The 288,358-nt window shown below is 39.7% G+C and overlaps 9 protein-coding genes across 23 annotated transcripts in view; 6 read left to right on the plus strand and 3 right to left on the minus strand.

The window, feature by feature from the left end:
* The first annotated feature begins 747 nt into the window (after positions 1-747).
* On the plus strand, positions 748-11,088 carry tmem175 (transmembrane protein 175). The gene is made up of 10 exons (XM_042422444.1): positions 748-1,185; positions 3,752-3,790; positions 3,888-3,985; positions 4,083-4,134; positions 5,167-5,202; positions 5,321-5,404; positions 5,534-5,698; positions 6,579-6,657; positions 6,794-6,929; positions 8,478-11,088. Exons 1-10 carry the CDS (start codon positions 982-984, stop codon positions 9,148-9,150), a joined length of 1,566 nt encoding a protein of 521 aa, XP_042278378.1. The 5' UTR covers positions 748-981; the 3' UTR covers positions 9,151-11,088.
* Positions 11,089-11,144: 56 nt separating this feature from the next.
* Positions 11,145-48,490, minus strand: cds1 (CDP-diacylglycerol synthase (phosphatidate cytidylyltransferase) 1). The gene is made up of 13 exons (XM_042421986.1): positions 48,008-48,490; positions 32,984-33,141; positions 28,798-28,894; positions 28,493-28,590; positions 26,704-26,843; positions 24,289-24,347; positions 23,399-23,481; positions 22,344-22,431; positions 20,080-20,148; positions 18,800-18,952; positions 18,379-18,498; positions 17,252-17,355; positions 11,145-16,108 (listed from the first exon to the last, which is right to left on the minus strand). The coding sequence occupies exons 1-13, from the start codon at positions 48,074-48,076 to the stop codon at positions 15,973-15,975; spliced, it is 1,374 nt and encodes a 457-aa protein (XP_042277920.1). The 5' UTR covers positions 48,077-48,490; the 3' UTR covers positions 11,145-15,972.
* A 4,305-nt stretch (positions 48,491-52,795) lies between these two features.
* wdfy3 (WD repeat and FYVE domain containing 3) lies at positions 52,796-159,737 on the minus strand. 5 transcript variants are annotated; one of them, XM_042420784.1, is made up of 66 exons: positions 159,447-159,737; positions 137,242-137,452; positions 135,292-135,415; positions 131,480-131,589; positions 126,604-126,837; positions 126,216-126,408; positions 124,958-125,144; positions 124,701-124,867; positions 121,362-121,838; positions 121,039-121,149; positions 119,606-119,799; positions 116,003-116,274; positions 114,465-114,662; positions 109,970-110,162; positions 109,441-109,655; positions 107,039-107,151; positions 104,648-104,885; positions 99,282-99,382; positions 94,358-94,576; positions 93,718-93,899; positions 91,996-92,227; positions 91,715-91,875; positions 89,988-90,099; positions 89,678-89,868; positions 89,381-89,533; positions 89,012-89,085; positions 88,704-88,865; positions 88,364-88,458; positions 87,689-87,809; positions 87,006-87,223; positions 85,791-85,987; positions 85,289-85,423; positions 84,199-84,378; positions 83,508-83,741; positions 82,226-82,325; positions 80,516-80,676; positions 78,706-78,935; positions 76,373-76,482; positions 74,944-75,126; positions 73,918-74,075; positions 73,740-73,817; positions 73,197-73,427; positions 70,287-70,455; positions 69,834-69,997; positions 68,149-68,297; positions 66,741-66,861; positions 66,517-66,602; positions 65,978-66,058; positions 65,680-65,734; positions 65,450-65,569; positions 65,201-65,318; positions 64,724-64,830; positions 64,165-64,318; positions 63,969-64,060; positions 63,665-63,877; positions 62,946-63,087; positions 62,438-62,592; positions 61,772-61,930; positions 61,149-61,328; positions 60,843-61,025; positions 60,069-60,162; positions 59,784-59,939; positions 58,911-59,144; positions 58,588-58,699; positions 58,129-58,326; positions 52,796-57,116 (listed from the first exon to the last, which is right to left on the minus strand). In XM_042420784.1, the coding sequence occupies exons 2-66, from the start codon at positions 137,419-137,421 to the stop codon at positions 56,996-56,998; spliced, it is 10,587 nt and encodes a 3,528-aa protein (XP_042276718.1). In that variant the 5' UTR covers positions 137,422-137,452; positions 159,447-159,737; the 3' UTR covers positions 52,796-56,995. The 5 variants fall into 5 exon arrangements, with proteins under 5 accessions (XP_042276718.1, XP_042276716.1, XP_042276714.1 ...); XM_042420782.1 differs by having other exon boundaries at positions 93,718-93,902; XM_042420780.1 differs by having other exon boundaries at positions 104,648-104,894.
* Positions 159,738-173,032: 13,295 nt separating this feature from the next.
* Positions 173,033-174,670, plus strand: LOC121904299 (C-C motif chemokine 21-like). Its single transcript, XM_042421970.1, has 4 exons — positions 173,033-173,242; positions 173,564-173,678; positions 173,902-174,015; positions 174,131-174,670. Exons 1-3 carry the CDS (start codon positions 173,182-173,184, stop codon positions 174,005-174,007), a joined length of 282 nt encoding a protein of 93 aa, XP_042277904.1. The 5' UTR covers positions 173,033-173,181; the 3' UTR covers positions 174,008-174,015; positions 174,131-174,670.
* A 7,750-nt stretch (positions 174,671-182,420) lies between these two features.
* On the plus strand, positions 182,421-190,965 carry LOC121903253 (eotaxin-like). The gene is made up of 4 exons (XM_042420101.1): positions 182,421-182,641; positions 188,743-188,866; positions 189,009-189,123; positions 190,518-190,965. Exons 1-4 carry the CDS (start codon positions 182,578-182,580, stop codon positions 190,548-190,550), a joined length of 336 nt encoding a protein of 111 aa, XP_042276035.1. The 5' UTR covers positions 182,421-182,577; the 3' UTR covers positions 190,551-190,965.
* A 7,217-nt stretch (positions 190,966-198,182) lies between these two features.
* Positions 198,183-241,900, minus strand: rusc2 (RUN and SH3 domain containing 2). Its single transcript, XM_042421473.1, has 12 exons — positions 241,726-241,900; positions 218,105-219,872; positions 215,898-216,480; positions 208,665-209,369; positions 206,510-206,686; positions 204,883-204,959; positions 203,680-203,854; positions 203,121-203,226; positions 202,908-202,954; positions 201,745-202,777; positions 201,009-201,179; positions 198,183-200,920 (listed from the first exon to the last, which is right to left on the minus strand). The coding sequence occupies exons 2-12, from the start codon at positions 219,674-219,676 to the stop codon at positions 200,713-200,715; spliced, it is 4,854 nt and encodes a 1,617-aa protein (XP_042277407.1). The 5' UTR covers positions 219,677-219,872; positions 241,726-241,900; the 3' UTR covers positions 198,183-200,712.
* A 6,354-nt stretch (positions 241,901-248,254) lies between these two features.
* LOC121904487 (vegetative cell wall protein gp1-like) lies at positions 248,255-260,151 on the plus strand. 8 transcript variants are annotated; one of them, XM_042422257.1, is made up of 8 exons: positions 248,255-248,381; positions 248,477-248,529; positions 248,626-248,954; positions 249,006-249,275; positions 258,452-259,048; positions 259,088-259,785; positions 259,860-259,939; positions 260,064-260,151. In XM_042422257.1, exons 1-7 carry the CDS (start codon positions 248,365-248,367, stop codon positions 259,915-259,917), a joined length of 2,022 nt encoding a protein of 673 aa, XP_042278191.1. In that variant the 5' UTR covers positions 248,255-248,364; the 3' UTR covers positions 259,918-259,939; positions 260,064-260,151. The 8 variants fall into 8 exon arrangements, with proteins under 8 accessions (XP_042278191.1, XP_042278194.1, XP_042278196.1 ...); XM_042422260.1 differs by lacking the exon at positions 249,006-249,275 and adding an exon at positions 258,356-258,436 and having other exon boundaries at positions 248,626-248,915; positions 258,488-259,048; XM_042422262.1 differs by lacking the exon at positions 249,006-249,275 and adding an exon at positions 258,194-258,220 and having other exon boundaries at positions 248,626-248,888; positions 258,488-259,048.
* A 1,745-nt stretch (positions 260,152-261,896) lies between these two features.
* Positions 261,897-264,350, plus strand: LOC121904358 (zinc finger protein 768-like). Of its 4 annotated transcripts, XM_042422058.1 has the most exons (5): positions 263,389-263,517; positions 263,604-263,656; positions 263,753-263,838; positions 263,881-264,135; positions 264,263-264,350. In XM_042422058.1, exons 1-4 carry the CDS (start codon positions 263,501-263,503, stop codon positions 264,118-264,120), a joined length of 396 nt encoding a protein of 131 aa, XP_042277992.1. In that variant the 5' UTR covers positions 263,389-263,500; the 3' UTR covers positions 264,121-264,135; positions 264,263-264,350. The 4 variants fall into 4 exon arrangements, with proteins under 4 accessions (XP_042277991.1, XP_042277992.1, XP_042277990.1 ...); XM_042422057.1 differs by lacking the exon at positions 263,389-263,517 and adding an exon at positions 261,897-261,928 and having other exon boundaries at positions 263,753-264,135; XM_042422056.1 differs by having other exon boundaries at positions 263,753-264,146.
* Positions 264,351-265,797: 1,447 nt separating this feature from the next.
* LOC121903738 (protein unc-13 homolog B-like) overlaps positions 265,798-288,358 on the plus strand; it is a 202,444-nt gene continuing 179,883 nt past the window's right edge. Inside the window, exons 1-2 of the mRNA XM_042421073.1 lie at positions 265,798-266,070; positions 283,700-283,729. Coding sequence (XP_042277007.1) covers positions 266,049-266,070; positions 283,700-283,729 — 52 coding nt within the window. The 5' untranslated portion in view covers positions 265,798-266,048. The remainder of the gene's footprint in view (positions 266,071-283,699; positions 283,730-288,358) is intronic.

Here is a 288,358-nt window from a genome sequence, read left to right on the forward strand (position 1 = left end):
ATCTACTGTCATATTTCGGATCAGATTTCAACTTGAACATGTACAGATGTATTTAAGAGGTTAATATTTCAAGTAAAGAATGAGGAAAAAGTAGTACAATCCCTCTACTATAGTTTGTTTCACAGTTTGTTGACGTAGCCTCTGAAACTGCCAGAAGCTGGCCTTGAAGAGACAGAAGCTAAAACGGCCTGTTTCAGACATAGGATGAACTGAGGGGCTGCATTAAGGGCGAGTATAAGATAAATAAGGAGTTTTTAACTGTAAATCATGCAGATATTCCAGTAGAGGCCCAGATTCAAAATATAGACCTAGAAATATGCATAATATGCCCCCTTTAAAGGTACTATGTGGAGTTTTTGACCATAAGTAGTGCTATGGAGCAATGTTTTTATGAGTGGGTCCCTGGTTCAATGGTTGATACAGCTTTCCTGCCAATGGTCACGTTATTCCACTAATCTACAGGCGGTGATAACACGCCAAGAAATGTAGCAATGCAGCAGGAAAAGACAAACAAGCATGAATGTTCAAACCATTTTAAAAATCAGCTTTGCAGATGTTTTATGAAGAAAATGCATTCAGTGCAATGCATTTTGTTGAGCACTGCTGAATGTAAACACAACTTTATTGACATTTTCTCATAGACTACCTTTAGAGACAGACACAAAAATGACACCAGTACTAACTAAACCAAAAATAATAATATCCACTATTAAACAAAAGAGAGAGAGAAATCATATGGTATTTTAAATATACTATATCTATCTTACACCAGAAGCTGGGTCTGTTTTTAAGCACAGAGTGGCTACTCTTCCTCAAAAGACGATCTTCGCTGCACGCTGCTGCGTCAGACAGGAAAACAAACAGCAGCTGCTTCCGGTTTCCCCGCCCTCAGTCAGCTGTCACTCGCTTGTTTGCAAACAGCTCCGTCCACCGGGTCCATGCTCCCTCCTGCGTCCTCTGCGGGCCTTTAGCTCCTCCGCGATGGGGGAAAACGACGAAAGCGACATCATAGAGCACCACGTCGAGGAGGAGATGGAGAAGAAGGCCATAAGGAGTCACACGGCGTCCTCCTCGTTCCTGGAGAGCGTCACTCCGTCCGACAGAGAGGGCCACAGCGGCACCCAGTCCTCCCACAGACTGCTGGCCTACAGTGATGCGCTCATCTCCATCATAGCCACCGTCATGGTGAGACACTGAGCTTTATATCTGAATACTGATATCTTATAGACTGCAGGTTAGTGGGCGGAAGGGCGGCCTGCTGTTTGGACTGCAGAAACCATCATTCACGTGACAGTGTCAGGTGTCAGGTGTGGAGATGGAAACACCTGCGAGATATCAATATGCAGAGTCACATTATGGTTAATGATCACTATTATCATTCCCTGAGTTCAGTAAGTATCTTAAAGTGTCACAGAAACTGCAGGACAAGCAGTGAAAGGCTACAGTTACACAACTTTGTTCTTAAATATTCCCTCCAGATATGTAATAAGACATAAAAGAAATACTCTGCTTGGAACAATTATGTGTGTCTGATGTGTTTTCTCCATACAAAAAAAGTATAATTACCACTTTAAAATCCTCAAAATGGCATTTCATCCATCTCCCTTATTGGAAAAATCCAGAATGTTGAATATGCAAATACATTCATTGGCTACTGTATTAGGAACACCTGTGCAATCTAATGCACAACAATACAACAGCCTTGCCATAAAATCTACATTTATGAAGTTTATAAACTTCCAGTTTTTGTTGACACTGTCAGAAAGGTGATAAATCTACTTTCTGTGTAATATTGAGGTCATAGTGGGTGGTGATGGTGCATTATTGAAGGATGTTTCTAATATTTTGTCCATGTCAACAAAAACTGGAAGTTTATAAGCTTCATTAATGTAAATTTTATGGCAGAGCTGTTGTTTTGTTTTGCATTAGATTGCACAGGGGTTCCTAATAAAGTGGCTGGTGAGAGTATATTTCATTTAAGAAGTTTTTAACTGTAGAGTCCATTCTCAATGTTTGTGCATTAGTTGCAAATCATGCTTGTAGATACACGTCTTAACCTTCAGACTTTCCTCCATCTGCAGATTAAGGTGAAAACAAACTCTGCATAGTGAAGGTCAAACATGCAGATTAAGTAACAATAAGCAAAACACGGGTCTGAGCGGAGGAGACTTAAAATAGTACACATAGTTTCTGGTTTCTTTAGTTTTCAAGGACAGTATATTGAATATCGTTGGGTTTGGACAAAACTACATTTGAGGACGTCGTCTTGATCTTTGGGAAACAGTGATCAATATTTTTCACCATGTTGCTTGTAAACCAAACAACTAATCGATTAATTGCTAATAATCGTTAGTTGCAGATAGACATTCGATCAATATCTCAGCTTCAATCAGCACATAAAGAGTCTGGTTTAATATTTCTATTTACAAATCAGAAATATTGCTGATGTAAAAACATTGCTCCCCAAAAACATAAACATAGCACAAAAAGTAAGGAAATTTGTGTTTGGTAGATTATTTCTTTGTTGTAACAATGCTTCTTGGCAATAAATCTGATACCGTTGGAAAGCCTGTTTATTTTCCTTTTAAATGGTGCCACATTTGTAAGGATGCATTTGTGGGATGAGCAGCGGAGCTGAGTATGTGGGTTGTGCCCATGAAAAATTTGCCTAATCTTCTCTGCCAATGCCAAACAGCTTATTCTGCCATTGGCTCGTGTTTGGTGGATTGGATGATTGAAGTTTGAAGAAACAAGACATATTGGCAATTTAATCATTTATTCATTTAACAAACAGGAGCCTCAGTAGCGTGTGGAAGAACCATACACAGCCTCAACAGCCCGGCACCTCCTCCTAATGCTGGTCACCAGCCTGGTCACACACTGCTGTGAGATGGCATCCCATTCTTCAACCAGCATTTGTCGCAAGCCAGCCAACGTGGTTGTGTTGGTCACTCTGGCACGAACAGCACACCCAAGCTGATCCCACAAGAGTTCAATGGGGTTGAGGTCACTTCATCCTCTCCACTCCCAAAATCTGGAGGTAGTCTCTGATAAACCCCACAAACCGACAAATGCTGGTTGAAGAATCATCCAATCCACCAAACACCAAACAAGAGTCAATGGCAGAATAAGCTGTTTGGTATTGGCAGAGAAGATTTGGCATATTTTTCATGGGCGCAACCCACATACTCAGCTCTGCTGCTCATCCCACAAATGCATGTTCCTTACAAATGTGGCACCATTTAAAAGGAAAATAAACAGGCTTTCCAACGGTATCAGATTTCTTGCCAAGAAGCATTGTTACAACAACGAAATAATCTGCCAAACACAAATTTCCTTACTTTTTGTGCTATGTTTAGTTGAACAACCTTCATTTCCTCTCTTGAGTAAAGCAGTTCATTGTTTACTCGCCTGAATGATGCAGCAGGAAACCTTCTAACAAACACAAGATGTAGAGAACTTCTCTCTCAGTCCTGCTGAAACAGTCTGGCTCCCAAATCATTTCAGAATTCAATTTAAGGTTCTGTTAATTCATTTTAAATCCCTGTGTGATCTGGATCTGCTTCATATTTCAGATCTTGTAGTTTTAACCCTTTATTCTGCACCGACACCCCTCAGATCTGAAAACCCAAATGTTGTATTTAGTTTAATTTCTCTGAAGTGATTGTTGTATTTTATGGTTTTGTATTTTCTATGCACCTGTGAAACACCATATAACTCTGCTTTACTTAACAGTTACATTTATTTACAGATATTACCTGTCGCCCATACGAAGGTTGAAGATAACGAGGTAAATCATTGTTGGTTTGGATATGATTTGTTGACAGTAACAGAAATATAGAAAATCACCTCCATATCCTTTAAATTCTTGTTTCTGTGCATCGCAGGAGTTAAGAGAGAGCGTTCAGCTTCTGCTGACAACAAAGATCGCTGTTTACTTAATGACATTCCTAATTGTGAGTGTTGCATGGGCGGCTCATATCAGGTGAATATTATTATTATTATCATAACGATCATTGTTATTACAGCAATGCAATGTTCAGGTTTGTTATTTTATCACTAATTTGTGTTTATTTTCACAGGTTATTTCAAGTGATTGTACGAATTGATGATTGTCTTGCACTGCTGAACCTTGTAAGTAACAGGTGTTCATTAGACATGATGTTAATATGAGTGTGTCTTTAAATAAAGTCATTTTGAGTATCTTGGATATTTGTTTTAAGCAGAGACAGATAGTAAATACCTAATAACTTCTCACCAGAAGGTAATGATTAGATCACTGATTGGCCACCGTGCCTGAGAAAATAATGGAGCAGAAGACAAAGTGAGGCCATGTGGATGATGTTACCCTCTGTGCATCCATAAAGAAATTAGCCGCAAATCACCAGGCTCAGCTCCCACTAATGTGTCCAAACACTGAAGACTCTCCTCTGGGTCACATTAATGCTGGCAGGCATTGATTTTTTTTTAAAGTATTAATTTTAATTGTTTTGTTTCTTTCGTTTTTCAAAATGTAATGCAATTGTGGTGCTCATTTTCATTTTATATATTTATGTTTATCCTTTTTTTCTATTTTACATTATTTATGATTACTTGACTTGTATTTTCTTTTAACTCATATATTTTGATTGTTATGCACCAAACAAAACACCATGGTGAATACCTTGTATGAGCAAATTTACTCATCAATAAACCTGATTCTGATCAGCCACGGGCAAGTAAAGTAGTCTAGATCTGACTTCTTATAGTTTATATTGTCAAATTGGTTTCAAATCCTGTTTTAGTGAACATTACAAATGCTAATAAAAGTCTGATTTCTGAAGCCAGCAAATACTGTACAAATCAGAGCCTGCCTATTCCCCAGCAGGGAATCATATAGTATTAAAAGAGTAAAGTCACACATGTCTTAGGAAACTTTACAAGTGTGTAGTAAAACGTACAAATAAATTGAAACACAAAAACAAAATACAAACAATTTGGAACAGAACAGAAACCAGTACTGACATACAGGTTTTATAGTACAGTATGTACAGTGTGTGTTTATTATGTGATAGAGTATCTCGGCTGTCAGACTTCCTTTTCGTTATTTTGCTCGTGAATGAAACTTTTCTCTGGTGAACGTTTCCTTCTTTCTTATGTGATGTTCTGCTTTCGGTTCTATTTCAGGCCTGCATGATGCTGATAACCTTTCTACCGTACACAGTCAGTATGAGTCACTAACTGGCAGTTAAATCAGTCACACTCTTTGCACAAATAAATGTTTAATTGACTGATGTCTTTAAAGCTCTCTAACACACACACAAACATCTTTTCTTTGCAGTTCTCTCTGATGGCGACCTTCCCTGTTAACATCCTTGGGATTTTACTGTTTTGTGGTTGTGTGATGGTGATCGGCGTCATTCAGGTTTGGAAAATACACCTTGAAAATAATCAAAACCTAAACTGAGCATGTTTGCCTTTATTCCACCTTGTTAATAATGCATAATCACCCACATCTGTGAAGTTAAAAATCCTGTACGTCTTGTTTCTGCAGTCGTTGATCGTCTTGTACGCCTTCAGCCGCCCCTTCCTTCTCAACGAGCAGATCCAGATCTCAGAAAACCAAACTTTCTACAAACATCACATACTCAAAGTCATCATGAGGGTTCCTCTCATGTGCTTATTCGCCAGCATCTTCTCCTTCATCTTCTTCCAGCTGGTAGGTTGTTCCTCAGTCTCTTGATGGTGCTGCATGTAGCATTTTAACATCAGTAGTTTGTTTGAAAACTATAAAATCAACTTTTTTTGGCAATTTTTGTAGGTTGTGTTTTGTTTTGTTTGCTTGTTTTAGAAATGAATAGTTCAAAAATAACGATTACACTAGTTTGCTTTGAATTAATGAATGTCAAAAAGTAAAAATGGTGATATCTTCAGATGTCTTGCTTTGTCCGAGCAACAGATGAAAACCCAAAGATGTAGAATTTATAATATTCAACACAGAAAAGCAGCAAATGGTCCAATTTGAGAATACAATCAGGGAATGTTCAGCATTTATGCATCAAAAAGGACCTAAACTATTATTTTATTATCAGAATTGTTATGATTATTTTTTTTGTGCATTCACTTCAACCTTTAAACCTTTCAATCAATCAGTCAAAGTGCTTTACAGATGACGGACAAGCCCATAATAAGACAGAACAAATGTAGACAGGACAAACAAAGATTAATACACGTGTGGTAAAAAAAAAAGATGAATCTTAATAAAAATCAGTGAAATAGATCTAAAATACAATAAGAATTAGATAAAGCCGATATAAGATAATGACAGTTAAATGGGTAAGATGGAATAAAACATTTTAAAACATGATGGAGGGATATTTAGTTGGTTGTAATCTGCGATCTCACCACTAGATGCCACTAAATCCTTTACACTGGTCCTTAAATTTACATTTAAAGATTTCAACACTCTCAGTTTCTCTCACATCCTCAGGCAGACTGTCCCAACAGCTCAGAGCATAGAAACAAAATAATATTGTTGTCTTAAATATTATTCCGTCTGCATCTCTTTTCTCCAAGTGACATTTTGATATGTTTTTCAGTCTTACGTGCTGTTAGCCATTGTCATCTTCCTGCCGTACATCTCCCAGTGTTTGAAGTGGTGTCGCAGCAAAGCAATTGGTAAGCAGCAGCTTTCCTGCCGAGAGGAGAAACATGTTTGATCTACCAGATATTTATAAACCCAAGAACTCTGAATAGAGATTTATTATAGTGAGGCGTTTTATAATGAATAAACCCGATGTCTCATCCACTTCAGGTCAGGTGGAGGAGACTCCAGACTCCATGTTGTTCTACACATACCTGCCTAACGAACCCCTCAGTAAAGAGCGAGTGGAGGCCTTCAGTGATGGAGTTTACGCCATCGTAGCAACGCTTCTCATCCTGGACATATGGTTTGTTGCTCTTCGTCTATATTATTAGTATCTAGTTGGATGGGCAGACACAGCTAACCGCTAAAAATAAAATAGAAATGTCAGCAACACTCAGTACAACTAATGTCCCGCCCTGTGAAGATTTATTGATCTGAAAGGGAGATCATCTTCTTCTGAATCTCTCTGTTACAGATGCAGGTATTGTAGTTATTATTATTAATAATAATAATAATCTTTATTTATAGAGCACTTTCTTAAGTCCTCATTACAAACTGCTTCACAAGGGCAGCAAAATCAAATCATAAAGTCATTAGATTAAAATAAACAAACAAACTGACAAAATGATTAGTATATGCATAGTTATCTATCCTGCTTTTAATGTTTTAGTGATTAAAAACTGTGAATGTATTTAAAGTCACTCCATAACTAGTGCACTAAATTTACTGGTGAGTTTGAGTTTCCAGATTGAAGTGTGAAGTTTCTGCATTATACAGTTCAGCAAACTTTTCATAATGGAACTAAAATTCTTGGCGAGATGCTGCTGTCTGGCTGGCAGCCCGTTACAGCAGCTCCCTCCTATTATTCAACTCTTTGTCTATTTTTATCTATTTCTGTCTATTATCTAATCTTGAAAAAAAATGCTCTGGCATTTGGGAAAGAGGAAAGTAGTTCAACAACTAATAAGTTTACTGTGTGTTCACTACTTCTCTAGTCCATATCTGTGCTCAGAGCATGTACACTGCTTTTTGCTAAATCCTGTTAACTATTGTTATGGCGGATAATGACAATGACTCACAAGTGTCAAATATCTCAATTTACTGGTCACTATAAAGTGAAAATAGTGATTAAGTGAACAAGGAGGTGATTAAAGACATAAATTGGATGCTGCTACATATAACTGACCTTTGAACATTAGTTTCTGTTGTGGGAAAGTGTGTTGTCAGTAGACAAGCACTACTAATGTTGGTACTGCCTGAAATGTGATAGCAGACATTACAGCATTGTGAGGTGAAACAATATCGCGATACGTGCTGATAGCAGTGCATAAAGCAAATAAAAACAAGCTAAAATAGAATAAGACAGATGAAACAGGAGAGTAAAGGTTACAGTGCAGTGTAAGATATGAATCAAAAGCCTCCAATTTGATTTAAAAAAGGCAGTGGCAAACAGAAAAGTCTTCAGCGTTGATTTAAAAGAACTGAGAGTTGCAGCAGACCTGCAGTTTTCTGGGAGTTTGTTTAAAAACTGAGCGCTGCTTCTCCATGTTTAGTTTAGGTAGGTAGCAGATCAGAAATGTAAAACCAACAGTAGTATTTTAAAATCAATTCTTAACTGGGGTTGCCGACCTGCAAGTTGCTCTTTAAAGCTGTTTTAAAAACTATGAAAATGAACAAAACTGATAAGTTGCAACACTAAATATCACTTAATATCAGTTTGTAAAGGATGTTTGTTTATTTTGTGTTTTTTTAATACTTATGTATTAAGTGTGTAATACTGTAAAAAAAAAAAAAAAGTGTATTGAAATGTGCTGAAAACCTTCTAACCTTCATCCTCCCGTTGTTCCTTCAGCGAGGACAACGTTCCAGACCCGACGGTTGTAGAGAAGCAGTTTGGCGGCAGCCTGATCGCGGCTCTGCAGGTCTACGGCCCGGAGTACCTCGCCTACTTCGGCTCCTTCGCCACCGTCGGCCTTCTCTGGTTTGTCCACCACTCGCTCTTCCTCCACGTCACCAAGGCGACGCGCTTCATGGGCCTGCTGAACACCTTATCTTTGGCGTTTGTCGGAGGTTTGCCTTTAGCCTACCAGCTAACACACGAATTCCCGCGCAACTCCCGCAACGAACTGGAAGCCATTCAGATTAGCTGTGTGATAATTTTCTTCGCAGGCATATTTCAGCTCGCTATTTGGGTGGTCGCTCTTTACAGTGAACAAGAAACCCTGCACCCTTATGTACGATACGGCGGACGCGAGCACGTGTTTATGCTAGCTAAGCTAGCATTATATCCCTGCGTAGCTCTGGGGACGTTTTTCCTGACATGCATTTTGAGTAAATTTAGCGCCTCAATTTTCCACTTGATGGAGATTACGGTGCCTTTTGCTTTTCTCGTGTTGAGGCTGTTGGTGCGTGTCGGGCTAGCGCTGCTACGGCTCATTTTCTGCCCTGATAGACCCGACCCAAAGACTGCTATAGAGGAGGAAGATGACGAGACAAGAGTGCCCTTCAACCCTTTAGTTACTTAGCTATGGAGGAGGAAAGTGCCATATAAAATTAAGATAAGACTGACAGAGCTGTGAGGCTTCGCTACAAATGCTCGGTCTCCGAAAGAGTCGCTGGTTATTTTCCATTTGACTTCTTGTCCATTTTGTAGGTTTGAATCAAATGGAAAGTAGGTTGTTCTGTTTAAACCTGGTTCAAATCTTGAGAAGTAATCAGCGAACGTAGGATTGGATGTGACCAAGTTGGAGGTGAAGTTGAGGTTTATAAAACAGGTAGTGGACCAGATGGTTTGGTATCGACACTGACAGCCAAAGCTTATTTGTTCATTTAATTTTATACTAATGCTGGTTTTGATTAGTAAGCCATCAGAAGTCATTGAATGGACTTGGGTGTAGATTATCTTCAAGCACGCACATGCTTATTTTTAAATACCCACAATGTAGTTTACTATTTTAAATTTAAGCCTCTTAAGTAGTACTTGGTCAAATGCTTCAGATCACATCACTCATAACTTTGTGGATTATTCAGTTTACCGTAAAAAAGAACAGGCAGAGCAGGAAAAAAAAAACAGGTTTTGTAATTATAGTTTCATTTCTGTGCCAAGTACAGAAAAAAAAGGAAAAGGAAAAAGAGTCCATCCAACTGACATGGTTTTAATTTAGCCCGGGGGGAAGATTTGTTGAACACGTTCAGACACATTCAGTTACAGGAGTTCACAGGAGAGAGCTGATGACTTAAATATTTTAAAAATACTCAAGATAAGGAAGGTTTTTTTCACATAATTGTCTCCTCTCAGAATATTCCCACCACTCCTGAGTATAAATATTGAGTTGCTTGTAAGTAACCAGCCTTGGTTTTAGTCTGGAGCGCTGGGCAATTTAAATGTACGGGTTCCTCTATAATATTTCAAATTGCACTACTTCAAAAATATTTTGATTCAGATATTTGTGTGTAATCTCACCGGAATGTGATCTCAATGTTCGAAATACATAATAATTCTGTACTATTCTATACTATTATCTTTTAACAGAAAGACAGTGCACTTAAATGCCATGTTTTTGGGGGCTTTTATTGATTTTTAGGTCCAGTTATACTTGTTTAAAGTTTGACTTGAAAATTCTTTTTTTTTTTTTACAAGGTCATGTTATTCTGTTTTTATGGAGGTTTTATGTAGTATTTTTTTCCAGAAGGGGTCACTGTTGTTTCTGTTAAATATTTCTCAGCTACTTGAAGCTTCTTTTATCACTGCTATGATGTTGGACATGTACAGTAATGTGTGTTTACTACTTAATCAAAGGGACTCAAATCTGAGATGCACTTTAATGGAGACCTGGGACAGAACATTATGTGGAGTTTAAAGAATGATTATTGCTCATTTCTTTGTGTCTGTGACTTACTGAATTGGTCATTTTATATTTTTGCTATTTTTATGTTTTGGTCCTGCTTCGAGAGTATCGTTTCATTTTATGGGCATTTACATCTTGATCTGTAATCTGCAATTTCTGTGATTTTATGGAAGGAATATTTTACGTGGAACAAGTTCTTCTGAATATAACATGCACTTATTACAGAAAGGCGTTAACATAAAATATGTGCCTGAATTTGTTTTATCCAAGATAAAGAACGCAAACTTTTAGCCTAATATAAACTATATCTATATAATTAAAAACTGCAACGTCATACTTTGTCAGTTACAAATCAAGCAGCTTGTTCTCGTTTCCTTGGACACCAAACTACCACTCAGAAATCAGCTGTTTTTTTTACATTTGTTGTCCTTGTTGTCTAAATGTTCCCTCTGATCGGTCTCTGTTCTCAACGCCTCGATGTCTGTTTGTAATGGCTACATAACTGCAAACGCTGCATCTTCACTTTCTCACTGTGCTAAATCAGTTTTTTTTTTTGTTAAATCACAAATTGTCGAGCTTGGTTTTGTGAATAAATCTGAAGTTGTTCCCTTGAAAGTGAATTCTTCATTTTGTCATGATTTAAAAAGGTAATAAATAAACATGTAAGACAATTTAAAGAAAAAAAAACTTTATTCACCTCCATACAGTAAACAGCTTCACAAATATCCCTATCATAGATATCAATGTGTGTTAATACATTACTCTGTATTGCCCCTAACAACATACTTCCTCAATATAAATTTTGCAATTTAATCTTATCCACTCCAAAAAAAAAGCTATAGATTTTCATTAGAAAACATTTCCGCTCAAAGCAAATCAAACAACATTTACACAAAATGATAAATTAAAAAGACAAGCAACCAAACATCTGTAGTGCATCGTTACCTGACATCTGGGCTACCAAAAAAACAACCTTGTCTGTTCTACCAGTGTGTACCACAAAGTGTTTTACCTTCATAACCTGGATAGAAATATAAATTAGTTCACACAACAACTTAAACCTCTAAGTTGAACTAAATCCGTAAAACTGCTTGAGTTTGGAGTATGCCACCAGAATAATTATAAAGTATCAAAAGTTTTTGATTGATGGTATTCATTAAAACTATCAGTAAAAAAAGTTATATTATGGTCATTAAATATGCCAATTCAAGTTCAGTGACATTATTCTGTCTTTTAAAAATGACATAATTAATGAACTATTGAAAGAATTTGCAAAATACTAGTTAAATGTCTTTCGATATTATTTAATCTCACAATTCATCGTTCTTGTTTGACTGGCTGCAGGTCTCTAAATTTAACACGTAAGTCAGACTGTTAGACGTCCAACCAACAGAGAAGTGACAGGAGCTCTTTTTTTGTTGGCCAATCAGAGCTCATCAACTACTGCATGTCAAGACAACTGAAATATGAGATGGAATATTACAGAAAGACACGATAAAAACAAGAACCTCATTAACTCATTCATCATTTACAGACAAAAAGGAATTATCGATTGGTACATTACATGATAATTTTATAACTTTTTACCAGTACAGTTCTGATCAGCATCATGTCACTTGTTATTCACAAGTCTAACCATTTGAAATTGGAAAAATATGTATATTTGATCTCGAATGATCTGTCCAAAACAACAACAGCGCCTTGTACTCCAGAGGAGGGCGTCTGATCTCTTGCACGCCTTTTTGCCCGCAGCACAACTACGCAGTTGTTGTTTTCTTTTATGCAAAATGAAGAAACTATTGAACCGTGCTGATTACGGTTACGATTACAGAACAACTCTCTCGAATGAGTCATCAGAGGCTCTGTGAATGAACGGAGCCAAAATCACTTCCACGGTGCAGTTCAAGGATCAGGTGTCGTGTGTTATGTTTGAATTAAATGAAATAAATTACATCTTGATTCTCAAATATTGAACAATAGTTTTGATAAAGCTACAGTCCTATAAATTACCTATAAATTCAAGTGGCACACTCCAGACTTCATATTAAAAAAACAGCCTAAATAATAATAATAATAATAATAATTCAAATAATTTGACAATCAGCTGTTTGTGTTGATTCTTGTTTCCCATTTTTGGTCAGATTGCTTTAATTTGAAGATCATCCAGATATCTACATCATCTTGTTCAGGATGTTACCTGGACAGTGACGATTGCAAACAGAAAAGCCTGTATAGCAGTAGTGTGTGTGTGTGTGTGTGTTTTGCCAGAGAGAGGATTTAGTTATACAGTACAATACAGCTGGTCCCAAAAATCCACCCAACACCCCCCATTCATTTCAAATGGTGAGAAGGGGAGAAACACACTAAAATGCACTTCTATGAGAAAATGTGAACACAACAACCTGGACAAATAAATTATAACATCCTGTCCAACAACTGAAGGAAGTTAACAGAATACAGTGACACACATTGCACGGGCCGCAGATGTAAATGTTAGTGCTCCAAAGTTTGAAAACCCTTGAATTCCAAAAACTCTCCTCTGCTTGTTTTGGTTTCTTCAGGACAAAGAGGGGATGGTTTGGATCTGGGGCCCTTGGAGCTTTTCCAATGACGGAAGGAAATCAGTGTTAATCAGACAGTGCTTTGGTAAACATTTCTTTTGTGAAACGCTCTGGATTCAATCAGAGAATCTCATCGGCCCCCGTCGGGCGCAAAAAAAAGAAAAAAAAAAACGTGGCCTTGTAACACGCTTATAATGCATGGTCTGATTCATCACACGGGTGAACATGTGATTCATCACACATGCCTGAGTTAAATTATGTCATACACTGAAATCTCATCCATATTCTAAGGAAACTTGCATAAGATAAAAACATTGCTAATATAAAAAACTGCCCAGAATATCAGATTTTTATATACTTAGATATCTGCATATACAGTACATGCTGTATATGCACACATAATACAGTATATATAGTCCATATATACTCAAATCTTATATCATCATTGCAGGGAGCAGTGATAATCATATTATATTGCAAACTACATTCAAAAATTAATCATAAAACAGTGATTTAATGCATAAGAAGACTCTAAAATAGCATTATTTTTTTAAAGAGTTTGACAAATGTTGAGTCCAGAGATGTGGGATCTGCGGAGTGGTCTGCTGGGTCTACACCCCACCCCCCCACAGCTACAGTGCAACTAAAATCATTGGTTAACCGGATAAAAGGAAGCACAGTCTTATTTATATTTCAACATTTTGGGAAATACTCTTATTGGCTTTCTTTTCAAGAGCTGGATAAGAAGATACATATCAATCTCATGTCTGTGTATGGAGCAGTATGGATTCTAGAGCTAGCAGGCGATTAGCTTAGCTTAGCTTAGCTTAGCATAGAGGCTAGAAGCAGGAGGAAACAACTAGCGTGTCTCTCTTCAAAGTTATGCCTCTAAAGCTCACTAGATCACATGTATCTCATTTATTTGTTCTGAATAAAAACAGAAATGTAAATACAATCAATTGTGTTTTTACAGGAAGTTTATCAGTCCAACATTTATGGGCTTTCACACCAAAAGTTCAACACTGAGCAGCACATGGCCTTTCTTTCCACAGAGGAAATCAAGTGAGCTGTGCCAGCTGATTTTCCGGCAGGTTTTGCAGCCAAAGTTCAATCAATTTGAAGTTATTTATGCTGATCATCAAAAACTCACATCCGATGGGATTCTGGCATCGACAGGATGCAGAAGTTTTGGCAGCAACGATTTTTACTGTAGAGAAGAATGGAGGAAAAGCTCCTTTACGTTGCTGAAATCCTCTGATTCTACTCAGTGAAAAGTCTCCGGCATCACATAAAATATCAGAGAGGACGATTATTCCTGGTTGGAAGATTAATACAGTATTGTGATTGTTTTGATTTTGATGTAACTAGCATCCTAGCTAGCTGCTCTGAAAAATTATGAGCTGCTCCTCATTCTGCGCATCTCACACAAACTGTTTGCTGTTGTACGTTCAAACCGTTAATTAACATGTTAATTAGTGAGATTTAGGTGCCTTTGTAGGCAGATATTAGAACTTTGGTCAGACTCAGGGTAGCTGTTTCCCCCTGTCCCCAGTCTTTATGCTAATTTAAGCTAATCGCCTTCCAGCTCCAGCTCCGTACTTCACGCACAGACATGAGAGTCTTATTTTCTCCTACTCACGCAAAAAAAGCAAATAGGCGTATTTCCCAACATGTCAAACTATACCTTTTAATTTCTTTACACAATCTCTAGTAAAAGTTCACCCAGTACACCCTCTAACACCCTCAACTTCAGATCAAACCTACATCCCTGCCTGTTAAAAATCTAATTTGTTCATGCTAAAGGCTACAAATGAGTTACATCTCTTTTTTTTTTTCTTTTTTTTTTTTTTTTTGCATATCATTTCTCATAGCTTAAAAGTGTTTTTCATTTGTCCCCCAGCAGGTCACACAAGTAGTTATATATTAGGTATTTGTTCAGCTAAATATTTTCACTATATTTATGTACAACACATTAACTTGAGTGTTTGAGTGCACTGCTGATGCTCTAGTTTCTGCTTTAACATGCCTACAAGTCAATCTTCTATTGACTTTTATTGTGCCAGTTATTTAGATTTAGACAGAAACCTAAAAGCTAAAAGTTCACACTGTGGAAGAGGAGAATAAACATGGCTTGGTTTAGCAGTAGCCCAAGACGGGACTTGCGTACATGCTACATGTTTTGTTTTGTTATGCTGTGAGGTTAAGACAATTACATAAGAGCGTTGTCTATAAAACAGTGTCTACAGTATGTTTGACAACCCTGCTGCGTCATTACTTCACCCACCCTCAAACCCAGAAAGACAAGTCTCAATAGTCTTTTTTTTTTTTTGCTGTAGCTCAGGTCCACATGCCCAACACTCTGGGCCCAGTTTATGCTGGTAAAAGCTTCTTAAATCCGTTTGTTCAGCTAAAGTCAGTGCAATATTTGCCGTCCACAGGGACCCTGCACATCCGCCGTCCACCTGCGCTGAGAAAGCAGTGTGCTTGAGAGTCAATGTTTGTTCGATAAGACGTTTTCATCTTCAGTCTTTAGGATGGGGAGGGAGGAGGGGGGGGCTGCCTGTTCGCTTGTGTGTTGTTGATGTGCCGGTCCAAGTCGAAAGCAATGAAGCCGGCAAATGTTTTGTTGTTGTTGTTGTTATGGGTATTTTTTTTTTTACTACGAGGTGATTCCACGTAGTCTGGAGAGTCACCTCAGGTTTAAAGTTGTGATTTTGAGCTGGTTGGAAGTTGGATGAAGAGTTGGCAGGATGAGGATGACGCTCTGAGAGAGGCCTGGGATCACACACTTGACAGCCATACTTCAGATCGTGTGTGTCTTCATATGTGTGTGTGTGTATGTGTGTGTGTGTGTGTGTGTACATGCTTACACAAACTCTCCAAACCAATCACACACACACACTCTCTCCAGTCATCACCCTGTGAAGCCAGAGGTTCTTCACTCAGCCTGGGCTGCAGCGGGGGGGAGCATGCCCCTCTCTCTCAGTTGGGAGTGCAGGGTGTGGAAGATGCTGAGCTGCTGCTCCGGTTGCAGCATCAACAGCTGCTGCAGCACTTTGCTCGGGTTCGGTCCCCTACAGGATGAGAACAGGGTTATAAACCTCAACTTACAGCAATATTAGAGGAACTATATCTAACAGAAACTCTTCTCTACCTTCTTTCCTGCTTGCTGAGGGTTTTGAGAACATACAAATGTAATAAATTATAAGGTGATAAGCCAGCAGGGTGTTTTCACAGGCGACCAACCTTCATCTAACAGTAATTCTTAGGTGTATAATTTACGCTGGCAGGTAAAAAATCATCTAAGTTGTAGCCGTATCTTGAAGTGCACCAATTACTGTAGTCAAGAGACAACAAAAGTTTGTTTTCTTCTGTTTACAATGACAACATGGACTTCTCACAGTATCTGTTACACTCAAAATCAGTGAGTATGAGATCATTTCTGCTCTTTCCTGAGCTGAAAAAATGAATTGAAAACACATTTGTAGACTTGAAATTGCATTCTAACTTGTTATTGTTGTCATTATACTGCAGCGATATTGTTATTGTTAGGAGGCCTTTGTGGGTTTTTTGATGGTTTTCATTTGCTTTACAAACAATGAACAATGATATATAGCAAGCAGCAAGTCTTTCCTTTTCTAAAACTGAGAAATTATTGCAGTGTTGCTTTGTTTTCTTTTATTTTTAAGAGCTTAAAGCCTGGAGATGATTTCGAGTCTATCTTAATACGACACTCACATGCCGTGTGTGTGTTTTAAGTGTTACTGATCCTCATGTCCATACTGGTTGTAATCTCTTTACACAGAAACTGGAGACTCGTTCCGGACACACAAATGCATTGAAAGGTTCAGCTGAAGCCAGTATGAGGCTTCAGCAGTCTGAGGTCGACAAATCAAATGGGTATATCGTCAACAAACCTACACGCGACTACCAGGACGTTTCCCTCCGCTGTAGAAAAGAAGCCACTCTATCTGGCAAACTCAGACTGCTGAAATCTCATTTTAGCATTTTTGCATGAAACGTGGAGGATTTGACCCTCATTTCTTACAGTGGAGTCACTTTATAACCAGTATGGAGAGAAAAAATGATCATATCTACTTCAACGTACATATGGCAAGTGAGATAGATTTGAAATACTAACAAATGAAACCTGAAATGGAACTTGATGGTACATCATCTTATATTTCACTCCTCTAAGCCTCCATTCCTCTTCTTACCTGACGAAGCTGGCTATGTAGACGTGCGTGAAGGTGGCCATCAGGTACTGACAGTCGAATCGGTCCATGATGCCGCCATGGCCGGGGATGGTGCTAGCGAAGTCCTGAAGGAGAGGAGAGACATCAGGACTCAGGTACCTGATAAACTTTGGTTTAACATGTTATTCATCTGGTTGTCTTGGCATGAAAATATTCAAATGTGTCCCTGGTGAGACGGCAATGGCTCAATTTCAATCATATCACCCTCCCTCTCCTCAAGCTTTTTGTCTCTATATAGTGTCGACTGTCATCTTTGGTGTTTCTAACATGTATTTTGCAAAGATCACCTGCTAGTGTATACAGTTACTAAATGTAGATGTGATTAAGAGGCAGTCGGTATATTAATGGTGAATGAGCTGCATCAATATAGCACCTTTCTAGTCTTCTAACCACTCAAAGCACTTTTACCCTACATGCCACATTCACACAAACATTCATGTGCTGATGGCAGAGGCTGCTGTACGAGGTGCCAACCTGCTCATCAGGAGGAGTCTAATCATTCACACACACTCACACTGACGGCATGACGCCATCGGGAGCAATTTGGGGTTCAGTATCTTGCCCGAGGACACTTCGACATGTAGACTGGAGGAGCAGGAGCTCAAACCGCCGATCTTCCAATTAACGGACGACCCGCTCTACCTCCTGAACCACAGCCACTTTAATATACCTCAAGGTAAAAGAAGCACTGACTAAACAAAACAGTAAAGGGCGCAGATAACTGAAAAATGACTTGTATTCATACTGAAGTGGAGCCGCTCAGGGGTCGACTGCAGTTTTCCTCGGCAGCCTGCAGAAGTGATTTTGTGCTGTTGTGTGCAGGATGAAAGCAAAGTGCTGCTGGGCTACTGTCACTTTAAGTAAAATCTCAGCTTCCCCCACGGTTAAAGCAGTCCAACCAGTTTCTGAAATATTTGCATGCTTCTCTTCAACTGATATGTGTGTATCTGTGAGCTTGTAGCTTGAGAAGATTCACTCAACTTGTTAAAGCAGTGTTTTAAGTAGTGAAGTAATATATACACTGCTGAGATGTTAACTAACATGATGACGAGACAGAAGAAATTTGAGCTGATGAAACATTTCCTTACTTTGATTTTGAAGGCTCGCTTGAATCCGCTGGCAAAGAAGCCGCCAAACGGACCGATGAGAGACGCGAAGGACGACAGGAAGATGCTGTGGATCTGAAAGGGGTACAGGTTCACCGTTTTCTAAAGGAGAGACGGAAGAAATATTAAAAATCGATTAGATTAACAGCAAAACAATCATTTTAATTTGCTCTAAAGCTATGAGTGTGCAAAACAAACACTGTAGGTGATTTGAAGAGCCAATTTCAGCTCGAAATGTTTCAAAATATTTCTATAAGACAACAATCCACAGTGTTGTGAGTCCCTGAATCTGAAGTGGCGCATATATTGGCGATAATGAAATATATTGTATCATTTAAAACGTAATGGTCTTTATTGATGAAAAGATTTTCAAATGAAATGAACAGAGAGATTAAAGTCTTACCCATCTCAGTGTGTTTTGTATCACGGCAGGAAGAGTGTACTCCTGCATCACAAATATATCAGAGGGTTCGCATTCAACCGTAAACCTGTTGGTCTCGCTGTTGTAGCCCACAGGACACACGAAGTACTGGAACTGAGACAGCAGGTAGGCCAGCTGAAGGTACGACAAAACACAACAAGACACAAAGAAAAGATCAGCTACTTGATTATGAGCATCAATGACTGCTAGGTTGGAAAACTGGACGCCCCTGTCGTCTATATGTATGTGGAGATGCTGCAAACATTGCAATCAGCATTGTACTGGCCTGAAGTATCGGACGATACGCATTTGAAAAAGTGAGGTCATCTTATATTCAAGGATTCACAAGACCAGTGATCATTTTTGAATGAGTGTTGCATTATGGATTGTTTGTAGCCTTGATGTTGCTCTGCTAGCGAGTGTAGTTTGGCTCAGTTTAACTTGCAGGAGTTTCTGAAATCTAGTGTAGGTTGTGTCTTTTTTTTCTTGCGGGGTGAAATAAAGTTATGACGAGCCGAAAGCATCTTCCGACGTCTTTACTGCAGAAACAGACCGGGCTCTGAATCGTCTGTCAGGCAGCCGAGAATATACTGCAGGCACACAGATGACGAGGAGCTCAAAAAGGAAAGTCTGGAGAATGCTAACTGCCAGAGAAAATAATTTCGACCATTTCCATGAGCCTGACGAGAGAGAGAGAGAGTGTGTGACTGATAAACTAAACAAATGTTGGGATTTATGTTCTGCTTTAACAGACGTTTTTTCTCTTTTTTACGAGAGAAAAGGCTTCAAGGTTGAGGACTCTCTTCTCATTGTATAAAGAGTATCTCAGGGAAACTTTCCCAAGAGGACAAGTGTGAAAGTGTGTTGCTGGAAAGGGGTGGTTGACTTCAGGGTCGTCTTATATTCTGGCCAATACGGTACTATTTAAAAGTCCTTGTTGAGAAGAGAAATAAATATCAGGTGACTGAATGTTATGATAATCTGGTAGTTGGGAGCTTGATAGAAAATTGCCACCAGTCACAACCCAAACAACTCATATGTTTTAGCAGTTTCTTATCTACATTTTGGCAGGTAACCAACTGTGATTTAGACTTTGCATTCTGCTCTAAAACCCCCTCTCGTTGACATATATGAGCTACTGCAAACAGCGGACACAAAAAACATCACTACCTTACCTGCCGTGGGTACTTGTAAACTGTGTGTAGAAGGAAATACGGACTGTGCGAGTGAGTGAGTCGTAAATGCAAATGGAGTATACTCACGATGAAGCCAAAGACCACAGTGGAGAAGAAACCTCCGATGAAGCCCTCCCAGGTCTTCTTGGGTGAAAGCTGCAGGCGGGTTGGAGACAGACACAGAGTCTTTCACATCAACATGACGCAGTTTTTACTCTCACTCTCACCACAAACTACATATGATTTAAAATAAACCTCTTTTCTTCCTGCTCTCCTCTGCTCTGCTCTCAGTTACTAAACAGCTCTTGTGTTTGGACAGATAAAGTTAGAAAGAGTAAATCTTCATTTATTTAAGATTAGAGTTTGACCCAGTAGTGTTCAGTAATTTGGAGAAAGGAGTTCAGGAGGACATCTGAATCTTTCACTTTCACAGAGTCTCAACGTGGAGAGTTATTCATTAGCAGGTTTGTCTGACTGCCAAGTCTATTCAAGGCCGGAGGAAGAACAATAAGATGTAGAATGAACGACACGAAGTAAAGCCGGTTTCAGATTACAGGAGTTTTATAATCCGAACTGATTTTGAAACGTACATAAGGAGAATCTTCACAGATGTTCTTCTCTCTAATCTCAAACATGCACACGGTACAAGATTTGAAAATAATGCCTCATACTACACTACAGGATATTATAAAGATTATTGTGCCAGAGGGAGCAATGCACCACCTCACGTGACCTCATGGAGAAACAAGATGGAGACTGACACGATCTAACAACTTGCTTTAGTAAAGCAAAAAAACAAAAGCAGAGGGTTAAACGAGTCTGGATGAAGAAATTGTTGGGGTATCTGTTGGGTTAACTGTTTTAATATCTGTCAACAGTAAGTAGCATGCTAGCTAACGTTAGACTCAAGGGCTAGAATGTTTACTGTTGCTTGGCAACACCATCAGCTGTTCCGGGACTAACGTTAGCTTGTAACGTTATTGGCTTTTGTGGTCCCGTTTGGAAAGTAGTGACGTAAGGTCCTAGATCAGATTTCTCCTACGATTGTCAGGAGGGGTGAATCTGGGATAAATCGGGCCAAAACTCCTGTAGTCTGAGCCCGACTTAGGAGACAAAACAAGCTCCTACTTCCACTGATTTTTCTCCAATTAATTCAGCTCAAGATCATGTGACAACAGCCAAAGGAGGGTAGCCCGACGTCCTTCATTTACAATATAAAACAGCTGTCTATATGATGTCCTTCTCCATTGCTATGTCCACCAGCGAGGATCCCGAGATGTTCCCGGGCCTGATAGGATATACTGTATAATCCCCTCCAGTGTGTTCTGTGTCTGACCCAAGATCTTGTCTTAGTTGTCCCCAACACACACCCGCAGGAAAGCTTCCAGGAAGTATCCTGATCAGATGCTTACACACCTCAACTGGCTCATTTTAACACAAAGGGGTATCACTTCTGCTCTAATCTACTTACAGATCTTCAAGGAGCTCATTCTGTCCATAAGACTGAGTCCAGCTTTCATGACCATAGGTACGGGTTAGAACATAGAAAGTTGGTATAATGAGATAGTTGACATCCTTCACTTGGGGCAGCCCCTCCTTCCCAAGTACTAATTGCGAGTTTTATCCCCGACCACTTAAGATTCAGCTGCAAACTACCAAAGTGCAGGCTAATGGTCATGGTTCAATAAAGTTAAAATGAGTATAATTGCTAATTTTCATAATAACAACGTATCAATGACAATGTGTAATGTAACACCCGTAGGGACGAACCTACAGCGACTCTGCAGCTCCCATCATCTTTATAGAAATCGATTTCAAGGCGACCAGGACTGTGTCGCTTGTAGCAAAGGCTCCAACACTCCATATTTCCTAAGTACCCCCATCAAAAAACCCTAAAAAAAAAACTAGGTCATGATGAGTGTGATGGGTGAATGACCTAAAGAAGCTTCTTGGAGGAGTAGGAAATGTCTTCAGCTCTAAAACAGGGACTACTTTATTTGTGTCCTGAGGTCAATTACCTCACCCCGTCTCACTTCCCTCAAACTCCTCCATTTACAATTCGCGACAGTTATGGCTCATCTAAATCATGTGTCAACTGTCAATAAGCATGACCATCACTGAGCATTCACAGTGTGCAGCCCAACCATGAATGATACAGAAATAAACTGTAATAAACTGTATCTTTTCTATCTTTTCTTGACATCTGAATTTTGTCAAGGCGATAAAATCTCTACTACTGGTTTCTTGTTGTGATGCTGATCTGTTTCTACCTTTCTACTCCTTACAGACAGTAGTAAAGCCATTAAATGTAATGTTAATCTCTCACTTAATAATGAAAATGTTTGATTTACCTTAATAAGCGGAGTTCTCCCGAAGAAGAATCCGAACAGATAGGCCATGATGTCATTGCAGATCACAATGGAGATAGGGACGATAAACCTGGAAAAAAAAGACATTTAAACAGTGTTGAGAGGCGGTGGGCGAACTAACACCATCCAATCTAAAAATATATCTATTCTACTGTGACGTGAAGAAGCTACATATTGACGAAATGTCATTATCAAAGTGGAATGTCTTTTTTTTTTTATCTACCTGCTGCTGTGGCAGGAATAAATTACTTATGTGGTTAAAGGAAAACTATTCTAGTGAACTAAGACGCTCTAGACTTATTAATTTTGTCTTAACCCTTATATATTGTTCTTATTCTGACCCCTTCACAGTATCCTCTTAAAATTAGTCTCTTCTGAAACTTCTGAAAATCTGTTTTTCATCCATAAATACCTCATCAGTCATTAATAAACAGGCGATTAATCCTTAACCAAGCTTTCAGAGAGCAGAGAGGTGGTATCCTTTAGGTTTTATGCTATTTATTTATGAAGCAAAATATGTACTATATTATGGTCTCTGTTATCTAAAACACGAGAACAGCCATCATGATTTCAATGAATCTTACTGAATGTGAAGAATGCAACATTTCTGATTTTTTTTTTAATAAATATGGGTCAAATTTAACCCTGAATAGCCTCTCTCCTATACAAAAATGTGTATCAGCTGCACAAAAATAAAAAATATTTGTATATTCTGGGTCACTGTGCAAAAAGTCATAAAATTTAAGGCTAAATTAAACATGTTTAAGATGTTGTTACTGTAAAAATTTGACCTAAACAGTATGTAAGGGTTAAAACACTAAACTAAAACCAAATATGCTATATTTTCTATATGTGACTTGTAATTTTTCCATTAATTTTTGCCTCGTGTCACTATCTGTTGTGTTCCTGAGACTTGTAAAGCCTGCATGAAAGGGCACCAACGACAGCGCACACACTCGCGACGACACGACAAGTGTGCGGTTGATAGTCGAAGACGAACAAGGAAGGTTCCTCAGGTCTGTCTGTGTCCTGCTTACCAGATCATTCCTTCAAACAGGTTCTGAATGACAAGGTGGGACTGAGTTACCACAATCAACAGGGTCACATGGGTCCAAGCAAACTGGAATGGCAAACACAAACACAAACACCACCGTGTCACTGCACTGGAATGTAGCCGTGCCTGCTCAGAAGTTGGCTCGTGTCAGAAATAGTGGAGTCATACAAACAAACAGACGAGGTGAATGACACTGACAAAGCCACACTGCAGAGAAAGAGACTAACACTCATCAAACAAACAAACAAAACAAAACAAAAAAAAAAAACAGAAGCATATGATAACGTGAGACGAGCAGGCAGCAGATGGACTGTGGGATAAGTGTGACAGATTTATCGGACGTATTCAAACATGAATTTTGCAAAGATGCATGCAAGAAATGACAGCAGCATAAAGAAATTAAACAGTGAGTGAGTATATGAGCTGAGTAAGTGCTTTCTTTTGCCAGGAAATATGACGCACTTTGAATAAATGTGTCTGCCAAATAATCTAAAAAAAATTTAATTAGTCAATAAAATCCAGATAGTCAATAAAGAGAGTTTGAGCTGATAAAATTAGGTGCTTAAAAAGGTAGAAGAAGAAGAAGAAGAAGCAAAACAGATGCAGAAGTGAATGAAATAAAGCTGAAACCATTGCAGAAGTCCAGCATTTATCCAGGATCAATTCTTTATAGTAATTAACAGAAACCACAAGACTTCTACAACGGCAACATCAGAGCATAAAGTGAGTTTCCAAAAATCTTCTCAGAGGGTAAAAACAGAAAGAATGAAGCAGTGGGAGGGGTTGGACGGGAAGGGTTAGTGGTGGTGTAGAAGAAGAAGAGGAGGAGGAGGAGGAGGAGGAGGAGGAGGGAGTTACTTGGCTGATACACACCATATAAAACTGCAGGCGGTAATGTTTCTTCACTAAACTCAGCACAAACATGCAGAAACCTGTGAAAGAGTAGACAACATGCTGTCAGTTTTTTTTTTTTTTTTTACACAAAATTGAAATATAGATTAAAAAATACATATAACAAATGATATATATATACTGTACGGGGAGGTGTGTGTGTGGCATGCCTGTGACTGAACAATTCAGATTTTTACACTGCTTTTAATTCAGACGTATGAATGTGTATTGAGAAGGCAGTTTCAGTTGGAAGATCATGTGTCGGCTTTGTCTACGTGAACCCGGGGAGACCCTCGGGGGAGCTGTTACCGCCAGCAGATTGAGGAGACGCTATCTGGTTCAGAGCGTCCTTGGGGCTTAAACTGCGGCTGATGCCTGGCTGGGAACGACTGAAAGACAACAACGCTCAGGAAGAGGAAGAAGAAGAAGTGTGTTCGACCCACTTCAGACTCTAAAAATGAAGCACTCAGAGATCAGTAGACTGGACCTCTATTCATCCCGGAGGAAAACTTAACTGACACAGCAGCGGCTAATAAAAATCAAGCTGCAGCTGCTATGATTCTGCTATCAGCTCGTCGCCATGAAGCAACAGAAATGTGGTGTTTTTTTTGCATGTTGTAGCACATTTTGCTGCTAATTTTCCACATAATTTACTATTATTTTGTACCTTCCAGTTTGTTTCACTACAAAACTTGCTAGAGTTTTCTTTTATTGTTGTCAAAGATATCATTATGTGCTACTGCAGCTCAGAGTGAGAACTGATTTGCATTACCACACAATGATAGAGTAACAAAACAAACATAGAGCTGTTTACTGTCAGGACTCCACCCAGAATTCCTGTATATGATGCTGCTTTCAATTTCAGAAACATAAAACATATTATGTTTATTGGATTATAGACAAGAGCTACACCAGTACAATATACCAATATTGATATTTGAGAGTTTAAAATTGGCCGATATTATTGTTTTTTGTGTCGGAGGGTGGCACAACTTGCCTTTCTTACTGCTGGTATCAACTTCATCAGGTATCAGGAAGTATCACCATAATTCCAGATATATACTATATATATATATATATTATTCAAATAGAGGATCATGAAAAACACACAATACACTGTTGAAAGATTAGAAAACCAAAGTGTCGATATTCATCAGCAATTAGAATCTTATAATTTGATAAGGATATCTTAAATTTGGTTAAACAAACTATGTCACGGCTACACTCTTTCTAAATGTCCTCAAACATATCTTTCTGTTTCCCAAAGACTCGCCACACTGTCATTTATTACATTTAGAAAGAGTACAAAGTATCATCAGGCTCTCGATCGGGTACCGAGGCTTCGAACTGACTCATGTGTGTCGCTGAATAAATAGTTTTTGTCCCTCACGGGTGCGGCTACAACACCAGAGCAATATCTACAAGCCAGACACAATAAAACATGTGTAGTATTCATGTTGCACAACACTGTGTACACAATTTTTTATTAATTTATGGTGATAAATCATGTCTTAAAATGACTATTTCTTCACTCGGCTGTAAAAATGTTGTTGGCGTTGCCTTTTAAATGTAATAAAGGAAAATATTTGCACAGTGTTGCAAGTCTTTGGGAAACAGAAACAGAAAGTATCTACAGTTTTTTGGGGCTCAGCATCTGTAGTTTCTTGTGACATATAAGCTGATACCGACACATCTATGATGAGCTAAAATCAGTGGGCTCTATTATAAAATTTTGTGAGAATATACAGTGAGTTACAGTCGAGCAGCTTCATGTTAAACCTTCAAATCTCTGGAAGGTGATTTTCATTCTGTACTGACATGATTGGAAACCAATGGCTGCCTTAAGGGAGGAAAAAAACATTTTAAACACTTGCATGCTGTTAAACTTGTTCAGCAGCAGTGTAAAGTAATGTGATTCATTATAAAGTAAATAGAAACCCACTGTGTGATCCATTAATTTCCGTGTTCTCAGGAAAGAAGCTTTTCTTGTTAACCGACGCATGTTTTTAGATATGATGTGTATGAATATGTTGATAGCAGCCACAGCTCAATGTTTATGGTTTTATTACACATCCTGCTGCAGTTTAGTAATAAATCATCTTATCAGAGGATGAAAGCTCCAGGAAAAAGCATAAAGAGCTCACGTCATTCTAAATCAGTTTGTTAACTCATAAGTGAGTTTATACTGCAAGTCTCCCCGAGGTCTTTGTTTCTCTTTTTTCTGTTCTATTTTCTCCCCGGTATTGTTATGTGTAACTCATCTCTGCTATAAACTCTCTGCGTCTGTGGTGAAATCTAATCCGTCTCTTTAAAAGAAAACATGAGCGGAGGGGCCAAAGAGCATGTGTGTTTTGTCGAGATATAGCTGTCGTATTGTCTCGAGGGCTCGAGACTCACCTGCCAGGTACAAAGCGAAGGAGATGAAGCGGTGGTAGCGAGCCAGGAACTGCAGGGGCTCCTCCCTCTGCACCAGAGCCCCGAAATAATCCGCTACGGTTTCACCATAGAAGAAGTAGTTGACACAAATTAAGAAGTACCTGAGGCAAAGACAAGAGAGAGGATTACTTTTTCATTTTATTTGTTTTTGGTTGTTTTTTCCTCCCGATATGCTTGAGTGCTTCTTGGCAAAGCTTTGTGTACACTTTCCTTGTGTGTGTGTGTGTGTGTGTGTGTGTGTGTGTGTGTGTATACAGTATAAGCCTGAACCATTTGGTTTTTGTTGCACACCCATTACACAAAGATCTACACTGTGCTAATGTAATGCATCTTGCCCGCTGTACATTGACCTGCCTGCTATGTGTGTATGGGTGTGTGTGGGGGTGTGTGTGTGTGTGTGTGTGTGCGTGCATGTGTGTGTGTGAGATATAAGAGGTGGTTATGGGGGGGTGGCCTTGGTGAAAGGGGCAAGTTTCAATTAGCCTTCATTTACTTCCAACATGGCAGTGATCTTTGCTCCTGGTTGCGCCGTGCGATGTTGTTACACGTGTATATGTGTGTGTGTGTGTGTGTGCGTGCGTGCGTGTGTGCGTGGATGTGTATGCAAAGGTGACCTGGTAACAAAAACACTGGAACAGAAATAGGGACAAACACAGGCAGCGTGGAGGCGGGCGGGTGTTTCAGAGAAACTACCTGCAGACACAGCGAACCTGAGTCAGCGTTTTACTGGAGGAAGAGGAGGGTTAAATGGGGCGCGACGGACTGAAGAAATGACTGATGGCTCTGTAACAACAACAGGCCACTGTGTAGGGCCAGTATAAAAGCAGCAGGGCCAAGTATTTAATTACATTTGTCAGCACTATTACAAATATGATACCTGAATATAATACAGATACCAAAACAATACTCAAAGATGTTCAACAAAAGAAGCCAAAGATCCCTTAGATTAGTGATTAGTCCAAAACCATAAAATTAATCAGCAACTATTTCTATAATCAAATAATTGTTTTAGTCATTTTTATAGCAAAAACACCAAACATTTGCTGTTTTCTGTTTTGCTTTGTCATAAGTGATTTTTGGGTTTTGGGCTGTTCGTCGTACAAATTTGTGATGTAGAATCTAGATGTGAGTGTAAAATGTGTATGTTTATGTAAGTTTATATGTGGAGGACTATGTACATATATTTACATGTATGCATAATTCATTTTTTAATGTTTTATTCAAAAAACCAAAAACACAAAAAAATCAAGAATAAGACATGTGAAGATGGGAACACTTTGGGCATTTTCACTATTTTCTGACGTTTTATAAATAAAAGGATTAATCGATGTTTCAAGAAAATTATAGGCAGATTAATAAATAATGACAATAATCATTTTATTGGTTGCAGCTCTACTTTATAGTTAATACTCTCTGTTATAGACACATTTCAGTTGGCAATAAAAAAGTATTGAGGTCCAACAGCCAGCCCTGTTTAAAGGTTTGTGGCTTTCTATTAAGTACTAGATCGTCTTGGTTTGTTAATGTTCATCTGATTTATTTTCTAAAGAGCTAAACAGTCTGCTTTCTACTGCAATTAACCTCATGTTGACCTGATGTCATGCAGTTATAAACAAAGCTTTGAATTCCAATAAATACACAAATACTACATCTAGAGAGCAGCATTAAATTCTTCAGTATTGCTTTTTTTTTTTTAACAATGCATCTACTGTATATCTGCTGTTTTACTGTGAAAATCAATTCTCCTTACCAGCTTAGTGTCCTGAACCAAGGGAGCTCATAGGAATGGTAAACTCTGTAGCCGATGGTGATGATTTCTTGGAAACACTTGATTTGGACAGTCATGACCTACGTCAGAACGATGAAAGAGAGTTAAAACTGTGACGTGAAAACTCCACCACACAATACTTCAGTCAGTTAATACACAGAAGCTTTATTTTTTGTTTTTTTGGAAAGGTTTTCTTCTTACAGCTATCAGATATGACAAGAACTGACAGCAGAATAGATGCATGCAGGACTTCCTGTATATAAAGACTATCGATCATTGTCACTTACCACTAATATAAGAGTGATAGGTCCCATATAGATGATGAGGAAAAAGCCAGAAATCATGGCTAAAGACAGAACCCCTCGTATCCAGTAGTTCTTCCATCTGTGGAGAACAGAAACTCTGAATTACTGATATGTATATAGAATCACATGAATATTTAATTAATGTGTTTATGCTTCATTTGAGATTTCATTCATTCAAAAAAAAAAAGACTTCATAATTATATGATTTACTGTCGGACTTCATGGTTGTATTTTCTGTTCTGTAAAATCGACTGCATAAAATTCCTCATCAGAAGCATGAAATCATAACAGTAGATCATTGAATTTACAGCACTGACATGCTTATTCATATCAGCTGACTGGTGCAGTTAAAGGGGCGGGTGATACAAGAGAGGAAGCCTTCAGGGCCGTGTTTGTGGCATTTATGAATGACTGCCAGGAACAACCACAATATAGGGTCATACTGACTAGTTTTATGACCAACAGCGAGAATTTAAATGTTTGGAGGTGTGGTGGAAACTGCCTTCCTATGATCAAATGAATGTGGCAGTGAGTATGCAAAGATAACAGAGACAGTTCCCAGGGAGTTAGCAAGAAGGCTAATTTGTTATATAGCAATTAGGTTTTCTGTGTGAAGATGATTAAAGGCCGTCAAGCCCGTTTTTAGTTGTGAGAAAAAGGCGAAAGATGCCGAGGCGGTAATTTCTAAGATAAGTCATACTTGTATTATCACCAAAGCGTCAAGGTCAGTCATGAACTCAGAAATAATGACCAGATGGTTGAACTTAATTAAAAAATGAGGTGGATCCTAGAAAATAAGCTCCACACTAGGAGGGGTTATGAAAAGTATATAATATGAGGTTTTATGATTTAATAATGGGGTTTTTCTTTGTCCCAGGACAAAAGCCTCAGTTTGCTCTGTATTGTTTTTCATGCACAGTAAACCTATTAACATTGAACTCTACCAGCTTCCAGGGTATTATTATAGTATTTTTTTGAGTCTTTCTCTTATAAGTTTTGAGTTTAATACTAAGTTGAAGGGTGACCTGAAGACTTATTGGCCCATTTGAAGATTTTTCCACGTCAGCGGTTTGAAAACAAAAGTAAAGTACAGCTTTAAGAGTCAATATTTAGCCTTTATAATGTATATTACTCACTGTGAATTTTTCAATTTGTTTGTTTTTTTCATTTTTAATCATTTGAAAACCCTGGCATCAATCACTTTTAGAAGTAACAGCAGTACTTTGAGCTAAATGCTAATGTCATTGTGCTAACATGCTTATATTTAGCAGGTGTAATGTTTACCATGTTCATCATCTCAGTTTAGCGTGTTAGCATGCAAACATCTGCTACTAGCTAAATACAAAGTACAACTGAGGCTGATGGGAATGTCAGTTTTGCAGGTATTTAGTAATAAATTGCACAAATTACATTTTTTTACCTGGCTCTAGAGGAAAAGTTAAGGTTAAAATTTAATCCTAATAGGGACATGAATGTCTGCACCAAACTGCATGACTATCCATTCAACAGTTGCTGAGAAATTTCACTCAGAACCAAAAATGCAAACCTCATGGTGACACTAGAGGAAAAGCCACCAAAGTCATTAGGATACTTCCTCTGGGAACCAGGAATGTCCGTACAAAATATGGTGCCCATCAATCACATAATTGTTGAAGATGTTTCACTGTAAAAGTAAATGTTTTGGCCTGTTGGTGGCACCAGATAAAAAGCCAGGGGATCACCGGAGTCAGTAGGATTCATCCTCTGGGAACCGTGGATGTCTGCACAATGGATGTTGAGATATTTCAGATATTTCTGAACAAAAGTGTCGGACCGACAGACATTGCCATCCTTTTTTTTTTTTTTTTTTGCTTTTTTGCTACGCCGCTTGTGTGGCTAAAACTGTGGAATGAGGCCTCGTTCTCTGGACTGTTTTTCACAACACGTCATGTCGTGCGTGTGTTGCTGTGAGGCAAACTGCTGCACTGCCTGCTGCCTGAGAGCAAAACAAAAGAGGGGAAACAGCGAAAAGCTGCACAGGAGCCAAGCAGTGCGGAGAGCCTGGTGCCTGCTGTATGAATGGAGGAAAAAAAAAAACAGCTGCATCATGAAAAAAAAGCTGCTGCTGCTTCCACTCAGCACTATGCACTCTCTCTCTCCCTCTCTCTCTCTCTCTTTGACTTCATCCCACCATCACTCACTCGCTCTTTCTTGTTAAAACTACCTCCCTTCCTTCTCCTCTCTTAACCTTCAAGTCCATCCATCCATCCCTCTCTGCGGTGTCACTTTGCACTTTCGCTCGCTCCATTCATCTGTCGCCGTCCCTCCTCCTCCCCCTTATCTCTACTACATCCCTCCATCTGTTTCTTCCTCCTTCTATTTTTCTTTCCCTCTCTTCTTCCCTTTCTCCCCACCCCTCCCTCCCTCATCTTCTCTCTGCAGTCTGTTCATTCACAGGTCTCTCTGCAGCACGTTGGCTCTAATGGCGGTTGAGCCTGCGGGGATTAGTGCTTCCCTCCCTGTGAGCCTTTAAGCCCTGTGACCTGGCTGTCACTCATTGGTCACACCCTCCACCTCTCATCTGTATATCAAAAAAGAGGCCTCGTCCGTTCGCGTTCAAGGTGCTGCAGACTCGGACTGCAACGGATCATTGCTGGCATGAAGTGTTTCCACACAGTAACAGTTTTTTAATAAATTGTTGGTTGTGCACAGTGAAAACTTTCAATGCATTTCTCAGATCTTACTTTCTTGTGTTTATTTTAAGACTCTGGCACTTAACGTTACATTCTTGCCCTAAATATGTCATTTAACTCCATAAATGAAGATTATTCTCCCTAAAATATGAAGGAGATTGCAACTTATGAGTTAAATGTTTTGTTTATCAGGACAGAAAAACAGAATAGTATTAATTTTTGAGGGTCTTATACATAAAAGATCATGAAATGAAGTCCTAACAGGCAACATACTATTCACCTGAGTACCAGCTATACTTGTTAGCACACTTTTTCCAGAACTTCATATTCTGGTACATGAGAAAATACTTTAATGACATTTCAGTGTCTGACTGTAGGTGTGTCCACTGTAGGAAACTGGATTTTTGATCGTTTTGCATTCCACACTGGTTGGTTAATCTTTAATTTGACATTTTTAGGGTGAGGCATCCGCATTACTAACTATTAGCTAATGCTGGTGATGTACGACTGTGTGTTACTCAACAGTTGTGAATCTCTCTGAATGAGAGTGTCAGCATTTTATAAAAGGGGAATTGAAAGAAAATCAGCTGTAGTTACTTTCTGAACTCTGTAGGCCTTTGGGTATCAGTAAATTCACTTTTATTACATCTCAGTAGGAAAAGAATGATCAATAACTCTGTCAGGGCTCTTTCGTTAAAGATGGAGGGAAAACTGCTCGTTACAGCAACATTACGGCTAAATCCACTTCAATAAGTCCTCAGGCTTATTTGGTTCCCTGTATGTAAAACCCATAAATCATCTGACCCGCATATTTTAGGCCCCCATTTGCATTTTTGCAAAACAAGGAACCTGAGAGCTGTGGCTGAAGTTTGCATTTAATCCTATTTAATCCAATACTTGCATTCTCCTCCTCCTATTTAATCCAATACTTGCATTCTCCTCCTCCTATTTAATCCAATACTTGCATTCTCCTTCTCCTCCTATTTAATCCAATGCTTGTAATCTGAGAAATCTGAGAGATTTTATGCTTGTCCCACTTCCTGTTGCAGGTGGCTGTGAAATCGAGCAGGAACTATATGCAGACTAGCACAGATGCATGTAAATCTAATCCTGATTTACTCAAAGTTTCTGTTATTTTAATCAATGTAACATATAGATTTACTCTTATTTAAGACTCTGTTTCTTTGTCAGGACATAATGATTCACACGTGAAGCAGCAGACCACAGTTAACTGGTCTTCGCTGGTTTGCCACCACCTGGGAGAGAGCCTGCCGAGCTAAAATAGACTCCCATGTGAACATATAATCTTAGATTAGTAAGGCTAAGTGCTAAATGTTCATTGATCCTGCCACACAGGAGAGTGGTCGGATCAAGCTTCAAAGTAATTCCTGTAAAATGTCTAAGTGGTGACAACTCTAGTATGCACCTCAGGAACAAACTCAAGTTGTTGGCATCCATTTTTTGTGTGTATATATTTGTGTTTGAGCAGCGTGTACCTGGGCGGCAGACCCTCCAGAGCTTTGTTCAGGCATTGTGGAGTGTTGTCTGTGTCTGCTGAGGAGAGAGGAACATCTGGAGTGTCTGCTTTGGAGTCACCATCACATTCTGCCTCTGGGTCGACCGGTAGGCCCAGCCTGTCATCACCGTCGGCCTCCTGACAGGAAACACAGGCACATGCAGATATTCAAATACTGACTTAAGATAGTGAGTGTTGACCTAACACATAATAACAGAGCAGTGTATACAAGGCGATAACAGAAAAGGAAAAAATGTAAGCATCATCATCCTATGAAAAAAAAGGGCAGAGGCAGTGCGCCGTGAGCTCCTGAGATGCAAACGATAAGTAAATGTTGAGGTAGTCAAATGGCATCCAGTCTAAACCTAGAGGAGGCACACAGGAGCAGGCAGGAGGTGGTTTAACTAGGCCAGAGTTTAGACTATCATCTGGCAGGGAGAGGAGACTGAATAACTGGTGCATGTGTCCTCTGAGCTTGGCTGGGATTCAAGTAGGTCTGTAAGTGAATGTGGAGGTGTGTGTGTGTGTGTGTGTTTGTTTTTTATGAGTAACAGGTTTCCTCTTTTAAATCACAGACAGCCTCCAGGAATTAAAAACCTTCAGACAGCGAGTGCCTTCATTCCAACGTTAATATCTACTACATTAGGACTGTGATGGACGGTTGAAATGAATGAATTAATTTTAAATAATTTTCCATTTCATAAACATATAGACGATTTACCTCTTAAATCAGAAGTAATGTGGACAAAATATGTTCAAATTACTTTCCGAAATTAAAGCCTTTGCATGAAATGTCACAAAAAGACATTTTTATCCTCTTTTTTCCATCTAGTTCTATTTTTATTAAATGTAGCTGTTCAAACATTGATTATAAATATATTTTCTTATTTTCCTTTCCATCATTTAATGAAATTACAACTGATTGTATTATATGTTTAGAATTATTGCTATAAAATTCTTGAAAGCCTTATTTTGTTTTTCTTACCATACTCAGATGTTGACATCGTACTGACCTGAAGTGAGATATATTTGAATCTTTTGATGTTTTCTGAGCAATATGAATCCAAAGATTACAACATTTTTTAAACCGAGCAAAATTCTCAACCGACTCAAAATATCCATAAAAGGGGAAAGTTTGATTCCACTCTCACCGGGGAAGAAGCTGCGGGATTACTGGCCGAGCACGACCGAGCTGAAAGTCTACACCTGGTGTCGACAGGTTAGCAGGCTGCTGCCCGGGAGGCAAACATTTTATTGGTGTTGATGAATCTTTAATCTGGAGTTTAACCCGGTCAACAGACACAGCCTCTTTGTCTCAGAAAACATGTCTGTGTTGTCTTTATGTGTAGATAACACACACACACACACACACACACACACGTTTTCTTGAATGTAACATTGAACAGTACACAGTGTGATCGCTTTATATAAACCTATATATCACATTTGTTGTGTCTCCTTCTCTTTGTATTTGCAAAATATGTCCTATTAGCAGACTAAATCACATTCTGGTTTAATTACATTTAAATTTTTTCACTTTCTGTTCTTTTGCTGTTGCATAATTTGTTCCAACATAAATTTTTATGTCTCTCACGCATTCAAAAGTTGTTGTTTTTCTGCTCCAAAGAGACACTATTCACCACAGTACAGTAAACAAGATCCTGTAAATGCTTCTCGTTCTAGAAAGTAAGAGAGAAAAACTGGGGAGAAAATGCAAACAAGCTGCTGATTATTCACTCAAGTCCCACAAGTACTTGAACTACAAATTGGATTAGATACTTGTTTTCTAAAATTCAAATGAACTGTGGAAAAAATCCTGGAGTGTTTAAATAAAGATTACAAATAAATAGCCCTAAGTGTAAAAAAATAACTTGATCTGAAATCATAAATACTACCTGCTATCCTGTGCTTAAAGGATAAGGCTGCTGATTTTATATATTTTTCTTATTGTTAACAAATCTCATGTGCAGAGTCAAACCAACAATGAATTGTGTGTGTGTCCAAAGTCTGACATATCTTATTTCTTGGTGCCGTAGACCTCCATTATCGTCCAAAAACTGTTAAAAACACATCAGTGAGCCACAGCGGTTCACTGGGTGAAATGTTCCTTCATCATGGAGAGTTTGGTCATGATAAGTTTGTTTAGAAAACGGCTCCAAAGACTAATAACAGCGATCATGTTTTCAGTCTCTGAAGAGTAGTTCTGTGTAAGGCAGAGGCCTAGGGTTAGGATTAGGGTTAGGATTAGGGTTAGGGGGTTATGGTTAGGGTTAGGGTTAGGGGGTTATGGTTAGGGGGATATGGTTAGGAGGTTAGGGTTAGGAGGTTAGGGTTAGGGGGTTAGGGTTAGGGTTAGGGTTAGGGTGAGGGTCAGGGTTAGGGTAAGGGTTAGGGTTAGGGGGTTATGGTTAGGAGGTTAGGGTTAGGGGGTTAGGGTTAGGGTTAGGGTGAGGGTCAGGGGGTTATGGTTAGGGGGATATGGTTAGGAGGTTAGGGTTAGGGGGTTAGGGTTAGGGTGAGGGTCAGGGTTAGGGTAAGGATTAGGGGGTTAGGGTTAGGGTTAGGGGGTTATGGTTAGGAGGTTAGGGTTAGGGTTAGGAGGTTATGGTTAGGGTATTAGGGTTAGGGTTAGGGTATTAGGGTTAGGGTTAGGGTTAGGAGGTTAGGTTTAGGGGGTTAGGGTATTAGGGTTAGGGGGTTAGGGGGTTAAGGTTAGGGTTAGGGTTAGGGAACACAGTTCTGTTTACAATGGTTCTTTGTACTACAATGTAAATTTCTCAAAGAAGTTCAGTATTAAGTCAAGAGGTTGTGATATGTAGCACAACAACCTAGCTTGGATGCACACACAATACTTGTAAGTAGGATCCATCCGTTGTTGTTCGGCTCTGCACATGAGATTTATTGACGATGAGAAAAATATAGAAAACCGCCAGCCAAATCCATTAAGCACAGAAATTTGTCATTCAAATCACTCTTCTATATCTGTGCAGTCATCTGATAACAGAAACAAAAACATACAGCGTGGCCTGTCAACAGACAGACAACATAAAAAAGTCTCAACGAGATGTGGAGGCAACAGAAAGTTGGCGTCTTTCTTGCTGCTGCTTGCTGAGAAACATATGCCGTATTTGTGAAAATGATTTATCAGCATCTTGGGTTTTTTTGTTTTTTTTGACAACGCTGGCTCAGCGTGGATGAAAGGAAGGCCAAAACTAAGAGAACATGGTGTATCTTCAGATTTAGCAAGACTGGTGTGCACATGGTCTCAGACAGTCTAGCATCATTAATAAGTAAGTGAAGTGACATCCTAGAATTTAAAGACCGACACTTTTCTTCTTGGGTTAATGACAATAACAGTCTGTCGTGTAACACAGAGGCAAGCGGAGATGCTTTTTCAACCCAAAATAGGTTATTTTTAAATCCAAGTGAAAATTCTTCCTGAGCTCTCACACACACACACACACACATTGTGGGAGATTAGTTTTCCTTTTGCACTTGAGAGGTTCGCTGATGCTCTTTGACGTTTTTTGCCTTTCATGGTAGCTTTTACTCAAACGCTGCTAAATACGGTTGGTGCGGGGGCATCAGGGTGAAATCAGAGAGCTTTTCATTTAGAAATAAGGTTGCCAATCTTGGCCAGACGTAATTAGCTTGGAAAAACGCTGTGAGTGGGAGCAGGTTGAGGTTGAGTCAGAGGGGGGTCACTTGAGTTAGTGTTTGAGTTCAAGGAGAGAAGAGGTGTGTAATTGCAGATTTCTACTCAGGTTTTAATGAGGAAACATTGACGCCTGCAGAATGAAACAGTGGAAAGTTACATGGTCCTATATGGTAACTTACATATCTTGACTGAAAAGGGAAAGAAAAATACACCACTGGTCAAAACAGTGACTTCACAGGCACGCTGAAGAGAAAATAAGATGGATCAATACTCTCCAAAACTAAATCCTGTTAAGTTTTAGTTGTAGCAGGTTAGCTAGTTTGTCTATTTTACCATTGCACTCTAAAGCTGTACAGGTGGTTCAAGTATTTCACAATCTGCCACTGTGGAACAAGTAGTGCTGCAACTAATGATCATTTTCATTATCTATTAAAATACTGATTATTTTTTTGATTAATTGATTAAAAGTAATGGAAAAACAGTCCGTTAATTTCCCAGAGCCCAAAATAACGTCTTCAAATATCTTGTTTTGTTTGACCAACAGTCCAAAACCCAAAGATTTTCCATTTATTATGATATAAAACAGGGAAAAGCTGAAAATCTTCACAGTTGGACGGCAGGAACCAGAGGGAAAAAAATCACTGACACAGATTAATCGATTATTAAATCGTTGCCAATTATTTTTCTTTCCATTGACTAATTGATTAATTGTTTCATCTCTAAGAAAAAGTGAGTTTATACATTTATATTTATATAGCACTTTCTTTAAGTTACAAAGTGCTTTACAGAAAAAAAGAAGGAATTAACAAAGAGAAAATAAAAAACAAAAATAAACATCATAAAACACTAAAAAATAAGTTACATAAAAACATAGTTTAGATTAAACAAACTGAATCAGAGAGCTTAACTGGTGATATCTATTGTAGAAAATGAGCTTTTCTTGTAATTTAAATTTTCTCCAACTGACTGGTTTAAAAAAAACAAAACTACAAGGACCTAAACAAGTAAGTGTGTCATTTTATGTAATTTGTTTTATTTTCCACATAGATATAAGTTTGTGATGCAGCTTAGTAAAAGAAATGTCTTGCAGATCACCAGTATAGACCAGGAGATTAATCAATATAGGATAATCTCAATTTAAATTGCAGTATAGCTCCTCAAATCCTTCAGCACTAGTATTTATGCTTCTTGCCTCATTTTCATGGATCGGTGTAACAATCAACATCTCTTTTATAATCAACTTCCTGCTTTCAATAAGTAAATTGCAAAGGATCAGTATGAGTCATCAAGTTTTACATCACCAAAGTTTGCAAGAGAGTTTGGTTGCATCAGCTCTCTAAAATAGCAATGCATGTAGCCATTTAATGATGTGTTCATAATATGCAACAGTTTGTACAACATGTACTCCAAGCATGATGGCTACTAACGGACTCAGTACCTTTTCAAGAGGATGGTAAGTTAGTTATTCAGGAATACTTCAAGGTATCCACTGAAACCAACAACCTCTTTCATTGCTTTAACAAGTGTTTACAAGGAATATACTTCTCATGATGATAATTTTGCAGAATTCATAGTTCAATAACTTTCTCTAGCATGAAACAAGCCTCAGTTTTGGTTTGTGCATCACTGCAAACACACAAATGCGTTGCATGCAGGGCTACAGTATTATGGCTTAATCTGGGGGGAATGTACTCAAGCTTCTTGATTAAACTGTCAAACAGTGTTAATCTTTTAGCTAACCACTGTGTAATCACTGCACAGTCAAACACCTCAAACAATGCAGCAAATCTGTGTGATAACGATCCAAGTTATGCTATAGGGTCAAACAAATCCTGGTCCCCTGAGTGCCAGTAATCATCATCGGTAAATATAAAAAGAAAACACTCATTAGAAAGCAAAAAACCATGTCGCCGTCTACTGTACGTAAATGTTTTTCTACAGTCTGTAAAGCAGAGAGGCAGCAGCAGCAGTACGACTGTCCTTGCAGCTCAGCTCACCTCCCCTGTCGTCTTTGTCCTCCTCCTCCTCCTACTCCTCCTCCTCCTCCTCTCAGCTATTAATGCCTTCTCTGCAGAGAGGGGGGAGGAAGAGGTAGGGAGGAGGGGATCAGACAAGACAGGTGACGAGCTGCTCAAGCTGCACCCACACTGAGACTGTGTTCATCTTACTGGTACCCGAAGCCAAAAACGCCCCCACTAGCATAGCTCCTCGAGTTGTTTTAACTCAGGGCTGTTTTCAGTCTGAACGGCCACTAAAACGACTAAACTTCCATTTAAAGCCGAAATGATTAGTTGATTATTCAATTAGTCAAATTAATTGGCAAATATTTGTAAATCAATTGATCTTGAGCAAAAATTCAGAGATCTTCTTCAACTTCTATGATAGTAAACTGAATATCTTTGAGTTTAAGGCTGCTGGTTTAACAAAAAAAAAGCAATTTGAAGACTTTAGCCTCAATCGATAATGAAAGTAATAAACTACAGCCGTACTTCTGTCCACAATCGTAACTTCAGATTAGTTCCATTTACTCTGATACAGCAAACAACGACGTAACAATTAAGAAATTCATTCCTCAATGCATTTGTACCAAAGAGCGTTTCTCTCATTTGTCTTTCTGCAAAGCTGAAATACAAAACTTTTTTTTCTGTCCATATTCTAAGCTCATTAGTTACTACTGCACCCACTGATATAATCTCTGCAACTCATTTCATTTAACAAAGACAAAACAACTATTATTTTGTTAAGTCTCAGTCTTAGCCACAGGAGGCCATCAAAGGCTCATGGGAAATGTAGCTGTTGAACTACGAACAAAAGAATCACTGTTACGTTTGATAAAAGGGGCTCAAAATTTACAGCTGCTTTAAACCAAGTATCTTGTTTCAGATTTTGTTTTTCATGCCAGATGAAGAGAATCCTCTATGAAAAATGATATTAAGGAGTGAATGCAAGTGGAACCAAATGAACAAAAAAATCGTCTTTCACAGGTTTATAAGGCAGAATATTTCTTGTAACTTCTAATGGCTGAAAAGCAGCAGCAGCAAAATAAGTAATTTCATAGTTGAATTAAGTGACACTAATTACAACTTATCATTCATAAATTATTATGAGGCTTTAAAACTTTTGTAATAGAAATTCCACATTTTACTAGGGCTGCTTGATTATGGCAAAAGTCATAATCACAATTATTTTGGTCAATATTGAGATCACGATTATTTAACAAGATTACTTTTTGACTCATTTTCGCAGGTTGCCAATGTCGATTATTACTATTACACATGCAATCATTTATTGTACTAATGATCAAGAAAGACAATATATGAGGGAGGAACTCAGGAAGACCAGAGTTCAGGAGCTCAGCATTAAAACTTCAATGAACCTGCCAAGTGGGTGCAGCAGTAGTTTTCTTTGAGTTTATTAGACAGACAGGATTAATGTGTAGGATTTAATCTTTGGTCCACAGTCCAAAGCAGAGGGTGGCTGTAATGCACCTAATACGCTGGTTGCCAACTACTGTTATAAACCAAAAAGAAGAAGAAGAAGAAGAAAAAGTTTTTTCAAACAGAGTGGTACATCCTGTCAGCCGAGGTGTTTCCTATCTGTGCAGCCGAACACCGCAGCACCTCCACGGACTATTACATCCTGACGGTGTTTCCTCCACTTGAGGCTGCACTTCACTCAGCTGCCCGACAGACTTGCTGCTTCCTCCCACTTTAACCTGATTAACAAACCGGGGCTCGATGTTCCGGTCGGATCCAAACAGAGAGCCAGGGCTAGCTGGGAGGCTAGCGGAGGCTAACTGGCTGCACTTCCCTCCTTTCATGCTGGGGCCAACGCCCCGCTAGCCTCCCAGCTAGCCCCGGCTCAGTCTGATTGGACAGGACATGCACAATGCATTCTGGTTGTTGTAGAATTCCCCCTTAAGAGCGGTATAGAGAAGCCTTTTTCTCAGTTCTCTCTAGTCTTAGGGCATCAATTTCAAAAATAACTGCACATTTCTACTACATAGGTGACCTCGTTTTAAGAAATCATCATATTCACAGAGGTGAATTTTCCCTTTAACACTTTGCTATTAGCTTAATAAGCGCCAGTGTCCAAAATTAACTTTGTGACTCACCTGCCAAGAGGACTGCCACCAGCCAAGCATATTTTTTACCAGCCAAAATAAAAAATTGCCTTTTTGTGTCACATATACATTTGTTTCAATACATTTCATTGAGATAATAAAGTATTATGTTGAATACTGTAGCTAGCAGTAGACCAGCGGTAAGTGATAGTTTAGCGGAGAGCTGCGATGTCGAGTAGCTGATGTCTCGTACGGTGAGCAGTGCCGCCAAACTAGGAGCACTCGAGACGATCTGTGACTGGCGCTCCTTCGCCTCAGACCGTCTCAAGCACTCCTACAGTTTCGTGGCACTGTTTAGACGCACATAAAACACATATATGGTGCACGTGTCTATGCTGTATAGGGACAAACATGAATAATTTCCTCCGAGCCATCATGTCAGATATTTTATTACATGACTATTTTGGTACAAACATGTGCCTGCCAGTGTATCAGATAGCTTTCTGAGATTTACTCACCAAATGGAAAATCTACCCACATTTAGCACTTGGCGGGTGTTAATTTCGAACCCTGACCAACATGGTGTGGTTGAGTAAAACATACCGGTGGTTGATGGGAGACTGCAGGCAAAGCAGGTGGTTTTTAATCATGACTTATTGACTTTTTAATCATGAAGGTTTTATTGCACTTACAGTAACAAGCGTCGTTGTTTACTTGAGTAAATCTTTATTTTTAACTTCACTTGGTTCACTGTCTCCATCGCTGCCTCTCAGCTCCGCTGTCTGCTATGTGTGTGTGTGTTTATGTGTGTGTGTGTGTGGTGGAGGAACTGAGTCGTGCCCTCGGTCAAACACAGACACAGAGAGCAGAGGAGAGGACAGAGAGGCTGCATAAATTACACCAGTTTCCCTTCGCTCACCACTTGCTCCAGTCAGCTGCTCAAAGCGGAGAAAGTGCACGTTGTTTATGTTTGTCATTAATATTATGTACAGTGTGAAATTTCAGCAGTGGCGTTCATCATTTAGCAGCAGCACTGCGCCACTGTTGGAAGCATATAGAGGAAACACTGCAGCCACTGTGCCCTGCAGATAAAATGTTATTTCCTTCTCTGGTGTGTGTCTAAGTGTGTGTGTGTTTGACTAGGGATGTGTATGGCTATCCCAGAATGCCAAGAGCACAACCGACGATAAGAACATACAAACAGCGCAGTCTGTAGCACAGACAGACTTAAAACAGCCGATTAGGAGACAAATTTGACTTCAGAGAGAGTGGGAAAAAATAGTTTTTTACTTCGTGATGATTGCTCACGAGTTGGACTATTTAACCACCAGCGTGGTGACCAAAATCACCAAAAGCTCACTGAAGTTTACCACTAAAGTATAAAAATACAACAGGATCTCATGTAACTGGTAGAGTTAAAAGATTTACCAGCCACACTAAAACTTGCCAGCATTATTTTAGAAGGTAAACGTCCCAATTGAAATCCGTCCTATTTAAAGGGAAATTGTCACAATCAAACCTTCGAAATAATGGCAACAGACTTATTAGTAAATAGTGTTGCTGGAACAAGCCACCACCCAGAGAACCTACTGGGAATGGAGCTAAAACTTTGATTACTTGCAAATTGTTTCATTCCTATTTAGTTTTTAATTTAACTGTCATTGAACATTTGTATTTCTGAAATTTTATCTGGGATAATATTACAGTTGGGATATTTATAAAGAATATAATGACCAGCAATGCGCAAAGAAGACAGATAGCTTATTTTAGCCTGGAAGGCTCAATAGCAGTGATAAAATGCTATGAAGGAGGAGAACATGGCAGTATCTTCAGCAGACCTGTAAGGTGGAGACCAGTCGAAAGCAGCAGCAGTAGTGCCTGGCTGTGGTCACAGATCACTGTGTAAGCTGTAGCCTACATGGGCTCACTCATGCTGCAGGGAATTAGGCTAATCAGCAACAAACATTGACCTGAAGTAGCACTGCTGCTAGGGGCAACTTTCAGCAGCTCTGTTTTTTCTACTCAACAACAGTACAAAGTGAAAAGGGTCATTCTGCTGGAGACACTAGCAAAAAAAGTCTGTATCCACACCACTGACCCTGTGAGACTGTAATGCTCATCATTAATGTATAACATGCTACTAACGGTTCACACAGTTGTGACATTTAGCACGCTGTTATGCTACTGTTAGCATGTTAACCTTTGTGCAGTTAACACTATTGTTGCGCATGTAACATTCAGCTACACTAACACTTGTTAAATTAGCATGGTGTCACGCTAGCATTTAGAAGACTAGCAAGTTAGCAAGGTAACAGAATGTTTGTTTGCTATGTTAGCGGTTTAGTGTTGTAGCCGTTTCACCAAGTTGAAAAAACAACCGAGCCAATATGAGCTTTATAGGCTTGATTATGAATGGGGACAACGTCATTTTCCTAGTTAGTACACAGCAATGTCACCTGGTACCAAAATATTTGGAACTGAAAAGACCAACAGACCTGCTAACCCTATTAGCAACACCCTTCAAAGCTAACACCAAATAAATGAGGTTATCTGCATTACAGCTGCAACGATTAGTTGATCGACACAAAATTAATCAAGAACTATTTTGATAATCCATCATCATTTAAGTAATATTTCAAGCAAAAATGCCAAACAGTTGATGGTTCTAGCTTCTCAAATGTGACAAGCTGGCTCTTTTCTTGGTCTTCCATTATAGAAATTGAATAGTTTGGACTGTTGGTCGGACAAAACAACACATTTCAAGACTTTACATTGGGCTTTCTTAAATCGTGATGGGCATTCTTCAATGTTTTCTAATGTTTTATAGATCAAATGATTAATAATCGTTAGTCGCAGCCCTAATCTGAATGCAGAACCACAACACAAGGCTGTAAAGACTTCTCTGCTGTCCGGTGACATTTCTAACGAGGGCTCTGCAGAGTGAAGCTGTGACCAGCAGAGCGTTAAACAGCCTGCTGCCACCACCACCACCACCACCACCACCGCCGCCGCCGCCACTGCTGCTGCTACTGGTGGCTTCAGGGACAGACGACCAGCCAGCAGACAGCCCACCAAGGTCAACTGTCATGAGGAGTCTTGAGCAGCCGCTAACTGTCCTGGCAACATGCAGCACCATGAAGGGAGAGCAGCAGCATGAAGAGCTCTGGGTCAATATGTGAATCGTGCTGGGTTTGTGTGTGTGTGTGTGTGTGTGACTGGCTAATTAATGAAAGTAAATATTGTCCTTGGAGATAACAAACAGGGGGTTTATGAGTATATATGCGCGTTTGTGTGACTGTGTGTGGAATGTTCCAACCAAAAACACTTATATAAAGTATGTCTCATGTGAAGACAATCTGTTTGGGTGTTGCTGCAGGATGTGTGACACAACAAAATGATCCTTTAACCTCCAAAATAAGACACAGATAGGGCTGACTCATCCCTGTTTAAACTCTGTCAGCTCCGCGCTGGTAGCCGGATTCTTGCTGAGAACAAAGTTTTTCTTTGCCGTCATTTTGACTGATGGGTTTATTTCTCGCTCTGTGACATATCTTTTATGCTTTCAGAAAGAAGAAGAGGATATCACTGGGTCAATTACAACACTTAAATGTTTCCCAACACGGTAGATTACACCTACGGTACAGTTTGTTCCTTCTGATGACATAGTGCAAACATTTAAGTTGCTGAAGTTTTTGTATGTGGTAAATTCAGACTCATACTGTCTAATTACAAGACAATCAGAGCTTGTAACACAAAGTCACATGAACTCAAGAGTAGCTAATGAATTACAGCCTAGAGTCAGATTCTAGTTCCTGTAAGTTTGGCTCAACATGATGGTCATGTTTATGCTGTTTGGTATAATTCACCATTCTGATTATTAATTCAGTTACATAAACATGAAGAAATATCTTTATGACATTAACTGTTCTTGGATTTCTGAGTATGAAGAATTCCTTCCTGTGAGTCTGTGTTCATCTCCTTTTACCCAAATACTCTTATGGTTATTTTCTGTGACTGTACAACATTTCTCTTAGAAGCCAAAGACTCAAACCTGCCTAAACAACCAAACTAAAAGGAGTAAATTCTCAAGGTTTTAAATAAAATGCTTCAAACATGATCAACCTTAACAAAAAACAGAAGTTAACTTTGAAAAAACAGCCACATATTTCCAAAGGTTCCTAAAGCCAAAGTCGACTTCTGGCTAAGTGGCAATTAGCCAACCTATACAGAGAATAAAAATAACTTCACACAGGAAATCTTGATCTCAAAGCATTAACACGGTCCATTAATATTTCAGGTTGTGAGGAGAGATTCATTTGAGCTTGCTGTTAATGCTTATAAAAGGTTAACAAACAGAGAAGAGTTTCACAAACAGAAGGACGACAGCGGAGGAGTGATTGTAAAAAGTTTGATCTGCCTGCAAACAACAGATCAGAGTTTAAATCAGTATCACGACAAAAAGCATCTTGATACTTATCTTGCAGGAAAGTGCATCATAATATATTACAATATCTGTCATCATATGTCCTGATTTAGTAACTGCATTTGCAGGAATGTTTGAATCTTTTTTTTTTAATTTAATTTATCAAATAGCGCAATATTTTCACTCTCAGGGATGTGATGTAATGTTCACATCTTGTACTTTCCTCATCTGGACACATAGATGTGATCATACACAACAAAACAAAAAAGTTAAATGCTAATTTAAAAAGCCAGAATTAAATCTCCCAATGCTCCTTTCAGTACTGTGGATAGCGCCACTCGGCCAGACGTTCCAATTACACTTAAAGTCATTCTTGCAAGTCACTGTTTAATTCAGCTCAATGTGCAGCAAACTTCAATACGGAATAGAAAATAATCACAACATGCACAAGCACAACATGCCGTCATCATAAAAATAAACAGGCTGCAGACTAAGAAAACGGTCTGCTTCAGTGACGGACTTCAGTCTTCTTTTTATGCTTTCCTGTGGAGGCGTGTCGCCCCACATCCCTGCAACCCCTGCTCCATTTACCGCGTAACCTAAACGCCGTGTCATCTCTTCTATCACACGAGTGCTGACAGTGAAAGTCCGTTTCTGATTTTAATGTTGTTTGCGCTGATGACTGTTCTCACGTTGCAGCGCTTTACTTAGATTATCTTTAAATAGCCTATTTTTTTTATTTTAGATATCATATGGTCTATGGGTGAAGCAGCATAAATCACTATGAGGGGGATAAATTTTTGTCCCCACCGGAGATAAAAATAACTCAGCAGAGGCAGGGATATAAAGACCAAAGGGCGGGAAACCCCCACTAACCCCCCCCACCCAACACCACCACGACCGGCAAATCACACCCTGTAGATAGATATAGATGTACTGTACATGTCATGTGGTCGTCAATGTATTTCAGTTCTACGAGTGAGTCTGTTTTTAGCACAAGTGGATGCAGGAGGGAATTAAACTCCAAACCCTGACCGTCAGAACCTGGACGGCTCCCCGTTGTGTGTTACTGCACAAGAAGTAGTAACATGAAGCAATCTACTTACCTTATAGTAGACAGGATTTAAACTAACAGATGACTTAACAACTACTATCTATAAGAGACTGCACTTAATGAATGTTTTCATTGTCAATTAGTTTCTTAGAGGCCACGGTGAGGCTTTGACCAACAGTCCAGAACGTAAAAATGTTCAACTGACTGTTTTATATGTTGAAGAAACGCAGCAAATCATCAAATTAGAAGCTGGAACCAGAGAATGTTTAACATTTTCGCTTTGAAAGGTCTAATCAATAATTAAAATAGGTGCTGGTGCTGATTCATTTTCTGTCGATCACCTCACTGATGAATCGTCTATACGTTGCAGCTCAGATCCATAAACTTAATTTGGCTCTACAAAGAGGCTGTCAAGTCATGTATTATACTACATCTGCATTGCTGTGAATATATTTTAACGTGCATCTTCTATCCATCACCGAAAACAAAACTTTTAAAACTGTTCTTGCCTCGTCAGGTGCTCTGGTGCGGACAGGAAAACTAATAAAACGCTGACATAAAGGTGTCAAGTGATGTCAGGTATCTGAGTGCGTGGTGATCCTTATTTAGCATCTTGTCTTGCATTATGATGAAGGTTGCTTCATCATAATGCTCACTCTGTAAACAACAAGCAACACTATAAATCAAGTGGACATGCTACAAAATGGTACAAGGTTCAAGCGCTCTGCACGGTGGAGTTTATCTTTCTCATTAAGCAGACGTTTTAAGGACAGGTTGACAGTTTTTCAAGTGTGTCTTAAAAACAACCGTCAGTTGCTCAAATGAACAGTGAAAGAGGTTTTCCTCTCTGTAATGATTCCTCCTGTTCATACTGGATATTAAAAAGCTTCAGCTTCAAGTTGATATCTGCCATGTTTACAGTCTTTTTAGCATCAAATTCCCTCTTTGTGTTTCCTCGGACAGTGTTTGAGCTGCGGTGGAAGAATAGTAACAAAAAGAGGGACTTTAGCACTAAAAAGACTGTAACGTTGAAAGATATCTACTTGATTTGACTCCTTTGGACGGCTTCATATCAGCTTCAGATAAACTTTTAAATACATTTTTGCACAGAAGGAGGACTGTGGATTTTTGTCTCCCATCATTTACATTGTAAGTGCATTATGAAGGGATCTTCTAATGGTCAGTATGAACAGGAGGAATGCAAGAAAAACATGTTTCAATATTCATTTAGGTTCCTGACTGTTGTTTTAAGACAGACTTGAAAAATTGTGAACCTGTCCTTTAATACTTAAACAACAACCAAAGAGGCCCTCCAAGCCTTCTGTATGTTATTATCATACAATCATTCACCTATAATAATACAACTTTAACGGCGTTTATCCAGCTGACACATCTGACTGAGCCAGAAGGAGCCAGTTCAGACATTAATGAGTCTTATGTCATGATGACAGTATGATGTGACATTTCCAGCCATGATGAGCACATCAACGTCGCAACCGAAAACAAAAAGTCGTTATTTCCAAACACAGAGCCGTTACCGGGGGCTGTGTATATCCGCTGCTGCAGCAGGATTACCGGAGCCAGCAGCTAACTAACTAGCTTATATAGCCCCCCCTTCCTCCTCCTCCTCCTCTTCCTCCCCTCCACAGCTAACCTGGCAACCCGGCTAGCCTGGCTAGTTAGCCTGCACTGTCAACAACCTGACTAACTTGTTTTGAGGGCGGGGGTCCTGCATGAGAGCTGCTGTCTTTATTTTTTGTTTGTTTGTTTGTTTGTTTTTTTTTAGCTCGGTACGGAGCCGCTTACCTTGTCGCTGATATTCTCGGTGCTGTCAGGGTCTCCTCCGCCTCCGCCTCGCTTCCTCAGCTCCGTCATGTTTCGCTCGTTTCGTCGCCGGGACGTTAATGTGTCACATAAGCCGACTCCGAGGGAGGGAAGGAGGGAGGGAGGGAGGCAGGGAGAGCCGTGGGTGAAATCCTGGAGGTGTTTTTCTTTTCTTTTTTTTTAAGATAAAGTCCTGGATTTTAACCCGGTTTTGAATTTAAAGCTCGGTCCGTGTAGAAAGGTCAGCGGTCCTGGGAGTCAGCCGGTGCTACGGAGCCGCGCAGATATAACGTCTCCAGCACTGCGTGTGTTTGTTTATGACCGCAGTCGCTGCTCCGCTCTCCTCCTCCTCCTCCTCCTCCTGCTGTCAAGCTCCATAAACAAGGACAAAGAGCTTCCGGTAGACCTTTCAATACTTTCCCTTTTTTCCCCTTCCTTAAAGGACAAGTTCACATTTTTTCAAGTCTGTCTTAAAACAACAGTCAGGTACGGAGCCCCTAAAGTCCCAAAAGGTGGTATTTTTTTATCTCGTGCGCACAAGATAATAACTTGTTCCCACATGATATTAACTTGTGCGCACGAGATAAAAAATACCACCTTTTGGGACTTTAGGGGCTCCGTAAAAAACATAGCAAATTAACTATTCAAATAAAGCAATGAACGCCGCCATGTTTCTAACATACTTGAGAAATCAACAAACTATTAAAAGCTATAAGCATAGGCCTATCATGCCTTTACTGTATGGATATTAACCTGTTCCCACAAAACAATTATCTTGTACCCACAAGATAATATAGCCTATTGTGCGCACAAGCTTTTATTTTGTACGCACAATATATTATGTTGTGGGTACAAGATAGTTTTTATCTTGTACGCACAATATATTATCTTGTGCGTACATAAAAGATAAGATAGATAAAAAATTAGCCCAAATGAACATTCTTTTACTTTATTTATTTTTTTTATACTTTATTGCAGGAGTGCAAGAGTTATACATGTGATATTGTTCATACCTACACCATTCCTATAAAATGTATATGTTTTATAGTGTGAAATATTAATTATAAAATAAAAGAAATAACTCAATAATGTATGCATACACAAAGAAAAGGAAAAAAAAAGGAAGGACATTACTCTTCTAACTCTTCAGGGCTGAATCCATCAATATTGTTTAATTGTGGTCCACATATTTAAACCATTTTTTCCACCGTTTCAAACGTTCTTGTTCTTGATTACTGATTCTGTAAGTTATTCTTTCCGTTTCTAAGATACTGTTTACATTTGCCTTCCAGTTGTTAAATAAAGGTGGAGTAGGTTTTAGCCAGTTCCTTGTTATCTGTTTCATAGCTGCAATTCTAAGTATCCTGTATAGATATCTGTCTATTTCTAATGTAAGTTCAGGTCATGATATACCTAAAATAATATATTCTGGTTCAGGATTGACATCATTCCTCCTGTTCATACTGGCCATTAGAAGATCCCTTCATAACGCACTTACTTCTTCAGTTCTGATACTGATACTGATATTGATACCTGGGATTTGGGTATCAGCCGATACCGAGTACTGATCTGATACCAGTGTTTCATTAATAAGCTGTCTACCTCACTGTGTTGAGAGACTGGGATCATTCTTTTACATGTAAAGCAACATCAGGCTTGACTTGAACGTTGCTTTCCTAACTTTGTAAAAGAAAATGTAACAAATAAATACACAGCTATAAATTTACTGAATTGTTATTTATTAAAATAATGATATCTGATACCAGATCAGCCCATTGTCATCGATACCCAATGCAGCTATTTGAGTCAGTATGAGACTAATATCAGTATCAGTGCATCTCTATAAGTGATGGCGGAAAAAATCCACAGTCCTCCTCCTTCTGTGCAAAAATGTAAATTTAGAGTGCAAGACTTTTTGTTTTTAGTTTAGTTTGCAGCTGTTTTTACATGAATAAACAATGCAGATGTTTTTTTTTTCTGTTTACTGATGCTGCACACAAACAAACCCTTTGCATACAAAGTGCAAAGGTTAAAGAGTTCAAATAATTAAAAGAGGTATTCAGTATTTATTAGTAACAATACAGCAGTACAAAATATTCTATATATTCTGTAAACTACTAAGAGAAATGACCTTCAAATAAAAAATGCAGCAAAACTTAAAACACAAAGATTAAAAGAAATACAACAAATACCAAAACAAACATCTTTATTTAAAGCATTTAAATAAGATGTTTCATGGACCATAATACAAATTATTTACTGTTTTACTCTACGTTCAATCATTTAATTTCTCATTTTTAAGAGTATGGTAATGTTTAATTTAAGGGGAGATTTATCTTGAAGGACAAGCCACCACACTTCCGGTCTCAGTCTGTGTTTCTGTGTGTAACTTCACATATTCACACAGGTCTGCTGCTGCTGCTGCGGTATAGACAACCTCTCTCTGTCTGGTCCCAACTTAGACACAAACGTGCACGCACGCACGCATACACATATACACACACACTTATTTGCACAGCTATCCTTGTTGGGACATTGCATTGACTTCCATTTATTGTGGACAGCCTAACCCAAAACCTTAACCATAACTAATTCATGCCTAACTCAAACCATAACCTAACATTAATTCACACCTTACCTGTAACCTTAACCAGGACCTCAGAAATAACGTTTTGCCTCATCAGGACCGGGCTTTGGTCCCCATGAGGACTACTGATCCCAACAATGTCAGTGTTTACACTAGAAAAAGTCCCCAAGAAATAATAAAAACACACACACACACAGACATGTTTCCATCACTTTAGAGGACATTACATTGACTTATATTAATTTCCTGGATACTTACCCTAAACTTAACCATAACCACCACATGCCTAACACACTAACCTTAACATAACCTTAAACTTACCTTAACTTTAAACCAAGTCTTCACCCTAAAATTAGTGATTTACGTTAAGGGGGGGCAAGTCCCCACAACATGAGGAATACCTGGACCACACACACGCACACGCACACACACACACCATAAGTGGGGACCATATTTGACATCACATACACTCCCTGTCCCCCAACCCCATTCTTAACATCACAAATGCACGCTCACAATTTTTTATGTCTGCCTTAAGCTTAATTTATACTCCTGAGCGGAAGCATACGCAGACAGCTGCGGACACCACAGACGGGTTGTTGTTCTGTTTATACTACTTTCTGGAGTCCGCTCGGAGGAGGCGTTCCACACATGCGCAGTAGATCTCCATCTACAGGAGTCACAGTGTTGTGACCGTGCGGTCTGGTGTGGACAGGTCCGTGCAGACACAACAAATTGCAGGTATACGGATGTCTGCACAGAGCCTACATGTACACCCTCTGATGATGAAATTTACATCACATGGACATTTGAATACATTTTTGAATGTGTTTCAATGTTCAATGGGCAACTGACTATTGTTTGAAAAACTGCGAACCTATCCTTTAACCTAACCTTAGCATAAACCTCATTCTATGATTAACCCTAAAACTACATTTTAACAGTAAAACAACTCTTTAACGGAGCAGGGATCGAGTAAAATACCCCGACTCTCAAAAAAAATGTCCTCATTCAAAGGTGTAAAAGTCGTAGACCTCACCAAGATAGAAGGACAAGACCACACACACACACACATCTGAGAATTGACTTTTTTAAGCTTTCAACATAAAGATTAATACTAGTTTTTCTTTTTTTTTTGATATATCAGTCACAGTAACACAACTATGATCTAGCAGCTTCACCATTGTGTTCATGGATTTAATTTGTCTTCTTAATTAGAAATTTAGTTTATATAGTGTGTAATGGCCTGTAATGTTGTACATATGTATATGTGATCTAACTAATTCATGACCATGTTGTGTTAGTTGCATTCAAGGCCCACGTTTCCAACAATGTGCAAGTAAAATTATTTTTTACTTGCACATTGTTTTCTGTGTATCCTGTTTCTCTTTATTGGATTTCTCCAGACAAGAAAATCTGATTTTGTTTAATAGTGTTTGATAGTATTTAACTCGTCTCTCTTTACCACTGTCTGCACTTTATTCTTTCACATATACCGCACACACGCTTTTTTTTATTTTGTACTATATTTATTTTGTTCTACATTGTATTATATTTTTTAGTCTTTTTCAATGCATATTTATTCAGACTCTTGTAACTCTGTAACACCTTCCCTCCACAGGGATCAACAAAGCGTTATTTTATATTGAATTAATAGTTGAAACAGACCTTAAAAAAGCAGTATGGGGTAATTTTTTACTCATGAAACCTTAAAAATACACTGACAGCCTACTTAGTTGTACCAACAAATTTGATTAAAAAATGTTAAGATCAAAATGTTTGAATAATAAATGTTTTAAATTTGAATGTTTGGTAAATTTATCACTTAAATTAGTAATTTGTTTTCACTATATTTTTTAAAAAAAACCCTCAATTTAATAATTTCTCAAATTCCTACTTACCAAAAAAAATGATTAAACATGTTTTTGTATCTCACAAATACAATTTTTTGATTAATAAATGTGTTAAATACAAACTGAAGAATTTTTTAAATTAGTAATTTGTGTATTCAGTAAACTTTTTAAAAACTCTAGTTATTTAGAGTAATTAAATATCTCAAATTCTTTTATTACTCTCAAATCAACATTTTGTACCCACAATTAACACTGTAAATTTTCCCGCTGACACATCATGAGTAAAACTGATCACAAGCCTCAAATCAGAAATTAAGAGACTTGAGTCTGTTTTCGGTGGTAAACAGCAATTATTTATTGAAATGAAATTAAAAAGAATAAGTACCAGATCTATTGCATTATTGTAACATTTCGTTTTTGTAAGGGTGGCGGGGGTTACTCTACTGATTTTTTTTCTCTTGTAGGATGTAGTGAACACAAATATACAAGAAACATTCAGCTATCACAGATTGCACACCAGATACTGTAGTAATGCAGTCTAATACAAGACCACCAAAATAATCCAGGATTTCTCTTTTTTTTTCCTTCTTCTTCTCTCATTAGTCCTTAATTTTTTTCCATAAAGAATACAAAAGTCCACCCAGAGTTGGGGACACAATCTCTGGATCTGTACACAAACCTGTCAGTCGGTCGGGACAACTCATCAGACAGTGCCTCCAAAAAAAAACCCAAAAAAGAATAAAACCAACAAAAAAAACAAAAAAAAACAAAAAACGATAATATAATGCCAAGAACATGTACAATGCACTGACACAGAAAGTCAGCTGTGTTAATAGACATGCAACAAGTAACAAAACTTGCTGAAATCGCAATAATCATTAAAAAAATCTAAAACCTGTTGTAATTGCATAAATACTTTGTACAGTTCATTTATCCGCTGTGAAATGCACCTTTCTTTCTGTTAAAATGACAAACATAAAAACTGCATTCAATAAAAACTTGTGATTCCTCTTGACATTTTTTTTTTGTTTTGTTTTGTACACGTGAAGGTGCAAAGGAACTCTTGATTGATAAAAGCCGACTTCAGCTAGATGGCATGATTGCACGCTAAAATTACAGTACATGAATGCAGAATGATATAAGGACGACAATAACAAGAGTGCATATTATTTTAACGCCAGGGAGCTGTGGAGGTGAATATTAAAGTACTCTCTGAAAAGTGTTTTCTTTACATGTTTGAGACTCTGTGAAGACAAGTGGGGAAACAAAAATTTGTTTGAGGGAAAGAAGAAAAAAAAAGCAGCACTTGAATGCACAGTTGTTGCCCACAGAACCACGAATAAAACAACAAATACATGTATGAAGAGAGAGAAGGGGAGTGACAAATGAAAGAAAGCATAAACTGAACTTTCTTTTGTGTTAACTACTGAACCAAGCAGCAGCAGCAGCAGCAGCCACATCCAACGGAGTAAAAATGTATTTTGTGGTGACAAATTACTGACTTCAATACACGGAAAAATTTTGTGTAATTCACATTAAATAATGTTAAATTGTGTAATTTACAACAGAAAAACATATTAAAACCTCTCTGATAAAACCGCCTCACCTTCGCAGCCCTGCGAGAGGTTCAATTTGTGCCATTTTTTTTTTTTATCTATTGTTTTTTTTTTTTTTTTTAATTTTGCATTTTTTACTTTTGCATTTTCACATTGTCTCATTGACATTCGTCACTGGAGTTGAGCTCTGTCGCAACAGAGGCTGTAAGTTGGATTTCATATTTTATATTTTTCTGACTTTGGCGACTCTTAGTGAAAGTAGATAAAAAAAGACACAACAGAAAGACATTTTTGCAAAAATGCATACCACCAGAATAATTTGAAATTTTAAAATGTCTGTTTTTTTACATTTTTCTTTAAAATCATCACTCTGTATCTTGTCTTTCATGATTTGTGTTGCTTTTAGTTACTCATCACTTAAGTTGACTAAATAATGACGACAATACATCTTGTCATGTCTTGTCATTTTTTGCTTTTTTCTTGGCCTATGTATTTGCCTTGTACAGTACTAAAACGGATATTGACGCAACAAAACGGAGAATATAAAGCGACAATAACAAGAGACAACAGCCTAAACCATTAGCCACAATAGTAAACATTTATAAAGTTGTATTTTTGGCACAAATAACACCTCATAGATTTTGTCTGAAGGTCATGACTTGCTAACATTGGACTATTTTTTTCTGAGACTTTCAGCTTTAATATAGAGTATTACAGTACATTTACTCTTAAAATCAAGTAAACTCAGCAAGTGGTGAATTAATTTGAAACTTCTTGACAACATTAATGCATTTAATTAGTTCATGGAGATCCAAGTTAGCTTAATTTGTCTGTTTAGGACAAAAGAGCTAGAAAAGAGCAACTGATATGAGTGTTTTGCACTTGAGTTAAAGGTGCAGTGCGTTGATTTTAGAGGCATCTTGCGGAGCGGACTTGGCAGAAACGGAATATTCATAAGTACGTGTTAATTAGTGTATTATCACCTGATATTAAAAATCGTTGTGTTTTCATTAGCTTAGAATGAGCCCTTTATATCTACAGAAGGGGTTCCTCTTCCACCGAGCCCGCCATGTTGCACCGCCATGTTTCTACAGTAGCCCAGAACGGATTGCTCTTGGTTGCGATCTGCAACTTCACTGCTAGATGCCACTAAATCTCACACCTTGGGTTCTTTAAACGTAAGAAGATTACGAGGTTGGTCTTGCGTCACTTTTGTCACCTCAAAAGACATTTTATCCTGAAACCAGGTTCAGAGACTGCCAAGTAAAAAACGGATCAAATGTAAAATCATACTGCGGATGTACTACTACAATCTTTTTTTTAATTTATTGTAGCACATTATTATTTTCTCTTAAAATCTCTGAACATTAAATCCTGCATTTGTACCACAACTGCAACATTAATAAAAACAAAGGGAAAGCAGTAGTTCTGTCCCCTGGTGTCTAAAATCTGAATCTGGATGTCATCCTGTTTAACATAATTTCATGTTAAATGATATATTTACATGTCCTCCAAATTCCAAGCTCTCTTTAAAAAAAAAGGTGCCCGGCTGCTGTTCCTGCAGTTTAACATCTTCAACAAAGACTGAGGATAAAGTGGGTAGAGTGCCTCGTGTGCTGATCTGCTGTAATAATGCCACAGGGTTGGAGTAAATGTCAGCAAACGACAAATCTGAATAGAAACCGACTCAAAAAAAAATAAAAACTACAATATATACGAGAAGTCCCTTTTTGTGTGCATTCAAAAAGCTGCTCTGACGCTGTACAGTAATGGAACAAGGCTACATGGAAAAGACATGATGGAAAGAAATGTGCGTAGTTTTTTAGCCTAATTCATATGATTTTTTTTTTTTTCACAGACAATGAACCCTATGATGTTTTCTGTCCAAGACAAACAAATAGGAAAACACAGAAAAATCTCAAGAATAAAGGGAGTGATATGATTTTAAAAATAAAAAATAAAATCTGAAATGATAATGTGTCCAGTCTTCAGAAAGCAGCAACAACAAAAATTCTCCAAATGGGAATTCATATAAAGGACAAAATAAATGATAAAAAATATCATACTTAATAAAATAATTTGGCAAAAAAAAAAAAAAGGGAAAACGTAATATGACAATAAATCTCTATGATGGTAATGGCTTGACACTGTGGGCAACACACTCAAAATAAATCACCTTGGTAAACAACAACAACAACAACAAAAAAAAAATCATCGGGAAATTATAAAGAAAATAAGTAATTTTGCATAACTAGATCCACTAGTAAAGTCAATCCACAGACATTATTATTGACATTCATATCCCTCCCTCCCCTCCGTGTTATTCCTCTGGACTCGCCGTGACTCGTGACGCAGACTACACACAATCAATTTTGTTTTGTTTTTTTTTTAAAGCCAGGAGTGGTTAGTCACAACGCTATGTTACAGGCAATTTTCTATTTTTTTTTTTTCAATCATTGACCTTATTTTTTGTTCTGTGTTTGTTCCTCTTAGAGTTAAAAAGGCCATGGTAAATATTTACAATATAAACAAGTTTGTTATGTCTTGAGGAGTTTTTTTTCCCTGTTCTTGACCTCAAAAGCAAAAATGGCGAGTGATTTGATTCAAACATGCCGCAGCATCAGGGGTGCTTTTGCTTTTGTTCTCCTCCAGTCAGGTGATGAGTGCAGGTGGTAAAAGTGGTGATTGAGTTTTGTTGTTTTTTTTTCCCCCCCTGTTTTCTTTCAAGCTCATTTTTTCCCGCCTCCTTCACTGAACTTTACCGCTGTGGTGATGAATAAGACGACGTTTTCCCTCCGGATTACAGTCTGTCAGTGTGTTACAGTACATGTGGTTACTGGACGTACAGGAGGATAAAGAGGGTTTTGTTTTGGGATATGTGAGAGGAGTAGAGGGTAGAACAAGGCAGATGGAGGAATGAAAAGCTCCTCAGGTCCTCAAGTCCTCAGGAGGTGTTTCTTTTTGTCGGAGGAGCTCAGTTTCGGCTGCTGTCCTCAGCACTTCGCTCGTGTTGCAGGTTGTAGTAACAGTTCTGACAAACTCTCACCGGTGACGAGATCTTCAGCCTTTTGATCTCTGATTGGAAGCGACTGCACCTGGAGAACAGAGTGGGATAAGGTGGAAATGGTCGGTGGGAAACTCAGGTTATCACAGGAGCATACTATCAAAAATATCACACAATGACAAAGGCCCCAGTTCCCAGAGCCCAGAGTGAAAACCCTGAAGTGTTAAATTTGTAAAAGTAAAGAAAGAAAAAAAATGCATATCTTTACATTTGTGAAGCATAAGCAAACAAATATGTACTATTTTGACTAAATAAATGGCTTAAAAATGAATTTATTATTTAAACAATCTGTGATTTTCTGTAAATTGACGAATCAATTAACTGACGAAGCATTTTAGGATGAGCTGAGTAGAACAAAAAAATGGAAAGCACAGGGAAAAGTACTGATTACAGAATTAATAAGGTTTATAAGTAGATACATTTGGATGCAAAACAGTAAAAAAAGATTGATTTCTAATTATGTGTAAAGAAAAAATGATGGAGGACCTAGAATTGAGCCCTGAGGAACACCAAGGTAAAAAGATGAGGATGAGGCGAAACTTAATATATTAACAGGCATATTAACAGAGTGAGAGAAATGATGAAAAATATTTAGGAGCCATGCCTGTAATTCTCTCTAAATGTTTAAGTTAGTCATTGAGAAGTTTGTGTGAGTGTTTTGAACAATTAATGTAGAAATCTTACAATGTAAAACTACTTGGAAATACATTAAAAACAATAACGACTGCACGAAATAATTAATGTAACCACAAAAACTACAAACAGGCAATATAAATCAATAACAACATAAATGTATGTAAATATTCATATATATAAACATATACATATTTAAATCATGGACCCCTTAAGTCATCAATATCATCATACTAAAGTATAATATCTATGATCTGCAAAGACTATTTTCTGCCACTCTGGTGTGACCACGACCTAAAAAAATCAGAAACATACAGCAGCACATCCATTCCTCTACAAATTTTAAAGAGAAAATGAAGATAAAAGACATAAGTGCTGGAAAGTAAAGTGCACGGCTACTAATTTCTTACTTCTGGCAGAAGAGCTGCCCACAGTTCCTGCAGTGGTGGCGTCGCTCAGTGAGGGAGAAGCGAACCGTGCAGCCTGAGCAGCTGTCCACCACCTCGTCCTTCACCCAGTGGTCGGCTGCCGAACGGCCCGGCTGGTCGCTGACTGACCAGCTGAAGACTCGACCGCGTCCATCGCCTACCAGGATCTTACTGTGGTCCCTGAAAAGAGGAGAAAATAGAGAGAGGTGGAGGAGAAAAGGGAGGCATAAATGACAAGATGGGAAAAAGACAAAGACAAATGGAGGGAAGAGGAGAATAATTCAGCAAGGACATCTTCCCTTTCTAAAATATTTACTTTAACTGGATTTAAATTGTGGCTTGTGTTAAGCAGTAGCAATATGACAACTATAAGTATGTTATAAAATCTACAAAAATAAAAAATCTGATCTTCATTAGTTTGGTGCCAGACGCTCAGCTTACTTGGAGATGGCGAGCGAGGTGATCTCGGCTGGGTGAGCATTGTCCTTGCGATCAAACGCCGTGTGCATGGTAAGTTTGCTCCGGAAGACCAGCTGGCGTTCCCATCTGTAGCCTGCGAAACACACACAAATAAACACTTAATAAGCAACATTTCAACAATGTGACAAACACACCATCATCATGTCAGTGGAGAGATATTTATCCTTTTATCAGGGAAGAACCCCTGCTGTAGCCTTGTAGTGTTTTCTTAACTTGCTTAAAAGCTGAGTATTCATTTTGCAACAATTCTGATTTGAGTATAAAACCTTGTTTTGGACACCCACCTGCCCTGAGCTGGTTATACGTCCGTGCCTCCATGATGGAGGGCTGGAGAGGCTGAGGCACTGCGCCCTGGCCTGGGTGAGCTGGATGAGGGTGAGGGCCCTTGGTTTGGCCCTCAGAGTAGTTGACAAACACAAAGCCGTCCTTCTCGTCGATGCTGAGGGTGTCTGACCAGCGGTGAGAGTCGTCAGAGCCGCTGTCCATTGACCAAGAGGCTCCCGTTCTGGCTGAAGGACCTTAATTTAAATATCAGGAATGTGAACATCAGTACGGACTATAATTCATGCCTTGTAAAGGACCGAGTCCATATAGGGGAAATGCACATGACACATTAAAATGAACCAACAGAAAAAGGAGCAGGTCAATGACAAGGTAAACAAAGGCCTCTGGGGAGTTTAAACAAATGATTTAAAGCTGCTCTAATCAATATTTTTATATTAAAAATTGATCAAATGCCTGCATTTAATGTGAAGAAGAAGAAACTTTACAGCTTTACAGCTCACAACTTTACTGGTTTGCTGTTTCAAGGTGCAGCAGGCAGGCACAGTTAGAGTCTATCTTGCATCTAAAAAGCCAGATATTCCCCTCAGCAGTTAATGGAGAGTAAAACAAAGCTAAAAGGAGAGTGAATATTGGACTAACATTACATTAATCAGGTTGCTCAGAAACACCTCATACTTCCTCTTAAGTGTGTAAATAGGCAACTGTTTGCTAACACGTTCGCTATCAACTTTTATAAGGTGATAATGTGTCATATGTTGTATTCACGGCTTGTTTCCGCTGCTCCCAAGTGGCAAAAAAAATCAGTTAGTGCAGCACAGCAGAAAGATGTAAACTGTAAATGTCGATAAGCAGAGCTGCTGACAGCCGTGTACCTCTGGGTCTGTGGACAGCGCTGCCCGGCTGGCTGCTTCCACCGGTAGACGGGTTACGTGGTGCTTTGGGCTCCTGGCTGAGACTGGGTTCGTCTCCTTCCGATTCGCTGCTGTCGTCGTCACCACCACCACCGCTGTTGTGACTCTCACCGCCCTCTGTGAGATGAAGTGTAAGAAATTAACAACTTGGGTACACATGCAGCCTTCTTAAGTCGTGTTAGAATCTCGTCAGTTGCGTGAAAATCTTCTGCAGCACAAATCATCTTTTGTCAGATTAGGACTCACCGATCTTCTCTTCACCACAGCAGTCAGGCACATCTGGTTCTACCGGCTCTGGAGCAGGGGTTTCTGGGACTTGGAGGAACTCCATTCTCCAGAACTACAAGAAAGGTTTTAATACAGTTAACTTAAGTCACATACAAATATAAAACATAACAGTAAAGTGATAAAAAATGATTCAACTATAACTCTGTCAAAGCAAATACAGACATGTCTTCACAAACACTTGTGTTCTCTGTACACTCTACCTCAACTGATTATTATAGATTATTGATTTCATCTTAAACAAAGATAAAATAAGACCATAATTATATTTCTGCAGTGCAAATGAGTTTTTCTTGTTGCCGATATGTTTTTGTTTTCCAGAAACAAATGAAACAGCTAGTGGTGATACTGTGGAATACTTTACCTTCTCAAATAAGGAACTGTGCTGCATACGACATTTTGAAAATCAAACTTAAAATATGGTTTACCGAGATATGTACTCATGAATTATGTTTTTCTTGTCTGATTTTAAGTTTAAGATTGTTAAGACAAAGAGTTGTGATACATTTTCTCCAGTTTTCCTCTTATTTTGATTGCAACTCTTCTATGTATGAAGTGTTTTATACATTTGTCTTTTTAGTTGTGTTGGGAGAACAGGAGCAGATTAACTGTTAAGCTAACTCTGGCATATTTACATTCATGTTGTTAAAAAGTCTGTGTTGATTAATGTGCATTGTCTTCTATAAATAAACAAAAATACTGATTTCTGTAAAATCAAAACAAGCGGATAGTTACCCTGACGACACCGTCGGAGTGTCCCGTGACGATGACGTTCTGCGTGTCCCACTCGTTCATCTCCGACACGCAGCAGCACAGGATCTGCTGGCTGCGGCCTGTGAAGGTGTTGGCGCTGGCGATCGGGCTGCCGTTAATGCTCCAAACATGGATGTAGGTGCCTGCGCAGGACACGATATCCCCCTATACAAACGCAGATACACACATATATTATACATATATTGTGTCATTGAACAGCTTTTATCAGTTTTGACAGATACGAGGTTATTTCCATCCAGAGATGAGAGATGTTATGTTCCAACCCACCGTCAGTTCATTGATACACAGAGCAGAGACGGGTGCCCGGTGTCCCCTGAGCTGCGTGACGAAGGAAAGCTTGTTGAGGTCCCAGATGATGCAGGTTCGATCCCGCGAGCCGCTGACGACGATGTGGTACGCTGACGACGCCGTCAGACACGTTACAGCGTCTGTGTGGCCCAGTAATGCCTAGAACACAACACATCAGGTACACAAATAATTAGATTGAATTTTTAACACTTTTAACATCTTAGTTTGGAGGATTTTCACCTCTCGAGGGCTCGCTATCAATCAACCTTTGGAGAAAAGTGAGAAACTTCACTGAAGGGTTAAAACAGAAAGCCCTGCTAGAGCCTCAAAATTGGCTCTGTGAAAACAGAAAGCCCTGGAGATGACCTTGTTGGTGCAATTTGGGACTAAGCACAGCACCATAATTGCTGAATTTATCAAACACTGACCTAGAACCTGAAAATAAATTAATTTAACCAGTTGAGGGAATTATCAGGTTTCCACAAAGTTATTATGTGCACAGCCTTGTACCTTTGACTTTTAACAAAAGGTTAAATAAAAGCAGATATCTTACGTATGAAAGACCTCGTATCACATCTTTAGGAAGCACTTTGTGTGTTTACCTGTTTGAGGGTGAGAGACTTGGCCCTCTCCTTGGAGGTTCCTGTCTCCCACACGCAGATGGCGGTGCTGGTGCCACCAGTGATAACCAGTTTCAGGTTGGGACAGATGGCACAGAGGATCTGACCCCACTCTGACAGACATTCATACACCACCAACGCCTGAAACAAGAGCCAAGATCAAAGACTGATTCTAACAAAACTGGTGTGTTTGAGCTCAGTCAGATAAAAAAAAATCTAATGTTTACTATTAGCAGTTAACAGGAACAGTCTGGTATCTGAGAGACATGTAAATATTATATAGTGATTCTACTATGTAAGACACTTAAACAGCAGTTATGCACCAATGAAGACACAAAGAGGATTTATGGAACGGCTGCTGTTGTGCAAACTGAGGGTTCAGTATGGAAAGTGTATTTTTACTGAAGCACCAGCAGGGGGAAACATTGCCTCTAATATTCTTTAACTTTCATCAGTTTGAAGGTGAAATGAGCTGGAGACCTGCAGTACTCTGTTTCAATTAAGGAGTAGCATTAAAAAAATCAAAACGCTGGACAGAACTGCTGATTCGATGCAAGTAATCCTGAACGAGGAAGTCAGCAAAATTAGTTTAAAAAAATAATAAAATAATACAGTGTGAGAAAATGTGGCTGTTAGACTGTTACAGACCTTATCAGATTCATAATTAGCCAGACGGCAGCTGAGATCGGCGTAGCCCCAGGCGAAGGTCTTACTCCAAGTCGGGGGAACCAGAACTTTGTTTTGCTCTACAGCGAGGATGCCCTTGTCGGTGCAAACGATCTGGCCCACAGGCTCCTTCAGCTCTGGACAAGAGTAAAATACAACAGGGAAGAGAAGGATGTGAGTGCTGAAGGGGATTTACGCACCTTGTGGAATTGGTGCTGCACAGTTTTATGGGCAGAGAATGGTACTAACTCTGTCAGGGTGAGATAGAGTTTAACGTCCTGTGGGACACATGTTTCACAGAATGAAATGAATTCATTATACTTTATGGACATCAAGGTGTCCACCAAACAGCGTACAGTGATGAAGAGGTCTAAGAGTCTGTGTGCGAGTACAAACACTTTAATTTATATTTATACATACAGAGAGTCTCAAACACTGGTTGAGAAACAGGATATTGGTACTAAGTATGTCATTGTGTGTGTAAATGTACCTTTGACAGGTGCAAGAGAAGGTCTGAGATTGTCCAGATGATGGAAGAAGATCTTGTCGCTGTTGGAGCTCGGAGGAACGCACGCGATGTCGCCGTTAGCTTTACTGCGTACCCGTTTGGGAGGGTGGGGCTTCTTAAACAGCTGAAAAACGCACACACACACACACACACACACACACACACACACACACACATCAACTGTCAGCGATTTTAAGAGTGACACTTCAACATCTACTTGTAGCCAAATGATGGTAAGTTTGTTCTGTAACCAACCACTTTTTGGACATCATCTCTAGCGGCTCTGTGAGGCTACAATGCTAATTACACAACAGGAAACAAGCTGATTGGTGGATAGAAAATGGAGAGACAACACTGTCATTCTTAGATACCCACCACTAGCCGTGTTAGCCATGTTAGCAGCTAAAAACAGTGATAATTTATGTTTTAATATAAGTATTAGGAGCAACAGTAGCTGTAGTCTAAGTTGTAAATGTGATACTAACAGCAGTAGATGCAGTAAAATAGGTTTAAGTAGCAGTTTTGTGATATTAGCATAAGCAGCAGCAGTGAATAGCAGTGTTTGTAGCTTCTGCACTACCAGCAGTATTAATAGGATTACCAGTAGTAGTGGTAGATAAGTAGTAGTAGTAGAAGAAGTAGTACTAGCAGTAGTACAGTAGCAATAGCTCCATGCGTACAGACGTTAGCCAGTGTCTGACCTGTTTGGGGATCTGTCCGAAGTTGTTGATGAAGCCGATGGTGGCTGTCTCCTTGAGCGGGTCGTTGATGTTGTAGATGTCCACCTGACCCTCGTAGAACAGGTGGTGGAAGACGTTGACTGCCTCCACGGCCGGCGGACCCTGCTGCTTGTAGCCAAAAATCAAGTCAATCCATTCGTGTAGGTGGGCTGATACGTAGTCGCACTCCAGCGCCTGGAGGAAGGCGGGAAGACAAAACTTAGTATTTAACTTTATCTTGATTTCACTTCACACCTAAATTGCAACATGTGTGTTAAGTCCGTACCTCTCTGTGGACTCTGATGAACTCCCGGGGGTCACCCTTGGCCCAAGGAGGCAGGATCACATCACCCAGCTTTGTGCCGTTCTGCTTGGCACCTGTTATATTAAACAACAGAGGGCAGACACGACATAAATATTCATATTCTTCATATTTATCTCAGTCAGTTTGGCTGTAACTGTCCACGCTTCCTCGTACTGACCCAGGTCGAAGTTGTTGGAGTTGAGCAAGAATTCTGGCAGATAGAAGAACTCGGGGATGAGCTCTTTGACATCTGCCATGTTGTGCTTGGAGGCGGAGAGCCAGGCTTCACGCACACTGTGGAACATCCTGTCAGCCAGGTCAAAATGACCTCCCTGGAAAGAACACACAAAAATACAGTTTGAAGAATAACTTGAAAGTCTAGACACTTGAGAGCATCAGCAGGTTGCAGTCTTTTTTTTTTTTGTAAATACTACTAAAAAGCAAATCTTTTCTTTATCAAAAGCAAAACAACTTTACTTCAGAGAGAAAGAAACACCCAATAACTTCACATTAGTTTGTTTATCTCCATAAAATCTGGTTCCATTTTCGCCTGCAATTGGCCTGAAATCAATTACTCAATCCAGTTAATGTTTTCCAGATGTAAAACTAGTATTTCCTGGTTTAAAACATTTATTAATCTGCACTTTATATCAGAACAACTTTTTTTTTTTTGCCTGAGTTGTCTGGGACATTTCAGAAAGTTCATGAATAGTTGGGAAACTCAGAAGAGATCAAACCTGAAGTCTGAGGAAAATCTGTGTGAAGGGCTCCATCCGGACCAGATAAGAAGCTACTATCATGGCTGATGAGTAGTGGGTGCCGTAATGGTAGGCCGGGGTTTCACCTGGTAGGACAGAGAACAGCACATTCATACAAACACATACAGATAGTAGATGAAAACACAGCGTTGGTGCATGCAGGGAGTTCTGAACAAGAGAACAACAACAGTGATAAAAGATAAGAACAACCACAGAAAAACAACAAGGAGGTCTTAGTTGAAACTTTTTGTGGGGGATTTTAAATCTAAAAATTACATTTATGTTGGGAAATTTGTAAAATAACCAAAAAACAATGAGTGTTTGATAAACAGTCGGTCTGGTTTTCTGCTTTCAGATTTTCATGTGACATTTTTTCTGCTTTGGGATAAGATCTTCCAGTTTCTTACTTTGTATTTTATTCTGTTATCATATAAATATTATTATCTCCAGTCTCACCATTGGGGTCCTCCCAGTCCTTGTACCTCTTCTTGTACTGGGTTAGTCTGTCGTCAGTCTGAGCTCCCATTGGTTTGGCGAGGTTACGAAACGTCTTGGGGTTGTTCAGGTCCAGCTCCTGGTTATTGAACACCATGCAAACATCACCAACGTTACCACAACAGGATTAATGTGAGTACACCAACTTTGCACCAACTTTTACTTAAGATGAACCCTGTTAACTGCTACTAATGTTGTCTCAAAGTTCACCTCTGAGTCAAAGTCGGCCAGGATCCAGGGAAAGACGGGGTACTGCATCAAGTCGTTGTAGGAGCGTCCCGCCAACGTGTTCAGATGCATCAGGTACTGGAAGTTACTGATCTCTCCTCGCTGGAAAACAGATCAAACACACATCAGTGAGGTTTAGATTCGGAGAATCATATATAAATGATGTTGCTGAACTGAACAGGAGGATCAAACCAATGAGTCCAGGTTCCTACCTCCCATCTCTGAGTGACTGACTTCTCACCAACCAGCGTGCTGAGGAGTCCAGATCTGACGGATACCAGGACAGAGGAGATGTTTAGTTAGAACAGCTCAGTAGTCCTCTGTTTTTCACTAATTACTACAAATTTAGTAAAATGCATGTAACACATAGATTAAAAACAAGTTAATTAATATGAAAATGTATCCACACATTCAATAAATCATCTTGCAACCTCCAAAAATGGTCATAAAGTTCTCTGAGAGCCGGTGGAATTAAAACTTGATGAAGAAGAAAGAGTGGAGGTGTCTTACCCTTGTTCGACGCTGGTGTTGGGCCTCTGGCCTGAGACGGACTCTGAGCTGTCAGCCAGTGAAGGCACCACTGCTAAGAACCTGCAGGAATAAACAAGGACAATTCAAAAATTACTTTTCTTTTAAACCCACTGCAGTCTGACTTTAAACACGGTCCGTACACCAATGTATCCTGATAAAAAAAATACAATGTAGGTTTTATAGTGAGTGACTCAAAAGCAGAAATATTGTGGTGACAAGACATTTTATGAGAGGCTTACAATGTCCCCCTGTGAGGATTTTATTTTAATATCACGCAGCTGTAACCTTGTAAAATAATTTCTTTCCACAAATACCCTGAATCCCAAATAACCAGCCTGAATCACTGCTGCTAATCATTTATTTCTGAACGGTTTGCAGCATATTTTAACATGAATATACTGCATCTAAAGTCAATTATCATCCATTATAATTTGTGAGAGCAAAACCTTTTTATCAAGAGATTGTTTAAACTATTCCAGGTTCAGCTCACGTATTGTTTTTCTGTCTGTGTTCGATACCTTTGGTAAACTTTGTTGCGGACTCCTTTCTGGAAGGCCAACAAGTAGTTCCTCCCGTCTGCTGAGAAGACCTCCACTGCCATGGGCTAAAAGGTGACAACACACAGGTTTCATACCAAAGTGGTGAATGCAACATTTAGAATTACATGTCTACATGTCTTAAGTGTGTAAATATATGGTTCATGAACAGCCTGAACATGTGTGTGTGATACGTGCATGCTGACCTGCAGCAGGTAGCGTCTCTTGTGCACTTCCTTGATGTCTTCGTAGGCGAAGATGCTGCAGGTTCTCTTCAGCTGGCTCTGACCTTGTCTTGCTCCTCTGGGGATGATGGCCTCATGCAAACTGGACAAAGACAAAAAAAAAACAGTCAGTGAGACATTTATGAACTGTCACTTCAGTTCTGAAGTAAAATTCTACCTAAAAAGGACTTTATGTACAAAAGGATTTCATTCCTGATACTTTACTCTGAAGCAAGTCCCTGATCTGAAATTGCTTTTCCTTTGCTGCACTGTGCGTTGTCTTTAAGGCAATGTACGTTCTGCAAGGGTGAACGTGTGATACAAAATAAATTGAAAATACACTGGAACATTTCCTGTTATAATATATTTTGCTGCCCCTCCCCTAAAGAATTTAACAAATATAAATATACAGCTAAAAACCTAGATATTTCACTCAGTTAAAAATAACCAGTGTCAAGGTCAGGTACTCCAGTAATAATATCAAAAAAGAATTTAAAAAAATCTAAATAAATTAAACTAATTACGGAAAATACTGATGCTTATTTTTTATATTTAATTAATTAATGTACCGTTTTTTTTATTATTTTGATTATTTATTTACAATATAAGCACTAAAAAAAAAAATCACCAGTGTCTTAAGTGATGGCCATAAGACAGTTACATACCTCTCTATAATAGAGTTATATAATTAATAAACGACCAAAATGGTCATCAGTTTAGGGATGCAACTAATTAATTATCGATTAATCTGACTATTATTTTCTTGGTTAATTGTTTTGTCCATAAAATTTCTGAAAATTGAAAAATGCTTGTTGTAATTTCCAAGGTTTTTAAATGTTTTGTTTTGTCTGAACAGACACTCAGTTAACTGTCACATATGACACATAAAAGTTTTGAATCCTCACATTTTAGAAACAGAAACCAGCAAACATTTGACATTTTTCCTGTTTTCCATTACTCATGTAACTGTTGCAGCTCTACATTAGTTTAGTTTTCTGTTGATCCACTAATCAATTAATTGTTTCAGCTCTAGAGAAGGTAAAAACACAGAAACAACTGAGAGGAAACACAATTAAAACTCCGGGAGATAGCTGTCGGCAGCTGTCAAATTATGTCTCTAAAGATAACAGACAGAACATGTTCCCTAAATAGATAAATAGGTAATACAGTATCTCCGCTGACTTTCACAACGCATGCTCTTTCAACAGCATTACATCATCCGAGCAGCAGAAAACTCCCACTGCAGCGTCCTGAGGAATGATGTCATCTTTTATTCAGTGAGAGGAAAGTACAGTAACCGTGTCATCCGTCAGCCGCGGCGGGTAACGGGTTAATTATGCAGGTGTCCGAACCTTGAAGCAAAGTGACAAGTACAGAAGCGTGAACCTACTTGGAGGGCAGCGTATCGATGTCCCTGATCTCCCTGGAGACGGTCATGGTGTAGCCGTCGATGACGTAGAAGTGCTCCTTCCCGAACAGCAGCAGACCCTCGCTGGTGTCCAGGCCCTGCACCCTGGCGCAGCGGTACATGTGCTGAATCTGGAATAGAGAGAAGAAGTGATTACCTAAAGTTTAGAAGAAAAAAAAGTAGTTTTTTTTGTGATGAAAAGTCATAAGCTCAAATTCCTCCAGGCGAAAATCTGGAGAGAAAAAAAGTAAACGAGTAGGGAAATGTGCTTTCCCCCCCGAACTCAGTAACTGGTGGTGAAACGGCCTCGAGCAAAAAACACTTAATCTCCCGGTGCTGCAGCTGAGCTGTTCAGAGGCCACCAGACAGACTGCAGCACTGCTTGATTTAAAGGTCTGTGTGCCTGGGTAGCTTTTTTTTTTTTAAAATAAATCGGACAATGCAGGGAATAAACTTCACTGAGTAACTGAAGTTTAGTGCAACAGTCTATTGGTTGATAAAATGCAGATCTCAAAAGCATGTTTAGTTTATTACCAAATCAAGTTTACTCAAAATCGTAAAGATAATTCATGATCCATCGTGAGATCAAGAATGTAAAAAGATTAGATTTTTCTTTACTGTATAACCTGAAGCTATGTGATGGTTTTCTAAAAGCCTCCCTTTAAGGCAACTGGTGTGTTTTCCTTAAAATAAGACATATATATATATATTGCAGCAAAAATAATTTTTATATAATAATAAAATTTTTATAAATAATTTTTATCTTCATGAGCAGGACAGTTTTTAATGAAACATGTTAACAAAGCTAATTTTCACCTAATTCTTACCCAATTTTTGGTCAATTGGGGGCAGCTGTAACACTGTAGAGCTTCAACTAACAACTATTTTCACGATCGATTAATCTGACGATTATTTTACCCATTAACTGATTAAATTTATGGCCAATAAAACGTCAGAAAGCTGTGAAAAAAGGCCTTCACAACTTCCTAAAGCCCAAGGTCATATCATCATATGTCTTGTCAGTCTAAAACCCCAAAGATATTCAGTTAATCATAATGTAAAACAAGCAAAAGCAGCAAATCTTCCCATTTGAGAAGCTGGAATGATTAAAAGTTGTTCACCAGCTAGTCGTTAACGTTGTCCATCTGCTGTTTAACGCTGCTGAAAACAGCTGCCTGCCCTGTTTCAGATAAAAACGATGTGTATATGAGCGGTGAGACTGAACCTGAACAGTAACGTTGTGGGCTGCAAAACCAAAACAATGAGCTGAAAGATGCTAAAATGCTCTGCAGGGCTGTTGGGAACTGTCGTCACTAAGAGCAACAGCTATCACATACTAGAAGTAGTACTGAGATTCATCGTTAATACAAAAAAATATATATATTATAGCTACTTTAAGGAAAAATTAAAGCACCTACTGTATGTTTTTTTGTGTCTGTCAATGTTAATGACTAATACTGTGTTACTGCTTGTGCATTGCAATAAGAAAGCAAACTAGAAAAATAAAGAAAATTAGATTCTTATACTGATAAGACTCTGCACAATCTACTGTATAAAGCACTTCCAACAGCTTCCAGCTCCTCGCTCTTTTAAATATAACAGTAGGCAACATTATGATTATCATAAACGTTTAATCCTCCTGTCATGTTCCCGTGTCTCTTCCTGACCTTCTCTCCCTCCTCCAGGAGGCGCAGCAGTGATGTGTTGTCTGTCCTCTGCTCCTCCTCTGGTCCTCCCGACTCCAGCAGCTGCTCCTGGAGCTGCTCCTGACTGTCCTCGTCCGCCCCGTCCGCTGTGGACCGAGACCTCTTCAGAGGAGCCTTCACCAGGCCTGAGGAGAAGAGCGCGGCAACATGTTAGAGGTGGGTTTCAGGTGAGGCAGCCATGTTTGACGTCCTCAGATAACGGGTAAAACTGGCTTTGAACATATCAAAATGTAGCCCTGTGTAATTTCAACAAAAGCAAATTAATTTTGTACTTTTACACGTAAACTTATGACCCATCTCCAGGAGGAACTGCTCGGAGAAAGAAATCAGCTTGTGCTTTCAGAAAAACCTTTAGAAGTTGCAACAAATTCACATAGAAGACGATATGTCTCTTCCCCGCTGTTGCCTCCATACCTTTGACTCTTGCGATGGTGTCCTCTCCGTGCTCGGGCTCATGCTGTGTGGTTTCCCCCTCTGTGGTGTGCTCCACAGAGTGCTGGTACATGCCGGGGTTTCCAGACAGCAGACGCATGTAGTACTCCTTGCTGTCGTAGCTGATGGCGCGCCGGTAACGCAGAGGCTTCTGGAGAAGGAAGAAGACAAAGAAATGAGGGTCCTGTAGCTTAAATATCAGTTAGAACTGACTCCATCCAATCAAAAAGGAACTGCCTATGCTTCATTATCATTATTGCTTTTATTTTAATTTGATTCCATTAAAACTTTGGTTGTATTATTACAAGGGGAAACCATTTTGACTTTTAAAGTAGAAGGACTGGGGAGGAACCACTGAAAATAGCAAATATGTGCAATCAGTTACATGCAGAAGACATTACTGTACAGCAAAATCACAGTTAGTTTTATTACCATGATGTTCATTCTCATTCATTTTCTGTTGTACAGTAGCTAGGATGCTATTTTTTCTTGGCATTCACACTATATATTTTATTTTCTAGTATATTTTAGGAGATTTAATACCGGCTGGAGAATAATTTCAGAGACACACAGCAAAATATGAGTACAAGGCCAGCTGAACATATACAAGATCACATGCATAAATGTAATTAATTAAAAACACAACATTAGAATTTCCCTTTTTCCCTGAATTTAACAAAATTTCCTTCTTTTTTTCAACCTGGAAAGACACGTAACACACACAGTGAGTTTACTACTCCACAGCAAATAAAGAAGTCCATGTTTTGTTGCTGAAAATGCAAGATGAAGCATCCAAACTGAATCACACGGGGAAGAAAACTGCTGCAACGACACTGACAAACAGGATTTAGAGAGACGTTCGACTGTCTTCTGGTTTATGTCGTTCATATTCCTCTTTAAGCACTATTGTTACTATCATGCAGTCACACCAGGCATCAATGAGAACTCTGCTATCTTTTTTATCCATGTGGACTTCAGGCAGGTACCTGTAAACAGTCAAGACCCCAGACAAGGGGTGAGGCTACCAGGGGCACCAGAGGGGGGCAGGGGGGCTGGAGAAAGTAAAGAGAGGGAGGATGAGACTCTTTGAACCTCATAAGGGAATTATTCCTTCTTATTTGCTCTGTAAAGCCGCTATTTATTTTATTTTATGTAATCTTTATTTAATCAGGCAGTCTGATTGAGATGGAGATCTCTTTTCCCAGAGAGACCTGATTATAATTATAATAATAATGTCACATCTAATAATGTATATTATTAAACCACCAGACTGTAATGAGTCAGTGGAGAAGAAAACAACACTGCTTTTTATTTGTACTTAAATAATTATTCAGAATACACAATCAGTGTTTTACCAATCTGAAAAATATATGCATTTTCTTAAAATCTTTATTTTTCTTGTTGCTCTGCCAAAAGCAAAGCAAACTGAAGGATTATTATGAAGGAGGATGTGTTAAATCTGGAATTACAGTATCTTATTCTGTTCTTTTTAAAGGTACCAACTGATTCATGTCATATTATCAAGTTTCCTCCCTATAAAAACCTCCTTTCATTTCAGATTAGCTACATATCAGTCTGACTGCTCAATTTCAATAATAATGGCATTAAACTACATAACCTTAATATAAAACATGTTTTTCTAATTGAAGAAATTAATCAAAGGGAGGAAATACACTGCCAGATCAATCTGACGTTACAAGATTATATGATTCATTAAATATTTTACTAATTTTCCTGCAGAGTTTAACATAGTTAAATAAAAACAAAATTACTGAAACAAAGGATCAAACAGGAATTCTTGGATCAAACTACTGCTGCTGTAGTTACCTCGAGCGAGACGCTAAAGCCTCAAACTGCTCGGCTGAAATACTAAGAGGCTGCAAGAACAAGACTGGTAATGGTATTCAACTGCAAGGCACAAGTGTATGACTTTGTCCAAGACCCTGCAAGTGGTCCCCAGGCATGTTTAAATTACGTATTATAATGAGGCCTAGAGGACTTTGGACTTAATTATTCTGGCTCATTTTAAAGGGTCATGAGCCAGAAATTTCTCCCTGGAAGGGAACTCTCGATTGTTCTTCTACAAGCTTTTGACTGATGTATGGAGGGTTTATGGGGATCATTCATGGGGTTTATTTTCTGTGCAGAACATCAGAAAAATGTTTAAAAAGTTAAGAAATCTAAATTGAGTTTCCACGTGAAGCCGACATTAATACAGATCTTCCTTGTGAGCTACCTCCGCTGTGTGTTTTCCTGACCGAAAATCAAACATGGCGGAGTAGAGAAAGGAAGCCTTTGGCAAACAAGCGGAGGAGGAAACAAAGCAAACAAAGCTAAATGTGTCTCGGCGGTGCCAGGAAAACCGAGCCGCCGGCTGTCGGTGTCGCTTCCTCACATGACGGCGATGAGCTCCGCCACCATGAGCTGTTCTGACGAGTTCACCAGACCGCAGGGTGATCGGTGGATGTTTTTACGGACAAAATGGAGACAATCATTTCATTTTTAAAAATAATGTTTGTGGTAATATTGCTGGTGTTTGTGCCAGAATATTCATTGACCTGCTTTTATATGTTAATTTTGATTTAAACATTGCTTTCAACTGCTTTAATATATTTTTCTGACATCATACAATCCTGAATATTACAACCTCTATTTTTAAAATACTGTAACATTAATTCTTGCACTATTTTTTTGGATTTAATGGTCACTAATTAGTTGCTAGAAAAGAGCGAAATGTCTAAAATTTATATAAAGTGTTCCTGGATAGTTACAAATACTTATTGAACTGGAGAAACAGAGATGATAATGGAAAAGTAAGACCTTTTCACTGTATATCACTAAAAGTAAAGCAATCCAGGGTGACTGCAGAGGATCATGGGAACATAGTAATACCTGTGCAGAGTTGGTGTTAGTCTCCATCTCAGGGATGTACGGGTAGTGGATGTAAAACATGTCATTGCGGACCATCTTCTTCCTCATCCTGCAGGGCCCCTCCGTCATCTCCAGCACAAACTTGTCCAGGTGGGAGCCGATGGGGGGCCCCCAGAGGCCTCGTTCTCTCAGCAGCTCGTACTCGATGGACGCCCACTCCTCAGTCACGTACTTGAGGGCGTTCTGCTGCCGCTGGGAGACAAGAGAGGGGGTGGATGAAGTTAAACGGCGAGTCGAAAACAGCGATCTGTCACTTTAGAAACGCTGTTTTAAATTAATACATGCTGCTACGCTAGCCTGTGATATTGTATCTGCAATGTGTTCGGGTTTTATTGTCCTGCAGCCCTGACCGCACCGTTATGTAACAGCTTGTTGTTTTGTCCTGCAGCTGCTTTGTCGGTGTAGCTGCGCTGTAATAAATCATCTCCAATAAACCAGCGTGAGTTCTTTGTGCACCCACTGTGTTTGGAAAATTAAAAAGAAAGAAAGATGGGAGTGCAGTACCTCTTGATATTCTTTATACTGCATGGCTACCAGGTCTCGGACGACAGCGATGTGTGTGAACATCCACTGGAAAGTCTCCTGTTGGTTAGAAAGACAAGAATATAATCCAACAAAGCTGCTTAACACACAACTATTACTACTATCTGTTACAGCCAAACAGTGATTTGTGAGTGTGTACCTGAGCAGAGAGGCTGTTCTTGTTCAGGCTGTTCTCCTTCTTGTTGCGGCGGACGCCCGTAAGCTTGGAGAGACCGAAGCCGCTGCTGACCCTGGACAGTTTGGACTGGGTCGCTGGTGCCACCGCCTCGCCCCGACTGATACACTTCTTCTCATGAACTGACCGGCGGAGAAGAGATAGTAGATTATTTATATTTATAACACTAAGCCACTGTACTACAAACACTACAAAACACTTCTAAGTGAATGAAACCAGGGGTACGATGCTGACAAAGTGGTAAGCTTTGCCTTTCTAACTGCCTTAATTTGGCATTTGAATGACTGATGACAACAATATCTGGGTCAAAATGATTTTTTAAAGGAATTTAAAAGTGGTGGTTCACAAAAATTATGAAAAACATGCTCACTTCCTTTAAGCCACTTCTATATTTTTGCTTTAGCCAGGTTTTGGGATCTGTCTCTGAGCTTTATGCATCCATCACAATATATTAGAGGTGGATGCAATTTCGGTTATGGTGCCCAAAACATTTTTTTTCTGTGCTCTGAGTAATTCACAGACTTCACAGTGAGCAGTTTTCATTATAAACTATTTTCTGAACTATCAAAGAAAGAGTATTTGGAATATAGGAAACTCTTTCAGTGCTTCACCAGATTTTGCAGATTTAGAGAAACTTTTAACAATCTCTGGTTACTCGCCAAAGCGTCTGAGTCTAACGTAGTATGTAGTAATCACCGCTCTGCTTACATCAGCTAAATTACAAACCTGATGAAGTGAAATAAAGAGAGAGAGAGCCAGCAGGAAAAAAAGAGCAGATCAGCAGTATTTTTGCCCTATTGGCAGGACTCCCAGATTACAATATTTCCTTTGCAAAAGAAACACGATGAGCCCCCAGAATATTTGGTCAAGTTACGTAATGACTAAATACGCCACAAACACTCACTCTTGTAGAGTAAAGGACACAACAAATCCAACACAGGCAGAGACAAGGACATGTGTATAGTTAGTGGTTTTATATCTGTTCCTCACCCAGGTGGTTCTGCCAGCTCTTGAGGGCCGGCTCCTCCAGGGCGGGCCGGGCAGTGGCGATGTCCACATGTCCTCTGTCGTTGCAGGGAAGGGACACTTTGAAGATGTCCTCCAGCATCTGGCGTTTGCTGTGCATCAGCTCCGTCCACACGCGGTTCACCGCTTTCAGCAGCAGCTGCCGCCCTGCAGAGCAACAATCATCACTTTTAATAACAACTCATGGCCGATTGCCGATACTGATATATGCACATATTTTTTCCCAGCTGGCTGAGGAGACTATTATTCATGCAAGCTTAGATTGTACTAAGTATGATCAAGAAAGACAATATATGAAGGAAGAACTCAGGAAGACTGGAGTTCAGGAGTTCAGCATTAAAACTTTAATGAACCTGCCAAGTTGGTGGAGCAGTAGAGTTTTCTTTGAGTTTATTAGACAGACAGGATTAATGTGTAGGATTTAATCTCTGGTCCACACTCCGGAGCAGAAAGTGGCGGTGATGCACCTAATACGCTGGTTGCCAACTGCCGTTATAATTTTTTTTTTCCAAACAGAGTGGTACATCCTGTCAGCTGAGGTGTTTCCTATCTGTGCAGCTCCTCCGCGGATTGTTTCACCCTGACGGTCCTGGTGTTTCCTCCACAGGCTCCACTTCAGTCAAGCTGCCTGTAAGACCTGCTGCTCCTTCCCATTTTAACCCGAATAACAAACCGGGGCTCAGTGCTCTGCTTGGACCCACGCGGAGAGCCAGGGCTAACGTTAGCGGTCATGCTGCTGCTAACGCTCCGCAGGTTAAAGTGGGAAGAAGCAGCTGGTCTGACGGGCAGCTTGAGTGAAGTAGAGCCTGCAGAGGAAACACTGGGACCCGTCAGGGTGAACATTCATTTCGGGCCGATGCCGATATTTAATTTTAGAGCTTATATCGGCCGATACCGATGACGTGCCGATAATATCGTGCATCCCTAGTGAACAGTCTTGTACGGCTATAACTGTGTAGGTATAGAAACATTTGTAAAACTTGATATTAACTGACTTCAAAACACAAATTCATTACATTCTTTTTCCTCCCAGTTTGTTAAACACCTCATGTGTGCTTTTAGTAAGTGTTAAAATCCTGTAACTTTCTCTGGATTAAACAGTGTTTTAGTCTGATTTTTTTTTGTCATTTCAAACATATATCCCCTCATATCAAGGGGGAGTTATATAAAAATACAAATTAAATGAAGCATTCTCCATCCAACTCCAGTAAAAAATATTGGAGAAAATAACCAAAGACTGTTTTTTTGACTCAGGCATCTGAATATTTTTTGAATGTTTTTATTTTTAACAAATCAAAACATTTTCAATTCCTGCAACACCACAAACATGAAAGCAGTCATCAGGGTTAAATAGCTTTATGCAGACCCACATATACACGTAACAATGTCTCACCCTCGCTGACGTCGTGGCTGTGTGTGGAGTCGGATTCGTTCTCCGTGGGCATCATGACATGCCAGGTTGTCATCCTGGCCTCCGCCTCCAGACCGAATCCTTCTACGCTACTGCGGAGACAAAAACACACACACACACACGGCGGCTCAGTACAAACCTGCACAACGTAGACACCTGAGGGGACGCCACGCGGGGAGAGTTAGGATTGTTTGGCTTCTCTGCAGCGGATAAGTCGGCTTCTCTGAAGTCGTACAGCGGGTCGCGTTAAAGCATATTGTGTTCCCAGCTTGGGAGGAAACTCAGTGTCTCCCCACCTGCTGCAGTTTTGGAAACTATCAGTATTTCTGGCACGACGTACACGAGCACACACAAAACAAAACATACTAACCATGATCATAATTTACTAACAACACAGAATGAGTCATGAAATAAATGAGAAATTAAACCTCATTATACAGCATTTAAAACATGACTGGATCTCATACATTTGAAAAAAAAAAAAAGAAATGCTGATGATAAGTGTCCGTCGCCTCATCCTCCACACTGAGCGTACGTGCACAGAAGCTGTGAGTCAGGGCTGGTTGTGAATCATGTGTTCAACCAAATGCACCATTTAAACAGCTTTTTCTATCACATAATGACAAGAACAAAAGCTTCAGAAATCATGTTGCTCATTTAGTTCTTTCGATGATACAATATGTTGATGACACAGACATAAAGTCACTAGGACGTCTTTGTAAAGAAGCTGTTTTTAACGTCTTTCTCTGGTGTGAACATGCAGAAATTGCAGCTTTACAGTGAGAATATCTAGTTCTTGGATTTCTTCAAACTGTAAAACTAGAGAACGATGTCTGATGGGCAAGAGGGTGTTTTTTTATTTTTTATCAACTGTACTATCATTACACTGTGCTTGAACCTCCCCGTGTGTCTCAGCGTTCATCTCATTTCAGAGCAAGTTGCGTAATTATTTATGAAGTTGCACAAAATATGTAAACCTCTTCAACACATATCTGCAAAGGACAGTCATCTAAGGTTAAAAGTTTAAACTGGAATTATTTAATTAAACCAAAACCAACAATAATTTCATCCAGCTGACATGTAACGTCTATGTACAGTAGCCACAGCCTGATATCACTAGTGCCTCTATGCTGTCCAAAAAACATAATGTTGAATTTGAGTAACATATTCCTTCATTATGTTGAACTTGCCAAGTGCAGTTTATTCCTCTCAGCTTGTCAAAACTAGCAAAGCAATGTAAACCCAGACATGATGTCTACCCAATGCTTGAGCGTTTGAAAATGAAAGTAAATGCAGTCACAGAGTTGTTTCAGAATAAAATACACCAGCAGTGTTGATTCCAATGAAGGTCACCTGGTGTAACAGTTATATTGATCTATGAAGCTGGTTTGTTGGTATTTCATAAATCTTTTATATATATAAACTAGAAATACCGCCTCATGGTTGTATATCTCCACCAACCAGTCAAGTTACAGTTGACATCCATGTCTGTCCAGACTCATAAAATATTTGTAGTGAAGACTTTGAAGGAATTTAATATTTTTACTTGCATGTGTTCACAGGCCAATAAAGCTGATTCTGTTGTCGCCATGACAGTAGACGATGCTTCGGATATGGATGTTGCTGCAAAGAAGCTACAAATTCTAAAGCGCGGATGCTTCACGCACATCTTCAATACAGCAGATCACCACAATTTCAAGGTGGGAACCAAATGTGGAATATGGTCCCAATCTCCCCTCCTGTTCCTGAGCTATGGCTTGAATAACGGCCAGAAAAGTGTTTTTTGCAGATTATTATGACGTCACAGTGAAGTTGACCTTTTGGATATAAAATGTCATCACTTCATCATTTTATCCTGTTAGACATTTGTGTGAAACTTTGTACGAATTCTTGAGTTATGGCCAAAAACGTGTTTTATGAGGTCACAGTGACCTTTGACCATCAAAATCTAATCAGTTCATCCTTGAATCCAGGCGGACGTTTATGTCAAATTCGAACAAATTCCCTCAAGGCGTTCCGAGAGATATCACGTTCAGGAGAAAGGGACAGACAGAGCGGACGGTCAACATGAAAACATACTGCCTCCGGTCACAGCTGTCGCCCGCACGGAGGCATAAAAATAGTTTGAGTCCTCTGGTGTGGAAGCATAATCTATATCAGATTACACAAACAATACTTGTTAGCAAGATAAATTCATATGAGTTATTGTTGATAATAATAAAAAGATAAAACAGCAGCCTTATCCTTTAAAACTACTATCCTACCTGCTAACATCTATAGCCCCATATCTCCACCTTGGTCTCATGCCAACTTACCTCCCGCTGTGCAGGCAGATGAAGCAGTGAGCCAGGCAGGCCACGAAGTCCTGGTCGTGGTTGCCCGGCCCGAGCACCAGGTTACGGTTGACAGTCAGGACCCGCAGGGCGTCCAGCAAGGCCACCTGCTGAGCCACCGTCTTGTGGGGTCGACAGAGCTGGTAGAGCACCGTCCGGTTCAGACAGTGGTAGATGGTGTCGAGAGAAAGTCCCTGTGAACGCCTCTTAGACTGGAGGGAAGCAAACAAGTGTATGAGGTTAGAAGAGAAGTGATTTCATACCAGAAAGAGCGTGTGGCTGTCACACCGTAGTGGTCTGGATATGGATAAAGCTTTGGAAATACTTCAGCAGAAAGAAGATTTGTTTGAGTAACCTCGGCTCAACCCGGTTAAGTCGTCTGAGGGTTGTGAATGTAGCTTTGTTACTCTACTGTTGTTGTTTTAGTGTCTGAGCAGAGAACTGCAAATGTACAAATAAAACTTTTACGTGTTACTTGTAAAGACGAGTTTAGAGTCGATGTTCTACTCCTTCTATAATATATTCTGCACTGTTTGCACACCCGAGAGGAAGGAAAGGTCAAGTTTTCAGATTCGAGCTGCTGGAAGTTGCAGTAGCTACTTGCTTGATTAGTCTGCATGCAAATACAGACTAAAAGCACAATTAATATATGAGAAACAAACAACAAAACCTGTTCATTTGACATCTCAGTTTGTTCAGGAAGTGGTTAAAGTGGTACACTGCAGGTACAAATGGACTGTGTTGTTATATTTAGTCACATGAAAAAAAATAATACATTCATATTCCTACTACTGTATGCCTCAGTGTTAAGTACATGGCTATCTAAATCACTTATCACAGCAGGCTATTTCCAAGACACAATCACTTATTATGATTTGAAAAAGTAATTTCAGTGCATAATCTCCTAATCTTCTCATTTGTACAGTGGTGTGTAGAGAGGGTATTGCATGAAAAGCAGAACAGTCCACACACACACACACACACACACACGCACGCGCCTCTTTACTAGCGAGTTAAAACAGAAATGACCAATTATTTATGAAATGATTTCTGAACGCTGAATACTTTTATACTTTTATGAAAGAACAGCTAACCCAATAATCTTACTTAATCTTACTGCCTCACAGAAGGACTGTTTTCTTTCTCCGTCCATTGCAGGCGCCGTCTGTCTGCCTCAGGCTGCTTCAGAGAAAACCTCCCGGTCTTATAATTCATGCTGCTTATATGAAGCGCCGACTGAATGCTGGTGCATTACGCTGTGTGTGACTGTTATTTGTTTGTTGACTATAATTTGACTCTGGTACACTGCCAAACATCATCTATAAGTCTATTTAAGATGATGCCTGCTGCAACGTTTTGCAGGCAGATACACACTGGAGGTGGACTCTGTACGATGCCTTGAAGAGACGTAGGAAATTCCAACTTCTGTCAAAAAGCAGCCCTTCAACTCATTATTATTGGAAGCTTCAGCAAAATATTCCTAAAGACTAAAGTTTCTAAGCATTACTTTTATAATTAAAATTGTTCATTTTCAGCACAGTGTCTCCATAAATCTAACACTGTGATTACAGTAAACATGCAATGCTAACTAGCTTGCTAACACTGACGTTACTCAACATTAACTCAGCTGAAAGATTAAAGTGTGCAGAGGTTGTCTTTTCATTCAACCAACACTTAAGTGATGTCTTCATCAGTGAAATATGATTTTATAAACATTTTGATACATACAAATCTTGTTTAATACATTTATTCGTTCTGGACCATGATGAAGTGATGGAGATGATTTTTGTACCTGTCCTATGAGCTGCACGATGAAGTCCACCACCAGCTTGGAGTCCTTGTTGAACATACCCTGCCACAGCTTGTCCACCACCCGCTGAGTGAAGTAGAAGACGTTGTTGACCAGGATCTGGTAGCTGCCTCCGCTGCTGAGCGGCAGAGAGGCGTCTTCACCTGGATGGAGATGAGCAGCGAGAGAGGAGGTTTCATAATATTCTGGGCCATTGATGATGTTTCCTTTTGATGGATTTATCCTGAATGTCACACTGAAGATCGTTTTAAATGTTACAGTAGAATCACATAAACAAACAAAACTTTGTTCCTTTCAACAGCTGAGAGAAGAAATATCATATTTCCTCAAATAAAAGATGATAGTCAATTAAAAGCCTGGTCTCTGATAATGGCCTGGGGCGCGGTTGACATGAATAAATAAAGGCTCGGCCCCGAAAACAGGCCAGGGAAAAAACAAGGGTGGATAAACTCCTGGTGTGCACGCCAGTAAAGCATAAATAGTAACCTGGATGTAACTCCATTTCTATGAGTACATGTGTAGCCATCTAGCTGACCGTCACAGAAAGGAGACGCGATATCGTTTAAATACGGGGATAGCAGCACATATTTTAATAATAATGACGGCAGCAACACTACATGAGCATGGGTAACCAGGGTAACTTGACTAAACCAGTGAGCATACATCCAGGAGCGTGCTACCCGCATGCTACAGCTAAATGGTGCACTGCCAAAACAATCCGGGTTGAAATCAAGCGCTAGAATTATTGGATCACTGGTAAAGCAGTAACAAAAATTTAACAGAGAAAACGGAAGCAGATCAGAAAATAAGGAGGCTTCATATGAAATATAAGCAAATATACTTATCAAACAGAGAGAATTAGAAATAAAGCTCCCTCTCTAATATCAGCCTGCTTCCATTAAAGGCCTGGTACCCTCTGCAGTCGAGGTAAATGGCCACTATTAGAGGAAATATGGTATAACTATGTATTTTGGAGACTGAGTGGTGCAACAGTATTATGAGAAGTGAATTTCCCTATATGAAAGAATTCTATGTCTTTATTAACAGAAATTACCTTTGAGATTTAACAAAATAGTGCCGACAGCAATATGTGCTATAAAAGATGATAAAATGAGGAAACAAACTGACATACAAGTTACTGATATTCACTGTTTTTGAGTTCTAAGGACAAAAACATATTAAATATCATTATTATACAATGTTTTCAATTCTTATGCACATGTATTTTGTTAAAAAAAAATAGACCCCTAATTAAAACACAAGCAGCCATGTAAAACGTCGAAGGTGCTCACAGTTCTGTGGGCTTCGGTTCAGACTGTAATTTGCTGAATCATGATGCAACAATTTAAGCTTCTCACAGAGCCAACTCTGTCCTGCAGCATGTGCTCATCCAGGTCGTTTTCTGCCTCATCATCAGCTTTTTCTAAGTGGGGAAATTAGCACCATCCACTTGCCAAGTACAGTGAGTAAATTTTATGGTGTTTGCCTTCCATTCTTACCAGTTTGGCAGGAAATGAACTATTAAGATAAGACCAAACATCAGTGGTACCCCTTGGGGAAATTGTTGGGAGGTTTATGTCCGTTTTAAGACTCCACACTACTGTGAAATTAAGAAGTCGGTAGTAAAACTATAAACTGAAGTTTGCTGGAAGGGGATTTTACTGTATGAGGTGTTGAGGAATTTGTTCTGACCTAGCAGGACATCAGCAGCCAGCAGATGCTCCATGACGCCATCCAGGATGTTGGACTGAAACTCCTTCTGCTGAGTTCTGGTGGAGCGCTCTGGGGAGGCCTAATGAGCGCAAAAAGCAGGAAACACACACACACACACACATATGTAGGATTATTCACTATTAACTTTTTTTTTTTTTTTTAGCAAGTAATAAAGAAAAAGTGAACTAGAACTGATGTCTGCTATTGGCTGGTCTTTAATACCAGTATAATTGAAATAGCACATTTTAAGAGTGTTGAAGAGCACTGGTTCCTGAACTCTTCTGTTCACATCCCTTAAAACTAAAAGGTATTTTGCCTTTAATAGGTGATGAAAACACCTGCTGTAATATCAATGATGGTGATATTAGCATCGAGCAGAATGCTAGTGTAACATCTGGCTCTCGCATGTTACATTAAATACATTAGTTGTGCTTTAAATGGTCACTATGTCTAACAGCAAAATCTTTTAATATAGAATATAATTTTGTCAGTAATTTTACCTTTATTTATAGCTGTAAGGTGTACATATTTGTGTTATTTTCATAATTTTATGCTGTTATCTTCTATTTAATATTTAATACTTGGCTACACCGTATCCAAGGTAACGATGCAGCAGTAAAGCCCATCACCATGGGAACAAGTCAGACTGAGCTTGTATCCCTCAGGTGAGACTATTAAATGGAAACCTGTAAATAATAATGTATAGCTGACCTGAGATAGACTTTATTACTAATTATAACTATATTGACATTCAGAGTGATTATCTATGTGAACTGATTCATCTGTATCAATAATCTGTAATATAGTGAGTTTTTGATCCTGGTCAAGGTTAGACCGTTGGCCCTGTAATTTGTTATTTAACGGTTATTAAGCTTCGTCACAGAAATCATTTATTAGTATTGTAAGTTTCCTTTAATTATGATTTTATTTATGTTAAATAGTTTTACTGAGACCGGGCTTGTATCCCCCAGATCCCGAAGTGCTTGTAAGCAATAAACAGACATCACTGAATCCACATCGCAGCTGTCTGGGTGTCTTCGTTGGAACTGACTAACTGTCAGCCATTAGTCCACCATCATCATCACAACACAACGCAGAGACTGTAGGCTGTCACTATTATCAGCCATATAAAGGAAAGTTAACAGGGTCATTATAAACTGTGAGGCTAATATAGTCCCCCGTTACACTAGAAAGCTTCAACCGTCAGAGAGCGGACCGGAAGCAGAAGAGCGTTAATCAAGACGCTGTTTCATCTCCTCACCTCCAGCAGCAGGTCGATGATGGGCGTCTGCTTGCTGGCTGGGGTCATGCACAGGTTGTCCATGATCAGGACTCTCATGAAGTCAAAGACGTACTTTTTGGCCGGGTGGTTGGTCAGGGACGTCTTGGAGCCAACGTTACAGTATTCGGACTGGCTGCGGTTCATACCCGAGTCCCCGGCGAAAGCCTTGAACTCCTCGGTGGGAGAACCCGCTTCGTCGTCCAAATCAGTGACCTGGAACGGATGAAGACGATATATAACTTCTAACAAAGTTTACCATTTAAATAATGTTCTGTCCTCATATATATCTGAACAGCATCTTGCTCTTTGTTTCTCAAACTGCAGTGGTCAGTATTACAGTGTCCTTGGTTTAAGGAGATTCCATAAGTTACAGTAATTTATTGCCCCATAAGAGAGAATAACAGTCTATGTGCAGAGGGTTGATAGGGTTACTGATCAATACCTGTGATTGTTTGGCTCTGGTGATGAGATTTTTTTGGCTTTTAAACCCAATTTCAGATCCATTTGCTCAGTATTGGAACAAAAAAAAAAGTCTTGAGACAGCAGAATTTATGTAGGGAAAGGTGAAGGTGATGCAATTTCTTCTGTTCACCAGTAACAGCAACAGATTTCTTATTTCTCCTTCAGTTTAACAGAACTTAACAGTCAGTAAAGTTAAAAAAAGTCTTACCATCTCAGAGTATGGCCTGATATTGAAGGGGAAGACAGACGCTGCCAGGGCGCAGAGGAACTCTGGACTGTGCCACATCGGTGCCAGGTCGGGCACGTTGTGGTAAAGATACCTGAAGAACTGCATAAGTGTGACCGGGTACTCCCTGAGCCAGGAACCTTCCTCCTCCGACTGCCAAGGCTGGAAGCAGACACAAGGAAAAATCATTTCCATTCAACCTTCGTATACGGAGGTGGTAGAAGTGCTAGTTTGTCAATTCAAATCTCCAACTGGTTTATAAACTCTATGTCAAGAGGAACTCCCTCAAACACCAGGAGGTTCCAGTAAAGCTTCTTAACAAACCAGTAGAAAACACCGCAGATGCTCTGAGAGAGAACGTGTGTGTGCGGATGAGGATGAAAACAGCATGTGTGCCGAGTCATTTCAATGGATTAATGGAGCTTAAAAACGCACCTTTAGAGAATTAAGGCTGATCCAGTCCCTTCTTAAGAACCACTTAAAATGAACTGATGAACATGAGAAAGCTCTCAAATATGGGTGTTTTCCAAGATATAAGCTCCCTGTGTGGGAACGTTTGAAGATAATCTGCTTTTGGGAAAAAAAAGGTGCTGGATCCAATTAGTCAAATTACTAGTAAAAAGAGGTTCCTCTAAACTATTTATTCAGAATATGTATCCTGAGAGCATTATGACCTCTAGAAATTAAAAGGTTTTTAATACATTATTGTACATGATGAATATCATTGTGTAAAAATGTATTTCAGTGAGTGAAAGAGATTACATATTTCACAAAAGATGCAAAAAAAACCAAACATCCTTTATAGGTTTTGGAAAAAATACAATTTCTGGCCAATTTACATTGTGAAGCACTTAACTTATGTAAAGCATCTGATAATGTTGGGCTCCCTTTTGTGTTTTTCCCTTTATGTACTGTTGTATTAACTGTTTGAATATGTTTGTTTTATTTTCATTTATTTATCCTAATGGTTACATATAATTCTTATATTATTTAATTGTCATATTTCATATATTCTTCTTGAAAATGACAATAAAGATAAGTTCATATTGTGTCTGAACGGTGGTTCTCTCACCAGGTTGAGCATGCTGCGCAGCATGGCCAGCAGCAGGAAGGCAGCGTCGGTGCACACGCTGTGGATGGAGCCCACCACCGTCCCGCTGGAGGCCGGTATGCCGAAGATAAACGTCCAGATGGAGTCCAGGTCGAACTGAGAGGAAAAAAAAAACACAAACTGGGGTAATAAACGCCACGTAAATCATCTATAGATAGTTCTGTTAATGTTAGCGGTTAAAGATTGTACCTCTGCTTGCTAATATCTGTACATCTGGCAACTGTAAACCAGTACAATTCTAATATAAATGATTATTTTTGTTAGATCTCCTGTAAGGGCTCTGTGGCACACTTTACACGTGGTTAGAGTTGTAATTTATGAAATAGTAGGACTGGGATTAGGCTGTTCACTACATGCTCCAAATGTCTCTAACATGGTCCATTTTGAAATTTCAAACTGTACAAAGAAAAATAAAAAGGTTATTACTGGTAGTAGAAGAAGAAAGAAGGTTGGGTATACTAACATGTACCTGCAGGCTGTCAGGCAGATCGATGACAGGCTGCTGCAGGAAGAGCGCCATGAGCAGGAAGTAGAGCTGCGGCACGTTGGTGTGTTTGGGCAGCAGCGTCTGCATCACAGGGAACCCCGGGAAATGGCAGGCGTCCCGGTTGATCTCCCGCAACGTGGAGCGCCCGCCGGCACTGCGGCCCACGTTGAAGCCTGAAGACACGAGGGTGGAGAGTTAAGGACAGAGGGGGGGGACTGATGGGGGGGAATATTTGGACGTCTTATGCCATATAACCTCTGATCAAGGCACCTACAGGCTGATTATAACATCTGTACCTGGTTTAGAATTTAACAAAGCAGGTTTATCGAGGAGGTGGTTACAGTACACAAACCCAGGACTAAAATTCTAACTGAGGCAGGATTTTAAACTGAGCATTAACAAAATAACTCAAAAGATAAAAGGATTTGGTTGAGCTACATGACAAAGTCCAAAGTCCTTGAATAAAACTAAGGGTTTTAACCTTATAGCACACATTATGACAAAGCTACAGCTGTTAGGCCATGTCACTACTCAGGGTGGTTTCCATAAGCAAAGGCAATGGTTCTCAACCTGGAGGTCGGCAAGATGATTTTGCAAAAATAATTTAAAGAAGTAAAAAATAGATCTTATGAATACATTGGTGGCTATTTTCTGGCATTAAAGCCCTCAAGTTGTATTACTAAAATTCAGTTAAAAAGCCTGCAAAGGGAAAATTTAAATCATAATATGAAGTTTGCAACAGCTGATATTTATGATGAGGAATTATCAAATTGGTTGAAGGTGAAAAAAACTGAGGAGGTTGAAAACCATTAAGCTCGGGGAGGGACTATGATCGCAGCGACAGGGAGAGCAGGGAGGCAAAAAATGAGAAGACGAACCCTTGGCTGTGCGGCGCACAAACTGTGCAGCTTTCTGTTTACTGAACGAAGGCCAACTCCGGCGGAAAGCGTTGCCAGAGTGAGGAGAGGCGTCTGCTGAGCCATATTACAACATAAAGTATATACACTGGACGTTATTATTATGCTATTGACTCTTGTGGGAGAGGGAAAGTCAAACATTCAAGTCACAAGAAAGGATTAACACTCCTAATGTCAACTAATATCAACCATATTTCCTTGCAAGACTAAATTTGAGGCTTCAGATTTTTGTCTCATTAACTGCGTTGCCGCGTAACCGGCGTCCCGCGCTCACCCAGCACCGTGCCGATCTTGTTGGTCAGGACGGAGTCGGTGTGGTCCAGCCAGCCTCCTCCGCACAGGCCCTCTTTGAAGCGGTTGAGGGTGGACTGGTTGGAGAGCAGCACCACGAGGATCCGCAGAGCCGCCGTCACCGTCCTCGAGTGGAGATGCTCTTCCATGAACATCAACAGCCAATCGAAGCCAAGCGTCCGCACCATCTCTTCGCACGCCCTGCGAGGGGAGACGGAGGAGAGTAAGTGAATCAACTCTAATGGTTTAATTTATTAGCTTTTCCATACTCTTATAAGCATTATCTTATAGCTTGCTCTTTTATTAGTAGGAAGGATTACAATTCCATACTTCTTAAGCTAAATAAACAATTAAAAAGCTGTTAAATCATCCTAAAACAAACAAACAGGGCTGTTTTTCTTACAGAACAATTACAAACCCAAACCCAAGAGCTTGTAATGTGGTCTGACTAAAAACCCTGAGATAATTCTTACAGCGTACAATCCCCAAACTTATACACTCAACAGATTCAACATGCTGCCAGATTCAAAAATAATCACCTAAGTCATTATTATCTCCATCTAGGATCATTCATAGTGTTTTCTCAGTCTTAGAAAGTGTCTGGAAAACATTCACAGTACACATATTTGGCTTTATATTGTGAATATTTATATTTATCCAGCTTACTGTGCATTGACGGTGCATTTCTCTTTGGTGGTGAAGAGCAGTCTGAGTAGGTTTTCCAGCAGTTGGTTTCTCAGCAGAATCAGGTTGGCTGACAACAGGCCGCCGAAATCATCGTCATTACCTGAGACAAAATAAAGTTGTCATAAGGATATAGTCACATGGTTCAGGTTAGGAAATTAGTCATTTGATCTTCTGGCTAAATAACTGATCATACATTTTTCTGTAAACAAATAGGAATAATGGCTGACAGATCACCTGCTTAAGTATTTACTAGGGCTGTAGTCAACCAAAGAAAATCTTGGTCAACTGAAATCGTACATAATCTTCAACTAATCACACATGTCTCTGTTCTCTATTTCTCTGTTCAGCATCTTCAAGTTAGGCTAACCCACTGTTGCTGACTTTGGAGCTAACCCCCTTCAATTTCCAGCATTTGGGGAAACAACAGACGTGACTTTTTAGCATTTATTAACTGTTACACACTGTAGTCTGTACTGTACATTTACTGCCAGACTGACAACTTACTACTAACCCCCGTTGTTTTCACAGGTAATTTGTTAGTATGTCCCTCCCACCGCAGGAAATAATGGATGACCAACTAATCGACCAGTCGACCAGCAGACTACGGCCCTCGTATTTACAAGCATACAGCCACATGAAGAAGGTTATCGTTACCTCCATCGATCTTCTCCTCATTATTGATTTCCATGACGACAAACTTCTCACATACAGCAAATGTGGGGAGAGTAGAGGAGATGAACTGGCCGAACCTGTGACAAGAAAAAACAGAATGTGTTTTTTTCTTTCTGTCCAGTTTTTGGACCAAGTTCATTAACAAACTATCAAGACAAAAAAAAACAACAAATGCACATATAACTCAACAGCATCTTTAAAGACACTACAGTATATGTACAATTTGAAAATTTGGCACTACTAGTATCAAAAAAAAGACAGACAAACATGTTTACTCCTTGTGTATGGGTATGTATATATATATATGTATGTGTGTGCTTACCGCAGCAGGTCATACGGGTTGGGGAAGCCCTGCAGCAGCAGACTGAGCACGTTGCTGATGGCGGCTACGGTGGGCTGCGACAGCGACGTGTCCCTCAACGTCAGCAGCAGTCTGGGGATCAGCTGAAACTCCCTCAGCAGCTTCGCATTTTTAGCTGCCTCACTGCTCAATACAGAAAAGTGTTTTTTTTTGCACAGTTAGATTAGAACAACAACAAAAAAATTAATAAGAAATGTAAATTTAATAAGTTTAGCTTTGGTGCCAAATTACTGCTTCTTTCTCTCAAGAAAAATAAACTCGACACTTGCCTGGACTCTGTCAGCAATTCGATGAAATGCTCAAACAGAGACAGATGGAGCTCGTAGGGAGCGTGGAGCCAGACCTGAGGAGCAGAAGGAGCAGAAGGAGACCTCTGTGACACAAGTTGTGTTTGGCAACGCAAACTACTGGCAAGCAGGGGGTGGCATCCTGGCACAGAGCGGCTCAGTTTCGTAAAGGTGTGTAAAAAAACTTTTCTTTCTCTCGTTCGCAGCTGCCAATTCATCCCAAAATATACCTGCGATTCTCACTGGTGCTGTTTTGTGATAATAGCTATTCAGCTGCCAAAACAGCCTTTAGACTTCTAAACAACAGTAATTCTGTTGGTCTTCTAGGAACGACTGTCCCCGAGCCCTCACCTCGAAGTCACAGAGCAGGTCTTGAAAGGCGGTGGAGTTGGGGATGATGGAGGTCTCGTGGCCGCTGTCGACCGTTCCCACCAGGGAGAAGGTGAGATGGAGGATGTGACTGTTGAGCAGCGAGCGCTTCTTCTTCAGCAGCATCGCCAATAACTGCAGGAGACGGACGACGACAAAGACGTCACTTAATCGCTTTTGTGTTTTTGTCATCGTACAAATTAAAATAATTAAGTTCCGACCAGTTTATGTCTACATGCTTGTCATGTGACCAGTGTAAAGTGTGTAACAGTCTCTCACCTGGTAGCCTTTGATGCGCTCCATCTCCTTACTGGCCAGCGGGTTGCTCTTCACAACGCACACCAACGCTTTGACGGCCGCGTACAGCCCTTCCACGTCTGACGCCATGGCGACCAACCCCAAGATGGCCGCCGCCCCGCCCACATACTGCAGGTTGGTGGCCACGGGCTTGGACACGAAGGCGCGCACACCTGGAGGGATAAGAGGAAGGGAAGGTGTGTTACTTTTAAAAATAAGGGATAAATGCTAATTTGGATATTTTTGCTATTTACAAGGAGGTATTGTGGGTGATTTCAAGACGTTTCTTTACCTAAATATCCGATGACGGCGGCTCCGATGGTGCGAGCCGGCCCGTTGAGGTGGCCGGCAGCGTTATGGATCAACTTGACCGGTGTTGCGTTTTCATGAGAGGACACAGCGAGCTAAAGGAGAAAAGAAAAGAAGCAAAGAAAGAGGTTCAGTGAAGAAATCCAAACAAAAAACTGCACGTTAGCAAACTAACTAACCATTACTCTCTTACCATTTCCATTTGTCATCATCTAATTTATCTGATATAGTCTTTTTTTTGTTGCTTTGTTTGATTTCTGCTTGTTATGGATGTGGTTGTTTCAAGGACATTTATTTAGCATTTATTGCTGACAGCTCTTTCTTTGCTTTGTTTAGACAGAAAAGAATATTATGTCACCGTGTTTACTTTAACAATAACAAACTATGTTTGTATTGTCTTAACCACTGCCACTAAAACACCCTCCTCCTATTCTATGACGGGCCTCGGCTGTAGCAGGAATGCTGCCTCTGCACTTTTTTGTTTCCGTTTTCTTCCCGCGAGTCGCCGTGGGCCGAGGCTTAGCAGGAAGAGCCGAGCAGGCTGGGAAATAACTTGACAGGTGGGAGGAGAGAGATAAGGACACACACACACACACACACACACACACACTCTTTTGGTGAGATAATAGGATGTGTGTATGTGAATGAACATCCGTGCAAGTAGATTGACTGTTTTTTTTTTTTATTAAGGAAGGAGTTTGACCTTTGCACACCACCTGCATGTGTGTGTGTGTTATAAATAGAGAGTGAGCAGCAGCAAAAACCTCCACAGAGTTTTTTTTATGTGTATTTATTATTTAAGATATATATCGTTTTGCTCTGCAAACTTTGCAATCTTGCAAAATGTCTGCACTGAAAACTGCACGGCGCTCTGCACTGTGGCCGAGGGAAAGAGGAGCAGGTTTTTGTTTTTTTTAGTCAATTACATCAGTCTGGCATGATGTAATGCAATTCAGTAAACCAACACTCCAGTGCACACTCCGCTCAGTCAGGCTCCAGCTTTTTCCTAACAGGGAGATCACTCACTGCTGAACATAGAAAATGTTAACGTGCTGGTGAAAACAACGGCTCAGATCTACACGTTTATTTACACTTTGGAGAAGACAGGACAGTTTCCCTGCATTCACTAGTTACTACTGCTGTCAATTATGTCTTCAATGTTAGTTAGATGAACAACAACTACTGTAAAGAATGGACCTGCAAGTAGTTTTGTAACTGTATTGGAAACTTCCTCCTCATCCTACAATTTTAAAGCCACCATGATGTTTTGTTTTGTTTTTTTATGTAGAAAAATCCCAGTGAAAATTGGCACATTTATCTCGGTACCCACCCATGAATCTCAACAGCAGCTGCTTGCATTGCTGCATCTGTTTGATATTAATACTGAGAGGGGCCGATATTAAGTTCCGGGTATTAATACTGTACAGAGTGTTATCATATATTAGGAGGAAGTCGGGGTTTGTGTTGTGAAGACACAGGAGTTGTTGTTGCTGTCATTGTAGGGGAAGTTTGTCTTCTTGTTGAAAAACAGCCAAAGTTGAGAATTTTTTAAATTCTACACACAGTGGTTTTAATAAAATAAGTGATTTATCGTCAACCTCTCTAAGAAAATGTGATGCATGTTTTAAAAGCAGTGTGCATTAGAGTATAAGTATCCTGCCACTTAATCTGCTTTAACTGAGACCTGCATGTCGCTGCGGTGTGTCTGACCTGTTTGGCGATGGCCTTGCTATCCAGTTTGTTGTAGACTTTTCTGATCTTGGCCACGGTGAGAGTAGAGACAGAGAGAGCGTAGAGGCTGAACGACACCTTCTCCTCTGGTACCAAAGCCACTGCGGAGGGAGGGGCAACCTCTGTCTTGGAGTCTTTACCTGGGACGGTAGAGAGACAGATGGAAGGGATAAAGTGAGAAAGCGGAAAGGGGTATTTGTGCAAGCATCTGGTAAAAATCATCTCCCAGACTGGCCGGTGAGATCAGGAGGAGCACTCACAGGGCAGGTATACAGCCTGGAAGCTTCCCACATAGTTGGGTCCCAGTTCATAGATGGCGGCGACGCTGGTGGCAGGCAGGACCTCCTCCAGGAAGTGGCTGGGTCCCAGACGCCACACCAGGGTGGAGAGCTGGCGCTGAGCCGGCGGCGTCCCGACGTACCCGTACACCGTGCTCACCACGGGAGGGTTGGTGGATCCGGAGCCGCCCGGTGCACTGTGGATGTAGTGAAGCTGGAGGAGAGGGAGGAGAGAAGCAGTGATGCAGGTGAGTGATTTATTTACAGGTACGCCCTGGAATGATCCCCGAGTGCACATGAGGCTGTGAAGGCTGCACCTTATATTCACACAATCAATCAATGTTGTCAGATTTTTTTATGACTGGATAATTGCTTATTATTGATTTTTTTTTTTTTAGACTGCAGTTTGAGGAACAACTAAGGGGTGACTGTGAACTTTGCAGACACTAATTCACAAAGGGGGGTGAAAAAAAAAACCCACAAGGAAACTCCGACATGCACACAGACACACACGGCTACCGCTGTGTTTCCTGAGTGTGGACGTCAGCGGGAAATGAAACCGTTGTTATCAGTGCTGCCGAGAGGAAGCTGAGACTTGCGGTCTGTCGACTCGTTTTCGCTGCTCTGCTGGTCTTATCTCAGGAGAATCTGAAGTCGCTAAACCACAAGCCACATCACAGTCTGCTGACTGTGGCGCTGCCAGGCTGCTGTTTACAGCCGGGCTCACTGTTTATTTGTGATTCTTTATCATCAGAATAGTGGTCATTGCTGCAGCTTATGTGCTATTCCCCATCTGTTCAGGACTAAGGTTCCAGCTAATAATCGTAGCTATTTACTTGCTAATGTTATTATCAATAACATAACATTGTAGTTCCATCCAGGGACGTAAATTGAGAGCAATAACTGCCTCACTCTCTACTGCTTTATAAAGATAGTAGCCATCTTTAAAATTAGATTTTAGTATATGTGAGATGATAATGACACACAGTCAGATATCTTCTCTTTGTGTCTATCTGTACATCTCCATTACTTGATAATGAGAAAAGGATGCACATCAGCATATTCTGAACAAATCCTCTCTGAGAGGGGACGTACATTTAGGACAACGATGAAATGATTAATTAAATAATCAATTGGACAATCGATTCAAAAAGAGAATTAATGGACAACAATTTTCATAATTGATCATTCATTTATCAAGTAAAAAATCACAAACACATTCTGGTTCCAGCTTCCTAAATGTTTTTTTCTCTGTTTTTTATTATTATAAATTTAATATCTTTGGGTTCTGGACTGTTAGTCAACAACAAAACAAGATGTTTGAAGCTGTAACCTTGAATTTTTGTTTCTTTTTTGACATCTTTGAGACCAAATATTGACAGTAGGATGAGAATGGGGACTTGAAATTCGCAATTTTTCACAATTTGTCATATCTAATAGACTAATGGGTCATTAATAAACTAATTTAACCTAATTTGGAAACTGTACACAACTGTGCACTAATACAATTAATTAGCTTTCATATTAACTGGAGGAAACTTATGAACAATTTTAGTTGCATTGACATATCTGCTACACACTGGAAACAATGTGTATGTCATTATCCATTAAATGCTCAGTCCAGCAAACTGCTGAGGAAGACTTTTCCAGAGTGTACAGTGTATATCATCATATCATCAAATGTCATCCGGTCTATAACATTACCTTGACGGTGCTGATCAGTTGTCCGTCGATGTACAGTGTGGCCATGCTGTTCTTCAGCATGCCTTTGCTCATGACCAGCACCAGGTGGTGCCACTGGCCCTCAGCGATGAGCTCGCCGCAGCGGAAACGAGCGCAGCAGGGCAGGATCTCATAGAAGGAGGCTTCTTCACTCGACTCGTCCGCTGCTTGATGGGGGGAGGGACAGAGAGGCGATATCGATGAGTCAGAGGGCTTTGACAGAAGTAAAAACATTAACTCTGGGTTACTGACTGAGATCCCACGAGGGACAGCCTCCTACACATCTACATAAATCTCCCAGTGTACCACCCTTACTCTGCCTCCACCCAAACAATATTAACAAGGCATCATCTTAACAAAATGCACACTTTTAAACACAAAATATAAACAGTTTTACATTAAAATACATGCTGAGAATATTCATTTCTTGGTTGAAATGTACTAAAATGTTCCAAAATTTACAACATGGACTGTACCAAACCATTCAAATGCCAAACTGTGATTGTTTGTCACATTTACACAAACATACTAAACATTTTAATGGCTCAGAGTTATATGAACATGTTGATTTCACTCCATTCAGTCTGTGAAAATGATTAAACCTCCACTGTGTTGTACTCACAGTAGGTCTGCAGCAGCTCCTCCTTGGTGGAGACGGTGAGCGAGCGGTCTTTGGCCGACAGCACCACAGCCAGGCAGACGTAGTGCTGCTCGGAGGAGGTGGCCCGACGGACCACCGTCAACAGACGCACCGGGTGAGCCTGAGAAGCCGAGCTGAAACGCTCCACGCAGAACCAGGTGGAGTAGCTCAGGCCTGATGGAGGAGGAAACAAGCGCTCCCCTGGAGAGATGGAAAAAAGGGAGGCGAGGGCAAAGGTGGGAGAGAAAGAGGTGAGAGGAGGAGCACGTTAGATATTTTCTTTCAGATTATTCTGCTTTTCGTCACAGTGGAGGAAACTGTGGTCTGCTCAGATGATGGACCTTCCTCAACTTTGCTTCCTCATATTTTTAAAATAACACATACTGACTGAAATGAGGTGATGTCTACCACTACTTGTAAATCTTGCACATTGTAATACTGGAAAATAGGACACACACTTCACAAATATGCCTTCAGGATGATCAGTGAACACCATATTGGGTTTCAACCATTTGGAGTACTGGAAAAGAAAATCCCTGAGAGACATTCATTTATTTACAGAGTGATACAGAAATTGTCATTAGTGGAATGACTACATGTTTACTCTTGTCTCGCTGCTGCCAGCACATATTAGATATTAAAGTATATGAAATATGGAGCAGGAACTGTGTACAGATTGTACAGCAAGGTTTGCTGATATCTATGGAGGACAAATACTGCCAAAAATAAATAAATAAAGAAAGACTCAATAAATTAATTAATATACCATTAAATGCACCAAAAATAATATTAAAAGTAAATGTAGGCATTAAATAATTGATAAAGTGTGACATAAATTGATATTTCTGTTTTAATTTGCCCCTTATTTATTTACTTTCCCACTTAATTTTCCATTGTATTTATTAATTTTTACATTTATTTATCTACTATGTTCCCTTTTGCATTTCACCCCCATTTATTTCCCCAAACTTATTTATTTCTGTGTTTTCTTTTTACATTTCTTTATGCATTTCTGCTTCATTATGTAAATGAGGGGGGGCTGTCATTTGCAGGGTCACTATTGGTTGATGACATCAGAGCGTATAGATCGACTATACATGCCGTTAGCCTGCTATTTCCTGACTGTATGTTCAGTTGGGTTGTCTGGTGTTGAGTAATGGGAAACGTTACCAGTTTGAGTCAAGCGTAGAGGCTGTATTATTTGAAGCTTGGAAAATAGCGATTTGGGGGCAATGAATTTGATGAGTTTACTGTTTATCAGACCACAAAGAGACACTGAATCTCTCTTTCACTCGCTCTCTTCTTCACCGTCTCCTCCTGCTGGAGATAAATTCACAGAAAGCAGCTGTCGGTCGGTTGTTTTAGAGGCAAGGCGGTCGTCTATATTCATCAAATTCAGTGCCCCCATATCGCTATTTTCCGAGCTACGCGTAATAAGGCCTCTATGCTTGACTCAAACTGTTAATGTTTCCCATCACTCAACACCAGACTCCCACTGAACACACAGTTAGCGGCGAAATGTAAAGACAAATATGCAATGTATATTTTTCTTTTAAGGTGAAGAACACCAGTCAGCCCCTTGGGGTTGTATTATCTCCCCTCTATAAATGGGTCATATTTTTTTTTCCCTTCATAATTTTTCTGGCTGCTCATTGTATCATTTCACTTCAGAGTCAAGTTTATTTATAGAGACTCAATTGCAGCTGCAATACAAATGATTATGTTGAGTGTAAAAGCCCTACGCTGCTTTAGGAGCAGAATTAGACAGACGATGTGTTGTTCTATAATCAAAAAACAGTCAAAATAAGACAAACTATGTCGGACTAAGCTGCCAAAACATGAAGTCAGAGCTGAGCCTTTGAACCACCAGTTCATCAGGATCAGACTGTCACTCAACAGGTTATCAGACTGGACCAAATTAAAATTGGCCAGAGTACCATAACTCATTGTCTGCTGGCACTCGACCATCTGCTCTGAGCCAGATGAACTGCGATTGATTTTTCTATTAGGCCTTACTGAAGGACAGACGTAGCTACAAGCTTAAATGCAAGCCAAATGGTACCATTACATTACTTCTTATTTGTGAAGCTGACTATGAACTCTTGGGACATGGATTAGAAAAAATAAAAATCTATAAACGTTGCAGGAAAAACTGCAGTGGAACTACTGCAAGAACAAAGAGACGGTGATGAAAACTGGTTTGAGGCTTCGCTTCAGGTACAAAAACACAAGATAAACGGTTGATACAACAGAGGTGCAATGAGTTCCTGAGCAGACTGAGGATATTTTGATAAATGAGCTTCTTGATGATGTCATCCAAGGATATGGGTCAGCCCATAAGATTGGGAGAGGACAAGGAAGCAGGGGAAAGGAGAAAGGAGGGGAGGACCAAGATAAATGAGGCAAAGAGGAGGGGGAGAAAAGTGACAAAGGGAATAGAGAGAAAGATGGGAGGGAAGGGGGGGGGATGAAAGAGGAAAAAAAAAACAATTGGGAACAAGGAAGAGGAAGAAAAGCGGGCGGCGAGGATCTGAGATTGAGATAAGCAATAAAAAAAAAGGACAGAAGAGAAAGGAAGAAGGAAAGGAAAAGAAAGAAAGGAACAAATGAGGGGCGGGAAAGAGAGCGAGGTCTATAAATAGTGCTGGGTGACTGGATGGAGAAGACAAGAGGAGGACGGCGTGGGGCGGATGAGTAAAGAAAGAGCAGATGAATAGGTAAACAGATATAGAGGAGTGATCGTAATGTATGAGTGTATGGAGAGAGGAGAGGAGTCTAACCGCGCTTCATAAATACTAAATGAAGCTACAGACTAGAAAAATCAACCATAACGTCACAGATTATCTCCGCCTTCAGGTCTAGGAAAGCCATTTTCTATGTGAGGTGCTTTATAACAAACAGATTTGTTTTTATAACACACGACATAACCAGAGTCGACGATAAAGTAAAGGCTCGAGGAAAGACGAGGTTTTGCAACAGCGGATATGAATCTGGGTGCCATGAGGGAGGCTATCCTGTGAGGTTAAAAAAAACCAAAACATAGTACCCCAAAAAGGAGAAAAAGTGAGAATCAAGATGAAAAACAAGAAGTGAACTGGGGAAAACAAAAGGATATTAAATTCAAAGGAGGCGGAGGATGCATAAATACAGATGTAACGAGTCAACACAATGACTCAATGTGGTTAAAACAAAAAATGGGACACAATGTGGTGCGAGAGTTTTTGTGTATATATGTTCAAAGAGGGAGATCATGTGTTAGATGTGTGTGTTTCACTGGGTAAAGATTAATAACAGGTGGGATGATCCTGAGGCAGTGCAGCAGGAAGAGATATTTTTGTGCTATTTTTGTACACTGGAGGCAAAAACAAACTTCTAACAAACAGTTTGTCGTCTGCCAAACTCATCGGGAAAAGTGACAAATAAAATGCACCAGAGACTGGCTGTTAATTTGTGGTTAAAATCCCACAAAGATATTAAAATACTTTGCAATTGTTATGCAACGGCCTCCACCTCTAAAAAGGCAATGAAAAGCTGAAATAAATCAGCCGGTTAAACGTTGTCTAGTTTAGTGACAAACATGTTTACATGCTTTGCATAGATAGTAATAAAATAAAACAAATGTGTCATCGTGTCGTTGTGTTAGTTTCCATCTAATCCAACGAAACAGCACCTCAACATCATGTCAGTGATAGAAACTGATTCAAAATACTTGTTTACAATTTTATGTGGTATATTTTGATTGTGTCTAGTTTTACTTCTCTATTTTTGTTATTATTTAACATATTATTGCTGTGAGGGAAGTTTCTCCTTGCTTGTTCATGGGGGGGTTTTTGGGTCTCTGCTCTATGTGAAAAGTGCCCTGAGATAACTTCTGTTATGATTTAACGCTATATAAATAAAATTGAATTGACTTTAAAAAAAAAACAAGTTTGTAAGTTTGAATTAAATTACTGTAGTTATTTCATTGAGTTTTATGTCTCAACTAAACTTTGTTTATTTTTGTATACAGGTGACAAATTAGCTGAAGCGTGACTTTATGACTGAGGGCCCATTCACACAAAATTAGTACCTTTCAACAGAATTACCATAATCAGTTGAGAGCTTTCAAGAAAAATTCAACTTTGGTCAACTGTGATGAGTCAACTGATGATGAGCCTCTCATTTACAATCAGTGGGGACGGTGTCCATGTTTTAGTCACTGAGACTTAATGAAGATGTCTAGATGTACTCCGGTTTAATGATATGTGTCACCTGATGTTCATGGCTTTAGGTGAGCTTAGGTGGTGGGATTTAGCATTTATTTTTACATATTTTCATTGTATGTTTTATGTTTTTTATATTTAAATCTGTGTGTGTTCCATGTTTCACGTGACTGCAAGAAAATTTCTCCTTGGTGACAATAAAGCTAAAACTTGTGGTTGAAGTTGAGGGAAATGAGAGTGAGGGAGTCCAGAATAGAGGAAGCTAGTTGGCATGCAAACTGCCGGTTAGCAAGCCAGCTGCCAGCTTGTTGCTGGCTAACATGCTAGCGTGTTCCCAATCGGTTAACATATTACTGGTTAGCTCGGCAGCTACAGTAGCTCCCCAGCTAACCCTGCTAGCAGTCACTACACGTGTGCATGTCAGACCATAGAGGCTAGACTAGTTGGTAACCATTGCAGGGCTAGATAAACATGTTTATTTTTGTGCACCACACACTCAACCTGCACCATGAGCCTAATGAAGCACTGAGGGAAAAATGTTGCTACTGTCACCATTAATAAAAGATCCATGATTACATTTTTGCAGATTGAATGTCTCTACGGTCTGCAATCTCCACCACAAACACACTCGTTGTTATTTTTTTCTCAGTAAAATATAACCTATTCCAATAAAAAACACTCACAAAAATAACAACTGTTTTTACCTGTACCCATCCCGCTCAGCACTGCTCCGTCGCTGACACCGGAGGCGTTGGTGTTGTTGGTGGGAGCGTTGTGGGGCGCCAGGCTGGGTAGAAACAGACACCTACGCAGGACGACAGAAGACAGATTAATGGCTTTTTTTTTACTCAGCACTTAGGGGAAACATCTGTTACAGACACAGAGCGTGTCGTCAGCTTACAGATGTAGTTATTGTACAAGTATCACTGCTGCAGTCTGCTTCCATCCCTGAGATAAACTAGAGGAAAAGTTCATCCCAACTTTCAAAGAACAGTCTGGTAATTCAGACGCTGTGAGACACAAGGGGCTTTGTATTATAATATGGAAATGTCAACTGCTTAATACTCAGGGATTAATTATGTATGAAAGCAGGATAGAGGTGGGATGAAAGCATACATCCAGGCTGGTATTTTCAAAAAGGAATCTGCTCGTTCTCAGTCGGCTGCACCCCTTTAGGTTAGTATTGATGATAATATCACAATTAACTGCATAACACAAGGTGCTGATTGCATTGAGATATAAAATATAAAAGGTTGAAGTCCCCAGTAAGCTTTCTGCTAACATACTAGACTATTATTTTGTTAGATACACATTTAAGGCTGTGTGTGTTTATGCGGTGTTATTCAGTCTTTCAAGGACGGCACACAAAGACCGATAATTATTCCACAAAATTGCAGAGAATTCGACTTGTGAGTCGGCGTCGTGTTCTGCTGACTCACCGCCTCTCGCTGAAGGTGCCATTTTTTCCTCCTCTCTCATCAAAGATCACTGACTGAGACTCTGGGAAATGAATGTGGGAATTTGTTTTGCCTTGGTTTTTTTCCTCGAGACCTCAAAAAAATGTACGAGGGGCAAAAACACTGTGGGAAACTGATTGATTAATACCACAGACTAGATTAAATGATAGTTGCAGTTGCAGCCATATATATATATATATATATATATATATATATATATAACCCACTTATTACAAGATCATTTAATTAGCTCTTTATAAATTATGAATTTGGACAAAGCTTCAACCCAAAAATGACCCCTATTATTATTATCATCAACAGGGAGGTCAGAGGTCAGGGTCTGCTACAAGACAGCGTCTCTGGTGCTGGCAAGGATTCAATGACACTTCTCAAGGGTAAACACTCCAGTCCTCTGTTTAACAGTCTGTCTAAATAACAAGAAAGCAACCCTGCTGCTTCAGAGTAACGACATGTATGCTGTCTTTCCCCCCCTCCCCATTAGTCATCATCTTGATGGGGTTTTAAAAAAAAACAACAAAAAAAAACACTCAAGGGATTTCAGCAGCTTGTCATGCTAATTTTTTCTTTTCCAAGTCAGAAAGAGATGCAGTTTTTTAATTCTTACCAAAAAAAAAAAAAAAAGCCCCATCCACCCATCTTCCTAGCCCCTTGTGAGACGGCTGGCTGGGTGTGTGTGTGTGTGTGTGTGTGTGTGTGTGTATCCGTGTGTGTGTGTGTGTGTGTGTGTGTGTGTAAGCATGTTGCGCATGACATATACAGTGGGTAGGTGTATGTGTGTGTGTGTGTGTGTGTGTGTGATTCTTAATAGCAGGAGGGGCATCAATATTTCATGTTGACAGATGGAAGAGGAAGGAGGGGTACTCTCTCTGTGTGTGTGTGTGTGTGTGTGTGTGTGTGTGTGTGTGTGTGTGTGTATGTGTGTGTATGTGTGTGTGTGTGTGTGTGTGTGTGTATGTGTGTATGTGTGTGTGTGTGCTCCTCTGTTTATGCTGAGCAGAAAGTGGGCCAAAGCCTCGCTGCTGCTGCCTGTGTGCTGCTGCTGCTGCTTTGCTGTGTTTTCAGGAGAAACTCCATGTTCTATTCTGATGCGGCCGCTGTGACGAGTCACATGGGTTCGGGCGGGCGGGTGGGTGAAGGAAACAGCGATTCTCGCCAAATTATGAACCGCGGAGTATGTTAACTGGTTGGTGTGGGGGGGGGACGTAAAAAAAAGCAATGAGTCAAAGGCGACTGAACTCGCTGATTGATGTTGTGGATTTAAAGATGAAATCCATGGATCTCACAGATGTTCTTTCACTGGTGTCTGTCGACTATGAGAGGATAAACCTGTATATCTATAAGTAAGAGGAGCTGACTTTCACATTATGCTTCAGGCACCCCTGAAAACCTGTAGAGACCTGACTGTGATCCGTTATCATTGATTGTTGGTGAAAAGGCAGAATTACATTATTACTACGCAGCCTTCACTGCTTACACACCAAACATCTGGAGCTCTTTACCAGCAGGAAATAAAAATTCAACCTCTGTTTTTAATGTATTTGAATGTTTCTCTTATGTGTACAGCACCTTGAGTTATGAGCACCGTATGAAAAGTACAAATAAATAAACTTATGTATACATATGACCTTATGTATGTAGCAGTTTGATTAAATAATCTTAACTCAAGGTCCACTTGATGGGTTTTTTTTCGAGGGCTTTCAACATGTAGTTTGAGATGAAATGAGCTCATTCTATCTGCTGATGAAGATTATTTTTTATCAAAATATTGTATTAATTTGAGGTGTATTAACTGTTTGATGTGTTGTTTATTCACTCTGTCAACATTAAAGCTTAGAAAAATTCTCAAAAAATAACCAGATTTGGGGCAGAAAACAACAACAACAAACCAGAACAAACAGCACTGTAAAGAGAGAACAACACTACAGGAGCAGCATAAAAACACCTCTATATATATATATATATATATATATATATATATATATATATATATATATATATATATATATATATATATATATATATATATAGTTTTCTGTGTAATCACACAGAACACACCTTGATGGGGTCAAGACACCAAAAAAAAAAGAAAAAAAGAAAAAAGGGTGAAGCTGCATCAAGATAACGCTACTGTTCCATTTCCCAGCTTTCAGAAAAGCAGCAATTTATCACATTTTCTACTCGGATTGGCACATCCGAGCCACCGTACCATGACTACTTCCTTCTGTCTAACTGACAACTCTGGCGTGTGTGTGTGTGTGTGTGTGTGTGTGGGATGCTACAGATCATGTGCGTCAAATGATATGTGATGCAGCCGATGTGTTGTGTTAAAAAGTGAACACACAAAAGATTCTGCAACATTGGAAATAATAAAAAGAATAGTTCATTAAAAATCTATAATTCCTCCCTTTCAGCATCTCTACACTTACCTACAGTAGTAATTCAATGCTGGTCAAGTAATCACAGGAACTAAACTTTGGCATTTTGCCACTAACCTGACAAAAAAAACATCTACAATGACCTTTTGCAAGACATCTTCCGTTTTCTTAAACCTCTAATGAATATTAATGTTGAATAAAACATATCATAGCTTTTAAAAGTTGTTTACCGTGTGTCACCGTAACAAGTGAGCGTGTGCCATGTATGTTTTGCTAAAAAAGTGTGTGTGAGTGTGTGTGTGGGCGATTTACCAAGGTCACATCCCACACGCCATCATGTCCTCTGACCCCGACACTCACTGTGCCGCTAACATACAGCATAAAGCGGCAGAACCCCCGTCAGCAGCACCCACAAACCACACAATCACGACATAAAAAGGCGGAAAATAAGCCTATTTGTATGCGCGGCTTCCACAACTGGAGGCGAATAACAACCTCCTGCTGAGACGGTTGCAGGTGCTGCTGAGAGGTATAAAAAAAAAAAAAAAACACAACCTGTTTCATTACAGAGGAAAAATAACATGCGGTATCCTGAGGTGTGTGTCACTGGTGAGGAAAATTGATCCGGAAAAAGAAAGATTTAGAGAAAAGTAGTTTACAGAATCATCTGTTGCTGGCAGTTCTGATGATTCAACTGGGTTTTTTTTAAAAGAATATAATGAAGACCAGTTCTTTTCTGGAGTTCAGAAGGAGACAGTGAAGATGGAAAATAAAAACAAGGTGGCATGAGGGGCAGTTGAACCATCTTGCATCCATTTATATGTATTTCATATCTTCTGTCATAGTATGAGGATAACTATTCTTAAAGATCCTCTAAGTGTCTACTAGGGGTGTGCCTGAATACAAATATGTTCGGCAAAGCACAAATAGTTTTACGAATATTTGTTTCATACGAATATTTAAAAAATTATATATTTAATTATAATTATACCAGCGTGCAGGTCGGTTACATCATTATCTCAGTATCTCTCCTCTGCTCCATTGTTACGTCTATCAGCAGGTCTCAACAAGGGCGGTCACATCCACCCGCTACATGACGCACATTTCCTAATTTGGACATCACTCCCGGAGTTCGGGGTGTTCCCCCAGAGATAAACTACTGAACTACTGACACAAATGAAGTGCTCCCAAGGGAACACTTCATGAACACTTATTGTAACACTTTAATTTTCTAAAATTAAAAGGGTAATAAAAACAAAAACAGGATTTTTAAACCTTTCGAGTCTCTTTCGAAAACAAATACAAATACAAATACTGGGCCCTCTGCACATCCCTAGTGTCTACACAGAAAGTGTTTCAGTTGTCTGTCTCATACACGTCCGACAGAACACTATGCTTTTATGTTAATCAATACAGCTGTCTGCACAGCGTTTCTTTAGGCTTTAAGTCTATTTTCCTCTGGTTTACACCTGCAACTGCATTGTGTATTGGGCTCTGAGCGCTTCCAAAATGTGGGTGACCTACGCTCAACACTGTACCTGAACGCCTCCAGCGTAAGACACACAGATTGAGCACTTGCTGCCACTGCTGCTCTGCTAAATGTGCTGCTCACGCTACACTTTCTGTAGACACAGTGGGTTTTTTTTTAACCAGAGTTATCGCCCGATGCTGCAGTCTTCCTCATCTTTACGGAGCTTTGTAGCCTCTTTTAGCTTATTGTTTCACTTTTATAGCACAAATACTGTCTGGTTCAGTCTTAACGCCCTCATCAACCCAGCTCACTGTACACTACCTGCCCCAAGTGGTCAAATAAAATTAAATAATACAGCATTAAAAGTTCATCCATACAATCTATTATAGGGCTGGAGTAGTAGAAGAAGAAGGAATTACATAAATACTTGCAATACAAACTATTTCCACCTCATTTCATGGAGCACATGATGCTGTAGTGCTGTCTAGAGGCTGAGAAGTAGCACCGAGGGGGGGGTTTTAACTTTGTGATCAGGCTAAACTGCTCACTGAACACATTTCCTTCCTTTGCAGTGCAGTTCACATGAGGAATGTGATAAAACAGCATGTGATCAGAGCTCTTTTCCTGAGCAAGTTCAGGTAGAACTGTGTAACAAAACTGATGGAAGACCTCAGATGTAAACACTCAAAAATCAGCAGTTACAAACATCAGCAGCTCGTTTTTTTTTAGTAATCATTCCTACTAACCCGAAGCCTTCCAGCGAGGTGTCAAACTCCACGAAGGCGGGCGTGACGGCCGATCCGTGCAGACGGATGTCATGGGGCGTCGTCATGGACACCAGGCACTTGACTCGGGTGAGGGGTACGGTGCTGCCCTCGGCGGAGCGCACGAGGCTGCGGCTGATGCGGTACTGGCCGTTGTCCTCCGCCGGCGTGGCGAAGACGCTGTCGGGACCGAAGCCCTCCATGGACATGGTCATACTGTCTGTGAAGCCAGCGGGGGTAAGATTAAGTTTAGAAACTGCAACCACGGTGCTGATGTGAGAATCCAACTGTAAGCAACTATCGCTTAGCAACCATAAATTAAAAAGAGACAGAGCTTACATATTATTTATAACATCTTCCTGAAATAATCATATTCTTAGACTCTTCTTGCACCTTTTTCCAAGGTAATGTACCACATAAGCTTCAGTTTTTATCCAATGTTCAGGGTTATTTCTTTTTCTAAACAAAAAATGTATCCATATAAACAATTCGCTCCAAGTTCAGTGCATTTTTTGCGATGAGATTTGCATAAAAACCCCTTGTGTTATGTAAATGAGGCCAAAAACTTCATGTATTTCTATTCTTTTTGTTTCCTTCCTGCTGTTCGCCTAATATATTATCACTAGTAGCACTAATTATCTCCTGATATGAGACCTCAATACTTTGTTTACTGCCTCTACTGCACAAAAAAAGTTATGTGATAGCATTTTAGGCTGAGGATGTAACTCACTAGAGCAGCATGTTTATATAAAAAAAAAAGGACAGGCAGTTTTTCCTTCAAATTTTTTAGATGCATCGTCAACTAGAAGTGTCCCGGCCAGCTGATGATGTTATGTGCTGTGATTCTACTTGATTAGGAAGCAGTAAATCAAGTGAGTCCTGGTCTAATGTAGAATATTTCTGCTGAGATCATAGATGGCCTCTCCTATTTGTTAATAGTAAGCAGATCGGACAAAAAACAAATGAGCTCAAAGCAAGAATTACGACATCCTGCGACGGCGGCTAATAAAACATACTAGATGATCTTCTCAGACACAGAGAAACATAGCGCTGTGTGTCCTAACGGTGGCTGCTAGTAAAGAGCAGTAATTAGTAGGGACTTAATATCCATTCTCAGCTGAGAGGAGACACAATAAGTAATTAGTGCTGCTGACGAGCCCGAAGTTTACAAACATTAACAGCTGCTAATAGACAACAAACAATTAGCATTAGATTCACAGTTGCAGGCAGGGAGTTTACACATCAACTGGATTTTAATCAGAGACTATAAGACTGCTTTTCTACAGGCTGACAACTTGTTGTTTTGCTTACAAATGAATGCATGTAAAAAAATGTTTGCATGCATCAAAGGTGGAGAGATACATTCTGATCCTGAAGAGGAATTTAGTTGCGGTGGCTAAAATGTGAGGCTTGTACATACTTTACTGTATATAGATCCCTTCCACTGACATAGCAATCATGTGAACCTTTTTTTGTAAACCTATAGAACCGCTCGCTTTCCACCGCCGAGCCACCGCGAGTAATTTCAACTGCCAATTAGACGGCGACAGAAAGCTCATCCCCCTGCAATCACGGTCCCATTCACCGGAGGACTTGAGGTCCCGATGAGCTCGCAGACTGAGCGAAGATAGAAGATTGATGTTCTTTTTTTTTTTTCTCAGGCAAAAAACTTTCTCCCAGGAGGAAGTTAGTATCACTGTGGCAGACGGGAACGGTTCCTAAATGACATCATTTCAGGACTGTACTGCAGGACTGCTGTGAACTGAGCTCTTCGGTGGTAAACAAGGCTGTTATTTTATTTCAAATAACTTCAATGAAATGATAAAAATACATTGTCAGATCTTTTACCAGGTTTTGTTTTATTTTTTTCATTCCTCCATCTGTTTGTATACAATTTATATTACTTTGTTATCCACTAGAGAATGTCTCAACTATTTAGCGTTAGCTTTGAGGGATGTACTGGAGCTAAAAGATGAGGCAACTGCTGGTGAAGCCCCACTTTGCCAACAAAACTGGGAGTTCACGAAATTATGTAAGATATCCAGAGACTTTTCTTCAAATAAAAATGTTACTGCAAAATAAACTCAACAGCATTTAACAGCTGTGCTTCATCTAGATTCTGATACCTTTTATTTTCAATGTGTTGCCATCATTTTAAGTTTAAACACATATATAGGATAGTATTATTTCATAGTTAAACAATATCTGATGCCCTAAAATGATTGTTTGAGGTGTTATGGAAGAAGTGTAACCCCTTAGTGCCGCTATAGGAACTAACTGTACAGAAGTACAATTAAATCTGCTTTATTTAAATTATACAGAATCCTTAAACGTCATCGACAAAAATGAAACCGAGAGTTGTTAAATTCTTACTTCTCATCTCCGCGTCGTAGCTGAGAGAGCTCGGTTTGTGGACCCGGTACTGCTTCAGTAGCTTCTTATCCCACGCGCCACAGTTCAGAGGGTTTCCCAGACGCAAGAACTCCCTGCAGAAAAAAAAAGATAAACCAGGATGTCAATAAAAACACGACAACTAAAAAGTATAAAGTGGTTTGTGAAAAGGCTTTAACACTGAACTATGGATCAGTGGATACAAATAGATGGAAAAACTAAAACATGTTGAGAGACTGCAAAAAAATGGACATTATCTCAAAGGAAGGAGGCGACACTGTAGACTTAATGGATATATACATATATATACACACACACACACACACACACATATATATTCCCGGAGCTCATGTGTTATAATTTGCATATAAAAACAATCATGAAAATTTGGGGAAAAAAACAAATAAAAGGACAAATAAAACTCCAAAGTATCTTTTATTAAGATAATTATTGTTAATTTTATTATAGTTATTCTTAAATCACCAATCTTCATTAGAAATAGGCCTTTATTTTTAATTTCCCCTGTTTTATTTCAGTAATAATGAACATTTCATGATACCCAAAGACATTTAAAAGGTAAAAGAAAATAATAAATCAATGATAAGTATGTTTTACAATATTTTTTTATTAACTTCAGGCCTGTATAGGCTCAGTAAGAGGTCTGACTCCCACGCTGCCAGGTCTAGTATTTCCAGAAGTGCCACCGATCATGTTCTCATGTGGCTGTAAAGCACTCAGGATAAAAAGTATCCACCTGACTGTATACAATATGTTCAGTCAGCAGTTACATTGTAGGGCTGACTTCTGCTTTTCAACAGCTGTGGTTAACAACATGTGCTGGTCTGTTTAAAGTCAATGATAAGGTTGATTGGCATGTGAGAGATTTGAATGCAAAGTGTTCCAGTGATGGTTTTGTGGCAGTTGTTTGAGCGCTGAGTGAGCGACGCTAGCAGCTTTAACCAGACAGAGAGACAGGAACACTCTGGAGATTCGCTGCTGGCTGACATCGGAAAGGCAGAAACGAAATGAGGAAAAAAAAAAAACACAAGAGGAGAATTATGAAGGGAAGGGAGGAGGTGTGACAGAAGAAGACTGGCAGCGTAAGATTGAGCCGAGCAGAAGGAGGAGGAGGATGATGGAGAAAAGACTGACAGCTACAGATATGTTTACCTCCAGCACAATTTAGGGAGGAGAGAATATCAGGCAGGGGAGGCTGCATTTACATATGAAAAGGACCGACCATGTGCATGTCAAATAACTTCTCTCTCCCCCCCCACCCGGTTCCTCAACTCCAATCTCCCATCTCACTTAACTAGTCAAGCGGGAAATGAGAATTGCTCAGTTTTGTCTACATGCGCAGCCTCCTTCACACGCTGAAACCTGTCAAAGTAGATTATTCTGCCAAGACACAATTTTTCAGTCACTGGAGGAAAAAACTTCATCTCTGTATATATCTCAATATATCACATTAAATGTTTACCATGCTAAAATATTAGCAAGTCACCATGCTAGCAAACATACTAGCATGGTGCTGGATATTATTGTATGCATATTAGCATGCTACTAAGCTAACATTAAATGTTCAATCCTAAGCGTTAGCATAATAAATCTCCAAATGTTTCACGTTAAACATCAGTATTTTGACACCCAATAGTTTTTGACATGCATGAACGCTATCAGTTGCATATTAGCATGCGTAATTAGCATACAGTTAGCAGCTTCTTGAAGCTAAGTAGCTAAGTCCAGCTGAGCCTGAAAACCTCTGAGTCTTAAGATGTCTTACCTAAATCAAAGGATAAACTCATTTAATTTAGGTAACAACATGGCATTTTCTCTGGCAACAACTGGCAATCTTTTTGCTTTAGTGTCATATTTTCTCAGTTTTTTAGCCACTTAACCATTTTTTTCTGATGCTGCTAGCTTGGTTATAGGTTTGTTTTAAATCACTTTGCTTTTCCTGCTTAATTAAATGCCAGTTAACTAAAATGAACACTTATGTCTCTTTTTCCTTAAGCAATTTCAACACATAACCAACTATTTTTTTGGAAAATCTATATTTTAAGAATCTGGCAGGTTCATTAAACTGCATATTTAATATGATGGTTGAAAAAAAAGGCTTCTTTCCTCTCCTGCTCCATCACAAGTGAAATTAACTTCAGACATGGTGTGGTTTGAGTGATCTGTGTTAATGTTCACATCCTGACCAACTACTTCTGTACCTCTGTACTCATGAGTTTGAGTTTTAACCCCTCAGAGTCAGGACTAATTTCACAAAGTGAAGGGGCAGTACTAAGATAGTAGCTTTTTGTTAAAGTTATGGTAATGTAGCCTACATAAGATAAATCAAAATATAAGTATATATATATATAAGACACGTCCAGTACCTGAGGGCCATCGGCTGCAGGGCCTGCGAGGCCAGCCTCTCAAACATCCTCTGCAGCGGGGGGTGTAGCGGGTGATCTTCATCACCCAGGGCCTGACTGCAGCGCTGCAACAGCCGCTGATGGAGGCAGGCTTCGCACAAGACCTGCTGGTTCCTCTCACTGTTCACTAGGAGCTGGAGGATGTTGGCCACTGCCAGCTGTAGGTCGAGGGCATGCTGGAGGGGAAGGGAGGGGGGAGGGGAAATGATAACTTCAGCATATTCTTTTATACTGGCTTTACAGAACAGTTGTGTCAGTAAGTTAATTTAAGTATTTAATTTAGAGGATTTGCCAAATGAGCTCTTAAACTTCTTAGAAAATGCAGTGTATCACTATTTTTCTAAAGATACATACATGTCTTGCACAAACTGTCTGCTTGGTTGACAAAACCACTTTGTCTGACTGACAAGTTTCCTGCCCTGCATTTAACCCCTTAACCCACTTAAACAGGAAGTGCATGTTGGCGCATTTCCTTCTTGTGTTTCCTCACCTCCGGCTGGCTGTCGGAGGAGACGGAGGGCAGCAGGTCCAGCATGGCCAGGACGGCCCCCGGGTGAATGACAACCATGTCAGACGAAGACGAAGAGGAAGCAGGATGGGAGGAGGGGTTGGCTAAGTGGAGCTTCAGGTCTGTAAGGGCTTTGACTGGGGCGGGGGGTCCCGACGTCCCGTAGTAGCCATGTCTGGGAGCAAAGAGAGCGAGAATAAAAAAAAGGTCATATTTAGTTAAGTCCAGTTCATTCAAATCATATATACAGACATATTTGTTTACAAAGTGCTTTGCAGAAAACAAATTTCACAATGCAAATTAAAGAAATGTTGCAGTGAAACAATGTAGGAAATATTTTGTTTACTCTCTAAACCATACAAGCGACCATTTTTTTAGAAGGTTCTACTTTTCTGTAAAATATGTAACTGGCTCACAAAAATAAGGAAAGTGGCTGGAAAAGAACTGAAATAATGACATCACTGAGTGAATGTAAGTCCTGCGTTCGACACTTTGACTCCATCTTTATTTAACATGAGTCAGCGTCCCTCACGCTTCAGAGATCGAGGTGTCAGTCGGCTACGTTTTCAGAGCCTTCCTCGTGTGTAAACAGCGGAGAGAAGGAGATCTTCTGGGGGGGGGGGGGGGAGCCTGCTGTTGGGGCAATTAGGCAAAATAGGCTTGTTGCTGCGATGCGGATTACAGAGTGGCAAATCCCCCCCCCCCCTCAGGAGAGACGGTGGGCTGGAAAAGCTGCTGTCAGCATAAAGTGCTGGAGGGGTTTGGATGTGGGGCAGGAACTTGGTTGTTAATGTTTCACACACAAGCTAAAGAAGCGCTTTTACCTTCACTAAACAGACATTTATTTACACCTAAAAACTGGGTTTTGGTCTAGTAAAGTTGTTAGATGGCTTCATGATTATAGAATAGTGAATAGATCAATTTCTCAGTATAACAGTACAAGAATTACCTTTATCCTGGTTTACAGGAAGCATTAATAAGCCACATTCATATCAATATCGTTTATTTAGTTGTCTGGAAATCATTGAAACACATGATAATCCAACATACTGATTGCTGCCATTTTATTCAAGCACATTTTTAATCAAACGGTTGTTGAAACTGATGGTACAAATGTAAAAAAAATAGCATTTTTTTAAAAAAAAAGCAATTATGTGCAGAAAGAATAGATTATAGTCAAGTACAGAAACAAGGACGAGAACCTTATCTACTCTAATTGTCAGATTAGTCTCCCTCATGAATATGCATTGTTGGAGCTGATCCAGACAGGCAGAAGGTGAGACTACTAAGAGGAGGCCCCCCCCCCCCCCCCCCCCCCCAGTGTCACCTTGACTGTTATATAGCTCAGTAAAGTATATTTTAAATGTACTGACTGTTTTCTTTCAGTAAATGAAATTCAAAGAGTCTGGGTTCAGCTGAGAGGAGTAAAGGAGGGGGAGGAGGAATTTGTTGAGAAGAAAAATGCCAACTTTACACCGAGAGTTATTCCGTCTGCTTTTCTCTGCCTGAAAGTAGCTGTGAAACACTGTTTCAATTAAAGTAGAGAGAAATCTATTTCTCTGATGTGGTGACAAGAATAGTCTAGTCTCTGTAAACTATTTATCAAAGTTTATTTTGGTTTGTCACATGGAGCTGATTTTCCACTGAATTTTTTATTGCTGCTCCGTCTCTTCGTCACCAGAAAGATCATCAAGTTTATAGTAAAAATGCTTTCTTATAGTTCTCAATAAGAGAAAAGTACAAGTTTGTGTGTTTGTAGTCGTAGCTAAAGAGTCTCTTCCCATCAGGGAATTGAACCCAGAGATACTGTCCACTGTACAGTACTAACGAGGAGAGCTTTTATGTCCCGAGGCCGAGTCAGAGCAGACTCATGCGGACAGGTGCAGCGGCTTAACACCTAAAAATAGCTTTGAGTCATTCCTCAAAGTCATTCTTCAAAAAAAAACAGATGCAGTATTTTTGTTAAGCTATTTTTTTTTCCTTGGGAGAAATGGAAACTAAGTGCTGAAATGATAAGAATCAATAAGAAAAGAACTACAATTTTGATTATCGGTTTAATGTTTTAGTCATTTATCAGCAACCGTACCAACTTTTCTTTGGTCCCAGCTTCTCAAATGAGCATTTTCATTATCAGCTAATCAGCCAGTTTAGTGTTTGATTAATATATAAATTGTTCGGTCTATAAAACATCAGAATAAAGACACATTGTCATCACAATTTAGTAGTGAGTAAGACCAGGAAAAGCAGCAACCAACAAACGTACAGCGTTCTTTCTCATTGTAATTTGAAACTTTGTGGTTTGGACTCTTGGTCGGACAAAACAAGCAGTTTGAAGACAGAGTTATACGTCATTGTTTTAATTATCAGATTAAAAACCTCCAATTTAAGATATTATTAGCTGACAAAAAAACCCAACTTCTTCTCACTCTCACTCGGTTTTTCTCATAGATATGTTTTGTTTTGTTTGTTTTTTTAAATCAGGAAGTCTTTTTCAGATTTCTAACCACATTTTCATGATTTACCAAAAGATTTGCATGAAAGTGAGAAAAGTTCGTAGTTATTTTGCCACTAGTGGGCACTCTTAGTGTCGACTGAAGGTGAGGGAAATGGGAGAGGAAGGTGATGAAGGTGAGAAAAGTGGCAGAGCGCTGTAGCTACCTCTTCCTGGCGAGTGCTGGCGTGCCCCACGGCGAGGGCAGCGAGGTCTCGTGAGTCAGGCAGGGAGGCACCTGCTCCGCACGACTGCATGGCAGTGCACACATTCACACGCACACACACACGCAAACACAGGAAGACACATTCGGACATACGCACACGCAAATGCCAAAAAAAGAAAGTGCACAGTCACACACACATGCAGACGTTTAAAAAAAAACACACCCACGAACACATCCGCACAAAAAAAACAAAGAAACAGATGTGGGTGAACATGCGTAAGACATGAAAGCGCAAGTACAAAGACACCCATGTGCACACACACACACACACACACACACACACACGCCCACACACACACGCAGTCGTGCAGATGGACCAGACCGAGGATGAACAGCCAGACAGCGCCAGAGGTTAAGAGGAAGAAAAAGAGAAAGAAAGAAAAGAAGGGAAAGAAGCTGTTAGTGGAAAGCAGACAGGAAACAGAAACAGAGCTACAGCTGGAGCTCATGCACGACGCCAGCTAGAACCGTACATGAGCATTTAGTGTCGTCACGACGACCGAGGATTTAAAGTTTAATAGAGCCGGCAAACTGGCGTTTAACTCGATGGGAGTTTAATACTTCCAGCAAACACGTTTCTCTCTTTTGATTGTAACCTCCAGGTGGAACAGAAGAAGAAGAAGAAGAAGAGGAGGAGGAAGAGGCAGTTTGTTTCTTAATCTAATCAATCAGCTGGGAACAGAATCAACTCAATCCCGACCCACTTCAAAAATATGTTTCCCCTGCAGTCTTCTTGATGTCTTTGTCATGTATTTCCACGGTATCACAGCGGTAACTCATGTCTGAATATTAAAAAATGTACACGCCGGTGTCAAAATCTGTAACTCTGGCGTCATGGCAACACCATCAGGCTGCGCAGCTGACTCAGAACCACAGTGAGCCTCTTGATTAAATGTCTGAGTTTTGAGACCGACTTGGCTATTGCAGATGAAGACACACATGCTGGAGGTAAACACGAACGCGGCTGTGGAGCCGCTTCAACACTTTGAGTCCACAGAGAAGCTGCTGACTCGTCTGAACCCATGAAGAAGTGTTTTTGTCCAAGTTTTCACTTGGACAAAATGAAAACAGGTTACACACATTTTGCAGTTAATTTTCAGAGAATTACTATTATTTCTTTAACAGTTTAATACGCGTGTACCGATTTTCACAGTAGCTGCAAATTATGTTTGTAGAGGATGCGCTCAGTTAACTTTGTACCGCAAATATTTGATCATAATATCAAGAAAAGTAATTAGAATTTGAACAAATACGTCCTCAAGGTTCAGTCATCTCTGCTCACTGTGCTTCAGTATGTCAGCTTAAGATGAAACAGGTCATTTGATCATACTTGTGTTTGTACGGCAGAGTTGTTTTTCAAAATAAAATTCCTCTTAGATTCAATGAATTGGATCCTGAATCTTGAATTGAAGAATCTGATCTTTTAAGAATCAAAGGAGGCCAAAAGAAACATCTCGATCCTCTGCAGGAACACGTGGAATTCAATTGTATTTGGCCCTTCTGACCCTATTTGTAGCACGATATACACATTACTAACAGACTCTAAACTCCAACATGCATATGATATATGCTGTCCATACGTGTGAACAGATTTCCTGCTACAGGTGTTTGCAATTCAGTTTTTAGCCTCTAAGATCACACTGTGCATGTAGTATATTCAGTAAAATGCACATGCTTGATTCGCTGTACACAACTTAAATAATCATTGTTAATCACTATACTTCAAACATCATGATGCCCCGTTCTTGTAATCCACTGACCTGTCAAAAGAGTCCGTGGCCATCTTGTACAGGTAAATGAAGAGCTTGCTGCAGTGTTTGAGCGTGGGACAGACGCTTTCTCCTGCACAGCCTCCAGGTGCGGCCTCGTCTTCCAGCAGCCTCTGGAAAGGCTGAGAGTTGGAGGGGAACACGCCTGTGGCACCGAGCTTCTTAGTGTCTGAGAAACACCCCAGCAGCCTGGAGAGCGAGAGACAGACGAAGTGGTAATCTTGAGGACAGTTTGGTTTTAAGGAAGACGAATAGACCACAAAATATTACATATAAAAAAATCATGAAAGACGCTGCCTAGATGTTGTCCTTTGGGACGTCAGAGGTTCTTCATGCACTATCCTGCCTCTATGCAACGTTACTACAGCAGTAGAGTGGTACTAAACAAAGCTACATGCACTCTAGTGACCTTTTGACCCCCAAATTTGTGATGAGTGCATCAAGTTCACACATCATAAAGTCTGCTGAGGGTTTAACAAAAAAGTTTCCATATCATACTTCAATAAGTTGTTTACTGGATCACGACTGGCCTCCAAACTATTTGAGATGTCAGAAATAATGCATGTAGGCTCGACCCTTAAAATGAGATTTTCAGTGAACTCAGAGAAACTTTCCACTTTCAGCAGATGAATGTAAAAAAACAACAAAAAAAACAGCCTTCTAGTGTCAAACTCTGCACATACATCATTCTGCACACTAGAGCTCAAACATCCAACTGTACAGGCAAGAAGAAAAACATATTTTTTTGAGTAGACTTTAAGTATTTTAAATCCTGCATTGTTTACATTCATGGCTTGTAGTCTTCTTCTCCTCTGCTTTTGTTGGTGCATTGCTATTAGCGCTACTAGCTCAACATCTCCACAGGGAACCTTTAAATAAGTCAACTTTAAGGACATCCTGTTGAGTTTTTGACTACCAGTGGTGCTACAGAGCACTATTTTTAAGAGTGGGAACCTGTTTTGTTTGTATCACATGAGAATGCATGTGCTGGGTTCATGTAAGAGTCGTGATACACAGTCCTGCCAAATCTTGTAGCAGCAAAGTGCAAGTAAAGGCGAAGAGGAAGAAAACTGCTAGCAAGTAAACAAGGATGTAAACAAAACAGGATTAGACTTTGAAATCCGCTCTGCAAATGTTTTATGAGGAAAATGATGCAAACAATGAGTTTGGTGAGAAACACTGGATATGTATATATATATTTATATATATATATCCACAGAGAACCTTTAAGTAAATTCTCTTAAGTAACATTTAATTGAAAAAACTGAATCAGCCTCTGTGCTGAGCAGCAAAACCAAACCTTCACCAGATATTGCACTGAAAATCTTATCAAAGTTCTCATTAATCATTCACAGCCTCCTTAATTCTCTATTTAGAAGAAAAAGAAAAAATATGAGAGATCCACAGAAAAAACAAACACGGAGACTTTGCAAATTTGCACAGGATTCAGATGACAGATGATTTATGCAATTTTTATAAATCTAAAGAGAACTCCAGGTAATACGAGCGCTGCGTGAACATGTCCTTACCTTACAGCGTCAGCCAGCTTCTCGTACTGGATCTCCGTGCGGAAGAAGTGTGAATTGGCGGGCTCGTAGCGCATCGCGGCGGTGAGCGTGCAGAAGACGGTGTGCAGGAGCTCGAACACTTGGTTCTGGTTGACGCGCTCCCAGCCGTGACGCGGCGGCTGGCACAGCGAACGCTCCATGGCAACCAGCAGCGAGGTGACGTAGACGAAGCCGCCCACCTTACGGAATACCGTCCGGGTGCGGTGACTCTCACGCAATACCGCCAACAAGGCCTGAAGAAGAAGAAAGACAGATAATTAGAGTTTTATCAAGATTTTTACAGTAAATATTCTTAATTTCACAATAATAATAAGCTAATTACAAGGACATAACACATAAATATGACTTGTAAATGTAGACGTGTATGTTTTTCTTCTGGTTTCACCCTCCATCTCACTTTCCCTGCGTCACTTTAGCTCACTTTACTTCACACACTTATTTTGTTTCTCATTTATTCACCCACATTTGTGAGTTTTCATGCTATTTGCTTTCTGTCACCTCATTCAGTCATGTCGCTATTCATCAACTTCTTTTCCTCTCATTCTTCTTCTCGCGCCGAGACGTATTTATGAGCCCCTCAGGGGTTTCTCTGCCGCACCGAACTGACTGAAATTTTTTTTCCTCTTTTATTTCTCCCAAAGTTTTATGGTTCGCTTTTGCAAGTAACCTATAATGAAACATCAAACTGTGACCTAGATATGAGTTTTTTTGGGGGAGGGGGGACCTAAAAACAGCCTGTGAGCATCCGATGGCTGTGACAGGCGACGTCTTCAATTAAAAGTAAAAAAAGTGAAATAATGACGCAGGTGAAGTGTGTTCTAGACACATTCAGGGAAAACACGGCTGTTTCAACACTAGTTCTGAATGAATATTTCTAAACTTCTCTTTTTGCTACAAAGTTTGGAATGATATGACAAAACCAGGTGTATGATTATGGTTATTATTTCTCAAAATTTACATTGTAAGTACAAAACAATAACATTAGTACAGTCCAAAACCTCAGCATGGTGATATAACTTAGTGTTTATATATCACTCAGCTAATAATTTGGCAAATGTTGGTGTGTATTCAGTATGGCAGCATCTCATTAAGAAAAATCAACTGTATTTCAACATTGTAAAGGGTCAATGCACCCAAAACCAACAACAAACACCTCTAGAGGTATTAGGCTGTATATGTTTTTAAATATTGTGTTGCAACTGAGTGGCCGCTGATGAAAACCTCAAAAGAAACGCTGTGTCGCATTCAGGGAAAACACGGCTGTTTCAATACTAGTTCTGAATGATTGACTGAATGAATTCTAAACTTCTCTTTTTGGTACAAAGTTTGGGATGATATGACAAAAACAAGGTGTATGATTTGATAAGTTATTATTTCTGAAAATGTACATGTACAGTTTTTTTTCTAGAGCAGGTCAGTGCTTATTGTAAGTACAACACAGTAACATTAGTACAGTCAAAACCTCACTATGGTATCCATGGCGATGTAATGGTGTTTATATATCACTCAGCTAATAATTTGGCAAATGTTGGCATGTATTCAGTATGGTAACATCTCATTAAGAAAAATCAACTGTATTTCAAGATTGTAAAGGGTCAATTCATCCAAAACCAACAACAAACACCTCTAGAGGTATTTGACTAAAGTTTTTTAATTAAATATGTTTTTAAATATTATGTTGCAACTGAGTGGCCGCTGATGAAAACCTCAAAAGAAACGCTGTGTCGCTGATAGATCAGAGTTCCTAGTGACTATTTCTTCAGTAGAATATTTGTAGCTCTAATGGAAACTACTGTCAGTGAGGTCTGTGTCTTATCCAGAGAATCAGAAACATTTCAACTGGAATAAAAATGCTGCTGTGATGAGTTTTTGATGGTTCATCAAACCAAATAAAATGTCCTTGACCTCCACTCTATTGCAAAAATGCTTGATTATAATTTGGGTGAAATGAAGCTTCAAGATGTCAGTTAAAGTTGCTCAAATACAGTAAATTATTCTTCACTGACACATAGTTGGACAATAAGTCAGTATGCAGATTTGTGTACTGTCAGAGACTTTTGCCATACTGTCAATACTGAGGTAGCTCTCCCTTTAATATCTCTGGATGTATTTGGCCATCGACGGCAGTTTTGTAAATCATCGGTCAGGACTGTTTTATGGCAACATCAATTCAGGCAGAAGTAGCTGGGTCATGTGCTTTGAGTGAAGGCAGATCACATCCCGAAAGTTGCACTGAATTTGACCTCTTCAGGCAAAAGAAAACTTGGAAGATGGAAAATGGAGGTGGTGCAGAGCTGTAACAGACGAGCTGGCTGAGATGAACTTGACTTTAGATCATGTCTGCATCAATTAAATGATCTGTCAAGTATTTATTTTTGCTGGATTAGCAGAAAACACACAAAGCTGTGCGGTTATTTTCTCCAATAACTGTTTTTAAGAGCTTTTACCAGAGCTTTTAAACTTTTGAGCCTTGAACAAATCTAGCAAGAGCACTTTGTTGTTTTTGTTCATTGTTTTTCAATTACTATAACAGTATCACCTTATAAATATACAAATACAAATATAAATCATGTGATCAGTGATCATTACGCCTACACCTCCAGTACAAATTTCAAAAGCTTTAGCTATAATGACTCAACCTGTTGGACGGAGAGTGAATAAAAGAGAAGTAAAAACTGTGATACAGTGCTTCGCTGATCCAGCTGTTTCCTGCTGCATTAGAAGAACTGCCAGACTCAGCACAGCGATTTTAACACCAATCACAGGATGTTGAAGACATCCTCTTCCTGTCTTCCAATCTGGGAAATTACCACCAGGCTCAGACTATGTGTTGGTAAATGTTTGGTTTTGGGGTGTTCACCATGTAAAGGCCTTTAAAATGAAATGCAACCTACCAGCATTAGACTGTCTCCTCATCCTGCTGTTAAATGTGCACATTCAAAAGACTAATCAGATTAGTTTTTAGATCTATTAGTGCATCCATAGTGTGTTACTGTCAACAGTTTCTAAACCCTGAAAACGAGCGAGGAAAAATTATTTTACTCTTAAACTGGATTTGATACAGTACATTTCCAAGTTCTTTGCAGCATTTGGGTTTTTTTTTTTTTTTTTTTTAGAGTGATCATTAAAATCCCTGATTAGTGAATTAGGAGCAAAATGCTGACGGGTTAATCCAACCGCAGCCTTCAGAAAGCGTGAGAATTACCTCGTCTGAAGCTTTGGAATTTGAAAATGCAATTATGCTTCAAAAAAACTGAGCCGCCATTCTCTTTCTTATCCAGTGTGTGTGTGTGTGTGTGTGTGTGTGTGTGTGTGTGTGTGTGTGTGTGTGTGTGTGTGTGTGTGCGCGTGTGTACGCCTTAATGTGAACCTTGGTTCCCCTGGTTTGAAGCAATTACCGTATGCAGGCCTTCAAATGCATATTGATTTCTTCAAATTACAGACTTTACTTTCCTCCACATCTTCACTTTCAAAGCTCGTCTTAGCTACACAAGACAAAATCTAAAAGAGATGACGATGAAACCATAAAAAAAAAAGATGAAAGAGATCAGCGTGTGTTGTTACCCGCAGTATGTCGGTCTTCAGCTGTAGTTCGCTGGACGGCGCCGAGTGCATGAGGCCGAGCAGAGTTCCCATATCGTCGTCTCCGCTGGGCGACAGGACGAGCTGCTGGATGATGAGCAGGGCGTGTTCCCGACACTGACGGTACTTGACGATGTTGTGAACGCAACGAGCGCCACCGAACTCCCTGAAGAGGGCTGGAAGAGAAGGAGGAAGAAGGAGACAGAAATATAGTCTTTTTAATGTTTCTTTTATTCCATTTAAGAATCACTTTTCTGCAAAATGTCCCACAGTTTCACAACCATTTTAATGCTTTTGATGCCTTTTGTTAAGTGAAAGTGATGTCAAATTTTTGGTGAAATGTACTCAGATCAACATTTGACCTTTGCTTGCTCCACCGACTGTACTGGATGCTGCTTTTAGACCTTCATAAGGTTTATTTTTGGTTAAGTTTTGTTTATTTGAATTGAAGGGTTTGTTAAGGTTTGTTTCTCATGTTTCATCATGTGGATAACGCCATATGTAAACGTAACAATAATCCATTTAATTTGTTGGTGATCTTTTTCATTCTACTAGAAGAAGCTAAAATGTATAATTGGAATATTTTTACTGATGGGGTGTCGTGGCTCTGACCCTGAGCTTTGGCATTCTTGTAATTTTGGTGACACACTTAATTTCTTTCTACTCTTACACTCATCACAAGTGTGAATGTAGTCGACGTGTCAGAGCGGAGTGCTACAAATATCACACACATCGTCATCATCGTGTTTTTCTGACGAAAGCGACCGGTCGTCAAGGTCGCAGAGAGAGAGAGAGCTCTGAGCTGTCGGTGTGCAGCTTTGTCGGGTATCTTTGTGACTCATCACATTTCTACAGCTGACTGAGACACACACACACACACACACACACACACACACACACACACACACACACACACACACACACACACACACACACACACACACACACACACACACACACATAAACACAGAGAGTGTCAGAGACTGATGGGCAGCATCCAAGGTCTCAAACTTGATGAACTTGATAATTAAAGCCTAAAAGTATAATTTATGCATCATCAGTTGTAATGGCACCGGCAACAGGCGGTGTCCTTCACTGACAGTCTGTTCCTGCAAAACATCCTGCACAGCATAAATCAAATCACATGCAGCTGCACTGGGACATCATATAAGTAAATGTCCAGTTTAAATGCTTTATTATTATTATTAGCTCAACGTGTCCCTCTGGCATAGAAAATTTAGCCTAATCCAACCTTACAAAGATGATGGAACACCCTTTAAAGTGAGGTCAGTCTTCTTTAAAGCTTTTTTTCTTATCGCTACTGATTGAATTAAGTTATGACATTTATAAGCGCCTTGATAAAAGGTTACCTAAAAGTTAATTATGATGAGTTTCGTTACTGTACTGTATGTTACCTGCATTAGTGTTAGTGGTGTTGGAGCCCTGCAGGAGCACAGTCAGCGTCTCCATCACCAGCCAGGCCAACTGCTTCTGCTCCTCTGCAACTGTGCTGTTCTTACAGTCAGCTGGAGACACAGAGAGAGAGAGAAGTGATCAGCTGTAGAAAGCATCTGATCGCATTAAATGTACACAGAGAGTACAAAACGCACATTTAAAACCATGCTGCGCACTGTTATAATTTATATATGTCATGATTAATTAATTTTATGACAAATATATGTTAAATTACTTCCACTTGAGCATCACCTGGCTGTGACTGAAGAGTACGCTAACTCACCTTGGTCATTATTGTGCGGCTGCTGCGACGTCGGGTCTTTCAGCAAGGCGGCGTACTTGTGCAGCAGGTTTACCAGCACCTCCAGGAGGCCGACCTCCCGCAGCACGTCGCTGAACACCGGGTCGTGCCTGGCGAGCTTCAGCAGCGTGCGGACGGCCGTGATGCTGCAGGCGTGCGACGTGCTGGATTTGAGCAGCACGCTCACGCTGAACAGCTCTTTGCACGGCACGTAGTTGAGGCTGAAGACGACGAACTCCAGCAGCTCGAAGTACTTCGTCTGGGCCTCGGGGAGCTTGGCAACGCGCTCGGCAAACTGTGAGAGGGTGTGCTGCGACTCCAGGATGAAGTAGTTGGCTGGCTCTGCGGCGTAGATGTTTCCGATGGCGTCGAGTAGCATGCAGGCCAGGCGGCTTGTTTTCGCCCGCAGGAAGGCGTTCTGGAGCACAGAGAAGGCCTGGATGTTACGCACTGTGTGGCCTGCGAGAGAAGACATGAAACAGAAGAAGGAAATAAGCGTTTGTCATGATGACGACACAAATATAAATTAACCGAGCCTAATCGACTCAGCAGTTGTGTAAATATTTAGTGTCAATATGCAAATCATTAAGTACTTGAGTGTCGAGGATTAAAAGCGCTGACAGACACACACAGCAACATATGGCGGCTAATGACGCAAGATCATTTCACAGACTAAAGACCTACATATGACTCCGCTGGCCTTAATCCAACAATACAAAAACCTATTGTTTTGGCCTTGAAACGTCCCTGCTTAAACTAAGAGCAGATATCTGAAACCATTCCTGACGTTACATAAGAAAATGTCTCAAAGGGACATGAAACCTGAAGACACAGTCTCTACAGGAAGAGTGACACTGAGAAAATGAGAAAGGTTGCACACTCACAGCCTCCTTCACAGCCTTTGTACAATATAGTATTTGCTAAAATGAAACATAAAACCCAGTTATGACCTCCAGTTTGCTTTAAATGGGCACCTTCAGGGAACTAGGAGAAAGTTTAGCACAGTGATTGCAACTTGAGGAGACAGAAAGTTATATTTAGCTTTGTTACACATCTTTGTTGGACGGACAGCAAACAATGATTGGCTAATGAAGGCACGCAAGACCGGGCTGCCTGTTGATAGTAAATTAGTCACGGTTAACTAAATTTTCAAACTATTTTTTTCTTTTTATAAGGAAGAATTTAATCTATGTTGGTCAATATTGAACAAGACCAAGAGTCTTGCTGTGAGGCTGCAAGCTAAATGCTAACATCGGCATGCTAACATGCTCACATAGACAACGCAGATGTTATAAGCAGGTATTATAATGTTTGCCATGTTTAGCATTTTAGCATGCTAATGTTGCTAATCAGCACAAAACACAAAGTAGAGTCGAGGCTGATAGGAAGGTCGATAGTTCTGCAGAAAGTATTGGACAAACAGAAAATTTGACCCGACGGCGTTAGATGAAGAATCAAAGGATCACTTCTGTTACTGCAATTGATCCTGCAGGGAACATGAATGTCTGTACCAATTTTCATGGCAATCTATCAATAGTTGTCAAGATATTTCACTAAAAGTAGAACATGGATTAAATGCAAGCGCATGAAAGACGGACATTATGCATAAACTACACTACACACATGATCTGACCTCTGTTTTAATGAGTAGTTCTTTACAGGATAAACGTATAAACATAGACTCCCTCTCTCTCTCTCTGTCTCTCTCTCTCTCTCCCTCTCTCACACACACACTCACACGTAGGAAGACATACAAAACACCTACACTGAAATGTGCCATTACACACACCGAAACACAGACGGCTGTTAAGTGAATGTGGTGAGCTAATAAGGCATGTAAGCGGACTCTCGCACCGTGATGGCTTCTGGTAATGACTCTGCACACAGCTGGAGCTGTCATTAGGTGGGTAAAGTGTGTGTGTGTGCGGTAGCACAGCTCCAATGTGTTAGTGCCGTGGTGTGTGAGGTTAATCTGCATTTGCTCCTGTGTGCAATATTGGGGAGGGAGGTGGGGGGGGCTGGACGTGACAATCTGTGTGTACTTTCCTAAAAACTTCAGTCCAAACAAAGCTTAAAAAATGGATGCTAGCAAACCCAGAATGAAACCTCACCAGGCAAGACACAAAATAGATAGATAAAAATGTCATATTTGTAATTTATTTATATTGGATTGAAATAAATGAGTAAGTAAGAAAGAAAGACAGTAAATTAATGAAAGTCAAGGGAGGAACTGAGCCTGATTTAATATACTACAAAAGGCACTTAAATAAATTACTAACATATGCATAAAACTGTCTTACAAGCTCGAGAACACATGATGCCTACTAATATATACATTACGTATATGTATAATAAATAAGTACAAACACTAGTGGCCAAATCCAATCTTGAGAGACTGTTCTTGTTCTTGTTTCCAACAAGACATAGATGTTTAGTTGCTTTAGGGCCAAAATGACGTCTTTTAAACTAAAATCATTTAAACATATTTGATATAAAACTATCATTCTTCAATTTTATGCATCTTATGTTTCCTGCTGTCTCTTTAATATAATTATAATTAGTTAGTACATTTATTTATTCATTCATTCAATCTTTAGTTCATTCATATACATAAAATCTGTATTTAGTGTTCTTTGTTTTGGGTACGTGTGTTTTTTGAATATGTAAATAGGTAGATAGTAAGAAGAGTAGACAAAGATACAACACTTAAGGTAAAACAGGATTAGTTCTTTGGCAACTGAGGTGAAACTGGAGGTCTGAGACGACGCTCTTAACCACTACAGCATCTCTGGATCCCAGAGAGCCCATTTGTATGCAGAAAGCTTCAGGCATTCGTCTTCAGCGGTGCGACAGGGCAGAAGAGTTGCCATGGCGCCCGTCAACAGGTTAAGCTCGCCGGGATCAGCCGAGCATCAAAGTCATTTCGGGGATTAAGATCTGACGGGGGAGATACGGCAGCTTGGGTATATACATGAAGACTTTTCCATAAGTAATTCCTCTCTTGTTTTAGAGCTTTAGGCAACACCGAGTTGGTGGCGGGCTGTAGATTTAAGAGGTGGGGCCTGAGATCTAGTCTACTGCCAAATTCTTCCTTGAATCTCTCTTGGAGATAGGCTGGTTTAATGAAACTGAAAGATATCGCTGATGCTCTACAGGCAAATGTCACGGCTTTGAAGCAAATGTCACAAAACGAGAGCCTGAGTAAACTGTGAAGTGTTTTGATTTTCTGTAGCTGTTGGCTTTCTCGGTTTCGTGAAGCGCTGCTAGTTTAGGATTTAATGAAAGCAGCTGATGGATCTAAGGAGGAACGACGAACAGAACCTTTGCCGGAAGGCTGCGGGAGAACGAATCCAGGCAGCAAGAAGGGCGCTCCGGTCGTCAGGCCGGCCGGTTTCAGCTCCGTCACCCCGTACGTGGTCAGACAGGTGACCAGGTTGACCAGGTCCTTCAGCGCGTCTTTCGATTCGTCCTCCTTGGCCTGTTCCAGTCTGGATACACACACAGAGAGAGAGAGAGAAGCTCAGAAAACAACATGCATCTACGAGCTGCGGACAACACGGAGATCTCTTTAGTCGTACCTGAGCATGAGGTCGCAGAGGAAGGCGTAGCCCTGGCACATTCGGAAATCATCCAGCAGGGTCTGTGACACGTCGCTGGAGTCCTTGAGGAAGCAAGAGAGGCCGGCGAACATCTCCACGATCTCCAACGGGGACAGATCGTCGGATTGCTGCATGTTCTGAACGCATGTGGACAGGCATTCTTTCTCTGGAGATGGAGAGATTGGGAGGAGAATGGGGAGGAGGAGGAGGAGGAGGAGGAGGAGGGAAGGATTTGTGAGGAATGTGGTGAAGTGATGTGTGACAGAATGTATGGAAATGAGATATTTGTTCTAGTAGGCTGTGGTCTCTTTTATTCTTTATACTGACACTTTCACCTGAAACTGCATGATGAAATATATCAAAGTGTTATGTTGTCTTTGTAGAGCCAGACCTGTTTTAATAATTAAGCATATTTGGGCTGGGATTACTGTCAGTACTGTTTTACAAGAAGGAAAAGAATCAGGGTCAGGTGGAAGTGCCATTCCCCTTCTCTATTGTTAGATGTTGGCGTCCGACAGTTCGATTTTGTTTATCTTAATGTTAATTCCCACACATCAGTTTCATTGAGTAGCGCTTATTTCATCGCGCTGTTCTTTTTCTTCCTGTTGAGTCATTTCTTAAAGAGAATAACAGGCAAACCGGCTGAAATTTTACTGAAATCATGCTGCAGAAAGTGACCCAGAGTGTCACACCCAGAACCAGACTAATAGACTTTAACACCTTTACAACAAGCATACATACAATATGGCTCATTTCCCTGTTTCTAGATAGAAATGCACAATGTTGTAAAAGGTTTGTACAGCCCTTGAGTTTTGGTTCAATTTGCCAATGACAGGATGCCTTCATACTTGAAAAATACCTGAAAAATTGTAATAAACAGACTTTTCTTATTGCTTTTAATGTGACAACTTTTTTTGTAAGACTAACAACAAATAGCACAGACATGAAGAGGGAAGCAAATTCTCTCCTGACATTTTGTTTTGCGACTCTGAGCTGTGTGACAGCTGTTTGTTTTGCACGTTTTCTTTCTGAATCTGTGCATTAAATTTTATAGCTCCTATATGTGGATTACATTACATTTCATGTGGCCAAACAAATGTCTGACAACCTCCAGATGTGGTTTGCATGACTGGATCTTCAAAGTATCTTGTGTGGGCTTATACAGTAGCTATTTATAGACACACATGTAGACAGATGTTCTATATATATATATAACGTGCTTATATGATATATATACCGTGTATGTATTTGACCACGTTGACGCTGAGGCCGTGTCTGGATATGGTGGTGAGCACCTCCCCGGCGCTCCTCCTCCAGGGCAGGTTGTGAGGGGGGCACCAGGAAGTGATGGCACTGAACAACAGCTGGAGGTCGTCCTTTTGGGCCAGCTCCTCCGCCGGAGACACGAAGGTACAGAGCTTCACCAGGATCTGCACGAGAGAGAAGAGAACGGGGAATTTTAAACGAGCGACGGCATGCAGGTCTTAAAGCAAGAGATTTAGGTTCGAATGTGATTCCTGACCTCATAAAAAAAGCCTGAATCTTGTACGGTTACATCTTGTCAACCCTCACAAACCTCTACGGACCAATTGGACACTAACAGTTCAGTTTGTTTTTTTTTTTACCTGGACAAAGACTTTCTGCAGCAGCACTCTGCGGTCAGCGAGGGGCAGCTCTGGCTGGGTGTGGCCCTGGCCTGGGGTCTTGTCCTGGGTGGGCGGTGTTGGCGGCGGCGGTGGTGGAGGAGGCTGGGTGGGGCCCGCGGGGGCTTCGGCCATGTGGGGCAGGTCGAAGAACAGGTAGAGGCATTTGACCAGCGTAGAGGGTACAGACATGGTCGTCATGCAGTCCACCGTTTTCTGATGGGAAGGAGAACAAAAAAACGATTATTGGAAGCTGTATCGATGCAAAGCCGAGACACAGGGATGAAAATGTTTTTGTTTTTTGTGCAGTTTGGTAAACGGGTATTATTTTGTTGTTGATATGATACACGGCTCTGTAAAGAAATAAAAGGCAAGAGTAGCTGTGAGGGCTTGTGGTGTGTATTTACTGTGTGTGTGTGTGTGTGTGTGTGTGTGTGTGTGTAAGTCTTAATGGTAAGGGAAAAGGGTTGGAGAAAGAGATGGGGTTTGTGCTCGGTGAGGCGGATGATTCAGATAATAAAACGCTGCCTCCTACACACACACACACACACACACACACACACACACAGAGGAAAGAAGCTCACACTGACAAATTACCTTGCTCCTCCTTTCACTTACACACATGAGCTCTGATATAAGACAATAACGACACACACACACACACACACATACTGTGGCTGTTTGAGATGACCCTCCCATTTACTCCATGGCTGTGTGCATCACAGAGAGGAGGTGAACTCACACACACACACACACTCAAATTCAGTCTCTCAGCTAATCGATGGAGAGAGAGAGAGAGGGAGTGGGGGAGGGGGACAGAAAGACATCAACAGTGGAAATAGGTCTACTGAGGAAGGTATAGTTGATAGTGAGACGGTATAATGAAAGACTGGACCAGCACCTGTGGTACTTGTGAAGTAGAGAGTGTGTGTGTGTGTGTGTGTGTTTACAGGCTGTGCCAGACATATTGGCCCTGCTGCAGCTCCAAGGTCAAGGTTACTGGGAACAGTCAATCAGAGAGAGAGAAAACCAAGAGAGACATTTTATTGGATGTGTGAGAGAAAGAATGAGAGGAGGAGGGAGAGAGAGAGAGAGAGAGAGATGAAGGAGAAGAGACAGCTTGCTTGCTTTTAGGTTTTTTGGTGTGTGACAGAAAGAGACGAGAGCGATGGGAATGCGGAGCGTGAAGGGCATCCCTGTAAAAGAAGAAGACAACGTGGAAGGTAGAGAGACAGAGCTACGAACAAAACGTTGCTGTTTTATCATCAGAGGAAGGAAGAGCGAGAGGCGAGAGAAGAAGAAGAAGAAGAGAGAGAGAGAGAGGAAGAGAGAGAGAGCGTTAAAGAGAGAGGGGAGGTGACGTCAGGTTGAAGGGAGGCCAGCTGCCGAGAGAGAGTCTTTTGTTTTACTGTCTGAGACACCAGAGGAAAGGAATACAAATCCATTAAACCCAGTTGCTCTCTCTCTCTCTCTCTCGCTCTCTCTCTCTCTCTCACACACACATAAAGAAAACACGACCTGAGTTACCCGGCTTCACGGTCGGTCATTCTTTTTCCCTGTCAGTGAGTTGTGTTTGCTGATATCAAACAGTTACACAGCAGTAAAAATGAAAGTGTAGCCTGACTGTCGGAGCGATACGAGAGCAACGGACACATACTGGTTAGTTTTACAACTGTTTACTCATCCGTACACAAAGATCACTGGGAGGTGGTAAAGTTTTTCAGTAGCTTATGTTGAGAATAGTTTGGACTGTGCATCAAATACAAAGCACCTCTTAACCTTAACGCATAAAGAGAAGTCTACTGATTACCGACCGCAAGTCACGACGTCAAAACATCATTAACTCCCATCTGAAAGAAAGAAAAAACACGCTCGACACGCATATTCCTTCTTTACACATAAGGCTGAACTAACAGTTGTTTTTATTATTGATTCATCTTCTGATTATTCTGTCAAATAACTGATTAATTGTTTGTTTTTTAGAAAACGAGAGACATGACTGTAAATTGAAACTGCCGAAACCAAAACGCTGAAGGTATCCAGATTTTCTATCACATATGAAAAAGAAAAGCTGCAAATCCTTCACATTTGAGAAGCTTTTTTCATATTTCTGCTTGTTAAAAATGACTTAAATGATTCGTCAGTTACCAAAACAGATGCCAATTAATAAAACTGACTGTCTTATTTTTGTCTGAGAAGCGTGAGCAGCATTTGCTACCATGAGTGAACAGAAAATATTTGAATAATACCAACAGAAATTAAGAGTTTCATCAACACAAAATCCAAGAAATTCACCTCCGTATGAATCAGTTTGCTTCACAGGTGATCTCTGGGTAAAAAAAAACTACAATGTTCACCAATGATGGGAGTTATAAAATGTTCCTACATCAACAAAAAAGCAGCAGAAAACTGGTGTGAAGACCTGAACGTCTCCTGTTCAAATCCTCATGACCTGACCTCTGATAATAAGCTGTATTTATGTGTATGAGATGTTTATTTTTTAATGAATGGATTGTCTGAAAGTTGAAATATAAAAGCTGTCACATTGTTAATTCCTTCTGCTCGAGACTCTTTTTACAACTATCATTACGGTTCCTTAAACAAAGGCACTTAACACCCCACAGCTCCTCCAGTAGAGCTGTTTAAGACCTTTAAATAGCAATACTACAGGACTGCAGCTGTGTGTGTGTGTGCGTGTGAGAGACGTGTGAATCGTGAGTTTTCTTACGTAAACTTCCTTTGTTCAACAAGCCTAAAAAAATGTAAGAATCTGACTTCTGTCTTTCCATGAAATACAACACAGTCAATCTGGTATCACTTAAACCGACACGATCCTTCTTCTTCCAAATGAAATTTACAAGAATGTGTTGTGAAAGAAAAAAAAAAAAAAAGGCTGACGGGACAATAAAGCTGAAACAGCCTCTAAGAGAAGGGAAACTTCATTTGAGTGTGACGTGTGAGTGGTTTGAAATCCTGAAGGTTTTTGCTGCGGGCGCCGGGGGGGAGGCGGCTTCAGAAAAGTGTAAATTTAAGCAAAAAATTGAGGAGAACTTGAGGAAAAACGAAGCGCAGTTTTATTCCCAGACAGTGGAGGCGTTGCTGTACTGTGTGTTTTACTGTATATACAAGAAGCAGTGTTACTTGCATGTCCCCTTTGAGCTTTTTTTGGCATTAATACTGCACACAACACTGTTTTGAACACACTGCAGAACCAAAAAGGTATTAAATTTTAAGTGTTCTACTTCAGCGTCCAAACTTATTTTTCCAGACGTTGTTCTCTCGAAGATGAAATAAATGTGTCGAAGTGATTGTGAAAGAATTGTTGTTCCCAGGAAAAGGTAACTCGAAGATAAAAAAAAAAAAAAAAATTGGATTGGAAAACATGTTTGCAGATGGAGAGAGGAAGCGTTCGACTCAACAATAACAAGAGGATTTGTGATGTGCAGCGGAGCAGGAGAAACAGACGGTCAGCCGGCCGATTGACAGCGATGCTCCCCTCAAGACCTCGGGAGGAATGCGGGCCCGAGAAAGTTCAAAAGACATCTGCTGGCCACAGTACACAGGCGCGGAGGAAAAAAGAGGAGAGTTTAATCTCTAACCTTTACAGCTCACAGTGTGGTTTAAACAGGAAACCGAGCAGCTTCTGTGTTAAAATTCGGAATTGTGTGGAGAGAAGTGTTGCAATCTGACCAGATCCGAGACACACAGATCCAATTTTTGACTTGATCTCATGAGATACCACCTCACGGCTGTACGCCTCCGCCGACCAATCAAGTTGCAGTTTGCATCCATGTCTGTCCAGACTCATATAATATTTAGTGAAGACTTTGAGGGAATTTAGTAAAAGGTATAAAGTGTATTTTCCTTGCATGTGTTCAAAGGCCAATTTATTGATTGATTGGGACAGTGTGCAGTTTTAAACATTAAAGGCGCAGTGCAGCGGAGTTAGCTCGAAGCTAATTTGCATCCGTAGAAATAAAGTTGATTCTGAAGTTGTAGCCATGACAGTAGACGATGCTTCGGATATGGATGTTGCTGCAAAGAAGCTATAATTCAGAGAAGATCAATACACAGTTTAAAGGTGGGAACCCGAAATTAGTGTCACCAGTTCAGTATCTGACCAAATGTGATCTCCCCTTCTGTTCCTGAGTTATAGCGTTGAATAATGACCAGAAAAGTGTTTTTTGCAGAACATTATGATGTCACAGTGAAGTTGACCTTTGACCTTTTGGATAGAAAATATCATCACTTCATCATTTTATCCAATTAGACATTTGTGTGAGACTTTGTCATAATTAGCGTATGAATTCTTGGCCAAAAACATGTTCTGTGAGGTCATAGTGACCTTTGACCTTTGCCACCAAATTCTAATCAGTTCATCTGTGAGTCCCAAGTGGACGTTTGTGCCAAATTTGAAGAAATTCCCTCAAGGCGTTCCTGAGATATTGTGTTCAAAATGGATGGACAGATATATCAGGTGCATCATGTCCTTCATTCATTTAACTAATGACTGTGTTTGGGCGGGAAAAGCCGGGATGGTTCGGGTGGGAATTTTTACTTGTGCTCGAGAGCCTCGGTTCTTACGGAGGGTGATGCTATTTTCTACACGGAGATCAAAGAGCGGAGATGTAAATGGGTCAAAGAGAGACAGAATGCTGATAAACCTCTTTTTTTTTTTTACAAGTTGTTTCCCCCGATTGCATCTTACACTCAAACATAAAAAGGCAATCCTTAAAAACACACAAGAGGAGATAGTTGGTACGCAGTCGCCCCCCAAAAAAAAGACACTTACATAACAAAACACAGCACAAACACACACACACAGTGTTGTAAATGAATAGAGTGCGGTTGTACCGACCTGCCCGGAGGAGGCCAACAGGTTGATGGTGGTCAGAAGCATCCAGCCGCGACTGGCCTCCTCACTCTGGTTCACCTCCAGGAACTGGACTATGGCTCGACTGGCTGCCTCTGGAGAAGCAAACACACACAATCACAGACTGATAAACATACGGTTAACTAGATGGAAAGCGACAGCTCATAGTGGCGGGCAAGATGGGTTGCCGGAACAGTGATCAATTACGCGACAAATAAATCATCTTGCTGAATGCGACGTGAGGGAATGAGTGGAGTTGCGGCTCCGCGTTTTGTCTCGTCTAAAACGTAATTCAGTGTTTGTCAGGTTGACTGCTTTGGGGCAGCGGAGGCGGGGGGGATGAAGGGGAGGGGGACTCAGCAGCCAGACGTTTCTCTGTTCTCTCTTGGAGCGGCTGAGATTGACACTAAAATGAGAGTAGCTGGTCCACCTTAAAGGTCAGTCCACCTTAAGTGAGCCTGGTCATGTTAGGCTAACTCATTGTTGCTAACTTCCACAGTGTGTCCAATCAGTCATTTTGTGCAAAAATGTATTTAAAAGTTGATGTGAAGCTTATATGAGGCTTCAGCAGTCTGAGTTAGTCATATCAAGTGGATATCTGACACATTTATAGTCTTTGTAGTATAAAAGGCCCTCTTTGTGTTTCCTCGTTGAGCTACAGTGTAAGTATAGTAATAAAAAGAGGGCCTTCGGCACTAAAAAGACTGTAATGTTGAAAAATATCTACTTGATTCGACTCATTTGGATGACTGAAGCTTCATATTAGCTTCAGATAAACTTTTAAATACATTTTTGCAGAAGGAGGACTGTGGATTTTGTCCCCCACATTATGAAGGGATCTTCTAACGGTCAGTATGAACAGGAGGAATGATTAACAGCAAGATAAAAACATGTTTCAATGTTCATTTAGGCTCCTGACTGTTGCTTTAAGACAGAGCGTCCTTTTAGAAGTCATACGCACATGTCCTGTTGTGAGCTAGTAAAAAATAAACTCCTGCACATGGGTGAAAGTAACCGCATGGTAAAAGTGTGGCACGACAAACATCTGTCTGACGCACGAGTCTGGCATTCAGTGAACACTAAAACCATTAAATAAAACCAGATGTGTTGTTCCAACAGAATGTGTCCACCTGTTATAATCAGATATTGATCTTAAGCTGTTTTTAATGTGCCTCAAAGCAATAGCCTGAACTGAATTGCTCATCTGACAGCCTAGTATTACCCAAGAAACAAAGGAGTGGCCGTGTTTAGACAAATAATCAAGGCAATCATGAACATTTATTGAGTACAGTGTCTGTTTGACTAAGGCAGTTACCTGTTTAGAAGTCATTAATGGACCAGCTGGCTAGCTACGGTAGCTAAGCTGTTTGTACATTTATACTTCTATGTTAAATAGATTTATTGTGTTAACGTGACAAAAATAGTTGGGACAGGAGTGGGATTGTAATGGTACCGAACATGCTAGCCAACATAGCTACCTAGCTAACAAATGTTAGTGAGCAAACATAGCCTTCTGTCTTCATTAGCCTTGGACTGCAACAGTTTTTTTTTAATTTAAAAGTATATTTATTAAGTATATTTCCAATCAATATATCTATACCCTTCCCCCTCACATCATTCAAATATTAATAAAGGTAGAAATATGATTAAATGTGATAAATAATAAGTAAAAATAATAGGAAAGTCCAGAAATAATCACTGTAAATACATAGATATGTTAATAATTAGGCTGTAACAGTGGTAAGATATCAAGAAAAGGGGCCCAGATACAGTATTTCCTCTGGAGTAATAGAAGATACAAGTTCATTGATCCAGTGTTTCCATGCTGAGGACTTTTCAGATTTCCAGTTTTCAAGTATCCATTTTTTTTTTTTTGCTGCAGTGTAAAAATACTTCTTATGATGAGTCATGTTAAGTGAGCTGACATCACCCAGTATCCAAACTTTAGGATCAAAGTCGATATGAGATAGCGAGATTACAAGAAATTGCCTCTAGGACCAGACAGCTCCAGTACATGTGAAGAAGAGTAAACCAGTAAACATTCTACATCTCTGACACATGGCACAGACCCCACCATTAAGCTTGATTAGTCTATGAGGAGTATAATGTGCTCTGTGCAAGATGTTATATTGAATTAAGTCTGTGTTTGATGGATATTAATACTAGTCTGTGATTCTTCTAGGAGACCAGTCACCATCATCATAAGAACACTACAGGTCCAATCCCCATTTTTATTTCATTTTATTGATGATCTACAGTATGGTGGGAGGTTCTTAATAAGGGTGTTGTATACAGAAGATTAACAGAGGTAAGTCTGGTATCAAGCAACCTAATTTCTTATGGGGAATCCTTGGGTATACTAGGGTTTGATCCCAACGACTGACTTCTAATCCAATGTCTTATTTGTAGATACTTAAAAGATTACGCCTTGGTAAATCAAATAATTGAGACAATTGGAGGAAGCTAGCAAATATGCCATTAATAATATAGGTCACCAATTATTTTGATACCTCTCCTAATCCAACTTTGGAGAATACCGACAGCAACAGGACTTAAGATGTTAGGATTGTCATTAAGAGGAAGGTTCACGAGTACCAGTGTGTTTAAATCTATTCCTGCCATGCGCCAAAGGTGCCCAAAAGAACTGGAGTTTTTGTAATCACAGAAAGTTTCCTCCTCGAGCCCAGGAAAAGGGATAATAATTGCTAGTGGGGTGGTTTTCATTTCACGTCGCTGCACTGAAACCCATCTCACATCACACCACGACACAGTCTGATAATATCATCAACTTCGGTTCCAGCAACAACCGCTCTGATTAGTTTCACCAGCTGTGAGGATTCATTAGAAGTCCGTCAGACCTTTTTGAGTCAAAATCCGAGATGTGAACGGCGTTTGAGACGTCCAGACTATTCGAGCGAGACGTTAAAACCCTCATTTATATTCAGCTTTGAGAGGAGAATCGATGGGCTTTTGGAAAAGTTTATTTAAATATCTTCCCACACTGTGAGTGTAAGTCTAGTGCTCTCACAAGCAAATCAAAACTGGTTGTTTTGATGATGACAGAGCACTGCAAAACCAGTTCAGAGCCCGAGTCAACTACTGACTCAGTCTACAGAGGCCTGGTGACCAGCTGGAGGTGTGTGTGTGTGTGTGTGTTTGTGTGTGTGTGTGTGTGTGTGTGTGTGTGTGTGTGTGTGTGTGTTTATACTGTGCAATTGCAAAATCAAGAGCTGTTCTCTGCTTGAAAACAACACATCACATGTTCAGACAGAGATGATGACGAGATGGAGAGAGACGATAAAGGAGGAGAAATATGAGACGGAGAGCTGTGTGTGTGTTGTGTTTGTTGTGTGTGTGTGTGTGTTTGATGTATGTGTGTGTGTGTGTGTGTGTGTGTGTCTGTGGGGAAGCCACAAAGCTGCAACTACTGTCAGAGTTTTGAGCAGATTAAAAAAAAGGTACATTATGTTTGTTCTTTGCCAAAGAAAAATCTATCCTAATGGATGGAAAAAAGCCTCTTCTTATCTATGACTGTATATCCTCTTTCACAAGAGGACTTTAAAAACATTTTTTGGCATTCCTTTTCTTGCAAGATATGTTTGCTGCAACTTTACAGCAAAAAATGTAACTGTAGTACTGATAGCAATGAAGGCACAAACATCTGTCCTTATCTGAAAAGCCAAACAGAGAACAAACAAACCTGAATCTTAAACGGTTGATGCCACAAAAATGACGCATTGATGTTTACGAGTGTTTCCTGTCACACCTGTACAGTTCTACCTATCAAGAGGGCTCACCTGTGGATTTATTAGAGGCTCTTCGTCTGATCTCGGTCACCATGAGTCGTGAGACCTGGGTGGTGAACTGCAGCAGGTCTGAGAACTTCTCCGTCATGGTGCTGGGCGGAGCGTTCCCGAACACCTAAAAGCACAGAGATTAGCTTTAGTTTATCGGGAAAAGAAAGAAATATACAGAAAGAATTACAACAATAATAATAGTTAATGTTTAACAAGGGTTAAAGAGCAAATCAGACATTTATACATCTGAAAAAGCTGTAGATCATTGCATTAATGTAAGAAAAAGTAATAAATTGGTCAGTATTTACAGTTAAATTCTGCAGTTCCTCACAATTACAGCTGTAATCATGGACTAACAGGAGTCATCAAGGTGGAGGAACACCGGCTTAAACCTCTCTCTGGGTTTTTTTTTCCCAGCATGTCCTCATTTTACAACCACAGAGCAAACTGCAGCCCGAGGCTCTGGGAGAGCAGGTCAAAGATAAACTACACTTCATTCAACAATGGCTCATCATGTATTTATTTATCCAGCAAATCTGACATGAAAGTAGGCCCGGAGCCCGGAGTCCCGCTGCACTGAGAGCTCTCTACACTTTTGAATTCTGACATGAATTTATGCCACCAGTGAGTGAATCACAGCCAGCGTTGGGTAATTAGCTGACAAGTCAAGAGACCCTCGGTAAAGACACTCCAGTACTGATGAGGACACTCGACAGGGCCGCCTGCAGCATCGGACGCATAGCGAGCAGAGGAATAATAATAAAGAAAGATTGTAAATGAAGAGATCATTTTATGGATTAACGTTACTTCTATCGGTAGGCTGATGTCATTTGTTCAATTCATGTGTGTCTCTGATTGTCATTAGATCAATCATTTAGGTGATCGACCCTAACCAAGTTAAAATACTTGACTGATCAATTAATTATCGATCAAGCAAAACTGACAAACATTCGCTGCTTCTGGCTTCTCAAATGTGAAGATCTGCTGCTTCTCTCCAATTTCACGACTGCTTATATTTGAGTTTTGGCTTCTATGAATTAGTGATGGATGTTTTTCACTATTAGTATGAAAATAACCACTACTAGGATTACTCATTACCTAGACTTGACTGTACTGTATGTGTGAGACTGAACTGTTTTCATCTCTATATGCCAGCAAACAACAACTGAAACACTTCTTTCAAATATGGTGAAATATTTGTACTTGTTTTGTATTGTTCAGTCAGTATTTCCTATTTTCAGGCTTCTATTGTATTTCATGGATCTTGAGATCCGTTGCTCATGTAATTTCATGCATTATTTTTTTTCAATTATTGACGAGTTGACGGTCTCAGGTGTTTGTGATTTGACTCCTTTTTTTTTTTTTTAATTGGCTGTCGCAGCCTGCGGCTCCGGTATTAAGATGTAGTTTTTATCATGTTTTGAGTTTAATACCTGGAAAAGCTCTGTGACATCACATTGTTTTTTTTTCAATAAACCCAGTGCTGACGTTGTGTGGGCGTTAATTAGACAATTAGACAGTGTCAGTAATATGGCTTTTGTTAAGTATGATTCCATATACAGACATTTGATACTTTACATTGTATATGTGACCTGAAGCTATACAGAAAACCCCTCTGTGCTCTACTGTAGTGTGCTGAGCTCCAGCTATGAAGCTAACATATTGTATACTCAGGTGTGTATGGAAATTAAGCAGTTACCACATGATTTTAATAGCACACAGGTGACATTTCTTTCATGGAGTATCTCTTCGGTACATCATGTCACAGGCAAAGTGTGAGTAAAGGGTAACAAAATTATAATAAGTTGTTATAAGAATTGATATCTGTGCTTGTGGAGTGCGATTGTAACTGAGACCGTCAGCATTTCACCTGCAAGAAACTTCAAAGTATTCCTTCTGTGTTTGGACCTCCTCCACCCCCTCTCCCCCCGCCCCCCCGGTGTGACTTACCCTGTTAAATACGGGAAGCATCATGTAGAGCTTCTCCTCCTGCTCCTTCTGGGTCATGTGGCGAGGAGGGTGACACAGTTCGGAGAACAGGCGTCGCAGGTGCATCAGTCCCAGCGCGTTGTCCTGGGGGCTGCACTCCTCCTGCCTCGGCCGCCCCATTATCCTCTTCACCATGTTCATCTTGAACGGCTTTGTCAAGGCAAAGGCAGTACTGCGGGACGAGAGAGGGGAGGGTTAACGATACGTCTCGGACTCGTTTAGAAAAAAGACCTGTACGGGAAATTTGTTTAACAAATCATAACATACAAAAATGGTCTACTATTTATAAATAGTTCGGTTAGGCCTGCGTAATGTGTTGTGGATATCCAGTCAAAAAGACATGTGTATTACCACTGCTCAAATGTGGAATAAATAATTCATCCTGAGAAGCACTTACAAACTTGCAATCTATGCAACATCGGTATCTGTCTGATGCATCTCAGTCTTCAAGAAGTGAATCTAAATTAATCAAATCAGGACTTTCAGAATCAAAACTGAATCAAATCAGGAAATCCGTGCTGATACACAACCCTAGTATCACATCCCAGTACCTTAATGGTGTTTACATACTTCAGAGTTCTTGTGCGGATGCTTAAAGCTTAAGTGCAGGACTTTTATATACAAATGAATGCGCCTCACATTAAAGCTCTTTTCCCAACCAGCGTTTCACATACATTAATTTATTTATTAACTTTGCCACATAATGATTTTCTATTTTTGAAGCTGCGCACCCCGCTCTCTCTCTCTCTCTCACAAACACATAACAGACCCGTCTGTGAATAGCATGATGTTACACACTCTGGTACAGTAAGTGGCGGCGTCCACCTTTAACGTTGGTTTGTAGGCTGCCAGCAAAACCAAAGAAGAAGAAGAAGAGGAGGAGGAGGAGGTAAATATGGTTGTTGGCTGGCCAAATCAATCCAGAGATCATGCTTGGTTAGTATCACTGCACAAATCTGTCCAAAACTGATGCACTCAAGTGAACTCTGACAAGTTAGTCTATCTATGGCCTTAAAACACAATCTCGGAGGCCTTCACATAAGTTATTAGCAAGCTTGCAGGGCTCGGGCGGACCTCCTGTTGTTCCCAGTGGTCAATTTATCCATATAACACCTATTAAATTCATTCATCAGTATTTAAATCCATGCTTGCTGCACACTGACCAGCTTATAGTGTTTAGGACCAACTGTCCCAACTATAATGTGACAGAATTGATACTCATCTATGACCAATAATAATCTTATTTCTCTCTTCCTTCCTTGGCTGCTTGATTATATATTTAGACATTATTTCCACACATCTAATTCTCCAGACCATCCTAAAAACGGTTGCTAGGAGACAGAACTGCAAAGCCATCCTACGACGCAGACAAACATCCACTGACAAAAAAAAAAACAGAAAGAGCGTGCGACAAAGTTGCTCATCCGTCTCAAATACAAGCCTCCTTCTCAGCAACTGCACTGGTACACTTGCTAAAGGGCAAACGAACTGCGGTGGACGAAGGAGAGAAAAACATTTCTCGTTTGTTTTCCTCACATGTTTAAGGATCAGCCTCTAGGAACACATGACATTATATTTAAAAAAAAAAAAAAAAAAAAAAGAAATCATTGTTTTGCCAGATAAGATGAACATAACCTTTCAGCGTCTCTCCTCAGCTCTTGTTTCTCCCATCGTACATTATCACTTCAGTTTGTTACATCAGAACTGCAATTTAAGATTATATCCGTTATCGATTAATCTAACTATTATTTTCTCAATTAATCAATTAGTCGTTCGGTCTATAAAATGTCAGAAAATGCAACCTCAAGTGTCGTGTTTTGTCACGACCAACAGTCCACAACTCAAAGATATTCAGTTTACTATCATAGAGGACTAAACAAAAACAGAAAATATTCACATTTAAGAAGCTGAAACCAGAAAGAATTTGCATTTTTTCCTAAAAACGTACTAAAAACGATGAATTCTCAGCCTTCAGCTCTCAGCTTTGGACTCTTACATGTGTGAAGGTGGTTATTCACAGCTGTGTCCCACTTTTACAGTCATATGTTGCCCATAAGTGTCAGAATACCTTATGACTGTGTTGTACAAGACAACAGGATTTCCTTCATATCTGAACATCGGATATATATAAAAGTTCTGGCCGAGGATATGTCCCTGACCTGCTCACCAACTCGTAGAGCTGTGTTGAGGTGATCCGCAGCTAAAAAGCACTGACAGTTCAGTTCCTCCGTGGATGGTTAGGAGACATGACAGTCTAGCATTTAGTCCAGAACCTCTCCTTCCCCGGCGGAGAACGTGAACTCCTCACTGTGGATTACTCTCAATTTAGACATCGACAAAAAGGGTCCTGCCCTTTAGTTTCAGCGATAAAAGCTTCCAGTACTAACTAAAGACGGCAGGTTTTAATCAGGTTTTCTGGGGCTGATTTTTTTAACAAAGTGACTCTCCTGTCGTAATCTGCTCAGCCAGTAAAACAACGCATCATATCCTGAATTTATTTGAGCAGCTAATTTTGTTAAAGGGATAACAAGCTTCAAAATAAAAGCTCTTGTTTTTAATGGTTACTGGACGGTGATTCATACAACGTCTTCAGTTCAAAGTCAGTCTTTGTGTCACCTTTGAGATGCCGAGAAACAGACAGAGCTTCGAAATGATATGATAAATGGTTGCATTAATAGAGTACACACACACACACACACACACACACACACACACACACACACACACACACACACTAGGGATGTGCAGAGATCCCAGTATTTGTATCTGTATTTGTTGAGGCAGTAAAACTATTTGTATTTGTATTCGAATAAAAGTGGAGAGAGGCTTAAAAAATGTCCTGTTTTTGTTTTTATTACACTTTTAATTTTAGAAAATTAAAGTGTTATAATAAGAATTCATGAATAAACTACCTTACGAAGTTGGTCCCCACATCGGGTTTTGAACTGGAGTCTCCCTGACTACTGAGCTAAAACTTTACTCATCGACTCATTGCAGACTTTTACAGACCTCTACCTATTTATACACCCATAACACAGAGACAGCACAGCGTGTAACGTGTAGGGAGGAACTTCAAAGGCAATTATTGCTTTGCAATTTTCATTTATTGCCTATTTACAACCTAACTTTGTGGAAAGAGGAAGGGGAACAACAGTTTATGGAGAGTCACTTGGGAACACTTTGCATGTGTCAGTAGCTCAGCTTTATCTCTGGGGAACAAATATTCATATGAAACCCACTACTTGTGCTTTGCCGAATAATGTATTTGTATTTGGGCACACCCCTAACACACACACACACACCCCAATGGCATTGAGCTACCATGCGAGGTGCTGGCTTAACAATCAGGAGAAATTTGGGGTTCAGTGTCTTGCCCAAGGACACTTCAACATGTTAACAGGAAGAGAAGGAGATTAAACCGCCGACCTTGTGTGATTAGCGGACGGCTCGTTCTACCTCCTGAGCCACAGCTCAATAAAAGCCAATCTACTACAAGACAGGTGGAATTAAATCGAACCGTAAATTACAATAGGTGAAATGAGGGATGCAGCGACCCAATACGCTAGATCAATTATTGTCTCTATAAATAGCTTTATAGAGCAGACCGTGTACTGGCCATGACGTGACTGATCCACATTACACTTTCTTCATCAGTGTCTTTAGAGTTGAGGTATCAGAACGTATTAACGTGCTTAATTTCTGTCCATGGTTCATGCATGTAACTAAACTTTGTCCCTGGGGCCAATCAAAACAATGCGAGGCCTAAACCTTTGCATAGTTTGCATAGTTCAACTTACATTTCTGTATGGAAAAAAACTTCTATTGTACTTTTCAGGTCATTTCTTTTGTAATCAGTTCCTGACAGGTAAGTCAAACAATGAATTTCATACACTACATACAGGTATCCCTTTACAGAGAAACATATTTCCAATAAGAAGCTTCCTCATTCACATATTTTTTCAAGAGGAACCACTATGCTTCACATTCATACAGTGCCACATACTTCCTGACACCTGCCAGTATAACCCTTGTTTTTCCACCATGGGTCAGTATAATGGTTTACTCTTAAAGCTCTTGCTCAGTGGCACCTCAGCAGTAGCTACAGAGGACTGGCAAAGCATTTTTCATTGGCTCTCCTTACCCCACATATTCAAAGACTTGACGAATCTGAATTCAAACCAGCCACCCTCAGGGTAAGAGCCCCTCTGAGCTGGGATAATTCACTCTTGGCAAGCTTCTCCGTCTGTTGGCTGTATATAAATTTGATTCTATTGTTGTGATGTAACAAATGCTGGCACTATGGAGATATTAGGGTATTTTTTAAATTAGTTTGCAGACTTGACCGCGTGCCAGAAACAGATGATTCTGAATAACGGGACCGAGGATCTGCATTTCCTGTCTTCATGAAGACGATCCAACAGTGTTCTATGTTGTGCCTGTGCCAAAACGCTTTTCTATTGAAAAGTTTTGTTTATTTTGTTGCTAAAAAGCAAAAAAAAAAAAAAAGGGTTCACACACCCAAAATCAATTACATAACTCCTTTTATTCCGTTTTAATGTGCATTTTTTCCCTTTATCAAAAATAATTGTAATTAATTAAGTGTGTGGACATTTTTGTACTTTTTGGACTTTCTATTGTGTCTTTGGATGACTTTTTGTTTGTTTGTTTGTTTGTTTTTTTTGGCTGCAATAATTTAAATTCTAATCAGCATCATATACTCCAACTCCTCACCTTCTCCGAGGGAGGCTGAGCTATGTAATCATCTCCGTCCACCCCTCCGTTTATTCTAACAGAACTGTCACGGAATAATCTTTGCAAATTCCCAGGAGGAAGAAACATACTGATTTTGTTGACCTTTTCTCCGGCACCATCATCAAACCAAACTTTCAACTGAACTTGTATGCAAATTCATTTAACACACGATATTTACAACAAAGTCATGCAACAGGAAAAAAACACTTGATGATTTGATGACCTTTCCTCTTGGGTCACCATTCCACACACTATTTATTTTTTTTCTGCCACGTATCCAGTACAGTGTTCACTGTGACTGTAAGGGCTAAATGGGGAGATTATTAGATGTTCCCAAAGGGTCTGCCCTCTATTGAGTGCTTTCTTGTTCAAGGTCTGCTCCGCCATGACCGGCATCTCAATAACTTCCATCTACTTTCTCCGCCGTCCCTCTCATTCCTTTAAGGACTGTCATAAAAGACAGCGAGAACGTGACGAGCAGCATAATAAGTCAGAGACGGACGGCTACAAGGAAGCTTCCGAGTGTTGTTTAGATTTACAGGAATGCGGCATCTGCGGTACTAACAAAAATTACTCAAGACTGAAGGCTTTAGTAACTCATTTCGCCCACACAGCAGGGGTTGCACTCTGCATGAACTCACACGCGTACTGCAATTCCATTTAACATCTGTCGTTTGGTACACTTTTATCTAAAGTGTCTGACACGATCCATGAGTGTGTATATATACACATGTCATGGGATTAAATCCTTTAACCTGGCAGTTTTAGTGCTTTATGTATAGCCTCAGCATACCTGTTACACTTGTTTTACAGCTACACAGGGAATGAAGGAAGGTTTTCAATCCAATTAACAACTAGAAATAGTTAAAGCAGCAAGAAAAAATGCAGGAAATAAAAGGAAATTTCAAATGCTACTGTAATCCTGTTGTTGGATTACATAATTTGTTCTGCCACATTGATGCTTTGGGGTTTTTTTTTCCTAAATTTGAAAAGAACTTTCATAAAGGCAATGACCACAGACCGGTAGCGTTTTTTAGACACACATGATGGAGATCAAACGAGACCTGAAAGGTTTGACATTTACAATACAGCCTACGTTGGCAGCGATATCCTCCACAATTCAGCTTTTACTAACCCACCATCTCTGCCTGTCTGAGATAAGGCATTAGAGAGGCTAGCCCTATATCCTTCCAAAACAACTAAATTATAGGCCTGCTGCAGACACTGATAAGTTTGGTGAACATGTGAAGAGGGGTTTTTTTTGTTTTTCTTGGTGACGGGCCTAAAGCTGCAGCAATTAGAGCTGTTAACTGCTCTCTCGATGATGTGCAATATATATTTAGGTCATTGATTTTGGAAGGTATAAATGTCAAATTAGCAGCAAGAAAGAATACATGTGCACATACAGATATAGAGCTGCAATGATTAGTTGATTAATAGATCAACATCAGGACAAATTAAGACATTTGAAGACGTCACCTTGCGCTTTATGAAACCGTAATTGACATTTTTCACCATTTTCTGACATTTATATACCAAACAACTAATCGATTAATTGTGAAAATAACCAACAGATTAATCAACAATGACAATAATCGTTAGTTGCAGCCTTACATATATATATATATAATAAATTAACCTGAAGATCAACAATCCACTACATGTTCATTAATCAGCATGTGCATTTAAGTTTTTTTAATCCTAAAAAAAACAAACACTTCTCTCTATATTGACTCTTCACACTCTATTGCTTCATTTTCGCTCCATTTATAAAGAGGAAGTGCCTGCTGAACATTAGCCACTGGAGGTTACGAAGCAGGATCTGATTAACTACACTGTTGAGAAATGTTTTAAACTAATTTGACTAGATGGCATAATGTTAAAATAAAAAAAGATCAAAGGCAGATCCATGCAGGACAGATGGCTTTAGCAAATAATTAAATATGCTTTTGGTTTTGCTTTGTTTTAATGTAAGCCAACTGAGACAAACCTAGTCAGCAAACAACACCATGATAGTGAACTACTTCCAGCACATACAATATGAGCTGACCCTGAGGGGTTTTCCACAGAACCAGGATCTAGTTTTCAGACACAAACAACTCCTGGTTTTTTCTTGCATCTCAGATATTAAGACACAACAGTCCGTTATAGTCATGTATTATATTGTGAACAGGAAAAAGTGTACATGTGGCTGAAAACACCTATCCACCTGACACACTAATCATTTAACCTGTTGGCTAAAGAATAGCCTAAAACCTCTGAGTGGCAGCTGGTTTTGTGCTTGTGATTAGTAGTAACAAGTCTAATAGCCTCAGTTAAAAGCAACATCTGGCAGGTGGCTGTTGCTCGGTTAATGTTAATGTGTCTGGCTGATGATACCAAACACAAGGCAGGCTGTGGAGCTAACCGTTGCATTAACATGAACCAATTATTAATCATTAGCGTGTGCCTTATAAACATTAAGTTTATGCAAGTACAGGTTCAAGATGCAGCCTCAGCAACATGAGGAAAAAGCGAGTCTTCAGCCGCCGCTGGCTAAAATGAGACCTCAGGCTGAGCCACAGACAAGCCTGCCAGTCAAGGAGAAAATCTTGCTGTATGTCAGAAATTGAGAATCCAAAAGCAGAAGCGGTTGGACGGTGGCTGGTTTAAAAATATCCAGCTTCCTGAATCCTGAGTCATTGTTTAAAAAGCTACAAGTTTCACAGCCCTAAAAAAAAAAAAGACATGAATGACAGAAACCAACAGAGGCACAAAAAGATGTGTCCCAGTGGATGTGTGTCACTGAAACCTGATTCTAACCTACAACAAAAGGGTGAAGGCCATCCAATGGGCTTAAAAGGGCAGAACTGACAAAATCTTTCTAATATGCAAAATAAGTTATACATTTTTGCTGCCTGTAGACTCGTTTCAATGAAACAAAAACAACCAGAAAAACCACAATCACAAGTTATGTCGCCCAGTCCACCAAAACCATTATTCAAAAAGAATAATTCTATTTTTTAAAACTTGGATCCAAGTTTCCCAGAGTTTCCCACCTCCCCTGAAATAAAGAGTGCTTTCGCTAAAACCAGTACAAAAATATAATATTAAGGCTTATTAAGCTTCAAAGAAACGAGCAGTGGTGTTACTAAAAACTAAAACCAGGTCCAACAGAACAGGACATTAGTGTTGAGGCCATGGATGTATAAAGAGAACTGGATACAGGAAGAGCGCCAGTGCTTTGAAGCCAATTTGACATAGCGGCCAAACCGTGTAATTAAAACGTCACGTGACACTATTGGGCCCAAAAAGATTTTTTCCCACAGACTTACATTGTGAAAGAGACGTCTGTAAATCAGTGGATACATTTTTTTTGAGCGTCACAACCCCCGCAAAATGACTTGTCTCACTATTAGAATTAAATCCGTTCGGCCCGATCACATTTCAAAAGCCTAGAAGAGCCGCATGAGTGAGTTGTTTTATCCTCATTCAAGTTAGCCGGAGGGCTAAACAGGAAGTAGCCGACTCGGCTGTCAAAAGTCACTAGTGCGCATGCTCTTTGGGCCGCACAACGCGGAAGATCCGGATACTTTCATACCCGGAAGTTGTTGTTTTTTTTGCTTCATGCACCACTCCCACCTCCAACGCCGTATCCAGTTCTCTTTATACATCCGTGCGTCAGACAGGCTGAACACAAGCTAACACTGAAACCACCTCATACTCAACCATCTTGTCAGTAATAACACCACTGATTAAGAAAACTGTTCAACTAAAGTAGAAAGTAGAAAACAACAAAATTGTGAACTACAGCAAGTACAGTGGGTTGAAATTAAACAATGCAATGACTGTAAACAATCAGATCATTTTGCAGTTTGCTTTAGTTTAGTTATCCTGGTGGGGTTTTTTTAAAACTCGTCTCCTGCACAATTAGACTTTGTTTAAAAAAGAAGAAACACTTCTGAGATCTTAATCTTAATTATTTTGATGAGTACGACAGAAACACAGTCTAGACCCACAAAAAACAACATAACAAACCAGAAAAAAATCCTTTCAGCGGTATTCAAGCTGAAATTGCACAACGATCTTCTGCAATTTAATGTAACCTTGACTCAGATCAAAGCCAGCATTTATCTCCGAACAATGCTGACTGTTAGCAACTGCTGTACTGGGGCCCGATGTAACAGAGAGCCACTGAAGCAGACAGTGTTGAGAGAACGGCAGTCAGGGCGCAGCAGGGCCGGGACCACAAACTGGGGCAAACACATGTCATACGACTCAGCATAAGGCAGAGCTGTAAAAAAAAAAATCAACAAAAGGAGAGGCGCTGATCCGCGGACAAACGCAGGATTACATCTCACTCCACCTACTTGGTAAGCAACGAGTGTCGTGAAACCACGGAGTCTGGGCCTTGGACAAATCACTTATAGTTCTGTTTGTACCTTCCTTTCAACAAAGGGCTCTTAAGTACAGTCACAACTGAAACTAAGATGCATGGAAAATAAATTTGGGTGCACAGGGTTTGTATTGGAACAGTGTTAGTGCAGCTTTATTTGATTAAGATCTCAGGAGGGCGTATAGCTTCACCTGAAAGCCACGTTTTGTTTTTTGATTGGCTTTTTCCTGAAGCTTCGTATGAGAGGAGACGGTGACTCTTTAACAAGCCAGTCTGCTGTGAAAACAAAGGTTTAGAAGCTCAAATAGCATACAGAGTGTGCAAGACAGTAGCTACCTAGAAGTCTAAGATGCGTAAAATTGTCTGTTCAGGCATTAATGGACAAATATGAGAACAATGCACCAAAACGACTGGACTGTCATTTGTCATTTGAGTGTTTAGATGATACCTGAGTTGCTGAAATGTCATATTAAGAGGACAGAGGGCATGGTAGTCATGTCAACAGTACTAAATGTTATGTATATTATTCATCATTCTCATATATATATGTGAATTACACAAATACACTTGTTATAGGGAGCTCTACATAAAAAATGTGCTGGATATAACATGTATCAGCTTGATTTAGGGAGCGCTTGTTTGCATGTGTTTGTCTCTAAATTACTGTGATCTATTTTTAATTTTCAGATCTGGAAACGCAGCCAGGAAAAACAAGATGTCCACACCTTTGGCAACAGAACACTCTGACTTCCATTTAGAGATATGAAGAGCCGCCTTATCTGTTGATCCGAAATGTGCTTCAAACAGTCCAGAAGCCTCCTCCTCTGTATATATGTGAATGAGAATTTCCTATCGCGGATTTCCACATGATGCTGTTGTTATCGCTCTCACGCCGCCGTTGTGCGGTTTTGTCTCTGATACTATTTTTATATCTTAATGTTAAGGCTGCAAAGACTGTTTTCATTTTGATTTATCTGCTGATTATTTTGTTGATTATTTGTTTTGTTTATCAGATATAAGAAAATGGTGGAAAAATACACATTAATAATATACCAGAGTCAAATGTCCAACAGTCCAAAACCCAAATATAATCAATTTACTGTTATGCATGACAAAGAATAGCATTAAATCATCATATATAAGGAGCTGAAACCAGCAACTTCTTCACATATTTTCTTTAAGACAGACTAAAATGATTATTTGATTGTTAAAACGGACAAATCATTGCAGCTCTGCTTGATAAAACCACACAGATATAGATGTTGCTGGTCCATCTTTCTATCCTGATGTGAATTTGAATGTCCAGCAGTTGACCTTTTGCAAGCAGACACTTCAACAATCAACAGTGAGGAGCAGTGACATAACAGCGAGGATGAAGACAGCAGCTTTGATGAGGACTAGAAGAGTGCTGTCATCATACAAAATCATTATCAGGCTAAAGATACTTTTTAAGAGTACCGGATTGAAAAAAAAAGCCATCCCAGATTTTTCATGCCATGCTACGGCCATGACCAATTTAAGGCAACACAGCATTGGACCACGTCTTGTCTTGGCTGAACCAAAGAAAATTAGTCAATGGCATCAATGGAATGTCAACTTCTAGGCAGTGAGGAACTGAGCTTGCTTTCTTGGCTCTCCAGTCTTCTTTCAAAGCATTCTCTTTAAGCGGACGCCAACTTCAATGAACGTCTCACAGAGTTTAGCGCTAACTCCTGGGAAATGAAGGCAGCCAGTGCCCTGGAAAAGCCCAACTCTTCAAAGGCTTGTTGTGGTTGTTCCTCTACATAAAGTGATGTAATCACAGAGATGTCTCCTTGTCTGACAGTTTAAGGGGGGGGGTAGGTGGAAGCACAGGAGCTTCACAGAGAAGAAGAAAAAAAAAAACTGTGTTGACAGGAGTTAGATAAAAACCAAAACTTGTAAAACAAAATGCAAATTGGGAAAAAAAAAAAAGTAAAAGACTATGTAGGAAGGGTGGTGAATTCACACCAACCGCCAAATTCCTGTGCAAGCCGTTGTGACACATATCGAAGACGCCTCTTTGTTAGATGACAAGCCATTAAAAAGAAGTAGAAAATATCACTAATACAGAAGAACTGGAAGCAGCTTTCAAGTACTGTAGCATGCTGTTTAATAACAGCTGATGCATGACCCGTATGAATGTAACAAGAGCCAGAAGGGCAGGAAATGATCTCATGCCAAACAAGTCCAGACAGGACCAGAGTTTACAGCCTCCTCACTGGATGTCTATTTAGGACTTCAGTAAACAACACCTGGGGTGTCATCTTCATGGACAATTACCACCAGCAACGGGCCGATGTTGGTGAATTCTACCTGTGGCCGGTGAATGTGTCTTTTTGTGCCAGCAGATAAACATTCACAGTAAATGTTGAAGTGAATGAGAAGGCAAAACGTGGATTTATCTCTCAAAGATCAGTGAGAAAAGCTTGAGCTCACCATTTTTCACAATAATTTGTTGCTTTTATATCATTGTAAGGTATCCATGACAACAAGCGGATCCTATTCAAAGTTTCTGGCTGTCAACAACCATAATTACAAAATATTAGGCCCAAATAGGTGACATGATTATGTTAAATCACATCATTTTACACAATATTATAGTTATTTTTAACATATTACAATTACATTTTTGAATGGAGAGAGTACTGGTTTAAAGAGAGTGTTGCATTATGGGTTGTCCATAGCCTTAATGTTGCTAAGCTAGCAAGTGTCTCCAAGTCCATTTATAGTCTGTTCAAGTCACTCAGCCCTAAAAGTGTTTCCGAGGGCTTGTGTAGTGTGTTTTTTTCTGCTACGGAGGACATAATTTTAACGAGTGAAAACGAGTCCAAAGTATCTCGCGACGTCTTTTGTGCAGAAACGGATTTGCAAACCGATCTGTCGAGCAGCAAAGAATTACCCCGGATGACAAGGAGCTCAAAGACCGTCTGAAAAATGATATCTGCTTGAGAAAATCATTTCAACGCTTGACAGAAAAGAGAGAGAGAGTGTGAGTATGTGACTGAAATAAGCAAGATATACAAATGTGGGATCTGCTTTTAGGGGAAGTTTTTCACTTTTACAAGAGAAAAGGCTTCAACTATAAGGACTCTCTTCTCATTAGATAAATAGTATCTCAGGGAAACTTTCCCATAAGGACAAGTGTTAAAGTGTGTGTTTATCTTCAGTAGGACTTTTAACAAAAACAAGTGCTGTCATCTTATATTCTGTCTAATACAGTATTTACCATTTTTACATGTCTGTAGCATCAGCAACAAAGCCTTGTGGGTCCATATTTACAATTTCAACCCAACCAACTACAACCTACTATTCACAACATCTGAATTTGGATCTTTTCACCGATTGCAATGGAACCATGTTTTATTCTTTTCGTGCCTCCTTCTCCATCTTAGCCTTTGTTTCGGTCTAATCATTTGTTGCTTGTAATGGAGGCATTTAATACTCTAAAACCAGAGTTTCAATGAACATATCACTCACTTGACTATTCTCAAATTACACATACTGTACATTAATCATGAAAACAAAATGTTCCAGTCCTAACCTTTGCTGGATTTGGATGCTTTATTCATTTGTGGCATCGATTAAACATCGATTATTTAAAAGACTTCAAAATCTTCAAAATAAGTCCTTAATGTTCTGATCTTAAGACTTGTTACACATACACATGTAGCCCAAGCAAACATTTATTTCCTTTTTATGCAGCATACGACGGCTCTAGAGACACCAGGGTATTTTGATACCTACACTAACTCCGACCGTTCCCTCGACTGCATCCCTCGCTGCTGCCTGGCGGTAACGATCCCGATAGGAGCTCATTATACGACTGTCACTCCGGATGTAAGCGTCTCACTGCTTAAATGTTAAGTATACATGTAAATAAGTCTGGCGGTGACACCGAGAGGCGATGTTTTTACACCGTTAACGACAATAAATCCACTAAGATAAGGCTCATCGCTAACAGCAAACAAACCCCCCCCCCCCCCCCGTCGCCGCGGAGACAGGCTCAGCATCCGGCTCTTGATTTTTCTACCTACCTGCTGTTGTCTCTACGCTCCGCCAACATCTCAACTCATCAGCGGCAAAAAGAGAGGAAAAAAAAATATTCCACTATACGCCCAAAAACTGTTGTCTCTCTACTGAGGAAAGGTGACGACAATGGTGTCATGCCTTCCTCTCACGGCAGCGTGAGAAGAGGAGAGGCTAAGCGCGGAGGCATGGCTTCGTTGGCAGTACCAGGGGCTTTGTTCGCCAGCCAGCGTACTGTGTGTGTGTGTGTGTGTGTGTGTGTGTGTGTGTGTGTGGCCTGCCGGGACTGGCACAGCTGATCCCTCCCTGACACCGGTGGGGTGTACAGGGCTTTGGAGGGAGAAGAGGGAGGGTGGAGTGTGTGTGTGTGTGGGTGGGTGTTTGGTGGGGGGGATGCATGGCCGTCACACCGTGAGGAACATACCATTTAGTCAAGAAAAAAGGGGGGGGTGGACACCAGTAAGGACCATTAAAATGTAATTTTATGGGGATTTAGCTTTCATTATGTACATCCAGCTCCAGTGTCCACATTAGGTTTGTATCATTACGACTTCAGGTACGACTGGAGACACATAGGTGACATGGAAAAAGTTTTCTCTAGACGCTCTGCTCGCTTGATAAACATGGGGACTTTGCCACCTAATACTGTCATATTTATATTTGATAAATATTGGAAATAAAATTTTGATAATATCAACCTAAAAACAGTATGACAGGCCTGAGATTCTTCTGGTTCACTGTGAAGATATTGAAGATTGGCGCACACTCGGCCATATGGAAACGAGGTCAGCGGGGAAAGCAGATCATCTACCAAATGAGCACCTGCTATACAATCCCCACCACCAGCGGCAAGGTTGAATATGCACTAGAAAGTGAAAAACCCACAATGCCAGAAGCTTGAAACTACAGTCAGAGAAACCTGTTGTGTTATCAGAGCCTGAGGGTTTCTCAGCAACTCGAATCTCTCTACAGTTAGGATGTGATTTTCTGTGATTATGACAACCTGACAGCTTCTAAAAACACATCACAATTCCAGTTTCCATTTAGCAACACAGTAAAACACAGAGGGTAAGGCTTTTGGATGAACTGCTGTATTATTCATGCACTGCAGCAGATTTTATACAACATGTATGTATATAATAAATAAAATGAATCCGTTAAGTGATAAGGCTAGCGTTGTGTTTCTTTATTATTAAACTATTCTAATTAAAAGATCAAAACCTCTAAACCCTGTCTGTGGCACTCAGCCTCAAGCCCACTGCTTCAGACTGAAGACGTAAATCTTTAAAAACACATCACAAATATGTAGTTTTTTTTCTTTAAGGCTCAGTTATTGCCAAAAATAGCTTTTTTAGCGAACATCACTCAAATGGTTAGTTCGACAGTGGTACTCTATGGCTACCGTAAATCAGGCTTTGGATACACAGACAATACTTCTGTTGATTTATTTTGTATTTGCCTGCAACTCGTTATCTTGCTGTCTTGGCCGAGTATCCCTTGCAAAAGAGGTTTCCAACCTAAAAAGGGACTTACCAGGACAAATAAAGGTTAAATAAATAAAAATGAAATGTTTGTTGATAAGAAAAATATAGAATATTGCTAACCTCATCTTTTGTGAAATGATGACAGAAAAACTGCATGTGTGTGTATGTTTGTATACAGTAACACATACACAGTGTAGTAGACTGTGCGTGCATTGACACTGGTTTTTGTGCTCTGCTGGCTCTCGTGACGTGCAGACCTTTCCCCTGGGGGCTAATTAAGATTTATCCTCTCCTGGTTTATTACCGCACGCTGCTTCTTCTCAAGAAAGACAACAACTGGCAAAACTGCAACTTATGTCTGGTGTCTGGTTTGGCATCTTTATTGAGAAACACCAAAACACACAACAGAGGCCTCTTCCTTCTTTGTGATGCATTTTACAAGGTTTATAAAGCTTACTGGGAGCACTGGGAGGGAAATTAGAACTGGCCTTGTGCTGCCTTATCCGTAAGATTGTAATGTAGCTGTCCAGCTACGATTTATCAATAAGAAGTGCCTCACAAGAGGACGGAATACAAATCAGTGCCATCGTTCCACCACAGAGAGGGAAACGCACGGATAAAAATATTATCTCAGGCCTTTTGGTCGCACTCGGCTTTTCTGCACGGAGCCTTCGGTCTGAGGCTTTTCAATGACACCCTTGAAATGTAGGGGTATGTTTTCCGATCTGTTTTCCAATGTTGTGATTTGAGGTTTCACTTTTCCAAATGTTGTCACGGCACCTACCACACTTATCCACATTGCTGTATCTTCTCCTCTACGGAACCACTTCACAAAACTACTGCTGCAACTATTAGTCGACTGACAATAATAAACAAATACTTATTATAGGTTTAAAAGTGTGAAGATTAATGTGCTTTTCTGTTTCTTTAACACTAGTAGCATTATGGAGTGTTTGAATATTTTTACTCATGGGTCCCTACTTTGTTCATATCTGGAAAGTGCATATGCGAGCACTTGGGTACTGCGATACAAATTTCATGCTATTCCGCTGATCGATGGTTGATAGCGGTAACGAGAAGTAAGAAGTATAGCGATGCACCAACAAAGGCAGTGAGGAAAACGACAATTAGCTAGCAAACATGGATGGAAACAATGCAGGGTTTAAAATATATTTTAACAATCAGCTTTGCGAACATCATATGAGGGAGGAAATGCACATTTGTTAGACCTTGTGGATACGCATAATGCATTTTGGTAGGAAACAATGAATGTAAACATGAATTTGTTTGTTTACAGGAAACCTCCACAGGACACCTTTAAAAAAAACTTTGGGATTTCTATGTGCTCTGACATTGCTTTGATACCTTCATTTTAAACATTAAAATGTAAATGTAATGTAATTTAAAAATACAAATTATAGATAAATAGATTAAATAATTAGTTGCAGCCCTGTGCATCCTCCAAAATGACAACAAACTAACTAAACAACTCTCTAAAACAGATTAAATAAAAACTGAGCGTTTTCATCTTCATGTATTATACTGTATTCGTTTTATCTAGGTGTACCTCACAAATGAGTGTATGCTGCACCTGGTCACAATCTGAGGCTATGTTAAGTCCTTATTTTGTTTACCAGGTAGTATGGCTGATTGAGTCTCCAAATATTTACCGGCAACTTTTAAATATTTAATACCCAAAAAGCTGCCAAGGATCTCCAAACAACACTTGGTTATAAGCAGCAATTGCAGGTGCAAAACACAAACTTCACTCACAGGTAATAATTTACCAGAATCTGGATGATAACAAATTTAAAAAGTGTAAGCAAAGGCATACTACATTAGTTTAACTACCACAGAACCTTGTTTAATGTTTAATCACAATAAACAGCAATTTCATACAAGCCAGTTATTGCTGACAATCATGAGGCATACAGGGGCTCTATAAACAATGCAGATAAAAAATACCGCGTGCGTTTAATCTCAACCCATATCTACTGGCTTACTGCATCTCCTCTGGCAACAAAATGCAAAAATAAATGCAAATAAAGAAAACTACAGCTGTAAATATAAGGATGATGACTGTTGTGTGTATATAGTAGATCATATCAACCCTTGCTTTAGCCGTAGAGAGTAAATCCAGCTGAATGACTGATAACTGGTGATAAGAGCCAACGGTCAGTGAAAGCAAAGTGTGAAGAAAGCAGAAGAAAGAAAAGGCCTCGAGGCTTCAGTTATGACTTTACTTCATCATACAAACTACCGGCAGGTCATGAGTAATCTCAGTATATCACAGCAAAATGGGAACTGAACAGTCAGTTTCTGTGGTGGAAAAAAATACTAAATACTGATTGTAGCTTAGAGATATGTCTAGCCTTTATGTTCATGTAACTAAGGTAGGGGTGGGATGGTAGTAATTACAGCTTGTATTACAGTAAAAATTACAGTAAAAATTACAGTAAAAATCGCCATATTACTTATTGTAGAAAAGTGAAACAACAGCTGACAGAAATGGGGGAGAATATCACAAAATGTTCACTGGCTGCCATTTAAGGCGACTAAACTTCTGTAGAAATTCAAATAGCTCCAGTTCTGCTTTCTTCGAATCTAAATACGTCAACAAATGTCCTGGTCAAGTTTCTGACCTTCTGTAGACTTTCACGATGATTTGCCGTGTTTCATTTCTGTGTAAATAAATAATAGTAATAATACAGTAACAACTCGGATGTTTGTGGGTTGGTCATTTGGCTTTCACAAACATATTTGCTAACTTTATTCTGCCCTATAATTCACAAGATGTTTTTTTTACAAAATCTACAACACTGGCGAATATGTGACATTATTGCTTATCTGAACCAAAAATCTGCATCATATCCAGATACATAAGCCCACCAAGATTCAGCCCTGCATGCCTAACAAAGCCATTCTTTATGTCCACCAGGTCATGAGGTACCAAAACAATCCACAGCACCAACAGTTAGCCGATGGCAGTATCAGGTTTTCCACACTTATCTATATATAAGGCTTTGCATGTGACGTTAAGTTACCTTTTAAACAATAATTAATTGTAATTTGATCAGTGCGTCACATCAGTAAACTGAACTATGTGGTCATGCTGTAAACAACATGTCCCAACAAGTCTATTTACTTCTAGACCTTAAAGCTGTAACTCAACTTGAACAAGCTTGTCAACGGAGCAAAGTAGGGTAATGTGGAGACATTTCACAGTTATTTGAGATTAACAGTAATCAGATTTCTACACTTCCTTGTTTTTCAACTGATTTGATCTAGTTTCATGCGTAATAGTTCTGCCTGGCGAGTTTAAAATACTTTATGTGGACAACGACGGTCCACATTTAAGGCTCCATCATGATGGTTACATCATCAGTTGCTGGTGTCAATGGGATCATTTTTGTGAGGACTGCAACTAATAATTATTATTTTTATTGATTAATCTACTGGTTAATTATTTTGATTAATTAAATAATCTTGAAATGTTGCAAATTAGTGAAAAATCATCATCACTATTACCAAGATTCCAGTATTACATAATCAAATTGCCTGTTTTGTCCGACCAACAGTGCAAAAGCCCAAATATATTCATATTAAATAGAAATGGATAAATAATTTCTGCATTATTTCAGATGTTAGGGTTGCTGACTTACCTTTTTAGATAAAAAAAAGATGACAACTATAGAGTACATGAAATCAGAGCCTCTTACTTCTTCCATGCATACCAGACATATGCAGAAAGAAATTCAATTTTCTGTCTCAATGCTACTGAAGCTGGTGCAGCCCAAACGTCAACAGCCACTTTAACTAATCAAGTGTTTGTATTAGATCAGGGGATTCGAATGATGATCAGTTACCTCCAAAGGTCGCTGATGACGAAAAACTGACTTAAATGTACTGTATTTACATCCGACGCTTTAACAACATTTTGCTGGTGGTTGCTTTTCGTTCCTCAGTCTACTTATGTCCTGCCTTTCTTTGAAGTGGTGGCGTTGACGTCTCTGATAATTAGTTCATATGGCCAAATATACTGAAATGGAGTGACAATGACAACCTAACCGGCTGGTGTTTTTTCACCCGCCCAATACAACATTCTGCTACAATTCAAGTTTGACAAATCAGTGTTTTCTAGGCCAAAAACTTTGTACAAAGATGGGTGACTGCCAATGAGGATGGTGTATCTCATAATTAGTGAAAATGTCATTTTAATTCCCAAGTAAAAGGAGGTTAGTAATGCCTATGTTAAACTTTATGAAACCACTGTTTATTTTAAATCATTACTTTCTAGACTACTCCATTATTCCATACACTCTCTTTGAATACACACTCATTTTTCCTGACATCCAAAATTTGTCGGTACTCATTGTTCTGTTTTAATTTCCTGCACTTTTCTACTAAAACTCTTTAAATTGTATTCACATGGGCTGACAAAAAAGCAAGAAGACTCGGTGAATCTCATGAAGCTCATAATGTTCAGTTTTTGTTGACATTGTGAGAGGTGTTGAGTCAATCCATTGTTCGTTTTTAAACTTCTTTTCAGAAAACTGCTATAGAAATGATAAAGACTGCTGTACCTTTCCATGTGGATTAAAAGTTATCCTTTCAGGCTTTGTACATCTGCAACAAAGAGTTATGAATGGGAATCTTTGTTGTTGTTGTTTTGTTTTTTTGGGCAGGTGTAACGGGTTAACGAGTGAGACAACCGAGATAAACAATTGAGCTGCAAGAACATGTACAGCACTCAATTACGTTGCTAATAAGTGTGACTAAATTAACAATGTCACTGAGAATTATTAAGGGAAACAGGTATGTAATTGGAAAAGATTAAGCCGTGGCCCAAAGCCACTGAACCAGTAGACGGTCTCCGACCCGATTACACACTAGGCATCCCATTCATGTTACTGTCCACCACAGTGAGAAATGCTAGGAAATGTTGATTGTGGCTGAATACGTTTTTCTAGGACCAACAGCGTTGGGCAACGTCCACCATGAAACATCCTGATGGACGATGATGCCATTGATGGTGGGGGGATCATCTTATGGGCTACTCATATAAAAGGTACTATAATTTTTATATGTATGTATGCTGGATATTAATTACCATTTCTATTATTTGCAAATTTGAGCCCATTCACAGCCAATCCTCACCTACTCACCTTGTCCTTCCTTACTTGTCCTCCCTATAGCCTGTGCTTAAACTACCTCACTAAGCAGATCATCTGTTTATAAAAAATACATTTTAAATACTAATCATAGTGATATAACTGCAGAATATACCAGTGAATTGGGCAGTCCAGCCCAGCAGTGTTGGGCCAATGGACGATGCCATTGTCCATCAGCCCAACCCTAACACCCACTTTAAATGATAACGTGTTTGCAGAGGATATCATTTTATTTTTCTGCCCTGCCTGCAAATGTTTACAGCTAGCCTTCAGGCACTGGGGGAATTGTAATTATTATACTGTGGGGGAAGCCAACAGGAATGCCTTGATTGCACAAATGACAGAAGCACGAAGACGTGTTTCACAGTATTTCACATTTAAGTTATTTTGTCCTTGCACAAATGAGTACTTTCTTTTCCAAAAATAATTGGAATATTATCTACTATGTCCTTTCCAGTAATTTAAGTACATGAAGCAATTTTGCTTGGAAACAAACTGAATGTTCATTATATATATATATAACCCTCAGTGCAGCACTGTACTGTGCTGTTGTTTTGATCTATGGTTTACTGTTAACTTTAAACAGGTATTTAACACATTTTGTATCTTTTTACATCACATCATTTACTTTAATGCTTACTACACCCTTTCTGGGGTAGTGCATGTGATCACTAGCAAGTAAACCCATTTCTATCATGTGATTTGTGCCTCATCTCATAGAAACACTACAACAACACAACAGAAGCCACTGTCATGTTCTTACAGAACAGGTTCACAATTATTCAAGCCTTAAAACAACAGTCAGGTGCCCATATGAAACACCGAAACACTGAAAGAGGTTAGCTTCAAATGCACTTACGATATAAGTGATGGTGGTCAAGATCCACAGTGTGTCCATGCAGTCATTTTGTGCGAAAATGCATTTAAAAGTTTATCTGTAGCTTATATGAGGCTTCAGCAGTCTGAGTTAGTCATTTCAAGTGGATATCTGCCACATTTACAATCTTTTAGCATCAATTTCCCTCTTTGTGTTTCCCTGTTGAGCTGTAGTAGAAGTATAGTAATAAAAAAAGGGACTTTGGCACTAAAAAGTGTAACGTTGAAAGATATCTACTTGAACCTAACAGGAAGTAAATATTCCTACAATCTGTTTTTTGTTTTGTTTTGGTTTGAGGTTGTTGTTTTTTTTTAGGAAAATGTGCTACCTCATTCATGTTTATTGATGCATGGTGCCTCATTTTTTTTATTTTTCTTACTGTACTTGTGTTTCATGTTTTGTAGCCTATATATTGCAAAAGTTATTAAAAAATGTAATTACAAAAAAAGATATCTACTTGATTTGACTAACTTGGACGACTGAAGCTTCATATCAGCTTCACATAAACTTTTAAATACATGTTTGCACAGAAGGAGGACTGTGGATTTTGTCTCCCATCACTGACATTGTAAGTACATTATGAAGGGATCTTCTAATGGTCAGTATGAACAGGAGGAATGATTACAGCAAGAATGTTTCAATGTTCATTTGGGAACCTGACTGTTGTTTTAAGACAGAATTGGAAAAATTATGAACGCGTCCTTTGAATGTATAAGGTTATTTCTTCCTCATAGTCCTCACTTATCCCCAGCCTGGAATATGCAGACAGGCACTTTACCAGCCTTATGATCAAGAACAATGCACACACACACACACACACACACAGGTGACTAAGTTGCACATAAGGCGCATATAGCATGAAATGAGGCCGATTTAAATGAACTAAAAATACCACCATCATCATCATCATTGCTACTTTAATACCAGACACGAACCACAACCGCTGGCCGGGGCAGCAGCCTCTCTTAGCCACCCATAACACAATGTTGACTAATAAATCCAGCCAACGTCACATACTCTAGCCATGTCGCTACACTCCGGCGGTGTTCATGTGTTTGCCAGTTATTGTAATAAGTTAAATTCCTAGCCCCCCAAGCTCCACAGGAAACGGACACTGCAACTGAAAACACACAACAGCAGCAAACCTGTAATGTGTAGCCCCTAAAATGCTGCCAGCTAACTTAGCTTACAGCACTAGCGTCTGAACGACAACTGTCAAGCTAAACTGTGACGTTCATGTAACTGTATGGCCTTTAATAAATCCACCACAAACACAAACGCTAGCTTATGTCTCACTGTTAACACTGGACACGTAATGTGTATCCTGACAAGCTAACATTGGCTTTAATACTGCTGTAATTAGTTGACAACTAACGTTAACGCGAGCCTATGCTAACTAGCACAGTGCTAACTAGCCACTCCAGAGACCACTGTCTTTCGGGTGTCCGTCATCCACTCACCTGTAAGCAGCATTTACAAAATGCGTCGATCACAAAGCCGTTAATATCCGCAAATGCGTTGTCTTTGTCGACGCGGGGCCCTCCGTGTACATCCATATGTTTCAAAACAACGCTTTAATCCAAAGGTGCCCACTGCCTCTCACTACCGGTGGCCATTTTTCCATCCAAATAAGCAGAGCTAGTCCCGACCGCGTCCCAGAGCTGGTTTTCCTCCAAACAGCATCCTCCTCTCAAACCCGGCCGAGCTAAGCCACATCTGAAGGACAAACCTGACATCTGTTGGACGAATGGAAGAAGACACGTTAAAGGACAGGCTCATATTTTTTCCAAATGTGTCTCAAAACAAGTCAGGTTCCCAAATGAACATTGAAACATGTTTTTCCTGCTGTAATCATTCCTCCTGTTCATACTGACCATTAGAAGATCCCTTCATAATGCACTTACAATGTAAGTGATGGGAGACAAAATATGCACACTTTATTCTATTTTTTTTTGCATATAAACACATAAAATGAAATTATGTAGATGCATATATTTGTGTATTTGGATCTCTTTTAGCTCAAGTCCACCTTTAAATCCAATCAATGTTTTTCAATGGTTTTGTATATTTGTCACCAGAAAGATGATATGTAGTGGTAATATACTGTATATGAGTAAACTTCCTGGACATCTGAATGCTGTGCAGGCTGTGCTTAATCTATCAAAAAGACTGTGTACAGAACAGTACTGTAGAGCTACAGTAGATGAGGCAAAAAAAATGATATAAAATGCTTAAACTTGGATCTAAATCACTATTGCAAACGCTGCTGCCCTGCAAAATGATGGTTAAAGAGGTGCGCTTGTGACTAGAGGGTTTATAGTTAGAGGACAGGGTCACCATTTTTCAAGTCTGCCTTAAAACAACAGTCAGGAGCCCAAATGAACATTGAATTATGTTTTTCTTGCTGTAATCATTCCTCCTGTTCATACTGACCATTAGAAGATCCCTTCATAATGCACTCATAATAGTGATGGGGGACAAAATCCACAGTCCTCCTTCTGTGCAAAAATGTATTTAAAAGTTTATCTGAAGCTAATATGAAGCTGCAGCATCCAAATGAGTCAAATCAAGTAGATATCTTTTTTGTAATTAATTTTCAATAACTTTTTCAATATATACAAAACATGAAACACTAGTACAGTTAGAAAAATAAAAAATCTTTCACTGTTCACCTGAATGTTGTTTTAAGATGGACTTGAAAAATTGCGAACCTGTCTGAACCTGTTAAGAAACACTGACAAATTAAATTATTCCAATTTCTTATGTTAGAACAAGATAAACCACAAATGTTTGAAACATTCCTTCATCTTTTTATTTGTACTTTTGTTTTTACATTTTTCCATTGACCCTATAACTTGATGAAATGTGCTGTATTAATATAGTTTTAGAGTATCCTAACATAACATTTGTTTTGTTGTCGTACTTTTTCGTGGTATTTTGCCTTTTTTAAGTTTTATATTGAATTAACTGTAGGCTAGTTATCATGACTGTGATGTTGACAACACTTGTTTTATTGTGACCATACAGTTGACATCACTATTATAAATATGCGTAATGGCTTGTATCTATTTTCATAAATTTGCTATCATCATTATTATTTTTCTTCCTTTTTTCTTTATTTTGAGGAGTTTTTTTAATTGGAAAGATTGAAAAGGAGAAGAAAACATGAATATGACCAAAACACATAAATGACATAAATAAGGTAACTATATCTTTTGTAATGATTTTATAATACAAATTATTACAAATAGAAATTTATAGATGGACAATAAAGTGAAATAAAACAGTACAGACAAAAAGGTTTGATAACACAATATGAAAACAGATCATGAAGGAAGTAAAATGACATACTGAACATCTCGTTGACAGTGTGAAGTCTTGTTACTGTGGTAGTTTTAAGAAATGTTCTGCATAGGAGCGAGTTTATTGAATAACTGTGTGTGTGCATCATGACACATCAGATGCATCTCATTTAATATAAACAACACGAGGAATTTTATCATTTGAATTTTACATCAAACAAGATGCCAGTGAACTCCTGGCTGACTTGATCACCTTTAAAAAAGCACAAATCATATTCTGAATCCCTTACTAGATAAACTCAGTGACTAGAGAATCAGATACATGATAAACTCACTGCACCTGCACTCACTGCAGTAAATGAATAATGACTATTTACATTGCTGAGGGCCAAACATGGTCCAAAACATTTGTGCCATATGATATTTTTCACATGTTTTTTACTGGGTTCTCAAACATTTACATACAAACCCCAAGTTCCTGTATAGTATTGACATTTTTATATTGTAATAGTCCAGGAATGGCCCTGAATAGCCTGTCTGAGCTTTTCCAACTTCAGATGACACACCATCACCTCATCCACCCATCGGCTGTGTGTAGGAGAGAGGACTAGATTTCCAACAATATAGGATGAGACATCTTGCTAAAATGCAGTCTGCAGCATCGGCCTGGGCTCGCGAGACTTTCAAATCACTGCATGGCGCATGAAAAAAAATGGCCAAACTTGGTTCTGGGGTGTATGACCTTGAACCATATTCTGAAGAAATTACAGTATGACAGGGTGTACATGCAAATTTATGAATCACTTAGTGGAAAATGTTTAAAATTCAGGATTCAAGGTGACTCATTTAGTTTTCATTTCTTTTCATTTTGCTGGGTCTGTTTTCAATATATTGCACATACCTATTCTAGTCACTGAGGTACCTTTAATACATTGCACAGTGTCATTTCAACCTGAACCTTAAATGCATATTTAATGTCAGTATTTCGTGTCTTGCTGCTCTGGGTGACTCTTCCTTCTCCAGCAGGGGGAGCTCTGGGAGCACTTAACTCTCAAATGTCACCAGTTGTTTATGAGTGTTCCCCAGGCAGAAACCTCAGTAGTTAAACTCAAGAACATTGTAGCATTTTGTGTGAGACACTTGGTGACAGCAATTCTCATTTGAGCATAAAACTTCAAGGGGATTAAATCAAAACCGCTGTGTGGGTGGTGCGGTTTGTTTTGGGTAAGATAAACCACAAATCACAGCAACATCAGCTAGTGATAGTGATACTATAATGATACTTTCTCCAAATGTAACTACTCTCTGTCAGTGGCTGTCAAACTTTTTCATGTCAAGGACTCCTAAACAAATTAGACCACAGACCCCCTTTTGGTAAGATTTTCTCCCAGGGCCCCCCATCTGTTTTATTACAGAAAGTGTATGAAACCCATGACCAAAATTATCATACATTCTGTCATTGTGTTACTTATGGATGGATTTATAGTGAAAATAGATTATTCCCCTTTTTGCTCAGGACCCCCTGGAACCCACTCAAGGACCCCTGGGGGTCCACGGTCCCCACTTTGACAACCACTGTTTTAGGTCTCGTATAACTGATTCTTGTCCTCAAATACTAGCATTATGTGCCATATTCTGGTTGAATTTCCACCTATCCCAGTGGAAAAAGTGACTCTTTTCAGATGGATTTTTGTCATTATGGGTGCACACAGAAGCCTATAATCAAAAGCTTAATCTATTGTGTTATGCTTACTGGAAAGTTCCATATGTGCAATATGTTATTATGCAATAATCAAATGATGTTAATGCATGTCAGACCTGAAAATCTACTTCTTTTATTGGCGGTTAGAGTTCATCCATTGTTGCTCAGTTCATGATTCTCTTGATGAAAGGCTTACGAAATGTAGTCTGCCTTAAGTTTTGACTTCACGCTTCCTATGCATGAGGGAAAAAAAACTTTAAAACAAGATCAGGGTAAAGCATGTTTATAGCAATAAATCCTCAAAAGTGTCTTACATAGAGACACATCTATCTCTGGTGGGCAGCGAAATAAAGATCTCTTTTGTTAAATATCCACAGTAGCTACAGTAGCATGATGTGTGATGATTTGCAGGTCAAAAGACATCTAGACATGTGGACCTGTGATAGATTTGATTGAAAAGTTAAATTTTTTTGAGACACCTAGGAGACATAATGATTGTCATTATTTCAGTGTGTATTTACATTGAAATGTAGTCATTTAAAGCTGCTATGTGTAGGATTTTAAAACATCTGATTTTGGTGTCTTCTGGTGGTTGTATCAAAAAAGACACTATTGCAGACAGTTTTGAACCCTATCCTTTAACCCACTGCACAGATCCAACCCCAGGGACACAAAATGCACCAATTTCCACCAGAATTGTTTCATTTTCCACCAAATTTAGTCCAGTTTTATTCTAGATGCATAAATATCTTTTAAACTGCAAAGCACCAAATCGATGCTCAATGGCAGTCTTCCCCTTTTCCTTTGCCTTACGCAGTTCCAAGGACAGGTCGACTCCATATCTGAAGGGTTTGTGACAGATGAAGCCTAAAACCAAAACAAGCAACAAACAGCATCTCTCCAAAGCTAAAAGAAGCTCTATTTGCACTGAACCTTTCAGATTTCCAGTCAAATAATGTGCAGACATTGCATGAATACACAGATTTAATCTCTTGAAAATATAGGAGGTACCTAGATGGAAAACCCCAAAGGTGGACAAGCAGGAAAAAAAGATCTTTTGTTGTTCATGTTCACATAAGTAGGTCAAGCAAGTCAAGCATTGCCAAGACTGAGGCAAGTTCACGTGACCGTTGGCAAGTACAACAAATCAGAAGTACTTTCTCAAAACAGAACTTTAAACCGAGCCTGCGGTGGTTGTGGTTATTGGAAATTACCCATCCTTGAGATAATTTTTGCAAAAAAACATCTTTGCAAAAAAAAAAAAAGGAAGGAAGAACAATGCTCTGATAAATGGAACCAGACACCACTGGCCACACGTCAAACCCTTAAAACAAGCCTGAACCTGAAACTTACTGTAAGCGTTCAACACTGATAAACAATGACAAAGAACAAAACTTAAGGCTCATTGCATGATACTCTATGGAGCTGTTCCTGCTGGTACTTGTCAATCACATGCCAAGCCCCATAATGAAAAATTATGTTAAGGGTGTGTTTAATTGCAGAGTGCCTGTAATCAGTGAATTCTCTTATCAGCAGACAGAAGTGGAGTAGGTTACACTATGAGGAGTTTAGTTCCTCTGTGGTAGACACTTAGTCAGAGTGAGCAAATTTCAAAACACGTCAGAGAAACACAACAACAATTCCAATGAAAAAGATAGAGACAAGAGTTTCATTTCAACATATGGCATTCCCCAGATGAAAATATAGACCTAGTGTGACTAAGGGATTTATCTTAACATGTACAAATAACAAAATATTTTTTGGGATGCTGACTGCATTTCAAAATGGATGAATTTGATTTTAGAATAAAACATATTTAAGAGAAAATATATTGGTATTGTGTCCGTCTTGGTGCTGGAAGGTAGTCCTTCACACTCAGTTTAAATTCTTCGATGTCCTCTAGTCAAATGCCAAACATGGTGTGAGAGATTCACAAAAGTAGATATGACTTACTTTCACTCTTAGTGCACCTGGCAGGCCCGCTTGATCCCAGAAGATTGTCCTGCATGCTGTTTAGTTTTTGCGATGCACCTTCAATCCATTCAGATTTTTTTTTGTTATCGTCATCTTCCATCTTTAGACACTGTGCAAACTGCTCAGAGCGGATCCAAATAGAACTGTTCAAAATTTTGGGAAATGCACTTACTCACTTTCTTGCCAAGAGTTAGATGAGAAGATTGATACCCCTGTCAGCTCTACAGCTCACTAATTTACACGTTATATATCTTGTTTTTTTAATCCGTGAGAAAACCAAAGTGTGAAAACAATCAAATGTTGTTTTAAGAGGGTTTTACTACTTCTTAGCCGGGAGCAGCGACTTCTTGTAGCCTTCACCATGCAAGGCAATCAGTGCAGACTCCAGGATCAAACAAACGAGATATAACTTGTTACTTAATGAGCTTTAGAGGTGCTGGTAGGCAGATTTTTCCTACCTTGGGACAGAGCTAGAGTAGCTGTTTTCCCCTGCTTTCAGTCTTTATGCTAAGCTAAGCTAACCTACACATCTCTTGGTTCCACCAACAAATGGGGGAGTGGTATTTAACTCCAAGCAAGAAAGCAAATAAGAGTATTTCCACAAAACGTAGAAATGTTCCTTTAAAACATATCCAGTCCTACTTGGTGCACAATGAATCACACATACCAGGAGCAATGAGATCATTGACAGGAAAGATTAGCAGAAAAAAAAACATCTACTACATAAAACACTGCTCTAATGTTTGCTTTTTTTCCCCTTGTGCATGATTTCTCAAGCTTGATGTAATTCAGTCAAAGGAGGAAAAATCACTCTTTGGCTAATCGGGTACAACACATGCAACCTGTGATGCACTCGACACACTGCAAACAGACATTTCCTTCACAAGCCAAAAAATTTTAGGAACTAGCTACTGTCCAAGAACATCAAGATGCATGAAAGTGAATGCTGTAATGTCAGGTTTTCTGAGGAATGAAAAGGATTGAACCGTTTCTCGATAATGATATTGGAGTCCCAATTCCATCTTTTCCCTGCAACATTCATTTCTGCAGGGATGTTTTGTTCCCAGTGGTACAGCTATTAGGCAACACTAAAACACAGTCTGCACATGCAAACACTGCTGCACTTAGGCTATCAGTCAACTATGTGCTTTCAGCCCTGCATTAGGACTGTTTTAAATCATTTGAGATTAGTTCTGACTTCTTGCTTCTTCTCTTCTTCTTCCCCTTTTTTTTTTAGATCTGTTTCACAGGCAATCTGAACAAGGATACAAATTCTGCTTTCTTGAAAATCACGTGGCCCCCCAGATTTGTTTACACTCCCTCCTGCCTCTCTCTAGTGTGAGAATTGTATTCATGGAGGGTTAGAGTGCCAGAGGAGGAGGCGTGAGAGAAGTTAATAATGTATTCATAGATCATGCTGAAATAAAGAGGATTTTGTTGCAGACTTTAAGATCATTGTTTTGTTCAATAGAGTAAAGCTTCAGTTAATTTGATAGAAACAATGTGTCAAAAGAGTATGACAAATGAGAAAGCAATGACTTCACACAGACAAATCATCCACTTTTACAGAATTACGCAATTTATCATCCTCTCCTTATTGTTTTAATTTTACAGCTGATTTACTCCAAGCACTTATTCAGCCCTGTTTCCTGCAGCAGCAGGAGCAACAGACATCTGTTTTCAGTGAGCAAACTCTGATAAACCTGCCATTCCCTACCGGGAACACACAAACAACCGGGAACACAGACAAAGCTAATGTTGGTCCATGGTTGCAGTGTTAAGTGTTTGCTAAAAGCATAGCAGTTACAACTTTATGTGTTAAGGATGTAGGCTTGTCAACTCTTTTTTGGTAGTTCTCTTGGTCCAAAGTGGCCAAACAATTGTTCATGCAGTTTTTAAGACATTTTTGTACAAATTAAAAGATTTTTTGCCGCTATCTTTTATGAATCGATCCCATAAAGTTATAATTAAATTAGCTGGTTAATGAGAGCTTTTACTTTTATTGGTATTCTTCCTTGAGAGAAATGTTTTGGTGCAAAGAAATAGATGTGTTTTACTTATTCAGCAGCACCAGTAATGGTTATAAATTATATGATAATATGTTACTTACCATGTGCAGTATTTCACCACTGTGGCTGTAGACAAACAGAAACATCACTGCAGGGAGTCAAACGTTACTAGCAGAAAATCCAAGAGAAAAGATGTTGTAATGCTGCAAACGGTGACATTTCTAAAGTGCAGTGTAGAAACAGAATGGGGCCCTGAAAGCTTTTTGGGGTGACATATTTTCCAATCCTTCAACGTTTTCTGTCCTTCCTTCCACTGATTTGATCTTGGGGTCTAATATCTCACTTTACAGGTCAATGATTTACCCATTTCTCCAAAGAATGGAAAAGCTGCATGAGTCACTGCTAGTATAACAGAAAAGTAAGATGGTGTGATATTTATATATAATTGGAGAGGTGTGGAAATAAAGACAAGGCAAAGTCTGGCACCAGTTCATCTGGGGTTTGGATAGTATGGTCCATACATCTTCAGTGGAAACACAACTCACAACTTCACAAGTGTGCACATTTCTGAGGGAATGAGGGTAATTGGTCATTTTTTTCCTGATAAACTGTGGTTCTCAGCCAACTCTCTGCCAGCATCATCGTGTAATTTACCGCAGCTGAACCGCAAGCAGAACTTGGTTTTTCCAAAACTGTTTTATTTGGAACAGAGTCAAACAACAAAATACGTGACAAGTAAAAAGTGAAACTCTTGAATTACTGAACCTGCTTCAACCCAAATAAAACATCTGAAACATCCACTTTCACATTTTTACCTTTCATCTACAACTAATCTGCAATCACACCGTAGCATCTGATTGCCGGATGCATGAGAGGCCTTAAGCCCTCCCTGCGGCTGTGTTTGGATTAAATTTTGTCTGAGTATCTAGATGACAGTTTAGGATGCCACTTAACTCTGCCATGCAATCAATTCTTGAATTCTGTAGTCATTTTCATATTTGATAAAGATTCAGTTTTGTAATTTAGTATTTCTATAAATTTATGTCCAGATTTTACCACATGGATGGTGGTGGTTTAAAGTGTTCATGCAGACCTGCTGCATGAAAAAAAAAAACCCTTGAGCTTAAACTTGAGTCAAAACATTTTTATTGCTTGCTTATCATTTTATTGTTGACTTTACAAATTGTCTGGTTACGAGGGGATTTTCTGTGGTTTAATATCACACTGCTCATCAATTTTCCCGAAAAATCATTACACAAGTCTATAAAAACAGTCTGAGCTCTTAATACAAAAATGTGATTTCATTACTGAGTCACTTCTCTGTAAAGCCATTTCTCCTTTTCTTTAAACTGCAGCTTCACCCTGAACAGATCGACATTGACTGTGACCATTAACCCATACTGCCATGTAAATGTGAAAGACAATAGGATATGCACAGTATATGTGAAAGTACACTGGAGAAGGTCACCATTGTAGTAAGGTCACACTAATTTAAGGAAGTAACGTGTGTTATATCATCAGCATGAGAAAAAGACACTTTGTTAGTGGAAAAAGGAATCAATACCACTTTCATGTCTCTGTGTCAGAGAAACATTCCAACGTTTTTCTTGAAATGTTGAAATAGGAGTATTCACCTTCTTGCAGCTTAGAATCACACTCATAACTCCCCCGTAAAAACCACAGTGAGTTGTTTCACATGTTGTGTTCTCACAGATTAAACAAACAAGATACAAATAACCTGTTAGCCTTAGAGGTGCTGGTTGGTGGATTTTGTTACCTTTGGACAGATAGGCTAGCTGATTCCCACTGTTTGCACTCTTTGTGCTAAGCTAAGCTAGCCGGCTGCTGGCGGTAGCTTCATATTTATCGGACAGAGTAGTTTTGATCTTCTCATCTAACTCTTATCAAGAAAGCGAATAAGCAAAATGCCTTAAAGTACTGAGCTGGAGTCAGGAGGCAATTAGCCTTGCTTAGCATAAATACTGAAAGCAGGGGGAAACGGCTAGCCTGGCTCTTTCAAAAGCTAAAAAATATTCTCAATACCCCTAAGTCTCATTACATGATGTAGCTTCTTTGTTTAACCCATACCCAATTTATGGTTTTAGGGGGAGTTACGTGCTGTAACTATTTCTAGGAAGAACAGCTATGCACAATGCCTGCATGTAAGAACCTGTGTTCATCAACTGTGTCTGTCAACCCACACTATGGCATGAGACACTGTACAGAAGTAATTGCTGGATGGATAAACTGTTGCTTCTCAACAAACACTTCCAATGAATAACTCCACAAAAATCGCAAATAGTGGTTTTTATATTTCTGTTCATGTACAGGTTAAATGAACATGACAATACTGTGTAATTAGGACAGTTTTACAGGTGTCTGAAGATGTATTTTTTCACTTTGGAAAGCCACACTAGCTGTTTCCACATGCTTCCAGTTTAATGCTGAGCTAGGCTAAACACCCCCTGACTCCAGCGCTGTATTTAAACCTGCAACAACTGATTTTTTGGCCACTTTGAGGAAGTAGAAACAAGCTGTGATCAAAGCATTGATATATTATTATCTTTTAAGTTGATATGGTGAACTTAGCAAACAGTGGCCTATTTAAACATCCAATAGATATGGAGCAACATTAGCATTGATTTGGAGTCATGTTTTTGTCCACCCAACCCACAAGTCCAATATTCACTGGCCCTGTTTTGGTCTGATCTAACTCCTGAGAAAAATAATCTGGCTCTTTACCTGCTAAATGCTCCACTATGTTCACCAAGCTAGCTGTCTAATGGTGCTGTGAATGTAGCATACATACTGTATATAATGGGTTTTTTTCTGCTTTTCTATGAAAACAGCTGCCTGCTGTGGCTGGAAATTACGCTTTAAAAGCAGTTGGAATTAACCAAAACAGTAAAATTGTAAAATTGCCGGAAAACCAAAATAATGAGCTGAAAGATGCTATAAACCTACAAAACTGCAGTTTCTGAGAAACGTATAAAAAAACCCTATAAAACTGCAGTTTCTGGGTGATTATAGCTGCTTGAATGCATATAACATTGATATCAATCTTATTCTTTCACTCTCTAAGAATATTTGCCTGTTCCTTTGAGAAAGGGCTATAATTCATCTTGGATCACTGCACATTGTCAATGGAGACAGTGCAAACAGAAGACTGGTGGGAAACCTATCCAGATTGGAAGACAGCTTCCTGTGAAATGATCTTTACATGTTTGGTCCCTCACATAATTTGTTGCAACATTCTTGGCAAAACCTATGCCTGTGGCGGGAAGTTTGTTTCAACAACTCCCACACTTAGATTTTGATCAATAACTTTGGTACATGTATACACATGTATAAAGACTCACAAAGACAAGCACTCTTCAAACTAACTTGAGGGCTGCCCGCATGCAATCCAAAAAAAATCCCCAAACCACACTCTCACCACACCACTATCCACTTAGAAAACCGACCACATGAGAGGAAAGATAAGACTGATAAAGATCATAAAGATCATCACTGATTTACAGTATGAACAACCTTCTACATACCGATATTGTTATACTTGGAAATTCACATCTTTATCTCTCACTAGATCGTGTTTATAGGATGGTCCTGAGCATGTCGTAAAATCCAAAACTAGACTGGCATTGTAGAGTTTATCACACTTCAGTTTGGTCAAAAGAAGAAGATTCTCACGGGGGATTGCTATATTAGGTTGAGCCTTTTATTTTCAGATATCAGACAGATATGTATATCCGTCCCGATGTGATATAGCTGCATGACCAAAGGACCACCTTTCAAACCTGACGGTTCAATTACTTTCAGATCATCTGTGTTTAGATATAATGTAAAGCAAATTTCAGAGGCGACGTGATTGCAAACAAAGTAAATCTAAAAACCCAGTTCAACATGAATTTGGCCAAGGCGGGGACATAACATGCTTTTTGTGATTTTCTGTCATTTATATACTGTTATAATGTTGGATGTCTATGTCAAACATTGTCAAAGTTCCAAAACTTGAGGTGAACGTATGTAAAAATGATTCAGCCTGCTTTGAACGATTTGTTTGCAAAAATTACGGTTATATCTAGATAGTAACCCTAGATTTGCGAAAATTTGCTAAACCTTCATGAGATTTGTAAGGAAGTAATAACTTTAACCCACACCATGTTTCAAATGATCATTTTAACCCAAACCATGATCTTTCCCTAACCCTGGTCCCTAACCAAATGGTTTTTGCACTTAAACCTAACCAGACCTTAACCTTAGCATTGTCACATCATAAAACAGCAAGACAAGAACATTTTGAAGCAGCTTGCAAGGGTTGCAAATCTAGAGTTACCGCCTAGACACAACCAAAAATTACCTCTACTTCTTCATTGTGACATCAGATTTTTCAGATGCCCACATTGCTTAGTTTGTTCCACGGATTGTTCACGTTGTCCACTAGCTTATTTCGGATTGGATTTCAGCTCCAACAGATGTATTTGAGAAGCTTACATTTTGAGTAAAGAAGGGGGAAAAGAAGTAAAATCCCACTACTTTGGGGCCAGCAGCTTCTGGGGGCTAACCAATCAGAACAGAATGGGCTCATCGGGAGGGGAGGGGGCTTAAAGAGACAGGAGCTAAAACTGCCTGTTTCAGACAGAGGCTGAACTGAGGGGCTACATAAAGGACCAGTATAAATAAATAAGGAGTTTTTTTTAACTGCAAAGAATCATGTTATTGCATATTATTGTGCATGTGGTGTGTCGCGACGGCTCTTTTCAGAACTGTACAGTAACAAATAAGCCTCATAAGCCAGACAAAAAAGATTTTAATTGGCGAAAAATCAGCATACAGCGAACATGCTTGTCACAAAAACACTGTTTGTGTCTCTGAAACTTATGGCTCTACTGCTAGCAACATTAGCATTGTAGCTTAGAGGTTTTTACAATCCACCAGGCAATCAGAAGAGATAAAGGTGGCATCATTTAGTAGCTGGGAGCGGTGGCATTGTATCCTGCTGCCACTGATTCAAAACACAGAACGTCATTGTTACACTTTAATTGACATGTCTAGTGATGTCTGTTGGCGTTAGCAGTTGACACTAAAGTGAGGACACTTCAACCATCTCCAGAGCTTCCACCTCTGTCAGGTTTGGAAGCAGGAGTGGACCCAAATGCAAAGGCCGGAATGCAGACAAGACAGAACAAAAGGCAGTCCAAACCCCCAAAAACCCATATGAACCGAAGGACTAAACAGAAGTGCAAACCAGGAGACCCAAAAGAACACAAGAACATAAAAAGACCAAAAAACACACAAAGTCCAGGCAGGGTGTGACAACCTCAATGGAAATTGCAACTACGTACATCAACTGACAATTGATGTGCTGTGAGCGTTTTACATGTTATCTGACAGTTCCACTGCTTAAATCTCTTACTGTTTAGCTGAGAGTTCAAATGCTTTGTCATTTCCTTTCAGTGATGACACTCCAGCAGGGACTGTCACACAACATTTCACAAGCAGAGTTTCAACATTTGCACCATTTTAGATTTAAATCAATTTACAACTAACTACAAAGTTTTCCAACCTTTATCGAGTGTTGTGTTCCAATTCCATACTGAGGATGTTGTGTGTTACTTACATGCCATTGTATGCTGTTTTGCATTTAATATATAAGAAACATCCACTTTACTTTTTACTTTTTTTTGCACTAGCAGGAAATTGTGCAATATGTGCACAGATTTACATGAGTCAAACTGGAATGGTCATTTTTGCTGGTGAATGGTGATGGTGGTGTTTGCACAGAATATTGGTAGCTAATGCACAAGAGAACATAAACATATTATGTTATTATAATATTATATTTTCTGACTGAATGAATGGTGTAACTCACTGTTACATAATTTATTGGTTTATTGAGTGTGTAATGAAGTGTAGTAGGGATTTCTTGTGAAATGCCCTGATAAACGCCTTGATTCGCCTCAGTGAAGCATCTGGGACACTGCAAGATTTTGGAAAGAAACTGAAAAAAGGGGAGGAGACAAAGATAAGCCAGAAAAGTGTGAGTGCGGTGCCAACTTTCTCTCATTTCCAGTCAATGAGAACTTTCACTTTCTCTTCCACACCTGTATAAATGCACCTGTAGCTCTTCAGTATCACAGTACCACTCCTTGAAGAGACTCTCTGAAGCAGCTGATTTGAGCTCAGACCACCGAAGAAAACAAGAGACATGGCCTCTCGAGTTACAGCTCTGCTCTTGCTGGTTGTCATCTGCATTGGGTTTACAGCAGGTAAGACACATGCTTGCACACACACACAGACATCATTAGCTTATTTGAGAATGCTTTTAATGCAGGTGTAATGTGAGTATTATCTTTCAGTTAGTCCAGCCACCTTTTTTTTGCATATGCATCTTTTAAACAAAAAAAATAATCTACATGACTGGAACATAGATCACATTCTTGAGGAAGAAATTGCAGATGACCTTTTCACCTTCTGTACACTAAAGCTTTTACACTGTCATAGATAAATCCACCTGCCTGTTGTATTCCACAATTTTTGACAAATCTGCTCTCCCTGATTATTTTTTTTTTCCTCCCATCTTCCTGCAGGTGAGATTGCGGTGGACTGCTGTCTGTCGACCACTGACAGGCGCTTGCCCCGCAATATCCTTTTAAGCTACGTCATTCAGGAATCTGGAAAGGGCTGCGATATCAGCGCTACTGTGTAAGTTGCAACTAACGCTACATGTACAATATTTACATATATTCATTAGGCAAAGGACAGGTTGTTGCTCAAAACCACCTTTGCTGAATTGTTACAGTATTTCAGGTATGTCCTCTTTTGCAAAACAGTAAGGTTGATGAAAGTATGTGTTGTTTGGGGGGGGGTTTCACTTCTGTAATCTGCAGCCTAATCTCACTTCTGTGTCTCTCATCTGCTTTTTTAGCTTCATAACAAGGAAAGAAAAGAGACTGTGTGCTCCCGAGTCCAGCAAGGCAAAATGGGTGCAAGATCTCATTACTTTTCTGGATAAGAAAAGACAAACCCGTTAGTAAATGAGGTAAATATAAAATTATAAAGTAGTTCATTCCTTACTTGTTGCATTTTAACATTCATGGGCTCATCGCTCACTGCATGTCTTTTTTTTTTTTTTTTTTTTTTTTTTTTTTTTGCAGGTGCAGAGAGGAGTAGAAAAGATGGCTGAAGATGAACCGGGAGTGAATCTAAACTGAGGGCAGAAGAAAAATTCACTTCTGTTTCTGATCAGAGTCTCAGAATCGTCATGTTGCACTGTAGAAGATCAGACCTGTATGACCACTGAAGAATCATCACTTCTTTTTTATTTATGATGATATATTGTATGTGATTTCACACCAGATTTTGTGGATGTTAATTCTCATGTGTGCTGACTGTGGTGTAAAACTTCCTGACAGAGCAGTTGTGAATGGTTTTTTTTCCCCCACCTTTCTTTTTATAATCCCTGTGTATGAAATTGACTAAAGAAATAAGATTTGTCTTGACTTGTCTGGAATTAACAATGAAATCCTGTTTGTCTTTATTCATATTACCGTAAGGAGCTTTTATCTTTTATGATCATGTTCCAAAAATCGCATGAATTTGTGCTGTTTTAGTGACAAATGCAGCTGAGAAGAGTTGTGTATGTTAAAACTATTGTTGAGAATTACTTTAAAATAAAGTTTGATATAAAACTGAAACACATCACGAGTGCATCCTCTGTACAGGTTTTCACTGGAGTTTCTCTGTTATGTATGAAACGATAAAACATGCATCATTATTTTTTTTCAAGCTATATTTTTAAAATGGAAATATGTTTTGGGATTTATGGCCTTTTAAACAAATGCATGACATTCATGGCCCCCAAAAGGATGAATCTTAGTGATTTTGGTGCAGGTCAGTGTTTTCACTTCATCTAGTGAAATATCTCAACATGTACTGAATGGATTGGCACAACATTTTGTACAATTATTCATGGTTACCAGATGATATATCCTAATAACTTTGGCTCACATACTCATGTTCCCCTCAGGATAAATTGTAATCACTTTGGTGACTACTTAACTTTTCATAATATCATCAGGTCAAAATTAAATAATTGCCAATACTGTTGGTTTATGACTATTCCATCAGCCTCAGCTGTTCTTTGTGTTTAGGGCTAATAAGTACGTGCTAACACTAAACTTAGATGGTGAACATTATTCTTGTTTTTCATCAGCATTTAGGTCAAGACTCTTTTACACTCTGCAGACTCTGTTTTCTAAATGTAGGCACATGTTTCATCAGTGTTTATGTAATGTAGCAGTGTTTTGTCTACATGCATGTGTTTTCCAATGCTGCAGTGCACTGAGCTCTTTCAAACCCCGTCATATTTTCCCTCTTGGGAATTGTCCAGCACAGTAACAGTTGTCAGCTGTGAGCTACAGGGCAGCTCCAAGTCAGGGTTCTCAAGGAAGACTTTGTGATCACACAGTAAAATTTTTCATGTCCAGAAAATTTTGTTAATTTATTGTATGTCAAGTTTGGACTCATTTATACTCAGATGTCTCAGTCAGATATTGTAGAGTGGTTTTTCAAAACACATATTTTCGTATGATTAAGAGGACCCTTAGTGATTCTTTCCCCAATTTGGAATCAAGAAAAACAGAAGCCATACACTGGAAATACTTTTCTAGGATGGATTGACTGTAATTCTGCTAAACCTTGTCTCAATCAAAAGCTCTTTTTTGGTCAAACAGTAATCAAAATACATCTGAATTATTGTCATTGGAAATGTAAAGATGAATTCACCGAGAGCAAGTTTTGTCTTTCAGAGTTTTATTGCAATAAACAGAGTTCACATCTCCTAGTTTGCTAAGCTGAATAAATACTATATGAAATTCAGTTTCAGAATTAGTACATACAGCTGCATGCATCACAATCATCCCATATTCGTCACCCTAACAGTAATCTTTAATTATTGGACCTTATCTCAAGGTTGTTTCTTTCTATGCCTGCTGAGAATTGAAAGTTGACGGCCAAATCCTTATCTGCTCTCCTTCCCTGGACTGTCCCCTTTCTGCTTCTGTCTAATGAGCAGTAAAGTTACACTGACCGAGCCCCACAGCTCACCTTTGATGGTTCCTATTGGGAACATTTTCACACAGGAAGCATAGAAGAAATAGTCTTACAATGTGCATTTGACTATAATAATGCAGTATAATCTTAAGACAATACATAAGGGTATAAGTTCCCATTTCAATTGTGAAACATTTTTTTCTTTAAGTGATGCAAGATGTTGAACACAAGCCTGATTTGGGGGTAAAAAAAACTTTTATCGTTGTTTGTGATGAGTAACTGCTGCAAACAGTTTCTAGCATTTATAAGAACAAACTGTTCTTGGAACCTGGGACCTCACAGAGTTTGAGAACAGGAAATCTTTCCGACTTTATTTGACCCTTAACAGGAAATATCTCGGCCACACACTGTCCTCCAGGCCAGAGACCAAGGCTCATAATAATAAAATTGTCTCTTGATGTCCGTCCGATGGGTATTCCCACAGCGCACATAGGACTGTGTAATGTCACCAGAGACCAGTCAAAAATGAAACATAATTCCCAGAATATTTAGCTTCAATTATGACGCCACATCAAAACGAACGAAAAGAATCAAAAGTGAAAGTGTGAACTACTTTATAGCTGATATCTATAGCTGATCATATGTTTTATAGGTACATTTTATAGCTTTTAAAAAATGTAGTAAAGTAAAAAGTACAATGTTTCCATCTGAAATGTAGTGGAGTATAAAACATAAAGTAACATCAAAAAAATAGTACTCGAGTGAAGTACAAATACTTCACACCTATGGATCTGGAAGAGAAACTACAATGCAGAACACATTTTTCAGCAAATGTTGCACCTGTCATACATCTAATCCAAACATCTGAACCACAGCTTTGGGGTCCTAATTTGATTTTTGATAAGTAAATATTAAATCTGCTCCAATAAATAATTTTATATTAACACAATGGGTCAAATGACTATATGTGATGTGAAAGGAGTCACTCTTTCAGCTCAGTGTTTAGGTTTTCCACCCTGCGGCTTTGCTTTTTTTTTTTTTTTCACTTTCAGTGCTCTCATCAACCTTGTTTTCAGACACAGCAAATGACTGTACACTACCTGCTCAGCATCAAATGGCCAAGAGAGAACCAAAACAGAATCAGTTAGCGACTAGCGGGTGAACCTAGCGGAGCATTTAGTAGATAAAGAGCCAGATATTTCCCTCAGGAGTTGGTGGAGAACAAAACAGAGCTAAAAGAGAGTGAATATCGGATTTAAATTAATCAGGTGGGCAGAAGTACAACTCCAAATGAATGCTTTGTGTCTGTTGGATGTGTAAACGAGCGACTCTCATCCCCTCTATGAGGAGCTGTGGCAGAGGGGGAGCACCTTCAGCCAGAGGCTCACTCTCCCCAGGTGCAAAATGAAGTGGTTCAGGCGTTCCTTTGTGCCAACAGCCATCAAACTGTACAACAGTACCTGAAACTACCCCACCTCGCCCTCCCCCTGCCCCTTACATGGACTTTACCCTCCCCTCACCCACCCATCCCACCACCCCCACCCCTCCCCCGGTCACTTTGAAGCGAGTACATCGCTTACTGTGTTGTACAGTTTTTATTACTATATTGCCATGCATTTTATCTTGTTGTTGATGGCATTATGGTTACTTTTATCTTGCTGTCTTGCTGTCTATCTTTACTGCTGAGACATCATGAAATTCCCCCTAAGGGGATCAATAAACTGTTATTTTAACTTATATTATCTTATCTTATCTTAACTGTTTTCTAACATGTTCCCCATATCAACTTTGGAATGTGATAATATGTTTATAGCTTGTCGTGCTCCTCCACGTGGCCAAAAAGTACATTTTTGCAGGTTTGAATTAATCTAAGTTCATTTTAAAAGTGTAAGGAAAACAAATCAAAAATATATTGATATAAGTTGTTTAACCATTCAACTTTATGAACCTTGATTATCACTATAATGTTAGCACAGTTGTGCAAATAAAAAAATCTGTTAAACACAGTCTTCAAAGGCACCTCAGGGAAGGTAAAGCATGTCCTATCCCGTCAGATATACAATGAAATGCTATTTTCTTTAACTCTTGCACCACTGGCTGCAGACAAAGAGTGCAATCTGATTTCCTGCCAGATTGGCTTCTCTGCAAGCAAAAATTCAAGTTCATCTACTTCTTTGTTTTCCTGTAATTGCTTCAGCAGGGAAAGTCCAAGAGAGTAAATACAGCAGACGGATAAGGAAAACATCCAACCAGCGATTTACAAGAAAATGAAACTTAAAAAATGCTCCACTGCCACTTAAGATTGTGTCACTGAGCTCACAATTAAACATATGCAATAACAGTGTTAAATTATTCATCTGATTTTTTTTTTTTTTTTTTACATCAGTCCACTTTGATGTCAACATAAACAGACAACAGCTCAGCCTGAATGGAGCAAAGTTCCCCCATTAATTAAGGAAGAGAAAGCGGCTTTTCACAGACACCTTATGCATTATGTGGTTGTGTAAGTTTCTTTGGAATGAGTGTTTTTCCAGAGAGGTGTTGCTCATTTTTCACACACGACTATAAAATTAAGGAAGTACATTCAGCTGTGTAATAATGCAAGTATTTGTTCTTACTTTGAGTTTTGATTTGATTTATGTCTGGTCAAACAAAAGTTCAAATGAAAAGTACAAGAGGTACCCAGACGGTACGAAAGACTTACAATAGTATATGTGATCATAGTAAGGTCTCGTATAACATCAAGAATTTAAGAAAAATTGTGTTAACAAGTCAAGTTCTCTGCAAAGGGTGCAGTGTCTTATCTTTAACTTTTTTAAATTACTGTTGTAACATGAAAGTTTCTTAAACCACTTTATCTTGTAAAAATGAGAAAAGTTTTTTGACATAATGAAATAAGATGGAAGTTATATAAAAATAATTGTTATAGCATGAAAAATAAAGTATCTTAAATCTTGTTCTCATGGTAGCAGCAAAATGATGCTGAAAAAAAATCTCTTTTGCAGAAATAAGTTTATCCTAGCATGAAATTAAAGGTGCAGTGTGCAGACTTTAGTGGCATCTAGTGGAGGAACGGACTTGGCGGAAATGGAATATAATATTCATAAGTATGTTTTAATTAGTGTATAATCACCTGAAAATAACAAATCGTCGTGTTTTTGTTACCTTAGACTGAGCCTTTATATCTACACAGGGTGCAGGTCCTCTTCCATGGAGCCCGCCATGTTGCACTGCCATGTTTCTACAGTAGCCCAGAACGGACAAACCAAACACTGGCTCTAGAGAGGGCCTTTTGTGTTTTTCGCGTAGTTTCGAAGGGTAGACTGGGGTGGGGGGTTATTCAGTTGGTTGTGTTACATACCCCCCCCCCCCACTGGATAGGATATGTATAACATGTGACATTCTGCTTATCATGTATTGTGCTTTCTCCCAGGTGGTCCCGATCTGGTGTGATTGAGGGAGGACCCATAAAGGTAGCATGAATGTGGCTTCTTCTCCACTTCCCAGCCTTGGCAGCAGTTGCTTGTTTGTGTTTGTACTTTGTTAGTCTTTGGTTTGTGTTGCTGGGTCCATAGTCCTGTTTTCACAGATCTTTTTTATGTTAGGTTTAGTTTTCATGTGGATTTAGGTCAGAGGGGAGAGCGAGATCCCACGACTCTTCGTTGGTTGGTTTTGGGTGTCTTCCCTTCTTTTTGTTCTTTTTGGCTGGCTCATCAGCTTTTGTTAGTAGATCTTAGTTTTGATAATAAATCGATGTGGTTATTTTCAATCCTCCTTACTCTTTAATTATGTTGGGCCTTATTTAGAACGAGCTGTGTTTAGGGGGTCGTAACAATTGCAATCTGCAACCTCACCACTAGATGTCACTGAATCCTACACACTGCAAGTACAAGAAAGTTGATTATACTTGCTCTCCTTGTCAAGTTTCTATTCCTACTGGGAGCATTTGTATAGATATAAAAATGTATGTACTCCGTAAAGCACTTTGGAAAAAAAATCATTCAAGATTCAAAAGTCAAAGTTTTATTGTTATATGCACATTGAACAAGTTGCACTATACAATTAAGTTCTTAACCTGCTGTCCTCTCTGATCTCCAAAATTGGTTGAATGTTGATAAAGTCAACACATCCTTTTTTATGTTTCTATTTGCTTTTTCGGTGTTTTCCAAGACCACAATCTTCCTCTAAACGTAACCACATGCAGTGATTGTGTAAATATACAATATCGTGCTTTACTTGCTAGTGGATATTGTTGTGCAAGAGTGGATAACATAAGATTAAAAAATAAATATTGTGTCTTTGAAAGTTTTAAGGAACTTCGCTGATGTGTTCATTAGAAACATTTCCTTGTTATGTTGGTAGAAGACAGATTTCAGGTGACATTTCTCTCTAAACGTACTTGGTGTTGCAAATTAGTAGTGTATAAACACCATTTCTTGTTGTTGATGTGTCTGACCTCCTCAAAACCCATTGTGTGGCTAAATGTTCAGTATCAAGATAAAAGCTTAGCTGCATTTTGGAGTGTTGACCAGAAGACATTTGCAAGACAAGTGTTGCTTATTCCAGGAACTGTTCCCGTATTGTTTGTTTTGTGTTAGGAACTCTGGTAATTCCCTTTGGATTTCAGAAGAGCCCTTGACAGTGTTGCTACACTCAGTTTTGTCTCACCATTTTTTTTAAGGGAATATCCAACAGAAAAAATATAATCAGCATCAAAAGTACGGTAATGTTGATAAGGATCTTTGCAACTAAGGAGAAAAAAGAAAAGTACATTTTCTTGAGAACTGGGCTCAAGTACAGTGCCAGTGTGATCAGTGTGAGTTAAAAACTACTTTTTGCATTCTCCATGATCCATGGGAACAGTTGGACTGTCCTTGAGAGAGTTATATAATGCCAGATAAGGGTCATACTCTGCAGATACTACAAAAAGGAAAGAGGATCTGGCTCTTTTCATTATACAGTTATTCCTTATTACTCCTTTTGAAAAGGCCAAACTTCAACAGTAGGTCTCACATCCACTGGCTGTGACCACAGTGGTTATTGCTAGGACCACAACTGCAGCTGTGGATGTTTCTACAGTATGATGCGGTGGATATGCCAACAGTAACTGTACTGTGGCCACTCTTTACTGCTGCTATTAACAGCAGCTGAGAAAGCATCGTTAAGCTCACTGCGGGAATAGTTTCACCCACTCTGCACAGCCATGTCTCTTCACTGCACACATCTGAACGAGCAGATGGTGGTCATCAAGACCCTGGGGGATTACATCACCAACCTCACCCACATGGATGCCCACAACAACAAGATGGCAGAATGCCTGATCAACAGAAACTCCCTGGGGTGCAAGACTAAACACAAAGGCCCAGAATTGCATCAGGAGTCTAAACACACTCTTCATTCACTGAGTGTAACTTTACATCTAATCTGCTTTAACCTATAAATTCAGCATGAGAAAGTTCCCGTATGTTCTAGTGGTGTCGCTGTTCTTTTTAAATGTCATTTCACTAACAAAGACCATGCCATTTGTACTGTATAAAAGTAGTTTTATTTGGATTGGCAAAAGGGTTCAAGAAGGATTGGATGAGGATCGTGTATGGTAAGATGTTTGGGGGTTGAGGAGAGGGATGAAAGGGGTTGATTGCCGGGGGATGAGGAGGAGATGGATGTCGGTCAGGGTCGTGTACGGTGGTATGATTGGGGTCCAGGAGAGGGATGAATGGGGTTGATAGCATGGGGATGATGTGGGCCGAATGGAGTTGGCTGTGATAAGGTCAGAGAGTCTAGGAACCCGGGGGTTGAGAAGCCAATGCATGGAAGTTGAATGAGAAAATGACCCTACTTGTCGCTTGATTTATTACCTTGGTAAAATACTTTCCTTATAAGTGTATGGTCTCAAGACAAGATTTAACCTTTAAATGCTTCCATCCCACAGTGACAAGAGGACACAGTTTTTTCTTTAAATGCTATAGCATAAGCCAAAAATATTCCAAATGCTCCCATGGGGAAAATAAGAACATGATCATTCTGTCTGTTTTTTGGCTTTTCAATGATAAAAAGTTTAATGATTGTGCAAGAATGGGATCAATATGCCATAATGAGGATTATATTTCCATTTCCCTGCTTCTACTGAAGTGAAAATGTTGATGGTAATCTGAGGGTTAAATCACTGCCTGCTATGGTTGGTGTTTGTTCAGTGATTAGAGAAGTCTGCCTGACTCAAAGTGTGACAGAACTGTTCCTGTTACCTTGGAAGACATCCCACAAGTACTGGGAAATGAAATTTAGTTGATAAGGGATCTACAACAAGGGGTTTTTTTTTTAAATTTTATTTAGATTTGAGAGGGGGTAATGTATGTGTGACCAGTTGGATCAGAGGAGAAAGAGGAGGGACCAAAAATAAGATGAAAAGTGAAACTAAATGGACATTTAAAGCCTGCTAGACAGAGGCAGTCTCCTCATTTTCTTTGCCCTGCAGGTGCTGAAAGGAAGAACAGGCTTTTTATCAGCTAAGAAGCCACACGAGACGACCTTGCCAGCTCAGTGACCAGACATGGCTCCGTGGGGTAACGCCAAGCTCTTCTTCTGCATCCTCTTGGTCACCTGCTACTGCGCAGGTGAGTTTTCTCAGGCATCCTTCCAGGTTCATAGCCGAACCTTAACAGAGATGCTTTTTGTTTTCTCCCATTTCTCTGAAGCAGTAAGCCACGAGATGTATCACTGCCAGACTACACTAATCTGAGTAAATCCCCTTGGCACGGCTCCATGAGGAAGCAACAGTTTAGAAAGTGGTGTTTGACATTTAGATACACATTTGTTTACTTTCACTTGACTTGAAAATGCAACTTTCTATCTTTGCAGTTAGAGTGTAGAGTCTGTTATAGCCTTCGTCTTGCAGGGTGTGCTGCTGTTATTTCCCTCTCCTCTGCTCTTTATACCACGTGAAGTTAACTGCTGGAATTCCCTGTCAAGTGAGAAATACTAATGTTACAACTTTTGCTGCATCAATGATGACTCAGTACTATGTGTGTGCACTTGTTATGTGTGTGTATCTTGCACACACACAACGTTACTACATCCTGAGTAAGAATGAGCTGCCATTGAGCAAGACTCTTAACCAACAATTTCCGTATAAATTCAATACAAATGTCTAAAAATAGTTCAGTAAATAAGTAAATACTTCAGTAAAACTAAAATCATCAGCAAAATGTACTCGAAGAATCAAAAGTAAAAGTATTCATTCTGCAGGAAAATGTCTCCTATGACTGATATATTACGGGAGACCAGGGACAGTTGTAACACTTTTTGCAATTTTCCCAATAAATCAAAAACTATTGGAACTGGAGCAGTCCATTTGTTATATTATAAACTGCAATGTGTCAACTACTGAAACACTTTATTTAACTGGTTTTATAAAATATGTTCAGGTTGCAAAATTAATTTAAATACAGTCACTCCACTGTTACAACTGTCCCAGTGTCCCAGGGACGGTTGTAACATGTCAAAAATATACATAATAAATCAATCAAATACTCAAAATGAAAAAGATTATTTATTTAACATTCATGTTATTGTGACTATTATTTTTTTATTATTTAATTAATAATAATAACTATTATCGTTGATAATAATAATAAATTTAATATTTTATTAATTTTTAAAATAATTAATACCTTTTTTCACACTACATGACAAAAAAGAGGGGAAGCCATCAAATTATAATGCAAGAAAATTATTTAACAGGTAGACCACACATCCTCAAAAAAGTTTAAACATGAAATCAAAATGGATTAGTTTGAGGACAACATTCAGTACAGGGTCACATGGCAAATGCAGTATGATTTGGCCACTGTCCTGACTGATTTGCCCTGTTTTATGCTATCTGAAGCCCTCTGCAGCAAAGGGAAGTGTGAGTCCCCTGTGTGTCTTCCTCTTTCTGATAGTAAGCATGCTGTAAGCAAGCACGTGTTTCCACTGACTATTAGCAACTGATTATCATCAACTTAGCATGTAACTTTATGACATTTTACATTTGATTTGCTTTCTATCTATTTAGCTAGCTAGTTTGCTAGTTTATGTGGGCAATTAGGTTTTTAAAATACAAATGAAACTCGGTTCAGGGATGGTTGTAACAAGGCGTTACAACCGTCCCAGTATCACCAGCCATGTTTTCACCTCATGTGAACTAGCTTGACCGCTAGTTTGACACATGTTAGCCATTTCTACTTTTAGCTTACAAAACAGTAAGTAATAATACTTGTTTGGATTCTGAGAAATTTGATCTCAGGACAGTATCCAAAAAAAAAAAATACATCTGATAGAAAGGTAAAATTTGTACCTCAAAAAAACACTTTTGCTTGGAGTTTCAAATGTGGCTCCTTTTTTGTAAGCAAGAGGACAATCTAACTGTACATGTGCAGAGTGAGTTTAATCATTGTAGCTTGTTTCTGATTGGAGGAATTCAAGGTGTTACAACTGTCCCTGGTTTCCCCTATTATTACATGTGTTATTATTAGATTGTTAATACAGATGCATCAATTTATCAGCAGCATTTTAGCTTTAGTTGTATCTGCTTGAGGTCAAGCTAGTTGTTCTGGCCCCTCCAGAGGATCAAAAGATAAATCTGCAGGGTCCTGACATGACTAATTAGAAAGCAAAAAAGAAGAAACAAAGTTCTGATGCACATATTTTTATTCCTTTTTTGGACTTTTTTCTAATCTTTGATTCTTTGGGGGGGAAATATGAGGATGATTTTAAGTTATTTAAATGAAAATTATGGAAAATCATACATAAATTACTCTTATTGGCTTTTTACTTGCAAAGCTTTTATTGCACTTACGGTAACCTAACCAGTTGTTGTCAACTCGAGTACTGCACGTGGTTCACTGTCTCCCCTCTGCTCCGTTCAGAGGACAAACACTCACACACACAGAGCGCTCAGCCCCACCCGCAATGAAACAGAGGAGAGAAACTTGAACCGTGACCATGACGGATAGCAAAATGCAGTAGACACTGTTTATTTATGTATCCGCCCCCAGTCCAGATCCATTCTCCTGTTAACTTAACAACAATCCTTAATATTCCTTCGGGGCTGCTACAACAAGCCAGCTGTTGCAGCTGTTGTGTTGGCTAACACAAGCAGCTATCTACTGCTCAATAAAAGAAGGGAAATGTAACCGCTAAATCTGGTAAAAGGACATTTGGACTACTGCTTAACTGCATACAGTGGTAGAGAATTGAAGATGAACTTTGGAAACTGTCATTGGACCAACACAATGTCAATATTTGTATTCTGGTTGTTGATTTGTTATGGAGGACTTTCTCCTTTGGAGCATCATTTTACTTGTTTTGGCCAATAACCAGGAGCCCATCCTCCTCTGCCCGCCCACCACAACTTCACACAGACTGACCTTTCCCTTCCTGTCTGCCCTTAAGCTGTTGAAACATTTCAATAAGGATTTCAATAATGGATTTCTTCCAAAGAAGACAGAAAAATCATCCCTCTAAGTCTATCCTTCCTCCTTTTCCACCCTACTTTTACCCTCACCCTTTCATTTTTCATCCATCCCTCCTCCTTGTTTTTTTTTTGTTTGTTCGTTTTTTTTCTAACCCAACTGGTCAAAGCAGATGGCCGCCCACCAGGTTCTGCTTGAGGTTTCTTCCCGTTAAAGGGGAGTTTTTCCTCACCGCCGGCGGCCAAGTGCTTGCTCACGGGGGGTCTCCGTTAATTAAAGAGAATGGTCTAGACCTGCTTTACGTTAAAGTGCCACGTGACGACCTCGTCGTCATTCGGTGCTATATTATAGAATTGAATTGAGTTCCCCACCCTTCATCCCTCCAACCCTCACCCCTTCATCCCCCGTGCCTCCCTCCAGATTTTCTATCTTTTCCTCCTATATCACCTCGGCTTCCATACTCCCATATTTCTAGCCACAGCCGACATGGCTCACTCAAATCCGTCCGTTTTCTTTTCATCCATTCTACCTTCATCTGAATCTCAAGGCATCATGGAGGGTGCGCCCTCACTCTTTCATTGCCGTCAACCGACTATATAAAATGCTTCAACACAACGAATCATCTTCAATACAACCATTCATCATCAATTCAGCGCTCCAGTCAGCTTCTATTCCCTCACCACTAGTTCATGACATCAGCGGGCCACGGAGCTTCCTTCTTCCGACCCACTCCATTCGGTTAACTCCAAAGAGCCATCCAGACCATCAGTTTTCCCGTAAACGGTTATCCCACAGTTCGCACTCAGCCCCCACACCCAACCAATCCCCCCCTTTTTTCGCCCTTTCTTCGACTCCCTTCATGCAGCATTCTTTGCAGGTCCTGACAGTCTCAAGCCCCATCACAGGCTACTAAAGTCTTGACAGCTAAAGCTCATCGCAGGCCACGCACTTCTCTTCTCGCTTCCGCCATCGTACCCATCCAGGTGCATCATGCCCGTCGATACCCACGTACAGTATCCCTCCTTCAGTGGTGCCTAGGTTAGGTGCAGTGGCCCTCAGAACCCCACCAAGCACGGTCCATGACACCACTATATCCTAAAGCACTAATTGCCATTAACTCCAAAGAACCATCTCAACCGCCAGACCATCCATTTTTCGTACGTGATTGTCCCACAGTTTCTACCAAGTCCTGACACTCGACACTTCCGGAGACAACCACATTGCCTGTTCTCGCAACATACAGCTGCACTGACTCAGTGTCTCTCTCTGTTTCCGGGGTTACAGCAGTTTTAGGTGGTTCACCTCCAGTCGGCCACTTCAACTGCCCCCCCCCCCACACACACACACACCCTGCTCGCTGTCGCTTTGTTGTGTTGTTGACAGACCGCCGAGTCCATTTTTCCTGCTTTACTCTTAGGAGTATTTTAAGTTTGCTGCCTGTTTAGTTGTGTTCACCACGCTAGACTGTTTTGTGTTTGTCCCGCTCGGGACTACTGCTGTGTTTGTGCCATCGTGAGTGAGGAAGTAAGTTGCTTTGTCGGTCAGAAACCAGAAAAACGTGCGTTACAGACTGCCGTCCGTACGCGCACTGTCTGTAGACAAAGGAACCGCTTCTCTTCCTCTCACGATCGCTTTCTCTCCTTCTTCCCTCTCTTCTGACTAACACATACACGCGCGCACACACGCACATACTGCTGATATCTCTCAGATATTAACATTCTAGGTGAACTCCTTTTTATGAGACTACCTGGTTTGGATCCAACAGTTGGTGCCTGAATTATTGATTAAAGTTAACAATATCTTATTTTCATAATTCATAATTATCTATGATAATTATGAATTATTGTTAATAACCAAACGCACTACTGCCCGTCCCAACACTCATAAACAAAAGACCTTGTGTGCATAAAAAAAAATTTTAATTGCATTTTTTATGAATCATAGACATTGCCAAGCCTAGAAAGTAGTGAGTCTGACTCATGCATATACGGGGTGTCACCATAATCTAACAAGGTTAATAATGTTGACTGGACAAGATTTTTTCTAGCGGCAAATGGAAAGAATTTCTCAGAACGAACATAAATCTAGTTTGGGTTTCAATTTCATACAAGGTTATAAATGTGAGTGTGGAAAGATAGACATCCTTTATTGCATGTAGAGACTTCTTGTAATCTAATTCTTTCTAAAATTTTAAGATTGATATTTTTCACCTGAACAGAACATGCATGATTTCTGGTGAAAGTCTTATTTGTTTTTTTTTTGGGGGGGGGGGGGGGGGGGGGGGGTTTGCATTTAGGGTCAATTTTAAATTGTAAAAAGATAACTGATTGTCAGGGTGGGTGAGTGGAGCAGGTGGACCCAAATGCAGAGACGGTAGGCAGGGACAATCCGATGCAGATATTTTTTAATGAAAAAGCAAAAAGTCATGGGAACGAACCAGAACGCAAGCGACATAGGAACATCGAACAGAAGCACGACAGAAGCACGACAGGATCCCAGACGTCCCACAACACCACCAAGACACAGGACAGATGGCCGTTGCAAGACGGTGGGAGGAGGAGGCCAAAAAAGACAGTCCACAGGCCAAGACAGGGTGCAGGTAGCCAGAGAGGTGGCACTCAGAAGGGCTGCCCAAGGCCGGACAGGGGCGGAGCCAGGAGACCCAGGCAAATGACCCGGGGACTGAACAGGGGCAGGTCAAAAGTTCAGGTGGAAGGCCCTTGGGCCAGACAGAGGCAGAGTCCAAGCAAGGAGTCCCAGGTCCAGGCAGTCCCCACCAGCTTGGGGGCTGAACAGTGGCACAGAAAAAGGTCTCTGATGGGCAGCCAGAGGGCAGGGGCAATAGCTGAAGCCACTCTGGAGGGCGACCGGGGTGCAGGATAGAAGACAGAAGTCTCTTGGGAGGGCGACCAGGAGGCAGGTGAAGTCGCTCGGGAGGGCAACCAGGGTGCAAGGCGGATGGCAGAAGTCGCTCTGGAGGGCGACTGAACGTGAGGAGCTGCTCTGGAGGTTGGGCTGCAGGCCAGCGATGGCGAGACCCTTCAGGAGGCCGGGCAGGGGGCCGGCGACGAAGCTGGGACGTGTGAAAAGGTGTCACTATGAGTTGTTGAAATCTGTTCCCTGTGAGGAGGGAAACTGCAAACTCTTTCCAGCCACCCTTTAAGCCTACAGTGGATGAGTGTTTAATACTCAGAAGACAGATTTTGGAAGGTGAGTCATTTCATGCAGAGTTGAATTGACCTGATCTTCTTTCTGTCTCTCAGTGACTTTGGCGGAGGTAGCAGTGGACTGCTGCTACGAAGTCTCCGACAAGGAAGTTGAAAAACGTGCTGTCGCAGACTACAGACGTCAGGTCGAGGGACAGGGCTGCCCTATTGATGCAGTGATGTAAGGTTAAGTGGTTAAGTAATCAGAAGATGGGATTCATGATGTACAAACACACTGTAATTCTTTCTGATTTAACCTGCAAGTTATCATAATGTCAACACCTGCTGCTCCCTCTAACCCAGATGATTTGGTGTTGTTGTAGTTTACTGACCAGACATGAGAGGAAACTCTGTGTGTCTCCTAACCAGCCATGGATCAAAGGGATGATGAAGCATGTGGATCACTTGAAGAAAATCTGCAAGCAAAAAAACTACAAGTTTATCTATTCTGCTGGTCTGCACTAAAAGGGCCTAGTGTTAAATTAGTTTGTTGTATTAAACTCCATAGCAAAATCTGACAAAAAGCAGCAAATAACACCTATGACTTAAAATTCCAACTTTAAAAAAATCTTCTTTTTGTTTTTATCAATAAAATAGAAGATGATCTCTCTCATTTCTATGCGTTAAACATGAAGCTAAAGCCAGAAAGTGATTAGCTTAGCGTAAAGACTGGAAGCACGGCGCCATAGCTAACCTGGCTCTGTTCAAAGTTCAAAAATATGCCTACTAGCATCTCTAAACCTCACTACTTATCTCCCCCTAAAATCATAAAAATGCTTTGAGCACAGAAAACTGCCTATAAAATCACAGACAAGACATTTTTATATTTGTTTAAACAAAGTTATAGAGGTGTTGGTAGGTACATATTTGAACTTTGGACAGAGCTGTTTCCTCCTGCTTTCAGTCTTTATGCTAAGCTAATTGCTCCCTTGCTGTACGTCTATACTTACAGAGTGGTCTCAATCTTCTTGTTTAGCAAATAATATTTAATTTTCAAAGCTATTCCTTTACACATTCATGGTGAGATCTGAAAGTTTCATGTCGTATTGCCTCCTGTAATGCTAGACACCATGTTGAACATAACTTGTCGGCATTACAATGCAATTTTTGTCATAACCAGCACCAAAATGTACTGATCAGCAAGAAAAGAAAATCTAACTATGACACTGAAAAATGAAACAATGTGAAAACAAATGCATGAGTACACACTTTGTAGACATAGTCGCAGACACTACTCTCTAGGGATTGTATAAAATGAATCAAAACCACAGTCTGTTTCAAGCCTCATTGGGTTTCAGCCATTGAGCTGCGAAACCGCAAACACTGACACTGGCTTTGAGTCATGAAGTTGAACAGGAGCCAATGCGTCAACCTGCAGCGGAGAGCAGTGACACTTCAATTTCTGAACTATTCTAATGCCTTCAAGATATTCGTTTTTGTATTTACTTGTGTGAAATGATACTAGCTCAGAATCCCACAAAGACATCTCTAAACATTCTTGAGAGATGCTATGTGCTGCATGTTTAAATATCAACACATCAATATCAGATAATCTTGGCTGGTTTAATAACAATGAAAAAAAAACTGACATCATGGTCAAAAAATGTAAACATCTGCTTCAATGTTTAATCTCTCTAAATTTAGACTTTCAATCCCACAAAAAAATGAGAGCAGAACTGCTTTCTTTTCTGGTCTTGTACTGTTGAGCAATAGAATTCAACTTGGTACACGATATGTCATCAACCATTTTTTGGTGGGAGCTTTAGCTTGAAGCAGTGATTCATCCATCAGTGATTATTGGCTTTGGTTTCTAAATATGTGTGTGTTTACAGGGCATACGCTGCTTTGGAGTGAAGCCTGTGTAAACTGAGAGTGACCTGGGACCTCACAGCATCGCCACAGCAAGAACAACAGAGCACGAATAGACCGCTGCAAGTCAAGGAAAGGGGTGGATCAAACTAAATCAACAAAAATAATACTGATTTGTCATTTTATATAACAGCTATTTTGATATTTGACCTGTGTATATTGCATGAAAATATTCAATACAATAGATTAATTTAGTTGCAATAAAAATAAAGCAGTTTGAAGGATTTTAACATTTTCTGTGCTGTTTGTGTTTTCAATGATTGCTGAAGAAATCAGATCTTTGTTTAAAATGTGAATGTGTAGCTCACTAACTCTGAACAACGGAGGGACTGTGGCAGCAGTGGAAGCTCCTTTGTTGTATAAATTTATGCGATTGGTGACCTTTTAAAAATAAAGCCTACTTTTTCCAAATTTATGTGTTTGTTCTTTGTCGATGACGCACTTCACTCTGTTGGGAATGGAAATGAGAAAATGATCTTTCTTATTATTTTTGTTTCCTTTGCACCACACTAAGGCTGCAAAACCTCAGTTCTGGATTTGGTTTGTTAAGGTTTACACCAAGTTACAAACAAACCACAGTGTTTTGAACATTGGTAACACAGCGGCTCCAGTGTGTATCGGGCAAAGTTGAAGTAATCTGTCTAGAGATTTGAAGATGAAAACAACTTCAAATATGACAGTCTTTACAGCACTTTTTCTGGTTATTGTTAAGAAATCACACACACACCAACATTATACCATTAAATCTGTATGTATCAAGGGTCGAATGACACATTGACTGTAGATTTTTGGGATTGTTTCATGCAAACGGTTGAAATTTATGTACCTGAACCATAAAGGGACATAAGATCAGTTTATTCAGAAGACGACAGTGATAAAACTACACAACAGCTCCTAACATGCATGCTGTGAACGTATCTCATAATACTTTCACAAATATTTCAGATTGGACAACAGAAAATTCTACAGTTTTGAAGGGGCGAATATCTTTGATGGTCATTCCAATAAATGTTTGTTTTGGTCTGCGTAGGAGGAAATACTGATAAAACTCTAAAAAGTCCAAGTGAAATTAAACAGTCTTCTTTTTGTCTAGTCCTGCATTCATATCTGTTCTGTAAATCACTCGTTCTGTGTTCTCCTTTGAGAAAAAATCAGAAACCAAGTGGGAGAATTACTTATAATAAAAAGTAATTGTAAGAATACAAAACTATTAACAATACATTTAATGTTTACATAATTTTTGACTTCAAAGAAGAATGATTAAATGTGATTTCAGACTTCAACCTATAATGTTTCCTCTCATTCATGAAGACATTTGTACATATCAGGATGAGGTGCAAACAAACCGTCAAAATGAAGTTAAAGTGCAAATGTCATCCCTCATTTGTGATTTATCCAAGCTTCTGTTCACTGATCTGGGTCAATGATAGAAAATGTCAAATCCTTTTGAATATTAACAGTGAGTCATTTTGAATTATATGCTTCTAAATCTCACAGTTTTCTGTAGGATACCAGTAAAATTCAAACAAAATATGGCGTGCAAATTACAGTACATGAATACATAAAATAGTGTCACCAATTCATTTGAACACATCAGAGAATTACAGCAATATTTGACTTTTGGGTTTATGTTTTTGTCAGTTTAAAGAGTCATTTTTAAAAAAATGTTTTTAATTAGTTTAAGCACTAAAACAAACAGATTTTGGTCATGTCGTTATTATTACATACAGGAGCAGGAACTTGTGAGTGAACAGAACGTCTCTAAAGAAAAATCCAACAGTTCCATTTTTGTCTGACCTTTTGTGGATGTCGAAACGCTGCTGAGTGGAAATTTTCTGTGAGCTCCTCTTTCGTAGTAACTTAAAACCTTTACAAATGTAAATACAGGAGACGTTAACTCTCAATTGTGATGTCTGTCTTGTTGTGGTTTTGTCATCAGTGATTGTTGAGGGGAAGAACTTTTTTTTCTTGATTTTCTTCAGGGCTCAAACCTGTAACTTGATGAGCAGACTGACTTCCTTGACCCAATGTTCCCTCTGCCCCAACAGACTTATTTATTCAGGTAATCTTTCTTCTGGGAAGTTGAAACGCTGAGTGCCACTCATTCATCATTTTAATCCTCCTATACATTTCCTGTGTGAATAAAAGATCACATTTCAAACTTTATGCATTTGGCAGAGGCATTTGTTTGCAGAGAGTGTGCAAAAATGAATGTTTAAATTCCCTGTTTATTTAAAATTTCAAGTACACAAGAAAGAGAGACCATGCCAAGAGAGACGTGCCAGCAAAAGAGCAGGGATTATCAAATGGAGGTCATGAGGAAATAATACAACAAAGGTAACAAAGTTCATAATACGATAACAGAATGAGGGATCGTCTGTACATTGTCGCCTCAAGATAACCTGATGTTGGAATGATGCAAGTTCAGAGCTTCACATGCCAGCAGTGCTACTGTAAACATTGCCTCAAGACAAGAGTCCCCTCTAGATGTTGCAAAATGATGGAAACTTGACTTGACTTGTCTTCACTTTTCAGGAATTTAAGGTAGTTTCTGTAGATTTGTGACACAGATACAATTCAAAGAAAAGGGTGTAGGATGAGGCACGCCTGGACGCATAAAGGATTCACAGAAATACTGTTAATGTCACAGACATTACAGCAATGTAAAACAAATGCAGTCATATCTTTTAAAGAAATATTTCATGTTTTTTTTAAAAAAAAGAAGTTAAATCAAACTATTTTTCCTAAGAAGCTGCTGCAGTGTCTGCGATCCGACAACCAACATATTTTCATCTTCCACGTTGTCCAATTTTGAAGTAAAATGAAAATGAAGTTTAAGAAATACACATGAAGCAGCTTAAAATGTATTCAAAACGGGGAAAAAATCCATTAAAATAGGTCAACAGCACTTTTTATGTGTGCATTTAGATTTTCACAGACGAAACTGCAAATTTTTTGGGTTCAGTGAAAACCTTGAAAATCTTCGACTTGTGCAGCATGGCTAAAAACAGATAGCGATGCCAGTCTGTCGGTTCAATACTTTGTTCCATATTGAAATATCTCAACAACTTTTGGATGGATTTGACATAAAATTTTGCTACAGATATCCACGGTAACCAGACGATCAATTCTTATTACTGCAGTGATTCCTTGACCTTTCCCTAAGCATCGCCAGCAGGTCAAAATTTTCACTTATCCTGTGAAATTTCTCAACATCAACTACATGGGTTGGGACAAAATTTACAGATGTTCAAGGTTCCCAGAGGATGAATCTTACTAGACTAGACTTAGACTTTGGTGATCCTTTGACTTTTCCTGTAGTGCCAACATGTAGTTCAGATTTTTGACTTTTATTGAAATATGTCAACAACTATTGGATGAATTACCATGGAAATTACATGGAGATACATAGGTTTACCCATGGTGCCTTGAAGACAAGTCCTAATGACTTTGGTGAACCCCTGACATTTCTCATAGCTTGTGGAGTTGAGTTTCATCAAATGTTGAATGGATTGCCATGAAATTTGCTACACAGATTAATTTCCTCTTAGGATGGATTGTAATAACTCTAGTGATCCTCTGACTTTTCATCAGTTCAAAATTTCAGACCAAATACCTGCAAAATCTATAACATTCCCATCAGCCTCAGCTGTACTCGGTGTTTAATACTAATTAGCAAATATTAGCATGCTAACATGCTAAACTATGATTGTGAACATGGTACATTTTATACCTGCTAAGCATCAGCATGTTAGCAAGCTGACATAAGGGTCTACAAGTACAGCCTCACAGAGCAGATAGCATAGATGTAGACTGTTAGTCTTGTTTAAATACACTACAAGTATGTGGACATCCAAACATGTCCATCATATTTGATTTGAGTTGAACATCTCATTCTAAAACAATGGACCTTAATCTGCTACTAAAACAGTCTGCACTCTTCTGGTTTCAGGCTTTCCACCAGATGTTGTTCACATTCAGCCACAAGAGCATTATTGACATAAAACTGTGATGTTGGGAGATATTCCAGTTCATTCCAAAGGTGTTGGAGGAGGTTGAGGTCAGGGCTCTGTGCAGGCCAGTCCAGTTCTTCCACACCAAACTGGGACTGTAGCAACCCTTACAGTTTAAAGAACAATTTTATTATGAGACACCCTTATCAGAGTGTTTTTTTATTGTTTTATACCCATCTTATGTAAATGTTGCTTTGAAGCATGTTGTTTACTGACCCTGATGAAGACCACAAGCCAAAACGCGTTGGTCTTATAATAATATAGTTATTTTGTAAGTTATTATGAATCCATTATAATTTTACCATCCTGTTTTCCATGCTGTATTTCTGTAATTTGTCTTTCTTGGTCAACATCTATTACACGTCTGTCTGCCCTGGGATAAGAGATCCCTCCTCTGTTGCTCTTCCTGAGGTTTCATCCATTTTTTTGTTAAAGTTTTTCTTTTAGGGAGTTTTTTCCTTATTCCAATCGATGGTCTAAGGACAGAGGACGTTGTATCGCTGTAAAGATTGTAAAGCACCTTGAGGCAAATTTGTGATTTGTGATATTGGGATATATATAAATACAACTGACTTGACTTGACTTTATACAACAAGTGTTGCTGGAGTTACTTCTTTCCTTCTCTGTGAACTTTGGAAGAAGGTGAAGCAGTGCTGGAAATATTTACACTTCTTTTACACTAAACTGGGACACCATTTTTATAGACCAGGCTTTTTGTGTGTGGGGTTTGTCACAGCCCACACACAGTAAAGGTTTTATTTGGACATTCTTTTTTGCCATATAGTGCGTGTTGAATGATTACATGCTCTGAGGTTGAAAAGGTTCTAGACCATGGGCCAATAACACATAGGCTCAAATATAAACATATGTATACATATATAAACAATTGGAATTGGAAAAGTTGGTACTCTGGGGATAAAACACCAGCTAAATGATGGCTGGTTTCCTGCCAACACTGCAGACAAACTTATCTGATGGCAGCCAAATGTTTGACGAGACTTGGCTGGTGTTCAATTACTCATCTTGCTCTTTTGTTAAGAGGCTTTTGTCAATGGAAAGACAATACTTGAGACCTCACCTCGTGAACTCAGATTTACCCTAAACTATCTTTGAAGTTTGAAATAACTTATTTTTTCATTTGATATAAATGGTCAGTGAAATATTCAAATATTTTCTTGTGGCTGTGCCATAAGATGAGATGTTTGTGCGTCATTTTATACAAATTTACTCAAAACTTGAGATTATTTAGTATATAAGCACTGTTCTGTTCTTATCAGAGTATAAACATTATCCTATTAACGTTGTGTGGGCTTGAGTCATACTTACTGGTATGTCTGGCTGGGTTAATGAGGTCAAGAACTATTATCAAAGGGGAAATTAAATCTTAGAACAATACTAACATGACCACATGCACACTGACACAGTTTTTGGCCACTGGAATCATTCCTCCTGTTCATATTTGCAGTGAGGGTTCAATTATTCTATATATTTAATGCTCTTCAATGTTATTTGAATGTACCAGATGGGACAAAATCTACACGTCAAAGTTCACCTGAAGCTAATATGAGGCTTTTATCTAAATCACCTGAGTATCTGTGAGGTTACAGTGTTTTTAGTGCATAATTCCCTCTTTGTGCTGCAGTGTTTCCTTGCTGGTCCATGGCAGAGGCGGTAAAACAAAGAGGGAATTTGGTACTAATAGGAGAGTCATTATATATATAGATAGGAGGAACAATTAAAGCAACCGTACAGCTTTCCATGTGCATACACTATGGCCACGTGAGTATTATATTAGTGTGATATCTTGAACTTAAGGCCAAATATGAGCCTATAAATCTCACAGACGACCTTTCGAGGCAGTTCAGACGGACCAGAGTTTAATACTGCAGAAAGAGACAAGGACTGTTTGAGGACTACAGACTGAGAGGGAAGTAAATAAAGGAGGAGGAAAGCAGGATTGTTTGAACACTCAAACTGAAGTCACGTCTGATCCATCTAATTTTAAAACAATAGCACCATCTGGTGGCTCCAGTGCATCATTCTGACTTTAAACCAGTGCACATATTGTCAGTGACAGTAGACCATACAGCTTGTTTTCTTTTATTTATCTGACTTCTGCCCTGCAGTAACAAACCTCAGATAACCTGTGAAGAAGTCAAGTTGACGGCTGGTCTGTGAAAGCAGCCTGGATTTGGTGAGAAGATTCAGATTTACTGTATATAAATAATAAAAAAACATACAAGTTTACCCAGAACAAAATCTTTTGAACATCTATTTCAACTATTTCTGCAGCTTAATCCACCTCTGCACTGCCTGGCTGTATGCTGAGTATGTTCCAAACTGTTTAATTGTTGCTAAAATAGAAAATTTCGTCTTAATCCTCATGTACAAACCTGTCAACCTCACAATCAGATGCAGCCACATCCTGCTCTTCCTTTGGTTTCCTGGGATAAACGGTTGTCATGTGAGTAATGTTTTGTTTATTGAGATTGAGTATTTGATTGAAAAAACTGAGGATTTCTTCAGATATCTCCAAGGCAAAGTATTGTAGTAAAAGAAATTAAACAAACTGAGGATAGTGAGCCAAAATTGATATTCATTGATGCGCAACAAACATCTCATATCATGAATACACAGTAGAGTACTAAAACTACTCTGCTGTCTGTGTCAAACAAAAATAGGAGAAAGAATCAGGCCCGGTGGAGATGATTACAAAGATATGTCCACCAGCTCGAGACGCTGGTTGTGTTCAGTTGACAGAACATAACATTATATTTTATGACTCCAAAGTTGAAATTTATACAAAATTACAAATACGTCTCAGGAGCAGAATGATGGCTGACCATTTAATTTTTTCATACTGGCAAAAGACTGCTAAAGAAATAATGGAAGCTGATTAATAAACTAATATCACAGGATGAATCTCTTCAAAAATACTTTTGGCTGCTAACAAGAAAACAATCATTTTGTTGCGAGCAAACCGTCCAACAAGGGACAACTAGACTGCAATTATTGTAAATGACCTTCACCTTGTTTTTCATGTTTATTCATCTTATAAGCATTTTCTTAAAGTTAGGTTATTATTTGTGTCTTTATTTTAGATATTAAGGTTGGGGTTTGCTGGTCAGCCTGTATTTACTCACAAATAAACACTTGAGTTGAAGAGATAAACCTTCATTCAGCCGGGATGCTACAACTATCAATGAAATAAACTTTATGGAGAAACCTTAAGATTACTATATGATCAATATGTAAAATACTGGAAACAATGGTCTATATACTGTGTATGTGCCTGTAAAATGTAACCAACTACATATGTCATCAAAAGACCCCATTCTTGTCTGTCTTTTAGCCCGAAAATATCAATAAAGTTGCAAAAAAAAGAGAGAGAGAGTGTTTAATTGACTGAGTGACAAAATCTAAAATGCTGAACATACTGATGTGCCTCTTTGTGTCTGTTCTGGTAATCAAAGGTGACCTCTATCTCTATTTTTCAGCCTCCTTTCATTTGTGTTTCATGATGTAATGCATCAAAAGGTTTCGGGTGGAGAAGCACTTCAAAAAAAAAAGGTGAATTGTGTTGAGGACAAAAAGGACACGGGAGGCACACAGGAGTTTGTGATCACATGAGCACTTTGTTATTTAACATCCATAGTAGTTTGATAATGTCATACGTTACACGTCATATAGCCTGGACACAGAGAGAAGAGCAGTGTCACTGATGCTGAAGGTATTTACAGGCAAGGAGGCAGCCAGGGAGAGAGAGAGAGAGCAGAGAGAAAACAGATCAAAGAGAGAGAGAGAGAGAGAAGGCTGATCTTCTCTATTTCTCTCTTTTTTTTTTTCATTTCACTCTTAACAAGCGGACCTCGTTGCATTTGAAAGCACACAACATCTCAGCCAAATCGAAACGCCAAATCATACGTGTGAATCTGTCTTTGCCTCCTCTCAGCCCTGAGCCTCCCCCGTCTCTCTGGTTTATATCACTACTACGTGTTTTATTACCGCCTGTCCCATGTGAACTCTGAACAGGATGTCAATGAACAGCAAACTGCCTGGAGGACTGAAAATAAACTCATTAAACCTTCCACCGCCACGGGGGCAAACTCGCGTTATGGTCAGCAGGTTGTCGAAACTAAAGCTTATTCTTGCTTCCTGTGTTTAACATAAAAGAAATGCATTAACAAAATCATTAATAACATTCATACATATAACTCTATGGCAGAAATTAATCATTGAAGGATTTAAATATATTTACAGTTCAATGAGAATGAAATAATTTTTTTTTTTTGTTGAAATTAAATGTTTAAAATAAAATAAAAACTGTACAATAAAACAAAAAAGAAAATTATATATCCTATGTACGTTTTTTTCAAAAACTACACAAGCCTTCATTTATTTAATAAATGTACATTTGAACCTTTTTTATATTGTGTAATATTTGAATTGGGCAAGCTGTTCACACTCAACATCCATCCAGATATCCAGCTTCAGCTCTTTGTCAACTCATTTTGAACCTAAGGCCACATTATACACCTTTTTACACAAAATGTGTTGGGGTTTCCCTTTAAAACATCAAAAAAATATCACCATATTTCTGCACAACACTTCAATCTTTGTAGACATAAATCTGGGGAAAAATGTCGAGTCAGACACGTCGTAGCGTATACAAAATATAATGTCAGGACAAATATTAGGTCAGTAGCCTTGAAGTGTCCAACGATTCCCCCTTTTTTTTTCTACAAGTGCTTTAAGGCATAGATAAGATCATTATCTCTCTGTAAATGCAAAACATTTAACTAATTAACAATAATTTTAAGAATTTGCAGGCTGGGGCAAATCCCCCCAACACATTCAAAAAAAAAAAAAAAGACCTCCACAGCGACGCTTTGCTTTCATTGGACATCCTTCCCCGTTTTCTGCCGCCGTCCGTTTTAGACGCTTCCTTCAGCTTTAACGAATTAATCTGGGTCAATAAATAGATATACCTCACCGCATGTGTAAGTCATATATGCATATACAGTATGTACCGATAGTTAACATCCACGTCTGTCGAGTCCTCCCGTAAAGCCGTGAAGCGTTTCTTCGATGAGAGATTGAAGGGGGGGACCGAGGTGCGTCAGGAACACGGGTGAAACAGCGTTAAAGGGGAAAAACATTTTCGCAAGGTTGCATGCGCTTAAAACAATCCTTCGTCCCCCACCGCTCCCTCCTTCCCTCCTTCCCTCCCTCCCGCCGACCTGACCTGACCTGACCTGCTGTGGGACGTGTGAGCAGAAAAGAGGAATAAAAAAGGCAATTTGCTTGTCAGTCAGTCCATCCAGCTGTCTCAGCGACCAAAGAAACAGGCATTGATGAAAAGCAAAAATAAGACATTTTGAAGAATGGAAACAGGTTTTTCCTTTTAGGTTCTTTTCACTCTGGTGTTTCTCTACTCTCTAATAATAATAATAATAATAACAATATGCTAAATCACACCTAATGCCAGGTGGATTAAGAAGTTAACAATTTAGTTTTTGCGCTTACATAAACCACTTTAAATCTCACTGAAAAGCAAGGATTCACTGGTTTCTACATGAACGAAATGATCAATCGGCACTATGTAAGCAACAGGACATCAAGCCGACCCGTCTTTCGACCGGGAGAGAGAGGGGCAAATATAACTGAGCACTGTGTTCAAAGTGTGGCACAGCTAGGTGAATGTATAGACAGTACAGCAAAGTGCAGCTAGGCGTGGTATATATCATACTGGGAAGGGTTACCATCTGTGAGAATTTGTTTGAAGTACAGATGTTATTTTAGATGGGGACAGTCATGTGGAGAGAAGAAGAAGTCTTTGGGTTTTGTTTCTCGTCTGGTCTTTTGGTTTTGTGGATGTATGCATGCATACTTTGTCTGAATGTACCCGTGAAGTAGATGTGAGTTCGTGTTCGAGCCTGCATGCTTCCCTTGCATGTGTCTGTACATCATCTTCATAATCTTCATATTTTCTACAACGTTTTTTTTTTTTTTTTATCCCCCAGTACAGTTATCTCACTTACAACAGCAGCCAAACACAGAGTTTGCAGTAGCAGGGATCCCCTCCGTCTTCCAAAGCTGTTCATCTTTTTTTTTATATGATTTCCTCTTGAGGCGGTTTTTTGGCTCAGCACTGGCCCAGCCCGGTGGCGTCGTGGCTGTCCTCCATGCTGTTGAGGGTGACGTAGATGATTGGAACCAAGCCCTGGCTGGAGCCGAGGGAGCAGAGCAGCCAGTCAGGATCGGCCTTACTCAAGACCCGCAGGATGTCGCCCTTGTTGAAGCTCAGCTGGCCGGGCTCGGTGGCTATATGGTGACACAATGCTCGTACTTCACTGAGGAGTGACAGACGATACGGAGAAAAGGTTAAGAAAGTGAGATTACACTGTATGTCATAAACTAATAAAAAGAGTATTTGCTCACCACAGAGACTGTTGTCTGGCTTCAGTCAGTTGGGCTGACGTCGGCGGAGGTGTACTTTGGGTGTGAGAAGGTGTGGCTGGAAGCTCCGTCTTCTTCCCGCTTCCCGCTCCGATAGTCTGAGCTACGAGGTCGAGAACAGACCTGTCCAGACCGAGCCAACCTGATGGTGGCCTGAGAGAGAAATACACAGCAGAGAAAATGTGAAATTCATTCTATCAATGCTGCAAGCCCAAAACCAACATTGCATTTGTCTGTCTCTCCAATCTTGGTTGGTTCCCACTGATGCTACTAATAGTTCCATATATAAAAATAGCTGGACACTCTTGGTTTTTTTGTTCTGATTGGTTAGCTTCCAGCAGCTGTCCCTGAGCAGACTTCCTGCAGCTTCAGAGGCTACATAAACAAACTTTAATAGCACAGATTTTACTTGTTTTTCTTGTTCTTTACTTGAAATGGAAACTTCTCAAATACATCTGTACATGTTCGAGCCAAATCACATCTGAAATATGTAAGTGGACAATGTGAACAACCCAAGATTACAGAACAGATGTCCATTTATGGGCATGTACGAACAATCATAACTTGAAATGAAGCGTTCAGAGCGGGATGAAGCCCTTTTTTTTTTTACATACGTTCACCTCAAGTTTTGGAACTTTGACCATATTTAACACAGACATTCGACATTACAACAGTATAAAAATAACCAAATATCACAAAAAGCATCTTTCTAACTTACCTAGTCTTTTGAGTTTTTGCTCTCTGTTCAGCTCCCTCCACCCTTGTAGGAGAGCCAACGCTTGATCCAAAAAGCCTGCCCCAGCGCAAACCCTGTCCCTGTGAGGGGCTGTCCTCCTGGGCTGCAGCTTGAGTTTCAGTCCCTGTAACCTCCAGAGATTTTGTCACTTTGTCCTGATTGAGAACAGACTCTGGTGGGCTGCCCATCCATGAAGGCCTTCCCCTGGATCCAGCCGACTCCCCGCTGGAGCTACTGCTGCTTTTCCTGCTTCTGTACCCCTCCCCCTCCTGGCTCGACTCTGCCCCTTCCACCACACCCTCTCTGGTAGGTGGTAGTTGGCCCCGTCGTCTCTCTGATGACTTCTTCCTCTTCTCTGTCTTGACGAACTTTGACCCCTCTGTGGATTGGTCGATGTAGACCTGAGAAGACTGCATGAGCTGGTACCACCAGCCAGCCTGTCTCTCTTGCCGCTGACGCCCCTCGTCCACCGGATCCCTCTCTCTTTCCTTCCTCCTGTCCTTCTCTTGTCCATCTTCACTCTCTCCTACGCTCTCTTGTCCTACACCTTTCACTCTCTGCCCACCCATCCCTCTCTCCTTCCAAAGATTGGCAAACCCTACTTCCATCGTTGACGGTCTACTAACAGGCCCGGGTGTGACGCTTTCGGTTGTCGCCCCCTCTTTCCTCAACATCCTCGGCCACGTCCCCTCTCGTCTCAGCCCCGCCCTCTCTTTCTTCACCTCGGCGCTCGAGTCCCTGACCATTTCGCTTACAGTGGTGCTCCATCCTCTCATGAGCTGGAAGGTGGAGCGGGTTGACTGGTCGACACTCTGGCCCGCAGAGCACAGTTGCTCCTTGCGACGGAGATGCTCCTGGCCCTTTTGGAGGAGGTGTGGCTCGAACAGCAGGTCGAGGTCGAAGGGGAGGAGCGACAGCGGCTGCAGCAGGAGGAGGAGCTCCTCGAAGAGAGGCTGGCACGCCCCTTGCGACAGGGGAAGGAAACCCCAGGGGTTGTAGTGCACCGCTATAATGTCTGAAAGAAGAAAACAACAGAGGAAAATAAGAGGAAGTCGTGCTAATATCTATCTGGGTTTCTGCAAATGGTTAGAGAGTGATACTAATGTTTCCAGGCTTAGGAATTAGGAAACACCACCGAGTCTTACCTTCATGTGTGTAGAGGTGATTGAACCAGAATTCCAAAGATTTCAGGCTGAAATGAATCAAATTTTTTTGAGTTATTGGAATAATCCTTGGTTGCAAATCTTAATTATGTTAATATAAACTGATACTTTTGACTTTCCCTTAATTATTTCCAGAATCATTGCTGTAGAGAGAACATGTGGATGACAAAACCGGATAAAGAGGAAACAACTTACTTGAGCAGGCCGAAGATGAAGGCGTTGAGCCTCATGCTGTGGCTGGTGAGCTCCGAGAACTGGCTCACCTTTGAGAAAAGACTGTGGAGAACACGCGTGGACGGGCCTGACGGAGACAAATATACACTACGTTACCCATAAGCACCTTGACCTTGTTGTCCTCTAATTATAAATTCCTTGTATGTTTACCGTCACTGACTGCTGTCAACAAGAAATCAATCTGCAAATGTGGCACTTACAACATACAATCTACCATGTTTTGGCAGATTTTTAAATAAAGGGTAATATAAGAGTTGCCTCTCTAGAGGTGGATTTTCCAATTAGTGATGTTATTTTAATGCTCTTGAAGCATGCCGTCTCACTTCCCCTCAGCGTAATGTTACAAAAACTAGTGACATTAACTTTTCTAAATCAGGTTCTGACTTGGTTTGGAAACTAGACATGTGTTTTTTTTCAGGGCTCAGCACTTCTGCCAGTCAGTGCAGTTAATTATGGGTAATCCAACTCCTATATTCATGAATCCAAACCCCCTCTCTTCCCTCCACACCGCCGTTCTCACCCAGCTGTGTGGAGGCCTCCACCAGGCTCCAGGGCTGACAACGCCGCTGTCCGATGATCAGGTCCAGGACGTAGGCTTTCAAACCGTCCTGCAGCACCTCGTGCAGGGCTGGGCACAGGTACTTCAGGATAAGGTGACCCACATTGGGACTCACCCAGCTGTTGCCCAGTTTAGCCTGGAAGAGTTACACAGAAACATCAACGCACAAGTGAAATAAAAATGAAACGAGTTGCCTTTATCTAAATTGATAAGTAAACTTTTATTTTATTTATGACTGGATAGTCCAAATAAAGAAACAGAAAGTAAATATATAGTCTATTAACTCAGGTTAGCAAACAAATCAGTGAATCATTATTGACTGTACTTGTCTGCCCTTTCGTTCTCAGGATTCTCCGCCTAAAGTAGTTTATCTTATCTCAGCTCTTAGAAAATAAAAAACTTTGTGCCAGAAATTCAGTTTCCTGGTTGAAGCCAATGAAATAAAAAAAAAAAAAATGTCACAAGGGACCAATTAAGTTTCTGAAAATAAACACATGTGTTTGTGGTTTGGTGCAACTGATCTACAGCGACGAGAAAAAAACAACTCAAACAAACTGAAGGAAATCTGAGACATGAACATGACTGCAGCAAAGCTTCAGCACATATGCACCGAACACCAGAGAGGGAAAATATTTTTCTGAAAATAATATGACGGGTCATGACAATAATATGTTATGACAGGTGTGCTAAATTTGAACCTGTGAACTTGAAGAACCTAAAGATCTTTCCCAGGCTTTAGTGAAACAGTCGGGTGGGGAAAAAAATTATTAAACTTGAAGGTTTTATGTTCTTTTAAACTGTTATTAAATCACTTGTTCAAAGGTTATTATAGCTTATAAATTATCATTATCATGTTGGTAATTATCAACAAGTATCAGCCTCAAGAGCCAACCGCTATCATGTAACTGCAGAGGTTTGCAGGTCTGTGCGCGTGTTTTCAGCTAAATCAGCTCTTTCTCCTTCGTCTTTAGAAGGACGGTGTGTTCAGTCTGTCAGTCAATCGTCAATTTATGTCAGTTTTATTGATATAGTGCCAAATCACAACAGATGTTATCTCAGGGCAGGTCTAGACTGTACTCTTTGATTTATAGCTACCCGACATTCCCCCATGAGCAAGCACCTGGCAACATCTGTACTCACAGTCACAGCCACAACATCTCCTACCTTCACATCTGGGTCTCGACTGGTGCCAAAGTGCGCCACAATCAGATCCACCGCTGTGTTCACGGCTTTCACCAAACCTGACGGAGCGAAAAGAGAGAGAGGGTGGAAAATAGAAAAAAAGAGCTGGTTGATTATCAGTTTTTTTAAGCTACAAGTCACAGTGTCTTTCTTCTTTCTATTAATCCATGATGTTGTTTTCTTCCCTTTCTGCAGGGAGGTGAGAGGCATCGGAGCTAAATTTAGTGTCCATCACTATCAGTGTGGCTGCATGAATTCTTTGTTTGATTTACTTGGACAGAAACTCGACTGTCTGCCATCAGCAAACTCAAAAAAAACAAAACAAACCCAGATGAACTGATGTTGAAATCTTAACAAGATTACAACACATTTACTAAGATCACAATCCAGTTCCTGCTAAGAAAAAAAAACAAAACTATTTTGGCATCTGACTAGAAGATCTGTCCGTCTGTCAGCGTTCTGCTCGGTGACACTTCAGCAGGGCGGTGAAACGTGAAGGAGACTCTCTTTGTTCGTTACACAACACCGTGCAGCCTCAAGAGGCTTTAAAGCGAGTCAAGTAGGCTTTTCTCAGTGAGAGGTGCTTGATTTAAATACCTTTCAGCGACATAATTTCATTCCCTGTTCTCCATGACAACCGCAGTGTGCTCTGGATCTGTGATTCTCAAAACGCTAATTTAAGATTTTTTTTACTCGGTTCTGTCTGCTGCACGGTGGCGCAGGAGAATTTATTTCACAGAGCTGTAACGGCTTGAGTATTTTATCAAGAAAATGACTCATACGACATAAAAGATAAGAGTACACATGCAGCACAAGCATCATCCTGCTGGAGGCTCCACATGTTAGAGAGTTATGAGTGAAGAACCTTAAATGCAGAGAAACAGAGACGACAACAAACAGATAGATGGTCTTTTTGAGCAAATAATTGTCTCTTCAGGAAGTAAATCGGGACGTACGACTCCTTTTAGTGAAGACAGTTTTTGAATGTGACAACACAAAAACACAAAGTCAATTTACTGTGTGATTGTTGAGATGTTGGAAAGAGACATGAAGAGGTGGAAAGAGAATGTAAACTGGCAGAAAGGTTACGTCATTTTGTGTGTTTTCTGGGTTTTTTTTTTTGTTTTAGTACGTAGCTGCATTGACACGGTTTTATCTGTTCTTTTATAGACCACTCAGGAAGTCACTCACAACTTTGCCCTAATTTTAATACTAGCAACAACTTGTTGAATGAACACAGAACAGAAGTTGTAGCTGTCGAGAAGCTGCTGTTTGAGCCACAGTTCACGGGCTGCAGGAAAAGAGAGTACAACCACAGGAGCAGAAAGTTTTGAGGAAGGGACTAAATCTGGAGCTAGATTCCTGTTTTTGAAACACATATAATAAAGTTATTATGTTCCTGAGTTCCTAGAAAGGTTCCTGGAAAAGTCAAACTGTTGTCAAACTCTCTACAAACACAACATCAACGCTCACAGACAGCGGTAAATGAGTTTGCACCATTTAGTCGTTTAATGGAGCGTTAAGCAATTAAATATTTCAAGACTTCACACTGGTTCCTACTGTCACTGCACATACAAACACACACCTACACACGAGCGCACGGCCTCACCTCTCTTCTGCGTCAGGTCGACGGAGATGTGGGACTGCGTGGAGGAGCAGGAGGAAGAGGAGCTCGAGGCGTCGGGGGAAAGGCAGAACTCCTCCGGCGGCTTCTCGGTAAGGGAGAAATAGTCCGGCAGGAAGTCGCTGTAGCTCTGCTGCAGCTGCTTCGCTGATTGGCCCATTGCTGTGACACACACACACACACAGACAATCAGATACACACATAAACACATAGCACCACTTACACATAAGAGAAGCCTTAAAAGACCTTGAGAAGGATATTTGAGGAAGCTCTAACATATTTATTCTCCAAGAGAACATTTTTGTCAGATTACATCCATAAACTAACACATTCTCTGGACCTTTAACTCCTTAAAAAAGTACTTCGAGAGTATCAAAGTCTACTCTTCAAATATCTTAATAATTCAGCAGCGTGCCACCACAGACGATAAAGCAACGAGCACCATTAAGCCGTCCCAGCGCGTGGCCAGAGGGGACCGAAGGGAAATCGAACACGTTGCGTCTGGCGAGGCGTTGTCCCCCGCCCCTACGAGGCTCCAAGCTACCAGACATGGTGGCAGACGAGGCGGCGGAGTGGCCGCCGGAGACCCTCTCCACCCCCAGAGGGTTTCGACGACGGTACTCCCTCCACTTCAGAGCCTGGGGAGAGAGGTGGTGAGCTGTCGGGGATGGGAGGTGTTAGGGTTACGATGAAGGGGGGTCGGTGGTCGGGTGTTATGGTTAAAAGATGGATTGTTGAGTAGGTGGATGGATGAAATATATATATATGGGGAAGTAGAGGAAGTTGGGTGAGTGGCAAAGAAGCGGTGGAAAAAGTGAGAGGCGAGACCAAAAAAAAAAAAAAAAAAAAAATCGGGATGCAGGGAGAGAAGAAGGAAAAAAGAGAAGAGTAAGAATGTAGAAAAAGCTTAGCGTCTTTTAAAGAGAACATCAACATTGAATCAAACTGAACTTAATCAATAAAATATAAGCGAAAGCCCCAGACAGCCATCTGTTGTTGCAAAGCACCAACACTGTGAGATGAGGTGTTTTAGTGTTTGGTTGAGTGAATTTAAGTAAAGAATCATCAGAGGACAGAAACCTGCTGCTGCTGCTGCTGCTGCTCTCCAGCAGTCATGTCAGAGCAGGTTTTATACTCATCATAAAGTAGAAGTTACAACTGAATAATTGAAATTGAATGTAAATCTGTTGAATGCATGTATCAACAAGAGACTGGCAGCTGTTATAGAGATAAAGATGAACAAACGTTACAATAAAAGGAACGAAAAGATGAGCTAAGAAAGTAGTTTAATGTGAATAAACCTTGAAACTCTTGAATACTCGACATTTCTTGTGGTTTTGTCTCGATATTATCTGCGTGAACAGATCGACAATCTGTGTGTGAATGTGTAATCTGTAAATATAAAAACACTTTCCACAAATACAAAAATGCAGAATTTGCAAATATAAAACAGATCTGCATTTGTGAATATCTTTCTAACATTTACAACTTTCAAAACAGGCAATTCTACGCTTGTGGATTTGCATTTACTTGTATCACACGGCCATTTTCAGGTAGCACGTGATCACCTGCTGACCACTTCATACCCATCCAAATAATAAGTGAAATAATAAAAAGGTAAGTAAAATAAATGACACTTTGCAGGTTGGATGGGTTTGAATTCTGGTCTATTTACAATGTATAAAATCCTTCCGCCTGGTTCTCCAGCTGGCAACATGAACGTTTACTGTCATCATCCAAAATAAGGAGCTGTCACGACATCAGTAATTGAATATAACATCCACAAAAAAATGGACTCAGTATTGGAAAAGTTCCAGTTAATTAGACTCTTTCTTCCTCTCCAACCTAAATACAGGAAATTGGTACATTTATTGGTCATTAGGCAGGTGATTGTTCCTGATGTATTATTATTAGCACTATATTTGATTCCATCCAAAATACAAAAGCAAACCGACATACTTTGAAACTTTAACTGCCATGTTACTGTTACAGGCTTTTTATTTTAACTTCAACATTGTTCCTGCTCCTGAAACGAGTGTCTGAAATCTGCTTTTGTATAAAACCTTTTTTTCCCTTCAAGAACAGCAGCATTTTTTTGTGAATTATTCTTTGAGCACACCAAACTTCTTGTGAAACCTACCATTTTGTGTCCTGGCTCCAGATCCTTTGCTTCCCTCCATGTGGTTCCCGGGCTCAAGGCATCCCAGCGGACTCAGTGTGTCGCTGGGCAGCGCCGGTAAACCGGTCAGAGCTCCGCGGTGGAAACAGTGTCCCTGCACCGCCGGCAGAATCGGTGGCACCGTCCCTCTCTTTGCCCCCAGAGACGAAGGCGGAGGCGTAGGTGGTAACGGCCCTGACCCCGCGCTCTGCTTGGCGGTCTGCGGGGAGTGCAGGGGACTGAGGCCTGCGGAGAGCGGGCAGGAGAGACTGTGTGCCGGCTGAGGGCTCGGGGTGCAGGTGGAGCAGGTCCCGGAGCTGGGTGCCCCGTGGAGGCGTACAGGGGAGTAGCTCCCGAGAGGCGAAGGCCGTACTGTTCCGGGAGGAGGCGCCGCTGCAGTTAAAGCACCCTGGTACCTGTGCACGTTTTCAGCTGCATCCTCGCCATCCTCCCCTCCCGGACCTCCAGAGCCGGAGCCGGATCCGGAGCCGGATCCAGAGCCGGAACCGGAGCGGGCCTGCATCCCAGAGACGTAGCCTGTGAGAAGAGGGAGCAGCGGTTTGGGCTGTGGAGGCTTGGTGGCGAACTGATGCTGGAAAGTGAAGGGCTGGATGGGGAGGGTGGTGGGCCGCTGGTCTTTACTGTAGCGGACCACCGCCAGGCGGCTTTCTGAGGAGCTGGAGAGACCTGGATGAGCACATAGAGGACAGCAGGGATGAAGAAAGAAAGAAGAAGATGGTTAGCATCACACTCTTAACAAAGAAAGATGTAGAAATGAAGCAACTGCATTAAAGCTGCAACTGTAGATTATTTTTCAATTAATTTAGTTCATAAATGTACCGTTGCTTTTTGCCACAATTTGCAAATGCCAAAGTTCTGCGAGTTCAAAGACAGCAACTCATCAATTAATCCTTTATTTCATTTTTAAAGCCAAAAAAATGTAATTTAATTGCAGCTTCTCATTGTGAGGATTTGCTGGAGTTTTGTTGTCTTATATGAAAGGAAACTAAATATGTTGGTTTTGCACTGTTGGTCAGAAATAAACAATTTGATGTCATCAACTTGGACTTAAGAAAATATTTCAGATTACTCAAGTTTCAAAATAAATGTTGCAACTCAAAGATTTAACTATATTAAACACAGAACAGCAGTAAATCCTCACAATAGTGTGGCTGCAACCAGCTATAAAACAATAAAGTGATGATTGGTTGTTGTATAGTAATCTTCTGTTTAATAGGTAACCGATTAATCAATGAATCAACTGATCATTTCAGCGCTAAACTGTGTAAAAAATGAAGGTTAAAACTGAAACCAAACAAACAGACAAACAGAAAATTCGCTCAGTCATGAGTCACAAAACTCAACAGCCCTTATCACAAACGACCACACCACTGTTAGCCCACGTGCACACACACACACAAATACACACAAACACACATAAACACACAAAGACACACACGCACATACAGACTAAACCTGAGGGCACTGCGTCAGGAGATACACCAGCGAGGAAAAGCCTTTTTTTTCTGCAATTCTTCTCTGCTGCTGTTTTACTGTGTTTTTCTCTCTACGTGTGTCTGTGTGTGTCTGTGTGTGTGTGTGTGTTTCTAGATCAAGTGCAGCGTATGACGGACAGGAGCGTGTGTGACGTCGACAGCGTTGTTGCGCAAGCTGTTTGTCACCCTCAAGGCCCCGGCTCTCTGATACCACCTGAGCTGGGATGCGGTGACGCGTCTCGGCCACAGGGGGGTGACATTGAGCTAATGTGGAAACATGAGAGAGCGAGGAAGGAGGAAAGCTACACACACACCCAGCAGGCCTGAGCTCCCCTCTGGGATGGAGGATGGAAACACTCCCTCTCTGGCTCTCTTGTATCTGCAACATCATCCCTCTTGTCCCCCTTTTTCCCTTTATCTCCTCCCCGCCAGCTCCTTCTCCATCTGCTTCTTCACTGACCGCTCTCTTTTTCTCTTGAGCTCTTCTCCTCTTTCATGGTTGAATCCATTAGACAGCTACAGTAAGGGCTGGTTTTTTTTCTCCCCTCTTTCGCAGCTCTGTGCTTCATGTTAGCATCATTAGTTGCTGGAGCTGCATCCCACAGGCTTTTAAAGAGGCCTTTATGCTGCGGTGAAAACAGCACAGCTGACTGAAGTGAAGTCTGATGAATAATATATGTAGCGAGATGCTGCACAGCCTCTCATTATAACCTTAAATCATCACAGTCTTTATGGATACACTGTTAGAGGAGGATGTATTTTAAGCATGTGTAAGACACATCTTATTCTTAGGGATGACCTATTTGCTCAAATCTCTATCATTCCTCTTTCTTTCCTTTATATTATTGTTTTTTCCTTGGTCTCACTGCCCCAGAAGCTCAAATTACTACTTTAACCTTTTTTTTCAGTAAATAAGGTGAAGAGCTCCTTTGTTTTAGCACCTGCAGTGAACTGGTGGGACAAAATGTTTGTGTATCTATTTTACTTTTGTCCTTTCCAACATGAAAATATATGATGATTAAAGCTTCAACTAAAATTATTTCATCACTGCTTCATCTCCAGTTTATTTTCTTAATGTTCTTGATTCAACTACCAACAAATACTCACATTTCAGAAGCTGGAAGCAGAGACTTTTTGGCATTTATGCTTAAAAAATATTTAAATGGTTAATCAATTCTCAAAATATTTGCTAATATATTTTCTGTTGACTGTATTGATCATATTCCTGCTCTACACTAGGTGGGGAGCTACTGACATAATTGTAGATTCTTGATTTCCAAATTATAAAGATTTAAAACAAAGATTTTTACACGTATTTGCATATTTTGTCTCAGTTTTTAATGAGAATGTGTCTGCAGGTATGTGATTATGGAGTTTGTGTTATGTGAGTGTGTGTTTCCATCAAACAAAATGACAAAATGAAGTTAATTTTAAAAAGTAGAACTGACCAAATTAGTTCATTAATTGATTAGATGATCAACTGAGAATTAATTATTTTCTTATTAAAATTATGAGGATTTGCTCGAGGATTTTTTTTTTGTCAGTAAGACAGTAAACTGAATGTGTTTTGGACTGATGGTTGAATAAAATAAATATGAAAACACCACTTTGGGCTCTGGACACAAAGATTCATTCATCAATAAAATAATCAACATAATTGTTAATTAAAATCATCTTTTGCAGCAGCTGTTAAAAGAAGTGCTTAAAGCCAAAAAGCTTAATAAACATTAATCAAATATTGTTGTTGTTCTAAATGACTACATCACATTCGTCTCAGTATTAGAAACATGTCTGTTCTGGAAGTACGAGCACTGGTCACCTCGTGGAAACAGACAGTGAGGAAGTGAATTGTGAAGTTTTTATGGTTGTGAATTCAAACCAACCGTATATCAAGTCAACAGAGTGTTTCATAAGATTTGGGTGGAGGGTGCATACATACAGGCACGCACAGCTACATTCCAGCACACTGACCTACATTCACACTCTGCAGTATATATACTGTATAAACTCATTCATTGGTGTCACATAATGACAACTTCAAAGAGATTAAAACATACCAAGCAGAAGCTACAGACGAAGAATCTGGTGTAAATGAAGAAGAAAACTGTTTGTTTATACTGTAATGGTGACCTGAGGGCACAGTGGTTAATTTTATATGAAGATTTTATGATGTATTTTATTAAAGAGAAGTCATTTTGATTATTTCACTGTAATCCACCAGCTCTTAAATATCTGTTTTAATAATCTAAAGGGGTGTTACCTCATTAAAACGTTCTCCATGTGGCCTCTTTTTGGAGTTTGGATATCTGACGGAGCAACGCTAACAGCTGTTGTCTCTTACAGGTGTAAACAGGATGATAAAAGCTGACTCCAATTAACAAAGTTGATCTCCATTTTTAAGCTATTTTACCTAAATAATTAGCTTAAAGGAGGAATGGTTTGTTAATTAAAGATCATCATGATGACATCATGATAAATTTATGTGAAGGATTTTTTTTCTTCAACGTTCTTAAAGTCATTTTGGGAGCTCCAGCCTGTCTGAATGGTAACAGTGGCCTTATTCCCTTTTTAGCTTCTTTTTATTTCCACATTTATTAATTGTTTATATATGTCTTTTTACTTGTGTTGCTTTTATATTCTGTTTTATTGTGTTTTACGCTCTATGTAAAGCCCTTGTTGTTGAAATGTGCTATACTAATAAACTTGCCTTTCTTACCTTCGCTCTGCTCCGTTACGGTTCTCGTTCCAAATTCGCTACCTTTTACTGCTAACCAGTCAAATAACTGTAGCGTCATCTCCACAGCTATTTATTTACCACGACAGGAAGAGATATTAGCCTAAACGAATGTGATTGTTACCAATATTCAACAAGGGATTATTAGCCATAAATTATGGAAAGCCTCTGTTTTAGATTTTAACAAGGAATACAACAACAATACCTAAATGTGTGTGTAATGCAGACATTGTCTAAAGAAGAAACTATATGTTATGGCCTAATTATAGGAACAATCGCTGAAGGAAACCAGTAAAATATAAGGCTAACTAGGTTATCACCCTTTCCTTCCTTTCCAGTTTCCTAAATGGACATGGGAAAGGAAGGAATCATGGCGACAACTTTGTCCAATAATAGCCTGCTTTAATTCATCAATCGTAACAGGTGGTCCGAGCCGGGGTTTGAACGTTTAATATCAAATAGCTACCGAGGAATCTGCCAGACAGGCTTATATCTAGTTATCTGGGTGATGTAACGTCGTGGAGCAAATCTGAGCGAACTCGAAAACGGGTTTGAGTAATATCTGTTCAAGTTCAAGTGTCTGTTCTTATATATGTCAGTGGTTCAAGTGCACTCCTCCCTCAGGTTAAACTAATGGCTCTGCTCTGCTCTCTGCTCTCCAAATCTGCTCCGCTCACATGCTCTGAACAGTAGACAGCTGGAGCTTTCTGGGACATTCCTCTCCTGTTGAACTCGCTCATAACTGTCCTTGGTCTTATTCCAGTGGAATTTCAAGCACTCCCTGTGTGCGTGTGTAAGTGTGTATACAGGCCTGTATGAATGTGCTCGTCTAACCAGATATGTGCAGCGGGCAGCTGAGACTGAGCTTAATAAGGTGATATGTTGCGGTTAGCCGTGCTAGTGTCGCGGCTGTAGGGATAGAAAACGTCAGTCAGTTGGTTTTTCACCTAATCAGTGGATAGTCTATGTATTTATTTATGGAATTGAATTACTCAGTGCTTATTTTATCATTTTAGATATTAAACTACTCTGTGTTTCTTCAATATATATTTATACTCAACTATACTGAGTAGTTGGAAATGTAAAATGCATCCACCCTCTGCCAGAGCAGCAAACAAGAAAAGGTCAAACTACTCAATAATGTGAGCTCATAATAACCCAAATATTGTAAAGGATGCATAAATATTAAACAGATATGGTTTTTAGATGTATTATGCTTTTTAAACCCTTTAGGAAATGTAGTTTTTTGGTTTGTCTGCCTCTGCAGAGAGGTCAGAGGTCAAGCTTAGCTGCAGAACAGCACAGCGGGATGCGGCAGGAGTTTAATATCTTTCTTTGTTATGACTGCTGTCACTAACTGATCCCCACCGCTGCTGCATTTCTGTCTCCGCTGGATATCTCAAAAGGTGCTGGATGTATCATTTTCATATCATATAACTATACATAAATCTGCATAAATAAAATGACTACATGCAAACATGCTGCGGGTTTGTTCAGTATGTCATGCTGCGTTATGAGCTTCTGAGACGGATTTCTTAATTTTGGGAAACATCGAATGCTACAGATGGTTGCACGTCACGCAAGATTTCAGCGACTTAGTGGTTTATTAACCAAACAAAAGCAATCTGTAGATGTTCATTACTTCTTCTTGTTGTTTGGATAAAAACATGAATGTGATGCGGCACCTAATAAAAAAGTGACATCATTTTTCTCTGTCAACATGAAGAAGCTTCTGTAAATTTCTTTGACCTTCCCTCGTTTTTTTGGGACGTGTCGGTCCTACCGCCTCTCCGGATCATGATGCAAAACACACACACACACACCTCTCTAAACACACACACACACACACACATACTGCAGAGCCACACGCAGCTCAGTATGCAGATGTAGAGCTCAGCGGGGGTTTCTCTGCACCTTTATCTCCTCTCTGACCTGATTATTATTCAGAACACGTTTGGCCCACTTCAACCCTTCGTTCCCTGTGTGTCTGAGGATACGCAGTCCGCATCGTTCTGTTCTCAACATATTTATACACAGCGGCACAAGGGCATTATCTAACACACACACACATACACAAAGCAAGGTTAACCATGCAAAACCACACACAAATTAAAAATCATACATGCAGACAAATCCACATTCACACAAAAGGTCCAAAAATGTAAACACTACCAAAATACTAAAATAATAATGTGAGTGTGTTGTGTATGATAATGGGATTCTGCACAGCACCAGTCAAAAGTCTGGATGCACTTTCCCATTCTCATGAATGAGAAACCAACCTCAAACAAGGATAAACAACACATGTTTGTAATGGGGTTTTTTTTGTTCCATTTTGATATATTTTTAGCATTTTGTTGGGGATCAACAGTAGAGACACGGCAGGAAATGAGGGGGAGAGAGAGAGATAGAGAACGGCATGTAATAACATCCCCAGCTGGACTCAAACCAGGGACGTCGCTGCCACTGAGGCCGACTGAAATGTTTATTATATAAGTAAATTTCTGCGCTTAGGCTTCGAGTTCTGCGCTTGTGTCCGAACCGACGGTGGTTTGGACCAATCGGCGTCCTATGAGGAACTACTGGGCGGGGTTTAGAAGGTGAGAAGTTAGCCCGTGATAGATGGGTGACGGACAGATGGTTCATCCAATCACCTGCCAAGTTTTTTGTTTTTTTAAAGTGCCTGCCCTTTTCCAAACAGGGAAAGGACAACTTCTCATATGGTTCTGTGCAGCAAACCATCTGGCACATCAGGTTGGGCCCTGGGGGAGCCAGATGTTTCTCTAAGGAAACGGTGACGACTGATACAGAGCTATGAGCGGAGTAAATTTAGAAAACACAGCTCCAAATTAATGATGCGACGCTGTGTCTGCCATGTGTACGACAAGGCGTTATGATGTGATGATGCGATGATACGACCACATGTTGTGTGTCTTCCGCCCCCCCTGAAGCCCCAAAAAAAATGATTAATGCATGAGGACAAACCTTCAGCCTTGGCCCGTGTCTCCCTCGCCCCCTCCAGGTGTCTCTCTATGCTGCCTTGGCTGTAACATCTGGTGAAGGGTACAGGTGACAGGCTGTGAGCGTCGACCTCCACGCGTTGCTCCAGGATGGGAGAAAAATCCACCGAGGAGTGGGAGTGGGTGGAGGAGAAGGGGTCCGCGGCCGCCTTCATCGACGGCGACCCCCCCGAGCCTCCGTTTCTTCGCTTGCTTCTTGCGATCTCCGCGAAGGATGTGACCCGCGGGGGAGGGGGCGGGGCCGGGGCGATGCCCTCGCTGAGCCGGACGGGGCAGCTCAGCATACGCTCCAGAGACCCGAGGCGAGGAGACGGAGACTTGTCCAGGTTGCGGTCGTAGCTGCGAGAACGGGGGCGGCTACCGGAGGCGGAGGAGGCCCCGATGACGCCCCGGCCGGCGACGGGAGGGGAGACGTTGACGTACACCTGACCTTCGATCACGGAAGGAGCGGCTTCACCCTCGCCGGCCGCCTGCTCGGTCTTCTCCTCCTCCTCCTCCTCCTCTACCACCTCGTCCTCTTCATTGTTATCATTGTCATCGTCATCTCTCTAAATGGAGAGAAACAGAGAAACGGAACATAATAGTCATATGTTAGTCCGTGCCAAATGCGTGTGAATCATGTTCTGGGATATTCCAAACGCTACAATAACATTTTCCTCCTGTGAAGTTCCCAAAACATTTAACCAATGTGGAGTCGGGAGTCAAATTAGAAAGCGATCCTTGGTGAACAATCTTTAGGACAATGTATACTCACCACACTGAGCTGCCTTCATGCCATATTTACTTTGACACAGTGGCACTGTTAGTGACATTAGTACCCTTCAGCTCTACATAACTGCTAAAATAATCCTCAGACATGATGACATCACGTAACCCCAGACAGCGGCTGATCTAAATAGAGTCAGACTAATACCAGTGTCAGGACAGTATTAAGAGTCCGGCGTTATTGTCATTTCAGGGGACGTTTTTTATTTTACTCCATTTATTCATCGTGTTGATTTTGCATCATTCTCTTGCATGCTGAGTCATTTGTCTTGTCTTTACTGTAGCTGTCTTTTGTGACATTAGTTTTTCCTCCGTCTGTCTTTCTGTCTGTCTGTCTGTCTGTCTTACCTACAAAGACCAGTTATCAGTGTGTCTCCATTAAATTCAATTAGTTGCCTTTTATGAAATCAAATTTGGGGCTTTTATTCATATCTTGCAGTGCACTATAGCTGCACTGTAATGTTAACCCTCCTGTTTGATCTGACTTATTTTATATTTTATACTATAAAAATAAACTTGCCTCGCCTTAGTTTAGATCATCTAATCATCAGAATCCTATAAATCATTATCTATTCATCTAGTTTAATTCTTATACTTAGAAAAAATGCCAAAAAATAATACATTTCCAAGTATTCAGTTCTCAGCTGAAACTCTTCTCCACACAGAACGACAGTTTTAAATTCTCCGTGATCACCAACATGATGAGAAAACAATAACCGGAGAGACCGAATAGATAAATAATCCCACAATCCATCTGCAATCAACAGTGATAAGAAGTGAACATACAGTTAAGACTGAGGCAGGGAGGCAGCGTGGATTATTTTGTACTTGAAGACCAGTGAGAGAGAAAACATTCTTTGTCTTTCTGCAAAATCAGGCAGCAGGCACATGATTGCAAAATATGGAAACTCAGTAATCTGTGCTCGTGCGTAAGTAGGACAGAGTAACAATAATAAATCGACTTTTAGTGGAATTGAATCAGTTTATCAGAAATCTGTTGCTGATTAAATGTTAACAAAACAACTTTGCGTGTTTTGTCTGATGCAATGAATGCAAACAGAACTGTATATTTGTATATTTTCTGTGTATCAAGATGTATATTTAATTCAATCAAACTTTATTTATCCCAGTAAGAGCAATTGTATGCAGCGGCTTGCCACCAAGATCAACCGATACACACACACAGCTGACAGGAAAGAAAAAAGGAAGTAATGTTTATCCAAGAGCTAAAATCAATGAAACGCTACAAGCTGAAAAAACTATAAGTGGATTTGTTAATAAACACATATTAAATAACTAAAAAGTGTCAACTAAAAACGATGCATTTCTCTTGGCAACAGAGCAAGAAACTAATGGAGAAACAGATGATATATTCTCAAAACTATTATGGTATAATTCTCCACTCACCCTAGTTGACTCTCCATCTTCATCCTCTTCCTCCACACCCTCCTCAGCCCGCTGCCTGAACAGGAAGTACTCGCTGGGCTGAGTCGGGGTGGGGCTTCCCTTGCTGTGCTCGTCAGAGCAGCTGTTGACTGAAGAGCCAGCGGGACTCGGGGACGACTGGGACGAGAGGTCACAGGTGACCAGCTTGTAATAGTTCTGTGTGGCGACGACCAGGCGGGCCTGACTCTGCAGGCAAGACGCAAGGTCACCGGACGACCCGAAATGCGGAGGGTGATAGGAGTTGCAGTTAGCGTCGAGGTCGAGGGCGCCCTGGTGCTCTACGGAGCAGGAGCAGGTGGAGGAAGTGGACAGTTGTGGTTCTCGGATGAGGGGGAAGTTGTTGCCGAGGCAGGAAGGTTGTTGCTGCGACTGGGGAGGTTCGGTAGGTGAAGTGTGAAGATCTAAATAAAAAGCCCCTCCGGTTGAGTCCCGCTGGTTTCCCTGTGGATCGGAAACGGATGAGGTGCAGGAGAGGTCGGTGGAGCTGTTGAGGTTGGCGGGCACTGAGACCGCCGGTTTCTCCGGGACGCTGTTGTTCATCTTGTTGTAAATGGCGCTGAAGTTGACGAGCACGCCGTCCGAGCTGTTGCACGAGGAGTCGCTGCCGTAGCCTTGCTGGCACTCTGAGAAAGGCTCTGGGAAGGCTTCGGGGAAGTGCTGAGGGTAGTTTTGGGAGAGTACGCAGCAGGAGCAGTGCTGGGTGGAGGAGGTGGAGGAGTACGAACCTGTCTTACTGCTTCGTCCGCACCGCATAGGATGATCTTCATCCTCTTCGTCGTCATCGCCCCAGTCGTGTTCTCCGCAATCCATGGACATGTTGGAACCGCTGCTGCCGTGGCGGCGCTGGCTGTCCAACCCTAGGACGTCCAGGTCCTCCAGGTGGGTGGAGAGATCCGAGACCACGCCCCTCAGGGACTCCCGGCTGCTGCCTCCGACCGAGCTGTGCAGGAGGAAGGGCTCCGGAGCAAAGCCGAGGTCGTGTAAGTGGAAAGGAGCGATCCCATCATCGAGGGCAGAGTTAGTGTCACTGTGGAGGTGAAAAGAGGAGTCTTCAAGGTAACCGCTCAGGTTGTCACCATCATCCTCCTCTTCTTCTTCATCCTCATCGTCTTCGGTATTAAGCAGGAATGGATTATGACGCAACGGGTTCCTGTTCCTCGGCTTGGCTCTGGGTAACGTGTGAGCTGTGATCAGCTGGTCCTCTGAAGTGCTCGAGGTAAACGATGAATCATCACTCGCTGTGCTGCCTCCTTTCCCGCCACCCTTCCTCTCTCTCCCTCTGTTGTGCGGGGACCAGGACCCGCTGGAGGTGTGGATCAGACTGCTGTAAAGCAGAGCCTCTCTCTGGAGGACGTCTCTCTCGGGAAGCGAGGTGGTACGACTCAAGCCCAGGTTCTCCGGCGGGCTGAACGGGTTGCTCCTCTTCAGAGAGCCCCCGCAGCCACCCTGCCGCCCCCCTGACACCTGGCAGTGCACCAAAGGGATGTGGTGCACGATCAGGGTCTCGCCAGACAGCTTAGGAGGGCTGTCCATGGTCCAGGAGGAGGGAGGGTGGGACTGTAGCGTCGGCGGCAGAGGGAGGCCCTGTGTGGGTGAAGGGGAAGGTAAATATGTTGGTGCGTTGAGGATTTTGTGTTCACTCTCTGGTCGCTGGGCGCAGCTCTGCGGGGCTGCCGGGGATTTGGAAGGAGAGGTCGGGGAAGTCCACACCGTGGTCAGAGTGGTACATCTGGAAAACAGAAAGAGAGAGAATGAGAGATGTTATGAGAGAAGGCACATACAAGCACCAAAATGATCAATATTTCATGTTTTAATCTCAGTTGAGACACTTCCATGAGTTTTGTTGCTTTTCTATTATATTCCTCATAGTGTTTTTAATAGAAAACGAGTCCTACCTTATGATCTCACTTTTATTTTTATCCTTTTTAAGCCTTTTATAATGAGATACTCAAGTCAAGTTCACTCATACGAAAAAGCACGAGCCCAAAAGATGAGTAGAAAATATGTAATATTCAGTAGGATTTTAAAATGTTATCATTTAAAGGGCTACTCCGCCAATTTAGTATCATACTTGCTTTAAGCTGGAGGACATGCGGGGGAAGTGTCCCTTTGACAATATGATTTAAATACGTCGAGCACTAATTATAAAGTCTTATGATATTATGTGATTCAACAGCACTTCTTCTTGGATCAGCCTTGTTTGTGCAACAAAACCACCGTAAACTAAGCTAATCTAAAATAGCCACAGTATCAGGACAGAACTGTATCCTTCATTACTCTGAGCAGGGTGAGTCAGCAGCATGTGAAGTGGAAACGGTGAGATCCTCACACACACACACACACACACCCAGCAGCTGACTCTTTAACAAGGTTATGATCTCATCACACACACACACACACACACACACACACACACACACACACTGCACAGTACACACGTGGAATGAGTACATCCAGTTTATTCTGTTTGTCAACCCTCAGATGAAAACACATGCATAACACCCTACAAGACTTTATTGGGCTAATAAGCTGTGTAGCTGATAATCAGTCTATTTTAAGTGAGCTGATAGCCAATTTAAAATAAAGAGACTGTCATTCAGTTACAAGATTACAAGGTCTACACTGATGAAATGTTATCCCATTAAATGAAAGGTGTTACGTGTAGAGGTTTTACGTATAGTAAATATAGATATAATATTTATTTTGTGTAATTACAGCAAACAAATTAGACAAAGAAAATAACAGCCTCTATCTCATGCCAGTGGTATTATTTATTATTTAATGCTGGTGGTTGTTACAGTTGAGCCTTCTGCATTGCTGCAGGATGTTGCAGGATTTTAGAGGTTTTTTTTTTTTTTAGGCCAGCTGAAGGAGATAAACAACCTGAAAATGATTTTTTCCATCAGACTTTCACTTACTCGCCTTATCTAAAATTACACAGAAGTCTTAAAGCTCTGTTTGGCGCTAGACGAATGGTATGTGAAATAGATGTAACAGCTGAGAATCTTCCTGGCAGTTTGTTCATTGTAGTGTTACTACTATCTAAAATATATAATGTGGGAATTATTTATTCATATACTACATGAAGAGGATGAAGAGTGGAAAGGTCCAGATGACACACCTGTGGAGTCATGGAGAGCCTGACTAGACTGTTAAACACAATCTTGGAAGGTGAGAGTATGTCTGAGGAGTGGAGACAAATGCAATGGTACTAATTTTCAAGAATAAGGGTGATGTGCAGAGCTGTAGTATCTACAGAGGTATAACGATGATGGAGAGATATAAAGAAGGTCAGAAGGAGTTGCAGAAAGCGTATGACAGGGTGCCGAGAGAAGGTGTGGTACAGTATGAAGTCAGGTGTGTCAGAGAAGCATGTAAGAGTGGTGTAGGATACAGTATGTATGAGGGCTGCGTGACAGCGGTGAGCGGTCGGAGTGATGGATGGGTTCATGGTGGAGGTGGGATTATATCAAAGATCGGTTCTGAGCCCTTTCTTGTTTGAAATGGTGATGGACAGGTAGACGGACGAGATCAGGCAGGAGTCTCCGTGGACTATGATGTCGGTGGATGACATAGTGAGCCTGGAGAGGTGGAGGTATACGCCGGAGAGAAGAGGAGAGCAAGATGGAATACATGTGTATGAATGGTTAAGGAGGACAGTGGATTGGTGAGGATGGTAAGGATGCAAGGAGTAGAGGTTGGGGAAGATGGATGAGCTTAAGTACTAGGGGTTCAAAACTGTTCAAAGTAACGGGGAGCGCAGGAGAGAAGTGAAGAGGAGAGTGCAGGCAGGGCGGAGTGTCAGGACTGATCTGCGACAGAAAGAGTGACACAGAGTGAAAGGGAAGGTTACAAGAGGGCAGTGAGACCAGCTGTGTTGTTTGGTTTAGAGGCAGCGGCGCTGACAAAAAGACAGGAAGTGGAGCTGGAGGTGGCAGAGTTGAAATTGCTAAGATTTTCGTTGGAAGTGACGAGGACAGACAGGATTAGGAATGAGTATATTAGAGGGACAGCTCGGGTTGCACGGTTTGGAGACAAAGCGAGATAGTTTGGACATGTGTGGAGGAGAGACACTGGTTATATTGGGAGGAGGATGCTGAAGATGGTGCTGAAAAGAGGAAGGCCAAAGAGGAAGAGAAGGAAATAGATGATCTGCTGTGGCAACCCCTAACAGGAACAGCCGAAAGAAGATACTGCATGAACCATCCTTATATTTTTTGTTTGTAAATGTATTGCTGTTGCCAAGGTTACTGGGCAGCCTCAGAGTCTACTGGCCAACCTGCCAAACCAACATCAATCAAATTTGGCTTGGTTAAGTTAAATCATTCTTTTATTTCCTTTAATTTCGTCTAGTAAAGGATTGTTGGGGACAATGTGAGCCGGATCAGCTGGAACGAGAGTTTTCTTTAAATGATCTGCTCACTGGCTCGTGACCTGGATGAGACCAGACGAGTGCTAACTAATACTCAGACTAATCCCTCCATTACACCTGCTTAGTAAAACATAATCCAACAAAAGGTTGAGAAACCAAATTCAAAAGCAAATTTTGATTGTTTCCGGATGTCTGGCGAGTGTATTAGTGACTAAAGAGAAAGAGGCGGGAACAGATTTACAAATTAAAGAAGGAAAAATGAGAAAATCTGACGAGGGATTTAACAAAGCTAAGAGTCTATAGCCATGCTAACAGCTCTGTGAGGCTGCACTAATGCTAACAGTAGCATGGCAACAATGCTACCATGCTTTTAAGAGGGTATAATGGTTACCATGCTCACCATCTTAGTTTAGCATGCTAATTAGCACCACAAACACAAAGTAGAGCTGAGGCTGATGGGAATGTGATTATAGAGATGTACAGATTCATAACAATAGGATATGTAAATGCTGATGAGACCTTTACAGGCGTAAATACGAGCAGGTGTGTAGTAACTGCTGCTTCATCGTTTGTATTGATAAATAAAGAGAAGAGAAAGGCCAGCTGAGGCGGCAGAATGCAGGTCTAAAGCTAAATGCTAGCACGGTGGGAGCGGGGTAATAACTGAGATGCCTCTCTTGACAAATGACCTTTTTAAAGTCAGAGTGGAATGATATTTGCTGTCAGGGAGGCCTCAGTTTCACCTACGTCGAAGCGGAGCTCAACATTTTTATTTCAGTGTTTGCTACCCATGATGCTCCGCTGTAGGAATAAATAAAGAAAACATTGACTAAACCCCATCAATAATTGCAATCGTTACTTGTCAAACCTCATGGAAAACACGGTATTAAATATTTATACTTTGTACAAGTGTGCTTTCAGCCCGCTGCTGAGCAGATTCACTGGAGCAGCTGGGAGTCACCTGCCTTGCTCAAGGACACCTCGTGACAGCTACTGAAGGCTGGAGAAGCTTTTTTTAATTCGTCTTCATTGTTCGGATTTTCTGCCTCTCCGGTCCAAACTGAAACAGCACACGTGCAAGACTTTCTCTACTGCTGCTGCACGAATACAGTAATCACACCTCCACAAACTGCCACATGAAGAATATAACAGTCTGAATGGAAAATTACAGAGTTAAAACACAACTTTTCTCCCACACGGACTAATCAAAGTTGTGCTGAAACAATCTATAAACAATTCTAATAATTAATTAGTTATTTAAAGAATTATTTTCTTATTTCTCAAGCCAAGCCTTCTCTGGACACAGCTTTAGTAAACTGGATTTCTGTACGTCAGAAAAAAACAAGCATTACTTGATTAATCGATAATGAAAATAATGATTAGTTGCAGCCTTACATTAGCTGTCTAACTAAAGTTCATCATTAGTATCATTTATATTAGTATTTATAATTCTTATATATAATTCTTCACCTTGTTTACAGTAAATTGACAAAAAAAAACCTTAACATCCACTTAAAAGCTATGAAGTGGACCTTGAGTTAAGATTCTTTTGTCAAATGTATTATAATTAATTATATATCATTATATGAGCTTACTACATTCTGTACAATCAGGGCTGCGACTAACTGACTAACTAATTATTTTCATTATCAATTAAACTGTTGATTATTTTCTTCAAACTAGAAAATATTCACATTTAAGAAGCTGGAACCAGAGAATTTTGGCATTTCTTCTTTAAAAATGCCTCAAAGCGAATAATCAATTATTGCAGCTCTACACACAGTTGCTTTGTATCGGATATGTGGCCTGATCTTCCTCTACTGCTGCTGTAGCAACCGGACATCGAGGAGGAAGACAGAGATCCTCTTGTTACATAACATCAAAGAGGACACAGAGAGAGAAGACAGTTGACTGAAATTAACAGCCGAAGCCATTAGTCAAGATTTAAGATGTGTCTGTTTCTTTAAAAAAGATGTTCTGTTGCATAAAACATCCATCACACGGTTGGACGATACAAAGTTCTCATACAGGGAGAAGAAACTTATTAAAACCAGCAGGTTAATGATTGAATATAAAGACCAAGACTTTAATTGTATCCGTCTGTAGTCTGATGGTTCCTGTCGGTGGAAAGTGACATTAATGAGATTAGCTTCGTTCAGACGCAGGGTTCAAGCACTGACAAGGGAAATTGAAAGGGGTTTAAGAGATTAGCTGCAGGGTCGGGTAAGGCAGTTACCTGAGTCGTTTGTCCGAGCTTCACTGTCTGTGTGTCTTTTTTTAAAATCTGTTTTTTGCAAATCTTTTTATAAAAAAATCTGATGTTAGCAAATGATTACTGTGATTTACAACACACCCAAATTATGCATTAAAGCCAGAGTTGCAGTAACTGGTTTTAATATAATAAATTCACAGAGTTTATTAATATTAAAATACATTAATATTTATACAGAAGATGAAACGCCCCTTTTTGTGGTAACACAGCTTTTGTAAGCAAGATTGCTGCAGACATAACAGTGTGGGGGGAAAAACACACCGGGTCAAACCACACAAAAACACACACACAGCCTACCACTCTGAAAACTTCATTCTAAGTCTGGAAACTTAATTATACCGTCTGTTTCTCAAGGTCCTGCTAGTAGGAGGACTTAGGCGTGGTAGCTGTAAAAGTCCTCTTTATGCATCCATTTCCTCCCCCGACAGAGTATTGATATGTTTGGTTTCTTGAATGTTACTGAGAAGACAGAACGATCGATGCTGTTTAGTTCTTTATACCAGCTGGTTACTTCATGATGGAAAACTGGAAAACTTGATATCTTCCCAAACTATTCCTACAGGGGATGAAGGGAAAGTTTAGCTAATGTACCCTTCAATTGTTTAGTTAATTTAACAATCGTGTGGAAGAAATATACTAGAAAAATAAACTTGTCACAACTATAAAATGGTAACACTGTTTCAAAACATATTTCTGACATGTTCCTGTTACTTATTGGCCAATATACACACCAATACAAATATCTGCAATTAGCTAATGTCGACCTATATATTGTCCCATAGACTGCTGGTAGTCTTCTACCAGCAGTCATTGGTACTATCTATGGATGACAGTGTCCTCATTAAGGTAAAGGTGAAAATGTCCTCACTAGATTTGACTAAAATTGTGTAAAAACTATTTCAGTGAAACTGCACTTTGATTTTTGGCCCAGGAGAAGGACTTGTTTTTAAGAAAATCATTATTTTGAGACAGAAGTTAAAACCTCTGACAGGTAACTGATGAAGGTAATTAAATTACACCCTCTGGCATTTAATGTGCATAAACAAAAATGACCTTTTGACTGGTAAAGCTGGTAAGATTTTTCAGCTCAGTAAGTTATGACTAATGGACTGCATTATATGGTAAAGCTTTCCTAATTTAAGCAAAAAAGATGACATCAGAAACGTGTCACCGTCTCCTGCAGGAAATGTTGTCCTGTTACAAGCTCTTCTGTATGATCATTAAAACATCCATGACAGCCGCTCTATAGCATTGTGTAACTGTTGGGACACTGTGCTGTCCTTTGTAAGAGTGGCACAGAGGGCAGATGTATACGGGCTGCCAGACTATTCCAGTATTCCAAGCACACACAGAAACACAAACAGAAACAGAGAAACTTGTGAAAGGGACCATTGAATAGACTTGCTATTATGCTTCCTGCCACACACCACAGCCAGAGGAACCATCTTCCTAACACACAGCTCGACAAAAGAGCTTTTTCATACTAAAACATGCACTGATAGAAATGTATCAGAAACATATCTGAGAATTGTGCTCAGTAGAGAAAAGTTGGGAAATTATATTGCTCAGTTCCTACAAAACAAAGAGCATAATACAGAGTAGGTCAAGCTTCTAAGACACAAATAGTTCTTTAAAAAAAAAAAAAAAAGTCCTGCTGGTCTCTTTGAGCCAACAATAACACCGCTGAGCTCTGTGTTTTTACCAGATTACAGCAGATGAGATCAGATAACGGGTTAACTAGAACAAAGAGGCTGGGTCCGGCCAATCAAATTTCATTTCCCACGCAACATCAGAAACCCTAGCTACAACACCGGCCAATGAGGAGGAGCGGTGCTGCGAGAGAGACATTACAGTATGAGACAACAACCACTAAAAGAATCCGGGGAGAATAGTGAAGTATCCATGGCAACCAGTAGGGTGACAACAACAAGATGAAAGAGGAGACACATACAAATGCTTGAGGACTATAGATTGCATTCGTGTTAGTTTGTACGTATATAATACACAGACACTCTACGCACGTTTTGACCTAAATTATTCGGATCCAGTACAGATATTAAGCAGGCAGAACTGGCTCTTATCATTTCTTAGACTGTCTCACTCTTCATTTTCATAGCTTTGACTTATCTTAAGTCTATAATCAGACCAGGATCATTATACCTTTATTTATCTTTTTTTAAAGGTAAGTTCATTTATTTTGCACAAAGAGCGAGATGCAAAAATAAACCTGTAATTCAAATAAATAAGTAAAAATGTGTGCTGGTGAGATTTTATAAGTTTTTTACTTATATGTACAAGCACAAACTTGCAGATATAAATACAAAAAAGACAAGAATAACCAGTAAACACATATGCCGGTCACTAATAACAAGCATAGCATACTGTTCAACCGACAGAAAATACGTATACTAGGACAAAGAAAGAAGTCCACAACAACAATAAAAGTTTTTTGGCTCACCAAATAAGCTCTAAGCTTCTCATATTCATACTATTTTTGAAATACTTTTTTTCTGGATGTGATGCACCTGAAAACGCTGGCTAAAACCAATGGTGTTGACATTTTTCAGATTGTTATCGTCCATAAGCAATAGCCTATCTGTCGTACCGATTTGGAGAATTACAGAATTTTTATCCTTATAGATACAATGCAAATAATTGTAATTAACCTCAACATGTTCTTCAAATATAACACATAATATATTATTAAGTTCATTACTTTTATGAGATATGGCCATTTAAAGGTATAGTTTGTATTGAGAAAGTTGGGTAATCTACAATATTATGCTTGAACATGAGTTATATTCACTCTCAGCTGGAAAAAACTATGAGTAATTTATTACTCATACATATTATTCAGGATGGCAAACCAACAAGAATCAGCTAAATGATAGAAAACATTGGCTGTGAGGCTGCTGGTTAGCTTGTAGAAACAACCAGCCACTGTGACGGGACACTAACCAGAAAGGTCTCATCTGGAAACCACAGACTGACGGGTGATTTATTTAAAATGGTCCAACTAGCCATTTAGGTTAGTTGGAAGAAAATATTTTGGCAAAATGTGAAAATATGTGTTCCTAAAACATATATACAGGTACATAAAGACAGAAGTATCCTACGCTTGTTCAGCTTAATCTGTACATTCAAACAGAACAACCACAAATAATTAAGGATCCATTGAGGGTTCAAGTAAAAGCAAATTAGCTTTGATTTTGGTAAAACCCACATTACTATGTTTCATCGTTTTCGAGAGCAGGTTGGGAAATTACTAATACTATTTATGAAGCATTCAAACAATGAGGAAAAGGAAAGAGAAGCTGTAACAAAGGACATCCTCCCTCTTATATCATCAGGGCTGCACTTCCAGGAATAATACTGAGACTGGGAGGGGGGCATCCGAGGGAAGGCGCACCCTCACCAGGCAGAGACAGACGACACCGCCACAGGGAGATCGCACTAACGATGACAGATCCACACTCACAGCTGGATGTTTATTGAATGCGGTCTTCAAATCTGAATGTTTAAACAATATAATAAGGGTAGAAAACAAACTTTCTGACCATACTTTTTTTCTAAAACTAAGACTAAACAAATGTTTGCTCAGGAGCTGAGATTTCAACCATCATAACTCTCATTATCTTCTGGGGAAAAGTCACCATTGATTGAAACTTCAAGCAACCAATATTTCACATAATGGTACAGTATTATCCCTCTATTTCACAGTCTGTTAGAGCTCCTTTTGATGGTTCACTCATTTAACTCAATTTTAAAAAATGTTTTATGTCACTCAGGAGGATGGGAGGGGTGAAGAACTGAAGGTCATATTAAACCTGTCAGTTTTTAAGTACGCAATGGCAAAATGATGACCCTTAGGGTAAAAAATAAAATGAAAATTGAGCAAAGACCAAGATGAAAACATTGGAGCTGAAATACTTTCAACTATGTCATCAATAACATCGACGTTCTTCAACCTCAGAAATATAATGAAGACGTTGGTCAGACTCAAAAATAATTGTAAAACTTTAAACTTCAAGTAGCTCAGACTACTGCATGCATGGTTTAGCTAATTTGCAGGTCAAAGGGCATTTAAGCGTGCAGGTTAAAACTGGGCTGAAATTTGGTTTAAAAGTCTTTTATTTGTTTGTTTCATTAATATTTTACAATCTATATTACAACATATAGTTAGAAGCTGTTTCACATTTAAATACTGTGATCTAATGCTATTGAAACGACAGTTATAGGCAAACCAGACGTCCAACAAACTTTCAGTTTTCAACGAAATTCAGTTAAGTTTTAAACTCGATATCTGGATGCTTTTTAACCTGCAAAAAAAAGGTAACATATTTTGAACATTGTGCAGCTATTAATGGGAATGTCCTCTCCTTGAGTGCTGTCCGGCGTTCTTGTTGCTATTCTTGTGTTATTACAGTAATATGATGCTCTGAACAGCATTTGTGCAGCATTTTTACATTGTACAATGTTTGTAAAATGCATCTTTTTAATAGAATAGTTAAACATATTTGAATACTATGAAATATCCTGCAGCCTTCATTAAAGTTGGACTTAATTTGGTTACCTGGTGAGCAGGTTGGTTAAACAACACCAGCTAAAGATTACAGACATTTCCAGGCTGCTGCTGATTCTCAGAAAAACAAACTGCACTGTCACTGCAAACTCATTTTTTCATGTATCCTCTGTTCAGACAGCCTCTGTCTCTCTCCTGTCTTAGCTGTCTGGTTGTTGAGTTACAGGCTCAGTGCTCTGGGTGTGTGTGTGTGTGTGTGTGTGTGTGTGTGTGTGTGTGTGTGTGTGTGTGTGGTTAACCGAATAAAAGAGCTTTTGTTTGTTGCACACATTCACCATCTCACAGCAGCGTCGAATGAAGCTAAACAAAAAGAGTGGACGAGCTAAAAAGAAGGAATGTTGAAAATGAACAATCTCGAAGTTTCGCGTGGAGTTTTTAAAGTTGTCTCACGTCGCTGCCTCAACAAAACACAATTTGTTAAGCAGTAATTCTTTGTCTAGCCAGGAAGACACACAGTATGTTAAAATCTACATAGAAAAGTCGGGGAGAAAAAGTGAAAACAACCAGGAAATGACCTAATGTCACACTACTCTGAGCCATGTATTCAGGGTGGAAATTTCCCACCAACAGCAGCCAAGTGTTGGAAAGTTTTATGTAAGACACAAGTGCAGGTTAATATACACAATTTAAAAAGGTAATGGTCAATTTGAAGACTCAACCCTTTCTAAACATTTCTGTTTTCTAGCATTACTTCTTAGAGCTGCAACTGACGTTTATTTTCATCGTCGATTAATCTTTTAGTTTATGAAATGTCAAAGAGTAGTGAAAAAACAACCAATTTCCAATTTTTCTCTGAGTCCAAAGCGACTTATTCAAATGTATTGTTTTGTCTAAAAGATACTGAATTTATAATAATATAAAAACAGAGAAAAGCAGTAAATCCTCAAAATATTATCTGATTATCAAAAGAGTTGCTGACTATTTCACTAATCTATTAATCAACTAATTGTTACACTTGTAATTCTTATTTTAAAACAACACAATTTTTTGTTCAATTAATCTTTTTGTCTATAAAATGTCAGAAACAAGTGCAGGACTCACAGTTTTTGAATAAATCAACCAAACGACAGTTTACTCCCATGTTATCTGAACTCTGAATCTCCTTATCGAAAACGGAGATGATGTCGATATATAAACTGTCACAGCTCCTTTATTTGAAATCTTACGGACACATATCGTATATCACTATCACTGCTGAAATCTCGGGTCGCTTGAGCTGAAAGTATTTTTTCAATGTGACTGTTTTTGAGTTATAAGAAGTTGTTTGGTGGGATATTCATGCTTCTATTGAACTTTTTCTACCTTTTCTACATTTTTAAAATATTAAGCTTTTTTTTCAACAATTTATTACAATAGAAGTGAAAACATTGACAGTTTTACAGTTTGGCTTTCAGCGTTTTAGCAATGCATTTCAGCTCATAGCTTCCTTAGATGATGCAGTTCAGCTTCCGATCCTAGCAACTCATTTGACATTTCTGCATTTTCAGCAATGCTTTGCAGCTTCAAAGTGTTTAGCGATTCAGTTCATCTGTGTGATGTTAATACAAATAATTTCTTCCTTTCAGCCAATTTATTTTAACTTCCAGCTTTGAACATTTTAACGTTTACCTTCCAGCTTTTCTAACAATGTATTTTAACTCTCAAGTTTCTAGGTAATGCTGTTCAGCTTCCAATTCTGCCAGTTTTATATTTCAGCTTTCAGCTTTTACAAGCAAAATTCATTGCCTGTTTTAAGTTGTTTATCTTCTAATGTCTTGTTTTGTCTGATCAACAGTCCAAAATCCAAAATATTCAGATTACCATCACGTATGACAGAGAAAAGCTTAAAATCCTCACATTTGAGAAGCTGCAACCAGCAAATGTTTGATATTTTTGCTTAAAAAATATTGAATATTGAATTCGACATTCTGCTAGAAAACAAAATTAAGCCGCACGTTGTCAAGCTTTTTGCACAAAAATAAAAATGTTTGCACTAATCTGAAAGTACAGCTGAGGCTAAAAGGCATTCAGTCATTTGTTTTAGAGGTATCATATCACGAGTTATCCTGTGACCGAGAATCATAAAAGTCATCAGAATACATTGTCTGGGGAGCATAAATGTCTGTCGAATTTCATGGCAATCCATCCAATAGTTCTTGAGATATTCCATATATCATATACGCTGTTATATGCTAGAAATGTGTTAGATGGAGCAGACACATGCCCAATTGGCCCATGTGAAACCCTGATAAAACCAATAAGGAAGCCATAAATCTACCAGATACAGACTGACTCATGAGTTAGCTATAATCAGAACAAATGTCTTTCAACTTAGCATCCTGTAGAAGTTTCAAAGCTTCCACTTTCCTATCTGCTTTGAGACAAAGAAAATTACCAGCCCTTTTCACTCTGCTATTAAATTTTATTTCCTTATTTACTGTGATATTTTGAGCTGATGGAAAAGTGTTGAAGTTGAAAAACAAAAACAGGTGGCACTGAATAGAATATGCTGGTGTGAACTGATTTCCATGTACTACTTGATAAAGCGAAATGTGAAGCCTTATTGATCCCGGTAGGAAAAAATGCTCTCATCCCTTTGCCTCCTTCACAGCTCATAGATCCCTGAAGATGGAGGGGAAACTGTTTCATCATCAACATCAATAAATTACCACACTGATGGTGAGTCATTAGTGGAATTACATAATTTATCGGAAACCTCCACTGACCTCTATAGTGCATTTTACATCAGGATATGCCAGATATACTGATTGCCTTATGGCACAATAGCAAAACAAGGTTGCTTTTCTTCCAGAGCAAACTGAGCAGAGGCATATTCCCCTTTTTCTCGTAAAGTTTCTGAGAACTTTATGAAGCCAAAGACAAATCCCACAAGACAGACAGAAGTGAGCTTTAAAGGAAACATGGTTCATGTTTTGAGAGTAACACATATGTACATGAGATATACACTTACACACGAGCACTAACAATGAACACGTCAATCTCTTCAACTATCTGTGTGTTGTCAAGCGAGCTAAAGATGGGAACATGACCTTGATCCAAGCTTCCCCAAAGGCTTAACGACAGTTTCCCTCCTAGGCTGTTTCTCTTTCTGAACTTGAAGAGCTTACAGACGCTTGCATAACAGTCGAGTAACATGCTGCCACTACTGACAGGTATTAGTGTTAGCTGACATATCACACAGCAGGAGGAAAGAGGCAGGCAGAAGCTGACTGCTTAAGGACATTTGCAACAGATTATCTTTATTTAAAAAATTACACAGTGTCTTCTGCATACATGATAACTTCAGTATTCTGCAGTAGCAAGAAACTGAGAGTTGACAATTGTCTTTATGGTATCGATTTCAGTGTGTTTTCTGTAAATCCTTCAGTGAAACCAAATGTCATCTTATGGACCAAAATTGTGTGAATTCAAATTTTAAAACATAGGCTGGTTTCAGTCACGTAATTCTACTTTGCCAAATGAATTGTAAAAGCTAATAGGCATGAACACTGATGGTCAACAACAGAATGCTAAATGAATATTTATTTATAATAAACTAATACTAATATACTTTATTTACATGGCACTTTTCAAAACTGTTACAATAAAAAGACACAAACAGATTAAAACTGTTGTTTTAAAAGTGATTTTAAAGTTGAGTGTTGAGTTAAAAATTCCCAAAATGTAAAATTCTCAAGAACTACGGCAAGCAGTGATGTTATAAGATTATTGATGATGTATTTTGACATTATCCGGTGCAATGTGGAAGAGTTGTATGACACTAAGAAGTTGAAAGAAATGTGTCAAACTACAGAGGAAATTGTTTGACTTTTGTTTTGTAATGAAAGATCACTTTTCCTTTTAGTCCATTATGCATTTGAGCTCTGCTGTAATAGTATCCCATTGTAAACCCTGCTTTTAAGTGGCTGTGGCCTCGGCAGTATCAGCGTTACTTCATTTTGAAATGATTTGACTCACTTCTGTTTTCACATTACTTTTGGATTTGTAAGATTTATACATTACGTTTAGCTTTACTGAAAAAAAATAAGAGTGGTGTTATTCTTTTCCCAATGCCTTCAAGCACATTAGTTTAGAAGAAATCTCCCCAGAGGGATTAATTAGGTATGATTAACACACTGACGTACAGGCTTCTAAACTTACTTTAACACAAATACACAGGCTATGTTAAGACACCAACATAAACATCATGAGGCTAGAATATCTCATTTGTAAAAGCTGCAGATCTCTTCTCTGTCAGCCATCACGTCTCTCACTCTGTGCCGTCTCTGTCACTCTTCTCTTTCTCTGGTCCGGCTCCAAGCACTCTCTTTCTTGCCTCCTTTCGATCCATCATACTTTACCCTCTTCTCCCCCATCCCCTATCCCCCCCCCCCACTCAGCCTCACTAAATCCCTGCTCCCCTACTTTCTCTCTATCTCTCTCTGCTTCTCTTTCATCCACTGTGCGTGTGCACTGCAGTGTAATACGTCTTTACTTTACCCACTTCTGCCTCCCTTATCATCTTCCTCCCTCCCTCCCTCCTTCCTTCATCTCTCTCTTCTCTCTCCTCCCATATTGCCGCACAGACTAATATCCAACCAAGATGGACTGCAGATGGTTTCACCCAGATCACCCCACAAAAACACAATTACGCTTTTAGCGTAGGAGGCAGCAGCAGAAATCACAACCATCAGTTCATCTTTTCAATTTTGCAAAAGAAAAAACCTGTAAGATTTAAGGGGAACATTATGGATACAAGTTTCATCAACTTATACTACAGTTGTCATTCTGCCTCTCACATTGTATATTAGCTTGTGTCGACTCTGCCGCATGTACAGTGAGTCAGACTGTTGTGTTTACTGTAGTGTGTGGACTATACAGTAATTCCTTCTCTGAAACTGAGGCATCATTTGCTCTATCACTCAATCGCTGTTATTAAGACTAATTTATCTTTGAGTATGAGAATGTAGGACTATGTGATATCATTATTTTAATAAGGATATTTTCCATAACAGATATGTATCTAGATATAGCAGATAAATACCAGTAAATAACAGAAAATTAATTAGCAACTATTATAAAAATGGCAAATATTTGCTGGTTTTAGCTTCTCAAAAGTGATGATGTAATGCTTTTCTTTGTTGAACATGATTGATGGTAATCTGATTTTCTTTGGGTTTTGGGCTGTTGATCGAACTAAAACAGGACATATGAAAACGTCACTTTCAACTCTGGGAAATTATAAGGGCATTCTTCGTCATTCAATCAAGAAAATAACGGGCGGATTAATCAATAATGAAAATCATCGTTAGTCGCAGCCCTAATTTAATCAATAAAATGTCAGAAAACAGTTTAAAATGCCCGTCAACCGAGATGACATCATCAAATTTGTCCAACCAAGAGTCCAAAACCTAAAGATGCTCAATTTACAAAAAAGCATGAATACCTGAAACCAGTGAATTTACTTTTACAGTTAACAATTAAGCAATAATCAAATGATGTGATTCAAAGTCAGAATGTCTGCGGTAGGAAAGGAAAGCTCTATCATCGGCTGAGTCTAAGGAGCAGTATTAACCTCTTCATCGAGCTCAATGTTTTTGCCAATAAACTCTGGAACTACAAAGACACCAAAGAATCAGAGTCTGTGGAGGCAAATTATGAGGAACCAGCGATGCATTCTTTAAGGATTTATATTCTTATTCATTATTATTTAAATTTAAATATTGAAATTTGTACTGAACTTGTATTTGTGGTAGTTGTCGGAGGAAGTTATTGCCTCTCTCTCCCTACGTATCTCCACCCTGATTCAGCAGCTGAGCTACCAGTCGTCATAGACTGTTGTTCACTTCCACGCAACAGCACAATGAAAATGTCCACGGTATATTGATAGTGTTCCAGCAGCCCTCGGTGCTCTTTCACAGTCAGACAAATGAGCATGGAATACAGAGCAGGCCGGGGTGACATTCATCTATTCCTGTAATAAACACATATTCAGACACACACACGCACACAGCTCTCCCAAACAGTCATCTGAGTGCCTTTAAACCAGTGAAGCATTGCAGGCCGAGAGCCATGAAAGGAACTGAACTACCATAACAAGCTAGAGGGTAAAAGCTGTGTGTGCTTGTGTGTGTGTGTGTGTGTGTGTGTGTGTTTGTGTGTGTGATTCAAAAGTCTTGAAAAATGCAGCTGCACATCCACCATCCATATAATTATTTTCCTTCCAGGAACACAAATTATGGCCATGTCCTTACATTTTGACTCAATGTACTCAATACCACAATGTAAGAAACAGAGTATTACATTTTCATATATATTATTGGATCACTGTTATTACTGATGCATTAATTTGATTTTGAATGTGTGAACATATGTAAAAATACCACCTTCAAGTCAAAACCCAGGGCTTCAGCCTGCTCTGAACGCTTCATTTGCAAAGATACCTCTACTTCCTCCTTGTGAGGATATCAGATTGTTTGCGCGTGCTCACAAACGGCCGTCTGTTCTGTAGCCGTTAAGGTTGTTCACGTTGTCCACTCGGTATATTTCGGATCTGATTCAGGCCCGAACATTGTAGGGATGTATGTATGTGAAAAAGAAACAACTATTGTTTGTTTACATAGCCTCCAGAGCCCTCTGAGAACAGAGTGGACTCATCAAGAGGGGGGGTCTTAAAGAGACAGGAGCTAAAACGGCCTGTTTCAGACAGAGGCTGAACCGAGGGGCTGCATAAAGGGCCAGTATCAATTATATAAGGAGTTATTATAACTGTAAAAGATGCAAAGGTATTCCAGTAGAGCCCCAGAAGATAAATATAGACCTGGAAATGTGCAGAATAACCCCTTTAAAATCTGCAAAGTATTTGTAACTTGATACATATAGTGGAGTAAAAAGTACAGCATTTCCCTCTGAGATGTTGTGGAGTTAGCATAAAGTAAAGTGGAATACTCAAGTACAAGTAAAGTACAAGTACCTCAAAATTGTACTTAAGTTTAGTTTAAATATACTTGTACAAATGTAATTCTCTCACCCTAAAAAGTACAAGAAAGTTTCTTATTCATCGTGAAACCTTGGCAATACTTCCATAAACCCAAAGTGGTTCATCTAAAGGTCACACCACCAAATGCCTGCAGAAGCTACACGTGGGTTCAGCTGGCTGTGAAGACACACTGTCCTATGACTCATTTCTATGGCTTTTTTATTTACAGGGAGAGCTAACATGAGGTTAAAGAGTTTTTGAGCACTGTCTGGTTTGTAGGTTTAAAAACTCTTTTGAATCCACTGCACTTCCAAATAAAAAGCCAGTCTTTTCACGATAAACCAATGCAGACTAATAATGTTCTGCACTGTGGAAATGACTTTAAACAGCAGGAGGAATTAAAGCGCAGCCACGGAAGCGGTTAGAAGTTAGACGGGGAGGCGCTGAACCATCAGCTACGATGGATTTAAGGGGAATTTATGGCTGCAATTAACATCAACTTACATTAATATACATGGGTCATTTCGGTCTCCCTCTGAAATCATATTTTTAATTTCAATCATTTTAATTTCGTGGACACTGAAGTCTCAACGGGAGCTGGATCGTCCAAGCACAACTGGTATGACTTGCGTGTTTTTTATAGTATCTCAATAATAGAGAGTTCAGAGAATAAATGCTTTTGGGATGTTGGCACACCTTGAAAAAGTTCTGAGAATAATTATGCTGTTGAAATGTTATCCTTCAACATTGGACAGCCTCCAAAACAAGCCAACACCTTTTTTTTTTTTTTTTCTTCCATTGAGTGCAGCTGCAGATAACAGAATGTTGAAAAACTCTATTTAGGGAAACTAGATAACACATAATAGGACCTGCATGGATAACTGCATACAGTGCCATTACAAATCTGAGATACTCACATGACAGATTAAATCTAAGTACACATTCACACATATCAAACACAAACACATACAAACACATAGAGAAACTATGCGCATCCGGACTCTGCAGGCACTCCAGTTGCATAACATGAAGAGACACATTCCCAGATCTGGAAGAGCAGCTGAACACGGAGAGCAGACACGTCGCCTGACACACCGAGTCAGTTGCTGTGTGATGTGGACAGATTTCAGCATCGGTCTCTTAAACTACTGCTGTAAATGACTTTCACTATGATTTAAAGCTAATAATTAATGTAATAAGTAGCACTGAAATGATTAGTCAATCAACAGCAATAAACTTTAATTACTGAGTAAACATTTAAGTAATTTATCAATCACAAATGCCAAACAATCTCTTCTTCCAGCTTGCCAAATGTGAGGTTGTGCTGCTGCTTTATATCACTGTTAATTAAATATATTTGGGTTTTGGAGTGTTGGTTGGATAAAATAAGCAAATCTTTGTTTTCTAAACTAAGTGGTTAATAAATTAATCAAAAATAAATCTTACTTGTAGCCCTTATACAAAGTCACGGTAGTGCGCAGGAGAAAGTGACTGTTACTGATCTACCAGCAACTTTCAGCACTACCACTCAGTATCTAGACACTTTAACAAGACTGACCTTTTGGGTTTAGTGACAGAGATATTAGCTAACCAAGAGGAATCCAAACAAACAAACACATCTATGTTTACCTTAAGACAGGTATATTGATCTGATAACTGCAAATCTACAACATTGTAGCTTTGAATCCTGTTTTTTTTTTAAAAAAAACAGTTTGGGTCTCTAGTGTTGTTTTAGGGTAATATCGTGACCTTATATGTAGCTCTAGGATGACTTTTAATCAGTGAGTTCAGTTCATTTCTGCTTGATTAGGGCAGCGTGGATGTTTGATTTCATGCAAAGCTTTCTGACTACCAAAAAAAAAAAAAAGTCTCCTTCTACTCATTTACCAAACATTTTTCTTGGTTTAGCTCCTGTGGGGAGGCTTAACCGCAGTAGTAAAGAAGATGACAGGAGGCAGACTCAGAGACTTAAAGAGGGTTATTAATTTTCACTGTGAAGCAAAAAGTACACATGTCTCCAAAACTGGAACAAAAAAACAAATAGCTAAATCAAAATTGGCTTAACTCAGGAATCCACACAACTCAACAAACTCCAAACAAAGTTACACAGTCGTCTAACAAACTCTCCCCTTAAACAGGCCCTCTAATCTACTGCAGTCAGTTTGGCAGAAACATATTTCTCTCAGGGGTGCGGTTTGTCTTACTTTTCTCAATTATTTTCAACCGCCTGAGCTTTGCACGCCAAATAATTTCTTCTAAAACTTGCGACTGGTCCTAGTGTACTGGTGTTACAGCTACTGTGACAAAGATCTCGTTTTATCCAGTGTAGGGCTGCAATTAACAGTTATTTATATAAATTAATCTGTCTTATTTTCTCTATTTAACTTTTAAAATGTCAGATAATAGTGAAAAATGCTGCTTTAATTTCCAACAGCCCATGATAATATCTTCAAATCTCTTGTTTTGTCTGACAAACAGTCCAAAACCCAAAGATATTCACTTCACAAAGCAGCAAATCTTCACATTTGAGAAGCAAATGTTTGGCATTTTTGCTTTAAAAATCACTACAACGATCATTCAATTATCAAAATAGTTGCTAGCGATCGATTAATCTGCTTATCGTTGCTGCTCTAACAGTCAAAAATCTAAAGATATTCAGTTTACTATCATGTATGACAAATCCTCAACTTTGCGAAGCTGCAACTAGCAAATTCTTAGCATTCTTGCATAAAAAAACAATTATTCAATCATTAAACATTTGTAATGCAATTAACATATAAGAAAAGCTACAATATCTGCAGGCAGTGACTTTCTGCAAAACTACTGTAATAAATATACTGCACAAGTATGCAGGCTGCCAACATGTGGACATGCTAAATCATTCTGTAAACAAATCTGAATCTTCTGGAGAGCAGAGAGCAAAAAAAAAAAAAAAAAAGAGTTTACATAACAGGAGGATAGCTATGTAGTGGACTATCTCCTGCTGAGATTATCTATCAAGTCTCTCTAGCAGCATAGAGGCAGTGGGGTAAGTAGACCACCCAGCAGATTAACCTACATGTTGAACCACTGTGTGTTCTTTAAATCTTAAGTATGCAAAAATATGACAAATACTGCAGTTATTCAGTAACAACACCTCCGAGTCTCTCACAAAACACAACGTATAACAAGGTGACTGAAAGATTACTTCACTTGCATGATTATTGTGATAATATATATCTTATTAACTTAATTAATCAAGCAGCAAAACATACTGGTTAGTGCAGAAAACAAGACATGGCGTTATTAAGCCGTGCAGGCCAGTAAACTAATCTGCATTCCCACAACATTGCATGTAATGGACCTCAAGACACCGACAGCATAAACCAGCCAGGATATATCAGGAAGTACAACCAGTCTGCCGTCAAAATAAAGGCTGGGAGTGTGGATTTACTGCGCAACAATAATCAAAATACTTAACATAATCAGATCATTACATTTTTATAAAAAGTATACACAAACCTAAAAGTAGAATGTAAAGTAAGAGTAAACTTGTAGCTGTGTATAGATACTATGGATATTATTGCATTTCATGGGTGTTTTGTAAATGAGACTTCATTTTTTTGCAGCATTTCTTACAGTATATGCAATAACATATATATAATTGGCTTCTATTTATGTTGTAGGTCTCCCTTTTACGACTGTTTGCCCTAAATTTGACTTTTTTTAAATTAGTTTTTGGCTGCCATATTTTCATTTGCATGTCACTCTATGTGCACATAGAGGGACACATAAAGGGAAGCATAAATAAAGACTCATAACTGATTTAATTTCCATACAATGTTTTAACTCTTTTTGAATATTATGTTAAAGGTGCAGTGTGTAGAATTTAGTAGCATAAAGCAGAACGGACTCGGCAGACATAGAGCATAATATTGAGCAGGTCCTCTTCTACGGAGCCCGCCATGTTGTGCTACCATGTTTCTACAGTAGCCCAGAACTGACAAAAAACCAAACACTGGCTCTAAAGAGAGCCTTTTGTATTTTTCACAAGTTGCAACCTCACCACTAGATGCCACTAAATCTTACACACTGGTCCTTTAATTCTTATTTATATTATAAAATAGAACATTAAGGGGCCATTTCGCCGATTTTCAACCATATCTCTAACTATCCAAATTAGGGATATAGTGTGAAAATCACCTGCAGTTGTTGCCAATGTTCTCTGTGTCTCTGGGGCATTAGCGGTAAAATCTGTTGTTCTTTCGACACTAGCACTATCATTTGACGTGTAGTTGGGAGCAAGGAAGAACTTGCGGTTATTTCAGCTTGGATTTCTAGTCTCTGCGTCTGGGTAGCCAGGGGGTGTGCGCTACATGCCGCTCAAAAACCAAACTTCCTCTTCACCTATATTGAAAACTAGCTACATTTCTAAAAAGCGCAAACAGCATCCCAAGATATGTGTGCAGAGGATGTTCTGGACAAGGATACGTTTTACAGCGTTTTGGCTGACTCGGTATTTCCTTGAGTATATGGCCGGAGAAATGCAGCAGAGAGAGGCCAAGGCTGCGGCTGCATTAGCAGGGCAAGAGGATATGACCGGCTCAATGCATCCTGGTACATGTAGGCACTGCTGGCACGGCTACATGAGCAGGAAAACTCAGCTTTCTCGGTCAATACAGCACGCACTGAGGAATTTATTGCTTCAGTTGACTACATTTACCTTCAACACTGATTGGACATCCACATTAAACGTGGTTATATGTCCCTTTAATAAACCAAATAACTCAACAGTTTCAAATCTCACTCAGCTCATCCCAGGCTTTTATTCTGTAGGATTTCGACGGAAGTCTTAATACGTCATTCTAATGAACTTGATAACGGCTGTTTGTAGAGATGTGGATCAATATGGTGATAACAAGGGTGCAGGCCGCTGATGTGTCAGCGATAAAACCGTTCAGTTTGTCATGAAGGAACAAAAACTGTCTCTTATTCTCTAATTGTGTATTTTAATCCAGACTCCACTGAATTTTAACCCATAAATGAGCGATGAAACACCGCAGATGTGTCAAACGGTTCCCTATACGCTTCGCCGCCTTTGTGCCACTGCGATAAAAACACATAACGCCACCAACCAAGCTAGCAACACATATCCTCTTAATACATCACCTCTGAATTAAACGTTACACGAAAATAATATTCTGTTAAGAGACGACAAGGCTGTTAAGAGCGGAAAATACGGGTTTGAAAGCCGAGGCTGCGTCTCTCCCGTTATGACCGACCGAGGCATCATTTTTTCAGCCTCCGACGCGATGCTGCTGCTGAGCGGAGCCTTTTTCTCCCGCTTTGCTCCGTCGGTTCTTCACCGATTCTGACACCGAAAAAAACCACCACTAAAATCATCATTAAACACACTCACCTTGTTCCGGATGGTCGGCAGTTGGTCTGTTTTCGATATAAAACATGTGTAGCTGGTAGATAACCGGGCTGGTGGGGCTGCTAGTCCTCAACGTGTGGGAATATTGTTTTCTCACTGCGAGACTGCAGGACAGACAGCGGCGGTGCATCGCAGGATGGGCAGGGCCGGAGCGACGTCAGCCTGAGGTCACAGCTTGGTCCCAGACTGATTATCTAATCCTGGGTGGGACGACTGGCATACAATCACAGGCCTGTCACCTCAACCACGGATACAATCAGTGCTGGAAGAAGATTCAGATACTTAAGTAAAAGTACAAATACAGCAACATAAAAAAAATACTCCATTAAAAGTAAAAATCATTAAAAATCCTATTTAAGTAAAAGTATTAGCAGCAAAATGTAGTTAAAGTATTGCAATAAAAGTAGTTGTTTGGTCCCTCTGACTGATATATTGTTATCTATTGTATTTTAAAAGCTTGTTATATTATCTATTGTGTCAAATCATCATCTGAAAAGTAACTTAAGTTGTCAAATGAATGTAGAGGAGTAGAAAGTACAATATTTCCCTCTGAAATGTAGTGGAGTGGAACTATAAAGTAGTATAAAATAGAAGTACTCAAGTACAAGTACCTCAAAAATGTACTTAAGTAGCTACAGTATTCTTGAGTAAATTTACTTTCCACTGTTCACATACCACTACTACTACTACTACTACTACTACTAATAATAATAATAATAATAATAATAATAATAATAATAATAACAACAACAACAACAATTGTTGTAGCACTGTTGTCAGTAATATTATTATAGTGTTACTGTGAACCTAGTTAGGGTTGTCAAAAACTTTTACCATTAATTAATTAATCCCATATTTGAGGCATAAATACCTGAATACTGTTTGGAACACAAATCCCTCATAATATCATTTAATTTTCACCTGAAAACATTTCAGACATTCATGTAAACCAAAATTCTTGTGATTTCCTAAAATAAAATATTGAATAAACTCAAACACTGGTTGGAGTGAAATTAAAATCCTTTAAAAGTTTATTAAGAATATACATTTTCATATACTTGATAATCTGAATTAGATGAATTTACAGAAGAAAAAGTTGCAAACATCATAACAAATGGAATGTAAAAGAAATTTAAAAAAAAAACAAATAAACTGGTAAAAATTCTTTGGCTTCTACCATCTGAAGCTCTGCCATTTTGTATTTTAATGGCAGTACCAATCTGTCTTCAGCTGTTCCTGCATTACAGCAACTAGGAATGTAGAAACAAAGTCATCACATACACAGCCTAATTAAAGACAAAAAATAAAAGTGCACATGTGCAGCCACGTGCACATGTGCAGCCACATGCACACACACACACACAAACACAAGTAAAAATAATCTAAACTCACTGATTGCTTTGAGTTTACTGACTCCTGTGTTGCTCCCGTCTTAGATTATGGGGTTTGGTATGTTTTCAGGGATAAATGAAGGAGCATTTCTTAGTATTTTAAGGGATTCTTGTTTCATAGAGCAGCTGGAATTGAAATGGGGGACGTTGCAGTTTTATGTGTGTCAAACACTAAGCAATCAGGATGCTGATAAATTAGTTTTTAGTTGCAATTTCAAAGTTTATTCATCATCGAGGCTAATCATCCTATAATTTAAAGACTAAAATTTAAGTTTATGAAACCGACAGTAAAGGCTCTGTGTGCAGATCTGAGGGTTGTGATGGTTTTATTCTTAGAAATACCAATCCAGAGACCACAAAATATTCGCTCTTGTGTGAATGCAATCCAGTAGAGAACAACCAACACAAACTATGACCTTAAAAATGACAATACAGAAGTGAACCCAGTCACTGGGGTCAAACCATAAACAGCTTTAAATGTTTACAGTTTCAAGTCATTGTGAGTTAGACACACTTTAAGTGTAACAAGTTCAAAACAGGGGTAATGTGGTCTCTTTTACTTTTTATTGTTAAAAGTCAAGATGATGCATTTTGCACCATTTGTATACATGAAAAACAGAGGAGTAATCCTGGTTAAGACTTCACTTTAATTTAGCTTTAATTATGATTATTGTATATAGTACAATATATTGGCAAATTAATCAAAAACTGCATGGTACTCTATTTCTCACCAGGTTTTGTTTCAATCAGCCAAGACTCCAAGAGAACATCATTGTCTGCAGCACCCTAGACTTAGCAAAACAACATCATCCTGATTTGACTCCATTTATCACATTTGACCCCCAAAACATTCTCAGACGCCCTTCCCAGCTCACCCACAGTCCTGCTGATAGTCAGCAGTTTAACAGAGAACAGTGTCTCATTTAATGAAACCTTTATGTTCCCTGTGGGAGAACTATATCATTGCTGCAGCAGTGAAGGTTATAGAATTAACAGTATCACTGATCATTATCACATATTATTGAATACAGGTCATTACAAAAATAGTGAGAATCATAAAACCAATGAAAATACATCTTTGATTTGACATATGCAGGATTATACTTGGCCTTACATTACTTAATGGATACAGATATGAGAACATACTGTATAAAAATGTGCCAAGGTGAGCTAATGCGCTCTGCATAAACCCAGACTACCTGTAACCATGGTGATTTTGTACTGAAACTCAGTGCATCAACACGCCTGAGCGACCGTGATAAACATCACACTCAGTCTCGAGGTCTGGTCAGGTTTATTCACCTCTCTGACTAATTCTTTGTAATTAGTGGCAACATTGAGGAACTAATTTCACAAAAAACAGAATCAGTTTTAATCACCTGTGTGCCAAGAACAATCAGAAACAGCACTGTTGTTTCATCGATATTTGATAGGGTTTGGACTACATATTTACTGAATATTTAGAAATGTATGCAATATTTACAAAACACAGAATGAAATATAAATCAGTGAACACTTTATTCTTCAAACAAATGAAAAGTAGAAATGTTTAATCCTATATGATGATGAAAATATATCTACATACAACCAGAGGATTTTGGATGATATACATGCTTACATAAACAGGCTTTAACAGGCTAATGTGATCACTGTTTCAGAGCCACTTACTAACATTTTACTACTAACAGTCTGTTAGTAGCTGTAGAATAGCACAATAGGCAGACCATTCTTCAACTTGATGAAGCATCTACTCATTATTATTACAGTGACTGCTGTTGTGTTTGTCTGAGCACAAGTAAGACAGAAGAAGAAGAGAGAAAAATTATCACCATAATTACTTTTGAACTGGTCTCTATTGTAGTTGACTCTATTGACTCATTTTCAGGCATATAGGCAAAAACCTTTTAAGGCATGCTTGTAAACATACTAAATATAGATTAAATTATTGTCTTTTTAATGACAGGTTAACAGTAAGCAGTGGTGGATAGTACATAAGTTAATTAACTCACATACTGTAATGTACTTAAGCACAATTTTGAGGTACTTGTACTTTACTTGAGTACTTGAGATTACTTTATAGACTATTGTGTAGCAGTATAACAAAGTCTTATCCAAATATTAATCCAATAATCCAATAACAATCTAATAAAATAATAATCATTGTTCTGAAATGGGCCATTCTGCACAGTTAGTATTTTTGCTTTTGGTACTTAAAGTATATTATCATGCTAAGACTTTTGTACTTTTACATAAGTAAATTTTTGAATGCAGGACTTTAACTTAATAATAATAATAATAATAATAATAATAATAATAATAATAATAATAATAATAATAATAATAATAATAACAATAATAACAATAATAACTTTATTTATATAGCACCTTTTAAAAACAGAGTTTACAAAGTGCTTTGACAGACAAAGCAAAAGCAGTACAATGCAAAGCAAAGACATGAAAACAGAAAACAATAACAGATCTGACCTTAAAAAGATGGCGGCCAAAGGCAAAGAAAGACAATAAAGAGATGATAAAAAGTTTAAAAGAAAGATGAAAAGTTTAAAAAAAAAGTTTAAAAGAAAGATGATCAAAGGACAACATTACATAAAAGCAAGTCTGTAAAAATGGGTTTTAAGAAGTAATTTAAAAGAAGTTACTGATTCTGTGAGCCTTATCTCCTCAGGCAGGTCGAACCAAAGCTGAGGGGCCCTGATGGAAAAAGCACAGTCACCTTTAGATTTAAGCCTCGACTTTGGAACAGCCAGAAGGGCCCCACCTGAGGATCTAAGACTGCGGGCTGGCTCGTAGGGGGTCAGCATATCTGTTATGTAGCTTGGAGCCAGACCCAGATGTGTTTTAAAAGTGATCAGTAAAATCTTAAAATCAATTCTAAAACGAACAGGGAGCCAATGGAGAGAAGCCAGAATCGGGGTGATGTGATGTTACAGAGTGTTTCTACGTATCCTGAAATCTGAATACTTCACTGACAGTAACTAAATCAAGCAAGCGTCTGGCATTACAGATTTGGATTTGGATACTTACAGTACATGTCCCTTTTGTCCCTTGTATAGGCTGAGCTCCATCTACTGGTTATCTTTTGTTATTGCATTTACCAAACAGCAGATTACTCACTGGTAGTATCCGAATTTACTGCTGTAAAGCATGCTAGTTGCACCATGGATGCCTACATTTGTCACCACACCAAAATGCTCTCAGTGGTTGAATATACATGTTTTAAAAGGCTCCATATTCTGGAAACTCATCCAGTATTAGAGGCAAAAGAGACATTAAACCCCCACCAAGTTTAGGTACAAGGAAGAACATTTCACATCTAACTTAAACTTAAAATGTACCTGTAAAGCCAAATGACCCTTCCCAACTCCTAAATTTAGAGGCATGTCTATCAGAATTTTTTTTTAAAAATGGATCAATATGAACTTCTTGCTCTTAAATGCTGATAAAACAGTTATTGTTGTTGGACCAGCCAAATATGAGCATCTGTATGAGAATTTGAGTGTCAACACTGATGGCTGAAAAACCTTGGTATGATTTTTGATTCTCATCTGACATTCTGGTCTCATGTCAAGGCTTTTACCCAGACAGCATTTTTTCATCTTAGTAATATTGCCACAATCTGACCTGTCCTATCATTGTGTGATGCTGAGACCTTACATTTGTATCTTCCAGACTCCAACTCGTTCAGAATGCTGCAGCTATAATCTTGACAAAACTAGAAAATTTGACCATATAACACAGATTCTGGTCTCTCTTCACTGGTTACCAGTGCAAGCTAGAGCTGATTTTAAGGTTCTCCTTACTTTTAAGGCCTTGCATGGACTTATACCACCTTTCCTATCTGAGTTAATTACACCATATACACTGGTACATCGTCCTCACTCTCATTCCTTCAGTTAACAAAAAATCAGTTGGCTTTAGAGCATTTGCCTACCATGCCCTTTATCTCTGGAATGGCCTTCCACAACATGTTAAAGCACGTCCAGTTGAAATCTTTAAATCAAAACTGAAAACCTACCTTCATTCACTTCATTACAACCTCCCCTAAAACTTAGCCGGGTCCATCAGCTTTAACATCCCTTTAACATTGGTATTGATTCTGCACTTTAAATAACATTGATTGATTGATTGTTTAAATTATATTTACTCTGAGTATTGGGTTTGTTGTACTTGCAGACTTTGCACGTGCAGACCTGGGTAAAATATGAGCACTGGTTCCAAATAACAAATATTATGTGTGTTTCTGTACATACTGTCAGAAAGGTTGGACCTACTGCATCAGTCTGTCTGAACTAAACACTGAATGCTTGACAAGATGCAAGAGAAGGAAACTTCAGCCTAATGACAAATTATGCAAGAGTGTAACAAATACAACTTTTAAAAGAAATGTAAACAAATGTTAACTTAAAAATGCTGTTATTCCACCTACCTCAGTGAAATAAGTGAAAGAAATCTTTCCAAGAGGAGTAGGTAAACACAAAAGAGATGCTGAGTTTTCTGATTGGCCCAATAGTATGACCTGCAGAATACATGCACTCTGCATTATACAGACAAGCAAGCAGAAGATCCCCAGCATATCTAAGAACACAGTGCAAGTACTTTTGGGGCAATTAAACAAGAACTCATGCCCAGTAAAAGATATTGGTGTAATGTTGTGTGATCCTTGCCTTATTTCATTGATCTGTGATTTTGGCAAAACCAAAGTTTTGGGCAGACCAAAAAGATACGCACAAACTGCCTTTAGTATTTTTCTCATTCATTTGGCCAAAAGACATGACTAGTTTTTGATTCAACAAATATGTTTTAATAATACATTTTCATGATGATAAATGCTTTCAGTCTTATGTGATGATATGTGGTAATCATTGCAACTGTGGCTGTTTGGTATAAATAATAATTGTATTAATATGTAGTGTGATTCAGTTCGGTGGAAACTGAACAACCAAAAGAGAAACCGACACTATTTTGAATTAAGGATTTTCTGAACACCTGTGTGTCATGATGATCCCAGCCCTGTTACTTCCACCTGTTTTCAATCAACCTGTTACTGAGAGAGAGCTGTGATTGGCTGTCAACACAAGTTAAATAAATTGCACTGCAAGCTGCCTACCAGTGCACCACTGTGGAAGGAAGACAGCATTTTGCTTGTGTTGGGGCAGCTGAAGTCAGATAGAGGCATTTCAGTTTGTATTTGATCTAATCTGTGGCTGAAGCCATGGGACTTAATCTACGGTAATTTTTAAGTGATTCCTTCTGTCTTCAGCACTATAATTTTAGACTGTCTGAAATGACTGAAATTGTTACTTAAACATGGCTTTCTTTTGTAGTGTGGTGTTGCTATGGCTGCTGGTTATTGGAGAACTTGAAGCTTACATTAAATGTAAGACTACAATAAGTCAAGAATAAACTTCTTGTAAAACAATTCACATCTTGAATAGTGGAGTTTCTAACTTTATTGGGTGACATTTATTCTCAGCTTCCTATCATGGTTCTAATCCTGGCATTTGGGACATGAGCTACCAGCCCCAGGGGCCGAGCTACCAACCCAAGCACCAGCCTCAGGTACCGAGCTACCAGCCTCAGGTACCGAGCTACCAGCCTCAGGTTCCCAGCTACCTGCCCAAGCCCCAGGTTCCCAGCTACCAGCCCAAGCCCCAGGTTCCCAGCTACCAGCCCAAGCCCCAGGTTCCCAGCTACCCGCCCAAGCCCCAGGTTCCCAGCTACCCGCCCAAGCCCCAGGTTTATTCCCTTCATCCAAGGTCCCAGGCACCTCTCTACGAGGCCAAGCCTCAGCCCATGCCCCAGGCGCCCCGCTACCAGGCCAAGCCGCAGCCCGTGCCTCAGCCCATGCCCCAGGCGCCCCGCTACCAGGCCAAGCCGCAGCCCGTGCCTCAGCCCATGCCCCAGGCGCCCCGCTACCAGGCCAAGCCGCAGCCCGTGCCTCAGCCCATGCCCCAGGCGCCCCGCTACCAGGCCAAGCCGCAGCCCGTGCCTCAGCCCATGCCCCAGGCGCCCCGCTACCAGGCCAAGCCGCAGCCCGTGCCTCAGCCCATGCCCCAGGCGCCCCGCTACCAGGCCAAGCCGCAGCCCGTGCCTCAGCCCATGCCCCAGGCTCCCCGCTACCAGGCCAAGCCGCAGCCCGTGCCTCAGCCCATGCCCCAGGCTCCCCGCTACCAGGCCAAGCCGCAGCCCGTGCCTCAGCCCATGCCCCAGGCTCCCCGCTACCAGGCCAAGCCGCAGCCCGTGCCTCAGCCCATGCCCCAGGCTCCCCGCTACCAGGCCAAGCCGCAGCCCGTGCCTCAGCCCATGCCCCAGGCTCCCCGCTACCAGGCCAAGCCGCAGCCCGTGCCTCAGCCCATGCCCCAGGCTCCCCGCTACCAGGCCAAGCCGCAGCCCGTGCCTCAGCCCATGCCCCAGGCGCCCCGCTACCAGGCCAAGCCGCAGCCCGTGCCTCAGCCCATGCCCCAGGCTCCCCGCTACCAGGCCAAGCCGCAGCCCGTGCCTCAGCCCATGCCCCAGGCGCCCCGCTACCAGCTCAACCGCAATTTTGGCTCTGGTCTTACTGCCCAGACTGAAGCTTCAACCAGCACAGGGGATGCAGCAGGGTGGGTTATGCAACAGTAAAACTTTTTTCTCCCCTTAATGCTTAGTTCTGATGGCATGACTTTTCATTTCAGAATGAGTGGGACCAATTTCTATGGAAGCAAAGGTGGATTTGGCTACAGCCCCAACTAGAACATAACCCATCAACTGACGGGTAAGTGTAGTGTATAATAAGACATAGTTCTCATGTAAGGGATAATGGCCTTAATGTTCTCATTACTACCACTTCATGAGGGTTAAAGCCCACTTGATTACTAACTTGCTTTCTCTTTTCAGATCTCGGATGTTTTTCAACTGATGGGCCCTGTTGGATTAAAGCTTGTGACATGATTGTCTTTGGAGAAATAAAATGCATTTTGTATGACATTGCTGTGGAAATGAGTTACTTGCATCAAGTTTAAAGGGGTGTTCATTGTGCTTAACTGCAGACTGACACCTTGCAGGGTTCACTTGAGTGAGTCTACAGACTTGTGCAGCAGTTGTTGGGCAAGTTGATCACACCCCCTCCACATGCGCACACAAAGCTTCTTTAGCAAGAGTATATGCTTTAAACATTTCTAAACTTCACTTTTGGCCTTTTGCAATGTTAGGGTTTGAGGTTGAGAATGCCTTTCTCCCTATGAAACTCACGTTCATTCTGATGATGGATGAATTCAGGATTAAACCCTTTATGGGACCTTGGCCCTAGTCTGTGACGATGGGCTTTAAAATCACTTATGATATTACTCTGGTCTTCCACACAAATTGTTATACCAAGTTCTTGTCAGACTTCTTACAGCTCAAACTCTCTTATGGCATCAGTTACATCAAAAACATAATTTTTTACACCAGGTATAATTGTTTTAAGCATGAATTTAACTGAGTGTCCAAAATAAATCCAGCTGTGTGAAAGATGGTGGCAGATTAAGGAAACTGCATCTCCTTTACTCTTGACTTTTGATAATCAGAAATGTAATTGTCTGAAGAAGTAAAGCTAGATGAATATTGGCAGGGAATTCATCTCTGATCAGGCACAACAAGAGATTAAGGTAGAGTGTAAGAAACATAGAAAGTCTACCAAACAATTCTCCCCCACATGGCAGATGGAATGGAAGTAAAATGACTGATCACTATTACGACAGAAATTGAAGACTTTCAATTGGAGTTTAAAGCCTTTCGTATGGACATGGAACAAGACATTGTGAAAATAATAGAACAAACTACAGACCTACAGCAAAAACTGGAGAGAACTGACAATAGTGTTCACAAAATTGAACACAGAGTTGGAGAAACGCAGGACCAACAAATACTCTGACAGAAAACATGAGTATTGGACTATCTTGAAAGTAAGTTCAGACAAAATAATATCTGCATGTAGGCCTACAACATCCCAGAGAAAACAGAGAGCAACATGGCAAGCTTTCTCAGTAAATTCTAAAAAGAGGCACTGGAATTGACTGGGTACTTTTAATATTCTCCAGGCACACCATATCTACAGAGACTACAGACTAAAGTCTAAATCATCCTAACTTTCCTGAATTATGATACAAACAAAAGAATAGTACAGACAGCATGGGCAAAGAAAGTGACTCTGAATGGATCTTCTTTGTTCATGACTTAACAACAAAAGTGAAAGAACAGAGAGCCATGTCCAAACAAGTTACAGTACCAGTGGAATGGATTCCCCCATTAGCTCTTGCTTCTCTGCCTGGCCAGCTTATCCTAGCTGGGAAAAGGAATACTACAGCGTAAACCATTTTAAACCCCAGCCTCAGGTACCTAGCTACCAGCCCCAGCCTCAGCCTCAGGTACCTAACTACCAGCCTAAGCTTCACCCTCATGCTCTGTATGGAAACAGCTGCATTTGTTATTTTTCTCAACTTATTTTTTCTGTTTTTTCCTAAATTTGTCACTGGTTGGTATATCAGTGTTATCAGGCTATGAAATACTTTTTTTTGCCACTAGATGGCTTTGTTGGACATGAAAGGTGAATAACAATGAAAGAAAACAATGTTACTCCTTTTGCATTTATACTGTAATCTTACCTCTTCTCACTTTGAACAAAGAAATGAAAAAGGTAAAGCAAACCTACCCAAGTGGAGCAAATAATTGTTTGACTAACCCGCAAAATATACAATGGACAGGGCCCTGGTATGCTTTACTTTAAAACAACTGAAGATGCACTTTTATGATTTTTAATGCTCTCAGTCAAATGGTAGCTTGTTAGAATAAATAATATTAATAATTATGCAGTCATGTGAGGAAACAGAGGAGGGGAGAGAAACTTAGCACAACCATAAATGACAGCAAAATGCAGTAATTAACCCATGCGATATCATCGTCCATCGCGATGTTTCACTGTGGACATCGTCATATGCCAATTCTGTAGACATTGCCCAAGCCTAGTATACAGGTACATTTTCTGTTTCAGATATGAAAGGTTACTATAGAATAAAGCTTATTTGGGTATTAAATAATTACTACAAAATTAGTTTCACATTCATTGTCTATGAAGCAGCTCCAGACTTTATTCCAGATGGCATCACAAATTTGAGTCTTACGTCTGGTTTGTGGCTTTGGGAGGAAGTAGTTCATGTTCACAAATATCAGAAGTGGGAGCAAGTTACACATGTGCAAGTCACAAGCAAATCTCAAGTCTTAACCTTAAAGGCTCAAGCAAGTCCTAAGTCACTGGTACTCTCACTGTGACTTAGACTCAAGTAAGTCAAGTCAAGTCACTGCTAAACATCAAGCAAGACAAGTCAATTAAGTCACAAGTCAGTCACCATGAGAGAAGCACTTAAAACACAAGAGAAAGGGGTACAATGGCATGCCTTGACATGAGAAAACTGCACATGTTAGTTAGTCTCTACAACTAGGGATGGCTGTGGTTAGGATTCATAAATACCACCATTGATTAGGGGTGGGGGTGGGGGGGGGTAAATCAACTACAATTTGGAATGTCAACATAAAACTAAAGAACATTATACAGGTTGATAAACTTTATAATTAACTTCACATTAATTAACTAAGTGAACAAAAATAAATAATCTGATCTAACATGTTTTCCAGGATCTAGTGTTCATAATTTTGTATTTTATGCAGTATTAATGTTTATGGATATGTTGTATGACTTCTGCCATTCTGCCACCAGGTTGTGCCTTTGGGTAAGGTGAGAGTTTTGAAGCAGAAGTAGCAGAAGAAGAGGAATTTCCTCCAGTTGCAGTAGTTAGTGCAAAGTTAATGGATTTTAACAGCTGCAAAAATATGCTGATGGACTCTAAGCTACATATACTGCTTTGTTGTGGTTGTAAAGTGCGCAAATAAAAAAAAAAAACTGCAAGTTATACTACAGCCCAGCATTGGCCTGAGTCTCTGTCTGCAACACATGAGTACTTTGGTATATTTACTCGCCAAATGGAAAATCTACGTGCCTTTGGTGCTTGCACAACGAAACATAGTATTCTATCTGATGATTACTTTTTTCTGCTGTGGATTGTGTAGACTAATACATCCATTAATTTAGAACACTGAAATTGTTCTAACATCAAGCATCGTCAAGGAAAAATACCATCTTGTTTGCCTGATCTTGAAGGATTGCATTTGTCACACAGTTGGTTAGAGAGAAGGAGAGACCATTCTGCTGTGGTTGAGTTACACTGACTTTGAACTAGTGAGGGACCGCAAACAGAATAATGAAGCTCTGTCATGAAAAACAGGAGCTAAATTCCTTCCAGAAACAAACAAATAAGCTAATACATAATCAGCATTAACATACAGATGTGAATCTGCATACTAAAAAAAGCCTCAAGTTCATATGACAGATTGAAATTCACCCACTTCCTTTCAGAATTCCAACAATGGCTATGATCCTCTGCAATGAGCCTCAGCAAGCCTTGTCATGAGAATACAAAAACAGAAAATATGTATCATGCTCTTAAAAGTGCCTGCACACCAACATTGTTGCATGTATTTTTTTCAATGTACACACAATGGCAACTTTGCCTCCTACCCTCACAGCAGCAGCAGAGGGGAGCCACAAGGCTGCCGCTCTTAAGGAGTGCAGTTTGCCGCTTGAACAGAAATTGAGCATGTTCAAACTTTGCTTCTGTTAGTGCAGGGACATTAAGGGTTTAAAAAGGTCTGAAATTAAGGTTGGGGCCAGATCAAGCTGTTCTTTAAAGGTGATCAACAAAATCTTAAAACCATTTGTAAAACTGACTGGTATCCTGTGTTGGGATGCTTAATTTGGGGTGATGTAGTAGTCTCTACATTTGGAACCAGTTAAAACTCTGGTGCAGTATTTTGCACAAGCTTTAGGCAACAGAGTGATTTTCACTTTTTGACTTGCAATACAGTGATTGAATTATGCAGAATATACAGTTTAAAATAAAAAACAAACAACAAATATACACAATATATATAAAATAACGTGATTAAATCCCTATGATCGATACAGTGAAAATTTTCTAAATTACTGATCATCTAGCCTATCAGTAGAAACTGAAATCTTGGTGCAGATGGCCAAAATTAGTTTAACATAATTATGTATGGATTTCTTTATTGTGAATATGTAGTTTATTTACATAGCAGTCAAACTATGTATATCCATGCTTCACTGATGCGCAGGGTTGGGAAAAAATAGACTTGAAGCTTAAACGAACAGAGCAGCAGAAAAGCAGGTCCATCTCCCGTGCAGCATACGCGCTAGGGCTGTCACTTTTTCCCAAAATAAAGTTTGAATGAATTCACAGTGCTATGGAATTTGTTCAAATTATGTAGAACATTAGCATTATGTAATTTATAGGCAACAAATAGGAAGTTAGGTGAGGTTGTGCAGCTGCTGGTGCTCTGATTCTTTAGCCTCGCTTGGGTGAAAAGCTAACAGGTGACTCCATTTGTTGTTGTGGTAACGTTACTGTAAAGTAGTTGCTTCATACAAAGTTGGCAAACAGCCTTATCTTTATTGATAATTTTGCCATTGATAGAGTAAAATCCAAAATGCTTACACACAGTGCTTCTGAGGTGCATTTGTGTTGACATGATCCAAGTTTCCTTCAGTTTTCATCACGCTCTCCCTACCTAGCCCTATGTTATGCAATAGTTTCAGCATGACAGTGCGGTTTAGCCACTGATCTATATAATGAGTGAGCTAGTGCACACACTTGGTAAACAGATAGTAGGCCTGGGTAATGCAGTGTAACACCCAGAAGCAGTTCCTTAAACTCCACTTGGCTTTCCCCTGGCTGAGAACGCCCTCCTGCAGGGTGGTGAGGCTGGGTATGACCATGGGGATGTTGAGGCCCGGAACCTTCCAATAACCATGCAGGCCGTATGTGAAGGCTGTGCCTGGGAAAACCATGCCAGTGATGCAAAACAACTCAGGAAAAGGCTGGGGGATGCAAAGTTCAAATAATTATTATGATTAAAATCCTTATTTTATCAATAAATTCCTGACACATTCATATACTAACATTACATTAAAACATTTATTTTGAGGTGTTCTATTATTTTCCAAGTGTATTACAAATGTATTTGTATTTCTAACCCTTACTCTAACTACAGATTGTTTCAGCTTGTGCCATCTGGTAAACGGTACCACAGCCTCAAAGCCTGGACCAGCAGGCTCCAAGACAGTTTTTTTCCACCAGACAACCAGGCTTATGAAAAATGAACACTAATTGTAAATTTCTGTAAAATAACCTTTTTTTTATTTTTTTTTTATTATTTTTTTTTTTTTTAGTGTTCATATAAACTCAATCATCTTGAGTGGTGCTTGCATCACTTAAAGGACAAAGCTGTATTTTTGCAGCCTTCCCCTCTTCCCTGCACACCCCCTGAATCAAGTCTTGATGTGTTCTTTAGTCACTGGCATGCATAAAACCTTTGTGCCATAATTGAGATTGCATATCAGGTACAGAAAAGCCTTCCTAAAAGTTTGACATATTCATCAGACTTGCCTTTTGCAATCACCATTTACATGCCATGTTAGAGATGATTATGCTATAATTTTATTAGATTAGCAACTCTATCCCTGGTGCTCCACTGGATTTTCATAGAGGAAGAACATTTGTGGAATAAAAAATCCAACCTCTACAGGACTTCACCAGTGGATAAATATCACTGCAGAATTAGTTCAAGCTCTACTGAGCAGTATGGTTACTGCTGTTCCTCAGCTACCAGATTTCTTTTTTTCTTCTAAAGCACTGATTAATTGAATATTCATACAGGATAGTTACAGATAAAGAGAATCCTATCTGCTGTGTATGACAACTTTGAAATCAAAAGGTGAAATGAATGAAAAAAAAAACTATGGCCTGAATCACACATATGATGCTTATGGAAGTATTGAGCAGTTTATCACAAGGCTGATAGAGTGATTGGTCACTATATGTGCAATGACATTTGTAGGGCTTGTTTTCTGTCCCATAGTGTATTGTGTTGTCAGTTAGGTTGTGAAACTGCTTTATTCTGCCACTAGATGGGACCACGTGACATCAAAACCAAGGCTTTCTTGGAATTGAGCTGCAAAAAGTTTAAGGCAGTAATGTGACAAATGTAAAATATAATGTTCATTGTATTTGTTTAAATTACAAATTAAATTACATTTACTCTGAGTATTGGGTTTGTTGTGTTTGCAGACGTTGCACATGCAGACCTGGGTCAAATATGAGCACTAGTTCCATATAATGAATGCTTGTTTGTTTCTGTACATAGTGTCAGAAAGGCTGGTTTTACTGCACAAGTCTGTTAAACTGACTGCTTGTCTCTTGCATCTTGTCTCCTTGCCCTTACTACCTTCAAATAAGGTTATTCATCACACATCTATGCCTCTATTGGTTATTGAACTATAAACAAGACACCACACTGATTGAAGTTAACGAAAGTCATGCAATCTGTACACAGGTTACTTACTATCCATTCCAAGAGGAGACTAGCCTAACCATCTGTACAAAGCACAGCGTATCTCCACCTAATCTAGGTTACCACAGGAGACAGTAAGTCTTATCAAGACAGCTGCATATCCCAGCCAACCTCAGTAGACAGAGAGATGAACCACTCTGAAAAAGACAGGTCATGGCATACTGCTCCAAAGACAGAAAATGACCAGATAATGACCCATGGAACACAAATATTTCCCCCACAGTGACAGATGTAACTTTTTAAAAAATACATAAACAAATGTTAGCTTAAAAACGTTGTTATTCCACTTACCTCAGGGAAAGAAGTGAAACAAATCTTTCCAAGAGGAGCTGGTAAACACAAAATGTTGAGTTTTCTGATTGACCTAATTATATGACCTGAAGAATACATGCACTGTGCATTTTACAAATAATCAAGCAGAAGATCCCCAGCATATCTAAGAACACAGTGTAAGTGCTTTTGGGGAAATTAAACAAGACCTCATGTCCAGTAACATATATTGGTGTAATGTTGTGTGATCTTGTCCTTATATCATCGATCTGTGATTTTGGCAAAACCAATAAAAGTTTTGGACAGACCAAAAAGTCTTCCTTTATTATTTTTCTCATTCATTTGGCCAAAAGACATGACTAGTTTTTGATTCAACAAATATGTTTGGTTTTAATAATGCATTTTCATGATGATAAATGCTTTCAGTCTTATGTGATGATATGTGGTAATCATTGCAACTGTGGCTGTTTGGTATAAATAATAATTGTATTAATATGTGGTGTGATTCAGTTCGGTGGAAACTGAACAATCAAAACAGAAACCAACACTATTTTAAATTAAGGATTTTCTGGACACCTGTGTGTCATGATGATCCCAGCCCTGTTACTTCCACCTGTTTTCAATCAACCTGTTACTGAGAGAGAGCTGTGATTGGCTGTCAACACAAGTTAAATAAATTGCACTGCAGACTGCCTACCAGTGCACCACTGTGGAAGGAAGACAGCATTTTGCTTGTGTTGGGTCAGCTGAAGTCAGATAGAGGCATTTCAGTTTGCATTTGATCTAATCTGTGGCTGAAGCCATGGGACTTAATCTACGGTAATTTTTAAGTGATTCCTTCTGTCTTCAGCACTATAATTTCAGACTGTCTGAAATGACTGAAATTGTTAAACATGGCTTTCTTTTGTAGTGTGGTGTTGCTATGGCTGCTGGTTATTGGAGAGCTTGAAGCTTACATTAAATGTAAGACTACAATAAGTCAAGAATAAACTTCTTGTAAAACAATTCACATCTTGAATAGTGGAGTTTCTAACTTTATTGGGTGACATTTATTCTCAGCTTCCTATCATGGGTTTAATCCTGGCATTTGGGACATGAGCTACCAGCCCCAGGGGCCAAGCTACCAACCCAAGCACCAGCCCCAGGGGCCAAGCTACCAGCCTCAGGTACCGAGCTACCAGCCCCAGGTGCCGAGCTACCAGCCCAAGCCCCAGGGTCCCAGCTACCAGCCCAAGCCCCAGGGTCCCAGCTACCAGCCCAAGCCCCAGGTTCCCAGCTACCAGCCCAAGCCCCAGGTTCCCAGCTACCAGCCCAAGCCCCAGGTTCCCAGCTACCAGCCCAAGCCCCAGGTTCCCAGCTACCAGCCCAAGCCCCAGGTTCCCAGCTACCAGCCCAAGCCCCAGGTTCCCAGCTACCAGCCCAAGCCCCAGGTTCCCAGCTACCAGCCCAAGCCCCAGGTGTATTCCCTTCATCCAAGGTCCCAGGTTCCCAGCTACCAGCCCATGCCCCAGGCGCCTCGCTACCAGGCCAAGCCGCAGCCCGTGCCTCAGCCCATGCCCCAGGCTCCTCGCTACCAGGCCAAGCCGCAGCCCGTGCCTCAGCCCATGCCCCAGGCTCCTCGCTACCAGGCCAAGCCGCAGCCCGTGCCTCAGCCCATGCCCCAGGCTCCTCGCTACCAGGCCAAGCCGCAGCCCGTGCCTCAGCCCATGCCCCAGGCTCCTCGCTACCAGGCCAAGCCGCAGCCCGTGCCTCAGCCCATGCCCCAGGCGCCTCGCTACCAGGCCAAGCCGCAGCCCGTGCCTCAGCCCATGCCCCAGGCGCCTCGCTACCAGGCCAAGCCGCAGCCCGTGCCTCAGCCCATGCCCCAGGCGCCTCGCTACCAGGCCAAGCCGCAGCCCGTGCCTCAGCCCATGCCCCCGGCGCCTCGCTACCAGGCCAAGCCGCAGCCCGTGCCTCAGCCCATGCCCCAGGCGCCTCGCTACCAGGCCAAGCCGCAGCCCGTGCCTCAGCCTATGCCCCAGGCGCCTCGCTACCAGGCCAAGCCGCAGCCCGTGCCTCAGCCTATGCCCCAGGCGCCTCGCTACCAGGCCAAGCCGCAGCCCGTGCCTCAGCCCATGCCCCAGGCGCCTCGCTACCAGGCCAAGCCGCAGCCCATGCCCCAGGCGCCTCGCTACCAGGCCAAGCCGCAGCCCGTGCCTCAGCCCATGCCCCAGGCGCCTCGCTACCAGGCCAAACCGCAGCCCGTGCCTCAGCCCATGCCCCAGGCGCCTCGCTACCAGGCCAAGCCGCAGCCCGTGCCTCAGCCCATGCCCCAGGCGCCTCGCTACCAGGCCAAGCCGCAGCCCGTGCCTCAGCCCATGCCCCAGGCGCCTCGCTACCAGGCCAAGCCGCAGCCCGTGCCTCAGCCCATGCCCCAGGCGCCTCGCTACCAGGCCAAGCCGCAGCCCGTGCCTCAGCCCATGCCCCAGGCGCCTCGCTACCAGGCCAAGCCGCAGCCCGTGCCTCAGCCCATGCCCCAGGCGCCTCGCTACCAGGCCAAGCCGCAGCCCGTGCCTCAGCCCATGCCCCAGGCGCCTCGCTACCAGGCCAAGCCGCAGCCCGTGCCTCAGCCCATGCCCCAGGCGCCTCGCTACCAGGCCAAGCCGCAGCCCGTGCCTCAGCCCATGCCCCAGGCGCCTCGCTACCAGGCCAAGCCGCAGCCCGTGCCTCAGCCCATGCCCCAGGCGCCTCGCTACCAGGCCAAGCCGCAGCCCGTGCCTCAGCCCATGCCCCAGGCTCCTCGCTACCAGCTCAACCGCAATTTTGGCTCTGGTCTTACTGCCCAGACTGAAGCTTCAACCAGCACAGGGGATGCAGCAGGGTGGGTTGACGCAACAGTAAAACTTTTTTCTCCCCTTAATGCTTAGTTCTGATGGCATGACTTTTTCATTTCAGAATGAGTGGGACCAATTTCTATGGAAGCAAAGGTGGATTTGGCTACAGCCCCAACTAGAACATAACCCATCAACTGACGGGTAAGTGTAGTGTAATGTATCAGACATAGTTCTCATGTAAGGGATAATGGCCTTAATGTTCTCATTATTACCACTTCATGAGGGTTAAAGCCCACTTGATTACTAACTTGCTTTCTCTTTTCAGATCTCGGATGTTTTTCAACTGATGGGCCCTGTTGAATTAAAGCTTGTGACATGATTGTCTTTGGAGAAATAAAATGCAATTTGTATGACATTGCTGTGGAAATGAGTTACTTACATCAAGTTTAAAGGGGTGTTCATTGTGCTTAAGTGCAGACTGACACCTTGCAGGGTTCACTTGACTGAGTCTACAGACTTAAGCAGCAGCAGCAGCAGCAGCAGCAGTTGTTGGGCAAGTTGATCACACCCCCCCACATGTGCACACAAAGCTTCTTTAGCAAGAGTATATGCTTTAAACATTTCTAAACTTGACTTTTGGCCTTTTGCAATGTTAGGGTTTGAGGTTGAGAACGCTTTTCTCCCTGTCAACTTCACTTTCATTCTGAGGATGGATGAATTCAGGATTAAACCCTTTATGGGACCTTGGCCCTAGTCTGTGACAATGGGCTTTAAAACACTTATATATTACTCTGGTCTTCAACACAAATTGTTATACCAAGTTCTTGTCAGACTTCTTACAGCTCAAACTCTTATGGCAACAGTGACATCAAAAACCTAGTTTTTTACACCAGGTATAATTGTGTTAAGCATGAATTTAACTGAGTGTCCAAAATAAATCCAGCTGTGAGAAAGATGGTGGCAGATTAAGGAAACTGCATCTCCTTTACTCTTGACTTTTGATAATCAGAAATGTATGTCTGAAGAAGTAAAGCTAGATGAATATTAGAAGGGAATTCATTTCCGATCAGGCACAACAAGAGATTAAGGTAGAGTGTAAGAAACAAAGTCTACCAAACAATTCTCCCCCACATGGCAGATGGAATGGAAGTAAAATGACTGACCGCTGTTATGACAGAAATTGAGGACTTTCAATGTGAGTTTAAAGCCTATTGTATGGACATGGAATGAGACATCACGAAAATAATAGAACAAACTACAGACCATCAGCAAAAACTGGAGAGAACTGACAATAGTGTTCACGAAATTGAACACAGAGTAGGAGAAACGCAGGACCAACAAATACTCTGACAGAAAACATGAGTATTTGATAAGGATGAAGGAAACTGAGACACAGATGGACTATCTTGAAAGTAAGTTCAGACAAAATAATATCTGCATGTAGGCCTACAACATCCCAGAGAAAACAGAGAGCAACATGACAAGCTTTCTCAGTAAAGTCTACAAAGAGGCACCCAGCCTCAGGTACCTAACTACCAGCCTAAGCTTCTCCCTCATGCTCTGTATGGAAACAGCTGCATTTGTTATTTTTCTCAACTTATTTTTTCTGTTTTTTCCTAAATTTGTCACTGGTTGGTATATCAGTGTTATTAGGCTATGAAATACATTTTTCTGCCACTAGATGGCTTCTTTGGACAAGAAAGGTGAATAACAATGAAAGAAAACAATGTTACTCCTTTTGCATTTATACTGTAATCTTACCTCTTCTCACTTTGAACAAAGAAATGAAAAAGGTAAAGCAAACCTACCCAAGTGGAGCAAATAATTGTTTGACTAACCTGCAAAATATACAATAGACAGGGCCCTGGTATGCTTTACTTTAAAACAACTGAAGATGCACTTTTATGATTTTTAATGCTTTCAGTCAAATTGTAGCTTGTTAGAATAAACAGTATTAATAATTATGCAGTCATGTGATGCACTTCAAGAAATCTGAACAGTGATGAAAAACAAAATTTGAACCCAGCCCCATTACTTCCACCTATTTCCAATCAACCTGTTGGAAAAAGATCTGTGATTGGCTGTCAAAACAAGTTAAATTGGGCATGTTGAGTCAGCTGAAGTCAGATAGAGGCATATCAGTTTGCATTTGATGTAATCTCTGGCTGAGGCCATGGGACTTAATCTATGGTACTTTTTAAATGATTCTTTCAATCCTCTATAATATAATCTTAGAATGTCTGAGATGATTGTTGTTTAATTACGACTTTCTATTGTAATATAGTGCTGTTATGGCTGCTGTTTATTGGAGAACTTCAAGCAAGCATTAAATGTAAGGAGTTGAGTTGTCAATGAGTTGTCAAGTTAATTCTTTGTAAATAGGTACCCTTCACTGTAAAAAAAAGAAATCATAAAAAACAGTAAAAAGTCTGGCAGCAAAAGTTGCCAAACACTTAACGTCAAATAACAGTAAAAAGCCTTTAGTTATTCTACAGAGATTTATTTTAAAAATATGGATATTTACTTTGGACATTGTCTGCATTTTTACAGTCTAACCATTGTAAAATAAAAAGAAAATCTCATTATAAAACATTGCTACAATGTCAAACAAATGTAAGTCTGCACAAAAAATGAAAAAGATTGCAGAACTATCTTAAAATTACCTAATTTAAATGAGGATTCTTGTTTTCATACAGTAATCTTTGGTAAATTCATAGGATTATCCAATCCATCCACAAGAACTCCCCAACAAAGTACAGATTTCTGGGTGTAAATACAGAAAAATTATATAAAATTACATTCAAATAACTCACTATGAAAAAGACAGGTCATGACATATTGCTCCAAGGATAGAAAATGACCAGATAATGATCCATTGAACACAAATATTTCCCCCACAGTGACAGATATAACTTTTTAAAAAATATATTAACAAATGTTAGCTTAATAACATTGTTGTTATTCCACTTACCACAGTGAAAGAAGCGAAACAAATCTTTCCAAGAGGAGCAGGTAAACACAAAATGTTGAGTTTTCTGATTGACCCAATTATATGACCTGAAGAATACATGTGCTGTGCATTTTACAAATAATCAAGCAGAAGATCCTCAGCATATCTAAGAACACAGTGTAAGTGCTTTTGGGGAAATTAAAAAAGAACTCATGTCCAGTAAAATATATTGGTGTAATGTTGTGTGATCTTGTCCTTATTTCATCGATCTGTGATTTTGGCAAAACCAATTAAAATTTTGGGCAGACCAAAAAGATACACACAAACTTCCTTTAGTATTTTTCTCATTCATTTGGCCAAAAGACATGACTAGTTTTTGATTCAACAAATATGTTTGGTTTTAATAATGCATTTTCATGATGATAAATGCTTTCAGTCTTATGTGATGATATGTGGTAATCATTGCAACTGTGGCTGTTTGGTATAAATAATAATTGTATTAATATGTAGTGTGATTCAGTTCGGTGGAAACTGAACAACCAAAAGAGAAACTGACACTATTTTAAATTAAGGATTTTCTGAACACCTGTGTGTCATGATGATCCCAGCCCTGTTACTTCCACCTGTTTTCAATCAACCTGTTACTGAGAGAGAGCTGTGATTGACTGTCAAAACAAGTTAAATAAATTGCACTATAGACTGCCTACCAGTGCACCACTGTGGAAGTAAGACAGCATTTTGCTTGTGTTGGGTCAGCTGAAGTCAGATAGAGGCATTTCAGTTTGCATTTGATCTAATCTGTGGCTGAAGCCATGGGACTTAATCTACGGTAATTTTTAAGTGATTCCTTCTGTCTTCAGCACTATAATTTTAGACTGTCTGAAATTGTTACTTAAACATGGCTTTCTTTTGTAGTGTGGTGTTGCTATGGCTGCTGGTTATTGGAGAGCTTGAAGCTTACATTAAATGTAAGACTACAATAAGTCAAGAATAAACTTCTTGTAAAACAACTCACATCTTGAATAGTGAAGTTTCTAACTTTAATGGATGACATTTATTCTCAGCTTCCTATCATGGTTCTAATCCTGGCATTTGGGACATGAGCTACCAGCCCCAGGGGCCAAGCTACCAACCCAAGCCCCAGCCCCAGGTACTGAGCTACCAGCCCCAGGGGCCGAGCTACCAGCCCCAGGGGCCGAGCTACCAGCCCCAGGGGCCGAGCTACCAGCCCGAGCCCCCGGCTCCCTGCTACGGGGCCAAGCAATCATCCCGAGCCCCAGGCTACCTGCTATCAGCCCAAGCCCCAGGCTCCCGGCTACCGGCCCAAGCCCCAGGCTCCCGGCTACCGGCCCAAGCCCCAGGCTACCGGCTACCGGCCCAAGCCCAAGCCCAAGCCCCAGGTTCCCAGCTACCAGCCCAAGCTAGAACATAACCCATCAACTGACAGGTAAGTGTAGTGTAATGTATCAGACATAGTTCTCATGTAAGGGATAATGGCCTTAATGTTCTTAATGTTACTACAACTTCATGAAGGTTAAAGCCAATTTAATTACTAACTTGCTTTTTCTTTTCAGATCTCAGATGTTTTTCAACTGATGGGCCCTGTTGAATTAAAGCTTGTGACATGATTGCCTTTGGAGAAATAAAATACATTTTATATAACATTGGTGTGGAAATGAGTTACTTACATCAAGTTTAAAGGGGTGGTCATTGTGCTATCGTAAGTGCAGACTGTGTCTCTTAGACCCCCTTACAACTAGGTACAGGTTATGTACCACAATCCTTTAAAGTAGCTGTAATTAAACCTCTTTTGAAAAAGCCTATTCTTGATTTCAGGCATTTTTAGCAAACTATAGACCTATATCTAATGTCCCTTTCTCTAAGATTCTTGAGAAAGCAGTTACTAATCAGTTATGTGACTTTCTACATAGCAATAGTCTGAGAATTTTCAGTCAGGATTTGGAGTGCATCATAGCACAGACAACACTGAAAGTTACAAATGACCTAACGGCATCGGACAAAGGACTTCGCACTGTACTTGTCTCGTTAGATCTTAGGATTTGATAGTCAATTGTAGCACTGATAGAGACTGGAATGTTTAATTGGCATTAAGCTGGTTTAAATCCTATTTATCGGTTTGTATATGTTAATGATAAATCTTCCATGCATGCAAAAGTTATGGAGTTCCACAAAGTTCTGTACTTGGACTAATTCACCTTATACATGCTTTAAGTAATATTATTAGGAAACACTCCATAAATTATGTGGATACGCAGTTATATTTATCAATGAAGCCAGGTGAAACCAATCAGTTAACTAAACTCCAAGCATGCCTTAAGGACAAAGACCTAGATGACCTGCAATTTTCTGCTATTAAACTCGTTATCGTGCTTAGAAACACATTATCTAATGATATAGCTACTGTAGATGGCATTACCCTGGCCTCCAGCACCACCGTAAGTCATCTTTGATCAGGATGTTCTTCAACTCCCACATAAAACAAATTTCAAGAACTGCCTTTTTCATCCGCTGTTAAGCAGATGAAATATCTTAAGCCTGTAGAATAAAACTTTCATTGATTTTGGTCCCTCATCATAATGTTTTTTTAAAGTATTAATGATTTCTCCACTTCTTCTGTCAACAATCTAATTCAACATATTTCTTCTTCAGCTGTTTGTTTATTTTCAGATCACGTGATTTTTTTAATGTTTGTCTTGCAATACTTTAATTTGTAATGCAAGTTCTGTCTTAATTTGTTTCCGTCGTCTTTTCTTTACTGATGAATATCTCATTATTTTTCCCCTTAAGACAGCTTTCACCCCTGCCCATAAAATTATACTATACTATATAATTTCTTCTGTATCGTTTAATTTCGTAAATTCATCAATATATGTCCAATATTTATGTTGCTAAGTTGAAGAAAATATTGGGGGTCGAAGGCATCCCCACATTTCCTTGAAGAAAAGTTTTTTTTCATGGTAGGGGCTTGTATGTAAGCTAAGTTTTTTACCTCACTATGCACGTCTGTGTGAATGTGCTGACCATTCCAAAGTCCTACCTTCGTAGCAGTCCTTGAATGCAGCATAAGAGCCGCCCCGCTCTACCGGATTTCAGCCGGTTGTTAGTCGGTCTCTGCCAGTGACAGTTAAACCTTGAAGCTATCAGGACCTCCTGGTCTGCCCACCTGGCTCACAAATGTAGTTTTTCTTTTTTTTTTTTTTAACCAGGCGGTGTGATGAAGCGGAAAGTAAACGACATTTAGGAGTAGTCTAAATGACTGCTGTGCAACAAGCAACTGGGCTGCAAACTCACTGAAGGCTCATCGGCTTTGGAGAAACTGTTGCACAAAATCCCGCTGCGATGTCCCTGCTGTGTGTCAGAGGTAAGGTCTCAATTCATAGCTGCAGGTTGCACTCTTTAAAATGATAATAATAATGAAAAATAATAGGAACAAAAGAATGACAAGCTGAAAGTACAAGTTTATCCCACAGGACATTTTAGGTTAGAGACACAAATATCACTGCAAAAAATATTGATATAAAATATTAATATATAAAATATTGTTGAAATATAAGGATGTAAAACAAGATCAAATTTTAAGCTGTTTTTGTCAAATAAATGAATAAATAAATATTAAAGGATAGGTTCACAATTTTTCAAGTGTGTCTTAAAACAACAGTCAGGTGTCCATATGAACACTGAAAGAAGTTTTCCTCGCTGTAATCATTCGTCCTGTTATTAAAAGCTATTAAAAGATCACCTTCATATATGCTTTCAATGTAAGTGATAGGGACAAAATCTATAGTGTGTCCACACAGTCATTTTGTGTCTGAATGCATATTAAAGTTTAGCTGAAGCATCTGTGAGGCTTTAGCAGTCTGAGTTAGTCATATCAAGTGGATATCTGCCACATTTACAGTCCAGAGCTGCACCTGTAAATATAAGGCAACACAAATAAAAGGCAGAAGGACTACATGTGTAGAACTGGGAACACTCAAGACGGACATTTTGCAACAAAATTGAAAAGTGAAACATGAGCGGTTGTGAAGTGATAAGGTCCAAGCAGGAACTCATGCATGAATGAAATGAGACTTTGACTTTTGCAACAGTTATCTGCCCAGCAGAGAAAAGGATTTGTTTTGCATTTTGATATGATTTGATTTGAGCACAGCTGCAGTGAAAGAGAAAAAGTACTTGAAGACAAGTTTATGGCAGCATGACAAAAAATGTTTTTAACTTTTATTTTTTTAATTAAAGCCATAGTGATGTACTCAAAAGTTTTCCCAGCATGTTTCACAAGTCGTGACTGATATCGTTAGTCCAGGGCATTGCAAATTAGCAATATTGATCTTAACTACTGATTTTCAATTTCTCAAATACAAAGCCGTATAAAATCTAAAGCAACATGATCAGATTCTTGTGCTTTTTTTGTAAGCAAAATAAAGTTTCACATCGTCTTTAACTGGATTCTCAAGTCAAATCTTTTAATTATCAAATCACAACAAAGTAAGTGTTTGTAACTGGGTGTTAATATGCTGAAGCAAGTTTTATTTTATATATTGGAGCAAGAACCTCTAAAGCTCTACTGGGATTTTTTTTAAATGAAATGTTGATTAAGAAAATAAGAAAAATGCAAGGTTGAAAAGCTTAATGAACCGTTAAGGAGCTGATAATCCTTAAGGAGTATTATTTGTTTAAGTGTAAAGTTTTAGTTTTGGTTCTGGGGGAAACAATAGTGCTTGAATGTTTTACCATATTGGCTCTTTTATTCCTAAAATATACTATGTCAGCCTATAAAAATACATATTAGTGGAATTTTATCTCTTAATTGTTTAAGAGAGATGCTGGATTGTAAGTGGAAGTGATGTGAAATGGGATGGGATATTGTTTTCTCCTGCCACTGCAAGTGCTGCTGAGGTGCCTTTAAGCAAGTCACTTGATCTACAGTTGTTAAGCTGATCAGCAGACCCACAGCAGGAAATAGTGGTTGTACTGGGAAGGTATGTAACTTCAACAAGAAACAAGTTGTTGCTGAAAAATAGCACGTGTATTCAGATAGATAAAGTACAGTTAATTAAAGGTTTAAAAACCAGATGCATCCTACACTGACAACCAATTTATTTGACATTCTGGCTCCTTTCCAGATTACAAATTGCTCTTCTTTCACAGACATGCTGATTGATTTTCACACCATCAAACTATTGTCTGCCTATCTCTACCTCTCAGCCCCTAGCGTATTGTTTCTCACTGATCGTTTTTGACCATTTCTCATCTTGGGTGTGAGTGCTGCCTGAGGCTGGGAGACCCAACTACCAAACTCCTCTATTACAGAATGATGAGATGGGGGTGAGGTTGGGGGAATCGGAGAGATAGAGGGATAGAGCGGGTGAGGCACAGCTGGGTCGCAGTGGGCTCAGCCAAGTGGAATTATAAAAAAGACCATAATTTTGTTTCATAGGTTGCACAGAGATTGAGCGAGAGTGTGACTCATGTTCACCTGTATCAGTGAAACCTGTAAATCTTGAATCTGTTTCATAGCAGAATCTTCTTGAATCTTGTTGCATTTGTCTGATTCAGACGCAGAGCTTGAGCTGGATGATGTGACCTAAAATCTATTTAAATACAACTTGTCACATTTATCTTGATAACAATATACTGTATGGGAATTGCTGCTGGCTCATCTTGTGGTTGCTTTAAAAAGAAACTTCAACAGCTTAGATGTTTACTTTGGCAGAATATTTTATACCAAGCTGTACGTTTTCCAGACTTTTGTTTATGACCATACTTGGATTAGTTAAGTTTCAACTTAAGCAGAGATCGTGCAACAGAATAAAGTGGAGAGTTAAGTGTGAAAATAGTTTCTTTACACTCAAACTTAAGGTCAAACTTACGTTCAGTTGGTGCTGGACCTCTGGAATGACTGGTTGGTTGAACTTTTGGTTAAATGGCATTGGTAGCTGTAGCTGTTCTCAGTTTATTTGGAAGGGATTCAGACATTTTATTTGTCAAAACTGTGGTAGAACTACGTTTAGGTTGGTAATTTAAAGGAGAATTCCTCCAACTTAACACATCAAAGCCTGTTTCCAGGTCATGGGAGTACCACTGTGTATATGAAATAATTTGTAAAGTATAAAGCCTTTTGTGACTTCAGAGCGAGCTGTGTGAGGTCTTGATAAGTTGCCCCAAGTGATGTTACTTGAGTCAGTGCCGATTGGGGCTGAAGACTACAAGTTTGAACATTAAAAAAATGGGAGTTAGAAAGAAGTGAGGTTACCAGACCTCTGCAGCCTGTTCCTCATCTCTGCTTGAGGCTAGCAGCTCCAGGCTACATAAGCCGCTACTAGCATAACAAACCCAAATCTCTGACCCAACTACTGGCAGCTGAGTTGCCCAGTAGGTAACGTGAGTGCCAGGTTAAAAAAAAGACAGGTCTGCTGATCCTTCTGTTTGTTCTAACTGTCCATTGTGAGTCTGATAATGTTATAGTGTATAGGAGTATCTTGCTAAATCAGTTGAGTACTTTTGAAAAGTAGGATGTAGGGTGACGCTCTGATACCACTGACTTAAAATCCACCTTTAAATGGAGCTAATTTCACTGCAGTAATCTTTCCGTGCCAAAAATGTGCCTTTGTTGTCCCTGAGAGTGAGTTGCTGTTGCTCAACTGAAGGCCAATGTTACTGTACCTCAAGAGTAGAGGCTTGGGTAGATGGAGGGGCATACAAAGCATCTCCTTCAACACCAGAGACCATGGTTCACATCCTGTCTCCTAGCAACAGTTGAAGTTTCTTATCGCCGTGACGGTGATCTTTCCCTGACCTTAACCAAGATGTTTTAGTTGGCTAAAAATTGTCTTCGTCCTATATGGGTCACATTGATTGACAAATGACTTGTGATTTTGGTGCGATGAGTTGTTGCTTTTAAGATATATACAGGTTGAATAATCTGTGTGAGGCAGTTAAGTGTTTTTTTGTGTTTTCAATATGAAGATAATTGAACCATTTTAACCAAAGCCAGAGTTTTAGCTTTTCCCTTTGGCATGACAGATGTGATCTCCCTTATTAAGGGAACCCAGACTTTCCGTCTCATTGAGAGAAATGCAGACAAACCAGAAGAGTGACATCCTTGTTCCTTACGAACCGTGATACTTTTCAGTGGCCATTTTCCTAATTTCTTGTTCCTTGTTCCTTGTTGTGTCGAGGGCCCTTAAGCCTGCATGGTGGCTGGCAGTCCTCTGCCGAGAGTGAGTGGCTGCAGAATAAAAAGCTGAGGATGGGAGGACACAGTCACTGACAGCTCAGTCAGTACCCACACTCAGCTATTTCTGGATGGCAATTAGCAGTGGAATAAATGCATACAGTAATGGTATTGCATCATGTGCCAAGTGTTTAGTTAGGCTACTGTGAAGAAATTCCATTAGTAGAAATTATACAGCAATAATTTAGGATAAATACATGCAGGTGGACTGTTGGTAATGTTAAGATAGCAGCAAGGGATTCAATCTCTCCGTCAGTTGTGCAGAACGGCACAAAAGCTGGAGCTTGTGTCATTTTTATTTTGTAATGCTAGATAAAGGGCCCGGTTCGGACGTATAAAGGTGATAACTGAAAGCATTTTATAGGTCACCAGATGCCATAGGTGAGGACAGTAGGTGAGGACAGGCCAGGTCTGCAAACACACCGGCACACTGTACTGGAATGACAGGGACACGAGTAAAGCTTCAGCGGCCCGTCTGGGAGGAGGGGGTGGGGATAGAGGGGGAATAATCCCCTGGCCATCTGCTGCTGTTGCTGTCCTGTGTGTGTGTTGATGTGTGTGTGTGTGTGTGTTGGGCTGTACCTCACATGGGACAGCGACTTCACTTACTTCTTCTCATTCCTTGCGTTTCATGATAATGCTACTTCCTGGTATCAGACACACCTGCCTCTCACACCTCTACTTAACCTTAATCTTTGCTGCTGGCCGCTTGTCTCAGCTTTTTCAGAAGAGTGAGCCAGAAATCAAATACCTGGGGAATTTCTCAATGGTGATTTTTTTACTGGTGGGTTCTTTGGACAACAGTTAAGATCATCATCACAGTGACAGTCAATTTGGTTTGTTGCGATGTGGTCGAGGATTATTTTCTGCCAATCATTTTCTCGTTGATTAACTGTTTGGTATAAAAAGTGTTAGGAGGGTTAGAGGCCATCACGTTTCCACATTTTGTCCAACCAACAGTCAAGACCAGCAAATATTCACATTTAATATGTTTGAACCAGTGAATTTTGGCAATTTTACTTAAAAAGTGACACGACAATTAAATGCTACATAATTTTCTTTTGATCGACCATTTAAAAAAAGTGACAGTTTCAGTTGTTGTTGAGGTAAACCAAAGATGAAGTATTGATAGCTCAGTGTTGTGTAGCATGACATCCCTGTTACAACCATATTTGCAGAGGATAAAGTGATGTCGGTTACACTAAATGTAACCTGAGCACACGTGAAAGGCTGCTGTTGTTTCAGGGATATTTGCTTGTTGTTTGCTTGTGTGTGTGTGTGTGTGTGTGTTTATGTCATCTTCTATGAAGCCACTTCCCAGCCTGGACCCCTGCCTAGTTGATCACTCCTGGACTTTCTGAGGAGCCTCTAATTGGCTCATTATCGTGTTGAAGCTCCAGGGGGAGAAATCTCTGTTAATTTGTGATTATGCAGGGTGATGTGAGGTGTACATGCTACTTTGTATTATAAACACCCAGACACATCAAGATAGAGAACATGTTAAGTAAAGCAAAGAGAGTTGTGTTGTGTAACTGAAGTTTTTGTTAGTCTAAGTTCCTTCTTTCAGGTTGTTACTTAATGACTTTGGAAAAGCTTAGTATCTTAACACATGTAAACTAATGATGATGAGGAAATTAGACTGTAAGTAATAACTGTGACAACAATGATTGTTTAAAAAATATTTATTTTACTAGTAAACCTTGTTTTGGCGTCTGTTTTACTTTGTAATTCTTTAAATAAATATTTTGGCATTTATTAGGTTTGGGTCAGGGTTAGCAATATAGGGTTAGGATTATTCTAAAAAGGACACCATATGTCCAAGACTAAATTGAAATTAAATGGTAGAGGTGAGACCAAGAATGGACCATCAGGTACTTGAGATTGGCTTCAGTCGAGTGCTACAACATTATTCAGTGTAACCAGACTAATATTGGATTTATACTATACCTGCAATATCTGATTTTTTTTTTTTAATCACTGGGGGGCAGACTAAACAGACTGTGAATGCAACATTGACATATCATCACCTTTTAAGTTGATATGTTGAACTAGTTAGAAAATAATTGCTTATTTCCAAATCCAGCGGTTATGGAGCAACATTATCATTCATTTGGAGTCGTGTTTCTGTCCACCTGGTGAATGTAAATCCAATATTCACTCTCTTTTAGCTCTATTTTTGCTCTCTACTAACTCCTTAGGGAAATATCTGACACTTTAGCTGCTAAATGCCCCACTATGTTCACCAGCTACTCTACAGCTAACTGTGTCTGTTTCTGTGTCCGTAAAGCCGAGGGGAGCTGCAGAGTCACTGATAATTCTCTATAGATTCATCACTACAAGTGACACCTCTCACTTTACACACATGCCATTTGATTTGAGCCAAAGAGTTGACAGCAGCATAGAAGCGTGTGTAAAAATGCACAATTTATATTGGCCGACACACACAAACACACAGGCTGGATCCACAATAGCTGGACTTATTATGTTGGCTCGGCGAGGTCTGCAGGGGCTGTTGTTTAATGGAAGTGAGAGGGTGTTAATGACACGGCCACCAGGTTGCCAACCTCCACACACTTCAACCCACCGTGAGTCGAAGGACTAGAGCTAAAAATAGCTACACCGTCTGGCCTCTTGTAATGACACTGCTCTAGTCCACGTCCAGTCTGCCTGCTGAGCATGTCAGGTCTACCGCTCCGGTTCAACAGATATTTTTTAGGTGTCAGTGGACCTGGGATGACTAATGGTTCTCTATGCTCACTTGCATTTCTACATGAAGATAAAGAGGTTCCGGGTTAACAATAGATCAACTGGTTGGGATTCAGTGTCTTGCTCAATGACACCTCAGCAGGGCAGATTTCCTACGAGTTGAAAGAAAGGAAGGAAAGAAATTTTAACCTGACCAAGCAGGTCATTTGTCACCACTTATCACTGTACTGATATCACCAATTAAATTCTTTATAGACTCTTCTGTCCTGCTGGTACCAAATACTTCATTCAGTTTACAAAGTGTGTTTTAATGTGGTTACAAAAAGTGTCTTTAACCAAACAAAGATGACAGACAGACACTAATTTTAGGGTGTGCCTAAACAATGCACTCAAATATATCAGCTTATAACTTAGGATCACTGAAGGCTACGTTCATCATTGCTGTAGTATCTCTAGAGACTTTTTTTGCCTTCATTTTTAGAAAATCTATGGAAAGTAATGAATGGACCTTCTGCTAAATTGGATATTACTTGGTCTACATTTCAGCTCTAAAATTTTACAATCTGTGGTCTGCAGATAAATTGGCTGATATTAGGAGGTAGCAGTTAGATAGCAGATATTAGATAATTGCAGATAAACAGTATATCGTCAATATGTCAACTGATAAATGACAAGAAAATGAAGTAAAAACTGTGTCATCATCCTATAGTTTGTACACTAGAGAGAAGTGACAAGTTTATTTTTCAGTTGTAAACGTCCTGCCCATTACATTTCATAAGTGCAATTGCTAAAAAAAAAAGCAGAACTTTATCAAAACATACTCTAATCTATCATTACATATATGCTCATATAACTTTTCATAGTACTAGCAATCCATGAATGTGCAAGAATATTTTTTGAAATTTTAGTAGCAGCAAGATAGAGGAGTGTTTAAGGATTTTATTGATGTATAAATGTAAAAACAGCATATAGCGTCTTCAAATTACATGCCACATTTTTCAAAGCTTGACCCCTATTTATTGTCATGGAAAACAGCAACTTATTTTTGTGGTTTCTGTGTAATCATCAATACAAGAGTCTCAAATGTTAAACCAGTGATTACATGAGCAATTAACTGGGACTAGTCAACACATATAGTCACATGTAGGCACTAAATGTCAACCTGCAGGCTCATTAATTATTAGTCGCTCCTGTTAGATAATAAGGGTGCCAGAGGAAAAAAAGAAACGTGTTTGCCTGTGTCACGCTACTATTTTAAACTTTAACTTGTTGAATAGTCATCACACAAAGATTTGATCATTAAGCCAAACCACTAAGGGAAGAAAGCGAGATAAATCAGTGAAATGTTCACAGATACAGTAAAAGTCTCAGACCCCTTTTAGAGCTCTCACTGTATGTGGCCTCCTTTCATTGAGGTAGACTCCTTCTGAACAAGCTGGTGTGTCATCTCTCTGCATGGACCTGCAGCTTCAGAGGTTCAAAAATGTCTTTAATTCACCTCTGAGAGGTTATTTCCACTCCTGAGCTTCAAAGCAGCACTTTCATGTCGCTTCAAAGAGATCAAACCAGAGCCACCAGACCAGCCATTAAGTGGTCGCGGTCGGAGCATCACTCTTCTAATGAAGAGAAGAATGTCATTGGTGTACAGTAGGAAATGACATATAATTCATTTCAGCTTTGTAATACTATTTCTTCAAAGTCTGGCTAAAATGACAACATATACTGATAGCAATTAGCCTTGTGTTGAAATTGGACATGTCTTCCTAACACTTTAGTTCACCTTTGATGTAATTTTTGGATTTCCCACTCTTGGGTCACCAGTAGAAATGTCAGTCATACTAAAACCAAATTTCAGTTCTGTAGTTCACAAACAAATAAAACCCAACAATTTTCACATAACGTTGTTGCACTTCATATAAAAGGAAAATACTAAAATTTAGGGCTGCAACTAATGATTATTTCCATTATTGATTAATCAATTAATTGTTATGTCTATAAATGTAAGAAAATAGTGAGAAATACCTGTTGTAGTTGTGCAGGGTCAAAGGTGACATTTTCAGCCCCCCCTCAGTTTACTGTCATGTATGTCAAAGAAAGCATCAAATCATCACCAATGAGAAGCTAAAACCAGCAAAAATTTGGCATTTTTGATTTAAAAAAAATACTAAAACCATTTATTGATTATCAGAGTAGTAGATTATCAAAGACTTTGCTCAGAATCACCTTTCGCCCACTTTTAAATACTCAAATGGAAATTCTGTTTCATACAACTCATAATTTTGAAAATTCCTCAGTTATGATAAAATAATTAATTACTGAAGTCTGGGAACATGGCAATATTTCTAAAAAGAAGTCTGACAGGGTGAGTAAAACGAGCAGTCAGATGATCACTTAAACTTCTTTGGAGAAGAAAACAGAGACAAATGTTCACGTTTACCCAAACTGTCCGTTATAAACATCCATAATTTCAGGAGAGCTTCAACGATGAGTTGATTAATCAATTAGCAACTAACAAAAAATTAATTTGCAACAACTTTGTTCATTTTTAAACAAGACTGCCAAATATTTGATGGTTTCAACTTCTCAAATGTGATATTTTGAAGCTTTTCTTTGTCATTAATGATAGTAAACAGAAATTTCACAGACAAAATAATTGATCTGGAAAATAGTTGGCAGATTAATCAATAATGAAAATAATTGTTTGTTGCAGCCCTAGTTTACAGACCAACTTGCTGCTTCAATTTTGGCCTGCTGTGCTTGCCTTAGTTGTGAGCGCACAGTTCTGTGTTCTGAGTTTCAGTTTTAATTTCAAATAAGATGTTTAGTTTATCTGTCGTAACCTGTTTGAAACCCGTCTGATTGTCTAACTACTGTATTTCTTGCACTGTTGGGCTTTGCTGTAGTAATGTCTGTCAGCCTTTGCATGTATGGTGAGTTCAGTGTTAACATAACCAGCAGAAACGAAGTCAAAAACTACAACAATAAGACCAAAGCTGTAATTAACCAGAACTTTTCCTTTTAAAGCGATTTCTAAGTGAGGAGAAACATCTTCTCTCACTGCCTCTTTTTGGAAAACATGGATGCATGAAACTGAGTGGTGTAAGCCTTGTCTATGCATGAGTGCTCTGATTGCTGACCACTGAGCCTCTTACTCTGTATCTCTATTCTGTTGTAAATATTGTCCAAATTTTCTTAATTAAATCAGTAAAAACGCAATTACTCAGCCCAGTGTATTCAAAGAGAAACAACCTCACTTTCATGTGTGCTAAAACATTATTCTTTTGTAAAAAAAAAACGACATTACAAATGTGAATATGACATAATCAATCTCATACATTACAGCTCTACAGCTCTCTTTAATCCAATCCATGATTCATCATGTGGGCATCCGACTGTTGTTTTACCCAAATAACCGCAATCCTCTACTCAATATTTTCATTTTATCAGCATTTTGAAAGCTTCGGATGCACCGTAAGGTCAAACGTTACCTGCTTTTAACCTTTGCCACTCAAAGGAAAAGAGCTTTCTGTTTTCCCACATGATCCATTCTCTTGGTTTTTTGGTACCACAGTACAATGCAGCAGGGTCTGGTAGATTTCAGCCCTGCTTAAGGCATTAGCTCGGAAGGATTATCCCACCAGCCAAACGCTCGGTCAACAGCAGCACGCATCCTCTCATACAATCACTCCAGCATGCACGTGTCTGATATCTGGCCTGCTTTACTACCTCAGTTCAGGCTCACCCTCCCTGTGGCCCAGAGGGATGCTGACCTCTGCTAGCACTGAACTGTGACACTGACCTTTGTATTGTTGTCCATAACTAACAGAGAATTACTGCAACTTGCTTCTATTTTCTATTGTAGAAATCCACTGCAATTTGATTTGATATTTGACTTTTAGTGTGCCTTTTGACATCTGGCCAGACTCAACACTTTTTAAAATGTTTTTGTCTGTTGATCATTGTACAGTGTTCCTTGCTTTCTGAAAAGGAAGTCAGTTGTCCAAGTTGTATGACTGCACATGAATGCACCGTCCTGACAGACTTTTCAATTTACCCTCCTTTAAAACTACATTTCCAGACAAATCTGAAAGCAAGAAATAATTAATGTATTGTATTCTGTATTCTGTGGATCAGGAAACACTGATATTGACATTGATAATCTTATACCTGCGTGTGTTGTTTTGCCCATGACGATGTGTTCAATTGTCACATATCGAGTCACTGCATCAGGCAGCAAATAAAATCTTTTCCACTTAAAACGCCAGACTACTGTTCACTTCAACCAATTGTTGACAGACGCTTGTCCTATTTTTTTTTTAATGAGAAGTAAGTTAAAACACAGAAGAATTGAGAAGGGAGAGAACCATCCCACCTGAAAAAAACTTCTTGTAAAGAAATTTTACAGGAGAATTTACAGGAGAAGAAAATATTCTAACAAGCGTTGAAGGAACTGTGGTGTGCTAGGATCTTTTAGCTTTCAGCTGAGATGTGCTGCTTGATAATGTGTGACCAGCATGACAAACTTGATCCTCTAAATATGTTGTGATGTACTGTATTATATCTGAATCCGGTGTGAGACTTGACAGCGGGCGTCTCACGGTTGTGAATTGACAATCTCACAGATTGTCACTCTATTAAAGAAAATAGAGAGTGTGCATTTCAATCTCAGTTCAGTGATAAAAATGCACTGCAAAGTATTCTTCAAGTGCTGTCAGGAGAGGTGATGATCACACCAGAAGACAGTAGAGGAAACTCATTTTCATTGTATGGCTGAACTCCAACATTTACTTATACTTAATAGTAAGACTGTTGATTGTTAGATGTTTTCTTTTCTTTACTGTAGAGGCTGGACTCGACTGTTTTTCCATCATTCTTTTTGCTATTTCAAAGTTAGGTTAACAGGTTTGCACTCAAATGAGTCAGTGCTCTGAACAGTACCTTAAGTGTTTGTTGTAACTTCTGATTTCCACAAAACTCTTTCAAAACATTTGAGCTTGAAGGTTCATTCTTGACCTCTGAAATAGCACTTTGACAAAACATTTTTATGACAATTTTGTTAAAAAAACTTTTTTTTTATTGAAGATATTGGCAATAAAAGATAGGCAACAAAGGTACAAACAATTTTTTAACAATTGTTGTCCCACTGTCCTTCAACACCTCCATGCCTCCCCAACCCACCATGCACAACATCCAGGGTTTCAAAACTTAAATGTTAAAAAATTATAAAGAATATTATAGACATCAATGATGAAAAAAGAAAATAAAAAGAAAAGAAAGAAGTGAAAATATACTCAAGGAGAAAATAGATAAAATCAAGTAATTAATTAAAGTTAAACTAATCAAAAAGGAGATCAGAGGCTGCCAGTGAGACTAACATTTAGCTGAGGATTCTCTCAGTCCAAATTGAATTAATTAAATTTAAAATTGGATTTATCAAGTTTAAAAAAATGACAAGAGATCACACAGCCAATTATTTCATGAAGATGGAACTGGTGATTTACACAGAAGCAATTAAAGATGCAAACATAACTTTTTTTTTTTCTGAGGCTTTCAGCTATGTCCCATGGCCTTCCTCGGCAGATGATGTTTGCTCAGCTGTCATGGAGATGGTTTACTTATCACCCTAAAGCAACTGGAAACCCAAATCCACAATACCCTTCAAACCATGTAATCTAGGGTCTTATATACATAATAATAAGCATCTAAAAAGTGTAAGAAATTAGTTGAAATCCACATTCAAAATATTGTCATTTAAGTTTTTATAAACTTTCCTGAGATGGGGTTTTAATTTAGCATGGTTATGCTCGGGCATTTATTATGAAAATTATGCAATAAATTCCATGAACCATCATAAATGACCTGACCTGCTGCGGTAGGCGTATTGTCTCATTTGCGGTTGCTGGATTTTCTGTGTCATTGGTAGCATTTCTGCATCTCAGTTCAGTTAATTTTGCTATATTCTTCATTACTGCTGCTAATTCCCTGCTGTACATTTAAACGTACAGTAGTTCTGCTCAAGCACTCTTAGCTCTCTCCTTCTTTAATTGGCTTTCTTGTAAGTCACACAATTGTTTACATGCTTTTCAGCTCTGCTAGTTACATTAGCTTAGCGGTTTAGCTTAGCAGTTAGCGATGGCTTCTCTCTCCCTCTCATTCTCCTGCTCTCTCTTTTGCTTGGTGTGTCTTATGTATAGGTATTCCTCTGCCTCCTTTAGTGATGATGGTGCATGTAATAAATGTAGTATATTTATTTTGAAGCCGAGGCTCAGTGACTTAGAAATGCAGCTCTGAATCATGGAAACCCAGTTGTTAGTTACTGCAGTCAGCTAGCCCCCAAGAGACGTTACTGCTCAATCAAAACATGATCTGCCATGCCTACACAGTCTTGAGAAATGGTCTAAACAACAAAATGAGCTGTTTTTTGAAAATAGTTATGGTTTTTATTGGTTTTTGAAATAGTTATGAATGTTTATTTTCATTCAGATTTTTGTGGCTGAGACATTCAACTTTGATATGCATTTTCACTGTTTCAAACCAAATTTCCAGAGGTTTTAACACCAGTTATTATGTGACAGAAATTCCACTTACAGTAGGTCATGTGATAACAAGTAAAACATCTCCTTGACAACTGAGTGACCTTATGATAAGAGCTTCTTGTCGAATCTTTCAAAACTGGTTTAGGGAGACACTTTTCCATGATGCATGCAGAGTTAATGGGTTATTAAGTTTATATTCTGCTTCTGCATAGCCTGAATTGGCTCTTCTATTTATTCATTTGCACACAAGAACATAGAGATTCTCAGAAAATTAAAACAACCCTCTGAAGGGGCTTGTAGAACATTTCAACACAAATAAAAGGAACCATGTCCCTACTAGCTTCAGTGGTGCTGCTCCAAGTGTGATTCTACTCTCTAATTAATCAAAAACAATTAATTGCCACCTTGGGATCAACAATGTTATACAACGAATGGTAACATATGTAAAGTAAGCTGTATTTTTGCCTGGAGATGTAACTCCATAAACAGATCAGTGTCCTCACACAGCTTCTCTCTGGGGAACCAACAGGTATTAATATAGCATGTGTATCCACTTAGCCGGACTCTGCTGAGTGCTCTGTAAAGACTTCAGTGTGATGGGACTTCAAAAAAAGGCTTTGACACTTCTCTTGCACACTTTTTACACTTTTTATCTAATGCACAGCAGTAAGGAGCTTTGGATAGAGATGGCTACTCAGGACAAAATCACAAATATTTCATTTGCAGAGTAAAATTATTGCACTAGAATTTGTCTCATTGCCATATGTGCTGAAACAAATACTGTTACTGTACATACTAACATGCAGAGTACAGGCACAACTGACCCTCACATTAAAGGGTTACTCCTGCTTACCCTCAGTAATATCTAGTCATGCTGATAGTGCTGATAGACTCTTCATAGACCAAACCTGTGAAGAGTTTTCACAATTTTTTTCCCTTGGTAGAAAATAGCTAATGCAAGTTACTAACAGTAAGGTCTGTGGATTATCCAGAGCAGAGGTTTTCAAAGTCAGACACTGTTATTACATGACAACAACTACAACTACATGACAACTGCTGCTGCTGTTAACCGTGTGGGTAAGCGATACAATTCAGCAGGCGAACCTTCAATAAATAACTCCCCATTGTTTTGACTTTACACTTTACCCTTTTTACTCCTCTAAGGCCATGTTCAGACTGACATTAGCCCTGTGTGGAAAAAAAACGAAACCCTCCAGACTGTCTGGCGGCGCCAATATTGAGGGCTTCGTCAAAAAAGGCTCAACCAGGATCAACTTTTGCTGCAAGAGAACAGAACCTCATCTGGGAAGGCATTGCATCGGCCAGTCACATACATGCACAGACAGACACACTTTCATGGTGGATTACTTTGTAACACGAACGGAGTATTTCTGAAATATAGTATTACATGATATACACCTCTGTGCAGTGTTTGGTGTCTCGTATGCCTTCAAATGAATGGATCTTTTGTTAAAAACTGGACTTCCTGGATCATATTTCATGTCTTCATTCATCACTGCATTGTTTTAATGCAGGGATGCTTTTGGTCTGAATCCTAACTCTCACAGACACACACCTCACTGTTTGGAAACCTATTGTTTACTTTTCAAATGTCATTTTTCAATGCTGTGAGCCCCCAAAATGAATTCATACTCATCTCCATTGTGTTGGTATCTTAGAGGTCTCCAAACCTTAGTATATAAAACTGCAAGTTTCTGCATAGCAAGACACCATGAGGAGTAATTAGAAGTAGGAAATATGTCTTCTTTTGTGATTTGGGTGAACCGGCCCTTTTAAATGCAAGGGGCAGTTCAGGACATGCAGGAGTACAATATCACTACATCACTGTTTTTCAGTTTTTTTCTTCAGCTTAGACATTTAAGTCAGTTTCTTCTCTTCTCATTTCATTGTGAGTCTCTTTCACACTGACAGGCCAGTCATACAGGTATTGTCACAGCCTGGTTGGCACTCTACCAACGAGGCCACTGGGCTTCCTGGAGCCTCTGCCAAGCTGGCACGAGTGACACACAAGGCAAGCTGTGCTGACAGCCTGAGACAAATGACCTGTTAACGATCTCTCTCTGTCTCTGTGTGTATTCTCCTCTGCGTCTGTCTGTCTCTCTTATTACTTTGGACACTTTTGGACTGTGATTGAATAAACATATTGATTTTCTTTACTGAGAAGGTATGCATTTTAATTTAATTTAAATAAATAAATTAACTTAAAAAAGGCAATAACCTTTATACTGCTGCAAAGTAAAACGGCTATAACGCTTCCCCTGAGGGGTTAATTGCACGGTAGATCAATATCAAGTATTCACTTTCTACCCTAAAGCTCAGGACATGCTGGCATTTCAAGACAGTCTGTGCTGCACTGTGTGTGTGAAACACTGCTGTTGTTTTAAGGATTTATTTAAATGTTCCTTAGTTTTCACAAACTTTTGACAAAGTCATTTTGTTTTTTTTTGTCAGCCAGTTTCAGAGATGTTATCTCTCTAAGTGCAGAGTTAGTTTAAAACATATTTACTGTATAGAAAGGTACTGAAGAAAATCATGATTGTCTCTCTTCAGATGTTTATTGTTGACTTGGTTTAAAGCTGCACTAATCAATATTGTTATATTAACAATGGATGAAATGATAAATAATGTGAAATAAATTGATTGCACTGATGAACCCACAGAGAATTATTATCAGATTTTGTAGTTACCTTCAGCTCTACGTTTTAGCATCTTTCAGTTCATTGTTTTGGGTTTTTTTTTGGTCAGATACTGCAGTTAAAGTAAATGAGTATCTGATGAACATTGAGGAGCATTTAGCAACTAAAGAGGAACATATTTTTCCTGAGAATAAGCTAAAAATATTAAGTAAAATTAAGTATAATAAGGTGAAATATTACTGAGCTATTAAATGGATGAGGGATTGAGATACTGGAGTGGGTCTGATGATATGGTTTCGTTAGGGGTCTGATTTAGCTGTTTAGGTCCTATTTTTGTGAGTATTGATTTAATTTAGTTTCTTACTTACAAATTGCCATTTTACAGTGTTGCATTATTTTGATGATATTCACAATGTTACTTTTTTATCTAGGGAATTATGGAAAGAAAATAAAATAAAAAATAAATATCCCTGTCAAAAAATAGTATAAGTAATTATAGTATAATTATATAATAGTATAATTACTGTATCTTTAAAGGACCAGTGTGTAGACTTTGGTGGCAGAACGGACCTGGCAGAAATGGAAAATAATATTCATAAGTGTGTTTTAATTAGTTTATGATCACCTGAAAATAAGAATCGTTGTGTTTTTGTTACCTTAGAATGAGTGCTTTATATCTACAGAGGGAGCGTAGTGGAGTAGAAAGTACAATATTTCCCTCTGAAATGTAGTGGAGTGGAAGTATAAAGTAGGATAAAATAGAAATACTCAAGTACAAGTACCTCACCTCTGTCTGTTGTGATAGGTGAGGTGGATTTAACTGTACACACAGTGATACTTTGGCCTTGTGGGCAGAAAAAACAAATTGTTATTGAAATTATGCAGGTTTACTCTCTGTCATTGGCAATGTGTGTCATAAACAATTCATCTGTCCATGTACAGGATGAACCCATAACCATTCCTATCACTTATGTCTCAGACACACAAATGCTTACCATTGGTTGATTGGTTGGGTAAAGTTAATATTTGTGTATTTAGCAGACTGTGTCCATTGTCTTTTCACAACTCATTTACGTGTTGCTTGTTGATTCATAAAGAATACATTTTCACTACATCCATTACTTAAACTATGCAAGCAGTGCCAATAGGGACACGTTTTTGTATTTTATTAATGGGCTTATCCAGGACCATAAATTATTCTAAAATTATAATAAATGCACATTGAATATAAAAGCTTAGTTTTCCTGCAGAGTAACAGAAAAAAAATCATTTCTAAGTGCTGTGATTATTTAGTATAAATCCAAGTTAGATTTTCTTCATTTAGAATTACTCGTTTGTTTTTTACTGATGCACTTATCAAGTACCATCAAGTCAGCCAAAGGAGTATTACTTTATACCAATAAATGTTAAGAAATGTGATTTTGGCATGTTTTTCTAATTCCTCAACAATAGCAAGTCTCCAGTGTTGACATAAATGACATACAGTAATGATGGTCCATATTGTCCTCCATCTTTCTATCTCATGCTTCTCAACACAATTACAATAAGGCAGACGTTTTAAAGCTCTTTTCAAGTTCTGGCTGTGAATTATCAGCCACTTTTTATATAATTTTACCACAAAGTTGAAGCTGACAAAGCGGGAGAAGCGGCATGCAGGCTAGAGGGTTCATAAAGCCACCCTACCCCAAACAACAAAGACAACATAAATGACATTAAATTATCATAGTGCAGGGGAATAGTACAGCAATAATGCCACAATTGCATGCAAGAGAAATAAATAAATATACTGCGAGTGTAGTTGTGTGTCACTGTTTCTTACTTTGTGACTAATCTGTGTTTTCTCTTTTTCTCTTCCAGTAAAGAAAGCCAAACTCCATGGGCCTCCAGGTAAGAGCTAATAAATCATTCCTTCGTTATTGAACATGTTAAGCTATAATCATGATAATAAGAAAGATTAGCCACTTCTTGAGTGACAGCTGTGTTGCACGCAACAATTAGACTTTTTCATCTGAATTATTGGTTGTTGACTTTCCAGTTTGAACGTTGAAAACTTTACAGTTTTGACATTCAGGATGGATATAGCTGAAAGTTTTCTGCATTCACTATGTTTTTGGGTCATCCGTCCATCCATCTGTCTGTCCGTCCTATTCTCCTGAATGTGATATCTCAGGAATGTCCTAAGGGAATTTCTTCAAATTTGGCACAAATGTTCACTTGGACTCAAGGATGAACTGATTAGAATTTGGTGGTCAAGAATTTATATGCTAATTTAATGCTAATTTAATGCTAGACAAAGTTTCACACAAATGTCTAACAGGATAAAATGATGAAGTGTTGATATTTTATATCGAAAAGGTCAACTTCTGGCTGTTGTTCAACACCATAACTCAGGAACAGAAGGGGAGATTGTGACCATAGATCACATTTGGTCGGATACTGACTTGGTGACACTAATCTTGGGTGCCTGCTTTGAAACTGTGGTGATTTTATTGAAGTCTTCACTAGAAATACTACATGACTCTGAACAGACATGGATGTAAACTGAAACTTGACTTGTTGGCAGAGGCATATAACCACAAGTTGGTATTTCTAGTAGTTTTTCTCATTTAAAAATTGTGATTCACCATTAATACCCAAATATGCTTGATCAAAATAAGTATATAATTCATAAATTAAATCACTCAATATAAGATGAAAAATTTGGTTAACAAGGCTAAAAGTTTCAGTATAGTTTTTACTCTAAATTGTAGGACACGATATGGTTAATACTCAAAAGGCAAGGCTCAGTGCGTAGCTCTACAATACAGTAATATGAGACTGGTCTTACTCTACCTACCACTTTTCTATGCTTCCCATAGAAAAGTATGGTGAAATGGCTGTGTGCTGCACTTTATCAAAGGTGGGAGAGTTAATTAGACGTTTTCCCAGCCAGTTAGTCCTCATCCTTGAAGTTTTACCAACGTACAGTTTGAAAACACTTCCAATAAAGCATAAATGCTGCCTTTGTGTCACTGTCCAAGTAGGTAATGGTCTCATTACTGTCCTATCAGACCAGAGGGATGAGAACCCCAGTCATAGGGTGTGTTTTTTTCCTCAATGGCCAAAGGGCAGCAATGAACCCATTTCACGGTTGACAACAAACTTGGACAAGCCTCACAATGGTGAGATTTTTGAGAGATTTATCAGAGGTGTTTTCAAAACAGTATGTTTTGGTTTTACAGGCGAGATGGCTTTAAGGATAAGGACCAAAGTTGTTGGCAAATGTACATCTGGTTAACGTCCCACTCCGATAAAAGCTTCCCTAAAGGGGGGGACATGCATGATGTGGTGCTGATTATGAACTAGTATCGGTAAATGAATAAAGAAATGTATGAGAGTGCACTGAAAAATGGAATGGAGGAAAAACTGATTGAGCCGTAAAGTGATTGAATGTCTCTACAACATAAAATCAAAGACCTACACAGCCAACCAGAAACTAAAGTTAGCCTCGTTTTACAAACTTCACTCACCTCCAATTCCACCAGTAGACTACCCACACAGTCCACATTACCCACGCCTCTCCATCAGGGAAATCACCTTTTGTAAGGTTTATGCTCCTTCCTGACAATCAAAGACAGAGACAGAAAAACCAGTGCCAATTGGTTGAAGCTTTATCTGTGGTCTGTCCAGTCTTTTTTGTAGGTTTCAGCTAGTTTTCAGGTTTGTCCCCAGCTGTAGCTTCTATAGAAAACATCTGGGAAAGTACCAAACAGGGCAAGGCCTCACCAAGTTGCTTAAACCAACCTGTGCTGATGTTTTCCTCACAAACCACTTGCTAAGGGTGGTTGTCAGTATAATGACTGTGTCAGGTGGGACGTCAGGTTAGATAATTGGGGCATACAAAGTGTTTGACCTCGTATTTGTATCCCATCCTCTATCAACATTGAACTTTGGCTTCTTTTAACCCAAACCGCAGCCCTAACCGATTTTGTAATTTAGGTATGAGGACTTATTGAGTAAAATTAGTGATCTTCCTTTGACCACAGTCTTGATGTCCCATAAGGGTTCAGTTGAGCTTTCCATTGAATGGAGTGTAGCTGCACTTGCTAGTTGCCAGATGTTAGTGTTTTATTAGCTGTGTCTCAAATTACATACTTCTGTTAGTACACTTTCATGTAGTACACTGTGTACACTATGTACTTACTGGCGTAGTGCGCAAATTTTGACAGGGTAGTGTTATCTCAAATCAAACACAGCCGTTGTGCACTTACCGGAAATTACGATCGCAAATTAGCATTAGCTAGCGTTAGCATTCGCGCCATCAAATCATTACAGACTGCTAAATTAACCCAAAAAACATACTGATGGCTTATATCCGACAACAGTATAGTGGTGCTTAGTGCTAAAAACACATGTATAACTTATATTTGTATAATGTGGCGATGTTCACCGTAGTTACAACGTACCCGGCCGCCATTTCCAGTTTGAAAAGTGGTCCCTCCCCTTCCGCTACGTAGCCAAGATGGCGACCATTGAGGGTGAGAAGTGTCCATAGTTCCACACTCAACTTTTTCATCGTTTTTAGTGCACCATCCGGGTAGTCACAGTGCACTGCATTTCTCCATACTTCTCAGTGTGAACGCACTTATGCACTCAAAATGTTAAGTGTAAGTACAGAAGTATGCGATTTGAGACACAGCAATTGTCTCACGTGTACTGTTCCTGTTCCTTTACAATGTGTGTTAATGTGAAAACCCATATTTGAATCTCTCTGAGTAGATATGTCACAGAGACCTTTCTTGCATCTGCATCTTCCAACAGCTGACAAGTTCAGAAAAATACAAACAGATCTTTCCTTCAGGGATGAAGTTGTCAGTAGTATGTGGGACTCCATCTTCCTGTCCACCTTTCTTTGTTTGCGTCTTTTTTTTTTTTTTTTTTTACATCTTTACTGGCTGCAGCTGTCCGTTCTTCCGTCTTCTCCCCAGGCGATGATGAGGGGAAAGCAACAGCAATGAGTGGGAGAATTAGAAATCAAGCCTTAGGAGGAGAGAGAAAAATCAATAGATCATCATAGACAAAGGGCCACCTGCTAGCCTGAAATGACAACGTGTCATCCCGACATAAAGGAGAAGATGGAGACAAATCCCTCAGTGTCTTTAGGAGACAGAGACAGTCTCCAGATACAGGAGATGATTTGTCATTGGCTGCCTCTGGCCTCCGATCGTCAAGCAGATTTTCAGAGCGGAAGGAGGAGATTGGATTGACTCTCCCAGGGTTCATAAAACAGGACATGACTGATGATGTTGCTACAGCCACTGTGCAAGTGCCCTTTAATTAATTTATTCTGCAGTTCTCCTGAATTATTTCTACTCCCGATACTGCTTTAAATTTTGTACAGTTAAACTAATTTGTAATACAAAACCAATTGAACCAAATGAAAACTCCACTGGCTTTCAGACTCAGCAGACCTTCATTGGAACTTGAAAATCTTTGGAGGAGTAGCAGTAGCTTTGGAAATACAGTACCACTCAAAAGTTTGGACACACTTTCTCATTCAAGTGAATGGGAGGGTGTGTATATAGAGAAAAGCCGGGACAATAGGTACTTTAAACAGTGTAGCATTTAATCAAATAATAATGATTGGACTTATCAAATCCAGCGAATATAAGGTACTAAGCAAAAGGCAACTGAGTGGGTTTACATACACGCTGTAACGGGTCTATGCGCCAAGTGGTTATGGTTTGTGCATGAAAACATCACAGCTAGTTTTAGAAACCCAGATCAGCCCTTATCCCAGTTTGGAGAGACAAGAATACGTTAGCTGGAGAACTCTGATAGATACCTGCCATGTGCACTGTCTGCCATGTGTTTAGCTGCATCCTCAATCTGAGTTATGATGCCTTGTAAGTAGTCTTAACCTTTAAGGCTGTCACTTTTCAACAAATCAAGCTAAAATGAGCCTCAGCTGCCTCACTAGAGCGACAAACTATACAGGAGACTGCAGATTTGATGTAATGGTAATGTTAAGTGTAAGGCAGGAAATCATAATCCCAAAATGCTTCCACACATTACCTCTGCAAATGGCTTGCTGTTACTGTTTAAGGAAGATTGTCCCATTGTGAATAATCCCATAAATACATAGTGTGCACCATGTATATATCATGAAATATATCATGAATATGTCAGGTCCACTTTCTTCTCATCAGAGGAATAAACTTACTGTATTTGACATTGTACAGTATGACAAACAGCTTTACAGAAGTTATAATTGCCTGAGTTATCCAGCTTTCAGTACTCTTTGAATGTCTTTGCTTGGAAATAATCTCACAGTAAAATGTGGCCCTAGACTCTGTCACCATATCTTTTTATTCAGGGCGTCTTTGTAAGCCAGCAACTATGAGCAAATAGGCTAGAACTATTTAAATGACACCCATATCTATATAAATACAAAATTTGACCTAAAACAATGCACTTCCTGGTTGCTGTAACACCCAGTCATGTAGGTGATGGAGAGTATACCCAGGATGCCATTCT

This window comes from Thunnus maccoyii, chromosome 9 (assembly GCF_910596095.1).
Source record: "Thunnus maccoyii chromosome 9, fThuMac1.1, whole genome shotgun sequence".
In the NCBI taxonomy this organism is placed as follows: domain Eukaryota; kingdom Metazoa; phylum Chordata; class Actinopteri; order Scombriformes; family Scombridae; genus Thunnus; species Thunnus maccoyii.

Coding starts and splice junctions, on each gene's coding strand:
- rusc2 (XM_042421473.1), bottom strand. CDS start 219,676: ATGGACAGCCCTCCTAAGCTGTCTGGCGAGACCCTGATCGTGCACCAC. Junction 206,687..208,664: donor TGGAGCCAGGACACAAAATG/GTAGGTTTCACA, acceptor TGTGTGTCACAG/CAATGGGCCAATCAGCGAAG. Junction 202,778..202,907: donor TCACCTCTACACACATGAAG/GTAAGACTCGGT, acceptor TTCTTCTTTCAG/ACATTATAGCGGTGCACTAC.
- LOC121904487 (XM_042422255.1), top strand. Junction 248,530..248,625: donor ACTTGAAGCTTACATTAAAT/GTAAGACTACAA, acceptor ATTTATTCTCAG/CTTCCTATCATGGTTCTAAT. Junction 249,276..258,451: donor CCCAGGCTCCCCGCTACCAG/GCCAAGCCGCAG, acceptor CCTCGCTACCAG/GCCAAGCCGCAGCCCGTGCC.
- LOC121903253 (XM_042420101.1), top strand. CDS start 182,578: ATGGCTCCGTGGGGTAACGCCAAGCTCTTCTTCTGCATCCTCTTGGTC. Junction 182,642..188,742: donor GGTCACCTGCTACTGCGCAG/GTGAGTTTTCTC, acceptor TCTGTCTCTCAG/TGACTTTGGCGGAGGTAGCA. Junction 188,867..189,008: donor TGCCCTATTGATGCAGTGAT/GTAAGGTTAAGT, acceptor GTGTTGTTGTAG/TTTACTGACCAGACATGAGA.
- tmem175 (XM_042422444.1), top strand. CDS start 982: ATGGGGGAAAACGACGAAAGCGACATCATAGAGCACCACGTCGAGGAG. Junction 5,203..5,320: donor TAACCTTTCTACCGTACACA/GTCAGTATGAGT, acceptor TTTTCTTTGCAG/TTCTCTCTGATGGCGACCTT. Junction 5,699..6,578: donor CCTTCATCTTCTTCCAGCTG/GTAGGTTGTTCC, acceptor TATGTTTTTCAG/TCTTACGTGCTGTTAGCCAT.
- LOC121904358 (XM_042422057.1), top strand. Junction 263,657..263,752: donor GCTTGAAGCTTACATTAAAT/GTAAGACTACAA, acceptor ATTTATTCTCAG/CTTCCTATCATGGTTCTAAT.
- cds1 (XM_042421986.1), bottom strand. CDS start 48,076: ATGACGGAGCTGAGGAAGCGAGGCGGAGGCGGAGGAGACCCTGACAGC. Junction 33,142..48,007: donor CCGAGAATATCAGCGACAAG/GTAAGCGGCTCC, acceptor GTTTCCTGTCAG/GAGGCCGACGGTGATGACAG. Junction 24,348..26,703: donor CTTCGCTTTGTACCTGGCAG/GTGAGTCTCGAG, acceptor ACTCTTTCACAG/GTTTCTGCATGTTTGTGCTG.
- wdfy3 (XM_042420779.1), bottom strand. CDS start 137,421: ATGAACATGGTGAAGAGGATAATGGGGCGGCCGAGGCAGGAGGAGTGC. Junction 89,086..89,380: donor ACCTGCTCTGTGACTTCGAG/GTGAGGGCTCGG, acceptor TCTGCTCCTCAG/GTCTGGCTCCACGCTCCCTA. Junction 85,424..85,790: donor CTGACAGCCTGCAGGTACAT/GTTAGTATACCC, acceptor TTTTCCTCTCAG/TTCGACCTGGACTCCATCTG.
- LOC121904299 (XM_042421970.1), top strand. CDS start 173,182: ATGGCCTCTCGAGTTACAGCTCTGCTCTTGCTGGTTGTCATCTGCATT. Junction 173,243..173,563: donor CTGCATTGGGTTTACAGCAG/GTAAGACACATG, acceptor ATCTTCCTGCAG/GTGAGATTGCGGTGGACTGC. Junction 173,679..173,901: donor TGCGATATCAGCGCTACTGT/GTAAGTTGCAAC, acceptor CTGCTTTTTTAG/CTTCATAACAAGGAAAGAAA.